We start from the raw sequence: 212876 nt of genomic DNA, 5'->3' as shown, positions 1-212876 counted from the left end.
CCATGCCTTGCCTCCCCAAGTTTGTGTGTGTGTGTGTTAGCTATTTTTCTATTGCCATGACAAAACATGACCAATGAAACTTGTTTAGAAAAAAATGTTTGATTTAGGGCTGGTGAGATGGCTCAGTGGGTAAGAGCACCTGACTGCTCTTCCGAAGGTCAGGAGTTCAAATCCCAGCAACCACATGGTGGCTCACAACCATCCATAACAAGATCTGACTCCCTCTTCTGGAGTGTCTGAGGACAGCTACAGTGTATTTACATATAATAAATAAATAAATATTTTTTTAAAAATGTTTGATTTAAAGGCTCATTCTGCAGCCCAAAGTTATTAATGGTTTCAGAGGAGGCTAATGGGGAAGTGGGCCAATCGCCTAGCAATTAAGAGCTCTTCAGCACTGCACATGTTCAAACATCACTCCTTGACTCTTGCTTGGGTCTCATCTTCCAGCCTTTGTGAGGCTGTGACAGTGGCCTCTGAAGTAAGAAGGCACCTGAACTCAGGTTTCACCACCTGAATCTTTCCTGGTGGGCAGTCCAGGACAGCAGGGTTATGAAGCAGCCACCATCTCACGCAGCTCGCCAGATTTCAGCATGTTTACTTAGTCCCAGGTTGACAAGAGGCATGGAGGGGATACGGCCACAAACTGTATAACCATGCTGCAGGCAACAGCGGATTGCCAGTGCTGTGAATGTGCCCAGGATCACCGTGGGACCTAGAAAATCCCACGAGTTAGTGACACTGTTGTCATTGTGCTGCTGTAACATGATGCGTTATTGATGTGTCAACCACTTCTGGTCATAAGGAAGCCCAGCTGCTATCAGCCACATGGTGCTACCAGATAGGAAGTGACCATGCTGCCAAGGTATTTACTGCATCATCCTGACCTGTAAATCCATTCCATTGAATTAACCAAAGTATGGAATGTAACTAGCTTGTGTTGTGCCAGCAGCAGCGTGCTGAATCCCTCCATCCAAAGGCCCAGGACACCTTGCATTTTTAGGAGTACTGGTCCACCAGAAGCTACCCCAGGAACACATTCTTGGGAAGGTAGTGTTTTAGAGCTTTTCTCTGACCTGGACTCAGGCAGGTGTCTTGAACTCCCATGTCCCTCATTTCTTCACATACATTTAGTGGTCTGGTTAGTTTTCGACTGTCAGCTTGACACAACTCAGAGTCACTGGGATGAGGTAACCTCAGTTGAAGAACTGCCGCAGTCAGATCGGCCTGTGGCCGGGTCTGTGGAAGGTTGTCTTGATGGATGACTGAGGTGGGAGGGCCCAGTCCACCTGGGGCAGCACCATCCCTAGGCAGATGGTCCTGGGCTGTATGAGAATGCTAGCTGATCATGAGCCAGCGAGTGAGCCACTAAGCAGCGCTTCTCTACGGCTTCTCCTTCTGTTCCTGCTAGAGTTCCTGCCTGGACCTCCCCCAGTGATGAACTCTGACCTGGAAATATGAGACAGACAAACGCGTTCCTCTCCAGGTTGCTTTTGGTCAGTGTTTGTCACAGCAACAGAAAGAGAACCAGAACACCCAGCAGCCACACACCTCCCTGATGTTCCATTCTGAGCCACTCCCTCCTCTCCTAATAAGTCAGAACTAATTACTGCAACTAGCATTCACCGATAGCACCCCTCATCATTACAACAATGATCTTCATTTTATTATTATAAATTATATTAATCACTCGTAACTCCTTAACTACTATTCTCACTAGTGGCTACCATATAGTGGCAGGAAGATTTTTATGTAGATCCTCCCTAGAGGGAGATAAAACAAGCCCTAATTCTGGCCCCTCAGCCTAGAATATTGTCTCCAGGCCTCAACCCTCTGGCCAACCCAGCTCATTTTGGATATAGGGAGTAGAATATCAGGCTTGGATCTAAGATGTACTCGGGAAGGGAGCCTATTATCCAGCATCCACTGGCTTCCTTGCTCTCATATACATGAAGGGGTTAATAATACCTATTGTGCTGGCTAGTTTATGTCAACTCAACACAAGCTATAGTTATCTGAGAGGAAGGAACCTCAATTTGAACAATGCCCCCATAAGATTGAGCTGCAGGGAAGGCTGTAGAGCATTTTAAAAATTACCGATTGACATGGGAAGGCCTAGCCTGTCATGGGTGGGGCCATCCCTGGGCTATTGGTCCTGGGTTCTACATGAGAGCAGGTTGAACAACCCTTGGTATGCAAGCCAGTAAGCCGAACACCTCAGTGCCCTCGGCAGCTCTTGCCTCCAGGTTCTTGTCCTGTTTGAGTTTATCGGTCAATTGAAAAGCAGCATCCTGGGCTGGAGAGAAGGCTCAGCGGTTAGGAGCACTGACTGCTCTTCACAGGGTCCTGAGTTCGATTCCCAGCAACCACATAGTGGCTCACAACCATCTGTAATGGGATCCCTGGCCCTCTTCTGGTGTGTCTGAAGACAGTGACAATGTGCTCATATAAATAAAATGAATCTTAAAAAAGAAAAAGAAAAGATTAAAAAGAAAAGAAAAAGAAAGAAAAGCAGCGTCCTAATTCAAGCTCACATCACCAAGGCTGAGTCCTTGCTGACACTCACCAGCCAAGTGATGAACAGGTAACCCATCTACCCCAAGACTCACTTTCCCTAGATGCAGAATGGCGATGGCGTGGTGCTCTCTGTCTTCTCTCTAGGTGGGTGGGATGCTCAGTAAGTGATGGAGGGCTAGGCAAGCTGTTGTTCCTCAGTCCATCTTTATCCCTGGACAGTGTCCTATGACGTGGAGGTTGACAACTATCTATTCTCACCATCCTGGAGCTACTCCAGAAGACACAGGGAGATCTAGAGGATGATGCTGGAACAAGAGCCCGTTTGCCTCCTGGATGTCCCAGTGACTTCACCAGGACAACGCTGGCCTGCTCTGTGAAGGGCGAAGTACCCGCAGCTCAGGGCTGGACCAAAGAAAAAGATTGATTCTCTGTATTTTTTGCAAAGGGGGCCCAGGTTCAGGTTTACTGTTGGCCAGAAGCCAAAATGTCACAAAGGACTGCGGAGATGGCTTGGTGGGGGCTAAAGTCAACTTTGTCAAACCTGAAGACCTGAGTTCTGTCCCTGGGACCCATGAGGTGGAAGTGAAAGATTGGCTCCCAAAGGTTATCTTCTGACATACACACATGTGCTTTGCATGAACTCGAACACACACACACACACACACACACACTCTTGCACATGAACCTGCACCTGCACATATACAAACACACACATATGCGCGCACACACACACACACACACACACACACACACAAACACTTATGCACTCATTCAAACACAAACATGCAAACACACACGCATGCATGCACACACTTTTGTTTGTTTGTTTGTTTGTTTGTTTGTTTTTGAGACAGGGCTTTTCTGTGTAGCCCTGACTGTCCAGGAACTCACTCTGAAGACCAGGCTGGCTTTGAACTCAGAGATCTGCCTGCCTCTGCCTCCCAAGTGCTGGGATGAAAGGTGTGCACCACTACTGCCTGGCTATACACTTTTTTTTTAAAGTGGAAAAAAAAAACATTGGCAAATGTGGGAAAGAAAACCCAATTCCACTGTTCTTGCTCTGCCAGCTTCAAGGTTCAAAGCTGAGGGAGGGTGAGGACTTGGTATGTTCCGGCAAAGAGCCCTTCCCTTTCAAAGGGCGGCCCACGGCTGCGTGCCACGCATTGACTCATTCTCAAAAGCGAGTTGAGCAGCTGATTTGGAATCTATGATGACGTAGGTGTGAAAGCACTAATTAGGATGCTCTGCTAATAATAGAACCCCAGGGATAGAGCATCCTCAGGTGGCATGGGAAGGAGGGGGGGGGGGCTTCCCGGTTTCATGGCTCTCACTAAGGGACTCCTGGGAGTGAAGGCTGTAACTCACCCTGTGCTTCTTGACCATGGCCTTCCTTCGGCTTGTCAACCTGCACTTCTTTGGACCCAGGAGGAAACTCAGACCTCCTGAAAGGAAACAAGGAACCCTCAGCACCCACCAGGTCACCAGTCCCAGCTGTTGTCTCTGAAGGTGGTCAATTCTCTGGAGGTAAGGAAGCCTCTTTCCCATAGGTCTTTTCCTGCTCCCAAGAAGCTCTGAAGCTGGCGATCTTTGAGAGAAGGATGCTTGTGTGTGACGTGGTGGTAGTTGTACTTCACATCAGAAAGCCCCAAGACTCCTACACCAACCAGGATCCCCGGACTTCTGACCAGTTGCCACTTTGCCCATGCTGGATCTAGGAAAGCCAATCCCACTGCACCCTCCCCTGCTTACTTTTCTTTGCTTGAGAACCCCTTGAATTCAGGGAGCGTGTGCCTGGGTATCTAATCTGGTTTCAGGTAGAGACAGCCCACCTAACACATAGGCTGGGTGGCCTTAATATCTTCATCTGTAAATGGAGCATGGCATGATCATCTCCAGGCCTGTGCCAAGCTGGTTACACGCTCTACCCAGTCCTTGCCAGTATTGGCCTTAAATGTCTTCCACAAATCTTAGTCCCATACTTGGCCCCCACTCCCCCAGTTCTGATCTTCATCTCCCTGCCTGTGTTTCCTCATTTGGTAACAAGTGGAAGTGATCGTAGGTTGGTTGCTCAGAGCCACCTGTTGTGCACACTCCTGCCCTCACTCCTGTAGCTGCATGGAGTGGTGGGAGCTGCAGCCAACCACAGCCTGAATATTCATTCTGCCACCAACCAGCTGGTGCAGGGCAAGGCCCTCATTACCATCCCTGGGCCTCGGTTCCCTCATGCTTATCCTGCCACAGGAAATGAAGCTTCAACAATACGGTACAGGACAAGTTCCATCTATGGGGTCCATGTCCACGGTAGCAGGGACAAGGCCTCAACCCCACCCTGCTCAGGTACACTACAAAGGACAGAGCTGAGCCAAGCTCTGCCATGGACAGATGTGACTGTGAGGTCTCAGTTTGTCCATCTGTAAATGGGGAGACAGTAAGGATTGAACGTGTTCACGGGCAGCTGAATCCGGCTCACAATCAGCATAAAAGCTAACTTCACACATGAAATTACAGGTTTAACCCCTCCATTCAACACTATGAATCTGAGATCATAGAGTGGGCACACCAGCAGGCGATGCTGCAGGCCTGGGAGATGGCTCAGTTGACTGTGTGTTTGGCACCGAGCCCTGGGTTTGATCCCCCACACCACTTGATCCAGGAAAGGCGGGGCATTCCTCTAATCCAGTGGTATATGCAGCCTGTGTGATACAACCCCCTCAGGGGACTTGAACAATTCTTTCACAGGGGTCTCCTTAATACCATTGGAAAACACAGATATTTACATTATCATTCATAACAGTAGAGAATTTATAGGTTTGAAGTAGCAACAAAAATAATTTTATGGTTGGGGGCCACCACAACACGAGGAACCGTATTAAAGGGTCAGAGCATTAGGAAGGTTGAGAACCACTGATATAATCCCAACACTGGAAAGGACTTCAGAGTTCTCCTCTGATACATAGCCAGTTCCAGTTCCAGCTGGAAGTGTTCCCCCACAAAGCAGGTGACACAGATGAATGAAGTTGAAAACAAAGACGAAGAGGGGAAAGAGATAGGTGTCTTGTGAAGTCGTAGACGATGCTCTTTCAGCTGTGTGGCTAGATCATCATCAGCCATGGGCGCTTACCCCACATGGCAGTATAGGGTACCCTGCATGGCAGTATAGGGCAGGCCTTTGAGCATCTTCCCAAAAGAGCCGCTCTTCTGAACTGCTGATGGGTAGCTGACTGGAATGGGCACCCATCTGCCATTAGCTACTGGAGAGTCCCAAGTATCCTTGGGGAATTGGAGGCAGAGTCTCTGGTTTCTGAATCCTACCTCTTAACATCGTGTCATTTTTCAAGGAAAACCAGCATGAAGGTTCTTCAAGAACAGCGGAGCCAGACAATGCAGATATATCGCTCTCAAGTATTTACCTAAAGGAATCAATGTCAACCAGTGTGATGATTTCCATATGCTTGGCCCAGGGAGTGGCACTCTTAGGAGGTATGACCTTGTTGGAGGAAGCGTGTCACTGTAGGCATGGGCGATGAGACCCTCCTCCTAGCCACATGGGAGCCAGTCTTTTTCTAGTGGTCTTTAGATAAAGATGTAGAACTCTAAGCTCCTCCAGCACCATGCCTACCAGACGTTAACGTGGTTCCTGCCTTGATGATAATGGACTGAACCTCAGAACCTGTAAACCAGCCTCAATTAAACGTCATCCTTTTTAAGAGTTGCCTTGGTCATGGTGTCTGTTCACAGCAGTAAAACCCTAACCAAACCAGCCAGCCTAGAGATACCTGACCACCCAAATCTTAAAATCAGCCTAGGTGTCCTTTGATGGATGAAGGGATGAAGAAATGTGGTATTTGTGCACAGTGGAGTTTTATTCTGCCCCACAAGTGAAGGGACTTATATCATTTGCAGTAAATGTGGCTGGGCCTGGATGTCATTACATAAGTATAGAAGTATGACGAGTTACCTGGGTTAGCACAGTGTGATCGCTACTCTTTGTCCTTGTCTTCATCTTCTCAACTTGCCTTGGCCCAGCCCCCCAGGGTCTCCACAGCACCTTTCCAGTGGGCTAAAGAGAGAGAGCTGGCCAGCCACTGTGAGCCAGCCTCCAGAGCCTGGCTAGACAGCAGGGTTCCTGCTTTGGTGGTTGGCCTGATCCTGAGGCTGTCTACCCTCACTGTCAGCCACACCCTCAGTGCAGACCCAGTTGAGACTAAGGAGGGTCTTAATGAATGACAGGGGTCATTCAGTCTTATCAGGAAAGGTCAAGGGTCTTAGAAGCTCTAGGCCAGGAGCCAAGGATGACAACCAGATAAGTATCCTGCTACACATAGAAAGACTAGCAGTGTGAGTGATGGGGTTGGGGTGGGGGAGGGACATGAGAGGGGGATGTGCCTGGGAGGGGAGCTGGGATGTTAGGGGGGTGCTGAGCTCAGGTCAGTGCATGTCAAGTGGAAATGCTAGAAGTGGAATGCTGGAAGGCTGTGTTCAGAGGCTGTGCCATTCAAGTCCTTGGAGCCAGAGTTGCATGCCAGGGTGTATGTAACACCTTACCTACAAACAGCCGTTCCTTCCACAGCCATAGAATGAACACGGGTTCTGGTGCCTCCGTGGCTCCTGTGGATACCTCCTATAGGCTCAGATGTTCCAATATGTGATTCTCCAGTTGATGGGACAACTTGGGTACGTTTAGGAAGTGTGGTCCCACTGGAGGAAGAATGTCCCTGGGAAGTGACAAAGCACGAGTTCCAGTTTCTTGTCCCCACTTCCTGCTTATAGTTTGAGATGTAAGCCCCCAGCTTTTGTTTCTTCTGCCTCCCTTCTACCACCGCGGACTCTTTATTCCTCTGGAACAATAAGCCCAAAGAAATTCGTAGTTCTCTAAGTTGCCTTCGCCATGGTGTTTTCTCACAGAATGAGAAAAGCAGCTACTACCACTCCCCTAGGGTAGGCTTGCTGCCAAGGCCAGGCTGGGGGCAAGCAGGGCAAGCAATGGATAGCAATTCAGCCCATCTATTAAATAAGTCCACGTGTCAAGATGTGGGCAAGGCGCTTGAGGGGTCCGGAGTGTCTGTGTCTAGTGTGATAGATTCCCATCTTGCACAGAAGTGAGGTTAGGAGGTTTAGAGAAATGTGTCTGACTCTGTTCAGGGTAGATTTGGGGTTCAACTCCCAGTACCCCCTCATGAGTAAGCACTGCTTGGTTGACCAACAGAGAGGGTGATAGGAGTTTTATTGTGGAAATTAGGGGGGGGTATCCCAGAAAAGACATTTGAAGTGAATCTTGAAGAAAAGAATTTGTGAAATGTGGAATGAGGGAAAGAATATTCTAGAGAACACTGGTCAGGTGAAGGGAGAGAAGCCTGTAGGAGCTCAGGAAAAGCTACATGTTTGCTTACAAGAACACCTGCTCCCAGCTGCTCAGGAAGCCAAGGCAGGGGGATCAAAGTTCAGAGTCTCCAAAGCAGGTGGCTGGGGATGTAACCCAGTGGTAGAGTGTTTACTTAGCACAGGCCGGGCCTTGGGTTTGATCCTTGGTTGCTTACTTTGCCTCTCCTGCACTGTCTGTCAGAGAACTCCCATACCATGGCCTGTGCCATGATCCAGGAAGTGGGTGACATGTTGATCATTACTGAAGCCTAAATCAATCGACAGTGGGCAAAACTACAAACCACACTGGGTCGTCACCATCCGACCAGGCACATCTCCTTCGGTGGGCATCTGCTAGAGTCTGTACTAGCCAAGGAAAGCCAGAAAGTCTACCCTGTTGATGAAAGGACCACATGGCCAGAAAGATAACCCTGAGTTTTTGCCAAAAGCCAATGACATTTACAGAAATCACAGGAGGGAGTCTCTTGGCCAGCACATGCCCCTCCTGGTCCTCCAAACACCAGTCTTCACCTAGGCTGCTGTCCTCCCCAGCAAAAGACATGAGTGGAGCTTTGAGCATGGCTCCTGTAACAGAGGCTTGCCTAGTATGCTCCAGCCCCTGGATCCTCTGCACCTCTAACTACAAAATGGGGGGGGGGGTTGAAAGAAAAAATGGGGAGTGGGAGACATTGTCTTGACTTGAGTCTAACCCAGAAGTGGGAGGAACCAGTTTAGTCAGCCAGTTAGATCGTTGTCATCTTTGTCGACTGTGACCAATACTGTATATGGCTCTAACAACACTGGTGTTCTGGTGTGTGTGTGTGTGTGTGTGTGTGAGAGAGAGAGAGAGAGAGAGAGAGAGATTTCTCCTGAGGGGTAAAGGAAATATGTAGACTGTTGGCATCCATTGAAGAGACATTTCTGACTGGTGTGCCTGAGTTTTCTTTTCTTTCCTTCCTTCCTCCTTTTCTTGTGACCCACGGAAAGAGTTAGTTATGAGTCTCTATCAATTCACGGTTACTCTGACACAGAGGCCCCCCTTTCCCTGGCCTCTTTGAAACACACTAGTGTGCTAGCGCCCAGCAGGGCACAAAGCCCCGACATTAATTGATGAGGACAGGAAACTCCGCCGCAGTAATCTCTGAGACGTTGACCCCGGCCCCGGGACTGGGAATTCTGAAATGTCATCTCCGCAGCTGTAGTTATGATTGCTTTATGTCACACTGACCTGTCGTGTTTACGATTTTTAACAACTGTCTGGAAAAAAAAAAGTCTAGGGACATCTGTTGAGAGTTTAATTGTGAGTGTAAAAAAAATCATTAAAGGACCAATCAAGAGATCAGTTTTCATACTATTTAAATACCACAGCGGCCATTAGGCGCTGGGACTCCGGCGACAGGACTGATTTAGTTCCCCAGTCTCAGTGCTAGGCGCTGCGGGAGAGGACCGGGTGATTTAAATAAAACCGGAGAGCGAGGCGAGAAGGGGAAGCGGAGGAGGGAGGAGGTGCAAGAAGCAGGAGGGTGGCATCTCAGTTTGCTGCGGGAATTGTCGCTCCGGGAGTGGGACTGTGAAAGCATTCCCTGCTCCCCGTGCTCTCGGCTGCGCACCGAGGAGATCGCTCGGGCGCCCAGATCTCAGAGCCGCGACTTTGCGCTCCGCTCAGCCGCCACTTTTGTTTCCTGAGCCTGGTCGCTGGGCCGAACGCAATGCGCACGCGCGGGCCGGGCGGGGCGGGGCGGGGCGGGCAGCGGGTTCCCGGCACCGCCTCCTGCCGCCCCGGCCCGCTCCATCCGGGCACTGCCGAATTAGCATCGTGCCGAGGCACAACTTTGCCGCGGCCCCAGCGAGATCCAGGCGCGCGCGCCGGAGGAAATATAGTCCCTGCCGGCGGTCAGCTGGCGCGGGCGGCGACAGGGCGCGCGCTGGGGGGCTGCGCGGGGCTCCCGGCGCCTGGGGGCCATGCGCCGGGCGGCGCAGGCAGCCCGGGCACCCGGCGCAACTTAGCGGCAGCCGGAAGAGTTGGGCGCCAGCTCGCCTTTCTTCCCTCTCGTCAGCCTCCTTTCCTATCGGCGCTGCAGGAGGGAACTCGTGTCTCTCTGTGCCCGGGACACCGGATCCGAGCTCTCCCGGTCTGGTTCCCGCCGAGCCGCACAACTTCCTGCGAGCTCCGGCCAAAGTGAGCGCAAAGTGCTGCCCAAGTTGCGGCGATGGAGCTGCAAAGCCGGTCCGAGGCGCTCGCGGTGGAACTCGCGCGCCACCAGGTAGGTAGTCCCGGATACTGGACCGGGGAGCCTTAGTGGCCCGGGGAGTGGAGGCGAGAGGGATCGAAGCTCCGTATCTAACTCTTGGTCTCAGGGGTGCTGGAAGCAGGCCCCTTCCTGGAACATGTCCCGGGGCTGGGATGGAACCCTTAGTTCTCCCTCTCCCCCTCGCTTCCGTGCGATCCAGCACTGTTTGCAGATCCAGGGTTCGTGGGACCCCAGCGTGGCGTCTTCTCTGCCACTGCCCCGTTTGCACAACTCGGGCGACCGGAAAGGGGACCCTCCTAGAGCTGCCCAGGGAACAGGGTGCATGGACCGGCCAGCTCCTAGCCTCCTGCTCCGGGCCCAGCCCGGCACCGACCCTCACTGTTAGCAAAAGTAGTTTGGCGATTGTGACTCCGGCGAGAGGCGGCCGGTGCCCGAGTGATATTGCGGCGTGCGCGTGTGTGTGTTGGGGAGATTAGGACGCGACTTGAATATTTATGAGCTTTGCTCGACACGGACTCGCCGTGTTTACTTGGCTCTTTGTTCGTCCCCCCTCCCCCGGCACACACTCTTACACTCACTCGCACCCGCACCCCGGCCTGCAAACTTGCACGGCTCGGGGCGCGCCGCCGGGTGGCCTCGGCCCCCGCCCCGCCCCGGGAGCTGCCCCAATGAGGCGGCAGCCACAGGTAAGCTGCTTCGCGCGACATTGCACGGTGGCCCGTGTGAGGAAAGCGGTCCCGGAAAGTTGGGGCGCGTTGGGGTCGGCTTGGTCCGCCAGGCAGTGGGTGGTGGGGATGCGGGGCTCGGGGCTCGCCTGCTCGCCCCCCCCCCCGGGGCGGCCAGGCTGAGCCCGCTCCTCTGTGTCTTCATAGAACGGCGACCTCAAGAAGCAGCTCCACGAAAGGCAGCCACGGATCGCAGCGCTCAGCGACAAACAAGTAAGGAGGGGCCTATCCCCCACAGGGGACCGGGGTCCAGGGAGGATCGCCGGGCACTTTGGCAGCACCCTAAAAAGTGCCTGTACGGTCGTCGCACGCTCCGACTCCCGTGGGGTTATGGCTGCAGTCCTCAAAGTTGCCGTCCTCCCTTTCTTGATAGAAAGAGCTGATTTGTGGTGGCTGAGGGGAGCGCGAGGCTCCGGCGGCCGGCCAAAGATCTGCGCCGTACCTTCCGAGGCGCCGGCTGCCCGGCGTCCATCTTGAGCGGTGGACATGTTTTGGGAACGTGGACATTCCCCGGCCTCGGCATCCCCTGATCCCTGCTGCGGTGGGAGGGGGACACAAGGGGGCGGCAATTCAGGCCCGCACCCCAAACTCCTTGGAAGCCATTTCCGCGTGGCACTGCCGACCCGGTTTGGTGATCCTTCTCCTAGCCGGCCCCTTCCCGGCCATCCCGCCGGCCTCACTTTTTATTCTCGGAACCTGACGCCAGCTCCCGGGGAACAAAAGAAAGGCGCCCCCGGGACCCCCCAGTTCTGCCCTAACTTGAGTGTCTATGCCTGAAAGGGGCTGTGGGGACCCGCGAGGAGCTCCAACCATGGGGGTGCGCGCCCGCCGCCCCCACGGCGAAGAAAAGTTGTCCATTGTGAGTTAGTTGCGCTGAGCTCAGCGCTCCGGGTTTCAGCACCACGAACAGATGCCGCCGCCGGAGCCCTGCCGACTGCGCGCCCCCGAGCCCCTCCCCCTCCGCGCGCGCCCCCGCCCCTGCGCGCCGCCGGCCGAGAACTTTGAGCTGTACAGCCAATGGTGCACCCGGGTCTCCGAGGCGGCGGGCGGGGGCGCGCCCCTCCCTCCCCCAGCTCGCCGCCCGGGCCCAGGAATAGCTCTCGCTTCCTTCGGAATGTCGCCGCCCGCCCGGGACTAGGGCAGCCCGAGGACCCCCGGCCCGGCCGACTTCCCTCTCCCAGCCCACGGGGACCCCCCTCTCCCCAGCGGCGCGGAGCTCGCAGTTGCCTGGGAGGATGCTTCGGCTCGCAGGCCGGTGCTCCAGGCCGAGTCTTTAAAGTTGCAAAGTGATGGGAGGGGGCGCGCAAGAGCAGAGGGGACGCCGGGCTGGACCGTAGGCTGGGGAGTCAGGCATTTGCCCCTTTCTGTCGGAGCCCGTCCCCCCCAACCCCCCACCCCCGGGCTGCGCGCCCCCGTCCGCGAGTGGAAGCTTCCATTCTCGCCGGAGGGGGGCCTGCGCGCGGCCCCGGCGAAGTCGGGGAGTTCGCGGGGGGAGGGGACCCAGGCCCGGCATTACCATTTTGATTGCTTCGATGCCATTTTTGGAGGGGGAGGGGTTGGAAGACCCTTTTCCGCAGAGCACAAAGATGTTTAATCACTGTGTAGAATCAAACCAGATACTCAAAACAAAACAAAACTAACAAATCTGGAACAGTGTGATAGCCTGGGTAAAACGCGAAGTTGTGAAGTCTTAGGCTTGGAGCAGAAGATTTAAAATGGAAAAACCAATGCTAGGTGCCTCTCTTCGCAACAATGTCTCTTTATGTGTGCGCTTCGTGCCAGTTAGTTTCACTATCTGGAGTAGGTCTTTCCGAGCTTGTGTGCGATCGTTTCTTCTGGATTGTGGCAACTATTTCAGGGCTTTAAATTTTTTATGATAGTAAATGAGTAGCTATTTATTATCCCGTATGCCGGAATTTAGATAAGGCTACAAAGGAAATCTTTGAAAATCCTGTCTGAAGGTAGAGGCAGCCTGGGGTAGAGGTGGGGGGGGGGGAGGAGCCCTCCCACCCCCAGGATGCCTTTGCCTTTAAATTTGAACTCGGGAGTATTGCCTGCAAAGGAACAGTGCCTCCATCTTTTTGTGTGAGTGCTTTAAAAGAAAGAAAGGAAGCCAGAAAACTTTTGTTCTCTGGCCTTTTAAAAATGTTTCCCGTTTAGATGCCTAAAAATAACGTTTGGTAGGCAGCCAGGGTTTGGCCTGGCCATCGGAACTTGTGTTTGTGAAGGCAAGTCTGCTTTTCTGTTTCTCTTTGTGGCCTTTTATATAACAAGGGCTCATAAAAGAGGGAGAGGAGGGGGCCCGAGGCAGGGTTCAGCATGCTAATAGAGTTGCCTGTCTCTCTTACGCCGTCTGCAAGGGCTCTCAGGGTTCACCTATGTAATGAGCTGGTGATTTTAACTGTCTGTGCTTTCTGGAGGACTTTGGTGGTGATTGGCAGTTTGGCTGGGACCGGATGGATTTACAAGGTCAGAGACTACTCAGTTTTGCATGGGCAACCCAAAACTTGCCCTGGAGAAGTTAGTTGCAGTGCAGGAGTGAGGGCGAAAAATTTCATAAGTCAGGTGTAGTGCAGTGTATATTTTAATTCAAGGAAGAATTTAAAGGTACAATCTCTCTATATACAGTTATTTGGGGGGTGGGGGGGTCATAGCTTTTCCACCCCTGTTTTCCTGTGCTGCCCCTTGGAATATGAAATAAAAAGGTTAAGTTTCAATTAGAAGTTCACAGGCAGGTAATGAAACTATATATAGTTAGAGGACAGTTGGCCTGCTAACTTCCTCTGATACACAGTAGCAGTAAGGTAACTCTGAAACTACAGTTTGTTAACTCCCTCTGTTAGATACACAGTAGCAATAGGGTAACTCCAACAGACAGTGCCCTTGGCACTGGGATATTTTGTTTTACTTTTCAGTTACTTTGAGAAATACAGATATATTGAGAGGACTTCCTCCTTGGTCAGAGGAAGGGGGAGAAATTCTGTGTACAGTTTTCCTCCCATCATTGGGGGCATCTTGTGGTTGAATACAAGTTTCTGTTACATACCTTGTGTTTTGCAAGGGGAGTTCATATCCCTCTCCCCTCAAAAGAAGGGAGGTGTGAAGGTGGAATGGTGACCCCCCCCCCCAAATAACAGGCAGCCTGCCAGGCGGGCTTTGGACCTGGGGTAGACCAGACTTAAGCCATGCTGTGTGAAGCCTCTATTAGCTGCCTCAGTGGTTTTACTCCGAGAATTTGCAACACATGCTGAGATGCAGTAACATTTTAATCTGCATTGTCAAGCAAGAAGCACTTTGTGTAAATAATAGGGGAATCATAAATACCGGAAGCTTCTCCCCCCTCCTTTTCTGCACAGCCTTTCAAGCTCGTCATGGCCTCACCTGCCCTGCCCTGCAATCCAGAGTGAGCTCAGCGAGCAGGGGCTCTGTCTGAACTGCAGCTGCAGCTCTTGGGGCATGGCGAAGGAGACCCTGAAGATGAGCCCAGAGTCTGGGACACCTCCTGATCTGTCGATTTTATGGAGTCTGGATTCTGAGGGGCTGTCCTCAGGTGTGGCGATACAGATCTGTCTTTTTGAGAGGGATTATGTATCAGGTGCTTAGAGGCCCTGCCTGAATGGTGTCTTCAGTATGATTCACTCTCTAGGTCAGACACCAGAGAGCTGGACACGGGAATCTGTGTGCTGGTTTATCCCCAGAGCACTCACCCCCAACACTGTCTGCTGAAAGGCTCTTTTGTTTTCGGAGCTTTTTGCTCTAGAAGAATAAACCTCGGTCTTCTTCCCATGTTGAAACAGAATGGTTACACATTAAAGAGAAGACAAGGGTGAGAAAGGCTCTGTGTTTTCTTTTGCAAGAAACTGCTTGGGGCAAATGCTTGGACCCGTTCTTTCACCAGAGCCCTCCAGCGAGCGGGACCCACTCTCCACCACCCTGGACCTGCTCAGTGCTGTCATCTCCCGGAAGAGATCAAAAGCCCTTTCTGCTTGTGTTTCATGGGGACACAAGTCACCCACAGGAAGTTTGACAATTTTCCTACATCAGTCCCCGAGCCATAGCTACCATCCATTTGAGAGCATTCATCACCTGGAAGCTAGGCTCTGCCTTCTCCCTAGGCCTGGACCACTTGTGCTTTCTGTCTGCAGGAGTTGTGTGTTTCGGACATAGTTTCATGCAAAGCTGTAACTGTGTGTGCTTTGTATTTGAATAAGCTGAGAGTGGAAACAGTACAGTTTGCTTAACTGTTCACCTGTTGATGGACATGTGAGTGTATCCATCTTTTAGCAGGAATCTGTCCAGCCCCTCCTATTACGCTATTCATCATACTGACTTACATGGGCTATGATCACTCAGGGAGGGGGGGTAGGGGGGTGGCAAACCTTCAGTGGTCTGTTGTTGCTCCTGAATGGAACCCTAGGGTGCCCCCTGCTGTTTATCCCTTGCTGGGGTTGTTCACTCCAACTTTTGCACTTGGCAGAAGACATTTTGGCTGCTCCTGTACCCCAAGCACACCTCTGCCTTTGAGGAGGGCTGGGTGTCTGCTGCCTTCATCTTGCATGGTTTTCTTTGTTAGGTTGTAAGTTCCTCCATTAGGGAGGAAGCATTTTCCTATGTTTGTTCTCAGGGTGGTAGAAAATAGGGATTAGCATGGATGAGCTGATGCTTCTAGGGTGAGCAGACACTGGAAGGTGAATTTTAAAAGTATGTCTTAGAAATGAGTGGGTGGAGAAAAGAGGGAGACCCACTCCCTGGAAGCCTGACAGGGTCAGATGTGGATGGCTGAGTTTCTAGGAACTTCGGGTCATGCCATAAGTTTTAAGCTGGGCAACCTGGCTGTGTCCTCAGAACTCAGACATGGCCAGGTGGGGCTGGTGGCCTGAGTAAACCTTGCAAGTAAGAGGTAGGGTTGCTTGTAGGCTTCCTGGTGGTTAAACCCAGAGGAGGGGTGGAGTTACAGGTGATCTGTGAGCAGCTTCACATGGGGGCTGGAATCTGAGCCTAGGCCCTTTGGAAGATCAGCAAGTACTCCTAACTGCTGAGCCAGCTCTTCAGCCCCTACCCCAGCCCCTACCCCACTCTGTGTGCTGTATGTGTATGATACATGTGTGCAAATGTCGGTTGAGCCTAGATGGAGACATTAGATATCCTGATGCTGGGGTTATGGGGAATGTTAATGCCTAGATGAACCCCAGGTCCTTGGGAAGAGCAGCAAACACTCCTAATTGCTGAGCCAGCTCTCCAGTCCCATGAATCTTGGAGACCAGGAAAATACCTGCCATTCTCGTGCTCTGAAGTGGCATTTCAGGGATAAAGGAGAATTTCCACTTTTAATATTTTTTGAGATAAGATCTAACTATATAGCCCTGACTGACCTCAAACTTTAAACCTCTCTGTACATACCCCTCCCCCCGCCCCCCCCCCGGACAGTTTAAAAGTCACCTTCTAGCTCTTACTTCCCCATCCTGCCTTTGAGGCCCTACCAGTGTGAGTCCTGGGGTATGCTTAGCTGCTTGTCCTGGATGGGTATATGTACACAGACAGACAGACAGACAGACATCTGTTCCTATTCCTCAAGGGCCTCTGTTGGAAACATTCCAGTTAATCTCACAGGCATGTAAAGGGGTCCTGCCCAATACCGGGGTTATGGAGGACTTCTGTGTGGTCTTCACTGATGAACATTCTCATACAGCTGGGAAGATAGGCTTATCTACCCATTCCTCAAGGCACAGTGAAGTTTTGACTCAAGCTGTTTAGCTCTTGGCAGCTGAAGAAGCAGTAAGCACTCTCTGGGTTGAGGGGCAGCTCCTAGGTGGTAAATTTGCACTAGCAGAGAAGGTGGGGACAGAGCAGGTATATGCACATGGCCTTGCGGTACTGCCTGTGCCTAAAGAGGCTGTCACAGTGTGACGGTTGTATGTGTTTGGCCCAGGGAGTGGCACTATTAGGAGATGTGGCTTTGTTGAACTAGGTGTGTCACTGTGGGCATGGGCTTAAGACCTTCATCCTAGCTGCCTGGAAGTCAGTCTTCCTTCCACTAGCAGCCTTCAGATGAGGATGTGGAACTGGAAGCTCTGCCTGCATCATCCCTGCCTAGATGCTGCCATGTTCCCACCTTCTGGACTGAACCTCTGAACCTGTAAGCCAGCCCCAGTTAAATGTTGTCCTTATAAGAGTTACCTTGACCATGGTGTCTGTTCACAACAGTAAAACCCTAACTAAGACACACAGGGACTCTCAGCAAACACCTTCCTACCACCTGGTTCTCAGGGTGTTTGGGTCTTGGGTCAGGCTGGCCTGGCCAGTCTTCTCCACTAAACAGATAATAGAAGGGAGACTTCCTAAGGTCAGATGATAAGGTCTCTCAGTGAATGGGATTGTCCATTCAGTTTGCCTATGGCATCAGCGTCCTCTCTGGCGGGATGTTCAGCTTTGTTGGGTATGACAAGGTGGGCAGAACCTTACCTCAATCCCCAAATCCTCAGGTGCCAGGACCTGCTCTGGCCAGGCCACCTTGGGTAAGCCATTCTGTCTTTTTGCATTTGCTTGCAATGTGGGCAGGGATGAGACACCCCGCCACAGCCCCAACCAGGCCTTCTGGAGGAAGTGAGACAGTGGTTGGGAAAGTTTCACAGGAGCCCCAAAGTCAAGGGAAACTTTTGAGTGAGTTGGCCTTACTGCTTTTAGATTTGTGCCTTCCCGAACAACCCCCAAATTCCCAGCGGGTCTACAGACTGTTGGGAAGTGTGCTGTGGCCAGTTTTTGTGGGAGGTGTCATGCACTCGCCACCCCTGGGACCAGTTGATGACGGTGACTGCTGATGGTGGCGTCCTTTTCAACTGGTCCAGAGAGTTCACTTTGATATTTTGCCTCTCAAAGCACCTGCTGTCAGAACTGTGCGCTTGCTTTCAATTAGGCCTGAATTTTTTCAATGAGATGACGCTAATAATAACTTTGGCAATCCCTTGGTGCCTCATTAGAGCTCCTGGCTATGGGGATCACCCAGTGATGGAGCAGGTTCTCTGTCTGATGCCTTTGTCTCTTTGGGAACAGAATCGTGGGCTCTCTGTCTTTATTTCGCTTGTGCGTGTGAGTTAGTGTTCTGTTTGGAAGTGTTAGCTCTGGTTCTCCTGTCTCGTCCTTGGCAGTGGAGACTCCTATCACCTGTGGGGAGGGCTCCAGAGGCCTCCTAGGGTGTGTGCCGCCCATCTGGCTCTCCCTGCCTCAGAGAGACCTCTCAGGAGGGTCTCACTTGCCTTTAAGAGGCCAGTAACAAAGGTCTGTGTCAGGTTTTCAAACTGAGCAGACCCGAACTGTAAATCGGCTCCAGACTTGAAGTCCTGGTCTTTCCTGGTCAGTGTTCGCCACTTTGGAGGCTTGTGACCCTCAACAAGAAACGGGGGAAGGAAGCAACACTTTGCTGCCAGACAAGATCATAGAATACAGGGCAAGTGGTCCATCAAGTGGTTTTACGGAGGCAGCACATGATTAAATGAGATGTTGCAAAAGCTCTGGGATTTGACATCTTTATTTTTACCGGCATTGCCGAATCTACACCTTGCTTGTTGGACATCTGCACCTCAGAGCCCCTTCTGTCTCCCATTCCTCCTCACTCATCCCTTACCTGGCCCTCTGAGGAAGGACTGCTGGTAATTGTAATTTTGTCCAGGAGTAGGCTAAACCACGGAGGTGGGGTGAGTGGAATGTGGAGGTCACACAGTTAGTAAGTGGAGATGCTCTGGGTGTTAGCTACTGGCTGCATGGGGTGATAGGTGTGTGTGTGTGTGTGTGTGTGTGTGTGTTGAGCCTGCAGAGAAATTCAGGTCAGAGCAAATGATTGGGCACAACTTCCCACCAATCAGAGACCATTCTAGAGGTCATGGTGGGACTTTTCCATGATACAGAAAGTCCTAAAACTTTCAGGGGGTCTGGGCAGATCTCTCCCTGTTCTGTCTCCCTGTTCTACCTAGTTCCAGATTGGGAACATGTGGCAGGGCAGGTCAGGAGGCCCAGAAAGTGGGACTAGAGTGGACAGACCCTGGATCTATTGAGGAGCCTGCCTGACACCAACATCCAACTTTGTGTTTGTGCGACCCTGGCCTGAGTTTCTCTCTGCAGGGCTTGGGTTTTTCTTTTTGATGACAGCTGACATCCTGTTCTGCTTTCAGGTAGACAAATTTTTCTAATTTTGAAATATTAGCAGAATAGAGAATATTGTCTCTATTCTCTAAAGAGACAAGAATGTTTTCCTTGTGGGTATCATTGCGGGGTTGTGCCTCCGACGTGGGAGAAGCTGATGCTGGGTCTTCTTTCTGGCAGCTTCCTTCTGGTTCCTTCTGATGGACAACAGCAGGCATCCCTGCTCTCAGCTGGCCTGCACTTTAGCCCCTTTGTGACAAGGAAATGGTGTATCCACAGGGATCTTCTTTTTTCTAGGGTAGGATATCCAGGAAGAAGTCAAACCCTCAGTCTGGGAAGGAGCTGGCTTTGGTCCTAAGGTGGGGTCTCAACAATTCTGCACTGGGCCTGATGCCCGGCCTGCAGCAGGGCAGTTGAGTGGAGGAGCTGTTCTCACTGTTGCTTTATTAACGTAATTGCAAGCGGCAGAAAGCCTTAGAACCCAGACACAGATGTCTTTTTTGGGTGGGACAGAAACCTCAGAGTCACTTTTCCTCCCCCCTCCCCCTCCCCTCCCCCTCCCCCTCTCCCTCCCCTCCCTCCCCCTCTCCCTCCCCTCCCTCCCCCCTCCCCTCCCCCTCCCCTCCCCCTCCCCCTCTTTCTCTTTCTTTCTTTCTTTCTTTCTTTCTTTCTTTCTTTCTTTCTTTCTTTCTTTCTTTCAAAGAAATCATCTTACTATGTAGCCCTGGCTGTCGTGGAACTCTTGTGCAGACCACCTTGCCCTTGAGCTTAGAGATCTTCCTTCCTGTCTCTGCCTCCTGAGTGCTGGGGTTAAAGGTGTGTGCCACTATACCCTGCTGGCAATTTAGAGATGCTCTAAGCCCTAATACTCCTGTGAACACAGCTGGAATTGGGTGCTAGACTTGAGAGTTGGTAGATGAAGATGTCTCTCAACATCTCCTAGAACTAGTTAGTGGGTTATGGTTGAACATATCTGAAGTGAATACCAAGGCATATTGGAGGACAACATCCTCTCACAAAGGAGAAAGTGAGTCTGTGAATTGAACAGGCCTAGGGACCGTGTCTCGTGATCAGAACTTTCTAAAAGGTTTAGTCTTCACCCACCATGTTATGACCAAAAGGAAGAGAGTCCTATGATAATTACTCTTAAAAGCTGCCTCTCCCAGGGAGCTGCTCTCAGAGCTCGGGTCCTGCCTGGGATGTCCTTGTGTTCTGACAACAGGATCACCCACCAAGAAGCCGTCCCTGGGTGCTGCTCTTATGACTCTAAAGTGATTCTTAGAGGCCTGGTGGCAGCAGACTTCCAGGCTGCACAAGTAAGGAGTGGGCAGCATGGGCAGAGGCCCTGAGCTCTCTCTGTTCCAGAGTTGTGTGTGAAACCTGTTGGCTTAGATACGTTTCAGGGCTTTAGCTGAAGGTTGGTTGCCTTAGCCCCAGTGTCCCTGTTTGTTGCCCAGCCGGTGCATACTCCTTGTTACATTTGGAGTCTACACTTGGGGATAGAGGTCTACAGTGGGCCCGTGAGGCGGGTAAAGTCCCTAAATAGAGGTGCTAGACGTCAATAACTAGTGAGACCATTGGGGGACATGATACCTGCTGTCTGGTCCCTTAATGGGTGTAACAGAGTCTTAGAAGATGGCGGTGGTGGGGCTGAGGTGGCTTTGCCTACAGATGCCAGCAAACTGTCACCGAGACAAGCTGCAAGAAGCTTTCTGCTCCCGGGAAAGGGAAAGGGAAAGGGCAGGGGTGGAATAGGGAAGTAGGAAGGGAGGAAGTGGGGGGAGGGGTGATCTTATGTCATTCAGACAGGCAGACAATCTACACTTATAAACACACTTCAGAGTTATTAAAATATACATCAGAGACCCCTGTCCAGAACTGTGAGATAAAGCTCACCAAGAGGGGTTGATCCCTGCCATCAGCGGAGTGTCACATACCTGGATTTAATGACACTGCTTGGTGGTGACATGTATGCTGGGGCAGGCTGCTAGGTGACAGTTCCATCTGCCCATACTGCACTCCCCGCTCCCCCAGTCTATCCTGGCTAAGAAGGAAAAGGACATGCTAGATACTGGTGTGGTCATGGGGTGAGGTTGTCATAGCTGCAGGCATAATGGCAAATGTAGAAACTTTGAAAGATGTGCAGAGGGCCACCCGTAGCTGGTTTCTTAAAGCCAAGCCTGGGACTACCATGTGGCCCAGAGTGTTGAGCACTGGGGACTGGAAGGACACTGGGGTGACAGAGCTCTCCATTATCTGTCTTAGTCAGGGTTTTTTATTCCTGCACAAACATCATGACCAAGAAGCAAGTTGGGGAGGAAAGGGTTTATTCAGCTTACACTTCCACACTGCTGTTCATCAACAAAGGAAGTCAGGCCTGGAACTCAAGCAGGTCAGGAAGCAGGAGCTGATGCAGAGGCCATGAAAGGATGTTAGTTACTGGCTTGCTTCCCCTGGCTTGCTCAGCTTGCTTTCTTATAGAACCCAAGATTATATATACCAGCCCAGGGATGGCACCACCCACAAGGGGCCCTCCTCCCTTGATCACTAATTGAGAAAATGCCTTATAGCTGGTTCTCATGGAGGTATTTTCTCAAGCAAGGCTCCTTTCTCTGTGATAACTCCAGCTTGTGTCAAGTTGACACACAAAACCAGCCAGTACAGTATCTTACGCCCTTTTGCATATTCTCTGGTATGTCCCTTTGTGACCTTTGTCACCTTTGTGAGTTTGTGTGTCCCTGGGCACCTGAACACTCTGACATTTAGCTTGTACAGGACAGTCCTGGGTCAACATGGTGCCAGGACAAGGACAGGCAGTGCTGCCAGCCTCAGGCAGGTGATAGTCAAACACAGTAAGCGACATACGGCGATTATGGGATGGCAGGTACTCTAGCCAAGTAGAGCAGGCCCAGGAATATGGGGTACATGAGGTCATATGGTCAGGTCAGAGGTTGTCCCCAAGAAGATGACATTGGAACCAAGGCCTGCAGTGGCAGTGGGGACAGGCTATTCTCTCACACTCTCTGGACAGAGGAGTCCTTCCCTGCCTAAGGATGGGTCTAGTGTTTGTATCAGGGACCTGTGTGGCCAGAGGACAAGTGACTGTGGAGAAGAGAGCTGAGGTGGGCTTGGTTGTCTCCCCGCTGTACTAACCCCCTCCCCCGGTTAAATCAGCTCCAGGCCCTGCCTGCTAGGCTCAGTTCTGCAAGGGTCAGGGTTGGCACCATCTAGAAAAGAGCTTCTGGGGGACTTGTGCTGCCAAGCCACCACTCCACCTAACGGAGACGAAGCCATGACTGCTAACCCGGGCCAAAGCCAGGAGCTGCTCACTGTCATGGAGACTCTGGGTTCAGAAATGCTAAGGGCTTCAAGGTTCTCTGATGGCCGACCCAGCAGCCTCTGGGGTTCCATGGGTTCTGATGAGAGGGTGGCTCTCAGAATGGTCCTGTGTGCTCTGTGAGTGCGTAGTGAAGCCTTCTGATTGGTGGATCAGTGCAGAGGACGCAGGCTTCCAAACACTCCTGGCCGGAAGCGACATCCCCGACATCCCCGAGAGCTGACTGCCATGCTCCTCCCTTTTCCAGCACAGGGGCAGGCAGCCAGTTTTTCCCTTAGACAAGGTCTGGTTTCTTCCTCTGGGTCAACCCTTTGATAGCTCCTCTGGGCCGGGTCACAGTCTTGAAGTGGCTTCCCTCCCTCACCTCTTGTTCCCTGCCAGCATCGCATGGTGGCTACTTCAGAGAACATGAGGACTGACCCGCTGAGACTCTGCAACCATGAAACTCTTAAGATGTTGGGAGGCTGTGAGGTGACTGAGCTGCCCGGGTGTAACTGTTCTGTTGTCCTGGTATAGAGTCTGTGAGGTGAACACAGCAGAACATAGCATCACCAGAGAGATTGTATAACCACAGAGCCATTGAGGTTCCTCAAGGGTGTGTGCCATTTAGATCAGTGAGTGAGGCTCTTAAGGTAAAATAGGCCTGCAGCTCTACCCCAACACTGAGGCCCAGGTCAGCATAGCCAAGTTATTTTATTAATGCATTCTGCTGAGTGGACGTGAATGGGCGGCGTGGCCTCTTCTACTGTGGATCTAATTATAAACACAGGGGACGGCACCAAATAAGCCGCCTTGGAAGGAGGAAGAGTCTGGCAGCCGGGGTTAACGCGGCCTTTAATGAACTTCCTTGGTACTTGTATCTTAGCAACACATTTTATTACATCCCAGTGCGGCTGGACTTGCGTAGTAATTTATCCCCCTTTTCGTGCCCCAGCCCTGGTGACTCAAGAGAAGAATGTGTGTGTACCCCTCCCATGTTTTCCCAGGGTTCTGTTTGCCTCTTTTAGGCTTTATTTAACCATTAGGAAAGATAAACATGCCTACTCTAGTCCCGGGACTCTCTGGCCTGGGGTTGCTACCCAGAGGGACAGTGTCCCAGACTCTTGAGGTATGCAGACTGTGCCGAGCTAGACTCCCACAAGTGGTGCCCACTGCCTCATGGATTCTCTTATGCTTCCTGGGCTGGATTATTTCTTATCTGCGATTCAGTCTTGCGATCACACTAATTTGGAAGTGAGAGTGTGAGCAACTCCCATTGCAGCAGCAGCAGCCTGTAAGTGGGGAGTCGCGGCAAAGAGGTTTCTGCTAGATAGAGCCTGAAGAGAGACCTCCAGGATAGGGGCTGGACTGGGGCTGCCCACATCTCAGGTTACCATCCTCTGTGCTGTCACTGTCCCTCAGCTATGTGGTTCCTGGGGCCACTGTATCAGTTTGAGGCTTAAAGCGACAGGGTGTTAGTTAGCAGGTCTGGATAACAGAAGGCTAGCCTCCAATTCCGTCTTGGGGGATTGAGTGATCTGGGCTTTGAGCATGGCAAGCAAGCTCTCCATGTATGAATGGAGCCACGGCCACAGCCTGTTGCTCCTCCACACATCCATAGATTTGTCCCATTGTGCCTCGTTGTATGAGGTAATGTCTTTTGGGTTTAGGGGCCACGCTGTCCTGGAATGGCCCCACAGAGTTAGGTCAAAGGCCCTGTTTCCAGGTCAGGTCACAGTTCAAGGTTCCAGGTAGACATGAACCATGGGTCTTATCTGAGCCTGGCATAGCTGAGGGTTATAGGTTAGGTGTGCCCCCGGTTAGAGGAAGGGATGGCAGGCTTGCACCAACCACACTCTGGCTTCCCTGTAACTGTGTGTTCTTCCCAGGGAGAGCTGAGGTGGACAGGCTGCTCAGCTTCCTCCACCCTGGGTCGGAGAAACAGGCTGATTTTCCAAACCATTGCTTGGTAGCGGGTTTGAGTATTTGAATCAGCAGCTGGGGGTTTGGGACCTGGAGAAACAGGCACGTGAACCAGGTTGCTGACGATGTGAGGGTCGGCGTAGAATGCTCCTCCTGCTTGACCAAGAGGCTGAGATTTTTAAAGTCAGTTTCTGGATCTATAATGGTGCAGGGAGCCCTTAGAGTGGCACCCAGTTGCAGAGGTACGGAGAACTAACTGGTGTTGGGGCTAAAGGGGCTTAGCAAGCAGCCTGGGTGGGGCCAAGAGGCTCCACAAAGCCATCTCCATCCTCCACTTGCTACCACATTGTCACTTGCCTTGCCTCTTCTGTAAGCAGCATTTGCTACATCCAGCTGTCCGGAACAGGAAGGGGCTTAGAGCACTGAATTGGGTATGGACAGAGCTGGCTGGGCCCACTTCATCATGGACAAGCTAAGGGTTCATGCTGTGTAGATATGCCTCTCGGTGGGCCTGTCCCTGCAAATGTCCAGGTTAATGGGATGAGGCTATTGCTATTATCAACAGTGGTGAGGCAGGAACTGGGGACAGGTCTGGCTTAAGAGCTATGAGGAAGTGTTTCCTTCCTGTCCCCGGGGCCTTGGGCTGGAAGCTCAGTTGGCCTCACACCTTTCCTAGTGGTTTGCTGATGTGATGATCTCTGCCTGGGCTCAGACAGCCCTGTCCCAGTTGAGGATGTTCATTCTGACTCCAGTTCTGTCACCTGAACGCTCAAAAACACAGAGGCCAGTGTGTCACTTCCTGTTCCCTTTGTACCTTGACCCCTGCTCATCACTCCACCATGTGGAGACATCCTATAGAGCAGTATGTGGAGATACCAGTTGGGGACACCAAATCAGAGTTTTCATGTCTCATGAGACCCCGTGGTCTTTACACTCTCTTCCACATCCTGGGACCTCTTAGATGCTGTGCTGCAGAGGGGTTCAGTTCATGCTGCAATGAGAGTGCACAGGTGACAGCCCAGAACTCACGCAAAGATTGAAAGACTGTTGCAGTTGTGGTTACTACCTCTGTTGTGCTAAAAAAAAAAATGGCCAGGGAGAGTGAGTGGGGTTGAGCTGAGGATGGGTCTCTGTGGCTCTCTCTTGTGCCTCTAAATGCCACATCTGAGACACTGCTCAAGCCATGTCTGGGAGAGAAGCACTCCCTGGGTACACTCATTACATCTTTCCCCAGTTCCTCCATGTGTGCCCCTCCCAGATACAACCTCCGATAGACCTTCCCTTCTGTTCCCCAACCTGGTCTGCTGACCTCATTCCCTATGCCTGGCCCATGTGCGGCACCGACAGCTTTCTTAATTATTGCTTGATCTGGGGCCACACAAGGCCAAGCTCCTCCAATACCACGTTCCTTGTCCTATGGTCTGCTGGGAGGAGGTGTTCTAGCTGCAGGAACCATTTGTTCCTTTGGGGTTGCAGTTTGAGTGTCTTGGGTTAGACCCATGATGAACTTTTTGGGGGGCAATCACCCCAGTCATTCACCAGTATGCCTTGAATGACCACTGGGTGTTGGGTACAGAGGACACACTGTCACCCAGCAGTAGGGGGTGTCATGTCTCAAGCACTGTTGCAGCCCTGTCAAAGACTTGTGACAGATCAGAAGCTGGAGAGGAGGCAGTAGCCTGGCTTTACCCTATGTCACCAGCAGCACTCTATGTAGGGCTTTGCATGTCTTCTGTGCAGCCTTCACCCACGGTCGCAACTCAGGGCCTGCTGGAGGGCAGATGTCAGCCCTGGGTGGATGCGCAGCAGGGCTGACAGCAGGCAGGCATGCTGGCTCAGGCCTCTTGTGGTTTTGGCACCAGCTTTGGGTCTGTAGTGCTTGGCTCCTTCTGGACAGGTCTGTTGTAACATTTTCTCTATTTTCCACAGGAAGGTTCCAAGTGGAGAGAGCCTGCCCAAGGCCCCTCCCACAGCAGGGGGAGAGGGGTGGGAGAGGGGGCAGGACAGCAGATTGCTGAAGTTTCTCTCTTATTCCTGTCTCTGCAGAGAAAGAAACCGAGACTTGAAACTGTTTATTGTGATACAATGTAGGTGATATAAATCTTACTGCTATTAGATACACTGTCCAGCAACTCAAGCTGTTCAAGCTGGCCTGTCCATTGATACTCTGACTTATCTCTAAAACCTCTGTCCTCACTAAACAGCTTTCCACCCCCTCCTCAGAGCACCTTACTGCCCCCGGTCTACTTCTGCATCTTGGTTTCCTTCAGAGAACTTCAGCTAGACAAACACAGATTGGCTTAGTTTATTCAGCGCTGTGCCAGTTATGTCTGTCCCCGCACAAGCAAGAATGGGAATTCTCTCTCTCTCTCTCTCTCTCTCTCTCTCTCTCTCTCTCTCCCTCCCTCCCTCCCTCCCTCCCTCCCTCCCTCCCTCTCTCTCTCTCTTTCTTTCTTTCTTTCTTTCTCTTTCTCTTTCTCTCTCTTTTTCTCACTCTCTTTCTCTCTCTTTTTCTCACTCTCTTTCTTTCTCTTTTTTCTTTCTTCCTTCCTTCTTTTCTTCCTTCCTTCCTTTCTTTCTTTCTTTCTTTCTTTCTTTCTTTCTTTCTTTCTTTCTTTCTCTCTTTCTCTCTTTCTCTCTTTCTCTCTTTCTCTCTTTCTCCCTTTCTCCCTTTCTCCCTTTCTCCCTTTCTCCCTTTCTCCCTTTCTCCCTTTCTCCCTTTCTCCCTTTCTCTCTTTCCCTCCCTCCCTCCCTCCTTCCCTTCCGTCTTTTCTTTTTTCCCAAGACAGGGTTTCTCTGTATAGCTCTGGCTGTCCTAGAGTTCTCTCTGTAGACCAGGCTAGCCTAGAACTCACAGAGATCCGCCTGCCCACATTCTCAATGTCAGTGTGAGTATCTAGTGGGATGTCACTTACTGTCATCAGACCTCAGTGCACTCGGAGGAAGTATGTCCATGTTCATATGTCCCCAAGGCAAAGACTTGCAAGGGTCTGGGGAAGCTGTCAGGAGACACCCACTCCCTTACAGATAACAATGCCAAATAAATGTCAAGTATTGAAAATTCCCTTGATTGCTGAGTAGTGGTAGTACACGCCTTTAATCCCAGTACTCCAAAGGCAGGGGCAAGGTGGGTCTCTGTGAGTTTGGGGCCAGCCTGGTCTACAGAGTGAGTTTTGTTTCAGGACAGCCAGAGTTACACACAGAGAAACCCCATATCAAGAAACCATTAATTAAATCAAATGTTAGTGTTCAAAGTGTAGCCCAGCTGTGGGGTTTGTTTAGACTCTATATTATATGAGTTGTTCTTTTCTGTTCCTCTTGTATGATCATCCCAGGTGAGGGTAGTCAGTCCCCCTGAGCCCTGTCATTCGTTAAAACAGTGACATTTGTGTAGCAGTGTCTTGAGGTGGCAGGCACCATCGTACGTGTTAACCCATTGGAACATTTCATCTTGTGAGTAAAATGCCAAGGCTGAGGGCTGGTGAGTCTCCCCACGCCAATCTCCTCCCCCCTCTCCACTAGCAGTCAGTCCATAGCTCATAAAAGGTGGACGATAGAAGAATGGGACCTGCTAACCTCAGGACACGATGGGCTCCTCTCCCATAAGCCTCACCTGGACATGGAGCAGCCTCACCTTGAAGGCAGGAGTTCCCTGGCATGGAAGGAGCCAAGTGGTGGGAATGACCAGGCAGGAACCCCTGGAGGACTTGGCTAATGTTTGTGAACTTTACTTAGAAGCAGAGCTTAGGCCTGACATCCCTGGACACCACTCAGAGGCTCTGTGGCCCCCCTGCTAATACATCAGTAGGCATCTCTCCTCTTCTGTAAACTGGGGAAACACTTGGGTGATGGCAGAGGTGATGAGCACTTAGGCACAGGGATTAGAGAACCTGGAGATTCCCTCCCGAGCAGTGACACTTCTTCATGACATCAGCTCAGATTCCATCCCCAAGCCTTCTTAGTTTTGTGACCTTGGGCCGGCTCTTCTTGAACTAGGGTCAGCCTCTGTGTACCCAGTCTGTGAGATGGGGATCACCAAGTGCCTTGCAGGACTGGAGGGAGGAGGATACCGGATGGGCGTTGCAGAACCTGGCACATGTGGCTTCTGAAGTGACGTGGTCTCTGCTCACATCTCCTGGCTGCTCCCCTATGACGTTGGCTGCACAGATGCCCACTGTCTTGGGCTTCGCTCTGGTGCCTCTTCTCACATCAGCCTGACATTTTCATCTTGCCAACTTTACCCCCTAAATACTTATTTTTCCCGCTTCTGCTGCTGCCCCCTCCTCACCGCTCAGCCACTCTCACTTGGGAAAGGCCAGCAGCTTAGGTGGCTTCTCTGCCCAGGATCCATCCTCTGTGCTGTCACCAGTGTTGTTTATTCTAAAGTCGACCCTGACATGCCAGATGCTCTCACTAACTCCATTGCCCATGGCAGTTGTTCAGGATGTTTGCCTGACTTCTCACTTGGGTGCACATATGGGAGAGGGAGAGATTCTGCTGGAGGCTACATGGGCGTCTGCGGCACTACACACCTGCCCTCGGCCTTCACGGGGAGGCAGTTGGCTTCAGTTCAGAAGCCACGGCCTGAGGAATAAAATCCAGGAGGTATTTCCAGTGAACAGATGGGGCCTTTCACAGACTGGACCCAGGGTCTTCAGCAGCATCTCCTGGCACGCTGTTGATCATTTGACAGACTCACCAAACACCTGAGGGGTCACTGGACTTTCACCTAAGACAGTGCTCCCACTTGGGTCCCCACCCCCATCCCCAAATGAGGCATAGGTCATACATGAAGACCCAGGTCTTAGATCATCTCCTTCTCATGATGGAAACTCTGGGTTCTTCTTGACTAGATTGTGTGGTAGTGATGCTCATGATGTTGGTGATAGTAACCATGATGGTGGTGCTAATGGTGACGATGGTGACAATGATAGTGGTAGAGACTGAACTGGTGATGGCGACTGTGCTAAGATGATGACCACTACGTTGATGTTGATGGTGGTGATGTAATGGTGACTGTGATGGTGATAGTGATGCTGGTGGTAGCAATGGTGACCATTATGTTGATGGTGGTGACCATGCTGGTGATGCTGACCATGATGGTAATAGTGACCGTGATGGGGGTAGTGACCGTGACAGTGATGCTAGTGGTGATGATAACCTTGATGATGATAGTAAGTGTGGTGGTGACTTTGGTGGTGTTTTTCTGATGATGATAATGACAGTTTAACAGTGATTAGAGCATAGTGGTTTTGCTTCCAGTGGTGGTGGTGCTGCTGTTGCTGGTGGTGGTTGAGTTATTGTGAGGCAGTGACAGCCCCTTGTACTAAGCATGTCTGTGAGGAAACGTGGCTCTCTGCATTAGCAGAGAAGCATCATGGACGTCTTTTGTAAGTGACTTGAAAACCCCAAGCTTTTGCTGGAGCTTGCTGGCAAGTCACACTTGGAGCTGCAGTGTCCTGCTGGTGAAAGAAAGGGGTGGACATTGGAAGTGGAAGTAGGAAGCACAGGCTTACGTGGTAGTGGAAGTGCTTGCAAATCACGATTGCTTACTTTATACCCTTAAAGATGCAGTGCCCTTGTGTGTCTGCAAAGGAGAAGCAAAACCTTTACAATTCCCAACCTCTCCAGGGTGGACCCCTCACAGGGAAGAGTGAGTGCTGAGCTTCCAGAGACAAATCCCACAAAAGCCCTGTGGAGCTGTAGGCAAGGGGACCTGAAAGCCAGGTACCACCTTTTAACATTCATGGTGTCCCCTGTCATCTATGACATGACATGTCTCAGCTTAGTGCCTTGGGTGCTGAGATCCTGGCTGTCCGTCTTCTACCTACACCTGTACCTCTGTTGGTGGCCATGGGCGATGCGGATGTTTGAAACAGACATATGAGCAATAGGGCTTACCTTAATGTGATTTGTCTGAAAAATTAAAGCTCCCAGTGAAGAAACAATGGTTAAATGGCTCTTCCTGCTTCTGCAGATTAAGTTAATATTCATGGAGCAAAATGTAGGTACTCATAAGCAAATACAAGGTGTGCTAGGGACTTCCACCATACTCCTAAGAACAAGGGGTCATAGATTTTTTTTAAAGTATATATATATATATATATATATATATATATATATATATATATATGAGTGCACTGTAGCTGTCTTCAGACACACCAGAAGATGGCATCAGATCCCGTTACAGATGGTTGCGAGCCACCATGTGTTTGCTGAGAATTGAACTCAGGACCTCTGAAAGAGCAGTCAGTGCTCTTAACAGGTGAGCCATCACTCCAGCCCCCATGGTCATAGATTTTTAACTGAGGTACGCTATCCATGACCAGGATACAGGCTTCTGCAGGTCCCTCAGCATTGCCACCACCATCTCTACCACAACAGTTCCTTGACTGCCTGCCTACCTCTGTCTATCTATACAATTACCTGGTATCTCCTCACCCTGGGGTCGGGGTCTGCACCATCAGGTGCAGGGCTCTGTGTTGTCACGTGCCACCTACAAGATTCTGGCACCTCTGAAGTGTGATAACTCTGGCTCTGTTTGAGGTAGACACTTAGTCCAGACACTGGAAAAACTGGAAAGATAGGGTTGATCTTGCCTTTTTTTTTTTTTTTTAACTTTTGTTGGTTCTTGTCTTCTTGGAAAGCTGGCAGTAATGATTATTGTGATGAAAGGGATGATAATGATGTCAAAGTCAAAGTGATAGATTCTGATTAAGTGAAGACGGATGGGGTCGGTAGTGATGGGGATGACTGATGGGAGGCGGTGATGCTGGTGGTGATTGACAGATGATAACGATGATGATAGGATGATGATGGTGATAGTGATGATAATGGTGGAGATGACGGATAGGCCATTGATGGAGATGGTGATTATGGTGATGATGGTGACGGTTGACAGAGATGATGATTGATGGTGGTGGTGACGATGCTAATGATGGCGATGGCTATGGTAATGATGCTGATGGTGGAGGCGTTGGTGATAACAATGGTAGAGCTGATGAGTGATGGAGAGGATGGTGAGTGAAGGGAGGTGGTGCTGGTGGTAATGATAGCAACCAGAGTGACTATGGTGATGCTGATGGTGACTACTATGATTATTATGGAGAGATTATTAGCATAACAGTGATGGCAGTCATGCTTTACCGATGTCAGGGAATGCCGAGGAGATTCAGGGATAAGGAGCCCTGTATTAGTCAGGATTCTCTAGAGGAACTGAACCGATAGAATGGATCTCTCTCTCTCTCTCTCTCTCTCTCTCTCTCTCTCTCTCTCTCTCTCCCACGCCTAGGCTTTCCCCCATTGAAACCCAGGGACCGTTGTGTGCTCAGGGTGTCCTCTCACTACATTTCCTATCCCCAGACTCTGGCAAAGCCACAGGTGTTGTGTCACAAAACCAGACATGTGATAATTTGGACTGTACACGATTACGTTTTTTTATTGATTGATCGTATGTATGGCTATGCCATGGCTTGCATGTAGAGGTCATGGGTCAATTAAACTGAAGTTGTCTGGTGTGGCGGCCACTACCTTTACTGACCCCCGACTGTACTTGATTTTACCTCAGGGCTCCGTAGCAGGAGGGAAACACATGGTTCCAGTTTGGTCTCAAGTGGTTGCTGTTTGAATGTTATTGTTGGGTTTTCTTAGGCTAGATTTTAGATTTTTTTTATTCTTAAAATAAAAGAGAGTTTAAAGATTTAAATACAAAGGTCCTTCTATCCTTTTAACTTAGTGATGGTAGAGGCTTCTCTAGGAGGAGCAAGGATTCAGTAACATGCACAGGCATAGGCACACACACACACACACACACACACACACACACACACACACACACAGAGTGAGAGCAAGAGAGAAAGAGAGAGAGAAGCCTTTACAGTATGGTACCCTGCACCAGTGAGTTGCCATAAACCCAGCACCCCAGGATGGCCAGATTTCCCTGAAAGCCGCCAGTTCTGACTAACTTTACAGCCCTTTCACCTGTGCACACATCTCCGAACAAACCCAGTTTTATGACGTTCCCTGGAGCTTTGTCTCAGGGTGCTGCTGACTCCAATCGATCACAGTTTGGTTGCTGTCCCATTCTTAGATTCTCCAGTCAGCCTTTGGAGCCTCCATCCTCCCTAACACTGCTCCTCTGTGACTTATCTCTAATGAGCCACTTAAAAAGTGAGCAGTGATCACTATATGAAAAAAATCTCAAGATCCAACGCCGTCTACAGACCTTGTTATCAATAATTCCCAGGAACAAAGTCTGAAATTAATGACAGTCAACAGCCTCACCTCATGTGGGACGCCTTCCCTTGTCTTAGTTTGTATACCAACCCCTGTGGTCATTGCTTGGTAAGTAGCCATGAAATGCTGGGTTGGGGAGCCTTTCAGGACAAGCTAAGCTGTGTGATCCTGAAGATGAGTTAGGAAGACATGGGCTTGGTGAGGTCCAAACTCAGCTGGTAGACCTACACCTCTTAGTGAAATTGACATCTCAAGACTTGGCTTCCTCATTTGTGAACTGGGTTTAGCAGTTCTCGTGTTGAGGGCTTGCTGAAGGTAATGGTGACCTATGCCTACAGTTGGTGCTCAGAGCTTGCTTCCGTCTTCTTTCCACCGTCCTATTGTCAAACTCATTTGCTTCCTTCTGCCATGAGATGGACCACAGCCAGACACTGCTGGGGATCTCTGGGCCTCACCACAGGCTCAGAGTGGAGAGTGATGTGATCTAGGTCACACCTGGCAGAACCAGGTGAGAACCAGGTTAGGTCCACACACCTGTTCCCTCTAGAATGGTAATTGAGAGCATGGTGTTTGCCCAAGATACAGAACAGCCAGGCGCCATGTGGGAGTCCTGAAGTTCTCCAGGCCAGCACAACCCTTCCTGGGCAGTGGGGTAGTGTGTGAGGCAAGTCATTTCCACAGCAGGATTGCCATGGTAACTGGGTCCATTTACACTAAATTGCATTCATGGTCACTCTTTTGTCAATCTCCTTTCCAGAGTTCTCAGAACCACTCCTTCCTGTCCTTGAGCAGAGAGCCCTAGGACCGGCTGCCATCAGTTCTGTTTTCCTGTAGGTTCCCGGAGGAGAGTTATGTGTGGCCACAGGGATGACAGTGGTCCCTGTTCCCTCCAAAAAAGAGCAGTTATGAGCCAGCCCAGCAGAGATTTGTTCTGAGCCAGTTCCATTCTGTCCCAATCAGAAACGCTGGTCGATCAGTCAGTCACTCAGTCAGTCACCTGGTGGCTTTGACTCTTGGTTCCCTCCTAATTATTATTAGCCTAATCCTTAGGCTGTGTGTTTGCTGCTCTGTGGCTCTACTTACTGCATGCCAGGCGCTGGATGAAATGCTAAGCAAACTCAGATCTGGAGACCTAGAGTCTGCAAGCTCAGAGCCAAGGCAGAGGCAGATCTGTGTATACCACCTTGGTGAGAGAAGGGAAGTTTCCAAGGAGCTACCAGCCTCACCAGGGGCTGCTGGAGAAACGTCTCCAAAGATGCTCAAAGTGACAAGGAAGGTGTTTGTTTAAGGACAGACCACGCCAGCTCCTTGCCTCCCTCCCCCCCCTCCCTTCTTGCTTCCTTCCTTCCTTTTCTTCTCTTCCCTCCTCTCCCTTCCAGACTCCAGGTCTCTCACTTTTCTCTCTCTCTTTCTCAGTGCAGTCCAGACAGTTCTGTGTGTTCTCAGATTCCTTTTATGCCCTTGGTCCCAGAGACAAACAGCTGGCCACCCTACTCTCGATCCCCACCCCACCCCCACCTCCACCCGTGTCTGTAGACAGCAGCTCAGAGAAGCCGACAAAGCTCGGGAGTTATTTATTTCTCATTCTGCAGAAATGTTTATTTGAAGGCAGGAGGCAAGGTGGAATGGTTTGATTTGATTAGCAAGTCTAAATGTATTAGCCACAAGACAGAAACGATATTACAATTAGTGCTAATTAGCCATACTGATGACTCGGGGCTCGGTGCGGGGTGGCAGATGTTGGTTCTTGGTCCCGGGTTAACCTGAGAGGGCACAGTCCCCTTGTAAAGTGTCTTGGTTCCCTGGGGTGGCCGGCCCTGGTCCAATTATGGTCAGGACTGAGTAAAAGCTAATTAGTCACCTTGGAGAGACTCAGGTGCAGCACTTTATACTTGTGTGTAAAGTGACTGCATGGTGTTTAGGGGGCACGTGGGTAGGGAGCAATGGCTGTGGAACCCCCAGCTTTCAAGCTACCCTGAATTAGCACCACCAGTGACCAGGGGCCTCCTTTGTACCCTCCCGTCTCTCTCTTTTTTAAATCTTTTGTGTGTGTGTGTTCACACTCACGTGCATGCACAGTGCAAGCTTGCACGAGAGTGCTGTGTCAGAGGACAGCTGTAAGCATTGCTTGTCATCTTCCACCTTGTTTGAGGTAAGACCTCTTAATGGTTGTTACTTTGTAACTGACTGGCTGTTCTGTGAGCTGCTGGGGAGTCTACTTTCTATCTCCTATCTTGTCATAGGAGAAGGAGGAGTCTCTATGTCACTGTGTCCAGCTTTTGTCCTCACGCCTGTACAGCAAGCCCTTATCCACCACCTTTCTCCAGCCTTGCTTTCATGTCTTTATAGATCTTTATCATAGCACAGTTCCCTCCAAACCCTATTGCTCATGTGCACTGAAGGCTGCCTTCTAAGAAGAGGCCAGGCAGCCTCTCTCAAGGCAGGCCTGGCCTGAGGTTACTTACTTTTCTTAGATGTGTGGTGGTGCTGAATATATATCTGGGTCTACCTAGGAGCTACATGACCACATCTTCACACATTAACTTACTCTTTAACCAGGTGTGTCCATGACCCCAAACAATGAATAGGACCCCCAAACTTGCCCCGCAGGATTTCTAGTTTCCCCAACAGAATCAGATACACAAACATTCTTAAGAGAGGAGACATCAAGTCCCCCTTTCATGGGCTGGGGAGAGGAAGTGGTTGCACAATATGGTGTGTGCACTAAATGTCACTCAGTGACGTGTGTGTGTGTGTGTGTGTGTGTGTGTGTGTGTGTGTTAAAGGCAAATGAAATGCAGATTTCACCAGAATTTAAAATGCTAAGAGGGAGTTTAGAAGCTATGATGGTAATCTGGATTGTCAACTTGAGTGGATTGAGAGATACCTAAGAGGAGACTAAAGCACACCTCTGCGCGTGTCTGTGACACTGGGGCTGTGTCCAGAGTGGATTGATATACAGGGCAATAAGCGAGGAAGAACCTTTCATATGGGCGGTGCTATACAATAGGATGGGGCCAACATGGGCCAGTGTGGGCTGGTATGGTCCAGTATGGACCAGTGTAGACTGGTGTGGGCATATTCCACTCTTCCTGAGTGAGTTGTCTGTTGTGGCTGCCATTGCCTGTGACATCAAGCCTGACATCAGCTTCTTGGGCTTTTCATCAGACTTTCACCAGTGACCCCTGGGAGCATCCAGGCCTTGCAGACCAAGGCTGCATCCTTGGTCTCTTATTCTGAGACTCCTCACTTCCTTTAATTTGGATATTGTTACTTTTCAAATGATACACATTTTATCATTCTAATCTTCAGTATAAAATAGAATTTGTGTGCATCTATAAAGCACGCCTGCAGGTGTGAGTGTCTGCATCCAGGGTGAGGACCAGGTGTGTGGCCTCTAGACTCTGACATCCCCAGTTTCCCGGAGAAGGCTGTGCAAGTTTCAGAGACAAGGTGGAAGACCAGGGTGTGAAGACAGCTGTGTGAATTGAAATGTAAGCTGTAATTTGCCTTTTCCCCCTGGAGTGGCATAAACACTGTAAGTTTTGTTTTTAATCAAGCTAAAAATCTAGAAGCCATGGAAAATGGATGCGCGCCCTCTCCTGGGTAAGCTGGGAACGGAGCCTGGCAGCCCTAGGTGAAAGTGTCCCTGGTTGGCCCCCCACTCCCACCCCTCCGCTCACTAAGCACCACGGACAGCTCTAGAACCGGCGTGATCCTTATGAGGCCAGCACCACGGACAGCACCAGATATGGGCTCGCGTGCAGTGTGGCTCTGTTCAGGACCACGGACAGTTACTGCATTTCTTCTGGGAGAGACTGCCACAGTGCCCAGCTTGTGCTCAGAGGAGACAGTCACTGTCGGGGGTGGGCGGGGGGAGGCGATGAATAGTGGAGCATCGGATGAGTACAAGCAGGACCTAGTTAGTCCTGAGTCCATGAGTCCTGAGACTCCTGGGAGATGCCAATGAGTGACCAGTGTCACACACTTCCAGGCTGGCTTCGAGTTGTGGGTCAGTTCCTGCTTCAGAGGTGACAACCAAGTCCAGCTAGGTACTGGTGTCCTTTGGACTGGACTCCCCAAGGGGCTGGGCTACTGAAGAGAGCTGAAGTGTCTTTCCTAGGTTGTGGCCTCCATCCTGAGAAAAGATGGGCTTGGTGCACAAAATGGGCTTCTGGAAGATTCCCTGCACTCTTAAAGGCCCTGGGCTGAGGATGTGGGAAGCTGGTGTATGTGGTGTGTGTGTGTGTGTGTGTGTGTGTGTGTGTGTGTGTGTGTGTGAATAGATTAGAAGGAGATGGGGAATTAGCCTTCAGGAGTCAGTCTGTGGCTCCATGCTGGGAAAGAGAGAGACGGGCAGGATTTTCTTGGCTTTAAATCCGACAGCATTCATTAGTTAATTCATGTTTCATTTTGATTTACTTGTTCAATGATTGGGTGCTGAGCAATGTTACATGATCGAAACTTTCAATAACAGGGAATGCTCTGCCATTTGCTGATATGCCTACATCGCCACCCGCCACACAGGGCTTATTAAATCTAAATAACGTTCACACTCGGCAGCTCCGATTTGAACAGCAAACCTAGCCCGGGAGGGAGATGGATGCCTGCCGTCTGCGTGACTATCTGCTCTCTCTGGTTCTCGCTTGATTTGCATGCAGTACAGCATGGGGGCCCCATTCCTCTAGCACTGGTTCCAGGCTTTGGCACCTGGGCTTGTCTAGCACTGAAACAGGACATGTATAGTGTGTGAGGGTAAACCTTGCGCAGTGTGACACCAGCACTTGGGCATGTCAGTCGGTAGCTTGTGTGAAGATACATCACACCATACCAAAACCTGGCGGTACAGTTCATTTGTCCTTAGCTCTGTCCATGATTACAGCATCTCACAGATTCTCCGGGCAAAGGATGACAGGCTTGCATTGCCGTCTGTCTCCCTGGTTTACAGCTCTTGGTGCTTCTGAGGGAATGGGGAGAGGGGGGTCAGTCTGAGCCAGACGTCTTAAGAAACAGTCTCCCTCTAAGCTCCAAGTGTGGATGTCATGAGTGTTAAAATATACACACTTTGTATTGGTTCTGCTCACTCTGCCTAGGTCATTCCTGTTGATGGTTTAAGAACTGGTTTGATGCCAGCTCATCCAAACTTCACAATGATGAGCTAGGTCTTCCTTGGCTGGCTATCTGGCTTCTGAGGTCAGGAGAGACACACCTGTAGTGGTACCTCCTCAAAGCTAGGAGCTCAGAAGGGCCGTATGTGTTGATGTATGCAGTAGGTGCTCCATGTGTGTTAGCGTATTTCAGAACGGTTGTTACCCTTCTTCCTACTAAGTGTGAGGGGATTTTTCTCTGATCTTCACAGCATTTTTTCCCGTTTGTTTTTGCATTTATTTATTTGTCTGGGGGTATGAGCATGATGTGGTGATCAGAGGACAACTTGAGGGGATTGGTTTTTTTCTGTGGGTTTCTTCTCCTCTACTGTGTGAGATCTGAGGGTCAAGTGTAAGTCCTAGGACCTGACAGTAAATGAACCACTGAACCATCTTGTTAGCCCCAGTCTTCGCTTCAAGGCTCTAGTGGTATTCTTAGAGGTAAGCTCATGGGTGTGCCCCCGACTTAGGCTTTGTCCCTGGGAGTCGCTATCTCAAGCTGCTATGAACACAGCTTTGAACACTTCCTTGATAGGGCCTTAAGTATTACTTCAGTTCTTGGCTTGAGCATGTCTGCAGCAAGCTGAGATTCTTGACCAGTGGTCTCTCCAGTCTGGAGATTTGTTCTGTGCCCCCTGTTCTCTGAATCTAGGAAAAGCCTCTGGATTCAACTTTTTTCCCTTTGGAGGGTGGTGACTTACGGAGTCCCCTTTGCCTATTTAGAAACCCTTGAAGCAGACAGGCTGGAGACCAGCAGGCCCTGGTTCTCCACAAATACAGCCTCCAGGGACTACTGTATTAAAGTCCGGTTCCCAGAATCCTTCTGCAGACTGTGATTGCTATGGTGGGAGCCAGTCAGGTTGGCACCAACCCTGGCAATAATCTGAGAGTCCTTGCTGGAGTGGGAGCTTGTTATAGTGGCACTCATCTGGTGCTGAGCTAGCTTAGGACAACAAGCCTGGAGAGGTGGGAATATCTGCTGCCTCCTCCATCCTCCCTTCTCCCTTCTCCCTCTTGCTTCTGCTTCTTTTTTCTTCCCCACATCCCCCACCTTGGTGTAGCTGGACTTAAGTTACTTTGTGGGTTCTCTTTTCTTCCATCCTTTCAACCCCCTAACGGTAGATAGGAGAGAGAAAAGGATAGAGGGAAAAGGGGGTGATGTTATCTTTAGACTACTTCCTGCTGATTAGGGATGTCGAGTTCCTAGGGACAAGTTTGATCTTTGCAGTCAGGAATCTAATTTTTTTTTATTATTTGTGCAGGACTACTTAATAAACCACAATTAACCAACAACCTACCTTGTCTCTTGGGGCCCTAGCATTTATATACCCTCTGAAAAGTCCCCATAATTCCATACATCACACAATCAGAAATTAACTGCTGCTGACAAAAATCACACCTCCGCTAGGGCATGAAGCAAATCATAGTCAGCTGCTGTGGACAGTCTGAAGCAGTTCCACACCTGGGATTAAAGTGGAAACATATTTAAACAAACCAAGATGCAAAAATTGTCACTGCACCTTGGTACATCAGGTACCAGGTTGGTTGGGCCCAGTTGCTAAGGGACACACACACACACAGAACTTGGGGGAGGGACCAGGGTCGGATTGTATTTGTTCCAAAAGGTCAGATCTGCCAGGATAGAGTGTGAAGGAGGTTGACTGACAGAGCGGGGGTTTTGAGGTTTTGTTTTGCTTTCCAGTTACTTTGAGAAATGGAGGCATACTGAGAGGACTCATAAAAGTGGCTTGGTCAGAGGAAGGGAGAGAAATTCTGCCTCCAGTTTTCCTTCCATCATTGGGGGCGGGTCTTGCAGTTGAATACAACAGGTTCCCATTGTGTGCCTGTGTGAACAGCTTCCTGTTGCACTTAGGAATGGGAGGTTTTGGCGTGTGGCTTTTCAAGGCTCTCCCTTTACCTGAAGGAAATGTTTACTCATTATCCACTTTCCCAAAGTCAAGCGGACTCTTTCTTAATCCCCCTCCAGATCTTTATTAGGACATTAAAGCCGTGGGCCTGGGGAAGACAAGCTAGATCCTGGTGTCTGTAAGGCGCGAGGAAGAAGAGAGGAATTTGAATTTCAAAGCCAGGCTTTTATCTCTCATTAGTTATTTTTCTGCTTCAAGGGCTCTCCCAAGACCAGCCCTCCTCCAGAAGGGGAGCACCAAACAGTGCTGCCTCTGCCTGGTGTGATGTGCAGTGTGAGCAAGGTCCATGCCACTGGGAACCAAGCGACTGGCCCAGGAAAGCCAAAGACCATGCACTGGTTATGATGCAGAACATACTATTAGATACTCCTCTGATGGGGAGGTGGGGAGCGGCGGGGATGGCGCTGACTCTGAGAGAATGGAGTAGTTGGTACAAGCTCCTTGTGTAGCAGGCAAACCTGGCAGCAGGCAGGCATGGTGCTGGAGCAGTAGCTGAGAGCTTAGATCGTTACCCCCCAAGCATGAGATAAATAAAGCTAACTGGGAATGGAGCGAGTGCTTTTTGAAGCTTCAAAGCCCACCCCTGCTGACACACCTCCAACAAGGCCACACCTCCTAATCCTTCCTAAACAGTTCAGTGAGAACTAAATACTAAGTATTCAAACATATGAGCCTACGGGCCATTCTCATTCAAACCAGAGCTCTGCCCCTGTGACAGCCGGTGAGTGCTGTGCCACAGAAGGTCCAGGAGGCGAGGGCTGTAGAAACAGAGGAACAGTTCCAAAATCTGATTCTCGAAGGTATCAGACAGAGAGCAGCACTCAGGAAAGCAGAGCCAAGAGCCGGGGAGAGGAAGGTGTGTGGTGGAGAATCAAGCAGCCAGCAGCAACAGGAGGGTCTGAGGTCTCTCGCATAGGCTCAGTGAATGGGTTTGCAATGGAAGCTGGGAAAATTGGATGTGTCCATCCAGAGCCCAGAAGAGAGTGCAGAGAACAGCCTGAGGAAGAGTGACTGTCTCTGGCAAAGAACACACCGAAATCCGTGACTGTTGATGTTGCAGAATGCGGGATTTCCTAAGACCCTCAACACTGGGGGAGAGTGAATGCATGTTTAGTTATGAGAGATGGTGGAGTATGCACCACCCCCAGCAGCCAGCCCCCAAAGCAGAAGTTATTAGTACTGTACACCAGTGTGTTGGGGATGTAACTTTCAACCTAGGGTCTACATAGGATCTTGCAAAGCCCCTTGAGGGTATTCGTTCCCTTTTGCCTTTCTCAGTGAGCCCCAGGCCAGATGCTCCCTGGAAATAAGGAGTTATACTCAGAAAACAAAACCGGAATCTGAGTGCAGGAAAGGGGTTCCATGGACTTGGGGGAAGACCCTGAAGGTGGTAGGGTCCTGGAAGAGCCCCTGTATGTTTGCGCAAGAGAGGTCACTGTACCAGAGAAGTTGTGGAGACTGAGCAAAAAAATACAAGCCCTTGAAAATTCAGGCATGGGAAAGCAGTTGGTAAGAGCAGGAGGCCGACTCCTGAGACTGTGTGCATTATTTAAGCTCGGGTCTAGAGTCCCTTTGAAAGCGCTTTTTAGATTCTGGGGCAGACATGATGCACCGGCCCTTCCGCACAAATGCACTTTTCCCTCAATGGTTATCATGGAGCTGACCCCCAAGCTTCCTAAGGGTTGCAAGAAATGAATGCAAGCAAAGATGTTCCCAAGGACCTGATCCTTATGTGTGACTTCTGGGCTCCTGGGTTACCATGGGCTCAGGAGCTGGTCTTGCCACAGAGGCCAGGACTGCAATAGAGCTGGCAAGAGGCACTATGGCATTTGGGGATGGGAGGGTGTCCAGAGATGCTGAGGTGGAAGACTGTGCAGGGGGCTATACACATGGTACTAGAGGAGATCGGGTGTCTGGCTGTGGGACTGTCATGTGGGTGATGGCCACCAGCCACAGCTCCCAAGACCAGAAAGCAGGCCGACACAAAGATTGTCATGGACAGTGGCAATGATGGCTACCACTGCTCTTTCCTGAGTGTGGGTGAGTGACTTACTTGTGGGAAGTCCCCAGTTTTCTATGGCATCTGAGAATAACTCAAGAAGTCCACCCTAGCTCATATAATCCTGGTCAGAGGTCTGCAAGAGGAAGAACCCCTGGACAGCACCTTCTTCCTTTGGTTCTTTCTAAAAACTATGTTTTCCCGTTTCCAAAGTGGGACTTAAAAATGAGACTCTGGGCTGGTGAGATGGCTCAGTGGGTAAGAGCACCCGACTGCTCTTCCAAAGGTCCAGAGTTCAAATCCCAGCAACCACATGGTGGCTCACAACCATCTGTAACAAGATCTGACGCCCTCTTCTGGTGTGTCTGAAGACAGCTACAGTGTACTTACATATAATAAATAAATAAATCTTTAAAAAAATGAGACTCCTGCCCTGGGTACTTCTGAGTCGTTTCCAGGGATTACCTGTGACTGCAGTCAGGCTCAAGTTGGCATTGGACCCAAGAGTGCATGGGTAGCATGGGGCAGGCTTGAAAGATGTGCACCTGACAAGCTCCTCAAGGCAGGTGGCCACCTCACAGCCATTTGACTGACCGGTAAACCTCAATATTTCTGCCACTCAGCTAAGTAGATTGCCACCTGCAATGAGTAAATTAAGTATTGATGAATTTGACTATGAGATTTAATTTATAGCCTCTTTCTAGGACTACACTGGGGTTGAGGTGGCTCAGTGTTGAATCCTGACTGTCTTTCTTTTAAAAGTTGAGTAGCAAAGAAAAGACACTCGTCAGACACTTGTAAGGTCAGGGATGCCTAGGGACTCTGATCTTAGTTGTTAACGTGACACAAACTAGAGTTCCCTAGGAGGAAACTCATTTGAGAAATTGCCTCTATCATATTGGCCTGTGAATGCATCTGGGGAATTCTCTTGATTGATGTAGGAAGGCTCAGCCCCACTGTTGGTGATGTCATCCCTGCGTAGGTGGTCCTCGGTGGTGTAAGAAATAGCTGAATGTGAGCCTGGAACAGCATTCCTGCATGATATCCTTGCTTTTAATGGCTTTGCAGTATTCCATTGTGTAAATGAACCACATTTTCTTTACCCATTCTTCAACTGAGGGACATCTAGGTTGTTTCCAGTTTTTGGCTATTACAAATAAAGCTGCTATGAACATAGTTGAGCAAGCGTCCTTGTGGGATGGTGGAGCATCTTTTGGGTATATGCCCAGGAGTGGTATAGCTAGGCCTTGAGGTAGAACTATTTCCAATTTTCTGAGAAACCACCAGATTGATTTCCAGAGTGGTTCACATTCCCAGCAGCAGTGGAGGAGGGTTTGTTAAGGGCATGTTTATTAAGTGAGCATAGGAGGCTGGGCATGGCAGCACACACCTGTAATCCCAGCACTTGGGAGACTGGTGTGTTAGTTTTCTTGTTGCTATGGCAACAAGAGGTAGGAAGAGCTTGTTTTGGCTTACAGTCTGGGGGATACAGTCCATCGTCATTGTTACAGTGTCTCTAGACGTTGCTTCCACAGTGGCCCTAACCAGCAAGTACAAACTGCCCATTTTGTTAGTCAGCTTGCTTTTGGTTTTGGGGGGCTCTTGGTGGGGTTGTTTTATGTTTTATTTGTTTTGTTTTTGTAGACAGGGTTTCTTTCTCTGTGTAGTCCTGGCCATCCTGAAACTCCATCTGTAAACCAAGTGTTTCCCTCTGCCTCCTGAGTGCTGGGATTAAAGGTGTTTGCCACCACCACTCTGAAATCTGCTTGCTTTTAATAGCTCTCTGGCTTTGGCAACACAAGAACGTATAGATAAAAATCTAGAGGCAAAGTTAAGTTCTTTAAGAGCTACGGCATTGCACTTAGGACATGCAATACAAACTATACATCGGTAATTTTTTCCAGCATCGTGCTGGCTTTAGGTATGTCTGCGTCATTCCATTAAGCTACGACGAATCTAAGTAGAAATGGAACAAAATTAAAAATAGTTTATAGGAAATAAGGCATTATAAGGTTTGTTTAGATTTCTTAGATTTGATAACCCTGTAGTAGTTAGTAGTTAGGTGCGTTCGGTTTCACATCTGAACTGTCCAAAGATGTACTGTACAAGTTCTAGGGACTCAACCCCTTTGACATCCTTTAATGTCCATTTGACTTTACACCCAGACTGCTCATGGTAGTGACTCTTTTTTATATCGTTAGGAGGGCTTCTCTTGGTTTAGGGAACATCAGAGTCTCTTGGACACTCCGCCATGAGTAAATCATTTGACCTTAAAAAAAATAAAAGAGGGGGAAACTGTTGAGAGCCAGGCTGGTCAACGGCTTTCCCTAAGGCTCTGATGGTGTATAGAGAGGGAATTAAGTCTTAGTCTAAAACCAGGAACATGCACGGTGGCAAGTGGCCTGGGGCCAGGATCTTGGGGAAGCTGCAACTTTGAATCCTGGAAACTCAACTCTTGCCCCCTAAAGAAAGGGCTGTGGTCATCAGTCCCCAGACTGCTGTGAGCTTAGTCAGTGACACACTTGAGACACCCTGTGTTCCCTTTGTGCAGCATTGCTTGACTGGCTTCCTGCTGGCTTTGTCCATTGGTATGACAGCTTTCTGCCGAGTCTGTCATGTTTTCCTTCTGCAGAGTGTATATAAGATGCTGCAATTCTTAATAAACTTGCTCAGCCTAAGACACAGCTTGTGTAAGAGTTCCTGATCCCAGCTTCACTATCTTTATTTTCTGATCCCCTGGCTCTTCTCTCTGGAACCTGTCACTGAAGAACACCTTGCTGGGCCAGGTCAGTGCCTGCCTGCTAAGTGCCCAGAGAAGAAAAGGACCTGGTAGTGTTGACCTACATGGGCATGGCTTTCCTCCTGCAGTGTATGAACGCGAACCTGTGTGGTTCAAGGTTCTCTGCTCCTGCCTTGACTGGACCTCAGTTTCCCCATCTATAGAATGGGGAACAGAGTGAGTGGCTGATGCCCACAGTTCAGTGTGAAGGGTCTGAGTCAATGAAGAGGGTGGGAGAATCTCAGTGCCCTAGGACATGGGGACCCCCAAGAGGGGAACTCTTATTCTCAAAAGAGCCCTAGGCATTCAAAGCACTTTAAGACCATAAGATCTGGAATGAAGTCCTGCTTAGTGTAGCCCTGTATCCCCCATCCCTACCCCAGCCAGTGTGTACATCACTTCCTCATCCCCAAGGCAGCCTGTGCACCTCCCACATCTTCCCCTGCAACGATCTGTGCTTTATGCCGCGGCCTAGCCAGCCCTGCTTACTGTGTGGCTCTCCAACTCCCTGCTGGCACTTTGCCTCAGCTTGGAGGCTAGGTGGCATCACACTGTGGGCACCCAGTTCCACTTGGTGCCCTGGGTATGCCCAAGGTGGGCCGGTATGGCTGGGTCTTGTGGCTCTTCTCTTACTTGTGGGCTCCAGGTACCAGGGCTGAGGGTACTGGCCAGACTCACCTTCTGCCCTTCACAGAGTCACATGATGTCCAGAGGTCCAGGGCACACACAGGGCTCAAGATGTTCTAGCTCCAGCCAGTGGTTTGTCTCCTCTCTGAGGCCCCAGGATGTGACCTATCCTTTGAGTTGTCACCAATAACTGGAAACGTCCAAATCTGAGACAGAAGCACCCCTTGTGCACGGGGCCCCGTTCTTAAGCACGCATTGTATCCTGGCTTATTGTGGAAAGAGACTGGCTAGCTATGATGGTGAGGCTCATAGCAGACAGGGAGAAGAGGAGAGATGCTAGTGGAGCTAACGGGAGGGACCACAGTTCATGCCTGGAGGTCGAAATGATTCAGGTAGCCAAAGGGTCACACCAGGCCAAGAGGAGGCATACACGGGGTCATTGCCTAGTGACTGCAGTGCCCATGGCCCGACAGAGGTTGCTGATAGTTTAAGACTCCCTTCTGCATTTGTACCTACCACTGACCTTGCAGGTAGAAAGTCCGGAGCTCAGGATGTCAAAGGCTCACCTGAGTCTCCAACCTTCTGACCCTGGGTTGTGAACACTTTGGAGGACAGGACTTTTTCTTGGTAATTTTGCCTTTTATCAGTTAACGTCACCCGTTTCTGTGGATCCCACGGGGCTCCTGCTAACTTCCTTCCTGGTATCAGGAGTTTCCACAAATGTTCTGTCACCTATGTCTGAAGTGTCTACGTTCTCAGAGGGGGAAGGGAAAAGATACCAGCCTTGGCTAAGTGCATGATGGACCCTGCTTCTTATTTAAATCCAATAGCAGCTTTGCAAGCTGACTGCTCACACTGCTGTTGGTTCTAGGGTAGAGCTTGGGGTGTCTGACCCCTGATTCCCTGTCCTTTCTTCTTCCCACGACACCTTAGATTAATGGGGTCTTCTCATGGAGAATGTAGCTCCCACAATACCCACTGGCTCTTGGCCTATTGCATGTCTGTCCCTGACCCTAGCCCTGCCTTGAGCTATGTTAGGTTCCTGCGGGGACTTCCTAAGTGCTCCTGGTAGGGGATAGGATGGATCTGTGCTGTGTTTGACACTGTAGGCTTAGTGTCTGTTCTACAGCTATGGCACACCAGGCTGGGAGCCAGAGTGGGTTTCTGAAGTCTCTTTTCCTCCCTGTCCTGGTCTGAGCTCCCCTTCTCAATGGTTTCCTGTGTAAGCACCATCCTGCAGGCTGCACTGGTGATCAACGAGGCTGGAGTGTGCACAGCAGCATAACCTCTGTGAACTCCAACACTTACCCTATGCTACCAAGAACTCCTTACCCTCTTCCTGCTCCATGTCTTCATCCTGGGTCCTCTCCCAGGTGCAGTAGACATAGTCAGGACTGGCTAGTCCATTCCAGTGTTGGGGTTGCCCCATAGAATAGAGCTCACCCCATGGGTGCTCCCCCAGCTGCCCCCAGGGCTCTGCCTGTCTAAAAGGGAGCCGTAACTGGCGCTCGACTTTTTTTAATGTGTGATTTCTTCTTTGATATATAATTTACATACATTGAAATTCACAGATCTTAATTGTACCATCTGATGAGTTTTGACAGTCGCAGGCTTGCAGGTAACTCACACCCCTGTGGAGACGAGGTAGGGAATATTCCCATTACCTCAGAAAACCCCTGTGCACTGCCTCATCAGTCCCCGAGAGGCGTAAAAAGAACCGGGACAACTGACTGTAATGATACGTAACCAGCATATCCCGAATACTATCATTTCCAACGTATAATTAATGTTTTAAAATAGTAATGAGATTTTTGCTTTTTTTCCCTTACCGCCTTTGAGACAGCGTGTGTCTTATACCTGGTGCACAGACCAAGTGCCAGCAGGTGCCAGGTGCTGGCAGGTGAGGACATTCAGGTGGGGTATCACATGGAGAGGACTCAGAGCAAGAGGTCAGGAGGCAATCAGAGCCTCAGAAGGGTGACAGATACGGAATGATATTGTTTCCAGTCGGACCCCAGCAGAGAAGTGCCTTATAAACCGGACTGGCTGGTGCAACTTCCCAGTGCCACCTCCTCCAGGCTCTGCAGGCAGCAAGCTGGGAGGCTTCCCCAGGGACAGCACAAGGGGTCTGCAGCCTCACCCCATAGCTCTCAGAGGGAGTGCTACTATTATTTCACTAGAGACGGAGGTCATGTGATATGCGTGTCTCCCGCTGCAGATACTGAGCCTGGCTCTCTTTTCTCTTTCAGTCCAGACAACTCAGGATTTGAAGAAGTTCACTTTCAACACATTGCTAATTAGAAATGCCAACCTTCTCACGAGGCTTCATAGAGACAATGGGGTGTTGTGTCCCCTGAGGGCAGCCGTGCCAACTGGCGATATAACGTCTCGGCACACACGTGGCTGCTCAGTCCAGCTTGCACGAGGCCTGGGCTTCCTGCCCTCAAAGGGATAAAGCCAGTCAGGGCCACCTTGTCCTCAGCTGACACCTGCCTCATCCCATCTCACAAACTCCCCTTCGAAAACCAGCACAACCCCATTTTCTGGATGGGAAAACAAGGGCTTTGGAGGTTAAATGGCTTCATCCAAGGTTGCCTGAGCCATGATGTCCTACAGCTTCTCTCAGGTGACAGCTCAGGTTTTTAGGTCCTTCTAGTGCCAGGTGTGTATCAGACACTGTGAGGAGACACCCTGACGACACAATGGTCCCTAGGGAATCCTAGACATGGGAAGTCTGAGGGACTAGTGCCAGCTCCCACAACCATAGTGGCAGGCCTCTGAGCCACATGCCTATGGCTACTGACCGGAGTGGCATTCAGGACAAGCGACTGGAGTATCCCCATGGTAAGATTTCACTCCCTCAGAAGGGGTGTTTATGTGTAGTGCAGGTATGAGTATATAAATTACCTCTTGAGCTGAGCAGGCCAACCCCACACCCATTCTGTGCTCCTGGCAGGCCTCACTGAAGGCAGGGACGCCCCCCTCTCCCAGGGTGGTCTAGTGAGCCACTGGGCTTGAAGTGCTCTGACATCCATAGTCTGAGTGGCAGTGAGGGTGAGCCAGGAGATGTGGGGGCTCTGGCGGCTCTGTAGAAAAGATGCCAAGGAGACTGAAACTTTGGCACATGGGCCTTGGACCATCAAGCTCTGACTGTAGGGTCTCCCGTCCTGATGTGCCTGTACCCAGAGTGCTCTGGGTACATCCTCCAATCTAGCCATTCTTAAAAAGACAGTACTCTGGCAGAGAGCTCTTTCTGACCCCAACACCCAGCACCTCTGGGCTCTGCCTCTGCTACGAAGTTTCTGTCTCTTTGTAGTCTAAATTGGATCTTTTGATCATACACACAATCCCCTACCTCCTTCCCTCTTCCAACCTCTCCTCCTCTTTCTCCCTCCTTCCTTTTTATTCTCCCCACTCCCACTTTTGTTTGTTTGTTTGTTTGTTTGTTTGTTTGTTTTTGAATCAGGATCTCATTATTAAGCCTGGGCTGGCCTTGAGTTCTCCTTGAATTCCTTCACACTCACGCCTCAGCCTCTCAGATGGCTGGGGTTGGAGACAAGTTCTATCCTGCCGGGCCTGGAGTCCCTCTGTCATCCCTGGAAGTCCTTAAGGAGCACTCTCAGGTAGCTTAACTGCTTGTCACTGTGACCTGTCCTTCCAGAGTGTGGAGCAAGTCCTTGCCCCTGCACCGGGCTCACCAGGTACCTGCTGGAGGACCTGTGCCCTTGATTCTCTAGCCTCATGAACACATTGGCTGCCCAGTATCCCACACCAGAGGGGCAAGAGAGCTGTGGTCAGGGAGGAGCCATCACTTACAGAGAAACAAGACACAGATGGGACTCAGGATCATCCCTCCCATAAGTCACCTGCCACACAGGGCCACTGGGACCCTCGGGAGGCAGTGCGGGACTTCCGGTCACCCTGTGCCACCTTCCTACTACCTTTATCAGGAATCCCTCCATATCCCCGACTGAAGACAAACTAGGCACCTGGCAGCCCATGCCCTGCTGGCAGAGTTAGGGGGCCCAGCTTTATAGTTAATGTGCTCTCAAAGCCCTCCTATGATGGGCAATGAAGGGTCACCTGGAGCATGCTGCCTGAGGCTCTGTGGCTGTGAGCACAGCGGAAATGAGTCGAGTCCTGTAAGGACATTCCTAACAGAGACCAGAGATTAGCTTAGAGTAGCAGTTCTCAACTTGTGGGCAGTAACCCCTGTGGGGTTGAACAATCCTTTTATAGGGGTCACCTAAGACCATCAGAAAACACAGATATTTACATTATTATTCATAACAGTAGCAAAAGTACAGCTATGAAGTAACAACAAAAATAATTTTATGGTTGGGGGGTCACCACAACACGAGGAACTGTATTAAAGGGTTGCAGCATTCAGAAGGTTAAGAATCACTAGCCTAGAGCCTCCCAGCCTTCCGGACTATTCAGGCACAGCCTCGGGCAGAGCAGAGTGGTGAGCCTCGGGCACCAGGATGTGGGATGCTATAAGGTGAGTCTCACCCCCTCTCCAAAGAAAGGGCCAGCGCTTTAAAAATGAGGTACAAGTTACATACAGTGAGAGGCACTGGGCTAGACATGCAACCTAGTAAATGTAGGTGAATGTCTCCATCCAGATAGTTACACCCAAGGACCAGTGACCCTGGAGGTACCTACCACAAGCTGCTTAAAGGTAGGCCCTGCATTTCCTGACACCCGGGTCCTCTCCAGACAGGTTCACATAACAGGCCTTCCCATGGTACTAGCAAGAGTATCTAATTGGATGGAGATGACGTGGTCTTTGAGAGGTGTGTCCACGGTTGCAGTTGGACACTGGTTCTTCTGAGTGGCTATTATGTGTGGGGCCTAGCATACATCCTCATTCTGGGACGTGTTGTAAGGACACAGACTTGGCTATGTTCAGAGCCTGATGCAAAGACCAGAGGCCCTAGCATGGATGCTGGGCCCTGAGGCCCAAGCAATGATAGTTCCAGGAACATAGGAAGGAGCAGCCCCTACCATCTATGTCATTTTCTAGGCTCCAGGGCTGTCACTCAGCCCCAGTCATCATTGTCACATGTTGCTGTGGGTTCTGGGAACAGGGAGGGGGAAACTAACTCCAAGATCCTTCCATAGAGGTTCCAAGCTCCACCCCTTCCTCTGGGTCATTCCTGCCCAAGCCCCCAAGCTTTTGTGAGTCTGGACACACACTTGTCTTAGCTTCTCTTAGATGTGTCCCTCACAGCCTGGGCATTACCATCAGGCAGGGTGAGGTAAATTCCACAGCAGGTGGAAAGGGGGGATGGGAGAGTCCTGCTGGCCTCCTAGGCCCCAGAGTCCAATTCCCTTCCCAAGATGCTTTGCATTTCTCAGGGGAGCTGAGGGGACGAAGCCCTTTCAGCTACAGTTGTCTTGGCTGCCTTCCGTGGCTGAGCTGTGTCTCTTCAGAGGTTCACATTTACATGCAGAAGTTTGCCCCCCCCCACACACACACACTTCTGTGTTTGCCAGGATCCTCTGGCCGTGGTTTTTCCCTACCCCCACCAATCACAGCCCCTGATCTTTAGACTGCAGTGCCATTTAGAGTGTGCATTTGTACTAAATAGCATAAAATTACATCCTTTCAAGTTAATTAAGCTACTCCACTACCCCAGTGCTGCAGAAAGGGTATTTCCAATGTCAGCCGAGTGGAGCCTCTAGTTTCTCATGCTGACTGACAACTGCCCTCTGAAAGGGCCCTTGCAGTTGTTGGAGTGGCCTGGGGGGTACCTTACCCTCGCTGGCCAAGTCTCAGTCAGGGTCACCAGCTCCACAGGCCACCTGCACTGGCAGCTGAGCCATGAGGCCAGGTGTCACTGCTCCCGGTCACCTTGCTTCTCATAGCTATAGCAAATAACCCCCCTCCCAAGATGTGAAGGGCCCAGTCTTCCAAGAGCTCTTGCTTCCAAAGTATAGTGCAACAGTGTGGCAGTTCCCTGAGAGTCCGAGAGGCAGCTATTGCTTGGCACCTGCCCTGTACTGGGGCTTATACTTAGCATCCTGGGAGAGAGCAGGCTGCAGGGCAGGGAAGGACCTCATGGGGAAACTGGCCCCAGCAGGAGGGAATGCAAAGGTCCAGATGAGTCTGTAGGCCATGGTGTGCCATCTCCACATGCTGCCCTCGCCCGCCTGCCTTGCTTTGGCCTTCCAGCAAGCCAGGGAGGCAGCTAGCTGGCATCTAATGTATTAAAGGGATGAAAACCTAACCCTTTGGCTGCCCACAGGTGTCATTGGCTCTGCCTCAAACGCAGTGTTATGCGCACAGGGTCTCTGATCCAATAGAGATACGCCTGCACGTCTATTTGCTAAGACGTGCTCTGTCACTTCCAAAGTGACCAAGCTCCTGCACATGACGTTCAAGGCCCCCCATAGACAGAGCCTCTCTGCATGTGCCTCTCCTCTGCCATCTTCCTTCCCACTGGTTCCCACGTGCCCCTGCTGCTGCTGGCTTCTCTGTCCTCCCTTCTGGTTCCTATGAACTTCATCTACTGCCCACTTGGAACATTCTGGACCTTTAAAGGTCCAGCCCAGACACCACCTCCTCTAGGACGCCATCCTGCTCTCTGTCTCCCCATGCTTGTTTCCAGTTGCCCAAAGCAGAAGGCCTCCCCATGATTAGCTCCTGGTGAGCGAGCACAGGAGCACTTCTGTTCTCCCCTGCGCCGAGCCCTGCAGGGTACCAGATGAAGAAGCCCTCCATGTTCCCTGCCTTCCTGGCTGCATGTCACCAAACCACATGTGGTCCCATGGTGTAGCAGCCATGATGGGATGTGTGTTAAAGACTGTCTGGGGGAAAGGGGCTGGCGAGATGGCTCAGCATTTCAGAGCACTGACTGCTCTTCCGAAGGCCCTGAGTTCAAATCCCAGCAACCACATGGTGGCTCACAACCATTCATAATGAGATCTGATGCCCTCTTCTGGGGTGTCTGAAGACAGTTTCAGTGTACTTGCATATAATAAATAAGTAAATCTTAAAAAAAAAAAAAAGATCCTCTGGGGGCATGGCTAAGTTTGACTGCTAGGAGCATTCAAATAGTCTTGGTTATCTTATCTCCCCACCTAGTGACAGAGGTGCTGTCCTGGACTTCTTGGATGCACTACAGTGTATGTACAAGGGAAGCCCTGGCCTGTTGTCTTCTGGTTGGTCAGCTTCACTAACCCCTCACATCTGCACGCTTCCCTCCCTCCATCTCTCTCCTCTTGGTCAGTACACAGCGTGTGGTACACATTTGTCCTCAGGGGATCAGGACCCAGGACAGCAGAGATGTTGCAATGGCCCATTGCAAAGTATGCAGATGCCTCCCTCCCACCCTCCTCTCTGGTCCTGGTAACAGGAGGCAGGTACTTGCTCCTTCGAGTTGGGGACAAGGATATATAGAGTGATTGCGCTGTCACTGGATGGAAATTCACATTCAGGTGGGTGCACCTGGCATTGGTCCTGACTGCCACTGTGCCCTGCGTGGCTGTGAGCAGTGGGCTGGGGGAGGCAGGACAGTGTGCAGATTTCTCTGGGGATTTGTGAAGACTTCAGGGAGCACCCATCAAGCTGAGGCCAGTGGAGGCTCTGTGTCTAGGAAACAGGATTGGGGACACCCAGGTTGGAGTGCAGGGGCCAGACCCAGAAACTTGTGCCAGGAGCATTGTTTGCGAGCGGCTTTTTCCTGCCAACTGTGATAAAGGCAACCATTGAGTTTCATCTGTGAATAACAAGCTGGTTCCCATGACAGTCAAAGCGGTGCTTATGTTATATTAATATTTATTAGCCGCTACCAATGTTGGGGCTCACTTGTTATCTGAGTCACATATCACAGCAGTTCTGTAAGAATGCAGGAAAATCACAACCCAGACGCAATTAAACCGCTGCACTCTGGCTGTGTCCGCCAAGGCTGGGGCCGCATGGAGCGGAAGTAGGAAAGCAGTCACCCTCCCCTCAGCTCTCCGTCTTCTCCCACGCTGCCAGATGGAGGAATGAACCTCACTGGGCATGGAAAGTCAGACCCTGGCTACAGCCATCTGAGCGGGGATTATCCTAAACAGCCAGCTAGAGAATCAGAGATTTGGAGATTCTGTCCCTGACATCCTAGGAGCCACAGCCAGTGACCATCCTGGGCTCAGACCCCAGTGCCCTGTGCCTGGCACCTGCCCCTCAACAGATGACTAAAGTTTTATGGAACATGCTAGTATATTAAGTGTTCAGGATCAGCCCCGAGACCTTCCTGCAGGGGCATTGGGATACAGGCAAATGTGTGACCCTGTGACCCTGTGACCCTGTGACCCATTGCCATCCTAGGCTCGACCCTGAGGGGCAAGGCACAGTCTCTGCCTGCAACGCTCATGTCCTTACTTGAAGCACCATGGTCAAAACCACGTGAGACAACCCAGAGGGGTCAGATGGCTCAAGAGACAGAAACCTTTGTCTATGTGCCTGCTGTGACAGTGGTCCATGGGCCCACTGCACATGTAATGAACCTGAGCGCTGAAGGGCCAGTCATGTGACCTGGCCTCACCCCAGTTCCATCTTGGCTCCTCTGTCTCCACAATGACACACTTTGTGCCACCTCCCCAGGAAGTCTTTAGAGATCTCGGCAGGATGGAGACTAGCATCCAGAGAGCCTTACTTTGCTTGAGCTGGCCCCTCCCTGTTTTCTCAAGCTGACCCACCCTAGCATCTTGTTAGAAAAACTGGGTTTTTATTCCCACACCGTCTGAGACCGACTCTCACCAACTGGTCTCCATTGCTGGGATGTGTCTATTAGTAGCTGAGAGGTCGCGTGATCCTAAGCCTCATGCCAAGCCTATCTTGAACTGTGACTTCCCAGATGCAGGGAGCACCAGAGAGAGTGCATTCTCAGGGAGGGCGGGGCCCAACTTCCTCTGTGAGCACAGCCCTGTTACTTACCACATAGGTTAAGTTTCTTGGCTCTGAGGTTTGGCTTAATAATGTAGCCTAAGGGAACATCTATCCGCAGAACCTCAGTTTCCCCAACTGTATACAAAGAGCAAGGTTGTATGTGTTTCCAGGTGTGACCTTCTAGAATGGTGGTTCTCAACCTGTGGGTCTCGACCCCGTTGCAAGGGCATTGAACAGTCATTTTCACTGGGGTCACCTAAGAGCATTGAAAAACGCAGATATTTATATTATGGCTCATAACAATAGTGAAATTGCAGTTATGAAGTAGCAATGAAAGTAAATTTATGGTTAGGGTCACCACAACGTTAGGAACTGTATTAAAGGCCGGAGCTTTAGGAAGCTTCTGTATTAGAATTCACTCTCCTGGGCTCGGCCATCTTAGCAGATAAAAATTTTCAAGGAACTTGAGTCCTATGACCTCTAAGCTGCCATCTGTGGCTCTGGCCCTTGGTCCTCCCGACTAGCTTATAACTTAGGGATGGGAATTCATCGGGGGAGATGTGTCTCTCTGGTGACTCATAGAACAGCAGTCATTGCTGTTTGGCCCTTGTGGAGTTGTGGAACTCAGCTCTCTGAAGTCTCGAGCAGGAAGCATGCCATGTGTCCCTGGAAGGGAGCTCACGGCCACTCACACAGCAGGCATCCCCTGGCCCTGGCATTCTCTGTCCAGTCTGGATGTTGTGGTGGCCGTTGCTATGGTGAACCCCTTCTGGCTTCTTTCAAAAAAGTTTCTTGTGTGATGGCCTTGGCAGTGTGACTTCTGATGTCCCATGCACCACTCAAAGCAATGTTAGCCACCTGGAGTTTGGAGGGGAAAGTGAAGAGAAGATCTTTGAGAGTCTGAGGGAGGATCCCACACACAGTGCATTTGGTCAGTCCTTCACCCTTACAGGGACCCTCTTCTCCACCAGAATCAAACAAGAAGGTTTTGTGTATTGTCCTTAAGAGTTGCACTGGTTTGGGACTTAGAGAGGAGCTGCACAGAAGCTATCAGAGATCAGAAAATGCAGGGATGTGTGGAGGGTGGAAAGGGGGCGTGATGGCCACAGAGATGAGAGCCCAGCTGGCCATATCAGCCACAGCAGTGGGACAGAGACAGGTGAGATGGAAGCCCTTCCCTCCAGAGGGCTCATGCTGGCTTCAGCTTAGCAGACTGGCTCCAGCTCTATCCCCAGCCTGGATTTAGGAGGAAGCCTCAGGCCAGAAGCCCTCTGACCCACCCATAGGTTGCACTGGGGCCTTAATATGCTGTGCTTATGTTGGGAGCAGACAGGTAGACTTCGAGGGGAGAAGGCAAGGCAGATGCAGCTTTGCAACCAGAAGGTACGGTTTTTAGCTTTGCGTCACGTTGGTCATGAGGCACCTAAGATAACTTGAAAGAGGAGGGGGTAATCTAGCTCATGGCTCTGGACATTCAGGTCCAACATGGCTTTGGGTCTCTGAGAGCATGTGGGTCACATGACAGAGCAAAGTGCATACCTTATGGCCAGAAAGCAGAAGCACAAGTGGAAGAAAGAGTCTCACAGCCACACTAGACTATGTCCCCAAATCTAAGGCCCTCCTGCTAAGCCCCACTTTCTGCAGGTCTACAGCACACACACACACACACACACACACACACACACACACACACGTAAGACAACAACATCCTTGGACCCGGCCTTTCTCACATAGACCTTTCCAAAGGAGGTCGCCAGGATGGGCTGACTCTAGGCTGCCCTCTGTCCTATTTAGTCCTGGGGTGATGTTTCTCTCTCACACACAGTTCCTACTGTCCCCTCACCCCAACGCTGTGCAGTGCCCAACCCACAGAGCCACTCCATTTAGTCTTCATAGCCCAAGTATCAAGATTCCTTCTGTGGCCATTGGGGAGGGACATCAGCAAGAAACACTAAGTGGCTCTGTGTAACCGATGCCACAGCACATCTGTGCTCCCTCATCTATCCCTGCCAAAGCTCCTGAGGTGAGTCTCCGTGACACTCGGAAACATTCGCCAAAGACAAGTTTTTCCAAAGCCATGAGAGCTTTTGCCCTGAAGATCGAAGGGTCTGCCTGAACCTGCCTCCCCGTCCACGTGTTGGCTTCTCCTCGCCTTCTCCCAGACTGCCTGCTGGACTGAGCTAATACAAGGAAGTTATCTTTGACTTTTATGGCCCCTTTTCCCCCTATTAAAATGCTCAGAGCTATAAATGTCGTCATCAGCAGCTCGTTTATCTTGACAGAAGTGCGGCTCTAAGTGAACCAACCTCTGAAGCGACTGCTTCAGTTGTATCGATAAATTCCGGCGTGGAGCAGAGAGGTCAGCTCTTCGCAGACAAAATGCCTTCCCGCTTATTAATGAGTGCTTTATGAGGCCGTGGAAGGATGGATGCCTGTGTGAGCTTCAAGGCCAAGCAGATCACACCCTCAGTCCGTGCAGCATTGGCAGGGGGGCAGGCCATCTGTGAGAGGTGACAGGGATATTCTGAGAGGACTCCTGCCAGGCCACGGGATACTGGCACCCTGTTGGCAAAGTGTTTGCTACTGACTTTCTACAAGGCATGGAGACTGTGGGCTTAGACTGAGAACTGTCAGGACGCTGATGCTTCAGGCCGTGGTCTCACAGGACAGTACAGAACCTGTCCCCACAAGACTCTGGCACCCTGTACTTTCTTAAAGGCACCTTATGTTTAGTACACCCTAAAGAACAGACCAGGCACCCCAATCCAGGCAGTGGTAACACAGCTGTGAAGTTGGGTGACCTTCTGGAATGTGGCAGCTTTCTCCAGATATGCCTCTGGAACCTCCTGGAAGCATGTTAACAGAATGGCCACCCTTGCCTGCCTCCCACCTCCATGGGTCTGAGCAAGCTGCCCCAGTTACATGAGCTGGTGTCTATACTGGGAGATGACAGCTTCTTCCTATTAAAGTGGTGTGGAGCCCACAGTGACAGGCAGACAGTCCTCAGAGCTGGTGTGTGTGTGTGTGTGTGTGTGTGTGTGTGTGTGTGTGTGTGTATTCATATGTGATGTCTGTCAACCTCCGCCCTGGCTTTTGAGACAGTGTCTCTCACTGGGACCTGGAACTTGCTCATTTGATGAGGCTTGCTGGCTAGGGAGCCTCAGGGAACTACTTCTATCTGCCTCCCCAGTGCTGAGATTACGGGCGTGTGTCCCCACACCCTGTTTTTTTGTTTCATTTTTGGTTTTGTTTAGACAGGGTCTCTCTGTGTAGCTCTGCCAAAGCCCACACCTCACTCCATTGTTTCCTAGTGGGTTTCTTCCCATGAGTGGCTGGGTGAGGGTTGGGCCCTTGGGAGTGAGCCAAGGACCTACTTTCCCAGGTAGATTAGGCTGGCCTTGAGCTCTCAGAGATCCTCCTGCCTCTACACCTTGAGTCCTGGGATTAAAGACGTGGACCACCACTATGCTTGAGAGTCCCAGCATTTGGAAAGAGGAGGCAGAGTCAGCCTCAGCTAAGATAAGTTCAAGGCCAGCCAGGAATCTAGCAGCTGTATGCACGTATACACGCACACACTTGTACACATGCGTTTTGTCTCACTGTATAGAAACTTCATTGTAAAAGGGAAACCAGGATACAGTAAGGTTGACTATGTTCTGAGCAATGCTTTTCTCTCTCTCTCTCTCTCTCTCTCTCTCTCTCTCTCTCTCTCTCTCTCTCTCGTTTCCAGGGGTACATGGAGAGCAAGAGTGAATTAGGCCATTTCTGAGACCGTGACCCCGGGCTGCGTGCTGGACTCTGACCGTTTCACACTCTGTCTTTCAGGCTTTGGGATCCACCACTGCAGTGCCTGTCACAGGTCCTCAGGTCAGCTCCCTGCAGAGGTTGGCTGGGCAAGGAGCAGCAGTGCTACCTCAGGTAAGCATCTGTCCGTCCCCAGTCCCTCAGCACCGCCCCTGGGTTCCTCCTTCAGGCGGTGCCTTCCTTCCTCCATCCCCTTGGTCCATTCATGAGGGGAAGCCAGAGTTTTCACAGGGAGGAATCTGGTTTTTCAAACAGTGAGGAACTGTGAAATCCTCGAGTGGGTCACAGCCAGGGATTTTTGTGAAGCAGTAAGTCCGGTCAGCAGCAGCCAGAGCGCATACGGCCAGGCAAATACCTCTCAACCCTTTGCCATGCTGATCACACTTGATGTATCTTGAGGTTGAGTCAGAGGGTTTGAGAAACGCTTCACTAACACCTTTCCTGGTAAGTGGCACCGGTGCAGGGTGCAGGCCCTCAGCGCCAGCCTAGATTCTCCATATCCTGGGCAAGTCACCCAGCCTCTTTACCTCTTGGATGGAAGGCTCTTCCATCAGAGGGGCAGATGGCTCTCTGCTGTGTCTGTTGGCCTTGATGGTCACAGGGAGAACTTATACCCGCACCCAGGACGTAGCAGACACCTAGACCCCTGGGAATTACTGCCTGGCACCTTTTCTTTCAATGGCTCAGCTTTGGTGAGCTCCTGCTAGGTGTACTATACCTGCCTAGGGACCACTGGATGCAGAGATAAGGACAGGACCTGTCTGTCTTGGAGCTATGGGGCTGGACAGATGCTCCGAGCTCAAGGATAAAGGCAAGTAGCTGTCCTGGGCCTTTGACCATGAGCTAATGCAACCGCCACATGCCCACCTGTTCCAAAGAGGTTCAGAGTCTCAAGGATGTCAGGGAGGTGTGAACGGCTGGTAGGAGCTCTGAGATGGCCTGTCCTATGTTAAGATCCACAGAGGTCTCCCGGCGTGGAGATATTGTAGACCAAAGTTGAGGGTGAGCCCTAGGAGAAAGGTGCAGAGTAAGGAACCTAGGTGGAGGTCCTGGGAAGGCCAGAGGTTTCCCCCTGAGGGAGAGAGGTGAGAGCTACAGCAGCTGATGGGGGTCCTGGCTTCAGATATGAGGCCATATTATTGTCCTTGTCTGTTGACCGTGGACAGCTCCACACGGCTTTTCAGAAGCTGGAAAGGGGAGGCGGGGCTCGGCTGTGGTCTGTGCTGTTTCCTCTGGGGCTGTTGCTCCCTGGGCAGCCCCACCCTTGTTCTCCATCTCCCAGTAGTCTGTGCTGCTCCCATCCCCACAGAAGCACAGACCAGGCAACTGACAGGCACCGGGTCCCTGTGATCACTCTTCACTCCCTCTGCTCTGCCTGCCCAGCCGCCTCCTCTTGCTTACAGCTCCTGGGCTTCTTGTCTCTCATTCAGCACTTGCTGTCCCCTCCCCAAATCCTTTGCCCATGCCCTGGGTTTGCTCACTCTCAGGTGGTCATTTTGGCCGAGGGGTGCCAAGCACACACCCGGGCCCATCCTGCTAGCCTAGGAAGCTCGGAGGGGTGGAAACAGACCTTGAGAAGGGAACGTGGCAGGCTGAGGCTGTTCCATGGGGATCTGCTGACCAGGGTCTCCGTGTGGCTGTGGGAAACACTGAAGGTTCTAAGGTTCCCAACTATTTCCTCGGGATGGGCAGCTTGTGTTTGAGCCTGGCTAAACTGTCCTCAGTGTCTATCATGTGCTTCATGGCTATTCCCCATGTTTGGTGTGAGTTAGGGAATGTCATCTGGCCAGCATTACAATGCAGGTGGCCAGGGAGGAGCCAACAGTGTCATCCCCTCAGCATCCGTAAGAAGTCATCTGCCCTGACTGGTCCTCCTTAGAGGCAGAGAACAACTCCTCCTCAGCACTAACTAACCGTTTGCAGCTGAGGGGTGGCAGAGACAAAACCCCTTCTTCATCCTTCATCAGTATATGTGGTACTGTGCCCAGTGTCTGGGGACCGGTCCCAATACCTGACAAGGATAAGGCAATAGGCTCACCTAAGCCAGGATGGATACATTACCCAGCTGTGGCATGGCGCCCAAGGTGGGGAGAGCTAGTTTGGTTTTCTCAGGGCACACTAGAGCAAGAGATAGTAAGGCTTGTGAATCAAGGGCCGGCTTGTGTCAGGCTATGGAAGATCTTATAGACACGATGCCTGCTGACTGCTGCACACTAAGGTCTTGGTGGCTTTCCCAAGAGCAAGGATCCATCAGGGTCTTCCCAGTGTCACTAGAGTAGAGCAAGGGAGAACAGAAAAGACAACACACAGCTTCAGCAGTCCTGGCTCAGATCCCTCTGCCCTAATGACAATGACACGTGTTGTACTATGGTTCTCCTCAGCTAAGCCTCTCTTGACTTTCCTCAGTTTCCCTCCATGGAGGCTGGTGATAGCCAGCTATGCATCTTGTCACCTTCTTGTGATCACGAGTAGGTTCCATCACCCCCAGTGCACAGGTGAAGACATTAAGCAGTGTCTCCAAGACCACCTACATTCCCTAAGAACTAGGATTGGGCACATAAGCTGACAAGAACCATGGTCTCCATTGTATGGTGACTGCCTGCAGCCCGTGCTTCACCTCCATGTGTGTGAGGTCTTTAGAGGGGTTGGTGCCCATGGCACAAGATCTACCACTCTGTTTGTCACTCTGTGGCTCACCTAGTCAGGCCCAAGGGCAGTGCTCTAGGCACCTGTGACACGGGCTTCCTGTGTGGACTTGGTGTGGTCTCCCTCATGGTTTGCTCTCTGGGCCTCAAGCAGCTTCATCTGAGCCCGAGGATAGGCGGGTGGGTAGGGAGTCAGTAATTGAGAGTACAGAGTACAGCCAATTGAGAGAGATGGTGGTTGGAGTAGTTTGAGCCTTGGGGTCAAGATCATGACTTCTGAGAGACCCAGAGCAGGGTCAGAGAAAGTGCTGTCCTTTCCCCTCAAATGTTGGACTCCGCCTGTCTGCATGAGGCCTGCCCCACTACTATGCCTTCAACAGCTCGTGTCTGTTTGTCTGACCACACACTGGTCCCTTCCTCCCAGGTTAGGCCAAAGACTCTGATTCCAGACAGCCTCCCTGTCACCCCGGGCAGGGACCGGCCACCCAAGCAACCCCCAACATTCCAAAAGGCCACTGTGGTCAGCATCAAGAACCCCAGCCCAGCCCTCCCCACTGCCAACAACACCGTCAACCATGTGCCAACACCCAGCAGCCAGACCCAGGCCCTCACCGAGCCCACCGCCATCACCTCACCCCTGAGCAGTGCCGGGGTGGCCTATGCCATCATCTCCACCTCCCCCAGCAATGCTGCCACCATCACCCCCAGCACCACTGTGCCCGTGGCCAGCGACGGCATCAAAGTGCAGCCCCTCCTCATCAGTGCTGACAAAAAGGTGAGTGTCTGCCAGAAGCCCCAAGAGGATGTGCTGCGTGTGGAGGCTCAGAGGCCGTGGTCCAATAGGAGCTGAGGCTTAGGCAGAGGGGTAGCTGGGCGATGACCAAAGAGTGAAAGGGCAAGACTCAGGTGAGTGTGTGGAGGGATTATGAACAACAGTCAACAGGATGAACTAGTGTGAATGAGCAGGAAGTGTGTGAGCAGGTGAGTGTGTGAATGGAGCTCGAGCATGTGATCTGTGGGAACGAAGAGAGTGAATGAGTATTAACACGAGTGAGTAGTGATCAACTGAGTGAAACTGTGAATGAATGAATAAGGATAGGTGAATGGGTATGGGATAAAACAAGTGTGCCTAAGAGAATTGCTATTCATTAATATGGGAATCGTGTACTGCTAATGTGTGGCTAAGTTGGGTAGCTGCAAGAGAGTCTAGTACTAATACTTTATCTCTGCTGGTAGAGTCAGGTGGTCAAGAGTTCTTTTTTATGCTCCAGTTGCCTGGATGGGGAAAAAAGAAGAGAGAGAGAGAGAGAGAGAGAGAGAGAGAGAGAGAGAGCGCAAAAAAAAAACCTACTTGATTCCTTGTGAGGAATTTAGTTGTAATGCTAAGTCTAAAATCATCTCCCCATGTCCTCTAGAGCTCTCTGAAGATTGCCCTGATTGAGGCCTTTGGGGAAACATGGTAGCAACTGTTTTCCCTTTAAAAAATCCTTTCCTGATTCCCACCACCAGAACACTCTCTTGCCTATAGCTGATGTCTTTCCATTTCCCCAGGCAACCCCAAATCACCCTATTCCCTCTGACTCTTCTCAGGCAAGTGACTGAGTATCCCCAAGCTCACCGTGCCTGCATTTGAGCTGAGAGTAGAGTTAGCGCCCCCTGGAGGCTGGCATTGCCACAGCTTTTGCCAGTGAATTCCCTGAGGCTGAGGTACAGAATTAGCCTCTCTGAGGCCACATAACCTCAGAGGATTTGCATCCAGGCCTCCTTGCTTTGTAACCCTGGCCATCTCTCACATAGATGCTCTCGTGGGAATATGGGGGTTATTGGAAAGCAAAGCCCTGGACACAGTTACCTGGTTCCTCTGTGACACCCCTTTCAGGACCTACCTAACTCCTAGCTACTCCCTGCCCCTCCCTCCCTGGTTCTCTCATCTTCCCTGTGTCTTCCAGGTTATCATCATTCAGCCACAAGTGAAGACACAGCCAGAGAGTTCAGCAGAGCCCGAGCCACCCACGGAGGAGCCATCTCAGGGAGCTCAGGCCACCAAGGAAGATCAGCCCCCCAGCAAGGAGAATCCTGAGGTAGTGTGACCTGCTGGAGGGTCCAGACCCTTCTGAGCTTTAAGACAAGGCTCTGTGCAGGGCTGGGATGGCCTCCTTGGGCAGATCTTGCCTGGATGTGGCACCGCCCGGTGGGAGCTGCCAGAGCAGGGCTTGCCCAGGGTTCTGAATCTGCACTCTTCATTCTCCAGGCTGTGCAGGCAGGGTAGGGCCATGGTCAGCGTGGATTCCAGTGCCTGGCTGCCTAGCTGACTGTCAGCAATGTGTGCCATGTGTGGTGATTCGTCTACAGACAGGAGGGGGAGGGCCTTGTTCCTCTGGGTTAATAGAGGATTCTGAGTTGTGGACAAACCAGTAGATCAGGGGCATTGTCCAGTTGTTCCAGGGACCTGTCGGCCTTGTCCCTCTCAGGACTAAACCCAGAAAGAGATGCTCCCCTATCTTTGGCAGCATGTAGCCCCTGTCTCTCCTTCCTGTCTGTGTCCAGTCCTGGAAACTTGAGGGGTACAGAGCAAGACTAATAGCACTGTAGAGTTTAGATGCCCTAAGAACTTCCTAGAACTTGCACATGACACCTCCTTCCACTCCCTAGAGCAGTGGTTCTCCCAATGCTGTGGCCCATTAATCTAGTTCCTCATGTTGTGGTAACCCCCAACCATAAAACTATTTCCACTGCTGCTTCATAACTCTAATCTTGCCACTGTTATGAATCATAATGGCGTTATTTGTGTTTTCTGACAGTCTTAAGCGATCCCTGTAAAAGGGTTGTTCAGTCGCCCCCCCCCCCAAAGGACTCAGAACCCATAGGTTGAGAAACATTACTCTAAAGGAAGAGGGGTAAATGAGTCTATTCTAGTGTGTTTCAATCACCTACAGTCATGGGATGGGACAGCAGCTGACTAAGGCTCCTCTTACAGGACCTGGCTTCACCGGGTATCTGACCTGTGCTCTACTCGCAGCCCCACCTTGCTCAGAGCATCCCTGCTCTGCTGAGGATGCATCTCCATATGGCTCTCCTCACTCAGACTCTAATGTCCCTGGTGAGCCCTCATCCATCCTACAGGAGCCCAGTCAGCATGGATGGTTCCTACCACATGCCCTGTTCCAGCCGCTCACACACCAGCAAAGCCTTCCCTAAGCCCCTAGGCTCCCATCCCTCCTGGCGATGGCAATGACCTGTAGCCCCAAAGATACCGCTTGCTTTCTGTGGCTCACACTTGCCTGCTCCTCAACTGTTCTCAGTGCCATGAGCAGGGGACTTAGGATGGGCAGATATGGTCTTTGCCCTGGGAAGCTCCCTTCTGAGGACAGAGACTAATGAGGCTACCGAGGCTGCCAGACCGGTGACTTCCAGTGAGCTGGGAGCTACAGGAGAAAAGACAGGGAGGGGGATTCCTTGCGGGGTGAACAGGCGATGTGCATGCGTATCCATGGGCGGGGTGGTGCATGTGTGTCGCTGTAGGGCTTTGCATACGAGGGGTATAATGAATGGAGGTCAAAAGAATGCAGAAGACTAGAGGCAGGGGGATGGACAGGGCAGGTTGAAGGTACTGTGTGCGCAATGGCACAAAGTGGGAAAGGACTGGGAACACCCAGAGAGGTCAGCTGGGCTCTGGACAGCACGCAAATTAAGAGTAGAGGGTTAGCTCTAAACAGATAGATGGCAGAAGACTTAAAAGCAGGCGTCCAGGACGGGGATTTACTCCTTAGATAATGAAAGCCATGGAATATCTGGGCAAGAGAGTGATTTGGTTAGTGCTCATGCATGGGTGCCGTAGGCCTTGGAGGGTGGGGGAGCCAAAGAGGTAGCGAAGTTGGTAGAGGGTTTGCCTAGCATGCATAAAGCCGTGGGGTTGCCCCAAATCCACAGCACTGTATAAACTTGGTGTGATGGTGCCTACCTCTAACGCTAGCACAGGGGTTGGAGGCAGGAGGATTCATTCATTCAAGGTTATCCTTAGCTACATAGAGGATTGGGTTCTAGCCTGGGTTACATGAGACCCTGCCCACCACACCCCCACGTAAAGAAATAAACAAACACCAGCACTGGGTTGCCTGGAACATGAAGCTGCTGTGTGAGCCACATCTCTGTGACCCCAGCCTCTGCATCCCATTGGTTTCAGCCAGAAGCAATGTCTGAAGTCCACATGTTTGCATGGTAGGGCTCTGGCTGGCTTGCTGCCTGCAGTACTCTGCTGCACCTGTGTATCCTGCTTTGAGGTGTTTTGTATTCTCCACATTCAGGAAGTTTCTCCGAGTGACATCGCCTTGTTCTCTCAGAGTGCATCTTAGTCAATTATTGTGCATTTTTACAATTAGTATAATTATATCTAACTGCGTAATTAGTGTAAATACTCGTAATGGCTTAAACAGAGCAGTCAAAACACATCCTGGTGTAGAAACCCTTGTTGAAGTTTGAGAGCTGGGCAGCATAACCCTGCAGCAGAAGGAGCCTGCGGCAAGAGGCTGTGTGCCAATCCCAGGACACTTAGCTGGGGCCCCCAGGTACTTCTGTGGCCCAAGTGGGACCCCAGGCCATTGCAGGACATGGGCTCTAGTTTTTGTATGGTACTCGGGATAAAAAAATCATACTCCACCTCTGAGCTGTTACACGGCCCAAGCCTTCTTTAACTCTGGACACTGGATCTCACTAAATTGTCAAGACTGGCCTTGAACTCTCTCTGTAGCCCAGGCAGGCTTTTGGTTGGCTTTATTTCTGCCCCACCCTCCCCAGCAGCGGGATCACAGGCCTGTGGTACGAAGCTAGGCACGGACATCCGTGTTTTTGAAGGAACATTAACAGCCTGTGATAAGGCCTGCAGATCTGACTAGCATGCCAGAAGAGTATTGGAACAGCCCAGGAGATGTATCAGCAGTGACTTCAGGAGGCCAGCAACTCAGAACGATACCTGGACACTTGGGGGGGGGGGTGTCCAGTGGCAGTTGTGAGGGATGTGGGCACAGGATGGTGGGTACCCAGCCTGTGCTTACTGCAGGAGGTGCCCTGCATGGTTAGATGTGTCTTAACAGCAAGCAACCTGTGTGCCCAGAACTGCAGGGAACTTGCTGCGTGTACATGGGTTGGTAATTATCTCCACCAGAGCCAGAGCATGCCCTGGTGGCAGAGCTGGGAACTGAAGGTGCCACCTCCACTGTTGGCATCTGAGTTGGGGCAGAGTGGGCTGCCGCCGAGCTTCCCAGGATGCTATTGCAGAGGGTGGCCACTGTGCCGGAGTCAGAACACTGTGGCAGAGGCCGCCACTGTTCCTGGGGCTGCCTCTGACTTCCTCACAGGTCCCAAACTTTCTGTAAAAAAAGGTTACAGGTGTATGAAGTCCCCATTACTTGACTCCCATGAAGCTCTAAGCCTGGTTCATGTCCCTCATCAAAGTCCTTACACTTCCAAGACATTCCAGAAAGCTAATAGAGCTGGGTGGGGCCTGTGTTTCTGGTCTTCCTTACCATGGCTCCCAGCTCAGTTTGACACCCAACATGGCAACTGTTTTCAGCCCTCTGTATCCTCGGGTTATTGTCCACGGACCCAGCCAACCTCCAGTCAAAAATATTAAAAGAGAGACGGAGGGAGAAAAGAGTCTAGAGAGCTCGAAAGGCAGTGCTTGGAGTTGCTGCATGCCAAGCACAGCATGACCCTGTCATTGAAGTGTGGCCGTGTCCTGCTGTGGTGCTGGCTTTATCAGAGATCCTCAGTCTCCCTCGGGCACTTCCTGTGACTCCTTCTGCATTGGATAGCCAGGCCACAGTGGTTACATTTGGACTGAATGTACACAGACATTACTCCTGTCATCATTCCCTAGTCAACAACACCGTAAAACAGTGATTTATACGTGGTTTCTGCCACATTAGGGAGTATAAGCCACATAGAGGTGGTTTGGCGCATGCCTTTAATCCCAGCACTTGGGAGGCAGAGGCAGACGGATCTCTGAGTTCAAGGCCAGCCTGGTCTACAGAGTGAGTTCCAGGACAGCCAGGGCTACACAGAGAAACCCTCTCTCAAAAAAAAAAAAAAAAAAAAAAAAAAAAAAGGTGGTTTAAAGAAGTCAAGAGGGCGTGTATAGGATTTATATGGATGCTGCTGTTTTGCATAATGGACTCAGCACGGATTCTGGCTTCCATTAGGGCCAGGATAGTGTGCACCTTGCCAGGCTCCATTTTCTATGTTGCTGTTGCTCCTCCTTCCTGTCTTGTTTACTCAAGCGTCTGTGTGCTGAACACACACACTGCAGAGCCCACTCCAAGGTCAGAACAGTTCAGCAAGTGGTACCCAGCTGTCTATCTGTGTGTCCTGTGCTTGAGGCCAGAGCCTCCTGAAGGCTGAGCTCACCTAGCTCATTCCTCATCATAGAAGGGGGAGGGGCTCATGAGGCTGTGCACTGCTCCTCCCAACCCATATGGTGGCCGCCAAGAGTCCAACCTCTGTCTCTAAGAAGCCACTATAGGCAGGGTTGGCTGTGCTCCTCCGCTTCCATTCCTGCCGTCTTGCCAGCTTCATGCTGTTGGTTTTTTAAAGTATATTCGAGGATTGTGTTTGTCCAGTCCCATCCCAGGCCCCTCATTACTCCCAGGAGCCCCCTATATTGACCTTGGACAGTCTCTGGGTATTGGAGTTCTCCAGGATTCCCAGGGACAACATGAGTGTCTGGAGCAGTGGCTTCATGATTGGGCACTCCCAGGGTATAAGCCTCCGGCTCAGACTAGTTCATGGCTGACCAGGATGAGGGTCAACAGCTGTGTTAACTTAGCCTATCTCTTTTCTTCTCAGAAAATCGCCTTCATGGTAGCTCTAGGCCTGGTCACAACGGAACACCTAGAAGGTAAGGATGGGGAGAGTTTGGTGGGTAGGGCTTTGTGGGGCCCCAAACAGAAGCAGCAGTCTTTGGGGTGCCTCGGGTCATGGTTGTGCCCTATCCAGATGTGAGGTTCCTAGGAACCAAGCCCCAGGTAATAGGGGCACAGTCATTCAAGACAAGGCAGAGAAATGTTCTGTTTTCTGATCCCACGACTGTACATTGCACTGTCACGTTCCTGTAGAGGGACCTGTCCCCATCCTAGAGGCCGCACAGTAAGGTAGCAGAGGTCATTGTTTAATCTTGCCATTCACTAATCCATGAGAGCTGATGTTTCTTTACTTCCTTGGTGTTTGGTCCACTCAGTGCATTTTCTCATCTCTGCTGTAAGGGAAGCCATATTCTTATGCTTGTTGGGTTGTTGGGAGAGTAAGGGAATAGTGATTTTCCTAATATGCAGTTGGCCCTTGCTTTGAAAACCTCTCTCCATGATCTGGGATCCCACAGTACTTATTTGGACCCCGTGGTACCACACGGGAAGAACACAGAGTGACCCTGGCAATGGTCAGAAGGAAGCTGACAGAAGTAAGGAATGGGCTCCCCAGCCACCTCCATGGGCGAGTCAGAACGAGTTGCAATGGGCAAAAAAGAGGAGAGGGGAAGGAGGTGGGATGGTGTGCACAGGCTCAGCACAAAGCAATGCCTGACTCAGCAGAACCAACACCTCACTAGCCTGCCGCCACCCCGGGGACCTGAGACATAGAGTGAGGCTTGTCTGAGTCATTCTACCACTGCAATGAAGAGACATCGTGACCAAGGCAACCCTTTTTATTGGGGCTGGCTCACGGTTTCAGAGAGATCAGTCTGTTATCATCATGGTAGGGAGCATGGCGGCAGGCAGACATGGTGCTAGAGAAGTAGCTGAGAGCTACATCCTGATCTGCAAGCAGAGAGAAAAAGAGCCAGGCCTGGCATGGGCTTTTAAAACCTCAAACGCACTCAGGGTGACATGCTTCCTCCAACAAGGCCACACCCCCCTAATCCTTCTAATCCTTTCTAATAGTTCTGCTTCCTGGTGACCAAGCATTCAAATATATGATCCATCCTATGGAGGTCATATCACAGGGCCTTGTGCTGAGGAGTGTGTCCCTGTCTCCTCATCCCTGTCCTGACACTCATCCTAAAGCCACCAGAACCATGCTATAAGCAGTTCCTAGAGGCTCTGACCTGCTGGGCAAGGAGCCTGTGACTGCTGTGTCTGTCTTTCCAGAGATCCAGAGCAAGCGGCAGGAGCGGAAGCGGAGGAGCACAGCCAACCCTGCCTATAGCGGCTTCTTGGAGACCGAGGTGGGACTCTTGGCGGCCACAACATGGGTTGGGAGGAGCAGTGCACAGCCTCATGAGCCCCTCCCCCCTTTTATGATGAATAATTGATGGACCCAGAAGAGTCCCTGGACACTGCACCCTATCCCACCCCCAACTCTCTCTTCCTGCCTTCTTGCCCGTCCTTTCTAGCCAGGGGATGCCATTGAAACAAGATGGTGAACTCTCACTGAGTGTACATACCTGTAACACAGTAGTCAGGGAACTGAGACAGGAGTTTGAGTTCCAGGTGAGCCTGGGTTATATAGTGAGACCCTGTCCCAAGCCATAAGCTGTTGGAGTCCTTTCTGAGGCCGCTGTGAGTATCAAACACACCTGCTGGCCACAGGTAGAACTGGGTTTCTCATAAGAATATTGTGAAGGCTCAGGAACCCAGGCTGCCCACGGATACTTCTCAGAGCCCACTGTGGCTTGCCCATCACCTGGAAGGCTTGTGTGGTGTTTCTCAGCTCTGACAGACTGTAACATCTCAGGCCTGTGCTCTCTCAGCCCCTGGGGGCAGCTGGAGGGCAGCAAGCAGAGACCCAATCCTGGGTCCTCTGGAAGACTGGCAAGTCCTCCTAACTGCTGAGTTGTCTCTCCAGGCCTATTTCCCTTCTCTAGGATGTGGGTCCTAAATCATTGTCTAATGAACTTGAATTTAGCAGGAAAGAGCACTCTGACAAGGAGCAATGTTCAGAACTCCAGTTCTGCAGTGCCCTGTTCAGGGAGTAAAGTGGCTCTCTAAGCTCTGTCCACCGTCTGCCCCTTGCTCTGTCTAGCCCTCCCTGTTCCTAGAAGATGCACATATTTGCACACATCCTGTTCTCTTCTCCTGGGTCTAGTGATCAATCCCTGACCCTATGCACAGGAACCTTTCACATGACTATCAATGGCAGAGGGTGTAGCTCAGTTGGTGGAGTGCTTGCCTGGTATCCAGGAAGTCCTGAGTTCAAGCCCGAGCACTACATAAACCATGCATAATGGCATATGCCTGTAAGCCCAGCATTTGGGAGGTGGGAGAATCAGTTGTTCAGGGTCATCCTTGGTTACACAGAGAGTTCAAGGCTAGCCTGGGCTACATGCAACTCTGACTTATAAATAAATGAAGGAAGAACTTCACATTGTCTTTAGCCTCCAACCAAGAACATGTATTCTGTCACCAGGGCTTCAGTCCTGTGGTTATATTAAGAAACTGTCTCCAGGGCTGGAGAGGTGGCTCAGAGGTTAAGAGCACTGACTGCTCTTTCAGAGAAACCGAGTTCAATTCCCAGTAACCACATGGTGGCTCACAACCATCTGAAATGGGATCTGATGCCCTCTTCTGGTGTGTCTGAAGACAGCTATAGTGTACTCATATATATAAAATAAAGAAATAAAATCTTTAAAAATAAAAAAGAAGAGAAAGGAAGGAAGGAAGGAAGGAAGGAAGGAAGGAAGGAAGGAAGGAAGGAAAAAAGAAAAGAAAATGGTCTCCAGTACCCTGTGCATAGAACCTACTCAGTGAGCTCTGTATCTGCAGCCAGAGCCAAGGAATCTCCTTAGCCACTCAGCCCAAAACCCTGTGACCCTTGAGCCTTAGACAAGCATGCAAGCCAAGAGCAGCCCTTTGCAGATCCCTTCCTTGCTCTTGAATGCAACTTGGCTCCATTGAGAGAGAAAGCTTCAAAGCTGATTCTAGAACAATCTTTCTGCAGTAGCCAGAACCACTTGGGGATGTGGCCTGTGAGGTCACTAAAACTGAGGCTTCTGCTCTCCTGGGGCTTAGGGAAGCCTCTGCAGCTGCGAGGCTTGGGCCCCATGGCTGGATGTGAAATTTGAGGGGTCCAGTTTATGTCTCCATTTCCCTACTTGACTGTAGAACCAGAGAAAGATCAGAGGGCTGGTGGGAGGGCAGAGCTGGCTTTGTCCATAACCTAGCCTGCTTGGGGACTTTCCTGCCCAAGACAACTTGGGATTGGGAGTTCCTGGGCCTCAGCGGAACCTCGCCTTTGTAAACTTCCTCTCTGCCCCTGGTCCTTGGTTTCTGCCCTCCACCCCACCCCTGTGTCTTCTGCACAGAGTGTCTGCCCAGTCTTTGGGGCCTGATGTCCTAGGAGGGGCCTGGGCAGGGTGTTGTAGTCAAGTAAGAGTTACATATGTGTGAATCTTTGGTTCCGCTTTGTCCTTACAGAGGAAGCGGCTGGCCTCCAGTTATCTCCACAACCCCTTGTTCCTCACAGCACGAGGTAAGTGCCAGCCAGAGCTGAGGCTTCCATAGACCCTAACTGCTCCCTAAACCTGGGCTCTCCTCTCTTCTCCAGGAGCTTCGTGTAGCCTCTGCTCTCAGGGAGCCTGGCAAGGGAGGAGAGCTACTGGGGAGGGACTCCATCCCATCAGATACAGAAATGGCACTAGGAACATACTGCCTACTAGAGTCATGTAGGTTCCTGCTGTGCACCCATGTCCAGATCTGAGAACCAGGCCAAAGGCCACTGTGGTAGGGCCATCCACCAAAGGGCTGAGCTGGCAGGGCAAGAGGAGGGGTGTAGAGGATGTCCCTGCTTCCCAACCTTGCCTTCCCTCCTATACTGGCTCTGGGCAGTTGGACAACATCAGCTAGTCTAGAAGTACTGAGTGCTAAGCCCAGCTTTGATAGGCAGGGATATACATCCCTGCTTTCAGTAGGGCTCTTTCTCCTGTGCCAATCGTCCTCCATGGCCGGGAGCCTCTATCCCCCCATCATCATGGTACTCAGAAAGCAGAGGCAAGAAGATTGCAGTCAGTTTCAGGCCAGCCTGAAACCACAGAAAGACTTTGTCTCAGAAGAAAAGAAGCAACTATCAATGATTTTTGGAGGCAGGAAATGGCTGCCTGCTTCTTGGGATTGTATGTAGCTTTCGGCATTAGTTGTTCCCTAGCTCTTGGACTGTTGATCTGTACAATGGGCATGACTGCTCTAAATTGGTGACAGTTCCTCCCCCAGGAACAGCATCACTGAAGATGGTTTGACTAGGAGCCTGGAAGAAAAACCATTTGTGGTTCTTTCTGTGTGTAGTTTGAGTTCACAGCCTGAAATGCAAAGAGTCCACAGCTGAAAGGAGCTGCAAGCAGGTGACTCCGAGGGGTCCTCTGAATTCTAGTTTTGTCTCTGAGGTACCTCACTGAGCCACCCATGATCCTTGTGGCTTCAGATGCCTGTTCCCAGGTAGGTCCTGACCAGGACCAAGGCAGAGACTCTTCCCCCATCACATGGTGGTTCTGAGAACTCAGGTGTCACTGGGCCTTCTGATACTCCCATCATGCTCTAGGGCAAGGACTCTGCCACACTAAGCCTGAGGGACCCCAGCCATCACCCATGCTCCTCTCACCCCCACTAACATCTTCTCCACCCTTCCTCCCTGTGCTAGCCAATGAGGACCCCTGCTGGAAGGTACGTGACCGCCTCCCCTCCCCCATCTTCACACAAAGTGTGTGGGACATCTGTCATTGCTTTAGGCTTCCCTTGGTACTCAGAGCTTGCACAGCGACAAGCCTGCATGCCAGGCTGAACCCTGCATTGCTGCAGAGAACTGCCTCGTACCTGGTCCCGAGGATGCTGGGGCTCTAAAGCCTGGACCTGAGGATGCTGGGGCTCTAAAGCCTGGTCCTGAGGATGCTGGGGCTCTAAAGCCTGGACCTGAGGATGCTGGGGCTCTAAAGCCTGGTCCTGAGGATGCTGGGGCTCTAAAGCCTGGTCCTGAGGATGCTGGGGCTCTAAAGCCTGGTCCTGAGGATGCTGGGGCTCTAAAGCCTGGTCCCGAGGATGCTGGGGCTCTAAAGCCTGGACCTGAGGATGCTGGGGCTCTAAAGCCTGGACCTGAGGATGCTGGGGCTCTAAAGCCTGGTCTTGAGGATGCTGGGGCTCTAAAGCCTGGTCCTGAGGGTGTTCACACTGCACCACCTGTTCTTCACCCTGTGTGACCCAGGACAGAGCTGGCCATCTTTGGTTCTCTGTTGCCCATCCCATGGGCTGGCTCCCAGGGTTTCACCCTATAGGGCTCACACCCACAAAGCCCACATCCCTGTTCCCTGAAGCAGAAGCTGGTCAGGACCTGGATTCTGTGCATAGCCTCTCTCACCTATTTCTTTTCATTTACTTTATTTATGCCGTGTGTGCTTGAGTGCATGTGTGTCTGTGTGCAGGCACCTGTGCACCCTCATGCAAGCGTAAAGGTCAGAGGACAACTTGTGAGGCTCGGGTCTCTCCTCTCATTGTACAAGGCATAGGGATTGAACTCAGCCTAGGCACCAGGTGCCTCTGTGCCCTGAACTATCTCAACAGCCCTTTCCTGATGTCCAAGCTAATTCCAGATGAACCTCAGCCCACATGCTCACATGCCCAGGGGACTGCTTGCAGCCTGCTTCGGATGGCCACGTTGCTTTCCAAGGTCATCCCAAAGTGGTAAACACAGGTAGCCCTGGGCCTGGCAATTTCTTGAAACTACCAGTATCCAGACTAACCAGACGAGGGACACGGGTGATGGAAGATTCTCCCTTTTCCAAGAGTCCATAGTCCTGGAGGACCTTGGCTTTGAAGCAGGATGTGGGGATTGTGGTCCTGGCTCCACCTGCCATTCTCACTCCCTGTGTGGCCCTGGGCAAATTTTTCACCCTTCCTGAATCTTTGCACTAGATAGGAGATGTAGATGGGCCTACCTTTGGGGACACCTCTGGTGTCAAGACACTTATGATAAAGGCTGTCCCTTCCCATCTCTTTGGTGCTGGAGTTGGAAACTGTTGGTAGTCTTGCAGTGACAAGGACCCTTGTGGGTGTCTGGACAGGTGTTATAGGTCATCAACAGAGCTCTTCTTGGTGCAGCCTGCTGATGGGCTGGGGAACACAGTCCCTAAGCTTGTGCTGAGGCCTCTAGGAGGGACAGAAAGGGCCTTATCCCTTACCACACTGCTGGGTACACGATTCAGTGGGGTCCACTTGGTGTGCTCTGTCCTGTTCTATCCATTGTCCAAGGGACAGCTGTCCTTATCCCCCATCGTGGGTGTGGAAGCAGGTGTGTCTCTCCGGAGTGACTGGGTCCCTGCTAGATGGGTATGCAATAGAGGATAAGCTAAAGGGGCAGCTTGCGTCTAGCCACACCCCCTCCCTGAGGGAGTGTAGTGTGAAAATGTGTTACTGCTATGCCCTACTCTGTGGGAGGAGCCTCTCCTGTGCTCAGTGCCCAGTCAGGGTGTGTAGGAGTGCCCTGGAACCCTACCTGTCAGGGCACACACCTTGCTCGTTCCCAGCATGCCTTTACAGTGTCACCCTGAGGAGGAGTCTCTCCTTCCTGCTCCCTCAAGCAGCCTGGACCTGGCTCAACCACTTGGCACCCTCCCTTCTCTTGCAGGGTGAAATCACCCATGATGAATTCTGTGCTGCCTGCAAGCGAGGAGCCAGCCTGCAACCCTGCGGCACCTGTTCAGGGGCCTACCACCTCAGCTGCCTGGACCCGCCCCTTAAGACGCCACCCAAGGGCCTGTGGGTCTGCCCCAAGTGCCAGCGGAAGGTGTGGGCAGAAGGGCTCACACCTCTGCCCTGCACATTTGAGACAGTGTTCTGGGTGATGCCCGCATGGGTGGAGCAGGGAGCGTGTAAGGGAGTAACAAGGGTCTTGGGCACCTATCCCTGGTTTCTGCAAAGGAGAGAGACCCAAAAGGCAGTGTCGCACTGAACAGTGCTGGTGAACCAGACTGATTGATAATGGCTACTGTCCCCTGGTCACAGTTGGGAATCTGTGGCTTCCCTGCGGAAACTCTGTGGGAATCTGGGAACACACCTTCCTGGGGATACATAGCTGGGATACATTCTCAGAAAGTTCTACAGTCTGTGTACTTTCTTATCACCCCATCTGCCCCACAGGCCTTAAAGAAAGATGAGGGTGTGCCCTGGACTGGGATGCTGGCCATTGTACATTCCTATGTCACCCACAAGACAGGTAAGTTGTCCCTGGGAGTGGGATAGCACCCCTGCATTCATATGGGACCTTGGGGTTCTGGGTGGGCCCAGGTTCTTCTGAGCCAGGGCACTGATAAAGAAAGGTGGCGGAGACCAGTCCCTAGCAGAACGTTTCCAGCCCAGCTGCTCAGCTGCCACTCGGCGGGTCTGGCTTCTCTCTCCCAGTGAAAGAAGAGGAGAAGCAGAAATTGTTGCAGCGTGGCAGTGAACTGCAGTCTGAGCACCAGCAGCTAGAGGAGCGGGACCGGCAGCTGGCCTCAGCTGTGAAGGTGAGCACAGGTGTGGGGGCATGGCCTCAGCTGTGAAGGTGAGCACAGGTGTGGAGGGATGGCCTCAGCTGTGAAGGTGAGCACAGGTGTGGAGGAATGGCCTCAGCTGTGAAGGTGAGCACAGGTGTGGGGCATGGCCTCAGCTGTGAAGGTGACACAGGTGTGGAGGGATGGCCTCAGCTGTGAAGGTGAGCACAGGTGTGGGGCAGGGGTGGCCTCAGCTGTGAAGGTGAGCACAGGTGTGTGTGTGTGTGTGTGTGTGTGGATGGCCTCAGCTGTGAAGGTGAGCACAGGTGTGGGGCAGGGGTGGCCTCAGCTGTGAAAGTGAGCACAGGTGTTGGGGAGGGGAGGCCTCAGTTGTGAAGGTGAGCACAGGTGTGTGTGTGGGGGGGGGTGGCCTAAGCTGTGAAGGTGAGCACAGGTGTGTGTGTGTGTGTGTGTGGTGGCCTCAGCTGGGAAAGTAAGCACAGGTGTGAGGGCATGGCCTTAGCTGTGAAGGTAAGCACAGGTTGGGGTGGGGTGGGGGGAGGGATGCCTCATTATCCTTTCACTGAACACAGTCTGACCAGTACCCATAGGTTCAGGGTGCAGCTCTGATGTGGTCCATGAATACTTATCAAGCGGCCTCTACGTGACCTTGGCAAGGCCCTGCCTTTCTGAACCTCAGCTTCCTCCTCTATAAAGAGAACATAGTCCTCTATAGATTGATGATAGACAATGATGAAGATGATGGTGGGTGGTGGTAACGGTAATGATGGTAGTGGTGGTGATAGTGGTGATGGTGGGCAGTGATGGTGATGATGGTGGTGGTGATAATGTTGATGGTCATGATGATGGTGGTGGAGACAGTAAGGCAGATAGTGCTGACAGTAGCATTGATAGAAGTCCTAACAGCAGTTGGGAGAAGCTGTTTTTCTGTTTTATTATGTTTTATTTATTTCAATGGGGCTGGGGATTGAGCTTAGAGTCGCATGCATGTTGGACAAACACTTTATATCCCAGCACAGAGGGAGAGGGAGGGGGCTAGAGGTGTGAACGCACCTGCAGGCACACATACTTGTGTGCACACAGGTTCAGGCCAGAGGAAGCTGCCTTCCTCTGTTGCACTTTAGAGGGTTTACCACTAAACTTGACATCTGCTCAACATCTGGCTTGGCTGTTGAGCTTTTGAATTTCCAGGATCCACCTGTTTCTGACTCCCAACATTGAGGTTACAGTCATACATGGTCATACTTGGCCTTTATGTGGCTGCTGAAGATGCCAGCTCAGTGCCTTTTTAGCCTGTGAAGATTCTCTATAGCAGCCGTTCTCAACCTTCCTAATGCTGGGACCCTTTAATACAGTTCCTTGTGTCGTGGTGACCCCCAACCATAAAATTACTTTATTGCTACTTCATAACTGTAATGTTGCCACTGATATGAACTGTAACGTGAATATCCGATATTTCTCATGGTCTTAGGTTGACCCCTGTGAAAGGGTCATTCAACCCCAAAGCATGACAACCCACAGGTTGCGAACCACTGTTCTAGAGGAAAAGAACAGATAGGAAGAATCTCCCGATAGATAGATAGATAGATAGATAGATAGATAGATAAGGAATTTATTAGAGTGGCTTACATGCTGTGGTCCAGCTAGTCCAACAATGGCTGTCTACCCATGGAAAGTCCAAGAATCTAGTACTTGTTCAGGCCACAAGGTTGGATGTCTCAGCTGGTCGTCAGTATATGCCAGAATCCCGAAGAAGTAGATTCTCATGCCAGTGAAGGAATGGACTTGTTAGTGAGAACAAGCAGGCAAAGAGAGTAAGCTTCCTTCTATGTCCTTTTTATAGGTAGGCTGCCAGCAGAAGGTGTGGCCCAGGTTAAAGTTGTATCTTTCTACTTTAAATTATTTAATTAAAACAAAAACAAGAAAACTCCTCACAGGTGTACCCAACCACTTGGGTTTTAGCCAATTCCAGATGTTGTGAAGTAGACAACCAAGAATAGCCATCACAAGTCCACCCCTTGTCAATTTGACACAGAGTCATAGCTCCTTATGGTCATGCTTAATTTCCAAATGAAACCAAGAACTAGAGTATTATACTAGAACGTACAATTGCAAATTCATTATATATTTAACCATATCATAATTATGCCTAACATGATATCACTATCCTTCATACAACCACAAACACATTATAAATTTAGAATTGGTGGCAAAGTCCATTCAGGGACATTCTTTTAGTAGCTCAGCTTACATATGATAAGCACTGATATTCTCATAGTTGATGCTGCACTGCATGATAAGGAAATCAAAGAAAGAAAACACAAGTATCTGTGCATATGCATTCCTCTTGTTGGTGTTGGTTGCTTTGTTTGAAACAGGGTTTCTCTATATAGCCTTGGCTGTTCTTAAACTCACTCTGTAGACCAGGCTGGCCTCAAACTCAAAAGTCTGCCTGTCTCTGCCTCCCAAGTACTGGGATTAAAGGTGTGTGCCACCACCACCCAGCCTTACAAATGTATTCTTATCAAAATATGCCAGAAACACTCATATAAATTATAATCCTCATTTCTGTAGCTAGTCACATGACCTTAGCTAGTATTTATAACTACCTTCCTCTACAACCCTTCTGTATTTCCTTCACCCTCTGCAAGCACCTCAGCAGGTCTTGGCTCTTTTCCTGGAGGACTGACCCATACCTTCATTCCTAGTGGGTCTGTGTCCTTTGCTTGGATTAGGCTGTTGTAGTTTCCCATGGACTTTAGTCACAGGACATGGTAGTACTAAGAGATGCTCTAAAGGATCTCTGGCACTCCAGACATGATCCTTCTTACCTCCATTGTGGAGAGGCAACCCAACTTTCCCTTGGTGATCTGGATCAATCACCCTCCTGACCCTGTTATTTCCTTTCTTAGCCTGTTGGCTTGTGGGCAACAGAAGCTCAAAGGGGCTGGGAATGGGGGTGGGGGTGGGGCAGTTCAAGCTTCCAGTTCAATGGAATGCTAGTTGTGGCTCCTCACTGGAGTGCTCTCCACTCTAGAGCCAATTTCTAGGCCAGCAGAAGGTGTGGCCTAGATTAAAGGTGGATCTTCCCACCTCAGAAGATCTGGACTAAAAGTGTGTCATTCCTCAAAGTTCAGGATTAGAAGTGGGTCTTCCCACTTCAGTTCAATATAGATGTAGTCAAGTTGACCACCAAGCATAGCCAAAACATGCCCTGAAAGAGTCCCTGATTACTCGTATCCTAGTTTGAAGGGTGCCCCAAAGGAAGTCAGTATTTCACTGCCACCCTTTGACCTAGTGTCACCGTCATCCGACTTAGGCCTCAGTCCCACTGCAGTGCCATCTCTGTGTGACACACAGAGAAGCTAGAGAGAAGGCAGAAGAGGAGAGCAGGCTGGCAAGCCTGTGGGCTTTCGTGGCTGCTGCCGACCAAGCTCTACGGGGACAGTCATCCCTGCCACTCCAATCATGTATTTTTTTGTGAGGTCTTTGGCCTGTTTCAGGTTCTGCTGGGGTTGGGGGTCAGGGGAAGGCTTTGTGAGAGGAGGTGGGCTCATCAAGGTGGCTGGTCCAGGATGCTGTAGAACTCAATGCTGACACCGCCTCCAACACTTCTGCCCTCGACAGAAATGCTTGGAGCTGAAGACAAGCCTCCTGGCCCGCCAACGGGGCACACAGTCATCGCTGGACCGCATCCGGGCCCTCCTCAGACTGATCCAGGGTGAGCAGATGCTTCAGGTCGCTATGGCAACCACCAGCCCCACCCCACTTCTGGCCGGGCCCTGGACCAAGCCTTCCACCACCACCACCATGCGCACTACCCTCCAGCACCCCCAGAATCACAACTGACCCCAGGGACCTGTCTAACACTCATGGAAAGTTACTGGGACCTTGCTCTCAAGACCTGGAGGATCTGTCGGCCTTAATTCATAAACTCTATGAATTTTAGACAAAAATAAAACTAGAGAGTGATGAGAGAAAGGAGGAGTGAGATGAGTGTCCTAGAGCCAGAACCAGCCTGAGGTGGACCCCTCCACCAGTTGCAGGGTACACCCGGAGGCCAGGTGAAGGTGTCTCAGATCCAGGCACACTAGGCCCACGAGGCTGCCAGACCTCCCTGGCCTTTGGGTTTCATGACCAGCTCTCTCCTTGCGTTGTCCCCCTCAAGACAGGAAGACTTTAGACTTTGGAGAGTGAGGCAGACTGGGCCACACACCGCTTGTGAGGACTCAAGCTGACAACAGGTAGCTGGTTAGTGGGGGTGGGCGGGGTGGGCCTCTGGTGCAAGAGAGGGTAGTTAACCTAGGTGGTTCTCCAGTGGCCCTGGGGCTTCCTGTGCCCCGCTGGCCCCTAATCCATCAGTATTACCATGTTGAAAATCAGTCATTTAACTGGACAAGTGACAGGCCAGCTTCTCTTGGGGTCACCCACTGCTGCATGGGCTGCCTGGCCTGGCCTGGCCTCTGCCTCTCCTTTTCCCAGCTCACGCTCTTGTTGCTGCCCACCCACCTCTTCCTATTGCCAATCCCTGGAATTTTCCTCATGGAGTTCAGGGCTAAAGGGAGCAGTCACCCAGCAGGGGAGGCACCTGGCAGGTTTCAACTCAAAACCGGAAACCTTTCGAGCACTCTCCTTTGCAGGAGCCGCCAAGCATCCTGCCCACTTCATGCCAGTTAAAGACACTATGCCAAAAAGAGCTTCACACTTTTTGTATAGCGTTTTGTTTTTGTTGTATGATCCGTAATGTGAACTGTGCCCCTGCCTGCCTTCCTCTGCATCTGATGGTCTCTGCTCCGATACAGGAACTGGTAACCTCGCCTGAGAGGGACCAGATGGAGCACCCAAGAAGGGACTTAGAGATCCAGGGAGAAGGCAGAGAGAGTGGTGCACTTGGGGCCCTGGCCTTGGGAGACTCCAGAGCCCTCAACGCTCTCCTCAAAGCGATCTCCATATTTGCAGGGAGTGTAGGCTCCTAGGCACCCTGGGGGCTCCTGCACCTCTGTGAGCCATGTAGCCCACTTCCGCAAGCCTCACCCTGTCCCGAGGGACACAGCACAACCCATATGTGACCAGGAGCCACAGGGCTCCCCCCACCCCCGAGCATATCACACGGTGCCGAATTGCAGTGAGCACGCACGCGTGCATGCGCCAGGGCCACAGACGCACACCTGTGCACACAGACACAGGTGCAGAGCGGGAAGGCTGACTGGGATCCCGCCACCAGCTGTTTTCCCTCTTGTCATTTCTCACGACTCCGGGAGAAACTGTGCTGTAGGATACAAATCTATTTTAATACACATTACACTGGGTTGAACAAGATTTTTTATATTCTTTTATTGATGAACAACGTGGGCCCTGCGAGGCACACGCCTTTATATATTGGTTACGCGGTGCCGATTATGCGTTACCGCACGGCTGGCGACGTAACTGTCTTCAGGTTCTTTTGTTGGTTTGATTTTTCTTCCTGGATGGATTGAGTTCGATTTTGCAAGAAACGTGGGAGGATGTTGGAAGGTTGGACCCGGGAGGGGGAGCTGCTGACGCGTCTCGAGACTTAGTTTTGATTTTTTTTTTCTTTTCTTTTCTTTTTTGGGACCAAGGGGGACCGTCCAGTGGATAGTGGCTAGAGAAAGTGTTTGTCTTAAATATTCCAGTGTAGTTTTCCTTCTGTATGATGCATTAAATCCAATTTCAAAGCTCGGTGGTCCTGTGTCCTTGCTTTCGGTGTGAGGCTCTAGGGAACCCTGGGACAACTGGGTGGGCTTAAAAATGGCTGAAAGCCAGGGTCACATGACCTTGAAAGTGACCACGCCAAAGGAAAGTGGGAGCTCTTGGTGTCCACCCCAGTCCTGGGGGGTAGCAGACTCAGGTTATAAAAAGCACCAAATCTTGGCTGGTTCCCGTGTGGAGGGCCGGGCACACTCACGCTTCTCACCCGCTCTTCAGGTTCTCCGCCTCGCCTACTGGGCACAGAGCGCACCACACCACCGCCATTATACCTGAAGCTAGGATGGGAGAAGGGCCTGTTAAATGCTACCTGTGGCGCTGAGGACGGAAACACGCATGCGTCCATGCACCGACAGGCTGGACAGCCCACCACGCATGCTCACTGCAGCCAGGGCCTAGTGCAATTGTTCAGGGGCACATTATGGTTTTAGAAGCTCTACACTTCGGATCTGCCTGCACCATCTACACGCTCCCTAGCCTTCTGTCTGCTGAACAATCTTCACAGCCTCCTTTCCAGTCCCTAGATCTTTTCTGTTCTCTTCCCCGCCTCCACCCTCTGTCCCATAGCTCCTCTGGGACAGTCTAAATAGTCTTAGTAACTTTTAGGCAGATCCAGTAGGTGCCCTGCTCCTGCGGCCCACGTGACTTAACAATGACGCCTCACTATTGAAACAGCTCACATGACCCCTCGGGAATGACTGTCCCATGTCCACTTTAGGCTATTCCCTCCTACCTAACCTCCGTATTCTGGAGACCTTTCAGTCTACACCAGCCTCTGCTCTCTCCAGTGCTCCTTGGACAGCTGTCCCTTCAGTTCTTGTATCTACACTGGTAGCTATCCCAGACTGACATCATGGAGGACATCTCAGATACGGCACAGTCTGGTACTCCCGGGTCTCTGTCACTTGGCCCTCCATCCCCTTTCTTGTTACCTAGATTTGGATCATTGCTGCCACCATCCACCTGCTCCTTCCTGTTCAAGTGCTAGTGACAGGTGTGGGTGGGGCACCTGCCAACAGGTCTGCTCCAGGTGTGCTCAGCTAAAGTTAAGTCTTTATCTCACCCATCTTCCTTGTGGCATCCAGGGCCCCACGGCCCTCCATCCCTGCTCTCTTTTGGGTCCTTGTCTGCTGCTTTCTGCCATCTCCATCTCCTGCTCTGTGTCAGTTCACAAAGCAAGCTCCTACCTCAGGGCTTTTGCACATACAGGGCCTCTGCTCCGTGGGCTCTTGCTCACTGCCTTCTCAGGTTGCTGCAAGACTTAACCTTCCCCGTTGTCACTGCTGCTGGACCACAGCTCTCCCAGCTCCCATGGCCCCTCCCACCCCTGCCTATTCCTTCCTGCTGGTTGTTGAGACTTCACAATCCATTCTGCACTTTCTCTAGCAGGAAGATGAAAGTTTATCAGTGTGTTAGGCAAAATGTTTGAAGGAAAACAGCCTGAAGGGGGAAAGATTTGGTTTTGACTCAACTGTTCGAAGGTTTCAATCTATCATGGTGGATGACCTGAGCAGTACACAGCAGAGTGGCCAGGAGGGAGAGATACAGGGAAAAGAATACATGGGATTGGGGGAGATATATTTGTGTATTTGTGTGCTAACTAGTTCTCTGTCTGTGTGTGTGTGTGTGTGTGTGTGTGTGTGTGAAGAGATTCAGTTTCCCCTGAAACTGGAGTCACAGGCAGTTGTGAGCCCCTATGTGGGTGCTGGGAACCAAACCCAGGTCTTCTGCGAGAGCAGTAATCATTGTTGACCTCTGAGCCATATCCCCATCCACGACCTTTTCATTCCCCCAGCCTGCAGCTTGGCACTACTTACTCTCACGGTTAAATGGCTCTGCCCACACCTTCACAGACATACTCTGAGTGAGCTCTACAAAGTTCCAAGGTGCTTCTCAGCCTCACCAAGTTGACAATCAAGACTCCCCATCATAATCTGTTGCCAGACAAATGAGCCTGAGAACAAAGCTTGCCAAGGTTGCCAGTCTCCTGGCCAGGATGCCATGCTGAGCAGGCAGAGGGGGTGAGAGCTCCTTTGGGGGTGGGGCTGGAGGACTGGAAAAGAGATCCCATTTAGCACAAGCCTGAGCAGCCAAGGGGCTGGTTTAGCAGGGCTGTGACTATACCCTGTGTTCCACCTTCTGGACACGGGGCACCTCATGGCCTTTGTGTGACAGCCAGAGGTCACTGTCCCAACCTGCACAGACAGGTCCTGATCCAGTGCCTCACCCATCTGAGGCTGTAGTTAAGGACTGAGTGGCATCACTTCAAAGTGAGATGGGATAGGGAAGCAGTTTCCTGGGTGAAGCTCTTAGCCACAGGCAGAGAGTATCTTCGCTGCACAGAGCATCCGAGGTTTTGATTGCTTGGTTTTATTCTCTTTTTCTTTTTCTACTTTTCACAAGACAGGGTCTTCTATAGCCCAGGCTGACCTCCAACTCACTATGTAGTTAAGGATAGCCTTGTTCTTCTGATCCTCCTGCCTCTACCCCCTGAGAACTGGCTTTGCAGGTGTTTGCTAGCACATCTGGCTCACAGGTGCTGTGATCAAGCCCATGACTTTGTACATGCTGGGTAAGCACATTACCAATTGAACTATAGCCTCAGCCATCATGTGTGTTTTTAAAATATTTAGTGCTAAGCCCTTTAATCTGGTATTAGGGAGGCAGAAGGAGACGGAACTCTGTCAGTTCAAGGCCAGCCTGATCTACATAGCGGTTGCCAGATCAATATAATGGCACCCTGTCTCAAAAAAAAAATAAAAATAAAAATAAAGAGATATATATAGCCCAAATTCTGCCTGCATACCTTCCTCTGCCTTGGCTATCTGCAACTTATTGAGGGACCATCTCTGGCTAGCATCCCCTTTAGAGGCTGCAGCCAGGTCTTCTCCAGTAGGATCAGAAGCCCAGTTTGGTGGAGGAAGTTCTTCCAGGTTGTCCTGGTCTCGGAGACTCTCACAGCCTGATGGTGTCAATTCTACCTTGACGGGTTGGATTCTACCTTGACAGCTGCCTGTCCTCAGTTTTCCTTTTCAGATCTCTCTGTAGCCACGTTTTCCTGAGTGGCTTGCACTCTAAAAACTCACCAAATCTTCCTGCCCATTCGAACAGTCGTCTAACACACATTCCTCCTTAGACCCAAACACAAATGGCATCTGCAAGCTGCTTCTACCTCCCTCCTCCCTCTTCCTTCCTCCTTCCTTTTTTCCTTCTTTCCTTCCTTCTTTCCTTCCTTCCTTCCTTCTTTCCTTCCTTCCTTCCTTCCTTCCTCCCTGCCTGCCTGCCTGCCTACCTACCTATCTGTCTGTTTTGGATTTTGACACAAGAGTCTCACTATGTGGCTCTGGCAGGCCTGGAACTCACTCACTATAAGGACCGCTCACCTCTGCCTCCCAAGTGTTGGGATTAAAGGCGAGTGCCGCCATGCCTGTCAGCCACCCTTCTCATCTGTAGCTCACTTCTCTTGCCTCCTACAGTGGCGTCTAGTCCAGTGAGGATGGAAGAGGTGAGACTTGGCATCTTTTCTTAATGATAAAGTTTCAAGAACGTCACCGTAAGTATTAGGTTAGTCAGGGTTCTCTAGAAAAACAGCATGGGCAGAATGAATGCATATTTAAAATGGAGGTCATTACATTGGCTTACAGGGTACAGGCTGTCTCACATGGGACAGGGTGGGAACCCAGTAGCCCAGTCCATGAGGCTGGACACCTCAGGAGTCTCAACTTTGTGCCAAAGGCCTGGAGGATTCCACTGCTGTTCACTTGGCTTGGAAGGCTCAAGGAGATGGGTTCTGGCCTCAGTGGAGGACGGCAGCAGCTCTCACCAGCAAGAGGCCAAGGCAGGCAGACAAGAAACATACACTTTTCCCTTGGACATCCTTGTATCTGGTCCCTAACTACTGAAAGGTGCCACCCATTCAAGACAGGTCTTTCCACTTTGATTAATCCCTCATTGGCATACCCAGGGGCTTCTAGAATCTCTTTTCGTGATTCTAAATCACATTAAGTTGATAGTCAACAGCATGGTAGATAGGAATTCTGTTTGCTTTATGTTTATTTTGTGTGTGTGTGTGTGTGTGTGTGTGTGTGTGTGTGTGTGTGTGTGTGTGGTGTGTGTGTGTGTATGTGTGACACATGAGTTTAGGATACTTTTAGAGGCTGGAAGAGTGTGTCAGATCCCATGGCTGAAGTTATAGGTAGTTTAAGAGCTGCCCAGTGTAGGTGCTGGGAACCAAACTTTAGATTCAAGAGCCTCAGTTGCACGCCTTTAATCCCAGCACTTGGGAGGCAGAGGCAGGTGGATTTCTGAGTTTGAGACCAGCCTGGTCTACAGAATGAGTTTCAGGACGGGCAGGGCTACACAGAGAAGCCCTGTCTCAAAAAACCAAAAAGAAAAGAAAAAAAAGAAAAAGAAAAAAGAGCCTCAGTTGCCTTTAACTGCTGAGCCCTCTTACCGCCCCATAGGCTTTTTGTTTTAAAATCTCGATTGTTTTTAATTTTTTTCAAATGCATACACCATGCTTTTTAAATCATGTGAGTGTCCCCTGATTCTGCAGTGTGATTATTTATATTACTTTTCGAACACTAAGCCAAGTTTAAACTCTAGGAATAAGCCCTACTTGCTCACTGCACAGCGTCCCTTCCGTCGGCTCCATGTGACGCGCTGTTATTAGGTGCTCTGTACTGTGGGATGGTACATTTCTGCCAGTCTTCCTGACGCCTCGGACACTGTCATACTAAATAATTCAGAAACATGCCCCTTGCTTCCCCAAACAGTCTTTTTCTGTTAGAATGCACTAGTGAAGCCGTCTGGAGCAAGAGTTTCATTTTTGAGAAGATGTTTCCACCTAACATTTCAATATGTTTAACACACGGGCCTGTTGGGATAGTCTGTTCTGCTGTCGGTTCCAATACATTGAGTTGTTCAAGGAATTATCACTTAGACCGATTTTAGCGTAAAATTGTTGGTGACAGTTTGATGATCTTTTCTTCGCTCTCTGCTCACTCTAAAGCATTAAGTACTTTTTCTTTCTTAATTTGTGCTTCCTCCCATCCTGATCTGTCATCTATCGAGGGGTCCATAAATGCGCGTATTTATGTGAGGGAATGACTTTTGGATTTGTTTATAGTCTCTTGTCTGATATTGACTTATTGGTCTTGTTTGCTTTGGGTACTGTCAGTAGAACCCGGGACAAGCTAAGGGCTCTGCCAATGAGCTACACACTGGTCCAATTTCCTTTTTCTTTGTTTGAGACAAGGTCACATTATATGTAGCCCATGCTGACCCAGAACTTGCAATCCTCCAGCCCCGGCGTCCCAAGGGTTAACATTACCCATGAGTCACCACATCCGGCTTAGCCTGTCACTTCTTGATGTCTTGGTTATTGGTTGTCGATCTGGCACTAGCCTGACAGCTAGAACAGCGGTTCTCAACCTGTCGGTGGAGACCCCCTTGGGGTCTCCTAAGACCATCAGAAAACACAAGATATTTTTGCATTATGACTCAAAATTACAGTTATGAGTAGCAACAAAAATAATTTTGTGGTTGGGGGAGGGTCACCATAATGAGGCACTGTGTTAAAGGGTCAAAGCATTAGGAAGGTTGAGAAGCACTGAAAAAGGGAATCTCAGCTGAGAACATCCCTCCATCAGATTGCTTAAGGGCAAGTCTGTGGGGCATTTTCTTGATTGCTGATTGATGTAGAGAGCTCAGCTCTCTGTGGATGGTGCCACCCCTCTCCACCCACCCCCTACCTCCACCCCCCTGCAGATGCTCCTGGGTTGTATAAGAAAGCAAACTGAGCGAACTGTGAGCTGCAAGTCAGTGAGCAGTGTTATTCTCTGGTCTCTGCTTCGGCTCCTGCCTCCAGGGTCCTGCCTTTTGCCTCCCCTCAATGATCAACTGTGATTGAGCTGTGTAAGCCACGTAAGCCCTGTCTTCCACAAGTTGCTTTTGGTCACGGGGTTTATCAGTGTGGTAGAAGGCAAGCTAGGGACTCAGAGTGTTGGTTTGTGCCTTTAAACCTAACACTGGAAGGCGGGAGCAGGCAGGTCTTTGCATTCAAGTCATTCTGGTCAATATAGTGGACCAAGATTACATAGTAAGACTCTGTGTCAGAATAAGAGAGAAAGAGAAAAGGAGGGATGGAGGAGGACAGGAAGGAAAGAAGGAAGGAAGGGGGAAGGAGAGAAATGAAGGAAGGAAAGGAGGGAGGGAGGGAGGGAGGGGAGAGAGAGAGAGAGAGAGAGAGAGAAGGAGAAGAAGAAGAAGAAGAAGAAGAAGAAGAAGAAGAAGAAGAAGAAGAAGAAGAAGAAGAAGAAGAAGAAGAAGAAGAAGAAGAAGAAGAAGAAGAAGAAATGAAAGGGAAGGGAAGGGGAAAAAGGGGAAGGGGAAGGGGAACGGGAGGGGGAAGGGGAAGGGGAAGGAAAAACATACTTCTTAGTCCAAATTTCTGTTAACTTGTATCTCCCTCCCCTGACTCTTTGCTCTGGCACAGCCCTAGCCATTGCTTTTGGATCGGTTCTTTGTTTTTCTCCGACAAGCTTTTAGCTCTCCCTGGAGGCTGTGCTTTAACGCTTCATGAATGTTGATATGTTGTGACATTAGCGTGTCTTTAGCTGATTTTGAGTGTGAATTCAAGTTATTTTCTTGGGAGCTGGGGAGCTAGCTCAGTCAGCAAAATGCTTGCCATAGAAGCCAGAGGACCTAAGCTTGAGCCCTAGGACCCATGCCCAAAAAAAGGGAGGAAGAGGAGGGGGGAGGAGGAGGAGAAAAGGAAGGAGGGGGGGGAGGAGGAGAAAAAGAGGAAGGAGGGGGGGGAGGAGGAGGCATCATGGCACTTGCTTGTAACCCTAGTACTGAGGAGGCAAACAAACAGAACACTAGGGCTTGCTGATCAACCACTCCAGCCTAACTGGCCAGTGATAAACTCTGACCCTAGTAAAAGGTATGGCTAGAGAGATGGCTCAGCAGTGAAGAACACTTGCTGCCCTGACAAAGGACCCACATTCCGTTCCCAGCCTTCATGCCATATGGTTCCCACTTCATCTCCAGGTAACCCAACACCTTTCTTAGGCCTCCTTGGACACCCACACTCATATGCACACACCCTGGCACAGATGCACACACACACACACCAACAACACCACCACCAACAACAACAACAAAAATCTTTAAAAATATCAACAGAGCTAGGAGAGGCTCCCATTCTGACTTTGTCTTTAACTCACTGATTTAAAAAAAATTTTTTTTTCATATACTTGGCTTCTCCACCCCACCCCACCCCCAGCAGATGTCATTGATTTCCAGGATCAATTTTATTCCATTTATTCTTTGCTCCATTTTAACTCCCTCAATTTACCAGAGCTTGTCGTTGTCGTATGACTCAGACTCTGGTCTACACTGGCAGCTGCATCCCGTGCACTTAGGAAGAGCACACACGCCTTGTTATTTAGTATGATGTTCTGTAAATGTGGGTTAGGTCCGGGAGTTCAGCTTGTTTATGGATTCACACTTTGTGCACACACACACACACACACACACACACACCCTGCCACCTCTCTGTGCCTTTCTCCCTTCTTCAAGCCCTGAAGGCTGACACCCAGGACTTCACACATGCTAAGCAAGTGCTCTACCACCAAGTCATATTCTCTGCACGCCCCCACTCAGTTATTTTTTTTCTGCTTAGCGTTGGGGGACAGGGTGTGGGTCTGTGCCGCAGACTATCCCCTTTTTGGGTCTCCTATCTGTGTGGAACAGGTCTCTGGTTGCAGGTGGACAAGGAGTCGGTGACACACGAGATTGTGTAGAGTCTGAATGTAATTTGTCAAGCATGAAACATTTTATACAGAAGAAAATAGAGAAGTTGGCTGACACACCGGCCAGGTACAAAGAGGTTACTTGATTCTTACACAAAACAGAGGAATGCTAACATGGAAGGACTGGCAGGAACCAACTGGGATAAAATTCAATGTTTAACAACTGGGATCAAAAACGGCTCCATCTAAGGTCCACTTAATCTTAGAAGCCAGGGTCAAGGGCTTCGTGCCCTTGCCATAGTTCCTACTCTAGTCTACTATATAGTCCACCTTCCACCTACGCCATTGTAAATACTTGTGTATGGGTGTAACTCAGCTATCTATAATTGTAAGTATCTACTCTGGTTCCTTCTTAGATCACAAACTTCCTTCTTCCTAGATCATGGTAAATTTCTGTGTAGGGCAGTGACTTAGCTATCCTTGCCCAGGGTCAGCTCAAGGACTGCCTAGAATCTAACTTAGCTATATGTCAAAATATCAATCCTTAGGAGCACTTATAATAAAGCAATATTAAGGGAAAGCACACAGATCTGTTTACCAACTAAAGCAAGGACATTGGAGCATTCTTTATACAGGATGCCATGATTCCAGGAGACTAAGTTTCCGTGAACTTTTCGCCTTGGGACAGCACCCAGGTTTTCAGGGCCTGTCGCGCGTGTCACTACTGGAGTGGACATAGCAGGTGTGTGTACATGTGTGGGGTCACCCACATGTCATGGTGCACCTGCGGAGATCAGAGGACAGCATGTGAGAGGCAGTTATTTCCTTCCACCATGTGACTCCCAGGAACTGAACTCCAGTCTCTAGGCTTGCTGGCACTCTCCTTCACCCACTGAGCCATCCCTCACCACCCACCATTCACTCTGTAATAACTCCTTCTGCTCGTATATCATTCAGTGTCTATGAGACCACTTGGCGATGAACCATCGTGGGCTTGCAGACGTGACCCTGGGTGATGTTCTCCTGCCAGTTCGTGTGCCATAGAGGTGTGACAGTGCTGACCAGCAGGGATGGTCACCAGGGGAAACTGTGATCCAAATCAACACACACAGGTCTGTCCTGGCCATACTAAATAAATGCAGGATACTCTTCAGTCACGCTGGTGACACACCTTGGCTTATCTGCTATTCCTGATGGTCAGGCCAGCTGAATCTACATGCAACAATGCTCTGGTCCACCTTCCAGGTCATTCCTAGACACTGTGCTGATTTCCAAAGCTCGCTGAGTGAGTGAGCTCTCTCGGTGTCTGCAGCACTCTGGGCTTCAATCGTCAATGAGTGACTTTTACTTTCTGACTTCCATTTTCCTTCCCAGACATCTCCCGCTATCGTGGAACCTTAACATGCGTGGGTCTGGGGAGGTATCTGTGGCTCATTCTATGAATTCATTCTTTCTCTGAATGTCAACCACAAGTTCTGGGCAGCCTGCCGAACCTCTGCAGTCAACTGGCAATCGCTGTCATCTCCGCAAAAGTGAATGCTTGGATAATCTATCCCCTGTGTCCGGGAGATTGAGTCCTCATGCAGGCTCTGTTGTCATTGTTTTAAGCTGGGACATGTCGTGTGCTTCCTACGTGTGACTGCCATAATCACTTTCTTTTGCTGTGGGAACGATGGGGAGATTGTACTGAGACACGGGAAGGTGACGGGGCCACGCAGCGCTGGGCTGGGATTCCACAATTACCGATTGTGAAGGGAAACTGTTATCAAAGGAGCGGCAGGAGACCGTCTTGGGGCACCTCTCCAAGTCAGGAAATTTGAAACATATATTTCACAGACACGCATTTCCCTGTAAACCCCACTGCATAATGCATGAGGCTTGATTTAATGTCATTGTTAATTCGGGGCTCACAATGGTGGGCTCTTAAGGGAGCCATCATTTTTCTTTCTTTCTTTCTCCCTGGCAGCAGAACTCTGAGACCCTTTGGGGTTATTCAGCATTCTGAGAGCACAGACGCCATGGGGGGGGGGGTGCAGACGCATGGTGGCTTTTCCAGAGGCTACGAGCAGGACAAGGGGGCTGGCTGCCTCGGAAGGCCATACTGAGCCATGCTGGAAGCCCACTTTGTTTGACTATTTGGGGTCAGAGAGGAAGGGTTGGGGTTGTCAGAAGGAAGAAAGGGAGGAGAGAGGGAGGAAAGAGGAGGGAAATGAAGAGAAAGAAAGAAAGGGGGAGAAAGAGAGAAGGAAAGTGAGAGATAGAAAGAAAAAAGGGAAAAAAGAAAGGGAAATAAAAGGAAATAGAAAAAAGAAACAAAGAAAGCAAAGTAAGAGAAACAAGAGGAAAAAGAAAGGCTTTGTAATGGAGGAGCAGGAGGAGGAAGGGGAGAGGGAGGAGAAGAGAAGGAGGGGAAGGGGGAGAAGGAGGGGGAGGAGAGGAAGAGGGGGAGGAGAAGGAAAGGAGGAGGAGGAAAGGAAGAAAAGAGGATGAGGAAGTAGGGAGGGGAGGAAAGGAAGAGGGAAGAGAAGAGAAGGAGAAGGGGAGGAGGAGAAAAGGAAGAAGAGGGAGAGGAAGAGGAGGAGGGGGAGGGGGAAAGAAGGAGGGGAGGAGGGGGAGTAGAGAAGGAGGAGAAGAGAAAGAGAAAGGGGAAGGAAAGGGAGGAGGAAAAGAAGGAGGAGGAGGAGGGGGAGGAGGAGGAAAAAAAGAAGAAGGAGGAGAAGAGGAAGAAGGAGGAAGAGGAGGAGGAGGAGAAGGAGGAGGAGGAGCCATCAGTGTCATGAAGCCCAGGAGAATCCATGTGGCTTCGGGTGACCTGGCAAGACAGAGCAGCAGGAAGCAGACAAAACTCTACACAAAGCCTGGTGGGCAGGTAGTGGGGCCCCTGACACGTGTGACTGGAGCTTGGCTAGGGGCTCAAGGGCACCAAGGACTCTCTCAATACAGGTGTCAGGCCAGTGCCTGAGTCCGGCCCCTGAGCTCAGCAGCAGTGCAGGCCAGGCTCTCCCGAGCTCCTGAATACAGGCAGGGCGTTTGCTGAAGGATACTTCAGCCCAGGGCCACTTTAGACTGCCAGCAGAGGTGTGACAGTGTTGAGCAGCAGAGATGGCCACCAGGAAGACAAATCTACTTTAATCTCAAAAAAATTCTATGTGGTGTGATACACTGTCATCTACAAGCCCGCCCTGAAGAACTGCAGGGCTGAGTAACAGGCCCCCTCCAGTTCACCAACAACGCTCATGTTCTAAGCATTGGGCTTTCACTTTGCCCATGCCTAGTCAGGGATCAGACAGAAAAGAGCAAGCTTGCTGAGGCTGACCATGCTGGCAATACTAGCTCAGGTCTGTACACTGCCACAGAGCTACAGTTTCCAGAGATGGAAGGGGCCTGCGGTATAAGCCCCATGCTGTCCCAATGGGAAGAGCAAGCCTCGCCTCTCCCTTCGTTTCGTTCCCCCCTCCCTCCAAAAGGAGCAAAGCAGATGCCTACACGGGTTCAGTCACAAACTAGGGTCATCTTGAAAGAGAAATCTCAATTGAGAAAATTCCCCCATCAGATTGCTTGTATGCAAGTCTATGGGGGCATTTTCTTGATTGATGGTTCATCTGTGAGTGTCCTGCCCAGCATCGGCAGTACCCTGGGCAGGTAGTCCTGGGTGCTATAAGAGTGCAAGCCGAGAAAGGCACGAGGAACCCACCAGCGAGCAGCTCCTCCCTGTCAGCTGCCTCCAGGTTCCTACCTTGGGTTTGTGCCTCGGCCTCCCTTTACAAGGGACTGGAATCTGTAAGCTGAAGTTAATTTGGGCCATGGTGTTTTTCAACAGCATGGTTCTGTGTCCGCTCTTTCATGTGTCGTCGAGTTCTCATTTGTGGGTTAGGTATATGACCAGGGACGCAGACTCACCCCTTGTTCACAGTGAGAAATCCTTTTAAGCTGGGCCCGATCCCTCTGTGTCCTCTGCATCTCTGGGGTAGATGAGGTAACATGTCAACAGTCGTCTACCGGAGAGGGAGCTGCTCTGCATGATCAGCCAAACCCATGCTTAGAAGTCGGCTGTTTGCAGGGCCACTAACCAGCTAGCAATACTGTCTGACCCAGAATGACAGATAGCAGGGCTCCAGTTCCCAGGCAGGTCTCCACCCTCTATGGAGTCTGGCAGTGTGAGCTACTGAGAGAGGCTGGCACCCTTCAGGGGTGCAGAATGTCCTCCACAGGTTCCTATGGATAAAACGTGGACCTCAGTTTCTGGCAATGTTCTGGAAGGTTCTGTAAACTTTAGGAGAGGAGGAAGTGGGTCGTGCAGGAGGGGGCTATGAGGCTCATAGCCTGACCTCACTTCCTTCCTGTCTCGATTCTGCTTCTTAATCTGCCCTGTGAGAAGTCCTCACAACCACAGCCTGGGGCTCCTGTTTCCATTCCTTTCCCACCATGTTGGACAGGCACTGGAATCACCCCCAAAGCATGGGACAGCTTCCATCCAGGCTTGGGGGGACTGAGAGCAACTATCTGTGGTGGGCTTTCGTCCTCCGCATCCATCCCCTTCTGTCTGCAATCGAGTGTGAAGGCAGCTGGCACAGGGCTCACCCAGTGGTGGCTGTTAGCTGTAGTGATCCGGATTCCGGCAGGAAACATGTGATCCAGGCCTAGCCCTGCAGAGCATCCTCTGGCCACAGTGATTGGTCCAGGATGGACACGTGACCAAAGCTTGTCCAATCAGAACAACGTATGGAACTTTCTGTAGGGAACTTTGCTGCACTGTATTTAATGAGGTAAATGGCCCATCCTACAACCCTAAGAGGACAGTCTTAGGCCAAAGATTCAGTCCGAGGCCAAGAAACCCGGAGCCCTCTGGCAGGTTGGCTGCCAAACAGTAGCTCCGCTCCTCTTCGGGAGTCTCAACAACGCTCAACCTTCCACTGTGGCCAACTGGCTTGGCCGCGGACATCCTTCTCCACCGGTGATGCTCAGGTGAGCATTGCTGTCCACGATCACAAAGATCTTACAAACCTTGTGCAGCACCTCTGACCAAGATACCATGTTCCCCATGCCACCTGCTGGAGGATAGGAGTAATTGGCCAGACAGCAGAATCTCCCCAGATGCTAGCCAGCCCGGCCCCGGACATGTGTGTGTTCCCCAAGAACTCTTGACCTGTCAGGTAACCCAGGGACTGTGACCAGTCCACAGCTGTGTCAGTCACTGGGTTGGATGGCCTGCCACATAACACCGCAGCCAACAGTGACTGCTCTGGGCCCCTTGCCAGCAAATTCACATTTCCCTTTAGTCACGCTGAATTATGGCTCAGAAGAGTTGCCCTCACACATGTATGTCATTTCAGACATTTCCCAGAACCGTGATGGACCCAACAATCAGAAGCACAAAACCCCCACTAGGAAGTTCTGGGTTCATTTAATTCCTGTGTCTTCTTAAAGATAGTAAGTTCATAAGACAAACAGGTACACAGATGCCTAGATTGGAAGGGGGCATCTCCAGTCTCCATCTTGAGGTGTCTCAAGCTAGTCAGGAGATACGGAGGCGGGACAGGTATGGTGAGGCCCGGGGAGTGCCCGTCTTCATAAATTCTTTGGTAACAGGGCCAGCCTGCTGTACTTCCACAGTATCCCGGGTGTGCTCCCCAGGGGCCTCCTGGCAACTGAAGACTTTGTCATAGTACTCTATCAGCAGCTCTGTGAACAAGTTCAGAGGTACCAGGGCGCTCAGGGAAGCCACCCCCTGGGATGGCCAGATCAAGTTCAATCCAAACACGCACGCCAGGTTAGAGCTGTTCATCTTGTTTGAAATGCTCTCCAGAGACACCTGGAAGAGGAAATCCAAGAAATGAAGCCCCGGGCATCAGCAGTCTGGACTCCACCCTCACCCCAAGGGAGACTGGTGTGGAGAGAGAGCTCTGGGTGATTCTGTCCACATCCCTGACGGGCCAGTGTGGTGGGAAGAGCTCTGGAGGGGGAGGGGGTGAGCTGGGGAGATGGCGCTCTTCGAGACAAGCGCTTGCCCCACCAGCTTGTGTTTGAAGCCCAGAATAATCCAAGCAGAGTTCCAGGCCAGTGAAAGACCCCATCTCAAACACCAATGGAATCATTGAGAATGCTCAGTGGGTAATGGTAAACTTCTGCAGAGTTTAGCAATCTGAGGGACCCACCAATCCATGGCCTAAGAGGACCTGCCCCTGCAAACTGTATTCTGACCTCCATGTCTACGTTCTGTAGCATATGCACACACGCATAAACGTTTATGCGTGTGTGCACATGCTACAGAACGTAAATAATAAACAGACAAGTAAATAAAAGAATTCTTGAATAGAGACCTCAGCCAGTATCAAAATCCTATGTGGCCATGTCTCCACTTGGGGGTCTCGGCTTCTCAGTTTTCCCATCTGTAAAAGGTTCTGGCCTTGATACTGTGGGGACCCTCTGATTCCACCATCTAGGATATCCTGGGTACCCCATCAGCATCTCTTCCACTTTGGCAGACTGGGTTGAGGTGGGGGACCCAGCACTGAAGATCTAAACCAGACACCCTCTGGCTTCTGTGATATGGCTGGGGAAGTGAGCTCAGGCTCCCGGGTCCAGTAGTGCGAGAAAAGTGCCTTCTGTGCTGGGGGCTTCCATCCTCCGGGCCATCACAGCCACCTGCATAAGTAGGATTCAGTACTCCCCACTTTCTAGATAAGGAAACTGGGCCCTGAGGTTAAAGAAGACCTGCTGCTGAGTCCTTGTATAGGGCAAGCCCAGCTCACAGCAGCGTCTGAGGAGGAGCTTAAGAACCGCTTCTCCAGTAAGCCAGCCCGAGCACATCCTTGCTTGCGTGAAAACTAACAGTGAGAGACAGAACTGCTTATGAATGTGGGGGTACAGTAGAGGGCAGTGGGGGAGGTGGCTCAGGAGCTAAAGCACGTGTCACAGAACCTGAGTTCAATTCCCGGCCCCCACAAAAAAAATGAGTGTGGTGGTACATGCCTATAATTGGAGCACTGGGGTACGGGAGCATAAAGACAGGCAGATCCCAGGAGCTCACTGCTCACTGGCCAGCTGATAATGGCTGACTGAATAAATGAGCTCTGGGTCTTTAAGAGTCTTTGTCACTAAAAACCAAGAGGGAGTGAGGATGACTCTGACATTGACCTTTGACCCCCACAGGGACAATCACACACGTTCATCCACGCACACACGCATGAACATATATACTCATACACACCACACATAGAAAGCCAAGAATGTGACATCATACGACAGACTGTCTCCTCTGGCCTTCCTCTTTCCCATCCCTGGGCATCGCATCAGACTGCCAGGCTTCTCAGAGGCGCCAGGCTGGCCCTTGAGGGGAAGTCCTTTGGAGGTTAAAGAGAGTAGACTTGGCTATAACTTTGGACCTGAGGCAAGCAGGACCCGTCTGTGCAGGGACTGCTGTCAAGAGCCCCCCCAGATCCAGTCTTAGGGCTGGTCTTCCTTCTCCTGGGAGACAGCTAGTCACACTTACTTCATGCAGGAAGCCCATGAGGTAGCGGAGTACGGCATAGTTGTGTTCTGGGAGGCTCCGCAGGATCAGGCGGCAGTGGGTCACTCGAAGGCTGCTCTCCACACCTGCAATGGCATGACACTGCTGGCCAGGGAAGCACAGTCCCCAGGACAGCCTGGCCATGTGGCTCTGCTCAGCACCTTATTACTTCTGCCAGGCTCCTTCCTCCTCTGCATGATGGCTACAGAAACTGCAGCCTGCTGGGAAGCAGGGCAGTGAGTCACTCAGCAAACAGCAAACGGCTAGTCCAGGGCCAGTAATCTACACACAGACAGCTGTCCACATCTGGCCCGGCAAGTTTCTCTCTTAATAACGGTCTTGTTTGCTCTTTTCTCTCCACCCACCACCACCCCCCAAGTGCTGGTTTTAGAAGGGTGCACCACCATGCCAGCTCTCAGTCAGTAATATTTTACTTGAACACAACCATGTTGTGTTGACACATTGCCTAGGGCTGCTTGTGGGTTACAAGGATGGAGCAGCAGCTGATATGGAGACTTTGTGGTTGGGGAAGGCTCAGCATTTACCCTCTGGCCTCCTTGGAGACAAATGCACCTACCTGTGATTCTCCATGTACATAGACCACTGTGTGGTTCCTGGAAAAAATCTCACTTTCGGTGTGGGCGTGGGATGTAACTGTTTCATGCATAGACCCTCAGTCCCTTTGGTTGCCCTCCATTTGAGCTTTGAGACAGGTTCTCATGTGACCCAGACTGGCCCCAGACTTACTATGTAGCTGAGGATACCCTTGAACTCCTAAGCCTCCTGCCTCCACTTCCCAAGTGATGGGATTCAGTTGGATGCCTCTGTGCTGGGTTTATGCAGTGCTGGGCATGGCAAACACCCTACCAGCTTGTCTACATCCTCAGATCCTCCATTTGAGCTACAGCCTCGGAGGAAAGACTAAACTAAAACCAAGTGCGGCTGCAGAAGCCTGCAATCTCAGCACTTGGAGGCTGAGGCAGAAGGATTAGGAGTTCAAGCTCAGCCTGGACTACCTAGTGAGACCATTTCTGAGATCAATTTTTAAAAAGAAACAGAGCAAGTCACTCAGTGGTTCCAGCTGAAGCACTCAAAATCACCCGAGAGCCAGGTGGTGACACAGGCCTTTAATCCCAGCACTTGGGAGGCAGAGCAAGGCAGATGGATCACTAAATTTAAGGTCAGTCTGGTTTACAGAGTGAGTTCCAGGACAGCTAGGGCTACACAGAGAAACCCTGTCTCAAAAAAAAATTCAAGAAAAACACCCCCACACAAGCATTTACACAGCTCCCTGAGATGTGGGTGCAGCATGCATGTGATCCTGTTCCCCAGTCCCCAGCCTCTGACTCATCATCACTGTCCTCCCACTAAGCCTGTGCAGTGACCAGGAGACCCTGGGGCTGTATGCATGCTGCTGGCAGGACACAGGATTCCTCGTCTATGAAAAGCTTGAGGTCAGCATCCAAACGCTGACACCATTGCATACACTAGCAAGATTTTATCGAAAGGACCCAGATGTAGCTGTCTCTTGTGAGACTATGCCGGGGCCTAGCAAACACAGAAGTGGATGCTCACAGTCAGCTAATGGATGGATCACAGGGCTCCCAATGGAGGAGCTAGAGAAAGTACCCAAGGAGCTAAAGGGATCTGCAACCCTATAGGTGGAACAACATTATGAACTAACCAGTACCCCGGAGCTCTTGACTCTAGCTGCATATGTATCAAAAGATGGCCTAGTCGGCCATCACTGGAAAGAGAGGCCCATTGGACAAGCAAACTTTATATGCCCCAGTACAGGGGAACGCCAGGGCCAAAAAGGGGGAGTGGGTGGGTAGGGGATTGGGGGTGGGTGGGTATGGGGGACTTTTGGTATAGCATTGGAAATGTAAATGAGCTAAATACCTAATAAAAAATGGAAAAAAAAAAAAAGAAAAGCTTGAGGGCTTTCTAATAAACGCCGTCATCTCCAGGAACTGAGCTGGCTTCTTTAGCAATCTCAGTTGTCAAGGACTTGCCTGTGATTCACACTTCCAGGGAAACAAGGGGCTGCCAGCCCTGGGCTGTGGATGGTACAGCATCAGGCTCCTCTTCTTAGAATGATGGTCACAGAGAGGACATGGGAGGGACGCAGGCCACCTTGGCTATCATGGTGGTCCCTTTTAATTCCTCTCCAGGAAGCAGGCAAAGCAGCCAAATGTCACGACACTGATTCTGTCATCAGTCAGCTGAGCATGGTGTCACTTGTTTTGAGCCAAGGATGGCCTAAACTTCCTACCTCTACCTTCCAAGTGGTGGAGTTACATCTACATAGCCCCGTGCCTACTTTATTCAGTGCTAGGGAAGGAATCCAGGAGAACACTCCATCCACTGAGCCCCAGAGAATGCATGTGAGGGAAGTGAGCTCAGAGGAGCCGCAGGACTTGCCCCAAGTCACATGACTAACTATCGACTGGAAAAGCCACAACTTGAGACATGGTCAGCTCCAGACTGGCGCGATGACTCTCGTAAATTCCCCTGGAGAGGGCTCACCAGCCTCCGCAGAGACTACAGCCTTCAATAAGCTCATGTCTTCCACAGGGCCCTCAGGAAGAGCTGGTACATTTCACTTGAAGGAGAAATGCAGCCATGTGCACTGGGTAGGGCCACCAGGCAAGCTGGAGTTCCCTTCCTCCACCCCATGGACACCATGGCTAAGCCTACAGCCTCACTGAATGAACAGAGAAGTGGGCCCATGCTCCCCTCCGCTGACCCACAGGGACCAAGGTTGGGTGGACACTGCCTCAGCCGAGACCAAGGCTGACCCGGGTCTGTAGCCAGGGACACGCCGAGGCCAGGGTTCAAGCGGATACATACTGGTGATCCCGAGAATCTGCTCGTAGGCTTGGAAGGTCAGCAGTGGCTGGGGCAGCTCTCGGAGAAATGTCTTCAGGATCACGGCTGGGAGGTGCATGTCTCCATAATCATCAAAGTTCACGGGCTTCCCTGAACACAGGACATGACCTGACGATTTAGCACCTCACTGGCTTGAAAACTCGATGGCGAGGTATAGGTCACAGTCGTGTGTCCCTGGGGTGCCTCGGTCGCCACCTGGATTTGGGGTTGCTTTTCCCCCACCAGCTTCTCTCTTATTGCTATGGTTTCCCTCTTTTAGGGTGCCCACGGAGTCAGCTATGGTTCCCTGTGATTTTGCTGCGGATGGGGGTTTGAACTCCAAGGTCAGGGCCTTGGCTCTGGGGCTGCGCACACAGGGCTCTGGACCATGTGGGGGCGGGGCTACTGTTTGGGCGGGGCTTCCTGCGATGGGTATGCAATCACAGGAAGAGGGTGGGTGGCTCCAGCAGCGCTAAAGAGCAAGTGTCCCTGGGAGCTAGGCAGCTGCTTGCTTAGTGTTACTTTGGGGATATTCCCAATTCGGTTGCAGGGTGGGGCCTGCCTTGGACATTGGTTTTCCTACCTTGCAGTGTTAGTTCGAACCGTGTGGCTACCTGGTGTTGGAGGAGAAGGCGCATGGGCAATGAGAGCTGGGGCAACCTGGCCTAGCAGGCTGGAGTCTGGGCACAGTGGTTAGGGCACTGGCAGCAGCCCCATCCAGACCTGTTTCTGGGGTTAGGTAGGGTATGGAGTTACACCTGAGGATGGGGGTGGGAGGGTGGCAATCGGGAATCTAGCAGAAGGTAGGAGCCTGGGGCATCACCTTGATCATATAGCCGCTGCACCTGACGGACAGTCTGGGCGCTGGCCGATCTCCGGAACAGGCCCTCAGTGCGCAGTCCTACAGGAAGAGACCGAACATCTCAGATCCCTGTGCTCTGGGCTTCCCACGATTCTGTGACTCCCCTGTCTGTGGCATCAATTGCCTGTGGCGACAGGTCAGGCTTTTCCAGTCATCTGATGTCCCAACTCCGGTCCCTCCCTCCTGCTCCCTCCTGAGAAGGGTGTGCAGAAATGCACAGGCCTGTGACCAGTCGCCCCTGTCTCCTAGCAGCTTTGTGACCCTGAAGAAAATACTCAGCCTTTCTTCTTCTATCCATCACCAGTTGGACCCCTGTGGGCTTCACAGCCAGGAGAGGAAGCCAGACCCAAGAACAGCACATGGGGACACTGGGCAGCAGCCTGGAGGTTGAAGTCCGTTTAGTAACCCCTGCCTCTCCTCCCTAGCTTTCCCATAGACCCACATCCATGTATACACACCCCAGGTGACCACAGGGCCTTTGCACCTGCAATGCTTCTTTCTGCCTTCCAAGCCACAGGGCATATTCACCCATACACATGTGTGGGATGTTCAGGAGCTGAAATAAAGCCCCTTTGAGTGTCTCGGCTAGAGGCAGCTCCTTACCTTTTTCTCTCAGATATGTCACCGTCCAACGCAGCACCGGGGGGATGAGTTCACCTTGATTTTTGTCTCTGAGGCTGAGGGAGAAGAATGTACTGGCTTATTCATTCCAGACCTTGATGGCGGGCATGGCCAGGGGAAGGCTCTCAGATTCCCCTTTCCAGAGAAGATACAACATCAAGGAGTCTCCGGGGAAAGAGACAGCTTCAGCCTCCATGAAGCAGCCATGAGTGTCCAAACTTTGGAAGGACAACAGAGTGCCGGAACTCCACCCAGAATATGGTGTGGGGAATACTGGGGGCTACTGCATGGCAGGGTTTTGAGGGATGAGTAGGAGCTTGCCAGACACTAAAGTATTACAGCCAAGAAGATAGATGAATATCTAACTGTGAGCATGGACCCAGGAGACTAGACTAGGTGCTCATTTAATTTAATCCCACACTTGAGAGACAGAGGCAGGTGGATCCTGGTCTACATAGTGAATTCCAGGACAGCCAAGACCACAGAGGGAGCCTGTCTCAAAAAAAAAATAAAACAAAGCAAAAGTACATGATAAAGACATGGGCCCCAAGACACAGCAACAGCAGACAGACAGAAGGACTCCGTGCAGAGTCTGAATCCTCAGTATCTAGTGCTGCCTGGGACCTCAGATGAAAGAGCTACAGTGTCTTGGGATAAGTGTCTCTGTGTCACCTTCACTTGCAGGGGAGTTGCCTCTCTGTGCGCTGGCCATTTGCTGGCCCACACAACCTGCTGTGGGACATAAGCAGACACAATACACACATTTTGTATGGCCTCCTGACTAGACCATACTTGTTCCAGCCACACCCCCATGCCCCAGAGAGAAGAGATGTCCTAGGTGGAGGCCACTCCTCTGGCCTGGGTGTCAAAAATAATAAGATACACAAAGTAAGCTGAACCCCAGTTGCTCCACACACTTCACGGAACCCAGGAAAGATGCCTATTGCTATAACATGCTGAGAGGGAGACTACTTGTTACACGGCATCGCCAGCCCCAGCTGACTGATACACACTTGCCGCTTGTAAAGTCAGGCCCAAAATTGCAGGGAAGACCTTCAGGGTCCCCTGAATAGGAAGGTAGATTACAACACTGGGATGGGAAACAAGGACAGATATAAATACAGAAAGCATCTATTCTGTTTCATGAAAGTGAGATGAATGTTTGAACTTGACTGGAACTTGGATGGGGAAACTGAGGTACAGACTAACCGGTTACAAGACTTGCTCAATTGAGCGCAGAGCCAAAATGGAGTGTGCGTGGTGACCCTGGTTCTGCCAGCCAAACCTCGCACCGACCTCCCTGAGCCCCCATTTCCCCTTCTGTTAAGCGTCTCCAGGCCTGGCTGCGGAATCATCAGGGTGGCACACAGGTAACGTCCTCCAAGGTAATCCTGTTACTCACTCCCTAAGCAGCCAGCAAACCTACTCTGTCCCCATGCGGGCTGTCATGGGATGCTAGGGACAGGCAGACCTTAAACACTTGGCTCAGTTCAACGCGCAATGCTCACATCACACAAGCAATGGTCTCCATGCATCCTGACTCTGTGCATGGTTTGGTGGTTTGACAGAGATCTTTCTTTCTGCTAAAGACACACATGTAGGACCCTGAACAGTCACCATGAGGCTGGCCCTGCCTCTGGAGAGGCTCAGGAATGGATGGGCCCTTCCTAGCCTGCCCTGTGTCAACTTCCTAGTTGCCAGCTGTCAGGGAGGAGGTGATGTCTCTGGAGAGGGAGGAACAGGGCAGCAGGAGCCGCACTGCTGCTTTCTAGGGAGTCTGATGGCCTGTGCCAGCCATCTCCAGAGCTGTGTTCTTGACAGCCAGTCCCATAGCCTCCTGAGCCTCAGTCTCCCAGTTTTGTAAAGTAAGGGTACTGACAGCCCCTCTCCCAATTCTGGGGATGCAGGCGTATTCTTAAGCAGGAAGGCTTAATAGTATCAATGATAGAAATCATTCTCGTGCCAGGACTGAGCAGGGTCCCCAAGCAGAACACAAATGGCCCATGGCAGAGGGAAACAAGTCGACCCGGCAAGCCGTGGTGACCTTTCAGGTCACACAGAAAAAAAGATCGGGCTGGCTCTCTTCTTGGAGAGTCCTGCTCAGCATGCAATACAAGCCTGAGCCACTGGAGACACATGCGCTGGGTGCTTCCCCCACACTTTACTACTTAAAAGCAGATCTTTGGGTGGGCAGAGCCTTTGGGACCATTCAACCTGAACTCTCTGTTGGCGGAGAAAAAAACCCAGGCTCCATTAAGGGAGAAATCTTTCCAAAGTCTCTGGTCCACTAGTCTGTGGACCTAAGGAGTGGCACTCTGCCTCTATCTGTCAGCATTCATAGCAACCAGGGACCTGACTGGAAGTCGCTGCTAAGACTCAGGACACCCCCCTTCCCCCAGTTCTGAGTCTCTGTAACACCCCACAGTCCCAAGCCCTTACTTGGTGACCCAGAGAGAGGCTTGTTCCCTGGACTTGCAGAGTCAGTGCTGAGAATAACAATTATCCCAGGCAGGAGAGCAGATGGGCCCCACTCACTTCCTGCCTGGGCGGGTATGCCCAGGGCAATGGAGAAATGTCACACCATGTCCCTCCTGAGCACCTCAATGGTACAGGGCAGGGGCAGGTCTTTGTAAAGATGCTCTCAGGGCACATTAAATCCATCCCCTGAGCTGAAGGGCCAAGGGCACCCTCAGAAGCAGCCCGGGAGACAGCAATGTCCAGCCATCTGCCCGGAAGGCACTGGGGAGGCTCTGCTCATAGACACTACCTGTCCCCAGGGAGAAGGGCCTGGCATCAGTCAGAGAAGGCTTTTTCCTACTTTTGCATGCCTTGCGTGTGGTGAATGCACAAACAGGGGATTGAGGGGGTGGGGTGGGGAAGCCACCACCATGAAGCTGGTTGGTTGGCTGTTTGCAGGCAGTGAGTGTCTGGGTCCGTCCCAGGGCGCTAGCTTCTCCAGCCCTCCAAGACAGTCATTGTCTCCCGAGCCTATGCCAGACCTCTGAAATGGTTGTTCAATCCCCGAGACAGAAGGAACCCACAAAGCCCCTTGGCCACAGAGTCAGCCAGGGAGGTCCTAGATGCCAAGGCGGCTGGACAGCGCCAACAGATTGGTGGTCACTGCTCTGCCTCATGTGCCTTTGAGAGTCTGGTAGTCATAATATTTCATCCCCATTTTTATAGAGGACAAACTGAAGCTCTTAGGTAAATCATTTTACGTGAGGTCACACTTTCTGGTGTGGGTACAAGCAGGGTCAAAATCAGGCTAAGAGGCAACTCGTCAGTTAATAGTATACACTCTCCTACCCAAAGGACCCGAGTTCAACTCCTAACTGAACTCACAGCTCACAGCTACTTGTAACTCCAACAACATGGGGGTCTGACACCCTTTTCTAGGCCCCAAGGGTACTACAAACTCACATGAATATACACATAATGCCTATATGATATATATTATAGTATATAACACACACACACACATTTTTTTTAATGGAGACAGGGTCTCTCTACATAGCTATGGCTGTCCTGAAACTCACTATGTAGAGTAGGCTGGCCTTGAACTCACAGAGTTGCACCTGCCTCTGCCCTCCTGGGTTCTGGGATTGAAAGCATATGCACAAAAGGTACAGACTACAGCTTGTCTATGGAACCGGGGCATGTGGAGTCAGCGAGGGGGCTGGGAAGTTACAGGACAGCAGGACTGGGTCCGAAATGTGAAGCCTCGCATCTATGGAGCCAGTCCTCTCCGGATGGGCAAAAATGGCTTCATGGTAGAGTCTTAAAACTCTACCGAGGTAGAGAGCCTATTTCTTATTCTATCGCTATAACAAAATCCCTGACACAGTGTCAGTTATAAATGAAATACAGTTCTTTCTTATAGCTCTGGAGGCAGAACATTCAAGTGCAGGGGGCCCTACATCTGCTGGGCTCCTGGCCAGGACTTCTGTCATATCATAATGTGACAGAAGGGAACTGAGCACAAGAGAGGGGAAAAGCAGGAGGAACTTCCTACCTATTTCCTTTCCTCCCAGAAGGAACTCACTAGAGGGAATTTCCAGGTCTACTTGTGTGGTTGGAGCCTGTGACCCATGTGCCTCTTGCTGTGCCTCATTGCTCTGCTGGAAAGAGCAGTTGCATCCAACACACTGGCTTCCAGGAATGTTTGTACCACAGCCTGCGGACACAGTAAGTTAGGCCAGCGCACACAGCATAGAAACAGGGTCCAGGGCAGCCCACTCCCCACCACTAGGCCAATCACAAGGGAGCAGGTCAAATACTCTCAGGACATCAACAAAGCATGGTGAGGGCTTCAGGGATGGTGCACAGGTAAAGTGCCTGCTATACAATCAAGCACACAGGCCTGAGTTTAAGCCCTAGAACCGCATAAAAAGACAGGCAGGTGTGTGTGCTTAGAATCCCAGCATCGGGGAAGCAGGTGATTCACCGTCTAGCTGTAGACCCAAGGGAACAGAAAACCCAGAAACTCACAATCTTGCATGTGAATTCTCAGACCACTGTTATACATAATAGGAAATAGGTGGAAACGAGCGGTATATTCAGTAATTGCTAGAGAACGAACATAATCTGGTATGACCCCCAAAATGACACCAGGCAGATACAGCTCAAAGTGGTCACACATGGTGTGGTTCCAGATAGAAAGTGGGCTTGAGTCTATGAGGGGCTTGTGAGGCAGGAAGGGCCAGAGATGTGGTTCTGGGATTAGACAATGGTGGCAATTGCCCACCGGTGTGACAAACTTAACCCACACAGCACTGCATACTTAGAAAAGGGGAAAGTGACCCAATAATCCAGGCCTGGACAGTTCCTAGATGCACACGTACATCAGTCCTGAATTTGGACACTAAATCCTACTCTGAGGGGCAGGTAGAGGATGTGGGGAGGTATCAGGAGGGAGGAGGCTCACACAGCCTAATTTGTGTGCTGCCATCAGGGAAGGCTTCCTGGAGGAGGGGGCTAGTGAAGGCACATAATCTGCATGCTCTGTGGCAAGGCCCATGGTCGCAAGGCTCTTGGGCAGGGTTAGTTTGGAACGCAGTGGCTCGGATCCCTCGACTTAGAGAAACTGGGAAGTGTAAAATCAGTAGCTTGGACTTTGCAAACCTGGAAAGTTTGGCCCACCTCACCCTTTTTTCCCAGACTCCACGGGTACCCAGAGGAGACTCACACCGCTCTTCCCTCTCTCCCTGAGGATGGCAAGCAAGCCTGTATATTTCTGCAGTGCTGCATTTGCACATGCTAAGCAAATGCCTCCCAGCCCTGGCTGAGCCAGGAGACCTCTGACTCCCTGACTTCGCCTTCCTCTGTTGGCTTAAGCGGCTCATTCCAAGGGATGGCTTTCTGTCGTGAACTTAAATCAGCAAATTAACATTGGCGCCTAGGCTTTGGTTATGAATTTTAATGTCTTCCATTCATTCACAGTCCAAACAAATTACATATCTGGTGCTTTATTTAATACGTTTATTGCCATTTTATTATAGTCATTGGCAATGAGACAGCATAAAATATTAATTTAAAGAAGCAATCACACAGATTATGTCTTAAAGTGGCGTGCCCGGAATGTACTCAAAGGCATCTGATGTTGCTTGCTGTTCTCTAAAGAGATAATGAAGTGGATTTTCCTGTGTGGTGTTGGAGTGGCCGCAGTGGTAGCACATACTAGGCAAGCAAGCACTCTACCACCCAGCTGCACCCCAGCTCTGCCTGTTTATTCCATGTATTGATTGTTAAAAGCAGTTACTGATCCTGGAACAGAAATAACTCTGGGATTGTCACATTGCTAGGAAGCCTCCCGTCTACTGACAACTCTGTGTCAACATATCCTGAAAGGGCTCGAATCACCGAAGGTGTCCCGGGTGTCCTGGTTGGGTAGCTGTTTGCTTCATAAAGACATATCCCCTCCTGGAGCAGGGAGGAAAGGGGAGAGGGAGGAGGGAAATTCACAAGGCTCACTACACTCACCAGAAACTTACAAGACACAGGAGGCTTGTATAAGGTTATATAAACAATGAGCTGCTGCTAGGAAGGAGGGCCTCTTGGAGCTGTCTGCAAATCCCACAGGGGGCTCCAGGAATGCTGGGGTGTGGGACTTCTCAGTGATGCAGCTGCTTGAGTCACCTATGCTCCCATGAATAACTCCATCAATGCACTGATCTGCAGACTACACTTGGACAGAACCCCTCCTTCATCTGTCATTCTCTCCTGCCTGAGGTAGACAAAAACAGCCCCCTCTTTGGGGCTGGAGAGACGGCTCAGCGGTTACAAGCACGGTCTATTCTTGTAGAGGACCCAGGTTTCATTCCCAGCACCTACATGGCATCTCAGAGCCATCTGTAACCCTGGTTACAGGTGATCTGACGCTCTCTTCTGGCCTCTGTGGGAAGCAGGCACATACACGGTGCACAGGCACACATACAGGCAAAACACCCACATGCATAAAATAAAACAAAAACCAAGTCTTCCCCCAAACCCAGCTACACGGTAGAGCTGCAAGACTGACGACAGCCACCAACAGGTTCCCAATCTCGATGCTCAGGCCCATGCCCAATGTACGAATCTGCACGTTACCCTTGTTTTCCGTTTTCAAGTGGTTGTGTGTATATGTATGCTTGTAAGCAGGAGGTGCGACTATGGATGGGTGTCATTTTTCACTGGCCCAGTAGGTGTTGATTAGGTTAGGCCAGCTGGCCAGTGAGCCCCAGATATATCTCTGCCTCACAGACACATGGCACATCACGGTATATGGTGGAATATAGTGTACTCTGGCTTAGTGACAAGCACTCGTGTTTTCTGTTGTTTTGTTTTGTTTTTGAGAAGACAGAGATAGCTCTGCGGGGTACAACAGGCCATCAGATAGTATGGCTGGAGCCTTTAGAAGGAGCTCTGAGTGAAAGAACCACTAGGGACATTGGCAGTAGAACCATAGAAGCAGAAAGGCCACAGAGAGGCCTCAGAAACATTGTGAAAATTTGTCTCTTGATGGCCTGGTGCCGCAGTGATGAGCTCTCACCAGCGACCCCTAGAGGGCATTGTAGTTACTGCAGGCACCTGCTCTCCCCTGCCTTTGGGGTAGCGTAGCATCTATGATGTGTGGACCACCAGGGAGTTACAGCAGCAAACTTTCATAACCCATGAAAAGGAAGTACTCTTTAGTGGCAAGTTTGTGTTCTAGTTTGGGGGGGAGGGGGACTATTTCACCATTTACTGCATTTTTCTCTCTGAGAACGTGTGGCTGGGTGGGGAGGTACTGTGTGACCCAGGAGCAGGCACAGGTGCTACTGAAGCTGTTAAGACAGGAAGTAGCCATGTGCTCACTCAACCTGGAGTTGGTCCAGCAGACCACGCCCGTCACAACAGAAAACTCCATCAGACAGTGGAGATCCAGGGAGATACTCGGAGGAACAGCAGTCCTCTTTGTGATATCCCAAGGTGCTCCCCTGGGGACGCATCCTGCTCCATCCACTCAGAGAACACTGCTTTATCACACCTCCCTAGCTGACAGGTACAGAAGCATGTGACAGCCACCTCACCACCTCAGGATGCTTCCCGATGGCTGTCATCACTAATTAGCTTAAAACAATACCCTGATTTACCTTACAGTCTAGAATAGGTGTGTGTGTGGGGTGGGGGAGGACCTGGAGGCTCTGGGATATTCTCTTTGTTTTTGCAGCTTTACAGACTCTTGCTTATATAACCCAAGGGGCTACCCTGGGCTCACCAAAGTGTCCCAGTTAGCTCCCATCTCAAGACGCTGCTCACATCTGCAAAATCCTTCCTGCCAGCCAGTTGCAGCCACAGGTACTGGGGAGGTTAGGATGTGACATCCACTGGGCATATTTTGTTTTCTACACATGCACTGCAGACCGTGAGAGCATTTGGATGGGTCTTATCCCAGCGTCTACAAGAGGACAAGAGGAATCCTGTCCTGGTAGCCCAGGAAGCACAGGGACAAACTTACATCCCCAACAGATTTCCCTTAAACTCTTCCCAGGGTGCCCAGCTCCTCGTGGACCTAAAATCAAACCTCGTGCGGGTCTCTCACACAAAGCAACTGAAGTGTCCAGCTCTTCCCGAGTGTGCTGTGGGTGGCCTGACCGCTTCAGCTTCTTTAGGATAAAACATCGCCTTGGATTTATGTCGGCCAGGTCTACTACCAGGGCATGAGACCCAAAGAGGGACAAACTCATGACCCAGAGGGTGGGGCACATAAGAACCTGGACTGGGGATGCTGTGATGGGATACTGGGGAAGGCTTCTGGGGGAGGGGCCCAAGATGCACGTGAATGAAGCTGGCCTGGTAAACAGGTAGGAAATGACAGATCCACCAAAGATCAAAGTCCCTCGAGCATGTCTCACTTGGAAGATGACAGGAAAGGCCCAAAGAGCAGGGAGCCAGAACTGAAGGGTGGCCGAAAAGCTCTTGTCCTCTGCCCAGGTACACATGGAGCAGCGGCCACTCCACCTCAGAGGGGACTTGAACCTTTATCTCTCCTGTAGGCAGGAGGCAGAGGCCTGGGGTAACCTCTTTGGACAGAGAGGGGTCCCACTGCTCAGGAGGGCAGAGTATCTCTCCTTTACTTACTATTGCAGGCTGACGCCAAACTGCTGGGTGGGCAGAGGCGGCCGAGGTGGCGGTGTCTTGGTGGGCGGGGGCGGTTGACCTTTGTGCAGGTTTTGCAGTTTCTCGTCATACCTATGGACACAACAGGAGAGTGTCACCTCACAGGGGGACAGCCTTTTAGCCATAGAAGTCATCTCCAAGTGCTATGTGGAGACTAAGCCCCATCCGCATCAATAGGAAACCCACATATTCTACCTCTGTAAGTTTCAGGCATCCCGGGGCAGGGCGCCGCATCCTCAGAGAGAAGTGAAGACCAGGCTCAGGAGCTTCACTGGAGCTGGCCTGCCTGGCACAGGCCTGAAGCCACGGAGTTTCTGCTCATTGACCCTGCGTTCCGGCTTGCCAGACACTCAGTGGGGCATTCAGCAGGAGCTGAATGAAACGCCCGCTAGCTGTCTTCCCGAATCCCCCGCGCCTGCCACTCCTAGAACATTTCATTCCACACACGGCTCACCAGCACACCAGGGAACCCCTTTCATATCCGGCTCAGAAGCAGAACGGCAAACCCGTGCCTGGATGTGTTTTTAATCAGTTTGTACTTGTACTGTATGCAGCCTTCGTGGTTTGCTCTCCCTCATGTATGTACGTGGATACCGGACCCCAGAGCCATGCGGGGCAGGGGCGGGGCGGGGCGGGGGCGGGGGCGGGCCCTCACCGCACTACTTCCGGGGGGATGAGCAGCTGGTCGCACTGAAGGTGTTCTCGGAGCTCACGCAGGTTGCTGCAGTAGGTGACTTTTTTCCCAAACTTGTGACTGAGGAAGGAGAAGCAAGAGAATAAAATGTTGAGGGGGCAGGTCTCTAATCCCAGCACTCAGAAAGCAGGGGCAAGTGGTTCTCTGTAAATTCAAGGCCAGCCAGGTCTACAGAGTTCCAGGACAGCCAGGCTGTTACCCAGACAAACCTCGTCTTGAACCTCCCCCTCCCCAAACAAACAAACAAACAAACAAAAGACAGAGCATGCACTGACACCCAGAATATGCCACAGGCCCTAGAGGCTCGCATGCATAAAATAATTATGCCTCTACTTTGAACTGGTTGTGAATTTACATACTGCACAAAGACAACTTAAGGGGGAAAGGACTTATTTCAGCTCAAAGTTCAAGCAACACTCCCATCATGGCAGTGATGTCAACGTAGGAGGTGCTCGAAGCAGCAGGTCATCTATGTCCAGGCCAGCAGACGATGCACACACGTATACCACTGCTCAGTTCCTTTCTCTCTTTATACAACCCAGGATCTGCTGCCAGGGGAATGGTCCCACCCACATGGTACAGGTCTTCCCGCTTCAATTAATAGGATAACTGCTCACAGACATGCCCAGAGACCCCTCTCCCATGTGATTCTCCATACTGCCAGGTTGACTTTGATACTGACCATAACTATGTGCCAGCTCAGAGGACCAGTGAGCCGAGCCTGCATGTCTGAAGTCACTATGGTCCGAGATGAGTAATTGTTTTGTGTTGGGCCATCTCCTCTCCCTGACAGACCAAAGGGCAGGGACCTTGGGAGACTCTCCAGGGATGCTTCAGGCCATGGGGAGACATGGCCTCTGCCAGCCTTTCTATTCTCTCCCAGGGGTCCAGGATAAGGCTGGTGATCTGCCAAGGCCTGGGTCCCACTGATACAGACTGTGAACTTGAACCATTGTAAGTAGACATTGCAATGATGAGAAAAGGCAAGTTCTGTGCTCAGCAGTGCCAGATTCTGCTGCAGTTAAAACAACCCATGTGTGCTCCACATTGTAGATAATATGAAATTAAGATTATCTAACTTACCGCTGCTCAAACAAAACAAGACCACAGGGGATCTGATAGATGGGACACCCCTGTGAGTGGAGTAGAATTCCGGGTCCAACCTAAAACAGTTCCCACACCCCAAGGGAGGTCAAGGCCTGTGCACTGGCTCCCTCTTGTGGACAAGAGTGGATCAGACCTGGGGGCCAGATTCCAGCCATGAGCAAGGGAGCCAGGGAGCCTTATCTGGGGAAAGAATGCAGGCCCTAGGCCCTGAGGAAAGGGTTGGGACAGGTCTTATGGGGCATCCTCACCTATCTGTTCAGATAACAGACAACTCGGGGACAGTTTTGCCTCTGCTCTGGGGACATTAAGGTTTCCTCTGGGGTATGAAGTGCTATTAATGGTTTTTTTTGTGTGTATGGACAGGAAGAGCCCACTGAGCCTACTAAGGACCTAGCTGTCCTGTGGAACTTTCTAGACAGTAACATCTGCTTCAGCACTCTGGGGACCTCCCATGTCACACCTGCCCACTCAGGAGCCACACACCACCTTTCTCTCTGTAGCTGTCTGACGATTGCTTTTAAGCCAGGCACCCGCTGGACCCTAGGATTAGCGAGGGTAAGTAGACATGACCCATCTGGCCTTTTACACTGGCGGAAGGGCCTTGAGCAGCTCAGTCAGGAATGCCAGCACAGGCATAGGGCAAGACTTGTGCCACACCCACAGCTGCTGGAAGAGTCGGGACAGTGCTCAGGATCCAAGTTCAAGTGTGTGTGAGTACACACTTCATCCTGTGTTCAGGTTTCATTCTGTCCTTAGATCCCAGTCCAGAGTCCTTCACAAGCTGTGTGACCTATGGAAGCTGTATGACCTCTCTGAGCACTGACCTCCCCTGTTTAGAGGTAGAGAAGGCATGGCTGAAAGACATAAGATGGTTTGGTGTATAACATAAGGTGACTTGATAATTCAACCCCCAAAGGAGAGTTAAAAATATTCTAGAACAAACCAGGCATGGTGGTGCATGCTACGTTCCATAGAACATGAGGGCTGTGGGGAAGGCACGTTGAACTATAGGCCAGGTGAAGTGTGGGATGGGACTTGAGGTGAGGTGAGGCAAGGTCGCAGCACTTTCCAGGAGCCACTGATGGAGTGTGTGCATGTGTGTGTGTGTGTGTGTGTGTGTGTGTGCTTCTGTGAATGCAAATGAACATACACACTGAATAGGAATGTGTAGCGTAAGCACACACATCAATGCAGGCAGACATTCAAGAACATGTACTGGTGGGGTCCTGGGGTCCTAGGTTATAGATGGGTGGTCCCCAGGCAGCTGTCAGGGACCCGGAGCAAAAGAAACAGCTTGAAATGGCACCAGCATACCCTCCATGGGGTCCAGGTCAGTGGGGAAGACCATGGGCGGGCAGGGCTGTGGCCCCCTTAATTCTTCTAGTTCTTAAAGGTGCCTGCGACCCTTTGTGTGGGACTCCTGCTTCCATCCTCGAAGCCAGCAGCACGGCCCCTTTAAGCTTCTTCCCCTACAGTGCTGGGAAAGGCTACTCTAAGGACCCCATTGTTCACCTCTCGCCTGGAGAACATTCCAAGTGTCTTCTGTTTGCAACTCCTCAGCTTAATCTTGTCGGCATAACTCCTGTGCTGTGGAACGTGACCGATTTGCAGGCTCTGGGACCTGAATGACCTTTAGGGTCGCTCATTGTCCAGTGAAGAGGGATCTGATACCAACAGTGTGACTGCGTCTGAGTGATGGAGACTCGAGAACTGAACCCTCAAGGAGGATAGGTAGGAGGTGGGGGATGCAGGAAGACTGGAGTTTTCCATGCACTTGGTGACTTGGTGGGCTGGGCTGCTGAAGTCAGAGGGGAGTGGGGAGAAAGGATGTGATGCCCGCCCTTGTCTCTGTCCTGCATTCTCACCTATACACAGGGCACAACATGAACGTTCCTTTTGGCTGTGGACTTTTGAGCCACTGTAGGTAGATATCAACAAATGGGAAGGGTCAGGAGGATATGACAGAAGAGGAGGAGGAGGCAGCAAAAGGTTTTGAGGGCCATGTGACCACTCACTATGTGTGTGCCCTCTCTTCCTGAGTCCTCCTGGCTGACCAGGAAGGATGCTGTCACTTCCTCTCTGAATACGTTCCCTCGCCTGAGTGTCCCTACCCGCCTGAATAAAGCTCACCCACTCACCATGTGGCTGGGTGCAGTTTGTGCCTGATGCTTGTGGCTAAATGGAGAGGAAATGAAGATGCCCCAGGGGTCCCCGAAGAGGCAGGTCTTACAGTCCCTTGTAGCAATTCCTGATACTGGCAGAGAAATCATTAGCCAATGAGAAAGAATCCTGACTTGGAAAGAGCTGACAGAAGTCCCCATGTGTATTAGTCAGGGTTCTCTAGAGTCACAGAACGTATGGATAGTCTCTAGATAATAAAGGAATTTATTGATGACTTACAGTCGGCAGCTCAATTCCCAACAATTGTTCAGTCGCAGCTGTGAATGGAAGTCCAAGGATCTAGCAGTTACTCAGTCTCACGCAGCAAGCAGGCGAAGGAGCAAGAGCAAGAGCTAGACTCCCTTCTTCCAATGTCCTTATATTGTCTCCAGCAAAAGGTGTAGCCCAGATTAAAGGTGTGTTCCACCACACCTTTAATCCCAGATGAAAGGCATAGCCCAGATTAAAGGTGTGTTCCTTAACTCGGAGATTCAATCTTCTGGAATCCATAGCCACTATGGCTCAAGATCTTCAAACCAAGATCCAGATAAGGATCTCCAAGCCTCCAGATAAGGGTCACTGGTGAGCCTTCCAATTCCGGATTGTAGTTCATTCCAAATATTGTCAAGTTGACAACCAGGAATAGCCACTACAATCCACCCCTTGTCAACTTGACACAAATAATATCTCATGTTCACATGAAACAATAACAAGGTTGTAAATACGCCTAACATGATATAACTATCCCTCGTACAATCGCAAACGCATTAGTAAATTTACAATGGGCATTCATATTACTTTATAATCCTCGTTTCTGCAACTGGTTACGTGGCCTTAATTGGTATTTATAACTACCTTCCTCTACTACCCATTCTGTATTTCCTTCACCTTCAGCCAGCACCTCAGCAGGTCTTGGCTCTTTTCCTGGAGGATTGACCCATACCTTCATTCCTGATGGGTCTGCGTCCTTTGTCATCCTGCTTGGATTAGGCTGTTGTAGTTTCCCATTGACTTTAATCACAGGACATGGTAGTACTAAGAGACGCCCTAAGGGATCTCCTGCACTCCAGACATAATCTTGCTTACCACCATTGTGAAGAGGTAATCCAATTTCCCCATGGTAATCTGGATCTATCACCCCTCCTAACACTGTTATTCCTTTTTTAGCCTGTTGGTTTAAGGGCATTAGAAGCCCAAAATGACCAGGGGGAAGTCTGAGCTTCCAGTTCAATGAAATGTTTGTTGTAGCTCCTGGTAGGAGCACTCCCCTCTCTGGAGCCAAAACTTCTAAGCCAGCAGAACCTAGAGTTATGGGGACAGGAAGCAAAAATTTTCCTAGAGGGTCACTAGGAGTGATAGTAAGTGGAACTATTCCGTTTTCCACCCCTTGATTCCTGGACCCATGAATCCTGGCTATGGGTGAAACTGTACCATATATCGAGCGCTGATTCAAAGCATATACTGCCTTCTGAAGAACTCTGCCCCAGCCTTCCAAGCTGTTACCACCTAATTGGCGCTGTAACTGCGTCTTCAAAAGGCCATTCCATCTTTCTATCAGCCCAGCTGCTTCAGGATGATGGGGAATGTGGTAAGACCAGTGAATTCCATGATCGTGAGCCCACTGTCGTACTTCTCTGGCTGTGAAATGAGTTCCTTGGTCAGAAGCAATACTGTGTGGAATACCATGACGATAGATGAGGCATTCTGTCAGTCCGTGAATGGTGGTTTTAGCAGAGGCATTACGTGCAGGAAAGGCAAATCCATAACCAGAATAAGTATCTACTCCAGTAAGAACAAAACGCTGTCCTTTCCACGAAGGAAGTGGTCCAATGTAGTCAACCTGCCACCAGGTTGCTGGCTGGTCACCTCGAGGAATGGTGCCATATCTGGGGCTCAGTGTTGGTTTCTGCTGTTGGCAGATCTGGCAATCAGCAGCAGCTGTAGCCAGGTCAGCCTTGGTGAGTGGAAGCCCATGTTGCTGAGCCCAAGCATAACCTCCATCTCGACCACCATGGCCACTTTGTTCATGTGCCCATTGAGCAATGACAGGGATGGCTGGGGAGAGAGGCTGACTGTCCACAGAACGGGTCATCTTATCCACTTGATTATTGAACTCCTCCTCGGCTGAAGTCACCTTTTGGTGAGCATTTACATGGGACACAAATATCTTCACATCCTTTGCCCATTTGGAGAGATCTATCCACATACTTCTTCCCCAGATGTCTTTCTCACCAATTTTCCAATTGTGATCTTTCCAAGTCCCTGACCATCCAGCCAATCCATTGGCTACAGCCCATGAGTCAGTGAATAATCGTACATCTGGCCATTTCTTCTTGCAAACAAACTGTAATACCATGTGTACTGCCCGAAGTTCTGCCCACTGTGAAGATTTCCCTTCACCTGTGTCTTTCAAGGTTGTCCCAGAAAGGGGTTGTAATGCTGCAGCTGTCCACTTCTGGGTGGTGCCTGCATAACGTGCAGAGCCATCAGTAAACCAGGCTCTAGTCTTCTCCTCTTCGGTCAGTTGATCATAGGGAACACCCCATGAGGCTATAGGTGCATGCTTGGCAGCAGATGGCATTGTAACAGGAATAGAAACCATAGGCATTTGAGCAACTTCTTCATGTAACTTGCTTGTGCCTTCAGGACCTGCTCTGGCCCGATCACGTATATACCACTTCCATTTGATAATAGACTGCTGCTGTGCGCGTCCCACTTTATGACTTGCAGGGTCTGATAGTACCCAGCTCATGATGGGTAGTTCAGGTCGCATAGTAACTTGGTGTCCTATTGTCAAACGTTCAGTTTCCACTAAGGCCCAATAGCAGGCCAAGAGCTGTTTTTCAAAGGGAGAATAGTTGTCTGCAGATGATGGTAGAGCTTTGCTCCAAAATCCCAAAGGTCTTTTCTGTGATTCACCTACAGGGGCCTGCCAGAGGCTCCAAACAGCATCTCTATCAGCCACAGATACCTCAAGTACCATCGGGTCTGCTGGGTCATATGGTCCAAGTGGTAGAGCAGCCTGCACAGCAGCCTGGACCTGTTGAAGGGCCTTCTCCTGTTCCAGGCCCCACACAAAGCTAGCAGCTTTCCGAGTCACTTGGTAAATAGGCCTAAGTAACACACCCAAGTGAGGGATGTGTTGTCTCCAGAATCCAAATAGACCCACTAAACGTTGTGCTTCTTTCTTGGTTGTAGGAGGGGCCAGGTGCAATAACTTATCTTTCACCTTAGAAGGAATATCTCTGCATGCCCCACACCACTGGACTCCTAAGAATTTCACTGAGGTAGATGGTCCTTGAATTTTGGTTGGATTTATTTCCCATCCTCTGATACGCATATGTGTTACCAATGAGTCCAAAGTGGTTGCTACTTCCTGCTCACTTGGTCCAATCAGCATAATGTCATCAATATAGTGCACCAATGTGATATTTTGTGGAAGATCCAAACGATCAAGATCCCTTCTAACTAAATTATGACACAGGGCAGGAGAGTTAATATATCCTTGAGGCAAAACTGTGAAGGTATACTGTTGGCCTTGCCAACTGAAAGCAAATTGCTTCTGGTGGTCCTTATGGACAGGTACTGAGAAGAAGGCATTTGCCAAATCAATAGCCGCATACCAGGTGCCAGGAGATGTGTTAATTTGCTCAAGTAAGGAAACTACATCTGGTACAGCAGCTGCAATTGGAGTTACTACCTGATTTAGTTTTCGGTAATCAACTGTCATTCTCCATGATCCATCTGTTTTCTGCACTGGCCAGATAGGAGAGTTAAATGGAGATGTGGTGGGAACCACCACCCCTGCATCTTTCAAGTCCTTGATAGTGGCAGTAATTTCTGCAATTCCTCCAGGAATACGATACTGTTTTTGATTCACTATTTTCTTTGGCAGAGGCAACTCTAAAGGCTTCCATTTGGCCTTTCCAACCATAATAGCCCTCACTCTACAGTTCAGGGAACCAATATGAGAATTCTGCCAATTTCTGAGTATATCTATCCCAATTATACATTCTGGAACTGGGGAAATCACCACAGGATGTGTCCGGGGACCTACTGGACCTACTGTGAGTCGGACATCAGTCAAAACTCCATTAATCACCTGCCCTCCATAAGCCCCTACTTTAACTGGAGGGCCACAATGTTTCTTGGGATCCCCTGGGATCAGTGTCAACTCAGAACCAGTATCCAGCAGACCCCGAAAAGTCTGATTATTTCCTTTTCCCCAGTGTACAGTTACCCTTGTAAAAGGCCGTAGGTCCCTCTGGGGAAGAACTGGAGAAAGGGTAACAGCAAAACCTTTGAGTGTCTTATCAAGATCCTTCCTCAGAGGAACCTGGCCACCCCTTCATTCAAGGGGTTCCGGATCTGCAAACTGTCTCAAGTCTGGAAATTGATTCACTGGCCGAGATTGCTGTTTACCACGATCTAATGTAGCCTTTCTTTCATTTGTTTGAGAATTTTTCTGCTTATACAGATCAAACAAATATGCAGTAGGCTTCCTATGTATTTCATTCCTGGAAACACCATGATTGATTAGCCAGTACCAAAGGTCCAAGCGAGTCATGCCATTATAAATTTCACCTCTCCTGTGCTGACCATTACTGGGTATGTTATTATAAACATTCTTTTGTCTACGCTGTCCATTATAATAACTAGGATCACCTTGTCTCCGGCGATTCAATGCTGCCACCTGGCCCTTGTTACCTCGGGATCCAACTAAACCCAGTGAATTTAATTCATCTAATTGAGCAGAAGCATCTCCAATGCTAAGATCTGGCACAAGGAAAAGGGAAAGAACAAAACCCTTCAAATGTGCTGGTGCCCCTCTCACCAATTTGCGTCTTATAGAGCTGGTGAAAGGCATATCTTCTGGACCTTCCCATTGTGGACAATTATGCTTTACACAATATATCCACTCTAGCATTGCAATTTCCCTAAGTCTTAAAATCCCTTCATCAACACTAAGCCACGGAATATCAGGCATCTCCAAGTCATTTCCAGTAGGCCATCTTTTGATAAACACCTCAGCCAACCATTCAAACAAACTTTTGACACCTTTTTTAACTATGCGAGCTTCCGTATTAAACCTAGAATCTCTACTCAGAGGACCCATGTCAATAAACTCAGCCTGCTCTAGTTTTATGTTCCTTCCACCCTTATCCCACACCCTTAAAATCCATTCCCACACATATTCACCAGGTTTCTGCTTGAATGAATTAGCAAACTCATTAAGCTCCTTAGTAGTGTAGCGAATTTCCTCATGGACTATACTTTCTACCTCCCCTCTAGGAGCCTGTTTTGCTTTGAGTCTGGTTACAGGTCTAGAAGAAACTATTGGTGGGCCGTGAGCAGACTCTGCAAAATTAATTTCCTCATGTGGGGAAGGCATTATTTCAAGAGGTGGGGCTGAGGGTACTACTTCCTCAGGTGGGGCAAACCCTTGAGAATCTGAGGATTCAAAATTCTCAGCTTCAACATGGTCTTCCCACACATCCCCGTCCCATGTTGTAGGATCCCATTCTTTGCCAATTAGAGCCCTTACTTTAACTGTCGACACACTCTGAGGCTGAGACTTGAATTTTCTCTGTAGTTCAGCCAACCTTACAATGAGAGTTTCTGTTTGATTTTCTGCAACTTGAGCTCTATTGCTACAAGAGAGAAGATTCTCCTCAAGGACACACTTAGCAACTTTTAGATCGTTTACTTGTGTCTGGAGCCTTTCGATTTTATCACACAACTCCTTCCTTTCATTCATCATTTTTTCCACAGATACTAAGAGCAGCCAGCCAGTAAAATCATTTTTCGATTTTTTCCCCATCTTGTAGAAAGCTTTGTGCACTGAATCACCCAATTCATTAAGAAAATCAAGGGCATTAGCTTCTTTAAGTTCGGAATATAGTTTCAACCATGGGTCTTCAAAATTCTCTGAGCTCCCAGGAGGGAGAGAATCTGGAGAGGTTTCAATATTTGAAAGTGCTGGTGGATCAACAAGCCAATTCCAGTATTTTAAAAGATTCATCCTTGTACTTCTGTTACTCTAGAACCACTCCTGGTACCAACTTCTGTATTAGTCAGGGTTCTCTAGAGTCACAGAACGTATGGATAGTCTCTAGATAATAAAGGAATTTATTGATGACTTACAGTCGGCAGCTCAATTCCCAACAATTGTTCAGTCGCAGCTGTGAATGGAAGTCCAAGGATCTAGCAGTTACTCAGTCTCACGCAGCAAGCAGGCGAAGGAGCAAGAGCAAGAGCTAGACTCCCTTCTTCCAATGTCCTTATATTGTCTCCAGCAAAAGGTGTAGCCCAGATTAAAGGTGTGTTCCACCACACCTTTAATCCCAGATGAAAGGCATAGCCCAGATTAAAGGTGTGTTCCTTAACTCGGAGATTCAATCTTCTGGAATCCATAGCCACTATGGCTCAAGATCTTCAAACCAAGATCCAGATAAGGATCTCCAAGCCTCCAGATAAGGGTCACTGGTGAGCCTTCCAATTCCGGATTGTAGTTCATTCCAAATATTGTCAAGTTGACAACCAGGAATAGCCACTACACCATGTTTCTGGGCTGTTGCCCTGGATGCAGGGAGTAAAAGGCTAGCCCATGGGCTTGGGGTAGCCATCCTGAGTTTCCAGGAAAAGGTCTGTGCCTTCACCTGCTCCAGAGAGGAAATCTGAAACATGCCATGGGTGTGTCACACAGTTTCTACCAGCAGACAATAGAGACAGTGCCTCACAGGGTAGTCTGTCTGCACCCAGAGGGAGTGGAGACCGAGTCACTGAGGCCCATGGTAGAGTGTCCACATCCACAGGGCCAACTCTACGAGAACACCTGGGCACTGAGCATGGCTAAGCTTCCTTGCTATATCATACTCAGATGCAGGGGACAGGCTGTCCCAGGTCATTCCCCAAAGACAGAGTGAGAGCCCATGTGTCTATGGCCCAGCCTCTGCATTTACAGTTACCCTGATGTGTTAACTGGAGCCCTTCCTGGGCTTTGTGACCTTGGCAGTGACCTTGGGAACCAAGATACACAGCTGCAGAACGTGGGCATTCGAGTCCTGGCGTATTTAAAATTCTAGCTGTGACATCAATGTCATGGGACAGCATTCCTGTCCACAACTTCAGTGCATGGCCTGAGCAGCCATGTGACCCCCCCCACCCCCATAGTAACCTATAATTGCCTCAGAGGCAGACCTGCATGGAGCCCTCTGACAGAGGTGCACCCCAGAGTTGGTGATGGGCATGGGGGTCTACAGAGTGCGTACTCACCTGATGAGGGGCTTGAAGATGTTCCACAGTGCTTTGATGAGGCTGGTGGGGTGTACAACGTACAGTGCCTTCAGGTTCTTCTTGTACCTGAGGAGGGAAAGGCGAGGTGACTTCAAGTCCCCCAACTCTGCCACACTCCACACTGAATGACTGCACAGCAGGTCCAAGCCTCAGAAAATCCATTTCTCAGCAAACTCAACTAAAGGACATGGATTAAAACCTAGAAGGAACTGAGTTTGGGGAAGCGCGCCTTTAATCCCAGGATTTGAGAGGCAGAACCAGGTGGAGCTCTGAGTTTGTATGAGGCCAGCTTGGTCTATGTAGAGACTCCCTGGCCAGCCAGGGATACACAGTGAGACCCTATTTTGGAACAAAACCAGAAAGAGGAGGAGTTGGGGGAATGGCTCAGTTGGTAAAACATCTGAGGAAGCCCAGGACCCACTTAAGAAAAGCAGGGCTGGGGTGGCAAATGCTTGAAATCTCAGTGCCGGGAAGGAATAGACAGGGGGATCCTTGGCCAGCCAGCCTACCGGGCAAGTTCTAAGCAAATGATAGACCCTGTCTCAACAAATAGGGTGGATGGTGTCTAAGAAGGGATGGCAGTTGAGATTGACCTCTGGCTTGCGCTCGCGCACACACACACAGACACACACACACACACAGACACACAGACACACACACACACACGCTCTGATCCCTCTGCCTTGGCCTGCCCACTGCATTGTTTACACGGCATGAGTGAAGTAGAGCCTGTGGCTAAGGATATTCTCACAGATGCAGAAGATGGGTGGACAGGGGCGTCGAGCACAGCCCTAAACCAGGAAAGATCTAGCCGCGGCTCTCAGAATGAAACCAAGTAAACCTGTCCAGAACCCTCATCAATAGCAATGTCTTTTTTTTTTTTTTTTTTTTTTTTTTTTTGGTTTTTCGAGACAGGGTTTTTCTGTGTAGCTCTGGCTGTCCTGGAACTCACTCTGTAGACCAGGCTGGCCTCAAACTCAGAAATCCGCCTGCCTCTGCCTCCCAAGTGCTGGGATTAAAGGCGTGTGCCACCACTGCCCGGCCAATAGCAGTGTCTTATGTGTGGCATGCATAAGGCCGTGGGGGCTGCGGGGAGGGCACGACTTACTCCACAGACTGCTGTGAGGACCCCAGCCCACATGAGAGCCAGCAGTTCAACTGCAATAGCACACCAGAAGGCCCTGCCCGACCTGGTTAGGGTTTGGGGGTGAGTGTGACACAGGGCAGACATCAAAGCTCAGACAGAGAAAAGAAAACATCTCAGCAGAGAGCTGAGGTGGCCTGGCTCAGGACGCCAGAGCAGAGTGGGGGAGGACATCTGGAGGTAAGGGAGCCAGGCCAGGAGGAGGAGGGGCTGCATTGGGGAGAAGTTAAGCTGGAGCAGAGCTCTGGAGTGAGCACACAGAAGAGTGGGTGCAGGGCTCCCCACAAACTCACTGTCAGCTCATGAGGCTGACCAGTAATACTATAGACTTCAGAAAGGAGGCAGGATCCTGGGAGAAATGGCAGGTTCCAGGCCTGGGGTGAGAGGGGGAGGGAGCCTGGAGAGATTGAAGGGATGAGACAGGACCCTGAGACAGGCTGAGGGGCAATGGTGGAGACAAGATGTGTGTCCTGTGAGTCGTAAACGATAGTGAAGTACAAATGAAAGGAAGCTACCCTCCAAAATCGTGGCCATAGATGGGCTTCAAGAAATCTGCTGCCAGCTAGACATGGTGTGGTACATGCTTTTAGTCCCAACACTTGGGAGGCAGAGGCAGTCACGGTGACTTTGGGGCCAGCCTGGTCTACAGAAGGAGTCCCAGGAGAGCTGGGGCTACACAAAGAACCCCCCACCCCCGTCTCAAAAAACACAAAGCAAAAACAAAACAAAACAAAAATTTAAGAAAGGAAAGAAAGAAGAAAGAGAGAAAGAAAGAAAAAAGAAAGAAAGAAAGAAAAGAGAGAGAGAGAGAAAGAGAGGGAAGGAGGGAGGGAGAGAGAGAGAGAGAGAGAGGGAGAGAGAGAGAGAGATTGAAATCTGTTGCTGTGGGATTCCAGAAAGCAGCTAACTCCTCTATGCACTCTGGAGCCCAGAGGTCATAAAAACAGAACAGGCCACCTAATTTATCTTTCACCCTGAAGCCAGAAAGGTCAGAAGGTCATAAAAACAGGTAGCTTATCTCCTACACACGAAAATCAGTTTCTGGGACTGGAGAAGGCAGCCCCTCCCGCCTCCCTACTCTACAAAAAACTGACTCTCAGACCCTGTACAAACCCTGTACCCTCGGTTCTAAGCCACAAGTCATGGGGACACCAATGTCTCAGACCAGCAGGGTCTGCTCTTGTCATTCTGAGATTGAATGAGTCTGTTTTTTCCTCTTCCTCCACTGACTTATTTCTTACACATGTACCACAGAATGACACACCAGGTCACATGTCCCCATTGATGTAAGGGAGAGAAGAGGAGAGGGGAGGGGAGGGAAGGGGAGGGGAGGGGAGGGGAGGGGAAGAGAGGAAAGGGTGTGTCCTACACATTAGTGCTGGCCAGTGCTCCACTGCCACCCAGCCCCTCAGCAGAGAGTGCAAAGCCAAAGCGCCAGGCCATCAGTGGCATCTGGAGATTTGATGCTGAGACCCTGTGATTGGAGCATCATTTGAATCACATCTACAAAGTTCTGGCCATAAGGTGGGAGAGCTTGGAGCAACTACACACACACACATACACACACACTGAAAAGGGAGCTGCTCTCCTTAGAAGCCTCAAACAGAGAGAGCACTCCTGGAGTCAGGCTGTGTAAGGAGTGGACACTTTAGCTTAGCAGGTGTGGCCTGGCTTGGAGGGTGACAACAAGAAGGCCAGTGGGGATCTTCCAGGGAATCATAGCACAGGCCTCTGAGACTCTCTCAGCACAGATCAGAGCCGGAATGCCAGGTACAGGCCTCTAGGGACAGAGCGCTCATTACCCTCCACCTATCACAGTCTTGGATAGTTTTGGTGCCTAAAGCACCCACTTGTTTGTTTCTGTGGAGCCAAGATAAAAATTCCTCTTCACTGTCCCCACCTCCCTTCCCTAGAGAGTAGGGAAATCTTTATCAAGTTGTTTTGTTTGGGTTTTATTCCTGAAGCATGGTCAAATGCTGGCCTCAACCTCACGTAGCCTAGGATGTCCTTGAACTCTGATCCTCCTGTCTCTGTCTCTAGAGTACTGGGATTACAAGCATGCCTCACTGTATCTGGCCTAGAGTGGGAAAGAAAGCAGGAGAGTTTAGCTCCTCCAATTTGAAGACCATGCTGTCTCTCCCTCCACCTAACACCCGCTGGCCCCGGGGTTAAGAGAGGAGGAAACCAGAAAGTACTCCATCCGTCCCCAGGAACGTTCTCTGATGTCCTTCAGCATGTGTGGTGAATGGCTATTCATATTGGATATAAGGGGCCTCCTCTATCTGCAGATGTGACCTCTCACTTTGTCACCCTTCAAAAACCAGTGGCCTGCTAAGCACAGTGGCACATTCCTCTAATCCCAACCCTCGGGAGACAGAGGTTTGGTCTACAAAGAGAGTTCCAGGCCAGACAGGGCTACACGGTAAGAACCTGTCTCAAAAAAAACAAACATAATCATCAAGTTTGCCCAGGTGCTAATCCTCTAGCTACCTTCCACACTTCTGCCTCCAGCAACAGGACAGAAGTGCTGGGATTCTGTAGCCTTCTCCCAAATGGACTCTCTCCATCACTGAAATGAGGCGCTAGCATCTGTCCTTACCCACTGCATAGCCCACCCCCATTCAGTCCCTGTGTGCCTCCCACCCCTGGGTCCTCCTTGTACATACTTCCGGTCAAACTCCTTGTAGGTGTTCTGGAGCCAGCCTAGGGATGGTTTGTTCTGGCTGCTGAGGCCATAGTGAAAGTAGACAATAGTATAGTCGTTCTCCACATGCTGGTCCAGTGTGTACTTCAGATACCTGGGGGGCACGGGACACAGGGTTCCTTCAGGGCAGTTGTTAGCTCCACACCGAGATTTACTAACATCATGAAACAGAAGCCACCACAGTTAGCCAGCAGGGGTCAGAAGCCAGCTATGCTCAGGTCTTATCCAGGCCTGCATGGTGACTCATGTCCCATAGGTGACACCTGAAGTTCAGGTGAGATCTTACCTCACTGACCCAAGGTCATACAGCTTGCAAGGGGACATGGCACCTTCCTAAAGATAGCCAGAGTAAAGCCCCAGAAACTGTGACCACCCCACATTTGGGGAAAAAAAGGTGCTTGCAGATGAAGCTGGGGTCTTAAGAGATAGGTGGATGCTGGATCCACCAGGGTGGCTTCCAGAAGAAGTCTTAGAGATGCAAACCCAGGCCCAGGCCTCTTCATGGGTCCACAGAGAAGACCCTTAGAGAGACAAGACTGTGTGAAGATGCAGGCAGAGTGGACGTAATGCAGCCCCAGTGAGAGGTTCAAGGGTTTGCTTAGTACTTGGAGCTAAAGGAGACTAGCTACTAGCTCTCCCCCTGGAGGGAGCACTAAGGGAGCACGTCTGAAGCACACCTCCATTCTGAATAGAATGTAGTTCTGCTGTTTCATGCCATTAAGTTCATGACCCTTTATTAAGGTAGCCACAGCAAACTATTCAAGGAGGTGCTGAGATTCAAACTCAGGGCCATGTAGCTTTCAGCCTTGCCCTCGCCCCACCACTATGGTCCCATCTCAGGCATCTTGTTGATCTGCTGTGTTTCCAGAAACACACCTTCCTGCTCTCTAGACAGCCTGCATCCATCAGGTATGGAAGACAAAACTTCCAGTGCACTCAGGACAGGGGACTGCCTCCCGCCTCAGAAGTCAGTGCCCACGGCTCAGTTGGCTAAGAGGGAATCACGCCAACGTCCACCATTCTACTGGTGCTGGTGAAGCCATGGTAGTCCTGGTGGAGGGAGTTTCCCCCAGAGAGGGGTGGATTCCAGAGCTCACTGCCTCTCCGCGTCTGTCCTGGAGAGCAGGATGGAGACCAAGATGGCCACGTGGGGAGGCAGATGCATGCGGCAGAGAACAGAGTAGTACTTACTCCAGCAGGCGCTGGTGGTTGAGCTGGTGCAAGGGTGGCAGCCGGCAGCAGCTGAAAGTGAAGATGCGTCTCCCCTGGCGGTCATCCCCTGGAGGAACAAAGGTGTGAGCCTCCATCCCCTGGGCTGGACTCCCTCAATCATAAGCCACGGTGGCCAGAGCAGGCCAGACTGAGCAGTGGCTAGGATAACTAGGGCTGGGGCTCAGGAGACACCCAGGGGAGGTAGGCGACGCCCACATCTCCTGAGAAAACCTTCCAACTGTCCATCACTCCCACTTAACAGATGGAACACTGGAGCTACCAGGTTAGGTCACCAATGCCAAGTCCCATGGGTGGCAGCTATTGGGACTCACCTAGGACTCTGAGTCTTGGAGAAGGCCAGAGGAGTCAAGGGCCAGTTGTCCCTGAACGGAACCAGACCACACATTCAATAAAGGAGGCCAAGTCATCCTGTGCTGTGATCAGCTCTTGGCACATAAGACTACCTCTCTCTCTCTCTCTCTCTCTCTCTCTCTCTCTCTCACACACACACACACACACACACACACACACACACACACTTTCCTTATCTTTGTGTGTGTTGTAGGGTGTGTATATATTCCTGTTCACACACGTAAAGGCTGAAAGTCGCGTCAGGCTTCTTCCATAGTTGATCTCCATCTGTTTCTTGAGACAGGTTTTTGTCACTAAACCTGGAACTCACTGATTCTACAAGAGTAGCCGGTCAGGGAGCCCCGGGGATTCTTGTCTGCATTTCTCCTCTCCTGGGATTACAGGAGCATTACATGGGTTCTGGGGGTGTGAGCTCTGGTGTTGCAGCTTGTGTGCCAAGCACTTAGCCAGCCTGGTGATCACCTCCCCGGTCCTTTAACTGTCCCCGATCTTTCAACCCTGCTGTACGTTATTTTGAAAGTTGTAGCTCCCAAAGCCGCAGAATCATACACACAGCCAATGGAACTGGGAAGATGGCTCAGCAGGCGGGAGCACTTACTGCTCTTGCAGAGGACCCTCGCTTGGTTCCCAGCACACAAATCAGGTAACTCACAACTGCCTCTACTTCCCGCCCCAGGATCCTATGACCCCTGGCCTCTGTGGGCACCTGAATACATGTGACACACACACATTACAACCATTCATTGTGAAGTCACACCAAGGACTGTCTAGAAACCAGTACCTACACTCGGATGTGTGATGCCCACTTCCTGTGAGCCTTTCACTACATATGTAATAAACTTGCTACAGAGCCAGGCAAGGTAGTGAATGCCTTTAATCCCAGATAGAGGCAGGCAGATCTCTGAGTTCAAGGCCAGCCTGGTCTACAAAACAAGCTCCAAGGTAGCCTTGGCTATTACACACACACACACACACACACACACACACGCACACGCACATGCACATGCATGCACACGCCATAAACAAACAAACAAATAAACAAGCTTGCTACCTTGGGAGCTGGAGAGATGACTTTGTGGTTAAGAGCACTCACTGGCATCAAGGGGACCCAGGCACCCACATGGTGGCTCATAACCATTTATAACTCCAGTTCCTAAGGACCTGACACCCTCTTCCGGCCTCACAGGCACCAGGCATACATGTGGTGCAGACATACATGCAGGCAAAACACTCACACACATAAACAAAACAAGCAAAAACTTGCTAACTTGATTCATTCTGAATTGTTCTTAAATTTTTATTTTGTTTTATTTTTTTGTTTGTTTGTTTTTTGTTTTTCAAGACAGGGTTTCTCTGTATAGCCCTGGCTGTCCTGGAACTCACTTTGTAGACCAGGCTGGCCTTGAACTCAGAAATCCGCCTGCCTCTGCCCCCTGAGTGCTGGGATTAAAGGCGTGTGCCACCACGCCTGGCTTTTTTTTTTTTTTTCTTTTTAAATGAACACATTGACTTCTTCTTCTTTTTTTTTTTTTAATCTATTATCATTTGTAAGCACACTGCAGCTGTCCTCAGACACACCAGAGGAGGGCATCAGATCTCACTCCGGATGGCCATGAGCCACCATGTGGTTTTCAGGACCCGAACTCAGGACCTTCAGAAGAGCAGTCAACCACTGAACTATTTCTCCAGCCCTCTTTTATTTTATTTTTCATTCTTCTTTATTTCCACCCTGAAATTCTTTTCTGCAGTGCAGTCAAAGACCCAGCTTAGCTGGATGTCATGCTACATCGTTAATCCCAGCACTCGGGAGTCAGAGACAGGTGGATCTCCGAGTTTGGGGCCAGCCTGGTCTATAGAATGAGTTCCAGGGTAGCCGGAGCTATATAGTTACTGTCTCAAAAAACAAAACAAAATGACCTAGCTTTACCATAGTGAAGGTTCCATGGAGAAGTAGTCCCTGGGTTGCCGTGGCAACGCTGAGCTGCATTCCCTGGAACCTCTGACCCTCCTAAGTCTCCAAACACTGGAATTACAGGCATATGCTACCACATCTGGCTTTCGTTTCATAGAAGGCATCCTCCTGCCTCAGCCCTGGATGTCACCCCTCCTGAGTCCCCTGATCTGCAAACCCACTTGTTGTTCTAACCCAGCTGCTGCCCCCTGGCTCCCCACATCTGTGAACTGAACGCACCACCCTGTGCAAACGTCAACAGGCCAGGACTGAGAAACCAGGCATGTGTTGTGGGGTCATGGTGTGTGGAGGTCTGGTAGCTGCCACGGGCACCTAGTCCCCTCAGGGTATTCTCTCAACACACTTCAGGTTCAGCAGTGACTCGTGTTGAGAAGCCACCATGATGGATGGAATGAACATTGTGCCTCCATCACGCTGCACCAGGCAGTGCTGCCCTTGAGTGGACATCTTGGATAGCTGTTAGGGAAAGAGGTTATGGAGGCAGCTTTGGGTTAAATACTGTCCCCTTCCCCCAAAACCAACTCAGGACTTCCTAGAGCCTCTACATGTGACCTTATTTGCAAACAGGGTTATCACAGATTTAATTAGGTTGAAGTTCAAGATGGGGGTATCTTGGATTTAGAACAAAGAGGCAGGAGAGAACACAGTCATAGGCCAGGGGAGGTGGGCGGTGTAGGGATAGACAAAGGCCAAGAGGTACAAATGAACCCCAGGAAGAGCAAAGGATGCTGGGAAGGTTGGGGTAGATTTCCCCAGAGCCTCCAGGAGCTCACCCACCCACACCCTGGGTTCTCACTTCTGAACCCCAGAACCACGAGTCTGAATATTTGCTGTTAGAATCTCCTTGGATAGGGCCCTCTGTTCCAGCAGCCCTAGTGTCACTTGGGCCCATAATCTTAGTTTCTCTATATTCCAGAGGGTCTTAGGAAACAGAACTTGGTGGAGGGAAATGAATTCACTTATAGTTAGTTTGCACAGACCAAGGAGAGAAATAACATAATTTGTTGTTATTTATCTTACAATGTATAGAAATCCATGAGATAAAGGCCAGAGCTACGCAGATGCTGCTGTGACATGGCTGAACCTGTCCCCTCCTGAGGGGGGGACACTGCACCTCAGGCTACCTCTATCTTGATTTTCAGAAGGAAGGGCACACGTCTCTATTTAGAACTCATGATGTCTCCTCTGTCCCACATCCTGTCTCATTCATATCAGGACACGTGGCAACAGCCCCTTGCTGCTCATTAGACCTCAGCATCAGTCTGCAGGTTCCTACACACACACAAAGCCTGAGTCCTATAGAACAGCCACCATCTGTGTCTCCCAGCACCCTCTGCTTCCCTGCACCAGAGAGACTCTGTCCTCCCTCCCTCCCCTGCAGACCCCCCCCCCCCCCCCCCCCGCCCCGTGCTACCACCTGTGGTGTCCAGCCTCCTCTGCAACCCTTTCTTGTTTGTGACCTCTTTCTCCTTCTCCCTTTGCCTGGCCTCATCCAAGGGGACCCAGCAGGCTGGATGTCTACACCCCTCAAACCCCATCCCCGCTCTTTCCTGAGAAGTCTGAGGGGAGGTCTCCAGCCCCCTTGAGGGCTGCAGCTCCAATCATCTGGGATTGCATGCTTGAAGGACAGGACACGGAAGAAAACAAAGGCCCCCTTCTAGAAGGAGACCCCCCTCTTAAACTCACTTGTGTTTTAAAGAAATATTTACAGCCATTCTCAGGGCTTCTCCTCCCCTGCTCCCCCAAACATGACGGAAGAACGCATGCCCGGAAAGATAATGAGCCAGAATAAACCAGAATCACGTGTGCTCACTGTGTGGGCACGGGTGGGCTTTGATTCCCACCTCTGCGGCTGGAAAGCTGTTTGTTATGTGCAACACCACACCGTTCTTCCTCTTCGGAGCTCCAGAGCCCGGATAGTGTTTAAGATTCCAGAACAATCTGCTTGTAGATACAGCATCCATTCATCTCCCTCTCCTTAGGAACTGTGGCCAGGCCTCTGCTTAGTCAGAGATCTGTGCTCTAACCCACCACACAGTCCCCTCCCCTGTCTGCAGGGATTCTGGGCACAACAGCAGAAAACAGCAACTTTTCCAAACTGGGTCCTCTTGCCTGGGCCACTGGGTTCCATTGCCACCTGTGGCCCATATCCGACGGCCACCAATCCCTCAGCTGAAGTTCTGAGTCACAGTATGGCCACTCCAAAAGACACTATAATTAAATGGCACAAGAGAAAGTTTAGTTGGCCCAGCAAGGTCAGAAACCAGGGGGCGCTTCTCGACCCTGAGTTAGACTAGACTCATTGAACTATAGCATCAGTCCGAAGGCCTCTACACACACACAAGACCTGAATCCCACAGAACAGCCACACCATCTGTGTCGCCTACCATCCTCTGCTTCCCTGCACCAGAGAGCCTCTGTCTTCCCTCCCCTGCAGCCCCACGCCACCACCTGTGGTGTCCAGCCTCCTCAGCCTTTGATCCCAGCACTCAGGAGGCAGAGGCAGGGAGATTTCTGAGTTCAAGGCCAGCCTGGTCTACAGAGTGAGTTTCAGGACAGCCAGAGCTACACAGAGAAACCCTGTCTTGAAAAAAACACAAAAAACCAAAACCAAAACAACAACAACAAAAAAATTCTTCCCCCAAATAAGCCTTCCAGCTAAAGTAGAGGCATATGAAAGTCAAGTGATCAATGGAGTTTTGGCTAAAGCCCTACTCATGATAGGTCCCCAAGTTCATCCTGTGGTTATTTCCCCTGTTCCAGAAATGTATACCTGGGATAGATATACTTAGGAGTTGGCAGAATTCCCACATTGGTTCCCTGACCTATGGAGTTGGGGTAGGAAAAGCTAAATGAAGGGCATTGTGTTGCCTTTATCGAAGAAAACAGTAAACTAAAGACAATACTGTATCCCAAGAGGAACTACAGAAATGAGTGCCACCATGAAGAAATTGGAAGGGGAAGGGGTGGTGGCTCCCACGGACAGATCACAGAGAATGACAGCTGACTATCGGAAACTTAATCAAGTAGTGACTCCGATTCCAGACACAGTGTCCTTGACTGTGCAGATGAACGTGTATCCTGGTACATGCTATGCAGTTATTATTGATCTAGAAAATGTCACAAGGACCTCCAGGAGCTCTTTGTTTTCGTACTTTTACAGCGATACCACAAGGGTATATTAGCTCTCTGGCCCTGTGTTGTTCTACAAATACCATACTGGGCCACTCTACTGATGGCATTATGCTGAACGGACCAGATGGGCAGAAGAACCGAGTGTTTCTCCGTGGCCTCGGCTCCAGTTCCTGCTTCCAGGTTCTGGCCCTGACTTCTCTGCATCATGGACTGCAGCCTATAAGATCCTCCTCAAGCTGCTCCTGGTTATGGTATTTATCAGAGCAATAGAAACCAAAGCAGGACAGCCCCTTAATGACACAGAGGGATCCATAATAAAGCACAGAGGTATCCCAGAGTGAATGAAGCCAGCTCTGGGGCATCTGCCAAAAAAAGACAAGTCAACTTCTCTTAAAGTGTCTTTCTGCACCCCAGAGATCTATAAGGACCCCATCCTCAGTCCGGAAGTTCAGCTCGGCCTCCAGCTTAACACTTTAAAACCATCTCTTGGGCTAGAGAGGGCTTAGTGGTCAAGAGTCTTTACTGCTCTTGCAGAGAACCCAAGTTCAGCTCCTAGTATCTATGTTGGTTAGCTCACAACCACCTGTAACTTCAGTTCCAGGGTATCTGATGCCTTTAGCCAGTGGGCACTCACATGCAAACACACACACACACACACACACACACACACACAGAGAGAGATACACACACATGGACACACACACATGGATGTACATACATGGACACACACACACATATGGACACACATATGCACCACACACATGGACACATACACACACAGACACACATGGACACACATACAGATACACAGATACACATTTGAACACACACTCACACACCCCTGCTATCAGCACTCTCCTCCTCAGCAAAAAAAAAAAAAGGAAGACTGCCAATCACAAAGTCAGTTGTGGCCTTGGAGCTATCGTGGCCAAGTGCAGACTCCTCAGCATGCCCTACAAGGACCTGAGAATGGGCTTCCTGTTCTGTCTCCATCTCTAAAAGACCCTGGACATGTTCTCTAGATGTGGACCCTCAGGTCGAAAGAGGAAGAACGGAGGGGCATATCTGCCAACTCCCGGAATGAGACAGCTAGGTGGGGGCTTTTCATCAGGAAAATCACACATGCTGTTCTTTTATTTTGCTTTTTGTTTGTTTGTTTTATGATTTAATTTAATTTATTTTTTTTAGATGGAGAAGGGTTTCTCTGTATAGCCCTGGCTGCCCTGGAACTCACTTTGTAGACCCAGTTGCCCTGGAACTCACAGAGATCTGCCTGCCTCTGTCTCCCATAGGCTGAGACTAAACCTGCACTACAGGATTCTATTTATAAATATTTGCCAAATAAGAAACATTAAATAGGGGTCTGGAGAGATGGCTCAGCGGTTAAGAGCACTGGCTGCTCTTCCAGAGGTCCTGAATTCAATTCCCAGCAACCACATGGTGGCTCACAGCCATCTGGAATGGGATCCGATGCTGTCTTCTGGTGTGTCTGAAGACAGCCACAGTGTACTCACATACATAAAGTAAATAAATGTGGTTTTTTTTCCTTCCTTGGTTGATAAGTGATATAAGGATCCATGTTCATGTTCACCATATTTGATCTAGCATCCATGTTCACCATATTTGATCTAGCATCCCTCCTTCCTAAGTCTAAAGCTGTTTAAAAAGGACATTAAAGCTTCAAACAACCAAGTGCCCATTGGTCCCAGCCATTTTATGATTTCTCCTACAGCCATCTGGTGCCAGAACATTCTTTACTCCTGTTTCTGGGGTTTTTCAATTATCTGGGGACAGTACTTCATTTTGTCCACTACCTCGACAGGATCCGAGCTCCTTAGAAGGAAGAATCAACCATGACAGCTGGTGCAGGGAACTTAGGGTCTAAGTGCATGCTGAGAGGTCCACAGGCCTAAATTCTGTGTAGCAGAACGTTGTCCTGACTCCGGACAGCCTGTGAGAGCAGGCTGCTTGTCACGCGGTTTTTACAGTTGTCTCTTGCCGTGGCTGAGACACAGCACGGCGTCCTCACTTAATAATGCCATCCACCTAAGAAGGTGAGGAACTACCGTGAGCAGCCCAGATAGCACTCGGGACACCGATGCCATTGTTGCTGTCGGGGAACACTGGTGAGTTCTCTTGTTCTCATTATGCTCTTCATTTTGGTAGCCCAGCTAGAGGGAGTGGCAGCCCGTGACAGCCCCCTACCTTGCAAGCCCCTAAAAACTGTACTGGTCCGTCTTGGAGACCAGCCAGATAGTTAACCTACCTGCCACCTGCAGGATGCCGTGTCTGGCCACATCATAGAATGGGTGACTTGTGCTCAGTGTGGGGTCCAGGCCAGCCATGGACGCCACTGAGGGCCCTTCTGTGGCCCCCAGGGTGACTGCTGCTTCCTTGTCTCTGTTGGGAACACAAGAATTAAAGGGAGTTAGGAGTCAGCTAGGTAAGGGGGACTTAGCGCTCACTAAGGCACCAGGACAGGAACATCGATATTTCACTATTAAATACTATTGATAGACCCCGATAGTCAGCCTTTGTTGTAACCATCCTTTCTCAGGGGTATTTTTGTTTTAGGCTGAGAATGTAGAGAGTCAGAGGGACGTTGACTCCCTACTTGGTGGCTGTTAAAGACTCTTCCCTGGTGCCCCCACTGTCATCTGCCAAATAGCCAGCAGGCTACAGCTCTGAGCTACCCAGGGCCTTTGGGAAACCCCGTGGCAACTGCTGCTGCTGCTTGCTGTAGAAGCCCAGCTCTGTCTCCTAAAGCTCCGTCCAGCCACACCCACTTCAACACCCTGCCCCTAGATTTCTGCCTCAGTGAACCCTGCATGACTCTGCAGCCATTTCTACCCAAACCTGAGGGTCAGCGCTTTCCCTGGAGACTCAGTAGAAGGCTCTTGGCTGGTACAGAGTTCTGCATTCGAGGCCTGCCTGCCTCACTGGTTATCAGACGCCCTTGCCAGACTCTCGGGGCCATTGTGCTGCTCCATCTATATGAACAGGCTATGTGAAGGGATCCCTTTGTGTGTCGCAGGAAGGCAGTTTCCGGTGTTGCCCCTGGTACTGCAGTGTCGGGGCCATTAAAGGCTTCTCTCTGGCGTCCCTTGCTTGCTCAGATCTGATCTTTTTCTTCTTCATTTATGAGTTCTTTCATACAATGTGTTTTGATCCTGGTCACATTCCTCGCCCCCACGTCTCCCAGATCCACCCCTGCCTCCCTACCCACCCAACTTCCTGTCTTCTGTTTTCTTTTTCTGAACCCACGAAAGCCCGATTTGTGCTGCCCCATGTATTCTCGGATTTATGGTCTTCGGTTGGAGCATGGTCCATTTACCATCGGCTACATTCTTAAAGACAAAAACAAAACCCTGACTTTCCTTCTCCTAGCAACTATCAATTACTAACAGTTCCTTAGCTAGGGGTGGGACTTCCTGCCCATCTCCCCTCTCCATACGGGGGTGTCTGGCTTGAGTTATAGGTAGAGTCCGCTGAGCGGATAACAAGAAGAAAGGGAGGCAGTGGCAATAGCAGCCGTGACAATGGGAGTAGCAAGAAGAGGGCCTCTGAAGCTGTGAGTGGTGGCTCATGTCTTTAATCTCTGTACTTGGGAGGCACAGGCAGACAGCTACCTGTGAGTTCAAGGCCAGCCTGATCTACATAGCAAGTTCCCGGCCAGCCAGCGCTATGTAGTGATATACTTTCTCAAAAGAAAACAAAAACAAATAAAAATAACAACAACAAAATAACCAACCAAACAAAAAAAGCACAGATGGAGATTTCCAGACGCTAGGGCAGAAGCAATAAAAACAAGTGTGGTGGAGGCAAGAGCTGCGAAAATCTGAGAGCCTTGGTTGCTAGAGGAGTTCCAGGGAGCCGGCAAAGGCTCAGAGTCAGCCAGCCAGGCTGAGATCTAGAACACCAGACTCTGGAGGTCTGGGATCCAGACGCTCAGGCCTGAGAGCTATAACACTAACTGTACCAAGGGCTGGAATCCAGATACACTGTGGAGAGCAGGCACCCAGGCCTAAGAGCTAAAACAGCAGAAAGGACCACTTGCTGCTGCTGGATGCCATGCAGAAGGGGGTTGGATGTCCCTCCAACATGCAGAAATGGAGCTTGTCAAGAGCACAAGGGACAAAGGCAGCCGACTCTGCCACTCCCTCCCCTGAGGTGCTCAACAAGGAGACACCCACAGATAAGAGGGAGACCTAAAGTCCAGGCTCAGTTCTGCAGTGAAAGGGCTGCTGGCCAGCAGCCAAAGTGAACAGGTGTCATGTGAACCCCCAGCATGTCTGGGTCCCAGCTAATCACAGACACACAGACACACAGACACACACACACACACACACACACAGAGAGAGAGAGAGAGAGAGAGAGAGAGAGAGAGAGAGAGAGAGAAAGAGAGAGAGAGAGAGAGAGACAGACAGACAGACAGACAGATAGATGGACGTCATTTCATTGACTAAAACACAGTAGAGCTGACAAAGTCCATGTCTTCAAATACAAATGGGAGCCGGGTGTGGTGGTGCACACCTTTAATCCCAGCACTCAGGAGGCAGAGGCAGATTTCTGAGTTCGAGGCCAGCCTTGTCTACAAAGTGAATTCCAGGACAGCCAGGGCTATACAGAGAAACCCTGTCTCGAAAAACAAACAAACAAACAAACAAAAACAAAACAACAACAACAAAAACAAATACAAATGGGAAGCCAAAACCATAGCCAGGAGACATCACTACAGGCACCTCAGCAGCTCTGTGCTCTGATGAGCAGGGAGGTTAGACCTTGTTGGCACTGTGGCTAGGGGATACGTACACTTGGTGACATCATGTTGAGTAGTAGGTATGAGGCCAACCTGGGTTGCACAGCAAGACTCTGTCTCAAAACAAAAACCTACCCCTTGCTGTCTTCAGGCTACAGAAATACCTAAGAAATATTATCAAAGGAGCTGAAAGTGGTCACAGAGGGAAAGCACCCATCTTAACCATGGTGCCCTGGGGACAACTGATCTCTGTGTTTATCAACGCTCTGTGCTGTGTAAGTGTAGACACTAACCCAAGATCACTCACAGGTTGGTGCCCAGGACAGGAAGCTCATGACTCTCAACTTTACCAGGTGAGTGAGTTCTGCCTGCTGAAGCCCCCTGCAGGGGTGCTGTTAAGCCGGCCACCTTTAACTGGAGAGTAGGTCATTAGGACCTAGTTGCCCCTAGTTGCTGCAGCTTCTTTCATGTTAACAGTGACATTTCTAGTTTCCTTGTGAGTTGCCACCCACCCCGCCACTGTCCATGTTGTTCTCTCTTCCCTGAAGCCCTTGCCATCTGTACCCTGGGAGGGACTCTGTCACCATGCTGCTGTGTGGCCCTGGCCTGGAGCTTTGCCCCATCTGGGTGGCCAGACAGGCAGGCAGGGCCGTTGCTAAACTTACTGCCAAGTTCCTGGGGCTGCCAGGGCAACGTTGGCAGGGGATCCTGAGAGAAGGTTATCCGGAGTTGGGGAGGAACAGAAGAGGCGAAGGTCCCAGGGGAGGCCAAGGTTATGATGCCCAGAGGAGACAAGAAGAGAGGGGCCTTGTGTGTCACAGGCATCCCTTCTACGTATCTCATACCAGTAACAGACATGGAGACACACGGAGCCTGACTAAAGCTCCTGTAATTCCTGACCACCTACCTCCTGGTCCTGTCCCTGATATTCCTTCCTACAACAGTGCGGATGGTTCAGACCTCCGATGCATCCCTGTGGCAGCCTCCCCCTCAGCCTCCCTGGGCATGCACTGGTGTTTTTCCACATCACCTAACTCTAGATGCCGAGGCTCAGAGCTGGGGAGCCACAGGGCCAGGCCCCAGATGCATACTCAGGATCAGGTTTACCTCCCTGGCAGGGTGCAGGACACCAATGCCAGGCTCCACCAGCCCACCATCTCTTCAGCACTCCTCAAATCCAAAATCATCCTTGCTGGAAAGCAGCTCACTGGAGACCTAGCTGGTGTGGGATGGCACCCAGGCTGGAACCGTGTGCCCACACCTTAAAGGGAAATTCTATTACAAACGCCAGTGAAGGAACTTGGCCCTCAGAGCCCACAGCCCAGGACACACACACCCTGAGGCAGCTGGCCAGGAACCTGTAATGGCTGAGAGGCCAGTCCTCACACCATCCACAGCCACAGGCCCTGTATCTGTGCAGAGGCCACAGTCATGGCCACTGAAGCAGCAAGGCTTCGGCTTCCTCTGTCCTCTGCTTTAGCTAACCAACATTCGTGTCCCTTTCCCTTTACAAGCTCAAAGTCTTTGTCTCCCGGCATAGACCAGATTTTTTTTTGTTTTTGTTCTGAAGTTTGCATAGACAGCCCTGCACCACTGCCAGGAAGCAGTTTGCTGGGGAGCACCAGGTGCCTACAGCCATTGAGAGGGAATTAAAGCAAGGCTCTCCCAGCATCCTACACTGCTCTCAGCATCACCTGATTCCTGGTGTTCTGGACCATGGGAAGAGCTCAATATGTAGAGAAAATGATGATGATAATGGTGATATATAATACCACACACACACACACACACACACTCACACACGTTTCATGTGGTTATACAGACATGCAAACATGGAGGCCAGAGGAAGACATGAGCTGTCCTGTCTGCCTCTGCCTTATTCCCTAGAGACGGGGTCTCTCATTGAACCCAAAGCTAGGTTGGCAGATAGCAAGCCCCAGAGATCCTCTGGTCTCCACCCCTCTCCCCAGGGCTGGGGTTGCAGATGCATGGCCACACCCAGCTTTTAGCCAGATGCTGGAGAGACCTAAACTCAAACTTCACTCACTGCCCACACCCTTCCTCACTGCTCTATCTCCCCAGTCTGCTCCCGCCAATGTACAATTTTAAAAATCCTGTCTCCGCCCTACCTGCAGGCACTGTCTGGCCTCTATCCACCTTCCTCCCTCAGGAGAATTCTCCCTTGCCCAGGGAAGGGTCAATCTTTAATACTGCACAGACATCCCAGCCCCCACTAGGGATGACCAGAAATTCACAACTCATTTCACAGGGGTTCAAGAGCACACCCCATGCAGGGCCGGCACAGTCAAGACCCCTCATAAGTGCCAGAGTGATAAGTCATACTGTAAACAGACCCTTTGTCCTGCCTCAGCGCTCTGAGTCTCAGTCCTGTCCCCAGCCTGCCTGGCACTGCCTGTGTTCACTGCCTCCACTTGAGCTCCAGAGTCTCCCCCGTGAGGGGCCTCACTCCTGGGGGAGCCATCGGCATCTATGAGGCTGAGAGCTTCAGTCTTCATCAGCGCCCAAGACCAGAACAGGCGGATCCAGCAGCAGGCGTGCTATGCAAAACAGATTCCAAACCACCCAAGGGGTCTATTTATAATTCACAGCAAAATGGTTTGTTGCTGTCAAAATGTGTTTGCATATTACACAAACAGACCCTTATAGCAATTATCTTAATGTAGTAGCTACAAATGAGTACCTACTTACTTCGGGCAAATTAATGCAGGGTTTACCTTAAGCGGCACAGCCCGTAGTGGGGGAGGTGGGACACGTGGATAAAGAGCTCCGGGGATGTGCACACCTCCAGGCTCTCTCTGAATTCAGGAGAGGGGCCCCATGCCACCATGCCTAGCCCTCCAAGGTCCAGAAAGAAAGAGGCATGTGCCTCAGACACACCACAGCCAAGGGACCATTTTTTGTCTCAGTCTCACTTGTGGCCACAAGTCTGCTCATTGACCGCTCATTACCACAAACACCATACAGTCCCTGGGGCTGGCACACAGAGACTACTTCCTTATCCAGGGGGAGATATAAGGAGTCACCAGAATCCAGATTCAGGTGAGACTGGGGGTAGAGTGGGGTGGGAGATGGGTGAAGTCCATGTGGCTGATTGGCAGGAGCCAGTTCAAGGTTTCTCTTTGTCCAGTCTCACTCTAACAGTCTGGGGCCCCTCCTATCACCATCTGGGGGGATAGCTGGTACCTCTGTCCCAGGTCCCACCACCCATGTTCAGTGCTGGGCTGGGGCCCTGGCCTTCTACTCTCCCCAGAGGACGCTGAACCCCAAACCCTACCCTCAATGATCAAGCCCAGACATCCGTTTCAGTTTGTTCTTCCGTTGCTTCAATAAAACACTCTGGCCAGAAGCAACTTTGAGGAAAGGGATTGTTTCATCTTACACTTCCAGATCAGAGTTCATCTTTGAGGGAAAGCAGGGTAGGACCGCGAAAGCAGGAACTGAAGCAGGAACCAAGGAGAAATGCTGATACAAGCTTGCTCACTGGCTCCCGCTGTTAGTTCTTTTATATAGCCTAGGCCCACCTGATGTGTTTATAAAAAGATAAAGATGGTGGAGGTGCGGTCAGGTATGGGGGGAGGGGGTGCCTCTGTGGGCCCAGGCTGGTGCAGCCACACAGGTATAGTATAGAATAGAGTTTATTCCGGGCATGGGGAGGGGAGTTGAGAGGGTGGTAGATGGGTCTGCAGAGATGGCTCAGCAGTTAAGAGCACTGACTGCTCTTCCAGAGGTCCTGAGTTCAATTCCCAGCAACCAGATGGTGGCTCACAGCCATCTGTAATGGGATCCGATGCCCTCTTCTGGTGTGTCTGAAGACAGCTACAGTCTACTCAGGTACATAAGATAAATAATTTTTTTTTAAAAGAGAGGGTAGTAGAGGCAGAGAAAGAGAGAGAGAGAGAGGGAGAGAGAGAGAGAGAGAGAAGGAGGAATAGAGAAGTAGAGGGCGGCCATGAGGGGGGGGAGGGAGAGGGAGAGGGAGAGAGAGAGAGAGAGAAAGGGGAAAGAGGAGGGAAGGGGCGAGAGGACAGAATGGGAGCAAGAGCAAGAGAGTGGAGGGGGCAAGCAGCCCCTTTTTATAGTGAGTCAGGCATACCCCGCTGTTGCCAGGTAACTGTGGGGTGGAGCTTAGACGAAATGCTAACACCTCGTGCCTCGGAATGTGCTGCCCAAAGTGGGCCGGACCCTCCTATGTGAAACATCAATCAAGGGAGTCCTTCACAGGCATGGCCGCACAAGCCAGTCTGACCTGGGCAATTCCTCAGTTGAAGTTCCCTCTTCCCAGGTGATCTTAGGTATATTGAATTAAGAGTAAAAAAAAAAAAACATTAAAACACACACCCCGCACCGGGACCCTAGCACCAATCACAATGCCTACCCAATGCTTCCTGTTTCAACTTTCTTCACATGGATGGCTTCCTGAGGCCCCGTTCCCCACCCAAATACTTCCCTCCAGAAGACAAGGCGGAACACTTCCACCCATTCCCTTTTCCTTTAACTGCGTGGGCCTCAGGCACGCACTGTGACCACCTCTGAGCCTTTGCACAAACTGTCCTTGTTACCTAGAACACACAGTCCCACACCAGGCAAGGGATCCATAACCAGCTTCAACCACCATCACTGGCTGACGTCCAGCCTGGATTCAAATCTGCTCCTTGGGAGCTCAAAGGAGATCCTCAAGGACCCAACAATTCTCCTCTGACCTTCCCACGTTTAACAGGAATTAAGAACCATCCATAACTCCAGCTCCAGGGGATCCTCTGGCCTCTAGGGCACTATACACACATGGCACACAGACATATATGTAGGCAAAACACTCATACACATAAAAAAAGAACTTTAATAATTAAATAGGGGCTGGAGAAATGGTTCAGTAGTTAGGAACACTGCTCTGAGAGAGAATTGAAGTTCAGTTCCCAGAGTAGTTCACAGCCATCTGTGACTCCAACTGTAGGGGATCCAAGACTCCTCCGGCCTCCCTGGGCACCTGCACTCATGTGCACAAACCCACATATACAGACAGACAGGTGCATATGCATATATGTAATATAAAAATAAAAAATAAAAGATTTATTTATTTTTCCAAAATGGATAAATAGGGGGCCGCAGAGATGACTTGGTGTCTGGGAGCTCCAGCCCTTTCAAGGACCTGAACTCGGTTCCCGGCATCCACGTCAGGTGGCTTACAACTGCCTGGAACTCTAGTTCTAAGGATCTGGTATCCTATTCTGGTCTCTGAGGGTTCTGATCAACTGAGTACACACACACACACACAAACACACACACACACACACACACACACACACACACACACGGAAAAAACATAAAACATTTTTTTAAAGATGGAGAAATAAATATAACCTACTATCATACACACAGAGACAGACGGACAGACAGACAGACAAAAAGAGGAAAAAACATAAAATGAACCTTTTTAAAGATGGAGAAATAAATAAAACAACCTACTATCAGAGAGAGAGAAAGAAAGAGGAGGGGTGAGAGACAGAGAGAGACAGAGAGAGACAAGAGAGAGACAGAGAAAGGAAAAAACATAAAATGAATATTTTAAAGATAGATAAATAAAACCTACTGTCACACACACATACACACATGAAAAAAACATAAAACTTGTTTTAAAAGATGGAGAAATAAATATAACCTACTATCATAGACAGACAGACAGACGAAAAGAGGAAAAACCTAAAAAGAACCTTTTTAAAGATGGAGAAATAAATAAAACAACCTACTGTCATACAGAGAGAGAGAGAGAGAGAGAGAGAGAGAGAGAGAAGAGGGGAGACAGAGACAAGAGAGAGACAGAGAAAGGAAAAAATATAAAATGAATCTTTTAAAGATAGAGAAATAAAACCTACTGTCACACAAACACACGTACACACACACACATACACACACCCATCTGCCCAACCTGCAACCTGCCATCTGCAAAGACCTCAGGGAGACCAAGACACTAACTCAGAGCTTGTCCTGAGACCCCAGGGTTTCAGTTTACTGCAGATCACAAGCCCAGCAAACCCCAGCCCAGGTGCAGATCCATCCAGTGGAGGAAGGGCAAGGAGACTCTTAGAAGTCTCCAGAATCCAGACCGGCCTAACCAGTTCCTTCTGAGAGTCCCTGGCTCCTGCCCCTTCCAGCTGAAAGGTCATTTCGTGCTTCCAAGGTAGAGCTGGCTTGCCTTCAGCAGGGAAGGATCTGCAGCATACAAATTCACTCAACGCCTAGGTTTGCTCCCAAAGGCCACAGACAGAGTGACTGCTAACATGATCGCTCACAAAGCTGTGTGACTGGTTTGAGGGACTCACAAAACTCTACTCATTTTGACCTCTCCATTACTGTAGAGTATTGTCTTAGAGTTTTACTGCTGTGAACAGACACCATGACCATGGCAACTCTTACGAGGATAACAGTTAATTGCGACCGGTTTACAGGTTCAGAGGTTCAGTCAATTATTATCAAGGCAGGAGCATGGCAGCATCCAGACAGGCATGGTGCAGGAGGAGCTGAGAGTTCTACATCTTCATCTGAAGGCTGCTAGGAGAATACTGACTTCCAGGCAGCTAGGATAAGGGTCTTAAAGTCCACACCCACAGCCACACTCCCACTCCAATAGGGCCACACCTCCTAATAGTGCCACTCCCTGGGCCCAGCATATGCAAAGCATCACAAGTATGAAACTTCACAATCTAGGAAAACAAGGCACAGAGTGGCTAACAATTGACTCAAGGTCACACAGCCTGTGACAGGGTGTGGGGCCCCTATCCCCAGCTGTTAACCACTGTACCCCCTCCGCTGAAGGCACCTTATCCTCCAAGCTTCAAATGGTCTTACAATGCCTATGACAGAGATGAGAAGATAGGGATCCAAAGAATGACTTAGAGAGAGCCACCCACCCAGCCTTGCTTCCAGGAAGCCAGAAACCTGGATAGAACGGGCAGCCAGAAGTCCCACAGATCCAAGCCTGTCGCTACCCACGTCAGCCACCCAAGAAGCCGCTGGAAATCTGTGGGACTTCTTCCTCAAGCATCAAACTCAAGCCAATAGCAGGGGAAGTTGAGTTTCAGCATAAGAGACAGAAAACTTATTTATATCACCGTGCTAACGTCTGTTACACAGGATAGAAAGGAAGGGAAAATTATGAAGTGATGAAAAGAGAAAGGTTGCCCTCACCCCTGAGACTTCCCAGATGAGAAACAGAATTCTATCCCAGACAACAACTGCTTAAGGTCTCTATTCCTACCTGGAAACCTTCGACTTTCTAGGGTTTTTCACCTGAAAGCCATTTACAGAAAAACATACCCCAAGACCCTTGTGTGGCCTTAGTGGCTCTTACTTTAACTTTATTAAAATATCTCCCATCTCCAGAACCACCCCATAATTTTGCCTAGCAAAGAGAGAGAGAGGAAAAAAATAAAAGGGAAGATTCTTAGTAACCTTCTGAGATGTAATGTGAAAGTCAAATTAAAATGGTATGTATGGGTAATACTATGATATTTATTAACTCTCCCTTGAGATGCCCATACCTGTGCTTGGCTATATCTTAATTCTTTCCTTAAACCCCTCTTATTCTTTTAACCCCAAATGCTTAACACTTATGTAAAAATTATCCTTTAGAGGACAGTTATTGTGGTGTGTAGGACTTTAATCCCAGCACTAAGAAAGCAAGAGACAAGAGGATCTCTGTGAGTTCAAGGCCAACCTGACCTATACCGCAAGTTCCAGGACAGTCAGGGATACATAGAGACCCTGTCTCAAAACATCAACAGGAGTCTTTCAGGGGCTGGAGAGATGGCAGAGGGTTCACGCTCAGTTCCCAGCACCCACCTCAGGTAGCTCACAACTGCTTGAAACCTAGTTCCAAGGGATCTGACACCCTCTTATGGTCTCCACAGGAACCTGCACTCCTGTGCATACATTCCCATACACACACACACACACACACACACACACACACACACACACACACACACATTTAAAATAAAATCTTTCTTAAGAAAGTCCTTATAATTTATTTTTTAGATTTGTTTATCTTATTTTACAAATAGAGGTGTTTTGCCTGCACATGCCCGTCGAGGTCAGAAGAAGGTGTCGGATTCCCTGGAGTTATAGGTGGTTGTGAGCCACTACATGGTTGCTGGACCCCAGGTTCTGTGCAAGAGCAATGGGTGCTGTTCAGAGCTGTGCCGTCTCTCCAGCCCTTCCGTAAGGATCGTTTTCACTGGGAAGCCTCCCCTTGTGTGATTTTCCCCTTCTTGAGCATCTTCTTTCCACTTTTAACTAAACTCTGACCCCGTTTCCCTGTGCCCTGAAAGTTCCTTTTAAGTGGACGCCATGGACCTCGAGTTTGCCAGAGGTGAGGTCTTCCGGAACTTTCTAGGGCTATTGAGGGCAAGAGTGTAGGGATGTGTGTTTGTCTGCCTCTTGCTGCAGATACCTGGAAGGGCAGGCAGTTGCTAGAGGGCTTCCAAACATCTCCAACCTACAACAGCCTACTCCCACCAAGGCAGATGCTGAGCCTGGCTTTCCATTCACCAGCCGGAAGATCATGGCTCCCCTGCCTCTGCTTCCTCATCCGCAGAAGTGGGCGGTGCCACTACCATCTCAGGATGTTGGTGTGAGTGAGGACTGAAGCAATCAATCAGCATGCCAGGACTTGACCTCTGCTGGAGGACCACCAGAACACTTGGCAGATGTGGAGGCTACTACTCCCCATGAGGAAAGTGGCTGGCTCAAAATCCGCTAATCACGCTAGGTGTAATGGTTCTTTTTTTTTTTTTTTTTTGTATTGTCAGCTTTTGGAAGGTTGAGGCAGGAGGATTACCTTGAGTTTAAAGCCAGCCTGAGCTAAATAACAAGACCCGTCTCCAAGAAAGAAAAGGGGGGGAACCCCAAGCTCTCCCAAAATTCCCCTGAAGCTTTATCTGTGTCATGTGACCAGCTCAGTGAGATGATGGGGACTCAGGTATTGGGATGGTTTTCTGGTGTGATGAGAGTCTACGGCCAGGCACCTCTAGGTGACAGCTCTTGGCTACCCTATTATATATTTTGGTTTATTATTAGAGACAAGGTCTCACACACTGAGGCTGGCTTCAAACAACTATGTGGCCATAGATGGCTTTTTGTCCTCAATCTGATAAAAGTCCTGGGATTACAGCCTCAGGCCACCACACACCTGGTTTATGTGTCTCAGGGAAACAAACCCAGGGCTTTGTGTATTCTAGGCAGAGGTTCTACTAATTTAGTTACATCCTGCTGTTCTCTTTAACTGAGGCCACCTCTATGCCCCTCATTGACAGGAAACCCCCAACCTTACACAGTTCTCCAAAGTTGCACTTTACTGTTAGCGGATTCAAGTACATACCCGGGGCTCACCCATTTAGACTTCTTCTGGACCACCCAGCAACCTAGGGCCACACCCACCTGCTTAACTCCCACCCCATCTTCCAGCTCTACTGCAGCGTCCTCCACAAAAGTCCCCACACCCCCTGGCTTCGACCACGGAGAGCTTATTCTGGGCTCCCGAGAGCTGAGAACAGACAAGAGGCTGACCTGACCTCTGGGAACAGCTGGACTCAGACTTCCAGTTACCTGCCCCCTCCTCCATCCCGGTTCTGACTCGGGGAAGGGTTTGGCGGGGCATTCTACAAGGAACTCATAAACATATCTTGAAACAACAGAGGCCAATGAAGATTGCTTACTTTCCGAGGCGTACTGAGTTCTCACTTCGACCAAGTTCGCCCTGACTGGCTGACAGCGCGCGCACTAGAATCTAGTCCCAGAGCAGAACCTGGGACCGCCAGGCCCTTTCCCCACACCAGCCAAAAGAACTAAGGAATGCCACCCCTCCCCCCAGTGGCCTCCGCAGTTCCCCTAGCAGGGCCTCGGCAGCTAGCTACACTGACTGCACCTCCCTCTTAAGAATTCTCGAATTCTCGGGAGGCCTTTGCCAGGTTTGGGAAAGTGAAAGAAGCCCGCAGCAGTCTGCCTTACCTAAGTGGGGACTTCCCAGGCCCGCGGCCTATAAATCTTGGGAGTTGCACCCAGTGTGACAACGTGACCAGACAGACCCCAGTCTCGGGCCCCAAGTGCGAGTTCAGCATCCGCCCTGGCCTCAGTGTTGCCACCTGTTAGGCGGGAAAGATGCCACCATGATGCGCTCAGGTTTGGTGCGGGAGCCGAGGGGCTACTGCCATGTGCTGACCCCGGGGGCCCAAAGGGGACCGAACCTGGGTCGGAAGAAAAGCAGGGGGCACAGAAAGCGGGGACAAGGTGGGGAGTAGAGGGACACCCAGGAGAAGTTGGGACGGGAAGAGGCCAGGACCAGGGATAGGAGCCGCGCCTTCCCACCCGAGCAGGTCCCCAAGGGGGGGACTCACCGGACCACCGAGCACCTCACCTGGTCTCTGCAACGCCAGCCACACACCTGGCCCGTCCCCGGACAGGCCCCTCCCCAACAGGCCCCGCCCAATGTCAGAGCGCACAGCCGGGAGTCCCCAGGGTGGGCGGGACCAGGGTAGGTGGTTCTAACTCTAGGCGGGAGGGAGCTACGGGACGCTGGCCCTCAGCAGCTGCTAGCCCTCACTTTTACCCGCATTTGAGATGCGCCTGGTGAGAGGGGAAACAGGAGATCTGTGCTGAGTTGGAAAACACAGCCCGCGTCTCCAAGCGTCCGACCTGCTCTCCCAGGCCTGACCTCGGTGCGGGTACGGGGCTCTCTGTCTGCTGCCTCTGCCCTTGGGGTGTCGGGGTGTCGCTGTCCCTTCCCTTCTGAGTCTCCAGCCCTTCGTAGCTATGGTTCAAAACCACTCCCACAACCCTATGACTTGCCTCTAAGCACAAAGAGGCCTTGGTGACCTAGGGAGAACAGACCAGAGGTGGGGGCACGTAGGTGGTTTTACCAAAGCGTGGACTTCTGCCTCCAAGCTTCCGGACTTCACGCAGAGCCTGCACCTCTTTCCGGCTACACCTCATCTCCTGCCTCTACCTGTTGTCCACCAACCTAACGGCCTTGAATGATCTCAGCTCTCACCCTAACCCCAAGCTCAGGCTCCTAGCTGTGTTGGATACCCAGCCTATGCAGGGACATACTACGGCCTCCCAACTCCTCCTCATCTCATTCTTCCAATGGTGCGGTCCAAACTCGAGTCCTCCTCATATTCTATGTGTGGTCCACTCTCAAGCCCCAAGAGCACCTACAAAGTATGTCACTGTACCACATGCTGACCCCAGGGGACCAAAGGGGACTGAACCCAGGTTGGAAGGAAGGCAGGGGCACAGAAAGCAGGGACAAGGTAGGGGGTGGGTGAAGTTGGTGATCTCCTAGCCTCTTCCTCACTGGTCCATCTGTCTCCACACAGGCTCAGAGGCCCCTTTCTGAAGATTCTCACACAGAACTCCACTCGAAGTGTTCCCAGTAGATGAGGCAGCTCCACAAGCCAGCTGAAGGGATCATGGCCCTAGGGAACATTTGTGGAGCAGCTAAGAGAGCAGCTGAGACATCACTCACCTCTAGAGGGTGTTGTGACTTCAGGGGACAATCAACAGAAACCACCATCTCCAGTTTCTGGAAATAACTGGGTCTCAGCCAACCAGCACAGGCCCCACGGAGGGCAGGCTCCTCCAGTGGATCTGATGGACCTTACTGGATGGGGAGAAAGAGAAAACATGGCTTGCTGCATCTACCATCTCTACCCTCGTGGGGGAAGCTTGGCTCACTGTGGATGCTTAGTGAAAGTCGAAACCATGCCCACTGACCTTTGCTGAACACACAGCTGAAGCCCTGTGACAGAAGACAGCTTAACAAGCAGGTAGCATGCGTGATTTCTTCCTGTAAGAGTTTAATGTTTTTCTATTTATTTTTATTTCATGGTTATGGGTGTTTTGTCTGCATGTATGTGCATATACCACATGCAATGCACACAGTGTGCCCTTGGAGGTCAGAAGAGGGCATCTGATCCCCTGGAACTGGACGTACAGGGGGAAGGATCAAGATGGCTGGCTGATGAATCTAGATCCAACTGCATGAGCAGCCAATGTTCTTAGTCACTGTGCAATCTCTTCAGTCCCATTGCGTGTAAGTTTTACAGGAGATGGAGAAACTTCACAAGGAAAGGAGGACCCAGAGAGACCAGCACATTGTGTATTTTCATGCTTTGGTTTTAGGAAGGGTATTAGTCATGGAGGGATATGATAGGAGGGCAAAAGGTTGGAGCCTAACTGTAATAAACTGAGGGAAGTCAACCCCTCCTCAGTCAAACCTCTCCGGAAGCACCCCCAGAGCCATGCCCACAAGCATCTCTGAGGTTGAATCTTAGCCTTCAAACTCTCACAGCTCTGTCCTGCATCAGTTTTCCCAAGGGCCGTATTTGGGAGCAGTGTGTTCTGAGCCAACATCACTAGCCATCTGGTCACCATGGTGGGTGGGATCTAGGCATAGGATGAGGCAGAGTTGGCAAGGGCTTGAGTCTGTGGTTAACACTGCTCATTCCCTGGATCGAACCTGCCTGTGGCCTCTCTTTTATTTATTTATTTATTTATTTATTTATTTATTTATTTATTTATTATATGTAAGTACACTGTTGCTGTCTGAACCTGCCTGTGGCCTCTCTTTTATTTATTTATTTATTTACTTATTTATTTATTTATTTATTAATTTATTATATGTAAGTACACTGTTGCTGTCTTCAGACGCACCAGAAGAGGGCATCAGATCTCTGTTACAGGTGGTTGTGAGCCACCATGTGGTTGCTGGAATTTGAACTTTGAACCTTTGGAAGAGCAGTCGGGTGCTCTTACCCCCTGAGCCATCTCACCAGCCCGCCTGTGGCCTCTCTTACTTTAGCTGCAGGCACCAAAGCTGTCTATGATTGTTTGAGCTTGAGTTTTCTAGTCCACAGGATTTGAAGCATCCTGGTGGAAAAAGCAACCTTTTAAAAAAATTTTTTTCCTGGCAAGACCAGGGATTGAAGCCAGTGTCTTGCACATGCACAGAAAGCTGTGCATGCAGCATAAAACCACAGCTCTGGCTTTCTATCTAAATTGCAAAATTGTTGCCCTTTGACAATGCCAGCAGTCCACGGATGAGGGTGGGGTTATCCCAGGGGAGGCCTCTGATTGGCTGAGTCTAAGATACACTGTATTACTCAGGGGTCTCTAGAGGAACAGAATTGATATTTCATATATATATATATATATATATATATATATATATGGCATTTAGAGTGGTTTACAAGCTGTGGTCCAATTAGTCCAATAATGGCTGTTTACCAACAGAAGGTCCAACAATGCAGTAATTATTTAGTCCATGAGGTTGGATATTTCAGCTGGTTTTCTTCTTCTTCTTCTTCTTCTTCTTCTTCTTCTTCTTCTTCTTCTTCTTCTTCTTCTTCTTCTTCTTCTCCTTCTCCTCCTCCTTCTCCACAATCTTTTATTTTTTAATATTTATTTATTTATTTATTTATTTATGCATACGAGTACACCACTATTGCTCTCTTCAGACACACCAGAAGAGGGCATCAGATCTCATTACAGATGGTTGTGAGCCACCATGTGGTTGCTGGGAATTGAACTCAGGACCTCTGGAAGAGCAGTCGGTGCTTTTAACCTCCGAGTCATCTCTCTAGACCTCAGCTGGTCTTCAATATATACTGGAATCCCAAAGAAGATCTAAAGCCATGAAGAAATGGGCTTGCCAGAGAGAGCAAACAGGCAAAGAGAGCAAGCTTCCTTCTTCTACGTCCTTTTTATAGGCTACTACCAGAAGTTGTGGCCCAGATTTAAGGTAGATGTTCCTACCTCAAAAGATCTGTAATAAAAAAATGGGTCTTCCCACGTCAAACAAAACAAAACAAAACAAACAATCCCAGGGCTAGAAAGATGGCTCAGCAGTTAAGAGCACTGGCTGTTCTTCCAGAGGCCCCAGGTTCAATTCCTAGCACCCATATGGAGCTCACCCCTGTTGTAACTTCAGTTCCAGGGGTTCTGACATCCTCACACAGACATGCATGCAGCCAAAGCATCAGTAAATATAAAATAAAAATTAATTCAAAAAAAGAAAAGAAAAGAAAAAGTCCCTCATAGTTGTGACTAGCCCTTTGGGTTTTAATTAGTTCCAGATTAGTTAAATTGACAGTTAATTCCAGATAGTCAAGTTGACAACCTAGAAAAGCTAACTCACACATACACAGGTGGGTCATGCAGATAAGACTGGTCACTGGTTTTGCGGAAGACAATCATGAAATCACTACATATGTGTTCTTAGAAAGGGGCAGCAGTGACCTGTGCTAAGCAGAGGCTGGTGTAGTAGGACTGCCTCTGGCAGTCGGGCGGTGGCCCAATCTCCTCCGAAGTCCCTCTGTATCCTCACAGCTGCCTCCTTCCATGAAGACAATTTGCATTATCTTGGCAGGTGGGCCTGTCAAACAACACAGCACAGCTTGGATATGATTATCTAACATCTTCCTTCTCACAGAGGACTCGGGTGGCAGGAGGGGGGAAAAAGGCTTAATTCTTTCGATTTATTTGTTGACTTATTGAATGATTAATTTATGCTGTGTTACGGCAGCATACGTGTGCCAGGGTGTGTGTAGAGAGAGGTCAGAGGACAACCTTTGGGGGTCAGTTTTCTTTTTTCTTTTCCTTTCCTTTCCTTTCCTTTCCTTTCCTTTCCTTTCCTTTCCTTTCCTTTCCTCTTCTCTTCTCTTCTCTTCTCTTCTCTTCTCTTCTCTTCTCTTCTCTTCTCTTCTCTTCTCTCCTCTCCTCTCCTCTCCTCTCCTCTCCTCTCCTCTCCTCTCCTCTCCTCTCCTCTCCTCTCCTCTCCTTTTCTTTTCTTTTCTTTTCTTTTCTTTTCTTTTTGCCGAGACAGGGTTTCTCTGTATGGCCCTGGCTGTCCTGGAACTCACTCTGTAGACCAGGCTGGCCTCGAACTCAGAAATCGGCTTGCCTCTGCCTCCTGAGTGCTGGGATTAAAGGTGTGGCCACCACGCCCAGCAGAGGGTCAGTTTTCTACATCTGCCAGATGGGTTTGCGTGTGCGCACACTCTCGAGAACACACACACACACACACACACACACACACACACACACACACACACAATAAGTCAGCCATCTAGAGTGACTACATGGCTAGGAACACAGTTGTGTGTGCACTGCCATTGACGCAGAGGCCAGGAAAGGAGCCGCACACTGGGAGCCCTTCCCTTTCTTTCTTCAGCAGTAATCAGCCGGTTGGTCTTTCCCTTCTGCTTCTATAACAATAACTCTGCCTTTCAAAGGCTGCGAGATAAAACTCGAAGGACGATAATGGGAAATGAAGAGCTGCTTCGGAATGGTGTTACTACTGGCTTTATTAAATTTGTTCTTGCAGATGTTGATGAAGTCGGAGGATTCTCTTTTTTTCTCCCCAAGCAGCTGAATTCTAAGTTAATGAGCATGCCTGGGTGGAGCGCTAGAGACAGGAGAAAGACCTGGCCACCAGCAGAGGTCCTGGATTTCCTGTTTGTGTTCTCCCCCGGCGGCTCGGCTCGCCTGGCCAGCTGCAGGAGCTGCAATCTTCCAGGAAGCCTGCATTTCCGCGCTGCTGACGCAGGGGGACAGGCAGGCAGAAAGGAATCTGGGCGTCCCCCAGGCACTCCCTCCGCAGGCCAAGCCACTGTAACCCACCGATTAAGCGCCTGCTTTCTGTTCGTAGCCCAGTACGGAGACAGGGTCATGCTCCTGTTTCAGAACAGAGGCCGTTCTGACATCACACGGAGGAATCCTGGTGCTTTCTCCACTGTGCTCTGTGGGACACCGTGGCCCAGTGTGGAAATTCTTTACATTCGCAGCTGAGTGGCTTCTGCTCTGGATATCCTACTGACTAAAACAAGTTATTAACTCAAGGGGAATGAACATTTATTCTGGAGCCAAATATAAGTGACGCCAACGTTGTATGGTTGCACGAATGTTCTTACAGTGACAGAACAAAGAAAGTCATAAATCAACTTTTCAAACACAATGGTGGGAACATCAGGTAGGCAGGTTCCACAAAGACCTCAGATGCTGTCTGATGACATACTTAGCTTTTAGGTTACAGGAGGATAGGGATCTTGTAAGACATCCTCAAAGGTCTCACAGGATAGTCATAAGAGGAGGGCAATGAATGGCTCTCAAGGGGTTAGAGATAGCACCAGATAATTTGGCTCTGGATCTGCAACATTCCAACCTCTTCCCAATCAGTGACTCAGCCTTACAGGTACAGCATCTTTTCGGGGAAATTCAATTCATACCTGCTTGGCACCTCCAGCTCTTCAGATGCCTGTGTTATCAAAGAATCTCCACCTGGTAGACCTCTTAGTTATGTTTCTCTTGCTGTGATAAACACCATGACCAAAAGCAACTTGGGAAGGGAAGGGTTTGTTTCAGCGATCACAATCCTGATCACAATCCATCAGGGAGGTCGGAGCTAGGACCCAAGGCCGAAGACACCAAGAAGGAAACTGCTTACTGGCTTGCTTCTCGTGGCTTGCTCAGCTTGCTTGTTTGCTTGCTTTCTTCCTTTTTTTTCCTTTTCTTTTCTTTTTGGTTTTTCTGAGACAGGGTTTCTCTGTGTAGCCCTGGCTGTCCTGGAACTCACTCTGTAGACCATGCTGGCTTCGAACTCAGAAATCTGCCTGCCTCTCCCTCCCAAGTGCTGGGATTAAAGGTGTGCACCACCACTGCCCAGCTCAGCTTGCTTTCTTACATCATCCAGGTCCACCTGTCCAGATGTGACACTACCCACAGTCACCTAGGCCCTCCCACACTAATTATCAATCAAAACATTGTCCCACAGGTTTGCCCACTGTTCAATCTAGTGGGGGCATTTTCCCAATTGAGGTTCCCTTTTTTCAGATGACACTAGCTTGTGTCAAGTTGACATAAAACTAACCAGACACTATCATGAATGGACAGTGACCTAACAACTAGCTAACCCAGGCTCCTTTGTCATCAGGGCAGTGACAGGCTTCACCGTGATGGGGTACACTCTAAGAGAGAGAGCTAACTGGGAAAACCTTGTGTCACCAGGACCCTACTATGTCCAGCCACTGTGTCCAGCCTGGCTGTGTGTGTGTGTGTGTGTGTGTGTGTGTGTGTGTGTGTGTGTAGGAGGCATGCAGGCAGGTCCTTGGGCTTACATATAAGCATTAGGGGAACCAGGAATGTTAAACACACAGTTGTCTCCTCCAAGAGAGAGAGGTATAACCTGTTTTCTAGCCAGAAAATGTCTGGCTGGGAGCAGTCATTGTTCATAGCCTGGTGACCTTTGTGCTATTTCTGTGGCCGGGCTTTCCTCCACAAGACCCTTATCTTGAGCCTACTTTCTCAGTTAATATCTTACAGAAGATGTCATTGTACTTTACAAAGAGTCTCGATGTAGTCACATCCTAAGCTTTGTTGTGTACACGGGATTGAGTTCAAGATCGCCAGGAAAACTTCCACCAAATTGTGCTGTGCTTAAATATACCTAAAAGAAATCACTCAAGTTCAGATTCTCGAAGGGCGAACCAACTTTGGCTCCTGAATTGAACTGAACTGCCTTCTTGGCTCTCTCAGATCTGCTGGCTGTGGTATTTGCAGAGACCCCTGCAGTGAGGATAGGGGTGTGTACACAATGACTACAGGCTGACTTGGAACCTTCTAGACGCGGCGGCTGTGGCTGTTGATCTTGGATCAGTGCAGCAGGAGTTTCCTGTGGGGTAGTCTCTCTATTGGGTAGGTGTCTCCTGGGAAGCGGATTCCTTCGGGGTGGAGTCGTCTGTGGGTTGCTGTAACAGCCATTGCTTTGCCCTTAAGGCCACTCTGCTATGTGGGTGGTTTTGGACACTGCTCCTGGAAGCTAAGCCTGAGTGTAGCTCCCCGCTCATGGTAACTTGGAAAAGCTCCCACTAACAGGCAATCAGCGTTGCCTCACTAACAGGCTACTCAAGTGGTTCACAGGTAAGTCCCTCATCAGCATCCCCACGTTGCCTTCATCCCCACTGAGCACAGGCTGCGGAGAGTCCCAGAGAGTCCTGGGATGAGCAATCCTTTCTGCAGATAATGTGCGTGATTCTCTACTTTTTTTTTTTTTTAACTTTTCATTGATTCTTTGTGAGTTTCACATAATGCACCCTGGTCCTGTTCATCTCCTCCTCCCTTTATATCTCACAACCATCTGTAATGGGATCCGATGCCCTCTTCCGGTGTTACTCATATACGTGTAATAAATAAATCTATCTTAAAAAAGAAAAAGAAAAAGAAAACCTCTTACCATGGACGCTATAGCATTAACAGAGTGTCCTAGCGTAGATCCCTCTGTCCACACATCTTTACTTACAAACGTTCATTGCAATTACTCATTGGCCTGGTTTGAGGTCTCTGGCTTCTGCGACTTCATCAATGTTGGTATCACAGAACTGGGACTCCTCCCGGCTATCCTGTTGTTGCCCTGCATCATGGAGATCCTGCAGCCTTAGAACAGCGGCACTGGCCCTTTCATGCATCCCAACCATTCGAGGATGATGTAGCTTTTAGGGTGGGGCAATTCAGAGCCTGAATCTGGACCTGGGTAGTAGCTGAGCCAGCTCTCCCTTATCAGCACAACCAGGGTGAGCTCTCCAGCACTGGTCCAGCTAGGAGCATGGACAGGAGGCAGGGTCAGCTCTTCTGCTTTCTTGCCTTTCAGGGGCAGCTCACCGGTGCCTTTGCCATCACAGACAGTTCCACTGTATTGCCCAGGTGAGCTACAGGACAATCTCCTAAGTACTACAACTAGTGAGGGAACGGGGTTAGCTCTTCTGCTCTCATGACCCCAAGGTCAGCTCTTCCTGCAACTACAGGTAGCAAAGGGGGTAGGGGGAGAAGAGAGGCCGTTACCCCCACATCCACACCACCTCAGGCCAGACAAGTGGTGGGGCCAGCTCACCTGTGCCTCCTCCACCAGGGCCAGCTCTACAGTGCTGCCTATACAAGGTACAAGCTCTGCTCTCCTGAGTGCTACAGGAGGCGAGGGACAGGGCCAGCTCACCCATGCTCATGACCCCAGGACCAGAGTTCCTGACTGATGCAGGTGGTGAGGGGCAGGAGAGGGCATCACCCAAGCATCCTTGCCACCTCACACAGTGCAGGGCCGTGGGCATGGGGGAATAAAGAGAGTGGGAGAAAACCCAAGTCCTGCCAGAGTTCCAGTGCTCTGGGCAGGCAGACACGGGAGGACTGCCGCACACTTTGCACATGGCCCCGGGTCTGTGTCTGGCTGTGGGAAGCTATAGATCCAGCCTGAGGGGGTTGGACAAGGGACAGTCTGAGGTCTCTGAGCCAGAAACCACTGGACACCGAGGAAGAGCCAAGAACAAAGTGGAGGCCCCTGGGGCAGCTCCGTCATCCCCGGGGCCAAAGGGAGGAGAGGGCAGGGAGAGAGGGGGTGCTGGGTGGTTTCCACTCTGGTGAGAGCCTTTGGTCTGTTCTGTGGCTTGAGCACAGAAAGGCCTTCAGGCAGGAGGTTAGATGAGGCTCTTTAGGGGAAAGTCTATTCCATTGTTTAAGCATGGTGGGCCTTGATGAGCACAGATAGTCTATGGTTTTAGAGCTTCGTTGTAGAAAGGCAGAGAGAAAGAGAGAAGGTAGAAAGAGGGAAAGAGGCAGGCCATGGCCACGTGGAGAGAAGGGGAAGAGATACAGAGAAGGAGGGCTAGAGAGGAGAGTAAGAAAGGTGAGAACTTAAAGAGAGAGAGAGGAGGGGCCAAGCAGCCCCTTTTATAGTGGGCTGGGCTACCTTGCTGTTGCCAGGTAACTGTGGGGAGGAACATACCTGGCTATAATCAGGTAACTGTGGGAGTGGAGTCTAGCCAGAAAGCCAGGAGCTTGGGACATTGTCTGCATGACTTATAGTCACAGAATTATGGAGTTGGGGGCTCTGTGGTGTCAGGCACCTGTCTCTGGGAACGTGGCTCACTCTTCCATCCCTTGTACAGTTTCCTACTGGGTCTCTACTGAGTTACCAGAGCAAGCCTCATTCAACCTAAACAGGCTGCCTTGCATGGCCCCACAACACAGATGGATGTGGGAACAGCTCTTCCTTGCTCCTTGGAGCTGGTTCACCCATACCCCAGCCACCAGGACCAGCTTCACTGTGCTACCTCGGTGAGGTGAAGGGCCCAGTGAGAAACGGAGCCAGCTCTCCAGAGGAATACAGCCAACGAAGGGAGGGGCTGGTTGTGCACAGCCCCTGGACATCCACGTGATAATATGAGCCACTAACATCCACACCAACCCCTGCTACTGCGTAGCCACAGACCCAGGCATGGCCTTCAGTGGCAGCTTGGGCTGGGACCTCACCCTGGCCCCAGGTGGCAGGGCTGGCCACTTATAATAGGCTATACCTCTCCACCCTCGAGTCTCCAGTTCCATCCCTCTTCATAACATTCAGCTGCTTCACTTGCCTTTCTCTCCTATGTGACTACCACATACTCGCACATCCCTTGGGTGACACCTTCCATCTCTGCTGTATGGCATGGTGGCAGCTGTCTATGACCCATCTGTGCCATGCATTGGAGGGCAGGTCTGGGGTGGCAATGGCAGGCCACAGGTCTCTGTCTTCCTCTTCCTGAGCTGCTCTGCCTGGATTTGATTTGATTTTTATGTGTCCTAGGCATAAGACAGTTTTGGCCACCAAGCCCGAGGCATCAAGCTAGAATAAACAAAGGACTGCCATCTGCTCTGCCCCTGACTAAGACCACTGCCACCAATGAAGTGTGTCTTTGCCCATTGCCTGGGCATACTTTACATTTCTATAGTCCTTTACATCTGTTTAGAGCTGATTTGCCATCTCTACAAACACATCCATCAATAAGGGGAAGGGGTGGGGCAAAGCCAATGGTTTAATACTGAGCCCTTATCTCCTGCAGGTCAAAGCCCACTAAGGACCCATCTTCAGTGGCTATTCGTGTGGCTTTATAACCCTACAGCCCTGCTCTATATGTGAGTCACAGCACAGAGAAGCAGAGCAAAGTCACCAGAACAAGATGTCATATCTGCCAAGATCCTTGCTTCAAATGGAGAAACTGAGGCTGTGTGCTATCTCACAGCAGCCATCTTTGATTCATGTTGATGCTACTGGCTGTCCCCCAGAGGCATATTGGGGACAGAGGAACACAGTGTAGTGTTCCTCCACCAGCTTTCTCCCTGTCTGGGAACCCCACCAACCTCTGGAGTCCTGGAAAGATTCATGTGTATTCAGGTCCCACTGAGTGCCTCCCCAAATGACAGCACCCCGTAACTTTCATTTTTAAAAAAACCTAATTTTTAATGATGGTTCTTGTAGCCCGCCACTCACCAGAGGTAGTGGAAAAGAAAGATGGGGGAGAAGTGGACCTCTTTAGAAAGTTCTTTGGAAGTCGGCAATTTAGTTCACAAGTCAGCAGCGGCAGCTCAATCCACTCGCAAAACACTTCACGGATACAACAGCGGTCCAGTTCACTGAACCAGCAGCGGTGGCGCTACCTAGCAGAGACAGCCGGCCTCAGTGTCAGCACAAGGCAGCAGGAGGGACCAGGAGGAACACCAGGAGAAGTTGTGCCTCTCTCTCAGGGAAGCAAAGAATAGCAAAGACTCAAAACCAACAAACATTGCACAGCTAGCTCTATAAGCAAGCCAAGCTCAGCCTCCACTACTGCCCATTTATCCCCCTCCAAACACCACGTGTCCCCCACGAGTCTTGCCTCAGTACATGTCTTGCCTTAGCATGTGTGTCTGTCTCAGCTGACATCACTCTGCCAATCAGCCTGAGTCTGAGGAAGCCGCAAGAAACTGCAGCACAGCACCAGAAGTTTTTTTTGGTGCATTTCTCTCTATGGAGTCCTGACAAATGCAGCTCAACTACACCACATAAGGTGGACCAATACATGCATTGTTAGTGAAGAATCCTTCATCACAAACAATCCTTCATCACATGTCCTTTCATGTGTCTGCCTTAGCAGACACCCTCTCTCCTGTGTCTGCTTCAACTAAACGTTCCTTCACGAGTCTGCCTTAGTCTTTCCCCTGTGTCCACTTCAGGACAACACTCCCTCCTGTGTTGGCCCCAGCGAAACACCATTCAATACAACATATTCACAGTGTTAGTTGTGTGTGATCATCTAACCTGGGTTACACAGAGATCTGAGACGGGCAACTGCTGCTGTGTGCCCCTCTATCTTGTAAGGTCTCTGTTTCTGCCTCTGTCTCTCCCCCTCCCCAAACAAATGTCTTTCAGAAAGGTGTAGGCAAGGTCACTGAGAGGCCCACACCAACACACACCTGGCAGACCATGCCACCATGGGGATAAGCGCAGGAGTCCCCACTCTGTCCCTCCCTCTTTCCTTTTCTAGTCCTTCCTTTACCACGTGGTCATAGAACCTTATCACACTCTATTCCTGGCCCCTTGGTGCATGCAGCCTGTGGAATATAAGAATGATGCAGGGTGGTGGCGCATGCCTTTAATCCCAGCACTCAGGAGGCAGAGGCAGGAAGATTTCTGAGTTCGAGGCCAGCCTGGTCTAAGAGTGAGTTCCAGGACAGCCAGGGCTATACAGAGAAACCCTGTCTCTAAAAACCATGATAATAATAATAATAATAATAATAATAATAACCAATTAATCCAATGCCCAGCCTCTGTCCCTTTTGTGTCCATACATCTATGTATGTATATATGTATGTGGGACTATGTATTTGTACATGTTTATGTGAACATGGAAGTAGGGATGTGTGTGTGTGTGTGAATGGTGCTGAGACTTCAGCCAATGTGCCAGTGTCGTTGTAGAGATAGGACAGAGAGGTTTCCCACGGTGAGGGTGGGAAGAGCCCTGCAGCTTCAGGAAGCAGGCTGCCAGGTCCTTGGAAGAAGTGTCAAGGTTTTGAGAGTAATGGAGGGGCCCAGTTTTCCCCTCTCTCTGTGCTGTGGCCCAGACGCAGGGCCTGGGAACTCCAAGAGCTGAGGCCATAGCCAGGTAGACGGTGGGGAAGGGCACTGAGGAGGTACAATTCTGTAGCCCGAGGGCATGTTTGTAGGGGAGCCGGTGGGGAGGTGAGCACACCTCTGTGACAGAATGACCTTCACCACCACTGTGGGGACAGCACAGAACTGGGGCAAAGGGCACTCTTCCTTAATCCCTGTCTGTGACATCTGGGCCAGGCTGCTGAGGGGACAGAGGACTTGAGGTAACAAGCCCCTATGGCCTGCTGCGTCCTAGGACCTGTGGGTGTGAGGGAGAAGCCAGACAGGAAGCTTAACTCTCACACTAACACTAATCAGGGCCTCATGTGAGCACCTCAAATTGCCATTAGCCATGCTGAGGCCCAGGACCGTGGGCCACCTCTGCCTCTAAGCAGCAGGAGACAAAGCCCAGGTGTCTGATGACTGGACAGAAAAGTGATTTAAATAAACAAACAAAAAAGACCAAGGTTCAGTAGATAACAGTGGCACAGACCTTTAATCCCAGCACTCAAGAGACAGAGGCAGAGGGGGTCTCTGTGACTTAGAAGTCAGCCTGGTCTACATAGTGAGAGTTCCAGGCCAGCCAGGGCTACATAGTGAAACCCTGTCTCAAAACAAAGCTAAACGAAATGAAACGAAACGACAGGGTCCACATAGCTCAGGCTAGCTCAGACTAACTATGTAGCTAAGGATGACTCTGACCCTCATTTTGAGTGCTGGGATTAAAGGGGAGTCACCCTATGATCGAACACACAGCCTTGTGCGTACCAAGCAAGCACTCTACCCACGGATCCACATCTTCAGCCTTGAGCAATAGCATCTACGCCAGCAAAGTCAAGTGAGGGGACAGAGCCCAGGGCTTGGCTTGCTAGTGGTGAACCCTGCCCAGACAGTGTGTTCCCAGGGCACACTGACATCTCCAATGAACCGCCATCCACGTTAAGAAAGATGGACACCCATTCCTCCATCACAAGGTTTTAAAGGCCATGACAGCATCCGCTCCACAGAAGAACTGTCCCAGAAGCCTTTGGGAGTTAGCACAGAACAAGGCAAGAGCCCGGGAGATGGAATGTTCTAGAAGCCTCACGGAGCCGCTGATAGACACCAGAGGTCACTCCAGTTGAATACATGTTTCCAATGTCATTTTATTGTTTTGGGTCATTGTTTCGTCATGTCACTAGAGCTGGCTTAGAACTGGCTATGTAGATCAGGCTGTCCTTGAACTCACAGAGATCCACCTGCCTTGGTCTCTCAAGCACTGGGATTAAAGGCGAGCGTACCCATCATACCCCACTCAACATTACAAAAAAATAAAAATTCCTAACAGCTGTTTCCTGTGGGTTCCCTATATCCCCACCCCTACCTCATACACACAAAGGAGAGTGGATTAGGGCTCAGAGTCAATGACCAATAGATAGGGCCTGGTGTCCCTTCCCATGACAGTGGGCAGTGCGTGGGCTTCTTGTATGTTTTGCTTGTGTGCTGGAATCTCTGATCAGTCAATTGTGACACCTGCCTCCCAACCCCACCGGTGGCAGAAACACACATTGCAGGTCTGCAGAGGAAGGTGGGCCCACAGAAACCATGGAATCAGCCTAGGACACTGGGAGCCCCTCACCCCCCAACACACACACTGGGCATCCCATGCCCTGTGCTGACCTAGGAACTAATAGGACACAGGGCAGGCACTGGGAGTTTCAGTGGACAAAGATGGAGCTGCCTGGAAAGGGAGTGGGGAGGAGAGGCTACAAACCATGAAACAACTCATTTCAGCCAGCACAAGGCCGGTTGGTATAGGTTCACAAATCAGGAACCTGCCTGGTTTAGGGCTCTTTCAAGGAGTGGGTGGGGCACCCTAGCAACATATTTGCATGTCACATCCTGGTGCACCTGTCTCTGTACACCTGGTGTGACAGCTATTTTTGGTTGTCAATTTGACTATAACTAAAGTTAACTAAAACCCAACTGCTGTGTACAATCGTGAGGGATTTTATTTTCCTTTTTTAATTAAATCACTTGAAATGAGAAGACCCACTTTTAGTCTGGATCTTTTAAAGTGGGACGAACCACCTTTAACCTGGGCCACACCTTCTGGTAGCAGCCTATATACGGGACAGGACGAAGGAAGCTTGCTCTCTTTGCCTGCTTACCTTCTTTACTCTCGCTGGCAAGACCATTCCTTCTCTGACATTAGCGCCTACCTCTTATATATATTCTGTCAATTCTGTTCCTCTGTCGTTTCTCAACCTGTGGGGCATGACCTCCTTTGGAGGCCCAGTGACCCTTTCACAGGGGTCACATATCAGATATCCTGTATATCGACTATTTCCATTATGATTCATAACGGTATCAGAATTATAGTTATGAAGTAGCAACGAGATACTTCATTCTGCTTACAGTAGAACTGCCGACGCAGCGGAACTCTCTACCCATAATTCCAATTTCTACCTCTCAGAGGGGTTCCAGAGTAGTGAGGTTTAACAATGACTTTGATGGTGTTGAGGGAGGCAGGGTGGCAGAGCTAAGCCAGGTCCCAGGCCTATCTTGCTTTCCTGAGAGCCTCCATCGATGCTGCTAGTTTCCAGCTAGGAACTTGAGCTTTCTCTCCAGATTCAGGTTCCTGCCTGATGCCCTGCGTGTCTCGAGCCTGGGGGAGCACTTGCGTGCTGCCCAGTTTTATGTCAGCTTGACACGGGCTAGAGTCATCCGAGATGAGGGAACCTCAATTGACAAAGTGTTTCATAAGCTAGAGCTGCAGACAGGCCTGTAGGGCATTTTCTTAATTGGTGTGTGATGTGTGAGGGCCAAGCCCATTGTGGGTAGGGTCAACCCTGGGCTCGTGGTCCTGGGTTTTATAAGAACACAGGCTGGACCTGGTGTGGTGGGACAGGCCTCTAATCCTAGCTAGCACTCAGGAGGCAAGGCAGGCAGATCTCCATGAGTTGCCAGAGGCCAGCCTAGTATACGTAGTATACGTAGTGAGTTCCAGAACAGCCAGGCTATGTTGAGAGACCCTGTTTCAGAACAAGACAAAGGGAACAGGCTGAACAAGCCATGGAGAACAAGCAGCAATCCCACAGCCTCTGCATCAGCTCCTGCCTCCAAGCTCTTGCCTTGACTTCCTTATCACAGCACAGTAACCCTAAGACACCCTGTGAGGTGACCATGTGCTCTTAGAGGGAACACTGAAGCTCGAGCGGGCCACCCCCGGCTGGAACAGGTTGTTTCTCCCACTCAGGGTTGGGAGGAGCTTTTCCATCCTCTATCTCCAGCAGATCCCATGGGCCCACAAGCATAAATAGCTGCCTCCTGTCCTATTTTTGGGCCAGATCTGGCCATCCTGCCTCTGCCTCTGCCCGATTTCCCACTCTTACCAAACAAAGAGCAGGATCAGTAGATCTCGTGACCCCTTTCTGTTCCTGGCTGCATGGGGTCAATGCCTATGCCAGGGCCAGGACCAGGGACTCTCAGGGTTCGTCTTAGGCTTAAGTATCACTCATTAAGGTCTCGGGACATCCTTATGTGCTCTAGGCCCTTCCATTAAGATGACATAGCAATAGCCAGGCATGGTAGCGCACGCCTTTGATCCCAGCACTTGGGAGGAAGAGGCAGGAGGATTTCTGAGTTCAAGGCCAGCCTGGTCTACAAAGTGAGTTCCAGGACAGCTAGGGCTATACAGAGAAACCCTGTCTCAAAAAAAACAAACAAACAAAAAAAGATGACATAGCAACACTGGACCTAAGAACAAGCGGCCTTGGCCCCAGCCTGGGAATGCGACTGACAGGAAAGCGAAGTCAGGGAAGTTGGGTGGTTGGGTGGGTGGGGGGAGGTCCCAGAAGGACACCAGGGGGCAGACAGGAGTCTGGGGCTGTAAATTTATTTCATGCCTTCCTATTTTGTGGCCACCCAGAGCAGAGGGAGGCAGGCAGGCAGGTCTGACTGTGGCTTGAGTCCCGTCACTCCGGAGGCCAGGCTGGGCTGGCATAGGCAGAGCCCGCTGGTTTCACATTTTCCTGGGTAAGTGTGGGCACCAAGGGTGGGGTGGGCAGGAGGGCACATGGTGACCCCATCCATCCTCCAGGTGGTTGAGTATGCATCTGGGCAGTGCCAACTGGGGGTCCCAATCAGTCCGGGTGAGCAGGGGTGGTGGATGGGTTTTCCAACAGACTGGGAGTATAAAGTGACTTGAGGCAGTGACGGGGGCTGGCAAGAGTAACAAGTCTCTCTCTCACACACACACACACACACACACACACACACACACACACACACACACACACACATACACACATACACAGGCACGCAAACACACAGGGCTCAGTAAAAACATGAACTAGTCTCAGGCCATCACACAACACTTGGCCGGCCTCCCGGTGCCTCAAAGTCAGACACACTGGAGCGACTTCCCCGCCCAAAGTCAATGAATATCCCTTCCGAGTCTGAGTCCGCGGACTCCAGGATCTGGTCCACAAGAGTCTCTGGGCTGGAGGTGGATGGGGAGCCATGGCCTGGGCCCTGTTCCGGGGAATGGGCAGGGGGGTATAGTCTGCTGGGGCAAGGCCCTGAGTGGGGTGTTGGAGAAGACCGGAAGGTCCCCGAAGGGCCCTGGCCAGGCGTGTCCACAAAGCCCTGGGGCTCCGGACAAGATGTCATCTCGGAGACTGAGTGTCTGCGGATGCTCGTGCCGCTGGCTGCTGTGCCTTCTGCTTCATGCTCGGCCACAGGATTGAGCAGGGGAGTGTTGTAGCTTTTGGAGCGCACCACTGGGTTCTTGGCTAGGATATCCCCAGAGCGGGAGCGGCGTAGGAATCGTTTCTCTGCAGGAACAGACACAGTCATACACTAAGATGGTGGGTGCCAGCCCACGTGTCCTCTGAGCATCCAAGTCCCACCTTCTGGTCAAGCATCTAATCCACAAAAGGGACACCCAATAAAAGGCTCACTGGCCACTCCCAGCCTGCCTGCTAAGGAGGGGTATGAGCTCCCTGCCTTAGCTGGAGAACTTTTAACATTCCCAGCCTTGGCCTGAACAGACCGTGGGACCTCGGCTGCCCAGGTTCAAATCTGTAAGCTGTCTGACCTGTGAATGACCCCTTGTCAGTCATAGATCCGTGTCTTATTTTTCTCCCCCGTGAAGCCTATGGATCTGAGGCACCAGTGCTTTTCTAGGTGAGACTGGGCACCCAGGGCACAAGCCTGCATGGAGGAGCTGCAGGATGAGGCGAGGCAGTGCTATGAAGCGGCTGTTTACAGGCCTCGTTGGCAGAATAGAGAGTGAGGACAGAGCCAAATTCCATTGGCCATGTAGAAGAAAGGCTTCTATGCAGGACCCTGCAATGCCTAATAGTCTCCATGAGGCGGCACTCTTGAGTACAACAAGCTCTGTCAGAGTGCCTCCCTGGATCAGGAGGGGTTGGTTGCCAGGTAAGTGTCTACAGCCAAACAGGTCCTGGGAGGTGTGAAGTTCCCCAGTTCTAACTTGTTTGAGCTGGAAGACACCCAGTACTAGGGCTTTATACCCCAGGTAGCAGCCCTAATGATGGGGAGCCTTCCAAGTGACCCTATCTGGCCTCTTCCTATGATCCAGTCTGCATCCGCTTCTGTAGCCCAGGGATTACCATTGGGGGCTCACTGACCCATCTTTCCTGCTAGGCCAAAGCTATGAAGGAAGGCTGGGCTTGGTCTCTGGGCTGGTACACAGCAAGTGCCCAAGGGACATTCCTGAATGAACAGGGAGGACACGGCAGGCTTTTGAGGGACCCAGCAGGCTCTCTAGGGCCTACTTTCTCTGTATTCCTTTCTGAGCTAGCACAGGGATGATGGAGGCTCTTCGCATGGCGGGTCTCTGTGGAGAGCCATCACTGTTCTGGGAGTTGCCCGATACCCTCCAATACCCCGTCTACCCTGAAGGTCCACATCTACACACAGCAAGGCTAGACAGGTGCAGGGAACAGACATTCTGTGTGACTGTAGTTAGTCCCCTGTGGGATCCTGGTTTTGCCAACACTGTGGCCCCAGCCCTAGTCAATACCTACCGAGGATACAGGAATGGGTACAAGGTCCTTCATTGGAATAGAGACCATAGGTGCCCAGGTACGGCGACACCACCTTCTGAATCAGTGTCTCGAGGCGCAGATAGTCTTCAGTCACACCCCTGGACTCATGTACCCCCTGCAAGGGAATGGGGGGTGTCAAACACCCTGGTCCATCAGGAGCTTGTCTCTTCCCCACTTCCCCAGGTGGAGTCCCAGGCAGGAGGCTAGGCTCCCTTATAGCCACATAAGGTGATTTATACTAAAGTCACAGAGCCCTGGTGTGCTGGAGGACCTGGGTGGTCCTTTGAGAGACAGTTGGTACTACCCAGGAGAGGCTGCTAGACAGGTTAGCTGGGTCCCCAGCCCATGAGCTTTTTGAGATAAAGTCTCATTATGTGTCCCTGGCTGCCTTCAATGTGAGATCCTCCTGTCTCTGACTCTTGAGGGCTGGGACTGCAGGTGTGTGACACCATTCCACTTCTGTAAATTTATGAAGCCACATCTCCCCCACCCACCACGGTACAAGGGAGAAATAAGAGGACTTTCTCATCTATATTAACTCACATGTGGCTGTTAAATGGGACCGGCACCCCATCATTTGGACCCCCAGCAGGAGCTGTGATCCTAGGAGTGAGTCAGGGGCACACAGTAGGTCCTTAATACACACTGACTGGCAGCCAAGACCTCAAAGCAACTCAAGACTTAAAACAGTGGGGGCTGGATTCACCTGGGGACCAAGGTGAGGTCAGGCGGCAAGCTCATAGAGGCCTTAGGGAATAGCCACTCAGTCTTGAGAGAGGTGGCAGATGGGAGAACGGAAGCCAGCCACCAGCCACTGTGGTATAGAGGCTATGCTGGAACTCTAGCAGAAGAGCTGGGAAGTGGCAGGACACGCACTAACCAGCAGGGGGCAGCACTGCTCTGGCCTTGATCACCTCCTTCAGTGGAATCCCAGGACCCAGGACCACAGAGACCTGACTTTCCAACTCTCCCAATTCCCTGCACACTCACCCTGCTAGACTTGATGCAGTCTATGGAAATCCCACTCACGGGGTTGTACTTGGCTTCATTCCAAGGTGACATAAGCCTCCGACCCAGGGCAGCCCTTGGACCCTACAACCCCTACACTACAGGCCATTCCTTGCTATGACCCCTTTACCATTTCCTTCAGCCCCAGGCCCGAGCCCACAAACCCTAAAAGGACTTCCACAAGCATGGGGGTGGGTCCTAGTGAGGCCACAATCCCTCCAACAGTTAAATGTCTCCCTGTCAGGCAGATGGGGCAGTTGATGGTACCTCTAAAGTCCTGTAGGATTGTAGGTTGTGAGAACTCTGTATGGTGAGCAAGACACTAAGGTGATGTGTCAGATGTAGGGCACATGCGGTAGCCCAACCCTCTTCAGTCCCGGGGCAAGTCCCTTTAATCCAGCCATACTAGCTGGCCACTGTCCCTTCTCCTGAGCTAACCTTGATGATAAAGTCCATCTGTACCAAGTGCCTGGATCAGTTGTGTGTGTGTGTGTGTGTGTGTGTGTGTGCACGTGCACTCACGCATGCACACACACACTCGAGTGCACTTAGTGCACACCTGTGTGCAGGGGTGGGGGTGGGTACTTGGGGGCCCAGCCCTGGCAACTGATCAAGTATACAGAAGCCAGTTACCGCCACAATGAATAAGTAACTGTGGTCTGGTTTGCATCCCAGCCCCAAAGCCTCACTTGCCCGTTCCCTGCCCAGTTGGTCCTGGGTCCCCAAACCCTCGTCCTACCTGCAGTACCAGCAGCATCTGTGCGATGGCAGGGGGAACACGCGCGTGAGAGCGGGCCAGCGCGTCCTCCAGCTTCACGCTGAGGGTGATGGTGTTCCGGAAATGCAGCAGGGCGAGCTGGCGCACCGACGGCTCCTTGCCCTGTGGACACAGGAAGGGACGAGCTGGCCACATTGCTCTTAAGTAGTTTTCTCTCTCTACCACAAGTCAAGGGTGGGATGTAGGAAAGGGCCCAGTGACAACCAGCCTTCCCCATTCTCTCTCCCTGCCCTAAAGATACAGGATTCCCCGGAGCCTCCCCTGGCAGGGATTTCTCTACCATGCAGAGCAGATCTCTGCCAATAGCATTCCCCACTCCAGGCCTTCCAGGCCCCGAGGAGTCACACGCCTGCTGGGCTCAGCTGGTCTGCAAGGGACAGCCTGGGCCAGTACAGAAGGGGTGGTCAGGGCTGGAGTCCTTCCTAGAGCCATCCTATGTGCCATGGTCCCCTTACTCCCACGCCTCCTGCCAGAACACACCTGCACAGGATAGAAGATGGCCTGCAGGGTTGGCAGCACATCACTGAAGAAGAAATCCCAGGTCTCCGCCAATGAGTCCAGCAGCTTCTGTCCTGTGGGCACAAGAAGCCATTACAGCATGTCCTGAGCACAGGAGCAGACCCACCCAGGACAAGGAGCTAAGGAAGAGTGGGAGGTGTACTGAGAAAGCCCCACCCACCCCCGAATAGTGTGGCGCTCGCTCTGCCACTGAGCCCATTCTTCACCTGTGAAGGGGGGACGAGTCCTATAATCTAGAGCAGATAAGACATAAGTCATGAAGATGCTCAGCCCAGATGAGTGTTGGCAGCTGGTTCCTGTCCTGCCTTGGGCATGCCTGAGCAGGAGCTGGGCTCAGACCCTTCATCACCCTGCCTGTTCTCCTCCGCCCATCCACTGATAGAACCCCTAGTTGAAACATTGGGCACTGGGGATAGCAGGGGAGCAAGACATAGAACAGCCTTGGGAAAGACAATGGATAAAGGGTAGCCTCTAGGCTAAGTGACCCAGGGTACAGTCTCTAGCTCCCTCTCTTGAGAGCCCAAGTCCCAACATCGCACCCTACTTGTGGGAGATGGGGCAGAGGACTGGCAGGGAGGACTTCCTGGAGGAGTTGTCTGAGCTGGCTTCTCAGATGGATACATGTTGGGCATGGGACACCCACCCCTACCCTACCCTGGGCACAAGAAAGCAGCAGCTGTGTGGGAAACTGGAGTTTGGATAAGATGTAGGAACTTGGCTGGCCTCAGGCTGGGTGGCACCACCTGGCAGGTAGGTAGTTGTTAGGGAATGGGGCAGGTAGGTGCCCCAAGATAACTCTGTGGCTTGCAGACTCAGGAACTTGTCACCAGGGTAAATAGCTGAGACAAATGGCCATTGGGTCTAGGGATGAACAGGCCCAGCCGTGTATCCCATAGGACTCCAGTGCCATGTGGGTCTGAGCAGGGAGGGAAGGGTCCTTGACTGTTGGCCAGCCTGCCTGCCTGTCTCCCGATTTCTGTGGAACAAGGAAGCCTGTGGAAGCCTTAGTCCAGCTTTCCAGTATGTGCAGAACTTTCTGTCATGGGAAGCCCTAAGTCTGTGTAGATCAAGGATGTAGGGAACAGAGAGCTAGCCCCAGGAGCAGGCTGGCCTCTGTGTGTGGCCGCCCAGGGCTGTCTGCTGGCAGACAGCTCTAACATTCCCGGGTGGCCCACACCTGGTTCCAGGGGCAAGGAGACTGCAGGAATGCCCGGGGCAGGCGGATGCTCACAGCCCCTCGGAGCCCTGCCTGAACACAAAGTCCCTTCAGTTCCTGCCATCATACAGGAAGAAAGGCTGTTCAGTCCTGGCTGGCTGTGGGGTGGCTCTGGGCGCCGGCCAGGGCTGTGTGCCACCAAGTGAAGGTCGTCCTCTAGCCCACAGGGCGGACACACCACAGAAAAGCAGATGTTGTAAAACACAGAATCCAGGCCCCAGCTGGAGCTGTGTGCTGTCAGAGACCCGGAAGGAGAGCCTGGTCCCTGGCTGGGTTCTTGCCTGGGACTGTGGACTGGGCTGTGTGCCGGGGAGTGGGGTCAGTGGAGGCTACTGTCAGACACACGGACGAGGGCCGAAGCCTTGCTCTGTGGCTACAGTGGAGCTCCAGAGAGTTCTTCCAGTCAGACCTAGTGGCACCCTCTGTGTAAGGGACAGGGTAAGTCCCCAGGGCTTGATGACAAGGTACCCTGTGTTTGCTGCTGGTATGACGCAGCCAGTGAACGTGTGTGTACCCTCACTGGGCCCCAGCCAGAGGTGGAGCAGAAAGCTTTCGTGAAGAGCCAGGCTGCGGCTCGGGGGTGGTTTTCACTAGGATATCAGTCTCTTCTTTACTCAACCCCCAGGGTGCTAAGAACCCACAGGGGAACCAGGTGGGTACAGTTCCAGTCCACAGGCATGCAGGGAAGGCTCCAGGGATGGTGACCACCACAGAGAAATGACGACGGTCGTCTAGCAGGGGGCTGAAACCTCTGCACAGCCAGGGTGGGATGGAGGAGTGTGTGTGTGTGTATGTGTGTGTGTGTGTGTGTGTATGTGTGTGTGTGTGTGTGTTTCACACACACATCGGCTACACTAAGTTTGACTCGTGGGTGAGAAAATGCAGATAGCAGCCTCAGCAGCAGCAGCAGCAGCAGACCTGTGTGGCCTCCTGGGTGACCCTCTGTGAGGTGTCAGGCTGTTCCCCTGCAGGGATACTTCCGCTCTAGCTGACTCCAGGGGTCACTTAGTTTGGGAAATGATGGCAGAGGTCTCACCGGAGTCTTGGCTTGTCCTCTGGAGGCTACCATCTGACTCCACATGTCCGTACCCTCCCCCCAGGACCCCACCCTGTGGCAGGTATGGGCTGAGGGTTCAGCCAGCTTCTGGGATTCAAGGGGGTGGATTTTATGAGATGGTGGGGGGATGAGATGGCAGAGCCACAGGGCAGCGGTAAGTGGCTGCACCGGATGAACAAGCTCCCACGCAGACCACTCTTGGAGGCCATATCCAGGGCCTGCTACTGCCACCGTCCCTTCCTCAGAGTTTCCCTTTACCTGACATTCGTCACACTGTCCCGTCAACATGTGGTTATGTCTCAGTCCCTGCAGGGTAGGGCCTGTATCCTTTCTATCTCCAGATCCCCAGAGACTCCCCCCGGGCCCTGTGTGGACAGTGTGTTCTTTGCTCCAGTAGTAAGAGATGGACCCCGAGGGTAGAGAGGGAGGCTGCAGTATGTGATACCCATGGTGTCTTCACATGCGCCCGGACCTTCCCCTGAGCCTAGAGGTTGGGCATGAAAAGTCAGGGCATCTTTTCCCCTTTCCCTGGGAGGCCCTGCCCCCCCAGGTCATGAGGTTCCCCAGGCCTCACAAAGCTGCCCTTCTCCCAGGACTCCGCTCCCCTGGCTGTGTTAGTGGGAGGCCCCTCAGGGAATGTGCTGAATCAGGCGGGTCAGGAGGGTGTGGGAGGCCTCTTCCCTCAGGTGCCAAACATTCACAGTGCCATCCAGGGGCTTGGCTACTCGGATGCCCCCTGGACCTTGGCTGCCTGGGCCTCCTGCCCACACCCACTATTCTCAGGGTGTTCTCATTCCTGTCTGGACCTGCCTCACGTAGGAAGATGATGGGGAACTGGGGAGGGGGTCCCCTTGGAGTGAGACAGGACTCCAGGCTTCAGCCTCTCACTCTCTGAAGCAGCCATTTGCCCAGGGCCCAGCACTTGGAGGAGACACCTGGAGTAGTGAGTGACTTGAGAGGGCTCCAGAAAGCCAGTTACCTGCTCTGCACTTAGGCGGCCATGTATCCAGCATGGCCCAAGGGGGACTGAGCAAGCACCTCCTTCCCAGAGCTGCTGGGTGACCCACTTGGTCAGCAGAAGCAAACTGACCAGGACATGACCTAGTGGAGAGCAGCCTGGCACCTGGCAAATGTTCATAAAGCCCCGCAGCCAGTGTGAACCCTGGCCACATAGTAGGTGCTCGTGGAATACTCACAGCCTGAACCCAGCACAGGGCCTAGCATACACAAAGTAGGTGCACATAAAATGCTTATATATTGAATCTAGTACAGGACCTGGTACACAGTAGGTGCTCATTAAATGCCTATGGGATCCAGAGTCAGCACAGGGCCTGGCATACAGTAGAAATTTGCATAGTCCTCTAGACACTAGACTTGCTGTAGTGCCAAGTCCCTCCTCGGACCTTAAGACCATCAGACACCAGGGGCCTGAGGTGCTGGGACCAGGAGGTTAAAGCCCTCTCTGCCCTATGATGAGCAGAGAGGCTTGCTGGAAGTGTGGGGCCTGAGAGAGAACTAGGGGTGCACCGGCACCACAGCAGGGCTCAAATCTCCTTGTCGTGTGGTTGTTGTACAACTGCCTACTATCCCTGCTTTCCCCGTGTAGGGACAATGACCGTTTGCCCTAAGCTAGTTCTCTGGTTTTGGATATTCAGACTCAAGATCTCGCAGGCAATGGAATGGGGTTCCTGTTACACCCTATATCCTGATGTTCCTTATATCTAGCCTGGATATAAGGTAGCCCCTGAAATAGCTCACGTGTGGACGGCTTTGTCCATAGCCAGTGGTGCTGTGGAGGTGATTGGCTCATGAGGGCGCTGGCTGCAATCACTGGACACCCATTAACTGGTTCAGAGCTGAATGTGCACTGGGAGGTGAGGCTTGGTGGAAGACAGCGGGCTGTGGTGTGATGGCTAACACTGACTGTCGGCCTGACAGGATTTAGAATCACCTACTCTGGTGGTGGAAGTTTCTAGACAGGATTAACTGAGGAGAGAGGCCTTGCCTTGGATCCCAGATGCTGGGGCCCTAGGCTGAGTGAAAAGCACTCAGCTCTTGGCTCTCTGGCTGTGGGTGCGAGTGACCTGTCTCCTCACGTTTCTGTTGCCATGCTAGCCCCACCATGATGGACTGCAACTGTGAGCAAAACACACCCTTCCTTAAGCTGCATTTGTCATGGCAACAAGAAACACAACTAACGCACAAAGGTGCGCTTGGCCTCTGGTCTCTTCCCGTCTCTCTCTGCTTCCTGACCACAGAAGCTGTTCCTGGCGAACAGTTTGGCTAACCCACATCTCTCTGATATGACGAGGCTAGCTTCACACCAGGCTCAACATGACGAAGTCAAGTGTCCAGGGACCTCTGACACTGTGAACCAAAATAAACCTTTTCCCTTTGCAATGGTTATCTTTGCCAGCTTAACCAAACTTACAATCACACAGCAAGAGCTCAGTCAGGAATTATCTAGATGAGGCTGGGCTTATGGGCATGCCTACAGGGCACTGCCTTGGTTGTTAACTGATACGAGAAGACCCAGCCCACTGTGGGCAGCACCAATTCCTAGGCAGGGTAGAAGAGGGAGCCAAGCATAGCAGAAAGCAGCACGCGTGTGTCCATCTCTGATCTGGACCGTGATTGTACCAATTCCCACCTTGATATCTCTGCTATCAGGCCTGTACCCTGGAACTGTAAGCACAATAAGCCCTCTCTCCCCTAAGTTGCTTTGTGCACAGTGCTTTATCACACCAACAGAAATGAAACGAAGACATCCCTTAAAATGCTGGCTTTGTCGCAGTGATTAAAAGCTGGGGACACAGTCCCTGTGAGCAGTGAGATGAAGCAGGGCACCTCTCCCTAGGTTGCGCAGCCCTCCTGGGCTCCCAAGGGGGTGGGTGCAGACTCTCTCCAAGGTCCCCTCCCAGTCCAGACCTCAGTCCCGCTGCCCAATGCTGTTCCCTTCCTTTCCGGCCATCTTAACCAGAGAGCCGCCGTTGCCTCCCAGCATCTGCCACGCCACTGTCCCAGAACATCAACCACACCACATCACAGCCAGGCTGGCCACACTCAGCTCCGAGTAAGACTCACCTTCGTAGAAGCGAATCTTGTCACGAAGAATCACCATGCCCTTCGTGAGCAGCTGGTTCTGAAAGCCAACAGAGGCGCCATCACTGACCTGTAGCTCTTTCAGGAGGGTTTGGCTTACAGGACCCACCAGGAGCCCGCCAACAAGCAGCCAAGACATGAGACCCACCCTCCTGCCAAGCAGTCAAAACCCCACCCACCCCGAGAGGCCAGCCTAGAGCCTGCCCGGGCTGTCACAGGTCACAGAACTATAGAGACCTCTTTTGAGAGACAGAGCAAGCCTTCCTCTGTGGCAAGGCCCACGTACCTGCAGGTACTCAGTGAAGAAGGACCCCAGCTCCGTCTTCAGCAGCTGCCTGTGGGGGAGGGCAGATGGGGACAAGTTGAGATCCTACAGTACTGGTGAGGGCTAGAAACATCCGGGGAAGCCAGGGACCAACCTGCTCAGCACAGCAATACAAGTGGCCCAAGAGATTATTTTCCCTCTGTGACCCACAGAGTGGCTGGCTCACTATGCATCTCACAGAAGAGAAGTCTGAGGGTCCCAATGCGACCAAACACCTTCTCTTCCTCAAGTAGACACCCACAGGCCTGGCCCTGCAACCCTGGGCTCCATCCATCATCTGCCTGCCTGGATCCCACAGCCAGCAGGGACTCCCTTTTCCAAGTGGCTTTCCTTCCCTTTATTATGTGCACCAACTTGAGTCTTCACAGAGCCAGTGACAGGCACTGACTGTAGCTCCTCTCGGACCCCATGCCACACAACCCGTGCCAGATTAACATGGGAATCTCTATTTTGTGAACAGAGCCGCCTGCCTCTCGTGGAGCCATTTCCTGCCCCTATCCCATCCTGAAGAAGTACAGCCACTGAAGGGGTTTGAATAAGAATGTCCCCCATGGGCTCAGATACTTGAACACTGAGTCCCCAGATGGTGGCGCTGTTTGGGGGAGGTTGTGGGACCTCTTAGATCCGGAGCCTTGATAGAGGAAGTCACTGGGGGCGGGGCCACTTCCTGTTTATTCGCTGTTTAATGCTTGGGTTTGAAGATGAACTCTCGGCTTCCTGAGCCTGCCCCCATGCCTGCCCCTTGCAGGCATGCTTTCCCCATCATGATGGACCCTTTTCCTTGTGAAGTCTTAGTCAAATAAACTCCTCCTCCTGTTAGTTGCTTTGTTCATGGTGTTTAATCACAGCACCCGAAAGGAAACTAATATAGCCACGGACATCCGTACGGTCTTCATGATCTGAGACAAATCAGGGCAGAAGTCTCAAATTTTCTGGGTGCTAGCTCCACGTAGCCGATGTAGTTAGTCCTGAATTACAGGTGGTCCTCACCCTTCATGGTTCTGATGCATACAAACCTGAGTTACTCAGGCTTAAAAAACACCCCCATCCCCAACAGCATGGTCCTAGTTCAGTTCCCACACAGTGAGTATCTACAATATAAGCTCCTCCCCCATCCTGATTGGTGCTTGAGTTTGGCATTTCTGCAATTGGTCTTGCGCATCTGTTCTTCCTTCAGTTCATACACAACCCGGCACGTGACTCCGGTGACTCCGCTATCTCCTTGTCCCCCAGTAACTCCCCGCCCCCCAAGATGCTTTATGAAAACAGACAAACCAGGCGCTGGAAAGGTGGCTCAGTGGTAGAGCATTTGCCTCACATATACAAAGCCCTGGGGTCAGTCCCCAGGCCTACAAACAACAAAAATAAGGACTAGCCATACAGGAACTGGAAACACATAAGGCATAAAATTCCAAAGCAAACACAAACATAAAACATAACAAAAAGAGGAAGTGACAGCAGAGGCAACGGCGAGCACAGCCAGGTGGAGAGGATGCTGTTCCCACACATGCACCGGAAGCTGAGGATGCCTACATCCAAAATATATGTACCTAACAGGGTGTTATGGCACACATCTGGCAGGAGAGTGTGGTCATCCTTGGCTATATATAATTTGTAGGCCAGCCTGGGCTACAAGAGACCCTGCCTCAAAAAGCAAAAGACACACTCACTCCAGCTAATGATTGCACAGTGTGGCCGGGTGCACCTTGAACATGCTCAGAACACACTCCGTCAAACTGACACAAAGTGCTGACTCAGGCAACTTACTGAATCTCATATGGACCATGAAAGACAACAGCGTGCTCAGTGAGAAGCTACTCTCACAAGCAACACTGCAGAGCCTTTCCTATGAGGCTTGTTCACCCGCTCACGTTAGACAGGGTCTTGCTATACAGACCGGGCTGCCTTCCCAACTCACTAGGGGGCCTAGGTTGGTCTTGAACTCAGTGATCAGTCCTCAGAAGGAGAAACTGAAATTGGGGAGGCAGATGATGTGGTCAGAGTCAGGTCAGAGAACCCAAAGTCGGTTCCCTAGTATGGACTAGGTGGGTAAATGGTAACCTGGCCAGACATGGTGGTGTCAGCTGTAATGCCAGACAGGGGTAGGCAGAGGCAGGGGGATCACGACAAAAAGAAAAAGAAAGAGGGGGAGACAGTCAGCCTTTCTCAACAGTCAAGCCTCTATGCTCTGAAGAAAGCCAAGGAGAAGATGAAGGGATCTGGGACTTTGAGAAAGTGACTGGAGGTGGCATCGGTTAAAGGCTGAGACTTCACCAGCGTGTCCAGACATTTGACAGTGTGCTGTGAGGATATCATCATGAGTGTTCTAGGCTGCATTCATAGCTATCCAGAGATGCATATGGCCTGAGGGCTGCAGGCTTGAGACACACGCTAGACCAGCAAACACTACAAACTGGCCAACTTACAGTAAAGACTCCTCAATGATAAGTGGCCGAGGATGAGAGCCGATGCTTCTCCAAAGAAGATGCGTGAGTGAGCAGCCAGCAAGCACCCAGAAGATGCCTGGGACTGTTAGTCACCAAGAAACGCCAACCAAAGCCACAGGGAGCTACTGTGGTACCCACAATGCTGTAAAACTTCAACCAGAAAGCAATATAGTGAGAGGCTGGGATGCCCCTTGCTGCTCACTCTGTGGGAAGTGGGGAGCCTCCCCCCAAAAGAAACGCAAACCCTCAACAGATCTGGACATACGCTAAGAGAAGCCACATCACATGTCTATGTAAACTCTTAAACACGGAACCTGGGCATAAATCTCCAATCCTGGCAGAAGGCTGAGGCAGGAGGATCTCAAGAACTATGCCAGACTAGGTTACAGGTCTTCAGAGTCACTCTTCAAAATCCAAACTACAGCCAGTGGCACATGTCTTTAATCCCAGCACTCAGGAGACAGAGGCAGGAGGATCTCTGTAAAGTTCAAGGTCAGCACGGGCTAAATTGAGAGTTGCAGTCAATGATACATATTGAGACCCTGTCTCAAAATAATGAACCAGGTAACAAAAGCTAAACTCAGAACTAAATGAAAAACCCCCAAACCTTTTGTACAAGGATGCTCACAGCAGTAGAACCCAGCACTCAGAGCCATAGGCCACACAGGTAATCATACGGAGCAAAAAAATCAATGTTATCACAAACCCAGGCTCCAACACAGCCGGGTCTCAGAGGCATGAAGGGACCAGCTGCATGCTATCATGAAATGTCATTCGTATGAAATGTCCAGAGCCAGGCTGGTGGAATGATGGGCTATAAAAGGGAGGGACTCTTGTGCAGTGATACAAAATGAACTGCAAGTTTGGTAACAACCACACAACCACATGAGCACACTCAATACCGACCAGGGCATTTTATGGTATATGAACTGCTTGTGAATCAATGCTCATAGCCATGTACACAAAAGAAGGTCTGTTAAAAGGACGGTGGCTGAGCAGGTGCATCATGGGCCTGGAGGTTCACACCACTGAGTACCTCTGTACCTTGTCTGTAATACATAGCATGGAGTCACAGTGGCCTAGTGCTCAGGACAGTGACTGGCCCACAGGTGGCCAGGGAGCCCGGGGGCAGGCTATACGCTGCAGTGCAGGCATGTAGCTGGATCTACTGTCTGGGTTTAGAAAGGGACACTCTGTGACTATCTCATGGTGGAAGTCACTGGGGATGTCAATGTGACCAAGCCACACAAGGCTCTATGTATGTGTGTGTGCACATGCATACACATATGAAGAGGAAAGAGTTATGCAGAGTCTTCAGTTGTGACTAGCTGTCCCTACCTAGGTACAGCCAACACACTGTTCATGTCGCTAACTAGCCCTTACTAGAGTGATGGTGGGGAACTTTTGAATGCAGCCAACGGTTCCTTCCATGGATTCTCTCCCTGGATCAAAGCCAATGGCCAGCTGTGTTTGAAGCACAATCAGACCCAGCTAATATTTGTTTCTGGCAGGGTCTCAGCTATGTCAGGATGGCCTTAAACTCAATATATGACCTTGAACTCCTGATCATCCCGCCTCTAGCTCCCCAGGGCTGGGATTACAGGAACGAGCCATTGATGTAGCATCAGGGTTGAAACTCAGGATTCGTGCACACTCGGCAAACACTTTAGCGGCTGAGCCACATTCCCAGCCCTAGACCTAGTGAATTTAATGTGGCCACGCGTGGAGGAGAATTACAGTGGGGAGGGACAGTTCTGAATGGCCAACAGACCCTGGAGCTGGGACCTGGGTTCTAGCTAAGCCACCACAACACTCAACAGGCAGTCAGTGACCATCTATAAAATACAGACCTAATGGCACAGACCCAAGGGCTGTGGTGCGTGGAAGGCTTAAAAGCACAGCACACTCGGTACACGCTTGAACACACTTCCCTGAGGGAGCCCACGGCCATCACTTGAGGATGCCTGGCGTCTGTTTTGCACTGGTGAAAAAGCAGCTGTCCCAAGATCATCTTATGTCCCTGAAGTCAGCATCTCCCATCACCCTGCTTTCTAGTCAGGTGCTGAGACACACGGTGGCTTCTCTGAACTGTGCCCCCAATCCATCCTGGGGAGAAGGGTAGCCCCTTAAGGCCTACAGGCCTCTTAGAGAGGAGGTGGCAGTCAGAACCAGAAGGGCCAATGGGGATTTAAAGATGTGGGTACCCTGTCTTCCTGGGTGTGATGCTGGGGTCAGAACTTGGGGCCTCCCTCACACGGGCCAGGCCGGAGCTCTTCACTGGCCAAAGATTGTTCACATTTGTTATAAAATGGGTTCCCTAGGCTCACAGACACACACTGTGAGCAGTGGGGGACTATCAGCAGCACGGGGACTTCAGAGGCACCTCGCTCCATGCTGTTCCCGGTGCTCCTTTGTACCCTGGGCCTTGATTTACCCACGTAAGGGCACTTTCAGGTGGGTATGGTGTGGCTAACCCCTGCCCTATTATCCCTTAAGCCTTGCTTTCCCCAGCAAATGGAAGAATTGCTACTAACTCTTGCAGATATACTTTGTATCTGGAGAGAGTGCTCTGGGTCAGGCCTGGGGGTTAATGGCACAGACTGGAAATGCCCCATTGTTTCAGCTGTGTGACCCGGGGGAGGTAGCTTGACCACTCGGAATTCTATTCTCTTCTACTACAAATGCTGATTGAAAAAAAACGCTCTCAAAGCCACAGTGGCCTGGTCTACAGCAGTAGTCTGAGAGGGCTCCTCTGTCCTCGGCTGCTTCCCAACCAGGATCCTAGCTAGTCAAAGGAAATGAGGGGTGTTCGTGGCTGCACTGTTTCCGGAATGGCAGTGGGTCATTAAGCAGGTGGGCCCTTCCTCTTTGACAGAATAAATATCCTCTGTAATGTACCGGGCGGCAAGGAATGTGGACATTATCTCAAGCCACTGTCCAAGTTGCACCCTGCTGACCCTAGAAGGGCGGCTCCAGGAGGGGTGGAGTGTGGGCCCTCCCTCTCCCAACCCCCTGGCAGCACAGATAGGTTTCCCAGACTCACCGGACGCCCTCGTTGAGGATGAAGAGCTCCTGGTCGGGCAGCCCCTTGCGCTGGAAGACCGCGATCACTCCGTTATGGATACTGTGAGCAAAAAGGAGAGTGGTCACCCAGAGGCACTGGGTCTCTTACATCCCTCCAGGCCTGCTTCCTCCCACCTATCCAATCCCATTCAGTCCCACTCAGCCCCTCCTGAAATCATGGGCATGCCCACACCCTGCTACGACTCCAGGTCTGGGCTTGTGACACATACTCTGGCTCACCAGAACCTGCCAGGCACACTGCAGATCCTGTAGTCCAACCTGGGCAGAACTTCCCTTCCTTCCTGCATATTCCTAATCCTCCCAGCTGGGCCAGACACTGGGGGGTGGGGGCGGGGGTCCTCTGCATCTCTTCTCTCTTTCCTTCCCTTGTGTCCAGGTCCTGACTTTGCCCCCACCCCCCAATGCTTCTAGTCCCATGGCGGAGACCCCATGAGCCACTGGGGTCCCAGCCCTCACAGCCTCTTCCCTGGGGCAGAGGAATGTTAACTGTGAAGCTGACCCTGTTCAGGCTCTGCTGATTACAACTCTGAAGCAGGAAGCTGCAAACACTTTTCTTTAAAGGGCCAGAGGGTCAGGTGTTAAAGGTCTGCGGGCTACTCAGCCTCCTGAAGCTATTTGGTTATCTGCTTCAATGCCGCAAAGTTAGAAATGTTAGTGGGACCGTATACCAATAAAACTTTATTATTTATATATCAGGTGACGGATTGGGTTTGGCCCATGGGAATTGCATGAAGTTCAAGCCCTGCATGACCTGCAGAGAGCCCCTGAGCTGAGCCCCATGGCACTCAACCCTCCTAGTGCTTATCGGGGCACTCAGGGGAAGCTGCTGCCAGCCCCAGGACATTTGCACACGCCTTTCTTCCGCATGGCTATCCCCTGCTCCTCTACTATCTACTCAGTCACTTCTTCCAGGTCACAACTCCCCTCAGCCCATACGGCCTACATCAACTCAGAGCATGCTTAGTCAGTGTGATCCCTGGACTAACCTTTCTCCACTGCTGGCTGTCCTTGGGAAGACCAGACCAGTTTGTCCTTCTCTTAAACTTGGCTCACAGTGAATACCTGAGAACTTTCCTACCATGCCAGGAAAGCCTCATCCATAGAAACAGATTGACTGGGGGTATGGGGTGCTAAGCATGCCCTGGGAGGTCGAGGACTCCATCAGGGCAGACGGTGGAGGTCCAGACTGGCCAAAGTCAGAGCAGTGCTGGTTGTAAAGGTTCTGTTTGTCCTTCTTCATTATACCTTCTGGAGAGACGCCCTGACCCTACCTCCCTGGCTCCCTGTGGTCTGGGGTGCAATGGTAGTAGTGGCCTGAAACCCCTCCTATCCAAGGCTGGGCTCTCAGGTTGTCAATGGTGTGAATCACACTGGGCGTGAAGGTGTCTACTTAATTACTCTCCCCTCCAGCACTACCCTAGGCCGCCATAGCCAAGCCAGCAGCCCCAAAGCCCCACCCACCACCACCACATAGCCACCTTACCATCTCCTAGGCTAGTCCAGGTTGAGGCTCCTCTCACCCACCCCTTGTGCCCTGCACTGACTCCAGCCTGATGGACAGCCTGAAGGGCGGGCCTGGGTTTATGCTTGCTCTAGCTTCCAGGCCCTGGTGTTCCCCTGAACTGAATGAACAGTGCCCACCTCCTAGGGGCGTTTCAGGGACGGGACACCTGGGTCACACACAACCCGTGGACCACCCATGTAGTCTCTCAGTGTTTTAAAGGCCAACACGTGGTGGGGACAGTCAGACCTCCATTGTAGAAGACACTAGGGCTTAGAGAGGAGGACAAGAGACACACCTACTCAGCAGGACCAGGACTGAAATGAGGCACTGGCTTACAGTCCCCTCATCCCATTAAAAAACAAAAACCAAAAAACGTAAAACAAGGGCTGGAGAGATGGCTCAGCAGTTAAGAGCACTGGCTGCTCTTCCGAAGGTCTTGAGTTCAATTCCCAGCAACCACATGGTGGCTCACAACCATCTGTAATGAGATCTGATGCCCTCTTCTGGTGCGTCTGAAGACAGTTACAGTGTATTCAAACATAAATAAAATAAATCTTAAAAAAAAAAAAACAATTAAAAAAGCAATCCCAAACAAACAAACAAACAAACAACCACCCAACACACACACAAATCAAAACCTGTCAGCTACTTGGAGAGAGGGAGGAGGGGACCAGAGGACCCCATGTGATCTGTCATCCTGAAACACAGAAGTGAAACCCTGCCTTTCTCAGCCACAGCCTCCAGGCCAGTGTGACAAGCCCAGTCAGGACATCTGCAGATGGTCCCCAAGAAACCACAGGAAGTGGAGGGACTTCCGGGTGAGGCCAGGGGAGGGCATCCTCAGGTGTAAAGCCCCATCCCTCTCTGGCCTCTAGCATCTACCAGAAAGTAAGGCTCTCTGTGCAGGCAGGCCAGGTTCTGGCCCTGGAGCACGAATGACCTCATTGGGTAGGCACAGGGAGAAGCAGAAGCCAAGCCCAACAGCAGCTCAGCCGGAGACAGACTGCTACCAGAGGAGGGGCTGCCTGCTCCTGAGAGAAAGGGCAGGTCCCTGAAGGCCAATCTTGGTTCTACTGAGGATGAACAATTTCACCAAGTCTTGAGATTCCTGTAGGGAGGGGTGGGAACACCATCTTTCCTAGATTCCGGCTTGGTCTGGAGTCCCCTAGAGACATCTGAGGACACAGAGATAGCCAGGAATGGGGGTTTGGGGATTGGGGGTTTGGGGTCGGCTTCCTTAATGTACCTGGAAGCTACATGACAGGAAGCCATGTCTGCACCTCAGACTTGCTTCTTAGTACTTAGGGACAAAGGTTGTTCCTTGAGATCAAGTAGGGAAGAAGAGGGGCCTGGGGTGCATATCTCACAACTGCTAAAACCACAAGTCTAACAAAAGCCAAATCTGCTCTGACATGTGTCACTCAGCCACACTGGGCTAAAGCACAGTACAGCATAGCTGTCTCTTAGGGTGGCTCTGGGGGCTCTGTGCTACCTTGTCTAGTTTCCTGAAGCACCTGAGACCCTCGGCTCCAGGTCCTTCCTTGTCTTTAAGAACAGCAAGACAGGACACTAGGTGCCAGCTCCTTCTTTGACTTGTCCCACCCTTCACAGATTCCGTGACAACACAAAGCCACCTAGTCAGGCCAGACCATCACCTCAGCTCAGCAACTGTAATATAACCGCATCTTCAAAGTCTCCTAGCCACATGAAAGCCCGCAACCACAGGCTGAGAACTAGGGCAGGGACACTTTGGGGGTCACTGTTCTGCTAACCCCAAGGGGCTGAATGTACACAGTGCCCACCTCCTGGGGGCCTTTCAGGAATGGGCCTCAGGACACCTGGGCTACACCCAACCCATGGACCACCCACTATCTGTGGTCTCTTCAGTGCTGTAACACCAGTATGTGGTGGGGACGCCAATTATAGAAGAAAACACTAAGGCTTAGAAAGGTCAAGGGTCACGTCTTCTATTCAGCAGGACCAGAACTGAAATGAGGCACTGGCCGACAGTCCTCCTGTCCCCACCCTTCAGGATACACAGGTTAGACCCTGCTCCTTTTGATTCTCCCTAGCTCTGTGGGTTTTCCAAAGTCCAACCAAACAAACTAACAAAAACAAAATCCAAACCAAGCCAAAAACAAACAAACAAACAAACAAAAAAACCTGTCAGCTACCTGGAGTGAGGGAGGGTGGAGGGGTCCAGTCTCAGACTGGGCCCTCAGGCAGCTCACAAAGGCAAGATGATTGAGGGCTGGGAACCTGAGGGTCCTAGCCTGGAAGCTTTGGCTCTGGCCTGGGTGGGATTTAGGGTGTCCTGCATCTCTCTGAACCCCAATATTCTCATGTGTGTAACACATATGCCAACCCCCACCTAAGGTTCCTGAGAGCCCTGCTGCTCCTTGTTCCTACTTGAGTGAGGGCCATCACCCCTGGACATATATCTCTAATCACAGGCCAGGAACCCAGCGGCATCCCTGGACACTGGGCTCCCTGGGAGTCCTGGTTCAGATTCCAGACAGTGCTGTCAGAGGACATCCTGGTCACCTCTTTCCTCTCACATCCTCATTCTCTTTATGGACATGGATAAGGATAGCCCACTGGGAGGAGGAAGAGGAGGGCAGGGGCACACACCTTGCTTTGCAGGGGTCCTGCACTTTGGGGTAGACTTTCCCCTGCTCCTGCCTGCCCAGGGCTTCCACCTACTGGGGGACAGACAAGGCACTGGCTGAGTGAAGGCTCAGAAGGCTAGGATTCACCCATGAATTCCCCTAGCACCTTAGGTCTAGTGTAGACAGCGGCTAGCTTCTGGGAGTTTTTCTGGAGCCTCTATGGGTGAGAAGCTGGAGGACAGCAGGGCATCTCCCCGGCAGGAGGGAGCTGTTATGCCCTTGAGCTCCAGGAAAGCAGCAGCGGGTTCTCTGAAAACTACTCCACAACAGCAGCGTGGGACAGGCCAGCAGCGCCATGCCTCTTTCAGAGAGCTCCCCATGTTCCCACACACCTAGCTAGCAGGCACGGAAGGCAGGGGCTGGCCAAGTGGCCAGTGGTCTGGTGTTTCCCCATTCTACTTCCCCCAAGTGCTAAGCCATCAGCAATTACCGGCCCCCGCCCCACCCCCCCCAGCCCCTGGTTTATTTTCCAATTTGGTCTAGGGTCTCTGGCTCTGAACAGGCTGTTCGATCCTAAACTAACACTTCAGCTTGGTCAAGCCAACATGAAGAAAATGAATGAATGAATGAGTGAGTGAATGAATGAGTGAATGAATGAATGAATGTGTGGACTATCTTAGGACATAGCAATAGCTGTGCACCAAATTCAAGGGTTGTACCCAGTGTCACTGCAGTGGGTTAGACAGTCCCTGGTGTAAGGTTAAGGCTTACAATCTGACTGGGAAATAAGACTCTTTAATGCTGCGATGGTCGTGAGATGAAGGAGGACCATAGTTTGCAGGGATAGCCAGAGCACAGGCGGCTGACACAGCTGTCCTGACCCTGCTCAGGGTTCATGTCCTGGAGCCCTTGCAGGCACTGGAAAGGCAGCAGAAAGAGAGGCAGGCGCTGGGGCTGGGAGGCGACTCTGGGCCACCATCACCAGTCCCTTTACTTATGTGTGTCTGTACGTGGGAGAGTATCGGGACTCAAGCCACGAAATGCTGTACAGTATGGGTTCTGGCCACTTTGGGTGACCCTGAATCTCCCAGCTGGGATGGGGGCATAAAACCTCCCTTGCTGGCTAGGATGGTGAGGACCCTGAACAGGCTGGCCCAGGATTGGAGCACAGAACACAGCCAGAGCCTGACTCCCCAGGCAGGGGACGCCTCCGACCCTTGCAAGCCTCCCCCTCCCAGAGCTCTGGCAAAGAGTAAACCTTCTCACAGCCATGACTGGTGGCACGTGGCGCCATCAAAGCCCTCTGAGCCAGAGGCCCCCAGATGGGGTGAAAGGGTCCCCACAAAATTGCTTCTAGTAACTTCCGAGACACTACTCTCTGAATGTTCCTAGACTTGAGTTCTGAGTTACAGGGTAGACCTACTGTGTGCCAGAACTCATGCTCACAGCCTGATTACACATCTTCACATTTACTCCAACAACAGTCACTCACCCATATTATTAATAAAGAAACTGAGGACCAGAAGTGGAAAACCAACTGCCTAGGGCCACACAACAGAGGAGTGGAGTTGAAATCTGAGCCAAAAGTCAGCATGGCTCCACTAAACCCTGGCCAGAGACAAGGAAGGGGACGAAGAGAGTGGTTGAGCAGTTCTGGGGAAAAGGAGTCTTCCTTCTCTCACAGTTCTGCTCCCAGCCCAATGAGGAGACCGGTGTAGGCCCAGCAGAGAGGGAAACTAAGGTAGGTAGTCTCAGCTCTCAGGCAGGCTGCAGCTTAGTGGAGGAACTTAGGGTCCCTGCTGGCAGCCGGGTGCCCCCCCCCCCCGATTGCTCTCAGACTAGATGAACAGAAGACATGTGTCCAAGTGACAGCCGTGTCCCTAGTGGCAGACCACAGAGGGTGAAGAACCTGGCAGGATTTCTCTGCCAGGTGGAGGGGTGGAGTGGAGAGCCAGCATCCACAAACCTCCCTCAATCCGTGTTTTACTTTGGATGGAAATACTTTTTTTTTTTTTTAATTTTTCCTTAAGGGCCAAGAGGAGACCCACCGGGGAACTATGGCTAAAAGAACTATCTGTGACTGGTTGAGAACACAGCTGGGGGAGGGGCTTCCCACGCCCGGCTGGTCCTGGATGGGCCTCCGGAAGGGTCCGGTAAGGAATGTCTGGCAGCTGGCGCACCCCCGCGGACAGCTGGGAGGCCCGGGGTCCAACTCAGGGAAAGCCACCGCCCACCCCGCGCCGAGGGCCCGACACGCATACAGGAAGTGCAGCGGCGCCCCGCCGGGGGCCCGCGAGGTTCAAGTGCGCCCCTGCGAAGTGGGGGCTCAGAGGCCTCCTGCTCCCCGGCCGCCCACCCACCCACCCACCCCCGGGGAGCGATCGTGGGCTCTAGCCGCTGACACGTTGCACTCACTTCCCTCCCCGCGCACGGCCCGGCGGCGGGGCGAGCTGCGCGCAAAGTGGCGCGGTGCGGTCTCCGGCCACGCCGCTCCGGGCTGCGCGCCTTACCTGTTCCAGGTGGCGTTGGCGCAGGCCCGGCGCTGCTGCGTGCCCCGCTCGTCCGTACCCGCCGCGCCCGGCTCCCTCTTGCCCAGGTCACTGAGGCTGGGCGAACTCATGAACTTCAACCTGCGGAGAGTCCTCATGCTCACCCCGGCCCACACGCGCCCCCGCGTCCCCTACGACGATAGTCGGCGGCTAGCAGCAAGCCCGGCGACCCCGTGGGGTCCCGCCCGGGTCCTGCGCCCCCGCCCGGGGCAGCACTCCCAGCGCGGGGCCCTGTGAACCATGGCTCGCGGCGGCTCAGCGTGGAGCGCTCGGAGCGCAAAAGCAGGCCGGGGGCGGGGCCTCCAGCCTGGGCGGGGCCATAGTGGGCGTGGTCTCCTGTTGGGAGGGCGGGGCCGGCGTCTTGGAGCCCTCTGCGGCCAAAGGGCCAGCTCAAGGGGCTGGCTCCTTTGCTCTCAGCCACCTCCCTTCTTCCCTTCGGAAGCCACCACACAGGAGCCACAGAGCAGTTCAATCCCAACTGTCCACCCGGCACCCAACCAACCCTGTGGTCACACACACACCATGCACAGGGACTCATAGGCTCCCATTAACGTCTCTTGAACTCACTCCCTCTCCAGACACCCATCCCAGGAGGAAAGGCTGTGCCCACAGAGATCTATCCAGACCCCTTCACGTGGACACAGGCTCCGCCCACTGCGGATCAAAGCTTTCTGCCGGGTGCCTCAGCCATCAGCCCCACCCCACCTGAGTTTAGCATGACCAGGCTGTCCTAGAGCCTTTTCTCGGGGGAGGGGCCAGGGACTAGGGTCCTCTCAGGCCGGTACCTTGGATGATTGACTGGCCAGAGGGGTTGTTGCACCGAGAGTTGAAGGAATGGAGGACAGTGGCACCCCCTGAATCCCAGATCCCCTTGTATGGTAGAAGTCAGAGTGTCTCCTCAATCCTGGTGACTTAGGCACAAGGCAAAATGATCCTAGGACAGGACAGCCCTGGGGCATTGAGGCAAATTTGAATTCTACCTGCTGGGAATGTTGTGGGGGCACCCAGGGCAAAATAATCTCTCCCGGGTTCTGCCACCAGAACATGGCAGGCTGGACCAAGGCTCACGAACACACAGTGCCCCTGACACCCCAGCTCCTGACACACAGCCTCCTTCAAGCAAGATCTGGGAGTCCCACTCGTTTTGCCTGCCACTTCCAAGCACAGCCCCAGGTGACTTGCAGGAGAGTAGAGTCATGGTTCAACTCCCACCATCAGCATTTCCTAACCAGCCACTGTGTACTGGACACCCCCACATGCCTGTCTTAGGAGGCAAGGATCAAACAGACAACTCCTTGTTCGCAAGAACTCTCACAGAGCCGAAGGCCACTCAACCTATTGTGAAATGGCAGCCAGGGCAGGGAAGGGCTGGGCTGCTCCTACCTCCTTCATTCAGTCAATGGCCCCAGTGAGGACCTGACTTGGGGGTCAACAGCAGATGAATTTTCCAGTCTCCAAACAACAGGCACCAGCTTTCTGAACCAAGTCAAGGAACCCAGGTCTGGGAGGATGCGGCATTCAGGTGGGGGTGTAGAAACTGCTCACTCAGGTGTACAGTGGTGGTCAGCATGGCTGGGGGGAGGGGAGGGGAGGGGAGCGGAGGGGAGGGGAGGGCTGTCATTGCTCCATAGCACTAGCCTTGTGGCTAGTCCTATGTCCCGGGTGGGTGCTCTCCATCCCTGGAGCAGCTGTAAGCTTTGGGTGAGTCACTTCTCAAAGGCTTCAGTTTCCTGTGTTTTGGAAAGTGAAGGCCACACATCCATGGTCTCTCTCTATCCTTCCAGACCCTGGGGTTTTACATCCTGTATCAAGTATGTCCAGTCTCTGCCTACAAACTCTATGTGCGTCAGGATAGGTATGAATGCCGGCCAACGTAAAATCACAACCCTAACCCTCAGGCTGAACTGCTCTCTCAGAGGATACAAGTTTGGTTCTCAGCACTAGCATGTGGCAATTCACAAACTACCTGTAACTCCAGCTCTGTGAATCCAGCACCCTCTTCTGGCCTTTTTGGGGCACTGCATGCAAGTACACAAACCCACACTCAGGCACACATTCTCATACACATAATCAAAATTTTAAAATAAAAAAGATCGGATACATGTACTAGGCCTTCCTCTTGAGTCTACCCACCCTGCCCCATCCTTGGTTCTTAGCACCCTAGCCTGAACTACAGATCCTTTCTGACCACTCTTTCTGACTGTTGCTTCTTGCCCTCACAAACAATAACTAGAGCTGGCCATGGCACACATTGCCCTCCTGAGTTCCCACTGTGCTGAAGAGCAAGCCCGAGGCCCCCAATCCTTGAGATGCCTTCAAAACCTGCGAGCCTCCCTGCTCTCCAGAACCCCTTTCAGTGGAGATCAAAGTTGAAGATCATCTCTCCTTTCTCTGATTGCCCCTGCCCTTGTTTAGACTTAATCTGGCTTTCCTGACATTGTCTATCAGAGCCAGGAGCAGGAACTTGTTCATATCTACCTTCCCTATGCTTGGCACACAGTCGCTACTCAATAGGAATGGCTAGATATATCTATCTCATGTTTTAGGTCAGATCGGTGAAAACCAAGATGCATAAACACGAGGCCACCATTTCTCTGCCACGGGTGTCGCTGCAGCAAAACCCTGGTCCCCTCAGAGAAGCCTGACCTTTTATTCAGCAGTTGGGCAGGACAAGGGGCAGAACTGACCCCTGGCTGCCCGTCTGGCAGGAGTGGCCAGATGGGAACAGAGAGGCAGTCTGAGTAACCAGAGGGAGGGAGAAGGCTGGTAGGGGAGGGGAGGCCACAGTGGGCAGGAGAGGAAGGAAGAAGTGAGCTGCAGGGGGCTCCTAGGGAAGGGGCTAGAAGCAGGACAAGCAATATCCAGAATGGGTGAGACTTAAAAGACATCTCTAGTGCCAAGTGTAGGGGTGCTGGCCTGAAATCTTGGTTGTTGGAAGGTTGAGACAGGAGGATTGCCCTGAGTTTGCAGCCAGCCCCATAGCGAATTATAGACTCTTAGGAGACAGTGTCTCAAAGAAAGGAAAGTAAAAAAAAAAAAAAAAAAAAAAGACAACATCTCCAGAGAGCAAAGAAACGAGCTGTCCCCGCCCCAGCACAGACGAACACTGGCTACACCCACAGCCCAAGGCAGAAGTGCGACAGAGACGCGGGGGTGCTGTGCCGCCGGGTGTTGGGGCTGGTGGTAGGCAGCTCGGGTGCTGCTAGGTGTGAGTGTTGGTGGTAGGCAGCAAAGGGCAGAGCTCCCTGGGCCCAGAAATCCAAGGTAGAGTCTAGGAGGAAACCAGGCTGTTAACTCCTCAGCAAAGACAAAGGAGGAGTTGGGCGGGGGCAAGACTAACTCCTATAAAAGTGTTCCTGTGGCCCGAAGTATCAGAAAATCCCAACAAACCAAAACACAACAGCCATTGTTTGGCAGAATTCCTGGACATCTTTTGGTACAGTTATGACCCCTGTAAGCAGGTACAGGGCCTTACATGCCTTGCTGGGTCCTCTGGGCACTGATAGGGACCTCTGGGCTTGGTGCCTGGATCAAGGATTCAACAGTTGTTTAGGAGTGGCCTTGAAGAGAATCACTTGTGCCTAAGATTATTGATTATTGATTAAGGACAAGGGAGATAAGCGGATTCATTCTTGAATCCCTCAAGCTGCCAGTGTCCCTACCTCAGAACCACAGTCTCCTTCCACAGGACCCAGGTTTCATCCCACCTCCACTTGGCAAGCTAGAAACAGGAACTTGAGACAGGCCACCAAGGGAGACTCAAAGAGCATCAGGACCATCCTTCTTAGAGTGAGCCCTAAGTGAGCAACCAGGATGGAGGCCCATCTGGTCTTGCTTGACCTGACCTCTAAGGGACTCAGTGAACACATCTGGAGGATGGGCATCTCAGAATTTGAGGGTCAATAAACATAGAAGCTGAAGCCCTTTGGGGGGGGGGAACCACACTCCCCCACAATCCTCTCTGACTCATGGGGTATGAAAGTACTGAGGGGCTGGGCCCAGGTGGTTCATTTTCAGGGCCCAGGACTCTCAACTCCTGACCCCTGATTTCTAGTCTAGGACAAGATCACAATGTGGTTTCACCCTCTCTTTCCCCATGTCAATCAAAGAGGACAGAGAACTTCTTTGAAGGAGTCAACTGAAGAAGGGATCCTTGTCTGGGGTAGGAAGGACAAGAGATAGGACAGGGAGGCAGGGCTTAAACACACTGCCTCATCTGGTGCTCCCAAGGCTGTGGTGCTCCCAAGGCTGTGGTGCTCCCAAGGCTGTGATGATCCCATGGTTGCAGTGCTCCCATGGTTGTGGTGCTCCCAAGGCTGCAGTGCTCCCTTGCAGAGGTGAGGGGGTCTCATGTCACAACAGAGAAACAGGGGTTCAGGGAGGCTAGGGCACATGCAAGAAGTCAGGGTGTGTATATGACAAGGCTGAAGCTGCAGCCTGGCCTGATGAGCAGAAGAGAAGCAGCCCCAGCTTCGACACTGTCACCTTCCAGCTCTGTCACTGTCACCTGCCACCCTCAATGCACCCTCCCTAGGATCTCCTTCTAAGGGTCATCCACTCCAAAAGGGGTCATTTTGCTCCCTGTTGGCAAGGCCTGGCAGTTCCCCAAAGCTGACTGGCATGATGTCTCTAGCAGCCTGTGGTACAGTTGGTGTGTAGGCTCCTTACCCTGGGGTCCCGGACACCCAGGAAAGGGCCAGTGAGAAGCTAAGGCATGTGCCTGGCTCTGTCTCTCTGGCCTGTGCCCCCGGGCTAGGCCTCATCCTTCCTTGGTGTGCAGAGGAGGGTGGAACAGGAGAATCACAAGGTCATGGGGTCACACCAGGAGCCTAGCAACTGCTCCTGTTATAGAGGACAGTGGGAGGGACACTGAAGGCGAGCTGCAGAAGCCAGGTGAGCCTGTCACCATAGGGCAAGACTAGGCTAAGACCTTGGAGGGCTCTTCTCCCTGCACAGCAAAGCCAGCTGACCAATCAGCATTCGGGGCAGGACAGGAGTCCATCAGTGTGAGAAGCAACACACTATGGTATCTGCCTTTTTAATTCATGCCACCTTCCCTCAGGTCTCCCTGACCCGGGACAGCCCCACCTGGCTAGACCTGGTCCCCCTGTTAAATGCTCCTCCTCTTCTCCCTCCTATGCTTCTGGCTGCTGTGGGATTCTGACCAGCAGAGATCCCTCATCTCCAACACCCTCACCTCATCCACATGACCCCCTACATGACCCCAAAAGACTCTCTCTCTCCAAAAGTTTCCCATCTGTGAAAGTCTTGGACATCAGTTTCCAAAAGTTCTTTGGAGAGAAGCAGGGGAGTTTTAGAACCCTGGAGCTGATCTCTCACTCAGTGCCTGGGAACAGTGAGGTTCTCTTTGGAGCTGAATCTTGGAGTGGCAGAGTTGGTATTTTGATTCCCTTAAGGAGACCCAGCACTGCCAAAGGCACCGCGACCTCAGCTCCTGTTTCATGTGGATCCCTATGGCGCTTGCCCCCCACTCTGCAGGTGAAGGCTCACACACCAGCAGCAGTGACCTGCAGGTTGCCAGCTTGCCTTCCTGCTCTGTCGTCTCCTCGAGGCACCTCCTTGCCAGTAGCTTTTCCTTAGAAGCATTCTTGGAAAGAGTGAATGAGTTAGGAATCAGCTCCTGCTAGTGCGACCCAAGAGGAGCCCAGACAGAGTACACACAGGCGTGGCAGGAGATCTGAATGGAGAGAGTTCATTTACTCTTCTGTTGTCTGAACCTTGCACCTAGCCCTGCCTGCCAGGTAGGAAGAGCTGTTCCCCGTTGAGGACCTAGATCCAACGTGGGCGATAGGAACAGAGAGAAACAACCCTTGGCCTGTGTCCCTTACTTCCTGGTTGAGGCCCAAAGAGCTAGCCAGGGCCTCTCAGAGGAGGGTGCTGCTATCGCGAGGAGTGTTCCCCCAAGCTTTCCTAATATCAGGTAGTAAGACTGGACTTCTACACCCAAGAAATTATCTGAGGAAAACTTTTCTGACCCCTGAGCTGGGGGAAGGGTCATGTCACATGGTGGAAAAGGGCGGGGACAAACCCCAGCAGTCAAAACTTTGCTCCTTCAAAATCTCCATGAAGGAGAGACTCCTTGGATGGTGAAATTTCCCAGTGGACCAAGATCAGGAAAAGCAGCAACATTTACCAGGTACCTGCTAAACCCAGCCCATGTTACTGAGGCCCAGCTGAGGTTCCAAATCTTAAGATCACAACAGGGTCACAGGCCGGTGAGAGGCAGCGCGAGGACTGACTCTGGAGTTCCTGTTGCCTGTTCGGTCTCCAGCTTCTCTAATATCAGGTAGCAAGACTGTAACCCATTTGAGGATAGATGGGCCTACCACTGTTGCCTGGGCATTGGGGGGGGGGGGGGGGGGGTGGGCTCTAGGGACCCTGGCTCTCTACTGCCCCCCAGAGCTTTTATAGAGAACAGCAGCATCTATGGGCTCTGGTCCCCTCTAAATGGGTCCCTGCCCTGCCTGTCTAATCCTCAGATCAGGTGCTTTGCTTTCTGAGAAAACTCCAAATTCCAAAAAAAATTCTCAGGACTCCAGGTAGGCAGGGTCCAGCCTCCATTCTTTGGGTCCTGCTTCCTCCTTCGAGCCCTCCAAGTCCTGTTCTCCATCCTTCTGGGCCCTCAGAATTCTGCCTGCTTCCCACCTAGAATTTTCCAGGCTCTGCCCTGCAAAACAACTTAATCACATGCATAATTAAATGGTCCTGGTCAAGGTACGGCCTGGTGATCTCTCTTTGGCTCCACCTCTCGATGGCTATGTTTTGGTTTTGGTTTGGTTCTGAGCATAGCCATTAATGTCCTTGCAACCGGCTCCTGAAAGCTAACTTTTGATGAAAAGTGCGCTGCCACCGCCGCACAGGCTCTCTCTGGTCCAACCAGGCCATTAAAGGCAAACTGAAAGCACAATGTGCCTCAATTCATCTTGCCTGTCTCCTTCAGTGCGGGTCACTTGCTTACTTCTGTGGGTAGACACGTCAGTCACTCAAGAGTTGTCTGTCTAAAAACTTTATCTGTTCCCCCAGCATCTTGCTTCAAGGCTAAAGGCACAAACAACAACTGAGGCAGATGGAGCCAACTTTTACAATGTCCTGTTCCCGACCCTGCAATGGCGAACTGCAGAGATTCAAAGGACAGGACACCCCGCCCCCCTACTAGGAAGGCCTCTTCTAGAGTGGACAGGCTACATGCTGGACTGGGAGTGTCTTACGGGAAGCAGATCAGTCCCCACATAGCAGGAATAATTGGGACCACCCTGCCAAACAGAACCTAGATGGGGGGGTCACCCAGGTTACACCTTCACCAGGATTGCTTAATTAGGTGTTTACATTGTTTTGCAGGGGAGCTAGAGATGGCTCAGTAGTTAAGAGCTCTTAATGCTCCTGTAGAAGGTAGTTCAGTCCCCAGCACCCACTTGGTGGGGGTGGGGTGGGGTGGGGTGGGTTGGGGGAGATGTGACTCACAACTGCCTGTAGTTCTAGGGGATGTAACCTTCTTTTGACCTCTGTGAGCTCCTCCAAACACACGCTCTTACACACATGAATAAAAGTAAGATACATCTTTAAAAAGGAAACATGGTCTCACAGTGAAGCCCAGGCTAGACTGGAACTCACTATGTAGCCCTGGCTAGGAGGCTTCAAACTTAATCCTTCTCCTGCCTCAAGTGGTATCAGGTGGGCCACAAGGCCTGGCATTTCTAACCCTGTGATTTCACTCCCAGTGTGGGAAAGCTGAGCTGGGGGTCTTTTTCCAGATCCTTCTACTCTTGTCTAGACTAGGCTTTCCCTTCTCCCCAGACCAGCTGGGCCTCCCTCGGAACCCCAGGAGAAAAGAACCCAGCCTGGGGTCAATGTGGGTGAGCCTTGTCCTTAGCTGAACATAACACTTTCTAATTTAAACATTTTTTATTACCTTGATTTTCTCTCTCTCTCTCTCTCTCTCTCTCTCTCTCTCTCTCTCTCTCTCTCTCTCTCTCTCTCTCTCTCTCGTGTCTGTGTGTGTGTGTGTGTGTGTGTGTGTACTCCTGTACCTTGCCACACATGTAGAAGTCAGAGGCCAGCTTATGGGTGTCCGTTCTCTCTTTCTACCATGTGGATTCCAGGAATCGAACCCAGGACATCACCTTTTCCCACAGAATCTCTTTCTTGGCCCTACCCCTTTACTGTTTATGGAATGGGGCATCACGGTTTTGAGAACTGCACAGGAATACATTGCAATCTGGTTTTTGACACCATCATTGCAGCTACCCTGCCCATTTCGGTCACTTCTGGCTCCAACTTGCCCAAATGTCAGGCTTCCTTCTGGCAGAAGCCCTCTGACTCCTTGACCTAATTCCACCCTCTTCATTCCTCCTCCCCCTTGGCTTGGTTAAGATCTTGGGCTGGCTGCCCTGGGGCTGGGATTCCTGGGTGCTGAGATGGGTTATAAATGGCCAGGGTCCACTCTGCTCCCTGTAGGGCAGGGCTACCTCATGCCAAGCCCCTTCTCCACTGGTCTCCACCGTCACATGACTCTTCTTTGTCCTCTTGGTCACTGGTCACATGGCCTTCTCTCCCCTCCTCTGCCCTCCCCTCCACGGGATGTGCTTTGCTCCTTGTCCCCAGACATCTTGGCCAGCACCACCTTTCCTGCTCATCTGAGAAAGCATTTCAGGAAATGCTTCTATGTTCAGCCCTACAGGGTTCCCCTCTGAGGATGGGGCCCTGCGGTGCTCCCTCTGAGGGTGCAGCTCCCACAGTGCTCCCTCTGAGGGTGCAGCTCCATGGTGCTCACTCAAAGGGTGGAGCCCACATGGTATTCACTCTGACAGCGGAGAACTATAGAGTTCACTCTGAGGGTAAAGTCCCACGGAGCTCACTCTCTGGGGGAGGGGTGTCTCCAGGGTGCTCACCCTGAGGTTGGCGCCCCAGGGTGCTCAGTGCCATGCAGTCCTTATTTACCCCCTCCCCTTGGTGTACATCTCCATGAGGCACACTTACTAGGGTATACCTGCCACTACTGCCCAGATGCTGTGGAAACCCAGAAGTGCCACTCCCCCACAAGAGGAGCCAGGCTCCAGCTTAGAAGGGCAGTGGAACTCAGTGGGTCTCCTATTCTGCACATGCTGGCCCTCCAAAGGTCAAGGCTGGGTAATTCCTAGGCCCAGAGATGCCAAGTGAAGAAAAGCACCAGACGGGGCTGCTCAGTAGCCACAGCGAGGTGGTCTCCATCTTGCTGCCTCAAAGCTTTTCCTGACCCACTTATCAGAATCTAAGTGTTTGTGTGTGTGGGGGGGGGGGGGGGGTGGGGGAGGCAGGCAGTTACACACCTTGCACTAGGCTGCCACCTTCTGGCCAACTGCCTGCTATAGCCATTACACTTGACGGCACAGCTCAGTGATCTCCCAAGCGGCCCAGTGTTCCTAGAGTTTGCTCCATAGGCTCTATGGCTGAAGCAGGCTAGCTAAATCAGGCCCTACCTCCCCAGAGCGACAAAGACTGCTAGAGCATCCCATACCTGCTGTGTGTGTGTTCTGCAAAGCACAGGACTCCCGGGAGCATGCCTACAGGGGAGCTGGCTCTCAGCTATGCAACTCTCAAATACTAGACACCCAGAAGTGACAGGCACAAGTCCCTTATGTGAATGCTGGGAGGAGTGCCCAGTTCTGCGGATGTTGCTCTAGGAATTCACCAGCAGGGACACTTTGGCAAGCCACTAGGCTCTGTCAGACTATCAACAAACCTCCCTTATCAGATTGCCTGGTGGTTAGCTTCCTCCTTCAGACTGTCCGCCCAGCTTCTCTGGTCAAGCTGTGTCTGGTGAACCTAACCTAACAGACTGGCTTGCCAGCCTCTGCCATCAGACTGTGGTCCGCCAGAGTCTCATCAGGCCGTGTCCCTGAATGATCTTGTGGCCACTGAATTCGAGGTTTTTGTCACGGGACTGCCAATATATACAAAGTCACTGAAGGAACCTTAGAATGATCTTCAAAAGCAGAAGAAAAAAGAGAAAGAAACCTCTAGAGAAAGCGTTAGCCCCACGAGGGCATTCCCGTGTCATCCTTTTCCATGCCCGGCTGTGCATATGTGTCAGCCACTATTAGCAGTGGCTATTAGCCCCAGTCTTTCTGTTCCCTGCCTGCTTCTTAGAGTGGACAACACTGGGCCTGTCCCTAGAACTTGAGACAAGGTGTCTCCTGCCCTGGACCCCACGTGTCTCCCAGGCCCAGATGCCTTTATTCTCCTCCCACTGCTCATCTTCCACCACCTTTGAAAGCCAGGCAAACAGAGGCTATTTGCTGAGCTCTGCACAGACAGACAGAGAGACAGACAAGGGTTCATTGTGTTCCTCGGTGCCTTCACTGGACACCTGACACCCACATTCCCTGTCTTCACCTAACAGACACTCTAGGGCATCTCTAGGCCCAGGAACTTTCACAGAGTCCTGAGAAGACACGGAAGTGCTGTCGCAAGCATTTTTTAGGGTCAGGAGAGGGACACCATGGCTGACATGGGAAGACACTGGGACACATGACTGGGAGTGTGTGGGTCTGCGTGTGTGTGTGTGTGTGTGACAAGATGAGGTTGTATGTAAGCAGTGTGGCCTTGTGCATATGGAGGCTCACTCTAGCTGGGAAACTGCATCGAGTCAGGTGGGCACGGAATGTAAGACACACACACACACACACACACACACACACACACACACACACAGAGCCAGGAAGGCCCTGCAGAGCTGGATAACTTCCCGCAGGGGCTTGAAGACACAGCGCCCTTTGGAAGGAGAAGCAGCAAGAAGCGGCGGCAGCAGGGAGGCCTACGAGGGGCAGCTGAGCAGGCGGGAATGAGGGGCAGACACCAAAGGCAGCCAGACGAACTGGAATTGTGGCCAGAACTAGAATCGTGGCCCTGGTTTGGCAGCCCACAGGGTCCCCACTAGTGACTAGTGTGGCCAGTTCCCTGTCCCATCCCCAGATGTTGTGGCGGCAGCTCCAGGGACCACAGATTTTCCCCAGGGAACTTGACAACCTCAGAGACACTTCCATCCGGCCCAGTGAATTCTCTTCTCAAGCCTCTGGTCTACCGCCTGGCAACCCTACTTCAGGCTGTGCCAGGGCCTTTCTGGAAAATGGAGCTTTTCCAAATGCCCACTGAGGCCCATCCGGCCTCAGGGATATGAGGACATGAAGGACTCGAAGGAGTAATGAGCATCAGAGAGGTGGAGCAACCTACCCAAGGTCACACAGCACAGAACGCACACATATGACAGAAGCTAGACTGCCGGCCAGGGCAGACAGTTTTATGAATGGATGAGCAAAACGCTCTCGCACCCCGCACAGCAGAAGGAAGGTACCATCTGCCGCTGTTTTTGTTGTTGCTGATTCAAACGTAAAGTCCCACACTGTCACACTAGGCTGGACCTAGGAATTGGTCTTTTTCTGAGTCAGACACTTCTCAGAGACAGACTTGAGATCAGACAAATGGCAAATCTCCTCTGACCACCAGCTCCGGAGAGACCTGACCCATGCTACCTCCACACAGACTCAGCGGCCCCATTCTAAAGAGGCAGAAAACCTACCTTGCTCAGGAGCCAGAAGCTGCAGGGTGGGCGAGGGAAGGGGTACCCTTGGCCTGTCTGCCTGTGACCTTGGCGGAGGCCTGCACAGTCCAGAGCGGTTTGATGTTGGCTCAGCATTCACTGTTCTGGGTGCCCAGGTCTTGGGGCTACCCAATGGCTTACATATTATGAGGAATCCACGTGGCCACAGGACAGCAAGCAGGTGGGCTGGGCAGAGGGCTCACGGGCTGTGACTCAGCGGAACTTGGGGAGGCTGCAGCCAGCTTCGGTGGGAGCTGCCCATGGCAGCCTGCGCAGGGAAGCCCAGCTGCCTGGCTCCCGATAAATATTTTATCATGCTTACGGAGCAGGTCCCAGGCGGTTGCCCGAAGCCCTGAAGCCTAAAGTACACCCCTTCCTGTCCAGGCCTGAAGTGGTGTGAATAGCCAGTCACACCACTTTTTCTTTTTCTGAGACATCTCCTTTCACTTCTGACCCAAGATGACTTCAGGGAATCTTGGCACAGCTCAGCACACAATGTCTACACCCCACTCAACCCTGCTGAGGCTAGGTTTGGCCACGCCCCTCACATGAAGCTCCCTTCTTCACTCTACCTAGAATGCCAGCCAGACTCAGCCCTGCTATCCTGCTAGCTCAGTGCCAGCCACCTCCTTCAGGAAGCCTTCCTGGATGCCCCTTCCTGTCACATAATCCCAGGAAAGTCTATTTTGGAGCCAGACTCAAAAATAGAGTTAAGGTGCCCCAGTGATGGGGACAAGATGAGGTTGTATGTAAGCAGTGTGGCTGTGTGCATATGGAGGCTCACTCTAGCCGGGAAACTGCATTGAGTCAGGTGGGCACGGAATGTAAAACCCAGCCTCTTGTTTCGGGGACAAGCACGGTAGAAAGGCTACCGCCAATATAGCTCAGGGTGACAGCAGCCACCACCAAGGCCTTTCCAGCTTGCTAGGCACCTTCCATGACGTCCCATCTAAGGCTCACTCCTTCTGAGGTCTCTGAGATACAGAGTTCTGGGTCTCATTTGGCAGAGCCTGAGATGCAGAGGACTGTCACATCTCTGTGACATGGGGATCCCACAAAGGGGTGTGTGACATACAGAATGTTCTGGATGCAGGGTGTTGCCTGGCTAAGAATTCAGGCATGGTAGGAGCGGGAGGCTGGGCACTGTCTAAAGACAGGGAGGAGGCTGGGATGACACCGTATGAAAAAGCAGGACACACTCAGGTGTCGCCTGATGACATACATGGGCTGGGCACTGTAGACACTAGCCCTTTCCAGGATCTATTGGGAAAAAAAAAAACCCATGCCAGGCAGTGGTGGCACATCCCTTTAGTCCCAGCACTTGGGGGGCAGAGGCAGGTGGATCTCTGAGTTCAAGGACAGCCTGGTCTACAGAAAGAGAGTTCCAAGACAGTCAGGACTGCACAGAGAGAAACCTTATCTGGAAAAACAGACAGACAGACAGACAGACAGACAAAGAAAAAAGAAAGGAAGGAAGAAAGAAAGGAACCAGAAGCTGGGAATAATAGTGCTCACCCCATAATTCCAGTACATGAGAGTCTGAGGCAGGAGGATTGCTGAGACATTGAGGTTAGCTTGGGTGATATAGTGAGTTCCAGGCCAGCCTGGGCTACAGGATAAGACATGGTTCTGAAAACAAAACCCAAACTCTCGCAATAATGGCATTGGTCTGAGGGTGTGGGCAAAGTGAGGCTGGAGTCTCCTTCCAGCCCTTGTGCGGCACGAATAGGCTGGTGTCACCAGTGACAAGGAACTGGCCCACCAGAGGGTCCTTGGGCACATCCTATTTACACTCCTTGTTGGCATCTCCCTCTGTCTCAGGCCTGGCTGAAGAGAAGCAGGATGGATACAGCTGTGAATGATGTAAGTGGGAGGAGCCTCCTGGCCCCACCCATGCAGCAGGACCAGAGCTGTGCTCTATCTTCCCCTGGTACAGTTAAGGCTACAAATCGAATCGAGGGCTGTGACTACCCACGTCCTAGACTGACAATCCTAGAGGAGTCAGCTCCCTCCCAACCAGAATAATCAAGCCAGAGCCATGTCTCTCTACCAAGAAGTAGCCATGGTGGATGGCCTTCGGTTGTTCATCCGAGTCAGACTATCTCACGGCAGCGTGACCTTGGATGTAGATACTGGCCTCACTGCTCCATGTTCATCTGTACAGTGGTGTCACCATAGTGCAACCTTACAGGATCTGCAGAGGGCAAAATAGAAGCAGATCTATGTGCCTGTGATCTGTCTTTCTAGAATGTTCCTAAGGCCAAGACTGGTTATGCTGGCTCTCAGTACTGCAGGCTGCTCCCGTCACACTCTGCAGCCACACAGGGTAGAAAGCTTGTTTTACATGAGAAAACTGAGGCACAGACAGTAAGAACTCCTCAAACTCAAAGAGGGTGTTGAGGGTGGAGCCAGGTCTAGAACTTGGGACTAGAGCTAAGGGGGCTGTCTTCCAGGCTGGGTGTCCTCCTGGACTGTCCTCTCGGGTGCAAGTCCACTCACTTTGCTGGACAAATGATTTTAAAATTTAATGACAGCCTTCAACCAGTCCAGCAAGCAAACTTTGAGAACCTTCTAGAAAAAAAACACAAATGCATGCAACTGATGCTGGGATCCAGGGAGCCCACATGGTAGCCCCTGATGGTAAGGTATCTTGTCCTTATCTACAAGCAAACCAAAATGGCAAGTGTCAAGTGGCTGGCTACAGAGACCCAGGTCTGAGCCCTGGCCCTTTTCCTTGCTAGTCCTGGGCCTCAGTCTACCCATCTGCTAACTGGGCAGAAACACAACAACCTCTTGGGCTTCTTCGAGAGTAGACAGAGGCCAGAGAAGCTCCCAAAGGGCCCAGCATAGAGCAGATAATCAAGACACAGGGGTATCTGTTTATTTGGGGTGAGCCAAGCTTTGCAGCAGGACCAAGTGGAACAAGGCCTCTGCAGGCCTGCCAGACCATCTTTTAATAAGGAGCCTTGCCCTGTCCCCTCCCCACATGTGCCAATACAGAGAGGCCAGTAGATTCAAGGCAGTAAGGCCCCCTTCCTCTGGGGTGGTTACAGGTGGCACAGGACCACTAAAGGTTCCCTGTACTCTATGATGTGGGCACCTGTTCCTGTCACCTGGATCCCTTCAGTCACCTCAGCGCTGATGTCAAGGCCCACAGTGGCACTACAGCTTGGGCCTGGATGGTTTCCCTGGAGTCTGCAGTGCTGCAAGAGCCCAACAGTACTATAAAATGGCATCACTACACAGGGTCACCCCAATCCCACTCCCACAGCCCTCTTCCCACCTCACCAGCAGAGAACCCTTCTGGCTGGGGCTACCCTCTAATTCTCATTATGACACATAAGGCATGTGGTGGCCATTTCCATCATCTGATAGACAAAGCGGGAGGCAACTAGAGGCTGGGAAATTTGCCAAGACTGCTGGGCTAGCAAAGGTGCACAGATTAGACCCTGGCAGCCCGGCCAAAGGCTCTACTTAGCCCCAAACTGTCTATTCCCACTCTCACGCTGCAGAGGAAGGAACAACAGCTCCCAGGGATCAGGTACCTTCCTGGAGCAAGTGGCTCTGGGTTTCCCCTCGTGCCCTCATCTCCTAGGCTTCTCTTCCTGGGCCTGAGGGTTTGAAGGCGGAGGATAGCACTGACTACAAAACTCCAGAGTTTAGGGTTCCCAGGATTCCGTAACAACATGACTCCAAAGCTCTCAAGCCCCTATCTGTGCTGGCTTCGGTGGTGCACACGGCAGCCTAGCCTTCCAAGGCTGAGCCCTGGAGTTCAAGGCCAGCCTGGATAACAATGAAATGCCTTCCCATCCTCCCTTCCCCCCTCTTACGACAAGGTCAGAGTCTCTTGTTCAGACTGGTCTGAATCTCACTACGGAGCTGAAGATGACCTTGGAGTTCTGGTCACTCTGCTTCCCCTTCCCCAGTGCTGGGATTAGAGGTATGCACGCACCATCACGCCTAGTTTATGTGGTGCTGAGGATCGAACCCAGGACCTTGTGAATGCTAGACAAGCATTCCACTAACTGAGCTATGATGCCAGCAGCGATACTGTCCCGCATCCAGAGAAAGAAAGAAAAGTCTCGCATCCAGATCCAGTTTTGAGACGCGAAGAGGAACATGATTAAAAGAGAAGAACATTGTTACATTGTTTTTAAGGCCTCATTCTTGGCAAACTTCTGCTTCCCACCTCCTGCCTCTGAATGGGGAGTGCCTGGTCCCTGTGGCCTCCTGGGCTTCACGGCGGGATCCCCTGGCCCTGCTGTGTAACGCAGGGGACCACTGTTACCCTCATCTGGATCTCCATCACTCCATCCATTTGTCATGAGTTCCTGGCTCTCTCTGTGAGGTCTCAGCCCCACCCCACCCCCCACCCCCAGTCTGTCTAGCCACCTGCGGGGCTTGGGGGAAAGTTAAGAAGGAATCGCTTTCCTGTCTCTCCATGGGGGTCTCATGTGAGTGCGCTGAATGAAAGGTATCTAGAGAGTGCCTGGGTCTGACTCCCTGACTGGATGGGGAGTTCTCTAGGCGGCTCTCCTGCCATCCCTGCAGGCCCTTTCTTGCTCACAGAAGCTGGCATCACACGGAGTGCCCGCTCTTCATCCCCAGGCATTTCCGCCCAGCCAGCCCAGGCCTTTCAAGCTATCCATTAGAAACAAAAGCCATTTGCCAAGCAGCGACTGCACAAACACTTTCCCTGCTGGTGAGGAAATACAACTGTGACCATCACCCTCCATTAACACAGTTATCCCGAAAACAAATGCCACCCACCCTGGGGCTGCTATTCCCCCCTCTTCTGTGCACATCAGTGGATCCTCCTGGGGTACCCAGTGTGGGTAGAAATACCAAGTCCTAGTTTTCAGCGGAGGCACCAAGGATCAGAGAAGCAGTGATTCCCCCAGAGCTACACACTCACTCACTCAGCAGTGGGCCTTGGAGTTGGCTCAGGCTGACTTGGCTTCATAGCAACCTGTGACCTACAATTCAACAAAGAGCCGTGGATACTAGACTCTGCCGGAGGACCACTCAGGAGGTCATAACCTCTGGCAAGGGAACTCGGGTTCACAGAGAGCAAGGGTTGGCTCAGGGACACAGATGAGCCTTGGGACCCTTCTTAAGGGTGAACCATTGTTAACCAGCCTCCTCTCCATGAGGCTCATACCTGAACATGCGCCAGCACAAGGCTAGGGACTGAGAGACAAATGCAGATTCCTAGGGCCCCAGAAGCATCCCAAGACAACCCAGGAGCCTGCATCCTATACTCAAACATCCTCAAAGAGGACTGAGGATACCCAGAGATCTGATGAGGTGAGCCCTTAGCCTCTCCTAGGAGAGGTTCTCCAGGGTGAGCCCTGGCAGGGGCCACAGGGAGATGGGGCCTCTCTGAATGCAGACCAGGGAATAGGCCCAAGGCCTTTGGGAACCTGGACACAGGCAGGTGCAGCCACTCTCTCAGCCAAGCATATCCCCAGTCCCTCCACTTCCTTGTCAAGTCACAGTCTGCACAGCCCCTCTCAGCGTCACTCCCACCCATGCCTGACAGGGATATGGAGGCTGAGAGGACAGGATGGAGTTGGCCTTCTGGGGCCTGCAAGGCCAGGGACCCCCCCGAAGCTCTGTGCTTTCTTCTCACCCTGGCTCGGCAAGAGAAATCTTGGAAAGCATTATACTCCGCTGCACATATGGGAAGGCGTGTAGGAATCATGTGATTTGGTCACCGGCTCAGACCCTGGCCGGGCTAATCTGCCAGGTGTCCGGCCCTACCTGTCAGTGGCCAGGGAGAGTGACGGATACCTAAGTGCTCCCCACTACCCCCGGGGCCTCTGCCTGTGTGGGATCAGCCTGCTGCTCTCATCCAGCTCCTTGCCAGGGGGTGGCTGGAGGCCCAGGGCAGAGGCCAGAGGCCAGAGGGTGTGGGGGGCATAGCCTGAGCCAGGAACCGCTGGAAACAAGGGTCCCCCTCCCTCGACCATCTTTGTTTGCTCTATTAAGGGGGATGATGGAGAGGGAGGGGCAGACTTCGATACTGAGGAGGCATTGAGGAAGATCATGATGGAGGGAGGGTGACAGGATGGCCAGGCGGCTGAACAGAGGGCTGGACTGACCCCAGCCGGACCCACCCACAGAGATGGAGAGAAACTCAGACACCAAGAGAAGGGGGCGGGGCAGGGGCCTCTGAGGGACGAACCGGGAATATCCCAAGAGGCTGACCGAGATGCTGTACTCCTCCAGCCCACCCCACCCCCGGTCGCCCCCACCCTTACCCCACCTCCGGACGCTCGGCGGCACTCACGCGCACACGCTCACAAGCACTCGCGGCGCCGCCCGGGTCTCGCCTCCTGCGAAAGCGTATATAGCCCCTTCTCCCGAGCCCGGGACCCTCCCTACCGCGCAGCCTCGCCTCGCGAACGGACCGCCGCTCACCTCGGTCCCCGTGCAGCCGCCGCAGCCGCCTCCACCACGCAGAGCCCGGACAGCCTGGGGGAGGGACTGCGGAGGCCACGCCCACCAGAGACCACGCCCGCGGAGCCCGCGCCCCTGCGAGACCCCGCCCAGTCCTCAGAGGCTCTGTCTTTAGCTAACAGAATTGGGATGCTCAATGGGCTGCGGACACGCCCATCATCTCGGGAGAGCGGCTCCTCCTTGTATACTACTGCGTGCATTGCGGAAGCTATATGTCCCATCCTCCCTGTAGGAGGCTCCTGGAGTCACCCTTGGGCCAGAACCCCCAGAACACATCCTTTGGTGGTCATTAAATGCCCACCGAAAGCTTCTAGGTGTGAGAAAAAAAATCTGACAGACTCAGTCCTTGTCCTGAGTCTCAGAAAACATTTGCAAATATCCCGGTTAAGATTCTTAAAGCTTGTAGCGACCTGGGCTACATCAGAATCCCCTTGATAAGAAGAGAAACACTATCCTGTTCTCTCCACATCCCTGGGGCCCAGCTCAGTTCCTGGTGGGTCACGGCTCTGGGCCATTTCCGTTTTGCAGCTGAAGAATTGTTCTTGTGGGAATACCCAATGCTCCACACCAATACATGTCTAACACCAAAATTTACCTGACCCCGGCCCCCCCCCAACTCTCCTTTTCTGATGTGGTGGTAAGAGGTGAAGAGGTCACTCCAGGACCAGGACTTCTCAGGCAGGAAACCTATCCAGGGTCCAGGCTTCCTAGCATAAGATTCAGTGCAGATGGTTGCTGTTTATTGTGTATGTGTATGTATGTGTGTGTGTGTGTGTGTGTGTGTGTGTGTGTGTGTATAGAGATGGTTTGAAAGTTCTAAAATGCAATTGTGCCCATCTGTGTGCACTCTCACACATATACCTTTTCTCTCCTGCCATTTGCTCATTTGAAGTGAATCCACGCTGGCTCAGAAGCAGTATTCATACTGATGACAGGTAAGGTGTCAGCCCTCCTGGTGGCTACACTCCAGGAGGGGTTGACCCAGCCAAATCCAGAGTAGACCCAGGGGCCCACACAGTCCAAGAGTAAGACAGCCTCTCTGAGAGAAGGTGTACCTGGCAGAGAGCAGGCTGGAGCAAAACCTGGGGCTAACATATTCTCACAGGGCTTCTAGTCTAAGCTGACTCTGTTTGAAGGGGTGCTGGCTGAGGTCCCTGAGGTGTTAGAGAGACATGGGAGCAGAAGGTTTTGGTGGCGCTGGACCCTTAGACCACCCAGGGGGCCTCTGATGTGTGACCATATACACTCACCATCTCACTTTAAATCAAACATCCCTTTTCCTTTACTCAAGTATCCCTGGCTGGCTTGGAACTCCAGCAACCATGGCCAGAAACTCACAGAGATCTGCCTGCCTTTACCCACAAAGTGCTTAGATTAAAGGCATGGGCCACCATGCCTGGCTCAAGTTAAATTTTCTTACTTTGAGCAGATCACAGATATAACACGAAGTTATAAGAAATAATACAGGGGCTTAGGGAGATGGCCCAGCAGTTAAGAACACTGGCTGCTCTTGCAGAGGACCCAGGTTCAGTTCTGAGCAACCACTCACGACTGATTGTACTTCAGTTCCAGGGGGTCTGATGCCTTCTTCTGACCGCCACTGGCACCAGGCACACATGTGGTGCACACAGATACACATGGGCAAAACAGTCATACACATAAAAAATAAAAACCAGTAAATATAAAAAAGAATACAGGGCTGGTACCGTGGCTAAGCAGTGAAGATACTTGGCACCATGCCTGATTGCCTGTGGTTGAGCCTCAAGCCCACACAGTGGAAAAAGAGAACCAATCTTTGACCTCCACAGGAGTACCACAGCACATCACCCACCTTCAATAAATAAATGTTTTTAAAAAATAAGAGGGCTGGTGAGATGGCTCAGTGGGTAAGAGCACCCGACTGCTCTTCCGAAGGTCCGAAGTTCAAATCCCAGCAACCACATGGTGGCTCACAACCACCCGTAATGAGATCTGACGCCCTCTTCTGGTGTGTCTGAAGACAGCTATAGTGTACTTACATATAATAAATAAATAAATCTTTAAAAAAAAAATAAGAGATTAACCGGGTATGGTGGTGCACCGCTGTAATCTGCGCACTTGGGAATTAGAGGCAGGAGGATTAAGAGTTATAGATCATCTTTGGCTACAAAGTTCAAGGCCAGCTGGGTTACATGAGACCTGGTTAAAAATAAATAGATAGATAGATAGATAGATAGATAGATAAATAAATAAATAGCTGGGCAGTGATGGCACATGCCTTTAATCCCAGCACTTGGGAGGCAGAGGCAGGTGGATCTCTGTGATTCAAAGCAAGCCTGGTCTACAGAGTGAGTTCCAGGGCAGCCAAGACTATATAGTGACACCTTGTCTTGAAAAACAGAACAAAACAAATAATAAAATGAAATTAAAAAAAAAAAAAAGTCAAGACAGACCGCAGAGAGCTCTCTTGGACCCCCTGCTGATCAAAACAATAAAACAGACAAAACAAAGAAACAAACAAACGGACATTAAGATGAAGGACGTTGGTCACCGTATGGACACCCTGTGCTGTCTTATGTTCTTGTCTCCTTCCTTTTCTCCATCTCCACAGCTTGTCATCTCAGAGATGTTACATGCTGGGTCAGGAAGATGGCTCACGAGCGCTTGCCCTACCAGCCTGCAGACCTGAGTCAGTCCTCAGGCATGGATGGATCTGTAATCACACAGCCAGCAGGAAATTCATAGGCCAGCCAGCCTGGAGTACTACAGCCTCGGGACAGAAATAAGAGAGACTCAGCCTTGAAATAAAGTGAAAGGAGAAAGCCCACTTCCTCGAAGGTAGTCCTCCACGCGTGGGCCCTGGCCCTGGCTTGTCCTCCTCCACTGAGATACAAATAAAACTGTACAAGAAAACGAGTAAAAGGGCCAACGCGTGTGCAGTTGCTGAGACAGTCGTCTTCTTTGCCTGCCTTGCCTGCGTGCCAACTGGGTTCAGGTATCAAAAGCCCACCTCCTGTCTTGATTTGGGAATTGTCTTCCAAGGGATGGGCACACACAGTTTATGTAGCCGATCCCTTGCTGAAGGACAGACGGCTGGATTGTTTCTAGTTTCTAGTGCAAAACATATAGGTTTTCGTGTGAACATATGTTTTCATTTGTCTGGGAACGGGCCCAGGATTGCTGGGTTCTGTGGTATGTGTGTATGCTTGGGGTGTGAGGAGACACCCAACTGTGTTCCAGGTGGCTTTGCCATTTCCATGTCTATCCTCCGTGAGAGTCTCCTCTCCTCATCTTCACCAGTGTTTCAGGAAGACACCATAGTTTACTGATGCTGCTCTGTCCTAATCTTCTCTGTTTATGTCATCATTTTATTTTTGCAGGTTTTTTTTTTTTTTTTTTTTTTTTTTTGAGACAGAATCTCACTGTGTAGCGCTGACTGGGCCTGGAACTTGCTATGTAGACCAGGGTGGTTTCAGACTTACAGAGATCCTCACGGGTCTGTCTTTCAAATGCTGGAATTACTAATGTGCACTTGGCTATTATTTATTTATTTATTTATTATCTATTGATGAGTCTGTCTTCTGTATCCCAGGCTGGACTCAGCTCATCACATAGCTGAAGGCGACCTTGAACTTTAAGCTCTCCTGATTCTGTGTCCCCACGGCTGGAGCTGTGTGTGTGTGCCACCACACCAGGGTTATGCTGTGCTGGGGACAGAGCCCAGGGCCTTGACCATGCTAGACAAACCCTACCCACTGAGCTGCACCACAGGCTCCCCATGTCTGCTCTATCTCTTATTTTACTCTTAGTGCAAGCAGCACACGGTGCAGGGCCTGTGGCCAGGTGCAGTTTCTTACTTAGGGGGCCATCCACTCTGAGCCACAGGCTTTGTCCCTTGCAAGAGCCATCAGCACCTGCGGATCATAGCAGTTTATTTTCTTCGATTTATTTGCTGGTTGAGGAATGGAGAAGTCTTTAAGTCTGTGTCTGTTGTGTGTGTGAGAGAGGGGGGAGAAGAGGGAGAGGAGAGGAAAGGAGAGGAGAGAGAGAGAGAGAGAGAGAGAGAGAGAGAGAGAGAGACTATACAGTTCTGACTGGCCTTGAACTCTCCATGTGAATCACATTGGTCTCAACTGTACAAAGACTGCCTGCCTCTGCCTCCTGAGTGTTGTGTGGTATCTTAACTCATGTGCAAAACTTCTTTCTCTTTACTTCCGCCACAGCCTCGGGGGCATGGCGGCATGGGGCGGGGTCTGGAGGTCTGTTATTACCCCATTTGGCCAGTGAAGCCATTGGTCCTCTGTGAGGTGGATGAAAGCCTGTGGACTGGCAGCTCTGTGTGCTGAGGTCAGGGAGCCAGGCTTGGCAGTGTGGGAGACTTGCCAGGGCCACGCTTGGTTCCAGGCTGTCATATCTTCTTCCAGAGATGTTTCTCATCTCAGTCCCTGTGACCTGATATAGTCCTTACAGCAGAAGGGACTTTGTGACTGTGCCCAGGGATTTTGAGATGGGACTTCTAGCCCAGATCATCACACTGGGACAAAGGCCATCATCAGGGCCCCACATAGAGGAGTGACAACACAGCAGAGAGGAGAGGCTATGATGGGCAAGGCTGGGGGCTGTCTTGAGTAGCTGACAGGGTAAATAAGAGACGTCTTCCTCAGAGCCACTGAAGGAATCTGGTCCTGATGATAGTCTCCAGAGGCCAAAATTCGGTCCTTTGAGTCCCCAAAGTGTGGCCATTGGTAGGAGTGGCCAAAGAACTCTGGGCACAAGACCTAACCTGTACCGGACACTATCTTGCCTTGTGGCCTCCCATCAAGAACTCAGCAGCTGGGGAGATCAATTGGGTTCCCTCCCCTTGGTGCTTAAATATTATTTAAATGTCACGTGCATTTAAAGGACCAAAGGGGTTAAAAAGGAAAGCAAGGCTGACTTCGCAAGTGCCCCAGTACCCAGTGGGAGGACTGGAACCCACTAGGTCCAGTGTCCCTCTCCGGGAAGAGTTCCTCCAGCATCAGGAGGACCACGGCCTCACTTCTGGTCTCCTTCCAGTTGGGGAGTCCCTCCTGCACACTTAGGCTCTGAGATGCAAAGGCAGCTGTGCAGCGTGCTGGGATCTGAAGAAGGGAAGAGGGTTAAGGCTTGGTGAGGAAGGAGTGTTTCTGCAGATCTTTCCTCTTGCTCTGCCCGACCTCTGCGTTTGAACCTCCGAGTCTTGACTGTTGTCCCATTTGCTGGGTTTGGTTTGGCTTTTCTTTATGTGCAGGGGTTGGGCGTGGGGACACTGCCTAACTGGTCTTTGGCCATGCAGCCACGCTGTGAATTCTGGAGCACAATGAGAGGAGCAGCTATTGAGATGCACTCTTTCCCTCCCCCTCTCCCTCTAGAATGAAAAGTCCTTGAAAGCAGCCAGCCAGCCTTTCAGCTGTGTCTCTGCAGACTGCATGGTAGATGCTTGGGGGGGGGGGGGGAGGTGGAAATGCCTGCTGAATGGCCATACCCTGTAGGCTTACAGAAACAAATCACTTTTGTTTGTGCTTGAGTGTAGCATCTGTGCCCTTCTCCACCTGCCCTCCACACCAGTGTATCATGCTTGTCCTTTGCACGAGTGTCCTACAGCTGTGCCTTGCACCTGTAATTGTCCTCCGCACCTGTGCCCTGCACCTGTGCTTCACATCTGTTCCTCACACCTGTGCCCCAGGGCCTGTGTCCTGCACCTGTGCATCTCACCTGTGCTCTGTGTGGATGCTTCATGCCCATGCCTTGCAATTATCCCTCACATGAGCGATCCACACTTGCATATCTCACCTGTGCCCATATTGGTGAGAGGAGCAAAGGACCCGTGGGATCCCAGGGTTTAGCTAGATCTGAGACTCTACCTTCTGCTTCCAGGCCAGAGAAGTCTCTGGCTGTGTCTCTCTGAAACTTCTGGGTTCTCCCTTGGGCTCTGAAGGTAAAACAGCATTCTCTGAATAAGACAACCACCGTTTCCATAAGAACAGCTGTGTCTGCTTGCAAAAGGTCATCACAGATGGGCTTGTTGACCATTGCCGTTCTAAAAAGATAGGACAGGGATGGATGCTAGACCCTTCAGCTAAATATCCAGCTTCTTGTATGCGATTCTACCCTAACTGCAGGTGGCCTTGGGATCTCAGGAAGGGTCTAGAGTATACAGGCTGTGGAAGAATGGGGCACTCTGGTCTCTTGTTAATTGCAGCTGATTTTTTCAACCTCAGCTAACCAGAAAAACTCTCTCTCTCCTTTTTGAAGATTTATCTATTTTCATTTTTACATGTATGGGTGTTTTGCCTGCATATATGTCTGTGTGCCACATGCATGCAGTACTGCCAGAGGCCAGAAGAGGGTTCTGGAGTCCCTAGAACCAATCGTTGTTAGGCATCATGTAGGTGCTGAGAATTGAACCTGGGTCTTCTGGAAGAGTAGCCGTGATTTTAACCACGGAGTTATCATTCTAGTCCAAAACAACAGATGCTTAAGTTAAATATATCATATGAACAGCCCCAATAGAATCTTTGAGGGACTCTCAACCTTCCCTGGAATACTTGGCAGTCAGGCCTCTGCCGTCTTACATTGCTTTCAGCATTCCTACCTTGCAAGGTCCAGGTAAGCTCTGAGCCCTGAATGACTTTTCTAACTTGTAGTTCCAAACAAACACAGGGTTATCCCCAGAACGACATAGTGAGGTCTGTCACAGCGGTACCCCATGACTCCGGAGCCAGTTTCTGTCCTAGTTAGTTTCCTGTTGATGGGATAAACACCATGACCTATAGAGCAACTTGGGGAGGAAAGAGTGTATTTCAGCTTACACCTGTGGTCCACCATGAAGGTAAGTTGGTCAGGAACCTGGAGGCAGGAATGGCAGCAGGGCCATGGAGGGCTGCTGCTTACTAGCTTGCTCCCCATGGCTTGTTCAGCCTGCTCTTTATACAACCGGGGGTGGGGGGTGGGGCACCTGCCTGAGGTGGCAGCACTTACAGAGGTCTGGCCCCTCCCACCTCAATCATCTATCAAGAAAATGTCCAACAGACTTGTCTCCAGGCCAGATTTGATGGAGGCATTTTCTTAATTGTGTCTCCCTCATGCAGAATAACTCTAGGGTATGTCAAGTTGACAAACAAAACCCCAAACCCCATGCAAGGGGAAAATGTTCCCTCCTCACAGACACAGAGTGGCTATCATCCATGTTGAGTGTAGACTGCTCAGTGGGGATGGGCTGGGGTCCCCTGTGCTTCATACACCCATGAATTGTCATTGGGAGCTTGTGAGGAGGGAGAGATAGATATTATTCATATATTTCCTCCAGTGAGGAATTTTGAGCAACATGGCTCCATCTTGGGGTGCAGCTGAAGGAACTGCACCCAGATGAGCTCATACCAGGAAGCTTTTCCCTTCTAACACAAGCCAAATGTCATATTTCGAGCAACTCCTCAGAGGCCCAGGACTTCTGAAGGCTTCCACATTGCCCCCCGCACCCCCACGTCTACCCTTGAGCTTGTGACAATCTGTCAGGATAAAAACTATTCCGAACAGACTCATGAGCCCCTCCCCTTGGCTGTCAGACTATGGAGATAATGCACCCCACGATTCTGGGATATTGATATTCCCAGGGGTTTCACACTGGGAAAAGAACAAAGCTGACTCCTAGAGCTGACCCAAGGAGGAGCTTGCATCCTAGGAAGAGATTCTGCACGGTCCTCATAGTTTATCAGACCACCTTGCAGAAGAGACTAGACGCAGACAATGATGGTAGGCGGGGCCCCGCTTGGACCAGGACTGCCTGGCTATGCACACTTCTTCCCCTTTATGTCAGCCTAAATATCTTGTTAGGACACAGAAGATGGCCTTGAGTAGGAAGCAGTCCCTGGGCCTCTGCGTTCACCTTCCCAACATGGCTATGTTGAATAAACTTCCTATTTTCTCCTCTCTGCGTGTTGCTTGTCTTTAATTGGCTTGTCGAGGACAGTTTGCTGAGCTTGGCTTGTTGGGGGGGCTGCCAGGGCCCAGACCTTAACTTGAGTAACAAGCCCACAGGGAAGCCTTGCAGCTGGGAAGCTGGGGTTGGAATGCAGAAGGACTCCCAGTTGCTCGGAAGAGCTTGAAGGGCAGGGCTGAAGAGCAGGGTGAGCGAGGCCTAAACGCTAATTCTGCCAGTTGCTATGATCAAGGTTGTGATGTTGGAAGCCCATGCGGTGGTTCTCAACCTTCCTAGCGCCGTGGCCTTTCTATTTCGTTCTTCACATTGTGGTCATCCCCAACCTTAAGATTGCTTTGTTGATGCTTAACTTAAATTTTCATAACTGTAATGTTGCTACTGCTATGAACCGTAATGGAATATATCTGCTATGCAGGATATCTGCAATGCGACTTCCCCTCCCCCCATAGCCTGGGAACTGCTACCATAGGGGTTGGGTTGCTTCTGTCCGCTAGGGAGAGCTGAGGGAAAGTCTCCCTCAACAGCAGGCTCACAGATTTACAGTTCCTGGGAAAGTGTCATCCTGCAGTCCTCAGCTGCCCTGCCAGTGAGTGTCCACCCTGGGTCCCCACAGAAGAGCCTGAGAGGATGAGGAGATCAGGACCCTGGTTCCAGGATGGGCACCTTTCCTTCATCCCCATGGGAACAGCTCTGGCCGGCAACTCTTCCTCCCCCACCCCAAGACATAGAACTTGATGATAAAGAGTCTAAGCTCCCTCCTCCATGCACACTCAGAAAGCCCGGCAGGCAGCTGCCCCATCCCCCGCCCCGCCCCGCCTCCCCCCACTCATCCACATCCTGTGTCCCAGGGTGGGATTAGTGACGAAGGCTGTGGTCTGGCATCCTGCCAGCAATCTGTCCTTCCGCGGCTGCTCTCAGGTTTCCATGTAGAGTCAGCACAGGCGCAGTTGGCCTGAGATGGCTGGCTTCTTGGAGAGCCTGCAGCCAGCCTGCCGTCAGCATCCCAGACCTTTCAACGGGTCCGTTCGGTGCTTTATCCACAGAGCCAGGGCTCTGTAGAACGCTTCTAGGTTTCCTACGCGAGCAACATACAGGCTGTTTAGCGCTTCCGGATCAAGGGGGGAATGGGGAGAGCCGAGATCCATGTCTTATGCCGGGCTGCTGGAGAAAGCTTCCGATTTACTGTGACGTTAGTCTATACGTTCTTGGAATTTCTTTACCGGTTGGTGGGGTATCCCTTTTTTTTTTTTAATTTGTTTGAGGATTATTCGTTTTTGCATCTATTGAAGACATTTGTCCTTAAAATTTTTTTTTTTTTTTTTAATTCTGGGGCTGGGGCTGTAGCTCCGTTGGTAGAATACTCGTCTAGCACACACAAAGCCCCAAGTTCCACCCACAGCATGGCATAAAACCAGGTAGGGTCCCAGCACCGACCAGGAGTTCAAAGTCCTTCTTGGTTATAGAGCAGAGTCAAAGCTATCTTGGGTTGCTTGAGATCCTCACAAAGTTATAGATTCTGTGTGATGGCTTAGATGGTTATATATCCATAACCCTAGAATTCTTTCTTTCCTTTTTCAAGACAGGGGTTTTCTATGTAGCCCTGACTGTCCTGGAACTCACTCTGTAGACCAGGCTAGCCTTGAACTCTATCTGCCTGTCCAGGACAGCCAAGGTTACAAGAGAAACCCTGTCTTGGAAAAACCAGAGGGCGGGGGTACTCTATTTTGATTTCTTGGGATAGGGTCACATGTAGTTCAGGTTGACTTTGATTTCCAGATAGCACCCCCACACCCCGCCTCTTCTTTATCTATTTTATTGCAGAGCCTATAATGCCTACTTGATGGTCAGGGTTTAGCTGAGCCAAGTTGAGCCAGATAAAGACTTTCATTAGCCTGGGCTCTCCTCTGAGCGGAGCCTCATGTCCTCAGTCAGCCCTCCCCAGCCCTGGCACAGAAGGGCTGAGCTGGCTGTGTGGCTGAGGAGGTCGCTACACTGGATTCTTCACCTTTCGACTGAGCGGATTCCTGGAATCTAAGAGCATGAAAACTCATAACCCTGCGGGACTCCCAGCTCTGTTTCTGAATTCTAGGCCCCATCTTACCCTCTGCCACTGCACTGCTTAAAACCCGGGGATGGGGAAGGAGATGCCCCACAAGGGAACCCCCAGACCTCCGTCTACCTGACAGCCTGTGTGTCTTCACACCCGGTTAGCTCTTCATCCAAAGCCTTCGTTTTGTCTCCTACATGGGATGAGCCTTGCTCAGATCTGGAGTTTCTGGGCTTTGCTTGATTTTCTTTGGACCTCCATCCTTGTACCCTTTCTTACACTGGCCTTTCTTAGTGGCCCCAGAGAAAT

General features: G+C 51.2%; 3 protein-coding genes and 3 long non-coding RNA genes across 24 annotated transcripts; 4 read left to right on the top strand and 2 right to left on the bottom strand.

Moving 5' to 3' along the window:
* The first annotated feature begins 9677 nt into the window (after nt 1–9677).
* On the top strand, nt 9678–80431 carry Phf21b (PHD finger protein 21B). Of its 7 annotated transcripts, none has more exons than NM_001081166.2 (13): nt 9678–10142; nt 11003–11068; nt 57649–57741; nt 60697–61047; nt 62222–62353; nt 67113–67164; nt 68408–68484; nt 70673–70727; nt 71889–71911; nt 73866–74024; nt 74378–74453; nt 74639–74742; nt 78358–80431. In NM_001081166.2, the coding sequence occupies exons 1-13, from the start codon at nt 10089–10091 to the stop codon at nt 78577–78579; spliced, it is 1464 nt and encodes a 487-aa protein (NP_001074635.2). In that variant the 5' UTR covers nt 9678–10088; the 3' UTR covers nt 78580–80431. The 7 variants fall into 7 exon arrangements, 5 of the variants coding, with proteins under 5 accessions (NP_001074635.2, XP_006521097.1, XP_017172144.1 ...); NM_001356573.1 differs by lacking the exon at nt 9678–10142 and adding an exon at nt 10708–10816; NR_030731.1 differs by lacking the exon at nt 71889–71911.
* Nucleotides 74750–78089, top strand: Gm52202. The gene is made up of 2 exons (XR_003951583.1): nt 74750–75078; nt 75164–78089. It is a non-coding gene; the product is annotated as a predicted gene, 52202 (long non-coding RNA).
* Nucleotides 80432–92949: 12518 nt separating the features above from the next.
* Arhgap8 (Rho GTPase activating protein 8) lies at nt 92950–145773 on the bottom strand. Of its 9 annotated transcripts, none has more exons than XM_006521468.3 (13): nt 145700–145773; nt 145294–145427; nt 132778–132911; nt 125012–125099; nt 123783–123914; nt 119952–120038; nt 109371–109469; nt 108677–108787; nt 100061–100134; nt 99419–99496; nt 98578–98706; nt 95707–95810; nt 92950–94026 (listed from the first exon to the last, which is right to left on the bottom strand). In XM_006521468.3, exons 2-13 carry the CDS (start codon nt 145401–145403, stop codon nt 93730–93732), a joined length of 1443 nt encoding a protein of 480 aa, XP_006521531.1. In that variant the 5' UTR covers nt 145404–145427; nt 145700–145773; the 3' UTR covers nt 92950–93729. The 9 variants fall into 9 exon arrangements, with proteins under 9 accessions (XP_006521531.1, XP_006521533.1, XP_006521532.1 ...); XM_006521470.3 differs by lacking the exon at nt 145294–145427 and adding an exon at nt 144749–144752 and having other exon boundaries at nt 132778–132915; XM_006521469.3 differs by having other exon boundaries at nt 145680–145761.
* Nucleotides 145541–151178, top strand: Gm20556 (predicted gene, 20556). The gene is made up of 3 exons (NR_040347.1): nt 145541–145816; nt 146661–147110; nt 150668–151178. It is a non-coding gene; the product is annotated as a predicted gene, 20556 (long non-coding RNA).
* Nucleotides 151179–151988: 810 nt separating this feature from the next.
* On the top strand, nt 151989–157109 carry Gm41374. Its single transcript, XR_875527.2, has 3 exons — nt 151989–153033; nt 153986–154038; nt 156207–157109. It is a non-coding gene; the product is annotated as a predicted gene, 41374 (long non-coding RNA).
* Nucleotides 157110–159397: 2288 nt separating this feature from the next.
* On the bottom strand, nt 159398–202601 carry Prr5 (proline rich 5 (renal)). 5 transcript variants are annotated; one of them, XM_030248272.1, is made up of 9 exons: nt 202415–202549; nt 184488–184607; nt 177824–177904; nt 172295–172343; nt 171991–172048; nt 166595–166686; nt 166076–166216; nt 164308–164443; nt 159398–163089 (listed from the first exon to the last, which is right to left on the bottom strand). In XM_030248272.1, exons 2-9 carry the CDS (start codon nt 184595–184597, stop codon nt 162620–162622), a joined length of 1137 nt encoding a protein of 378 aa, XP_030104132.1. In that variant the 5' UTR covers nt 184598–184607; nt 202415–202549; the 3' UTR covers nt 159398–162619. The 5 variants fall into 5 exon arrangements, with proteins under 5 accessions (XP_030104132.1, XP_006520344.1, XP_006520342.2 ...); XM_006520281.4 differs by lacking the exon at nt 202415–202549 and adding an exon at nt 196102–196390; NM_001346662.1 differs by having other exon boundaries at nt 159404–163089; nt 202546–202601.
* Between the last annotated feature and the right edge of the window lie 10275 nt (nt 202602–212876).

This window comes from Mus musculus, chromosome 15 (assembly GCF_000001635.26).
Source record: "Mus musculus strain C57BL/6J chromosome 15, GRCm38.p6 C57BL/6J".
Classification (NCBI taxonomy): Eukaryota; Metazoa; Chordata; class Mammalia; order Rodentia; family Muridae; genus Mus; species Mus musculus.
Note: the sequence above shows the minus strand (reverse complement) of the source record. Positions and strands in the feature narration are given on the sequence as shown.

What these genes read in the sequence shown, in the direction of transcription:
- Prr5 (NM_146061.4), bottom strand. Translation starts at nt 184,624, where the DNA reads ATGAGGACTCTCCGCAGGTTGAAGTTCATGAGTTCGCCCAGCCTCAGT. An exon ending in CAAGATTCGCTTCTACGAAG is followed by an intron (nt 166,687 to 171,990) that starts GTGAGTCTTACT and finishes TTGTGCCCACAG; the next exon opens with GACAGAAGCTGCTGGACTCA. An exon ending in AGATGCTGCTGGTACTGCAG is followed by an intron (nt 164,444 to 166,075) that starts GTAGGACGAGGG and finishes ATTCCCTTGCAG; the next exon opens with GGGGTACATGAGTCCAGGGG.
- Phf21b (NM_001081166.2), top strand. Translation starts at nt 10,089, where the DNA reads ATGGAGCTGCAAAGCCGGTCCGAGGCGCTCGCGGTGGAACTCGCGCGC. An exon ending in CACAACGGAACACCTAGAAG is followed by an intron (nt 67,165 to 68,407) that starts GTAAGGATGGGG and finishes CTGTCTTTCCAG; the next exon opens with AGATCCAGAGCAAGCGGCAG. An exon ending in ATGAGGACCCCTGCTGGAAG is followed by an intron (nt 71,912 to 73,865) that starts GTACGTGACCGC and finishes CTTCTCTTGCAG; the next exon opens with GGTGAAATCACCCATGATGA.
- Arhgap8 (XM_006521468.3), bottom strand. Translation starts at nt 145,403, where the DNA reads ATGCTGAACTCGCACTTGGGGCCCGAGACTGGGGTCTGTCTGGTCACG. An exon ending in ATCCCCCCGGAAGTAGTGCG is followed by an intron (nt 108,788 to 109,370) that starts GTGAGGGCCCGC and finishes TTGTGTCCATAG; the next exon opens with GTATGACGAGAAACTGCAAA. An exon ending in GCAGCGGCTATATGATCAAG is followed by an intron (nt 98,707 to 99,418) that starts GTGATGCCCCAG and finishes TCCTGTGTTCAG; the next exon opens with GGAAGCCCGTGAACTTTGAT.